Raw genomic sequence first — 288358 nt, 5'->3', positions numbered from 1 at the left:
TAGGCCCAGTGAATAAGAGCCCCCGAGGTGAGTACAGGTGGCCCTGGGCACTAGGCCCAGGCCACCCCGAGGTATTTAGGAAGGCAGAGCTGAGGCCCACATGAGGGAAGGCGCAGGAGGTGGGTAGGCCGTGCGGTGCCCACCCCCTTCCAGCGGCAGATAGGGATTAAAAAGGGACAGCACCGTTTTATATTGTATTTCCGATGTGTGTTGTTACCGTGCAGGGCGAATTGCTGTTAGAATGTTTGTGCATAGTTATGTCGCACCACACCCACAGAGCTAGTTTGAGGGCTCTGCCGTTATAGTTAGTGTAAGGTGTGACACTAGGTCTAGTTAGGCCCTGCACGGCTGTTCCTTTCTTTTGCCTCCTTACAGGGACCTGTACTGGAGAAGATCGGAGTACCGGAGTGTAAGACGGTGAGTAACCACGGTCTGAGTGTTTGGTTGTGTTTCTTTCTATCTCCCTTCCTTCAGGGCAACGGTGAGCCTTGCACGGCTGTGCAAGGCGGAATTTTCACCTGGTGCGAAAGTGCCGATAGGTGAAATTCGGGCTCTGAGGCGGACGCCAATGATGACCCCCACCTAGCCCGAAAGCACTATTTTTCAGAGGTCGGAGGGCGTTTCGGTCCACAGGTAGGAGGACGGCACTCAGCAATCTCTTTCCTCCTAGGTCGTCGTGTCCGGGTCCGACGGAAGAGTTGCCAGGTCCGTTGAAGGTTCCGGTACCTGAAGGTGAGAGAGAGCGGCGCCTGGTGAGTACAGAGTCTACACCTGCACGGCAGCAGGCACCACCACCACCCCGCAGCCGCACCCTCTCTCAGGGTTATTACTCAAACCTGTTTGTGGTGTCGAAATCGGATGGTTCGGTAAGGCCGATTTTAAACCTAAGGTCATTGAACCCCTACTTAAGGGAATTCAAATTCAAAATGGAGTCTCTGAGAGCGGTGATCTCAGGTCTGGAGGAGGGGGAATTCCTAGTATCCCTGGATATCAAGGATGCATACCTTTACATTCCGATCTGGCCGCCTCACCAGGCCTTTCTCAGATTTGCACTGCTGGATTGTCACTATCAGTTCCAGGCACTGCCTTTTGGTCTCTCCACAGCACCGAGGGTGTTCACCAAGGTAATGGCAGAGATGATGCTACTTCTCCGCAGACAAGGAGTGAACATAATTCCATATCTGGACGATCTGCTGATAAAAGCATTGTCCAGGGAGAGATTGTTGCAGAGTATTGCTCTCTCAACTCGACTACTCCAGGATCATGGGTGGATCCTGAACCTTCCAAAGTCACATTTGGAACCAACAATTAGACTACCCTTCCTGGGGACGATACTCGACACGGAAGTGCAGAGGGTGTTTCTACCATTGGAGAAAGCGTTAGTGATCCAATCAATGGTTCGGGATGTCCTGAAGCCAGCCCAGGTTTCGGTTCATCAGTGCATTCGCCTTCTGGGGAAGATGGTTGCCTCCTACGAGGCTCTTCAGTACAGAAGGTTCCATGCGCGGTCATTCCAGCTAGATCTCCAAGACAAATGGTCGGGATTACACCTTCACATGCACCAGCAGATACGCCTGTCATCGAAAGCCAGAATTTCGCTCCTATGGTGGCTGTAAACTTCTCACCTGCTGGAAGGCCGCAGGTTCGGGATTCAGAATTGGATCCTTCTAACCATGGATGCAAGGCTCAGAAGTTGGGGAGCGGTCATCCAAGGAGAAAAGTTCCAAGGAAAGTGGTCATGTCTGGAGCCATACTTCCGATAAACATTCTGGAACTAAGGGCCATATACTGTACAACGGCCTTCTACAAGCGGCACATCTTCTGGAAGATCGGGCCATACAGGTCCAGTCGGACAATGTCACAGCAGTGTCCTACATAAACCATCAGGGTGGAACGAAGAGCAGAGCGGCAATGTCAGTGGTAACAAGAACTCTCCCCTGGGCAGAAAAGCACGCGCTGGCTATGTCAGCAATCTTCATTCCGGGAGTGGACAACTGGGAAGCGGACTTCCTCAGCAGACACGATCTCCATCCAGGAGAATGGAGTCTCCACCCGGAGGTGTTCGCAGAGGTGACAAGCCGATGGGGTGTTCCTCATGTAGACATGATGGCCTCTCATCTCAACAAGAAGCTTTGGAGGTACTGTTCCAGGCCGAGAGACCCACAGGCAGTGGCGGTGGATGCCGTGGTAACTCCGTGGGTGATTCAGTCGGTGTGTGTGTTCCCTCCACTTCCACTCATCCCAAGGGTTCTCAAACTCATAAAAAGAACAAGAGTTCCTCATTGCTCCAGACTGGCCAAGGAGGGCTTGGTATGCCGATGCTCTGGAATTACTCCTGGAGGATCCGAGGCCTCTTCCTATTCGCGAAGACCTTCTGCAACAGGGGCCGTTCACCTATCAAGACTTACCACGGCTGTGTTTGATGGCATGGAGGTTGAGCGCCAGATCTTAGCTCGGAAGTGCATTCTGAAAAAGGTCATTCCTACCCTGATACAAGCTAGGAAGGGAGTTACGTCTAAACATTACCATCGGATTTAGAAAAACTATGTGTCTTGGTGTGAATCCAAGAAATTTCCAACGGTGGAGTTTCAACTGGGACGGTTTCTCCTCTTTCGGCAAGCAGGTGTGGATGTGAGCCTACGCTTGCACTCCATAAAAGTCCAGATTTTGGCCTTGTCCATTTTCTTCCAGAAACAATTGGCTGCCCTCCCTGAGGTTCAGACATTCTTGAAAGGGGTTTTGCACATCCAACCACCCTTTGTGCCTCCTACGGCACCTTGGGATCTTAATGTGGTACTGCAGTTCCTGCAATCGGATTGGTTCGGACCTGTGCAGGAGGTGGACGTCAAGTTTCTTACTTGGAAGGTGGTCACACTGTTGGCATTGGCATCTGCTAGACGTGTCTCAGAATTGGGGGCATTGTCATGCAAGAGTCCCTACTTGATTTTTCATGAAGATAGAGCTGAGCTAAGAACGCTTCAGAAATTTCTTCCGAAGGTTGTGTCAGCTTTTCGTATCAACCAACCTATTGTGGTGCCAGTGGCTACTGACTCCTCAATTACTTAAAAGACCTTGGATGTGGTACAGGCTTTGAAAATTTATGTGAAGAGAACTTCTCGTCACAGGAATTCAGACGCTTTATTTGTCCATTATGATCCCAACAAGGTTGGGTGTCCTGCTTCTCAGCAGACTATTTCTCGCTGGATCAGGTTCACTATCCAGCATGCTAATTCTATGGCCGGCTTGCCGTGTCCAAAATCTGTAAAGGTCCACTCTACTCGTAAAATGGGTTCTTCCTGGGCGGCTGCCCAGGGTATCTCGGCTTTACAGCTTTGCCAAGCAGCTACTTGGTCTGGGTCAAACACGTTTGCTAAGTTCTACAAGTTCGATACTTTGGCCTCTGAGGACCTAAAGTTTGGTCAATCTGTTCTGCAGGAACCTCAGCACTCTCCCTCCCATACTGGGAGCTTTGGTACATCGCCATGGTACTAAATGGACCCCAGCATCCTCTAGGACGTAAGAAAAAATAGGATTTTAATTACCTACCGGTAAATCCTTTTCTCGTATTCCGTAGTGGATGCTGGGGTCCATTTAGTACCATGGGGTATAGATGGGTCCTTTGGTAGCCACTTAAACTTTAAGAGTTTAATAGTGTGGGCTGGCTCCTCCCTCTATGCCATTTCTACCAGACTCAGTCTAGAAACTGTGCCCGAGGAGACGGACATACTTCGAGAGAAGGAAATACGCAGATAGTGGTGAGATTCTTACCAGCTCACACCATAACAAAAAGGAAAGCCAAGCTAACCAACTTGGAACAATTCAGCAACGGCTGAAACGACAATACTGAAGCAAGTAATAATGCAGGAATACGAAGCGCTGGGCGCCCAAAGGACCCATCTATACCCCATGGTACTAAATGGACCCCAGCATCCTCTACGGACTATGGCCCTCATTCCGAGTTGTTCGCTCGCAAGCTGCTTTTAGCAGCTTTACACACGCTAAGCCGCCGCCTACTGGGAGTGAATATTAGCTTATCAAAATTTCGAACGAAAGATTCGCAATATTGCGAAAAGACTTCTCTGTGCAGTTTCTGAGTAGCTCAAGACTTACTCTTCCAGTGCGATCAGTTCAGTGCTTGTCGTTCCTGGTTTGACGTCACAAACACACCCAGCGTTCGCCCAGACACTCCTCCGTTTCTTCAGCCACTCCCGCGTTTTTCACAGGAACTGTAGCGTTTTTTCAAACACTCCCATAAAACGGCCAGTTTCCGCCCAGAAACACCCACTTCCTGTCAATCACATTACGATCACCAGAACGAAGAAAAAACCTCGTAATGCCGTGAGTAAAATACCTAACTGCATAGCAAATTTACTTGGCGCAGTCGCAGTGCGAACATTGCGCATGCGCAGTTAGCGGAAAATCGCTGCGATGCGAAGTAAATTACCGAGCGAACAACTCGGAATGACCACCTATGAGAAAAGGATTTACCAGTAGGTAATTAAAATAAAATCCTATTTTTTTTCAATATTGTTGTATGGACTTGACATTCTTATTATTGTTATTACGACAAGATTTTGGATGTTCAATCTTTTATTGGATTAAATTGATATTCATCACTCTATTCCGAGTCCGTATATTGGTGGTCATTCCGAGCTGTTCGCTCGCTAGCAGTTTTTAGCAGCCGTGCAAATGCATTTTTGCTTTGCAGAAGTGCGAACGCCTGTGCAGCCGAGTGCCTGCAAACACATTTTGTGCAAAACAAGACCAGCCCTGGACTTACTCTTCGGAGCATATTTACTAAGATGGGAGTTCTATTTGAGATGTGTTGTTGCCCATAGCAACCAATCAGATTCTACTTCTTATTTATTTAGCACCTTCTAGAAGATAATACCTGGAATCTGATTGGTTGCTATGAGCAACATCCCATCTCAAATAGAACTCCCATCTTAGTAAACTTACCCCTTCGTGTGCGTTGATTCTAACGTTGGTGGGTTGGCTTTTGACGTCACACACCCGCCCAGCCTCGCCTGCGTTTTCCCTGGCACGCCTGCTTTTTTCTTAGCACCCCCTGAAAATGGTCAGTTGACACCCAGAAACGCCCCTTTCCTGTCAATCTTCTTGCGGCCGCCAGTACGAATGAAAATGTTGCTAAACCTGTGCAAAACCACAAAGGCCTTTGTACCCGTACGTCGCGCGCGCACATTGTGGTCCATACGCATGCGCAGAAATGCCAATTTTTTGCCTGACCACTGCGCTGCGAACAACGGCAGCTAGCGATCATCTCGGAATGACCCCCTATTGCCTGGTTCTCTCTGAATAATTTTTTGGAATCCGAGATTTCTGCAGCAGGGTACATTGGTTTTCACAGGGAAACATCGGGGTGTAGAGATGGATCTTGATCCAGGCACCAACAGGCTAATGCTTTAGACTAGACTGTCCCAGGAAGCATTGGTGCCTCCTCTATAACCCCCCTCCAGGCACTGTGAGCTCAGTTTCGAGTTGGTGCCTGCAGAAGCAGGTCTCTTAATACGGGACCTCCTTTGGGCAGCCCCAAAAAAGCTTTATAGAAGACTTCAAGGGCCGCAGCAATTACATGTCAGGGTGACATTCTGTGCTGCGGCTCCATCACCTCCCCAGTGGCGTTGCATACTCCTGCTGGCTCTGTTCCCGGGTACTTGCGGCAGAGATGCTCCGGCTCTAGGCACAGACGCTCTCCTAGTTCGCGAGGCTGCTACTGAAAGGAGGAGGTAAGAGGGGGGTCCCCCAGGCGGGACCCACCATTAAATCATGTTCGGGTCGCAGTCTAAGATGGACTGCGATGCTGACGTGGACACTTAACAGAGCAGGGACCCCACTTTATCCACCAGGGCATAGGAGTACAGGTCGGATATATCAATATCCTCTTTACCAGGTGGTGAGGACCAGCATAGGGGAGACGGCGCTTGACCTGTAGCTCCCCCCTCCACCTCCAGGCGCCATCTACTGCTGGTGTTCCCTGGAGCTGCCTCACACTCTCCCTCACTCCCTGACTGAGACACTGGGTGCCATCTTCTATGATTAGCTGTGACTGGTCTCCGGGACTGCAGGGCAAGGTCTCCTCTGTAAATCCGCCTGTACATCAGCGCCGTGATTTTACAAACACTTAAGTATTCTACATGTCATTATTAAGACAGCGTTAGTTAAGAACAAGTGTGCCTGTACTAGAATATATTGTACGAATATTCTGATATATTCATTCGGTCTCGGACCGCGCATTGTTTTACACATATATATATATACATATACATATATTAGAGATGTGCACCGGAAATTTTTCAGGGTTTGTGTTCTGGTTTTGGATTCGGTTCCGCGGCCGTGTTTTGGCAAAACCGCCCTGAATTTTTTTTTTCGGACTCAGGTGTGTTTTGGATTCGGGTGTTTTTTTTCAAAAACCCCTCAAAAACAGCTTAAATCATAGAATTTGGGGGTAATTTTGACCCTATAGTATTATTAACCTCAATAACCATAATTTCCACTCATTTCCAGTCTATTCTGAACACCTCACAATATTATCTTTAGTCCTAAAATTTGCACCGAGGTCGCTGGATGACTAAGCTAAGCGACCCAAGTGGGCGGCACAAACACCTGGCCCATCTAGGAGTGGCACTGCAGTGTCAGACAGGATGGCACTTAAAAAAATTGGCCCCAAACAGCACATGATGCAAAGAAAAGAGAAAAAGAGGTGCACTGTGGTCGCTGGACGGCTAAGCTAAGCGACACAAACACCTCAATATCACAGGAATTATTTGTTCTAATCAATGGTATTATTGGTCCAAATCACTGGAAGAAAATGTCAAAATCACAGGAATTATTCGTTCTAATCAATGGTATTATTGGTCAAAATCACTGGAAGAAAATGACAAAATCACTGGAATCATTTGGCAAGATCACTGTAATTAATAATTAATTCTAAATCACTGATATTAATTGGTAAAATCACGCTATCGCCTGCCTAGTGAAGTGGAATCTAGATGGGATTTTGTACCGGGGACACAATAACTTCATCAATTGTCTAAATCCCAATGCACTAATGGCGGAAAACGGGCGCACGTCTAACAGTGCACTGATTATACTTAGAACTGATTATACTGATCAATCACTGATTATACTGAGCACTGATGATACTACGGAGTACTGACACTGACACTGAGCAGCGAGAACAGCACTGGACTATTGTACTGTAGTATACTGGTCACCACAATGCTGCACTGTACTACTATATACTGCTCACAACAATGCAGCACAGATATGGATACTTGAAGTGACACAGAGCTGCAAGATACAGCAATGGCCTACTGTACTGTACAGCTATATACTGGTGGTCACCAAAATGCTGCACTGTACTACTATATATATATATATATATATATATATATAGTTACCAATGTCTTTACCAGAAAGAACCAGGCTGCACTCCCAAATTCCAAATCAAGCAGGTGTATTAGAAAATCATGGTGTCATAAACAGGCGTCAACGTTTCAAGGCTCGCAGGCCTTTTCGTCAGGACGTATATACTAGTGAAAAGAACTAGAAACATAGCTAACCAATGTGTCAATCTTACCTTTATACATACGAGTGCAGTTCAGCGCAAGGACGTCCGCTGCTCCCGCCCGGCCGGTAGTAGGAGGGATTGCATACTGACGTATTTCCTGTCAGTCGGTTACCATGGATACATTCAAGCCGTGTACGTCCTCTCCCGTTGCCTGGGGAACAGCGCCGCGTCCGCTGCTGATTACTGCACATAAACAAAGTGATTACCATAGTTCAAATTAAGTGTTTCAATATATCCATAAACCAATAATATAGATATATTGAATGTGCAAATTATGCAAAATTGTGTGGGACATACAACAAATATAAATCAATTAAAAAATGTTAAAAACCGGAATATCAGAATAATTCATCATCAGAACTATAAATACTATACATAGCGCAATTATTTCAAATCCTAACCAAAGCACTACCTTTACCTTCTCATAATGTGCATATTTCAGGCTGAGATGAAGAGCATACACCGTTTGGGTACCCTTATACCAAAGGGTCTCAACGGTGACTTTGAATTGAAATGCTTTTTAACCTAGAAAAATCACCCACATGAATATCACCTGTACTATCATGCATTTCCATATGTATTGTTTTTAGAATTCAGGTTGATTAATTTATTTTTTATTTGTGTTTGTTTCATATTTTATATATATTTGTTCGGGACTCTATTATGGACAATACTTGGGACTTTTCCCCTTGGACATTCTATACCTGCAGCGGTTCCGTTTGTGGATGTAGAGATTGTACTAAGGAACTTCCGGATTAGTGGAACGCATATCACGGTGAATCTCGGCTCTATGAATAGACGGAAACATCACCCTGTGAAACGCACGAGTCACTTCCGGTTCCGGCGGGAGCCGGCGGCGGAAAGGAATGTCTGTTTGGTGATGGGAGCGGAAACAGGGACATCTCAGCTGAGACCACTAATGAATGGCTTATATAATCTGCCACCTGGAGCTACTGGGTCATGCTTCTGATGAAGGACTTGATGTCCGATAATCGTTAAGCGTGACCCAATATTTTAATCTGGACTTTGACCCTGGTATTTGCGGAATATACCATCTGCCTGGAGTTCGATCCTGCAATGCTGTAAGCCTTCCGGAGAGCTTATTGGCACCCCACACTGCTCTACATCTGTGGCGTTGGATCCCTCTGGGTGATATATCCGTATACAGAGTCATATTTACATGCTGTTATAATTTTACCTTCTTGTAAGTGCAAACTGTGGAAATAAATCCTGCGTGTTTTTAAGCAATATCACACTATGTTTGCCCTTCTGTATACCTCTTAATATTCTCATATACTGGGAATAGAGGTATTTATTGTTCTAGGTTATCCAAAGGATTAATTGGCTGGACCTGAGTCCCATATGAGAAGGAAAGAATCATATAGAAAAACCGTGGTTCGCCTTTGAGGACTATCATCCTATAAAGGGTGAATGTATTTATACCTCTAAATTGTTGGTTATGGTACACATGGGTATATATGGTCATTGGTGAGCGCTTGTGTAGTGTGCACTGTCTCTGTACATACGCATTTGTTCTGTTGGTGTGTGGGATTCACATCTACTCTGCACACTTTTAGCTGCCCATCAAGTTCATTGCGCAAATACACTTAAAACATCTGTTGTATCTATTGTCCTTTTTTCCCAGTTTTTAGTGTTCTTGCCGCAAACATGTTTGCTTTCAGGGACAATAGAAAAGATCTATTGAAAACTATGTTCTCAAATGCTGGAGAGAATATAGAGGTAAATGATGAGAACCTCAGCTCTGTTTTTAAAAAATTGGAGGGGGTAATGCTGAAAGAAAATAGAATGTGGTGGGAGGTAGCAACTTTAGAACGCTACCAGGAAGCCCACTTAATACCTAAAGGTTTAAAAATCCAAAAAGCACCCTCCTTCAATTCATCAGATTCTGATTTTAGGGACGAATGGGATAAGATCCTACATACATGTTCATCAGCCCTAATTGATTTGATCATTAGGGAGAGAAGGGGCAATTTATTAAAATTGAATGAAGAGATTAATATCCTTCAAACCCTCCTACATCCCTATAAGGATGTTGATGAATTTGGCACATTAGAAAAAGTGCTTTTACAAAAAATGAATAAAAGCACAAATGAGTTGAGGGAAAGGAAACAAAAGAAGTTTAAAAGAGATTCCATTGTATCAGAACCAATTGGTATTGAGGTGAAGGCCCCCCCGAGGGAGGTGGAACAACAAAAAATCCCTAAAAAAAACTCCATTTGTCAATGTAAGAAAAAGACTCAATGGTCCTACTAATACATCTATGACTAATCATTATAACTACCACTGTACCCCAGAAAGACCCCCCATATGGAGAAAAAATAGAGATTGGTTACCAAGATATAACACTATGGTGCACCATTCCCCGAGGAAAGAGTATACGAATAGGCCATATAGAAATCAATGGAGGGATAGAGAGAGGAGGACAAATGATGAATGGAATAATAAAAAAGTGGAAGATTATCGTCCCAGATACAGAGAGAGTAACTATGCAAACAGACCCTTTGAGATAAAAACTTCAAATAGATTCACATCATTAAGGGATAGAGATGATGTTGACTCCTCTTCTTTTTTAGAGTTTGGCCCAAGGACTCCATTGTGCAGGAGATAGTAGATAGATCTGTGATTAATAAACAAGTTCCTCCTAAAAAAACCAAAAGAGGTAAAAGGGCGGGGAAAAAATCCAAAATTAAAAGATCAAAAAATAGGAACAAAACTCCATGTAGGAATACTACTGTTGAAGATCAGGTTACAACTAATGAAACCATCATTGAACCCGAAGGTGAGACCAGACTGGAGGGTAAAATATTCAACCTTTCTGATAGAGTATTATCTACACATGAAACTAAGGTGCTACAGAAAGGATTGAATTTCGCCCCCTCCAGTAAACCAAACTCATTTGACATCTTTTTAGATGTACAGAAATTTGTTCGTAGGCTCACCATTAAACGTTTTTTTCTAAATAAAGAGAATAGTAACACAGAGGTTGAGACCCCTGGAGAGATATCTCGTTTTAAGGCACCATCAACCTTTTACCCGATTCAATCTAGAGGTAATTGCCTTGATGTATTTAATAAGGTGGTTTGTGAAGAAATTGGAAGTGAGATTCAAAAAAATCCGAGAAAGAATAGGCCCAATTTAACTAAAAAAGAGTTTGAGGCTGTTCGTGCACTAAGAGACGATAAGGACCTGATCATCAAACCTGCCGATAAGGGTGGAGGGGTGGTCCTTATGGGAAGAGAGACGTACATGAAGGAGGTATATAGGCAGCTCAATGATGGAATTACCTATCAGAAACTTAGGGCTGATCCTACAGCACGGGTTGCCAAGGCACTCTTGGAACTCAGTACACAGGCACTTGATAATGAAATCATTACAAAAGGTGAATTTGAATTTTTAAATATAAAAAACCCCTCCATCCCCACCATGTACGTTCTCCCCAAAATACATAAGGACCCCCTCCACCCTCCAGGACGGCCCATTATATCTGGCTGTAACAGCCTAACAAGTAATCTCTCTGCAATGGTTGACCACTATCTACAGCCCTTAGTGGCCAACACCAAATCATTTGTAAAAGATACAGGCGATATTCTTAGAAGTTTGATAAACTGTAAGTGGGAGAAGGGAGACCTTCTCTGTACAGCTGATGTGTGCACCCTGTACACAATCATAGAGATGGAGAAAGGTTTAATTGCGGTGTCCCACTTTTTAAACTTAAGTGATTATAGTGAATCTACTAAAGTTTTTATATTGGAAAGTATAAAATTCATCCTTCTAAATAATTATTTCTTTTTCGATGGAACATTTTACTTACAGAGGGTTGGCACTGCCATGGGCACCAGGTTCGCCCCCAGTTACGCCAATTTATTTATGGCGTACTGGGAGGAGACTAAGATCTGGCCAGATGGCAATCTGGTGGCGGGCCTGGTGTCCTGGCGGCGCTATATCGACGATGTGCTCTTTTTTTGGCGTGGAGGTGAAGAGACCTTGCAAATTTTTTGTGATACAATAAATCTGAATGATATGGCCATCAGATTTACGTTTACTAAAAGTGATATTGAAATATCCTTTTTAGACCTCAGTATCTATATAACTGATGGTCAAGTTCAATCCAAGACATACAGAAAAAATACAGATTCGAATAGTTTCATCGATAGGACTAGCCAACACCATGCCAATTGGTTGGACGGAATACCGTTCAGCCAATTTACAAGAGTAAAAAGGAATTGCACTGATGTTGCCATATGTGACCAACAGTTGGATGAACTCTCTGACCGTCTAGTACAAAAAGGGTATCCACTAGGAACTCTCGATACAGCTAGGAAGAAAATAAACTGTATCGATAGAGTTAAACTCTTGGAAATAAAGGAAAAACCTGCGTCTAATGATGATAGATACAAATGGGCCTTCATTAGCCAGTTTAGCAGGTCCTTTAAAGGAATAGAAAAGATCTTTATTAAAAATTGGAATATCCTCAAACAAGATTCCATTATAGGCGATATACTACCTGAAAAACCGACCTTTATTTATAGGAGGGCACAATCCCTAAAAAATCATTTAGTAAGAAGTTGTTTGGATACGGAAATTAGGCAGAGTATCAGGACTAAGGGCTTTCATCGCTGTGGTGATTGCCTGATGTGCAAAACGGTCAAGTCACAATTAAGAAAGTTCACCGAATTTACTGTGAATGGCCGTACCTATCCCATCCGAGATTTCATTACATGCCATACTAAAAACGTTGTGTATGTGCTCGAATGCATCTGTGGCCTGGCATATGTGGGTAAGACAGGAAGGAGTGCCAAGGTTAGATGGGCCGAGCACATATACAACATCCGTAAGGGGTTGGATACTCATAATGTCTCCTCTCACTTTAAAAGAATGCATAATTCTAATACCTGCTGTTTAAAAAATTTTTGGGGCATACAAGTGGTCCATCAAAAATGGAGGACAAAAGACCTGGATAAGAGATTAGCACAGGCTGAGATGAAGAGCATACACCGTTTGGGTACCCTTATACCAAAGGGTCTCAACGGTGACTTTGAATTGAAATGCTTTTTAACCTAGAAAAATCACCCACATGAATATCACCTGTACTATCATGCATTTCCATATGTATTGTTTTTAGAATTCAGGTTGATTAATTTATTTTTTATTTGTGTTTGTTTCATATTTTATATATATTTGTTCGGGACTCTATTATGGACAATACTTGGGACTTTTCCCCTTGGACATTCTATACCTGCAGCGGTTCCGTTTGTGGATGTAGAGATTGTACTAAGGAACTTCCGGATTAGTGGAACGCATATCAAGGTGAATCCCGGCTCTATGAATAGACGGAAACATCACCCTGTGAAACGCATGTGGAACGCACGAGTCACTTCCGGTTCCGGCGGGAGCCGGCGGCGGAAAGGAATGTCTGTTTGGTAATGGGAGCGGAAACAGGGACATCTCAGCTGAGACCACTAATGAATGGCTTATATAATCTGCCACCTGGAGCTACTGGGTCATGCTTCTGATGAAGGACTTGATGTCCGATACGCGTTAAGCGTGACCCAATATTTTAATCTGGACTTTGACCCTGGTATTTGCGGAATATACCATCTGCCTGGAGTTCGATCCTGCAATGCTGTAAGCCTTCCGGAGAGCTTATTGGCACCCCACACTGCTCTACATCTGTGGCGTTGGATCCCTCTGGGTGATATATCCGTATACAGAGTCATATTTACATGCTGTTATAATTTTACCTTCTTGTAAGTGCAAACTGTGGAAATAAATCCTGCGTGTTTTTAAGCAATATCACACTATGTTTGCCCTTCTGTATACCTCTTAATATTCTCATATACTGGGAATAGAGGTATTTATTGTTCTTGGTTATCCAAAGGATTAATTGGCTGGACCTGAGTCCCATATGTGAAGGAAAGAATCATATAGAAAAACCGTGGTTCGCCTTTGAGGACTATCATCCTATAAAGGGTGAATGTATTTATACCTCTAAATTGTTGGTTATGGTACACATGGGTATATATGGTCATTGGTGAGCGCTTGTGTAGTGTGCACTGTCTCTGTACATACGCATTTGTTCTGTTGGTGTGTGGGATTCACATCTACTCTGCACACTTTTAGCTGCCCATCAAGTTCATTGCGCAAATACACTTAAAACATCTGTTGTATCTATTGTCCTTTTTTCCCAGTTTTTAGTGTTCTTGCCGCAAACATGTTTGCTTTCAGGGACAATAGAAAAGATCTATTGAAAACTATGTTCTCAAATGCTGGAGAGAATATAGAGGTAAATGATGAGAACCTCAGCTCTGTTTTTAAAAAATTGGAGGGGGTAATGCTGAAAGAAAATAGAATGTGGTGGGAGGTAGCAACTTTAGAACGCTACCAGGAAGCCCACTTAATACCTAAAGGTTTAAAAAATCCAAAAAGCACCCTCCTTCAATTCATCAGATTCTGATTTTAGGGACGAATGGGATAAGATCCTACATACATGTTCATCAGCCCTAATTGATTTGATCATTAGGGAGAGAAGGGGCAATTTATTAAAATTGAATGAAGAGATTAATATCCTTCAAACCCTCCTACATCCCTATAAGGATGTTGATGAATTTGGCACATTAGAAAAAGTGCTTTTACAAAAAATGAATAAAAGCACAAATGAGTTGAGGGAAAGGAAACAAAAGAAGTTTAAAAGAGATTCCATTGTATCAGAACCAATTGGTATTGAGGTGAAGGCCCCCCTGAGGGAGGTGGAACAACAAAAAATCCCTAAAAAAACTCAATTTGTCAATGTAAGAAAAAGACTCAATGGTCCTACTAATACATCTATGACTAATCATTATAACTACCACTGTACCCCAGAAAGACCCCCCATATGGAGAAAAAATAGAGATTGGTTACCAAGATATAACACTATGGTGCACCATTCCCCGAGGAAAGAGTATACGAATAGGCCATATAGAAATCAATGGAGGGATAGAGAGAGGAGGACAAATGATGAATGGAATAATAAAAAAGTGGAAGATTATCGTCCCAGATACAGAGAGACTAACTATGCAAATAGACCCTTTGAGATAAAAACTTCAAATAGATTCACATCATTAAGGGATAGAGATGATGTTGACTCCTCTTCTTTTTTAGAGTTTGGCCCAAGGACCCCATTGGGCAGGAGATAGTAGATAGATCTGTGATTAATAAACAAGTTCCTCCTAAAAAAACCAAAAGAGGTAAAAGGGCGGGGAAAAAATCCAAAATTAAAAGATCAAAAAATAGGAACAAAACTGCATGTAGGAATACTACTGTTGAAGATCAGGTTACAACTAATGAAACCATCATTGAACCCGAAGGTGAGACCAGACTGGAGGGTAAAATATTCAACCTTTCTGATAGAGTATTATCTACACATGAAACTAAGGTGCTACAGAAAGGATTGAATTTCGCCCCCTCCAGTAAACCGAACTCATTTGACATCTTTTTAGATGTACAGAAATTTGTTCGTAAGCTCACCATTAAACGTTTTTTTTCTAAATAAAGAGAATAGTAACACAGAGGTTGAGACCCCTGGAGAGATATCTCGTTTTAAGGCACCATCAACCTTTTACCCGATTCAATCTAGAGGTAATTGCCTTGATGTATTTAATAAGGTGGTTTGTGAAGAAATTGGAAGTGAGATTCAAAAAAATCCGAGAAAGAATAGGCCCAATTTAACTAAAAAAGAGTTTGAGGCTGTTCGTGCACTAAGAGACGATAAGGACCTGATCATCAAACCTGCCGATAAGGGTGGAGGGGTGGTCCTTATGGGAAGAGAGACGTACATGAAGGAGGTATATAGGCAGCTCAATGATGGAATTACCTATCAGAAACTTAGGGCTGATCCTACAGCACGGGTTGCCAAGGCACTCTTGGAACTCAGTACACAGGCACTTGATAATGAAATCATTATAAAAGGTGAATTTGAATTTTTAAATATAAAAAACCCCTCCATCCCCACCATGTACGTTCTCCCCAAAATACAATTGGGCCCCCTCCACCCTCCAGGACTGCCCATTATATCTGGCTGTAACAGCCTAACAAGTAATCTCTCTGCAATGGTTGACCACTATCTACAGCCCTTAGTGGCCAACACCAAATCATTTGTAAAAGATACAGGCGATATTCTTAGAAGTCTGATAAACTGTAAGTGGGAGACGGGAGACCTTCTCTGTACAGCTGATGTGTGCACCCTGTACACAATCATAGAGATGGAGAAAGGATTAATTGCGGTGTCCCACTTTTTAAACTTAAGTGATTATAGTGAATCTACTAAAGTTTTTATACTGGAAAGTATAAAATTCATCCTTCTAAATAATTATTTCTTTTTCGATGGAACATTTTACTTACAGAGGGTTGGCACCGCCATGGGCACCAGGTTCGCCCCCAGTTACGCCAATTTATTTATGGCGTACTGGGAGGAGACTAAGATCTGGCCAGATGGCAATCTGGTGGCGGGCCTGGTGTCCTGGCGGCGCTATATCGACGATGTGCTCTTTTTTTGGCGTGGAGGTGAAGAGACCTTGCAAATTTTTTGTGATACAATAAATCTGAATGATATGGCCATCAGATTTACGTTTACTAAAAGTGATATTGAAATATCCTTTTTAGACCTCAGTATCTATATAACTGATGGTCAAGTTCAATCCAAGACATACAGAAAAAATACAGATTCGAATAAATTCATCGATAGGACTAGCCAACACCATGCCAATTGGTTGGACGGAATACCGTTCAGCCAATTTACAAGAGTAAAAAGGAATTGCACTGATGTTGCCATATGTGACCAACAGTTGGATGAACTCTCTGACCGTCTAGTACAAAAAGGGTATCCACTAGGAACTCTCGATACAGCTAGGAAGAAAATAAACTGTATCGATAGAGTTAAACTCTTGGAAATAAAGGAAAAACCTGCGTCTAATGATGATAGATACAAATGGGCCTTCATTAGCCAGTTTAGCAGGTCCTTTAAAGGAATAGAAAAGATCTTTATTAAAAATTGGAATATCCTCAAACAAGATTCCATTATAGGCGATATACTACCTGAAAAACCGACCTTTATTTATAGGAGGGCACAATCCCTAAAAAATCATTTAGTAAGAAGTTGTTTGGATACGGAAATTAGGCAGAGTATCAGGACTAAGGGCTTTCACCGCTGTGGTGATTGCCTGATGTGCAAAACGGTCAAGTCACAATTAAGAAAGTTCACCGAATTTACTGTGAATGGCCGTACCTATCCCATCCAAGATTTCATTACGTGCCATACTAAAAACGTTGTGTATGTGCTTGAATGCATCTGTGGCCTGGCATATGTGGATAGGACAGGAAGGAGTGCCAAGGTTAGATGGGCCGAGCACATATACAACATCCGTAAGGGGTTGGATACTCATAATGTCTCCTCTCACTTTAAAAGAATGCATAATTCTAATACCTGCTGTTTAAAAATTTTTTGGGGCATACAAGTGGTCCATCAAAAATGGAGGACAAAAGACCTGGATAAGAGATTAGCACAGGCTGAGATGAAGAGCATACACCGTTTGGGTACCCTTATACCAAAGGGTCTCAACGGTGACTTTGAATTGAAATGCTTTTTAACCTAGAAAAATCACCCACATGAATATCACCTGTACTATCATGCATTTCCATATGTATTGTTTTTAGAATTCAGGTTGATTAATTTATTTTTTATTTGTGTTTGCTTCATATTTTATATATATTTGTTCGGGACTCTATTATGGACAATACTTGGGACTTTTCCCCTTGGACATTCTATACCTGCAGCGGTTCCGTTTGTGGATGTAGAGATTGTACTAAGGAACTTCCGGATTAGTGGAACGCATATCACGGTGAATCTCGGCTCTATGAATAGACGGAAACATCACCCTGTGAAACGCATGTGGAACGCACGAGTCACTTCCGGTTCCGGCGGGAGCCGGCGGCGGAAAGGAATGTCTGTTTGGTAATGGGAGCGGAAACAGGGACATCTCAGCTGAGACCACTAATGAATGGCTTATATAATCTGCCACCTGGAGCTTATATAAGCCATTCATTAGTGGTCTCAGCTGAGATGTCAGCTGCCATCTGCCTGGAGTTCGATCCTGCAATGCTGTAAGCCTGCCGGAGAGCTTATTGGCACCCCACACTGCTCTACATCTGTGGCGTTGGATCCCTCTGGGTGATATATCCGTATACAGAGTCATATTTACATGCTGTTATAATTTTACCTTCTTGTAAGTGCAAACTGTGGAAATAAATCCTGCGTGTTTTTAAGCAATATCACACTATGTTTGCCCTTCTGTATACCTCTTAATATTCTCATATACTGGGAATAGAGGTATTTATTGTTCTAGGTTATCCAAAGGATTAATTGGCTGGACCTGAGTCCCATATGTGAAGGAAAGAATCATATAGAAAAACCGTGGTTCGCCTTTGAGGACTATCATCCTATAAAGGGTGAATGTATTTATACCTCTAAATTGTTGGTTATGGTACACATGGGTATATATGGTCATTGGTGAGCGCTTGTGTAGTGTGCACTGTCTCTGTACATACGCATTTGTTCTGTTGGTGTGTGGGATTCACATCTACTCTGCACACTTTTAGCTGCCCATCAAGTTCATTGCGCAAATACACTTAAAACATCTGTTGTATCAATATAAGAACCACAGAACTAAAGGAATATATTCCAAGAGATTTTTTCATTAAGTCCTCGGGGCGAAATAGTATCTAAAATGTGTATCCATTTTGACTCACTTTGACTGAGACGCCTTTTACGAATGTCATTGGGGATATGATCTACTATCTTATATCTTAAGGAGGATAGTGTATGATGAGCCTCCTTAAAGTGGCGTGCCACCGGCTGATCGCAATCTTTATTTTCTAATGCAGCTTTTATAGCAGAGCGGTGTAAAGCCATACGCTCTCTAAACGTGCGAATAGTTTGGCCTACATAATATAACCCACATGGGCACATTATGATATAGACAACAAATTGCGATGTGCAACTTAAAACATGATTAATTTTAAACTTCCGTCCTGTATGAGGATGTTTAAAGTAAGGCCCAGGTTCCATAAAACTACATGTCGTACATGATACACATTTGTAACAACCCAGTTTCTTTTTTTGTGTCAAAAAAGAAGAACTGTTAGAGCTATCTGATGCATACATGATGTTGGTTTTAACCAACAAATCACGTAGGTTTCTACCCCTTTTATAGCAGGGCATTATACTTTTATTCTTAAAAGCCGGTAATTCACTATCACCTGATACAATTGGCCACAACGCTTTGGTGGCACGGGGTAGAACTGGGCTGGCTAATGTGTATTCAGAAATTAACGGAATCCTATCTTGTATATTATCCTTCAATTCTGGTTCTAACAAATTTTGTCTTGGAATTGCTAATACTTGTTGTTTGGTTTCCTTAAGTGAGGATAAAGGATATCCCCGCCTAGCAAATTTATCTGAAACCAAATCTAATGCAGGTTCAAGCTGGTTAGGGTCGCTAGTGATTCTCGCTACTCTTAACATCTGGGATTTTGGAAGAGCTTTCTTTAATGAGGGTGGATGGCAACTGCTATGATGTAGCAGGGTATTTCGATCTGTGTGCTTGTGGAACACCTCAGTTGATATAGTGTTATCCTTAATTTTAACTACTACATCTAAGTAATTCATTTCAGTCTGGCTATACTGGAACGTAAACTTCACTGGATGGTCTAAAGTGTTAATATGTGTGACTAACTCTAGCAGCTCACATTCAGAGCCAGTCCAAATTAGAAAAAGATCGTCTATGTATCTTGTATACATCAAGATCTTTTTAGACACACGTAGATCTGTGAAGAAAAAATTACGTTCCTGCTCAAACATGAACACATTGGCGTACGATGGGGCTACGTTCGTCCCCATCGCACAGCCAATGCGTTGTAAATAATATTTACCGTTATGTAGGAAGAAATTTTTTGTAAGGATAAATCTGAGTAATTCCAAAAACAACGGGATATCAAAATCCACAAATTGGTTAGCTTGTAAAAATAATCTCATGCAGTCTAACCCCATAATGTGTGGTATGATCGTATATAAATTCTTCACATCCAAAGTACACAAGAAAGCCCCAGTAGGAATATTTTTTAATTCTCTCAACTTTAGCAAAAATTGTGTAGTATCTTTCAAGAACGTTCTCTGTTTGACCACTAAGGGTTGCAACAAATAATCAAGAAATTGAGAAATAGGTTGTAAGAGAGACCCCCTAGCCGATATAATCGGCCTACCAGGAGGCTCTCGAGCATTCTTGTGTACCTTGGGAATGGTATACAAAATTGGAGTAACAGGGTGAGGCTGCATTAATGCATCAAACAATTTTTTATTAATGACCCCATTCTTCACCGCAGCAGTTAATATCTGATCTAATTCACACTTATATTGATCACCCGGATTCTGCATCAATTTTAGATAGGTGTTAGCGTCAGCTAATTGTAGGTCAATATCTTTTATATATTTACTGGTGTCCATAATTACTATGGCCCCGCCCTTATCTGCGGGCCGTATGACAATGTCAGTATATAATTTCAAGTCCCGCAATGCTTGCTTTTGTGTTTTATCCAAATTATGAAAATGCTTTTTGGGCGCCATGTCAAATTTAGTTATGGATTCATCCAGCAAACGTGAAAATGTCTTTAAAGAAGGGTTGTTTGAAGCAGGGTCGAATTTAGATTTTGAATGTTTTCTGTGAAAATCCTGGAATGGGTCGTTCATAGCAGGTATTTTATCTTGGAAGTATTCTTTAATTCGGAGAGTCCGGTTAAAGCGGTGTAAATCTATTTTCCAATTGAGATCATTATGTGGGTTACTGGGAATGAATGAAAGTCCTTTGTTAAGTATTGACATTTCTGTAGTGGACAGAATACGTGATGATAAATTAAACACTAGTTCTTGGCCTTGCTCCTGTTTGTTGGTGGCTTTGTATATTCTTTCTGACTGCCTCCCCCGCCGCGTGGGCTTGGTCCAGGAACCTCGTTTTTTGACCGTGTGAATCTACCCACAGGGGTTCTTTGGGTATGGGATTCATCAGAATCATTGACATAGAAATCACTGTCACTATTAGACTGATTCCCCCGTTGTTGGTGCTTATCCCGCCATGATGTACGATAACGATTATACTGGCGGTTGCCCTTAGTTACGGTACCTGACAACCAACGGTACACCCTTTGATCTTCATAGTCCGTCTGTACTACAGTCAATTTACTTTTTTTGAATTTAAGTAACTCTTGTCGATATGTCTCACATTGTTGTGCTAACTTTTCCCAGATCGCCTTATGTTTTTTATCTTCCAGTACAGATTTATAACTGATATTAAGCTCATCAATTTTAGTTTTAGAAATCTCCAATTCTTTGCCTGCTTCCTGTATAACTAATAACATCAAATCAAAGCTGCATTTATTGAGGATAGCGATCCATTGTCGGCAAAAATCCGCACTATTACGGCCAATAGTGGGGTTGTTGCGGATCCTAAATCCCCTTGGTATCAGCTTTGCTCTGAAGTAATCAGACAGTGATGATCCATGTAGATAGTAATCAATTTCCCTCTTTTTCCATTTTAGCAGTAGCTGATATACATCATCAGTAGTAGCTGAATCACTCCCAGCTTGTGGGCCAGCCTGAAACAAAATTGCTGAAGCCTGTTCATCTGTAAAGCTAATTGTTTCACCAATTCTTTTCTGTAACCCAGCAAAAGTAATCGCATTTTGGCTAGGTATAGTTTGATCCATGCTGCAATTTTTCAAGACAGAGCAATCAATATGTCTAGCAGACCACGGATGAATATTCCAATATATTCCAATATGACAAACAGCAGTTGTCAATGTTTCCACTGTATAGAGCAAAAAGCAGTCAATTGAAACAAATCTTTCCGGTGCCTCAGCACTGTGGGGATACCTCAGCAATCCACACTTTATACAATGCACTGTAGCTTGGCACTCAGGATAAAAGCTGTATAATACTGGGGTGCCTTCCCAAATATTAATAGTTACCAATGTCTTTACCAGAAAGAACCAGGCGGCACTCCCAAATTCCAAATCAAGCAGGTGTATTAGAAAATCATGGTGTCATAAACAGGCGTCAACGTTTCAAGGCTCGCAGGCCTTTTCGTCAGGACGTATATACTAGTGAAAAGAACTAGAAACATAGCTAACCAATGTGTCAATCTTACCTTTATACATACGAGTGCAGTTCAGCGCGAGGACGTCCGCTGCTCCCGCCCGGCCGGTAGTAGGAGGCATTGCATACTGACGTATTTCCTGTCAGTCGGTTACCATGGATACATTCAAGCCGTGTACGTCCTCTCCCGTTGCCTGGGGAACAGCGCCGCGTCCGCTGCTGATTACTGCACATAAACAAAGTGATTACCATAGTTCAAATTAAGTGTTTCAATATATCCATAAACCAATAATATAGATATATTGAATGTGCAAATTATGCAAAATTGTGTGGGACATACAACAAATATAAATCAATTAAAAAATGTTAAAAACCGGAATATCAGAATAATTCATCATCAGAACTATAACAGTGGTCACCAAAATGCTGCACTGTACTACTATATATATATATATATATATATATATATATATATAGTGCCCACAACAATGCAGCACAGATGTGGATACTTGAAGTGACACAGCGGAGCTGCAAGATACAGCAATGGCCTACTGTACTGTACAACTATATACTGTTGGTCACCAAAATGCTGTACTGTACTACTATATACTGCTCACAACAATGCAGCACAGATATTATTATTATTATTATTATTATTATACTTTATTTATATGGCGCCACAAGGGTTCCGCAGCGCCCAATTACAGAGTACATAAACAAATAATCAAACAGGAAAACAGCAACTTACAATTGATGACAGTATAGGACAAGTACAGGGTAAATAAACATAGCTACATCAGCAGATGACACTGGAATAAGTATCAGGTGGCAGAAGACTGATGGAGTTGGTGCAGCTGATGATTATTAAAGTAAGACAAGGATAAGCACATGAGGGAAGAGGACCATGCTCGTGAGAGCTTACATTCTAAAGGGGAGGGGTAGACAGACAGGGGTGAGACAGATGGGGTACATAGAGAGCGTGGAACAGAGGGTCAGGATGAGATTTGGCTGGGTTTGGTGAAGAAGTGGGTCTTGAGAGCACGTTTGAAGTTTTGTAGAGAGGTGGAGAGTCTGAGGGGGAGAGGTAGGGAATTCCAGAGAAGTGGTGCAGCACGTGAAAAATCTTGGAGGTAGGAGTGGGAGGAAGTAATCCGTAGGCAGGAGAGTCGGCGAGCATTAGCAGAGCGAAGAGGACGGGTGGGAGTGTAAAGCGAGATAAGATCAGAGATGTAGATGGGAGAGGAGTGGGTGAGGGCTTTGTAAGCAAGTGTGTGAAGCTTGAAATGGATTCTGAAAGGGAAGGGGAGCCAGTGAAGGTCTAGTAAGAGAGGAGAGGTGGACGTAGTGCGTTTGGTGAGGAAAATGAGCCGTGCAGCAGCATTGAGGATAGATTGGAGTGGAGAGAGGTATTTGTCAGGAATGCCAGTCAGGAGGAGATGACAGTAGTCCAGTTAGGAGATGACCAGTGAGTGGATAAGAGTCTTAGTAGCATCCTGGGTCAGAAAGGGTCTGATCCTGGAATATTTTTTAGATGAAAATGGCAGGTTTGTGAGAGGTGCTGAATGTGTGGTTTGAAGGAGAGGGAGGAATCAAGGATTACTCCAAGACAGCGCACTTGGGGGGTAGAGGAGATAGTAGTGCCATCAATAGATAATGAGATTGTAGGAGGTGAGGTTATGCGGGAGGGAGGGAAGATGATCAGCTCGGTCTTAGACATGTTAAGTTTAAGAAAGCGCTGGGACATCCAGGAAGAGGTAGCAGAGAGACAGTTGGAGATACGAGTGAGGAGAGCAGGGGAGAGGTCTGGAGAGGAAAGATAGATTTGAGTGTCATCAGCATAGAGATGATATTGGAAACCAAAAGAACTAATGAGCTTACCTAGTGAGGACGTATAGAGAGAGAAGAGTAGAGGACCAAGGACAGAACCTTGGGGTACCCCTACAGTTAGTGGAAGTGAGGGGGAGGTGGAGTCATGAGAGGAGACAGAGAATGAACGGTCAGAGAGGTAGGAAGACAACAAAGAGAGGGCAGTGTCACGCAGACCAATGGAGTGAAGGATTTGCAGTAGGAGAGGATGGTCCACAGTGTCAAAAGCAGCAGAGAGATCAAGTAGAATAAGTAGAGAGTTGTGTCCCTTAGATTTAGCAGCATGGAGGTCATTGCATACTTTTGTAAGGGCAGTTTCAGTGGAGTGGAGAGGACGGAAGCCAGACTGGAATGGGTCAAGCAGTGAGTGTGAGGAAAGAAAGGAAGTGAGGCGGTTGTAGACTATACGCTCAAGGAGTTTGGAGGCAAAAGGGAGGAGAGAGATGGGTCAGTAGTTGGAGAGAGAGTGTTTGGATCAAGGGTAGGTTTTTTAAGAATAGGAGAGATGAGTGCATGCTTGAAGGCAGAGGGGACAGTGCCTGATGAGAGGGAGAGATTGAGAAGGTGGGAAAGATGGGAACAAGCAGAAGGAGAGAGGTAGCAGAGGAGGCGGGAGGGGATAGGGTTAAGTGGGGAGGTGGTGAGGGGACAGTAACGCATGAGGGCCATGACTTCCTCTCCAGATGCATGGGAGAAAGATGACAGAGTTGGTGCGAGGGATGGGGAGGGTTGGTAAGGGATGGGAGAAGGCTGGTTACTGATGGTCTGGTGTGATGTGATGTCCTGATGTATGGAGTCAATTTTGGATGTGAAGTAAGTGGCAAAGTCAAGAGCAGAGAGTGAGGAAGGGAGATGAGGTGGTGGTGGGCAGAGGAGTGAGTTTAGAGTGGCAAAGAGGCGCCGGGGGTTGGAAGACTGGGAGGAGATGAGGTTCTTGAAGTACGACTGTTTAGCAAGAGAAAGGGCAGCACTGAAGGATGAAAGCCTAAGTTTGAAATGGAGGAAGTCTGCCTTAGAGCGTGATTTCCTCCAGTGTCGCTCAGCAGTACGTGAGCATTTTTGCAGATATCTGGTGCATTTGGTGTGCCAGGGTTGAGGTGTTAATTTGCGAGGGTGAATAATGGTTGGTGGAGCAACAGAGTCAAGAGCAGACGTAAGGGATGCATTGTATGTGGAAGTGGCTTGTTCAGGGCATGAGAGAGAGAGAATAGGAGAGAGAAGTGAGTCAAACAGGGAGGAAAGGAATGTGGTGTCAATAGCTTCAATGTTACGCTTAGTGATGGTAGCCTTGGGAGGTAGAGATGGGGAAGTCGAGAGAGATAGGTTAAAGGAGAGCAGATGGTGGTCAGAGAGGGTAAATGGGGAGTTGGAAAAATCAGAAATATCACAGCGGTGAGTGAAGACCAGATCCAGTGAGCTCCCATTCACATGGGAGGGTGAGGAGGTCCACTGGGAGAGACCAAGTGAAGAGGTGAGGTTAAGGAGTTTAGAGGCAGGGGATTGTGTGGGGATGTCAATAGGGATGTTGAAATCGCCTAGAATAATGGTGGGAATGTCAGAAGAGAGGAAGTGAGGAAGCCAGGAAGTAAAGTTGTCGATGAATTTGGAAGCAGTGCCAGGGGGGCGGTAAATGACAGCTACTCTAAGATGGACTGGTTGGAAGAGGCGTATGGCATGGACCTCAAATGTAGAGAATGTAAGGGATGGTTCTAGTGGTATGAGTTGGTAGGAGTAACTATAAGGTAAAAGGACCCCAACACCACCCCCATGGCGACCCCCAGGTCGGGGTGTGTGTGTGAATGTGAGGCCCCCAGCAGAGACAGCAGCAGGAGAAGTAGTGTCAGAGGGCGTAATCCAAGTTTCAGTAATGGCTAGTAGGTGTAGGGAGTTGGAAATGAAAAGGTCATGAGTGGGGACCAGTTTGTTACAAACAGATCTGGCATTCCAGAGGGCACAGGATAGAAGGTATGAGTTTGTGGGAGAGATGTGAATGAGATTTTCATGGTTGCTGTAGCGATGAGGTGAGATTAACTTTGAGGGCAGGGATGATGAGAGAGTAGTGATGGTACGGGTGCCAGAGCTAGGAGGGGAAACTGCAGGAGGTGGGCAGGGAGGGAGGTCAGTGTGATGTGGATGGGGGTGTGGGGAGGTGACAGGGAAGGATGAGAGGGAGCAGGGCTGAGTTGTGGGGTAGCAGGACCATGGGTCAGAGGTGAATGAAAGTGGGGTAACAGGAAAGGTGGGGGAAGGAAACAGAGGGATGGAGGGGAGACAGAGGAGGGGAGAGAGGAGGAGGTGTAGGAGACTAGGGGGGAAGGATAAAGATACATTATTAGGTAGACACTGAGTGATGTGGGGAGTATAAGAAAGCCTTGACAGAGTTTTAAGTAGGTAAATAGGGTGAGGGAAAGTGGAAGTAGGAGAGGAGACTGTAAGGGAATCCGAGCAGAAGAATTGCAGAAATGCAGGTGAGAAAAGCAGTGTAGGCTCAAGGGGTGTAGATTTAGTATGAAATGAGTCAAAAGCGTAGATAAAGTGGGTGCAGAAATTTATTTGGAGTGGAAGAAATGAAAGGATTGTGAGAGATATGGATACTTGCAGTGACACGGAGCTGCAAGATACAGCAATCGCCTACTGTACTGTACAACTATATATCATTGTTCACCAAAATGCTGCACTGTACTACTATATACTGCTCACAACAATGCAGCACAGCTATGGATACTTGCAGTGACACGGATCTGCAAGATACAGCAATGGCCTACTGTACTGTACAACTATATACTGTTGGTCACCAAAATGCTGCACTGTACTACTATATACTGCTCACAACAATGCAGCACAGATATGGATACTTGCAGTGACACGGAGCTGCAAGATACAGCAATGGCCTACTGTACTGTACAACTATATACTGTTGGTCACCAAAATGCTGCACTGTACTACTATATACTGCTCACAACAATGCAGCACAGATATGGATACTTGCAGTGACACGGAGCTGCAAGATACAACAATGGCCTACTGTACTGTACAACTATATACTGTTGGTCACCAAAATGCTGCACTGTACTACTATATATACTGCTCACAACAATGCAGCACAGATATGGATACTTGCAGTGACACGGAGCTGCAAGATACAGCAATGGCCTACTGTACTGTACAACTATATACTGTTGGTCACCAAAATGCTGCAGTGTACTACTATATACTGCTCACAACAATGCAACACAGATATGGATACTTGCAGTGACACGGAGCTGCAAGATACAGCAATGGCCTACTGTACTGTACAACTATATACTGGTGGTCACCAAAATGCTGCACTGTACTACTATACTGCTCACAACAATGCAGCACAGATATGGATACTTGAAGTGACACAGAGCTGCAAGGTACAGCAATGGCCTACTGTACTGTACTACTATATACTGGTGGTCACCAAAATGCTGCACTGTACTACTATATAGTATATACTGGTCACACAACAATGCAGCAGATATTGAGCACTGATCATCAGGATACTGTCTAGAACTGAGTCTGATACGGAGCTGCAAGATACAGCAATGGCCTACTGTACTGTACTAATATAATATACTGGTGGTCCCCACAATGCAGCACACTGAGCACAGATATTTGCAGCACACTGAGCACAGATATGGAGCTTTTCAGGGAGAGAACGAAGCCACGTCCTCTCCGTTCAATCTCCAATGCACGAGTGAAAATGGCGGCGACGCGCGGCTCTTTATATGACAGCGGGATGATGACGTTCGGCCTCGTTCGGGTTTACCGAGCAAAGCGGGAAGATCGGAGGCTGCCTCGGAACCGTGTAAAATACGTGAAGTTCGCGGGGGTTCGGATCTCGACGAACCGAACTCGCTCATCTCTAATATATATATGTATATACTGTGTGTGTATATATATATATATATATATACATAATATACATATACTAGTCCAGTGCAGTTTTATTATCTTGCTAAAATAATTATCTGCATTGTCAATGTGACTGTGTGTGCCTGTATCTGCTGTGTGGATTTCACTTTCAGTGTATCCCAGCATTATCTATCACTGTATTCTGCACCCTAGGGGACTAGGTGCGTCAGGGTCTCATATATAGTGCTGCACAGTATTTACCTTGAAATGTATTCTACTGTGTACTCAGTCACAAAATACTGGATTTATTCGCTTGTGTTGTGTACTGTGTACGCAGTCACATAGTACCGGATTTAGACACTGGTGTTGTGTACTATTGGGGTCATTCCAAGTTAATCGCTCTCTGATGATTTTCGCAGCGCAGCGATCAGGTTACTACTTCGCATGCATATGCACCACAATGCGCATGCACGTCGTACGGGTACAAACAGCATCTTTGCTGTGCAATGCTTCTAGAGAAGAATCCATTCGCACAACCGATCACAAGGACATTGACAGGAAGAGGGCATTTATGGGTGTCAACTGACCATTTTCTGGGAGTGGTAGGGAAAATGCAGGCGTGTCCAAGCGTTTGCAGGGCGGGTGTCGGACGTCAATTCCGGGACCGGACAGGCTGAAGTGATCGCAAGGGCTGAGTAAGTTCAGACCTACTCAGAAACTGCAAGGATTACTCCAAGACAGCGCACTTGGGGGGTAGAGGAGATAGTAGTGCCATCAATAGATAATGAGATTGTAGGAGGTGAGGTTATGCGGGAGGGAGGGAAGATGATCAGCTCGGTCTTAGACATGTTAAGTTTAAGAAAGCGCTGGGACATCCAGGAAGAGGTAGCAGAGAGACAGTTGGAGATACGAGTGAGGAGAGCAGGGGAGAGGTCTGGAGAGGAAAGATAGATTTGAGTGTCATCAGCATAGAGATGATATTGGAAACCAAAAGAACTAATGAGCTTACCTAGTGAGGACGTATAGAGAGAGAAGAGTAGAGGACCAAGGACAGAACCTTGGGGTACCCCTACAGTTAGTGGAAGTGAGGGGGAGGTGGAGTCATGAGAGGAGACAGAGAATGAACGGTCAGAGAGGTAGGAAGACAACAAAGAGAGGGCAGTGTCACGCAGACCAATGGAGTGAAGGATTTGCAGTAGGAGAGGATGGTCCACAGTGTCAAAAGCAGCAGAGAGATCAAGTAGAATAAGTAGAGAGTTGTGTCCCTTAGATTTAGCAGCATGGAGGTCATTGCATACTTTTGTAAGGGCAGTTTCAGTGGAGTGGAGAGGACGGAAGCCAGACTGGAATGGGTCAAGCAGTGAGTGTGAGGAAAGAAAGGAAGTGAGGCGGTTGTAGACTATACGCTCAAGGAGTTTGGAGGCAAAAGGGAGGAGAGAGATGGGTCAGTAGTTGGAGAGAGAGTGTTTGGATCAAGGGTAGGTTTTTTAAGAATAGGAGAGATGAGTGCATGCTTGAAGGCAGAGGGGACAGTGCCTGATGAGAGGGAGAGATTGAGAAGGTGGGAAAGATGGGAACAAGCAGAAGGAGAGAGGTAGCAGAGGAGGCGGGAGGGGATAGGGTTAAGTGGGGAGGTGGTGAGGGGACAGTAACGCATGAGGGCCATGACTTCCTCTCCAGATGCATGGGAGAAAGATGACAGAGTTGGTGCGAGGGATGGGGAGGGTTGGTAAGGGATGGGAGAAGGCTGGTTACTGATGGTCTGGTGTGATGTGATGTCCTGATGTATGGAGTCAATTTTGGATGTGAAGTAAGTGGCAAAGTCAAGAGCAGAGAGTGAGGAAGGGAGATGAGGTGGAGGTGGGCAGAGGAGTGAGTTTAGAGTGGCAAAGAGGCGCCGGGGGTTGGAAGACTGGGAGGAGATGAGGTTCTTGAAGTACGACTGTTTAGCAAGAGAAAGGGCAGCACTGAAGGATGAAAGCCTAAGTTTGAAATGGAGGAAGTCTGCCTTAGAGCGTGATTTCCTCCAGTGTCGCTCAGCAGTACGTGAGCATTTTTGCAGATATCTGGTGCATTTGGTGTGCCAGGGTTGAGGTGTTAATTTGCGAGGGTGAATAATGGTTGGTGGAGCAACAGAGTCAAGAGCAGACGTAAGGGATGCATTGTATGTGGAAGTGGCTTGTTCAGGGCATGAGAGAGAGAGAATAGGAGAGAGAAGTGAGTCAAACAGGGAGGAAAGGAATGTGGTGTCAATAGCTTCAATGTTACGCTTAGTGATGGTAGCCTTGGGAGGTAGAGATGGGGAAGTCGAGAGAGATAGGTTAAAGGAGAGCAGATGGTGGTCAGAGAGGGTAAATGGGGAGTTGGAAAAATCAGAAATATCACAGCGGTGAGTGAAGACCAGATCCAGTGAGCTCCCATTCACATGGGAGGGTGAGGAGGTCCACTGGGAGAGACCAAGTGAAGAGGTGAGGTTAAGGAGTTTAGAGGCAGGGGATTGTGTGGGGATGTCAATAGGGATGTTGAAATCGCCTAGAATAATGGTGGGAATGTCAGAAGAGAGGAAGTGAGGAAGCCAGGAAGTAAAGTTGTCGATGAATTTGGAAGCAGTGCCAGGGGGGCGGTAAATGACAGCTACTCTAAGATGGACTGGTTGGAAGAGGCGTATGGCATGGACCTCAAATGTAGAGAATGTAAGGGATGGTTCTAGTGGTATGAGTTGGTAGGAGTAACTATAAGGTAAAAGGACCCCAACACCACCCCCATGGCGACCCCCAGGTCGGGGTGTGTGTGTGAATGTGAGGCCCCCAGCAGAGACAGCAGCAGGAGAAGTAGTGTCAGAGGGCGTAATCCAAGTTTCAGTAATGGCTAGTAGGTGTAGGGAGTTGGAAATGAAAAGGTCATGAGTGGGGACCAGTTTGTTACAAACAGATCTGGCATTCCAGAGGGCACAGGATAGAAGGTATGAGTTTGTGGGAGAGATGTGAATGAGATTTTCATGGTTGCTGTAGCGATGAGGTGAGATTAACTTTGAGGGCAGGGATGATGAGAGAGTAGTGATGGTACGGGTGCCAGAGCTAGGAGGGGAAACTGCAGGAGGTGGGCAGGGAGGGAGGTCAGTGTGATGTGGATGGGGGTGTGGGGAGGTGACAGGGAAGGATGAGAGGGAGCAGGGCTGAGTTGTGGGGTAGCAGGACCATGGGTCAGAGGTGAATGAAAGTGGGGTAACAGGAAAGGTGGGGGAAGGAAACAGAGGGATGGAGGGGAGACAGAGGAGGGGAGAGAGGAGGAGGTGTAGGAGACTAGGGGGGAAGGATAAAGATACATTATTAGGTAGACACTGAGTGATGTGGGGAGTATAAGAAAGCCTTGACAGAGTTTTAAGTAGGTAAATAGGGTGAGGGAAAGTGGAAGTAGGAGAGGAGACTGTAAGGGAATCCGAGCAGAAGAATTGCAGAAATGCAGGTGAGAAAAGCAGTGTAGGCTCAAGGGGTGTAGATTTAGTATGAAATGAGTCAAAAGCGTAGATAAAGTGGGTGCAGAAATTTATTTGGAGTGGAAGAAATGAAAGGATTGTGAGAGATATGGATACTTGCAGTGACACGGAGCTGCAAGATACAGCAATCGCCTACTGTACTGTACAACTATATATCATTGTTCACCAAAATGCTGCACTGTACTACTATATACTGCTCACAACAATGCAGCACAGATATGGATACTTGCAGTGACACGGATCTGCAAGATACAGCAATGGCCTACTGTACTGTACAACTATATACTTTTGGTCACCAAAATGCTGCACTGTACTACTATATACTGCTCACAACAATGCAGCACAGATATGGATACTTGCAGTGACACGGAGCTGCAAGATACAGCAATGGCCTACTGTACTGTACAACTATATACTGTTGGTCACCAAAATGCTGCACTGTACTACTATATATATACTGCTCACAACAATGCAGCACAGATATGGATACTTGCAGTGACACGGAGCTGCAAGATACAACAATGGCCTACTGTACTGTACAACTATATACTGTTGGTCACCAAAATGCTGCACTGTACTACTATATATACTGCTCACAACAATGCAGCACAGATATGGATACTTGCAGTGACACGGAGCTGCAAGATACAGCAATGGCCTACTGTACTGTACAACTATATACTGTTGGTCACCAAAATGCTGCAGTGTACTACTATATACTGCTCACAACAATGCAACACAGATATGGATACTTGCAGTGACACGGAGCTGCAAGATACAGCAATGGCCTACTGTACTGTACAACTATATACTGGTGGTCACCAAAATGCTGCACTGTACTACTATACTGCTCACAACAATGCAGCACAGATATGGATACTTGAAGTGACACAGAGCTGCAAGGTACAGCAATGGCCTACTGTACTGTACTACTATATACTGGTGGTCACCAAAATGCTGCACTGTACTACTATATAGTATATACTGGTCACACAACAATGCAGCAGATATTGAGCACTGATCATCAGGATACTGTCTAGAACTGAGTCTGATACGGAGCTGCAAGATACAGCAATGGCCTACTGTACTGTACTAATATAATATACTGGTGGTCCCCACAATGCAGCACACTGAGCACAGATATTTGCAGCACACTGAGCACAGATATGGAGCTTTTCAGGGAGAGAACGAAGCCACGTCCTCTCCGTTCAATCTCCAATGCACGAGTGAAAATGGCGGCGACGCGCGGCTCTTTATATGACAGCGGGATGATGACGTTCGGCCTCGTTCGGGTTTACCGAGCAAAGCGGGAAGATCGGAGGCTGCCTCGGAACCGTGTAAAATACGTGAAGTTCGCGGGGGTTCGGATCTCGACGAACCGAACTCGCTCATCTCTAATATATATATGTATATACTGTGTGTGTATATATATATATATATATATATACATAATATACATATACTTGTCCAGTGCAGTTTTATTATCTTGCTAAAATAATTATCTGCATTGTCAATGTGACTGTGTGTGCCTGTATCTGCTGTGTGGATTTCACTTTCAGTGTATCCCAGCATTATCTATCACTGTATTCTGCACCCTAGGGGACTAGGTGCGTCAGGGTCTCATATATAGTGCTGCACAGTATTTACCGTGAAATGTATTCTACTGTGTACTCAGTCACAAAATACTGGATTTATTCGCTTGTGTTGTGTACTGTGTACGCAGTCACATAGTACCGGATTTAGACACTGGTGTTGTGTACTATTGGGGTCATTCCGAGTTAATCGCTCTCTGATGATTTTCGCAGCGCAGCGATCAGGTTACTACTTCGCATGCATATGCACCACAATGCGCATGCACGTCGTACGGGTACAAACAGCATCTTTGCTGTGCAATGCTTCTAGAGAAGAATCCATTCGCACAACCGATCACAAGGACATTGACAGGAAGAGGGCATTTATGGGTGTCAACTGACCATTTTCTGGGAGTGGTAGGGAAAATGCAGGCGTGTCCAAGCGTTTGCAGGGCGGGTGTCGGACGTCAATTCCGGGACCGGACAGGCTGAAGTGATCGCAAGGGCTGAGTAAGTTCAGACCTACTCAGAAACTGCAAGGATTACTCCAAGACAGCGCACTTGGGGGGTAGAGGAGATAGTAGTGCCATCAATAGATAATGAGATTGTAGGAGGTGAGGTTATGCGGGAGGGAGGGAAGATGATCAGCTCGGTCTTAGACATGTTAAGTTTAAGAAAGCGCTGGGACATCCAGGAAGAGGTAGCAGAGAGACAGTTGGAGATACGAGTGAGGAGAGCAGGGGAGAGGTCTGGAGAGGAAAGATAGATTTGAGTGTCATCAGCATAGAGATGATATTGGAAACCAAAAGAACTAATGAGCTTACCTAGTGAGGACGTATAGAGAGAGAAGAGTAGAGGACCAAGGACAGAACCTTGGGGTACCCCTACAGTTAGTGGAAGTGAGGGGGAGGTGGAGTCATGAGAGGAGACAGAGAATGAACGGTCAGAGAGGTAGGAAGACAACAAAGAGAGGGCAGTGTCACGCAGACCAATGGAGTGAAGGATTTGCAGTAGGAGAGGATGGTCCACAGTGTCAAAAGCAGCAGAGAGATCAAGTAGAATAAGTAGAGAGTTGTGTCCCTTAGATTTAGCAGCATGGAGGTCATTGCATACTTTTGTAAGGGCAGTTTCAGTGGAGTGGAGAGGACGGAAGCCAGACTGGAATGGGTCAAGCAGTGAGTGTGAGGAAAGAAAGGAAGTGAGGCGGTTGTAGACTATACGCTCAAGGAGTTTGGAGGCAAAAGGGAGGAGAGAGATGGGTCAGTAGTTGGAGAGAGAGTGTTTGGATCAAGGGTAGGTTTTTTAAGAATAGGAGAGATGAGTGCATGCTTGAAGGCAGAGGGGACAGTGCCTGATGAGAGGGAGAGATTGAGAAGGTGGGAAAGATGGGAACAAGCAGAAGGAGAGAGGTAGCAGAGGAGGCGGGAGGGGATAGGGTTAAGTGGGGAGGTGGTGAGGGGACAGTAACGCATGAGGGCCATGACTTCCTCTCCAGATGCATGGGAGAAAGATGACAGAGTTGGTGCGAGGGATGGGGAGGGTTGGTAAGGGATGGGAGAAGGCTGGTTACTGATGGTCTGGTGTGATGTGATGTCCTGATGTATGGAGTCAATTTTGGATGTGAAGTAAGTGGCAAAGTCAAGAGCAGAGAGTGAGGAAGGGAGATGAGGTGGAGGTGGGCAGAGGAGTGAGTTTAGAGTGGCAAAGAGGCGCCGGGGGTTGGAAGACTGGGAGGAGATGAGGTTCTTGAAGTACGACTGTTTAGCAAGAGAAAGGGCAGCACTGAAGGATGAAAGCCTAAGTTTGAAATGGAGGAAGTCTGCCTTAGAGCGTGATTTCCTCCAGTGTCGCTCAGCAGTACGTGAGCATTTTTGCAGATATCTGGTGCATTTGGTGTGCCAGGGTTGAGGTGTTAATTTGCGAGGGTGAATAATGGTTGGTGGAGCAACAGAGTCAAGAGCAGACGTAAGGGATGCATTGTATGTGGAAGTGGCTTGTTCAGGGCATGAGAGAGAGAGAATAGGAGAGAGAAGTGAGTCAAACAGGGAGGAAAGGAATGTGGTGTCAATAGCTTCAATGTTACGCTTAGTGATGGTAGCCTTGGGAGGTAGAGATGGGGAAGTCGAGAGAGATAGGTTAAAGGAGAGCAGATGGTGGTCAGAGAGGGTAAATGGGGAGTTGGAAAAATCAGAAATATCACAGCGGTGAGTGAAGACCAGATCCAGTGAGCTCCCATTCACATGGGAGGGTGAGGAGGTCCACTGGGAGAGACCAAGTGAAGAGGTGAGGTTAAGGAGTTTAGAGGCAGGGGATTGTGTGGGGATGTCAATAGGGATGTTGAAATCGCCTAGAATAATGGTGGGAATGTCAGAAGAGAGGAAGTGAGGAAGCCAGGAAGTAAAGTTGTCGATGAATTTGGAAGCAGTGCCAGGGGGGCGGTAAATGACAGCTACTCTAAGATGGACTGGTTGGAAGAGGCGTATGGCATGGACCTCAAATGTAGAGAATGTAAGGGATGGTTCTAGTGGTATGAGTTGGTAGGAGTAACTATAAGGTAAAAGGACCCCAACACCACCCCCATGGCGACCCCCAGGTCGGGGTGTGTGTGTGTGAATGTGAGGCCCCCAGCAGAGACAGCAGCAGGAGAAGTAGTGTCAGAGGGCGTAATCCAAGTTTCAGTAATGGCTAGTAGGTGTAGGGAGTTGGAAATGAAAAGGTCATGAGTGGGGACCAGTTTGTTACAAACAGATCTGGCATTCCAGAGGGCACAGGATAGAAGGTATGAGTTTGTGGGAGAGATGTGAATGAGATTTTCATGGTTGCTGTAGCGATGAGGTGAGATTAACTTTGAGGGCAGGGATGATGAGAGAGTAGTGATGGTACGGGTGCCAGAGCTAGGAGGGGAAACTGCAGGAGGTGGGCAGGGAGGGAGGTCAGTGTGATGTGGATGGGGGTGTGGGGAGGTGACAGGGAAGGATGAGAGGGAGCAGGGCTGAGTTGTGGGGTAGCAGGACCATGGGTCAGAGGTGAATGAAAGTGGGGTAACAGGAAAGGTGGGGGAAGGAAACAGAGGGATGGAGGGGAGACAGAGGAGGGGAGAGAGGAGGAGGTGTAGGAGACTAGGGGGGAAGGATAAAGATACATTATTAGGTAGACACTGAGTGATGTGGGGAGTATAAGAAAGCCTTGACAGAGTTTTAAGTAGGTAAATAGGGTGAGGGAAAGTGGAAGTAGGAGAGGAGACTGTAAGGGAATCCGAGCAGAAGAATTGCAGAAATGCAGGTGAGAAAAGCAGTGTAGGCTCAAGGGGTGTAGATTTAGTATGAAATGAGTCAAAAGCGTAGATAAAGTGGGTGCAGAAATTTATTTGGAGTGGAAGAAATGAAAGGATTGTGAGAGATATGGATACTTGCAGTGACACGGAGCTGCAAGATACAGCAATCGCCTACTGTACTGTACAACTATATATCATTGTTCACCAAAATGCTGCACTGTACTACTATATACTGCTCACAACAATGCAGCACAGATATGGATACTTGCAGTGACACGGATCTGCAAGATACAGCAATGGCCTACTGTACTGTACAACTATATACTGTTGGTCACCAAAATGCTGCACTGTACTACTATATACTGCTCACAACAATGCAGCACAGATATGGATACTTGCAGTGACACGGAGCTGCAAGATACAGCAATGGCCTACTGTACTGTACAACTATATACTGTTGGTCACCAAAATGCTGCACTGTACTACTATATATATACTGCTCACAACAATGCAGCACAGATATGGATACTTGCAGTGACACGGAGCTGCAAGATACAACAATGGCCTACTGTACTGTACAACTATATACTGTTGGTCACCAAAATGCTGCACTGTACTACTATATATACTGCTCACAACAATGCAGCACAGATATGGATACTTGCAGTGACACGGAGCTGCAAGATACAGCAATGGCCTACTGTACTGTACAACTATATACTGTTGGTCACCAAAATGCTGCAGTGTACTACTATATACTGCTCACAACAATGCAACACAGATATGGATACTTGCAGTGACACGGAGCTGCAAGATACAGCAATGGCCTACTGTACTGTACAACTATATACTGGTGGTCACCAAAATGCTGCACTGTACTACTATACTGCTCACAACAATGCAGCACAGATATGGATACTTGAAGTGACACAGAGCTGCAAGGTACAGCAATGGCCTACTGTACTGTACTACTATATACTGGTGGTCACCAAAATGCTGCACTGTACTACTATATAGTATATACTGGTCACACAACAATGCAGCAGATATTGAGCACTGATCATCAGGATACTGTCTAGAACTGAGTCTGATACGGAGCTGCAAGATACAGCAATGGCCTACTGTACTGTACTAATATAATATACTGGTGGTCCCCACAATGCAGCACACTGAGCACAGATATTTGCAGCACACTGAGCACAGATATGGAGCTTTTCAGGGAGAGAATGAAGCCACGTCCTCTCCGTTCAATCTCCAATGCACGAGTGAAAATGGCGGCGACGCGCGGCTCTTTATATGACAGCGGGATGATGACGTTCGGCCTCGTTCGGGTTTACCGAGCAAAGCGGGAAGATCGGAGGCTGCCTCGGAACCGTGTAAAATACGTGAAGTTCGCGGGGGTTCGGATCTCGACGAACCGAACTCGCTCATCTCTAATATATATATGTATATACTGTGTGTGTATATATATATATATATATATACATAATATACATATACTAGTCCAGTGCAGTTTTATTATCTTGCTAAAATAATTATCTGCATTGTCAATGTGACTGTGTGTGCCTGTATCTGCTGTGTGGATTTCACTTTCAGTGTATCCCAGCATTATCTATCACTGTATTCTGCACCCTAGGGGACTAGGTGCGTCAGGGTCTCATATATAGTGCTGCACAGTATTTACCGTGAAATGTATTCTACTGTGTACTCAGTCACAAAATACTGGATTTATTCGCTTGTGTTGTGTACTGTGTACGCAGTCACATAGTACCGGATTTAGACACTGGTGTTGTGTACTATTGGGGTCATTCCGAGTTAATCGCTCTCTGATGATTTTCGCAGCGCAGCGATCAGGTTACTACTTCGCATGCATATGCACCACAATGCGCATGCACGTCGTACGGGTACAAACAGCATCTTTGCTGTGCAATGCTTCTAGAGAAGAATCCATTCGCACAACCGATCACAAGGACATTGACAGGAAGAGGGCATTTATGGGTGTCAACTGACCATTTTCTGGGAGTGGTAGGGAAAATGCAGGCGTGTCCAAGCGTTTGCAGGGCGGGTGTCGGACGTCAATTCCGGGACCGGACAGGCTGAAGTGATCGCAAGGGCTGAGTAAGTTCAGACCTACTCAGAAACTGCAAGGATTACTCCAAGACAGCGCACTTGGGGGGTAGAGGAGATAGTAGTGCCATCAATAGATAATGAGATTGTAGGAGGTGAGGTTATGCGGGAGGGAGGGAAGATGATCAGCTCGGTCTTAGACATGTTAAGTTTAAGAAAGCGCTGGGACATCCAGGAAGAGGTAGCAGAGAGACAGTTGGAGATACGAGTGAGGAGAGCAGGGGAGAGGTCTGGAGAGGAAAGATAGATTTGAGTGTCATCAGCATAGAGATGATATTGGAAACCAAAAGAACTAATGAGCTTACCTAGTGAGGACGTATAGAGAGAGAAGAGTAGAGGACCAAGGACAGAACCTTGGGGTACCCCTACAGTTAGTGGAAGTGAGGGGGAGGTGGAGTCATGAGAGGAGACAGAGAATGAACGGTCAGAGAGGTAGGAAGACAACAAAGAGAGGGCAGTGTCATGCAGACCAATGGAGTGAAGGATTTGCAGTAGGAGAGGATGGTCCACAGTGTCAAAAGCAGCAGAGAGATCAAGTAGAATAAGTAGAGAGTTGTGTCCCTTAGATTTAGCAGCATGGAGGTCATTGCATACTTTTGTAAGGGCAGTTTCAGTGGAGTGGAGAGGACGGAAGCCAGACTGGAATGGGTCAAGCAGTGAGTGTGAGGAAAGAAAGGAAGTGAGGCGGTTGTAGACTATACGCTCAAGGAGTTTGGAGGCAAAAGGGAGGAGAGAGATGGGTCAGTAGTTGGAGAGAGAGTGTTTGGATCAAGGGTAGGTTTTTTAAGAATAGGAGAGATGAGTGCATGCTTGAAGGCAGAGGGGACAGTGCCTGATGAGAGGGAGAGATTGAGAAGGTGGGAAAGATGGGAACAAGCAGAAGGAGAGAGGTAGCAGAGGAGGCGGGAGGGGATAGGGTTAAGTGGGGAGGTGGTGAGGGGACAGTAACGCATGAGGGCCATGACTTCCTCTCCAGATGCATGGGAGAAAGATGACAGAGTTGGTGCGAGGGATGGGGAGGGTTGGTAAGGGATGGGAGAAGGCTGGTTACTGATGGTCTGGTGTGATGTGATGTCCTGATGTATGGAGTCAATTTTGGATGTGAAGTAAGTGGCAAAGTCAAGAGCAGAGAGTGAGGAAGGGAGATGAGGTGGAGGTGGGCAGAGGAGTGAGTTTAGAGTGGCAAAGAGGCGCCGGGGGTTGGAAGACTGGGAGGAGATGAGGTTCTTGAAGTACGACTGTTTAGCAAGAGAAAGGGCAGCACTGAAGGATGAAAGCCTAAGTTTGAAATGGAGGAAGTCTGCCTTAGAGCGTGATTTCCTCCAGTGTCGCTCAGCAGTACGTGAGCATTTTTGCAGATATCTGGTGCATTTGGTGTGCCAGGGTTGAGGTGTTAATTTGCGAGGGTGAATAATGGTTGGTGGAGCAACAGAGTCAAGAGCAGACGTAAGGGATGCATTGTATGTGGAAGTGGCTTGTTCAGGGCATGAGAGAGAGAGAATAGGAGAGAGAAGTGAGTCAAACAGGGAGGAAAGGAATGTAGTGTCAATAGCTTCAATGTTACGCTTAGTGATGGTAGCCTTGGGAGGTAGAGATGGGGAAGTCGAGAGAGATAGGTTAAAGGAGAGCAGATGGTGGTCAGAGAGGGTAAATGGGGAGTTGGAAAAATCAGAAATATCACAGCGGTGAGTGAAGACCAGATCCAGTGAGCTCCCATTCACATGGGAGGGTGAGGAGGTCCACTGGGAGAGACCAAGTGAAGAGGTGAGGTTAAGGAGTTTAGAGGCAGGGGATTGTGTGGGGATGTCAATAGGGATGTTGAAATCGCCTAGAATAATGGTGGGAATGTCAGAAGAGAGGAAGTGAGGAAGCCAGGAAGTAAAGTTGTCGATGAATTTGGAAGCAGTGCCAGGGGGGCGGTAAATGACAGCTACTCTAAGATGGACTGGTTGGAAGAGGCGTATGGCATGGACCTCAAATGTAGAGAATGTAAGGGATGGTTCTAGTGGTATGAGTTGGTAGGAGTAACTATAAGGTAAAAGGACCCCAACACCACCCCCATGGCGACCCCCAGGTCGGGGTGTGTGTGTGTGAATGTGAGGCCCCCAGCAGAGACAGCAGCAGGAGAAGTAGTGTCAGAGGGCGTAATCCAAGTTTCAGTAATGGCTAGTAGGTGTAGGGAGTTGGAAATGAAAAGGTCATGAGTGGGGACCAGTTTGTTACAAACAGATCTGGCATTCCAGAGGGCACAGGATAGAAGGTATGAGTTTGTGGGAGAGATGTGAATGAGATTTTCATGGTTGCTGTAGCGATGAGGTGAGATTAACTTTGAGGGCAGGGATGATGAGAGAGTAGTGATGGTACGGGTGCCAGAGCTAGGAGGGGAAACTGCAGGAGGTGGGCAGGGAGGGAGGTCAGTGTGATGTGGATGGGGGTGTGGGGAGGTGACAGGGAAGGATGAGAGGGAGCAGGGCTGAGTTGTGGGGTAGCAGGACCATGGGTCAGAGGTGAATGAAAGTGGGGTAACAGGAAAGGTGGGGGAAGGAAACAGAGGGATGGAGGGGAGACAGAGGAGGGGAGAGAGGAGGAGGTGTAGGAGACTAGGGGGGAAGGATAAAGATACATTATTAGGTAGACACTGAGTGATGTGGGGAGTATAAGAAAGCCTTGACAGAGTTTTAAGTAGGTAAATAGGGTGAGGGAAAGTGGAAGTAGGAGAGGAGACTGTAAGGGAATCCGAGCAGAAGAATTGCAGAAATGCAGGTGAGAAAAGCAGTGTAGGCTCAAGGGGTGTAGATTTAGTATGAAATGAGTCAAAAGCGTAGATAAAGTGGGTGCAGAAATTTATTTGGAGTGGAAGAAATGAAAGGATTGTGAGAGATATGGATACTTGCAGTGACACGGAGCTGCAAGATACAGCAATCGCCTACTGTACTGTAGAACTATATACCATTGTTCACCAAAATGCTGCACTGTACTACTATATACTGCTCACAACAATGCAGCACAGATATGGATACTTGCAGTGACACGGATCTGCAAGATACAGCAATGGCCTACTGTACTGTACAACTATATACTGTTGGTCACCAAAATGCTGCACTGTACTACTATATACTGCTCACAACAATGCAGCACAGATATGGATACTTGCAGTGACACGGAGCTGCAAGATACAACAATGGCCTACTGTACTGTACAACTATATACTGTTGGTCACCAAAATGCTGCACTGTACTACTATATATACTGCTCACAACAATGCAGCACAGATATGGATACTTGCAGTGACACGGAGCTGCAAGATACAGCAATGGCCTACTGTACTGTACAACTATATACTGTTGGTCACCAAAATGCTGCAGTGTACAACTATATACTGCTCACAACAATGCAGCACAGATATGGATACTTGCAGTGACACGGAGCTGCAAGATACAACAATGGCCTACTGTACTGTACAACTATATACTGGTGGTCACCAAAATGCTGCACTGTACTACTATACTGCTCACAACAATGCAGCACAGATATGGATACTTGAAGTGACACAGAGCTGCAAGGTACAGCAATGGCCTACTGTACTGTACTACTATATACTGGTGGTCACCAAAATGCTGCACTGTACTACTATATAGTATATACTGGTCACACAACAATGCAGCAGATATTGAGCACTGATCATCAGGATACTGTCTAGAACTGAGTCTGATACGGAGCTGCAAGATACAGCAATGGCCTACTGTACTGTACTAATATAATATACTGGTGGTCCCCACAATGCAGCACACTGAGCACAGATATTTGCAGCACACTGAGCACAGATATGGAGCTTTTCAGGGAGAGAACGAAGCCACGTCCTCTCCGTTCAATCTCCAATGCACGAGTGAAAATGGCGGCGACGCGCGGCTCTTTATATGACAGCGGGATGATGACGTTCGGCCTCGTTCGGGTTTACCGAGCAAAGCGGGAAGATCGGAGGCTGCCTCGGAACCGTGTAAAATACGTGAAGTTCGCGGGGGTTCGGATCTCGACGAACCGAGCTCGCTCATCTCTAATATATATATGTATATACTGTGTGTGTATATATATATATATATATATATACATAATATACATATACTAGTCCAGTGCAGTTTAATTATCTTGCTAAAATAATTATCTGCATTGTCAATGTGACTGTGTGTGCCTGTATCTGCTGTGTGGATTTCACTTTCAGTGTATCCCAGCATTATCTATCACTGTATTCTGCACCCTAGGGGACTAGGTGCGTCAGGGTCTCATATATAGTGCTGCACAGTATTTACCGTGAAATGTATTCTACTGTGTACTCAGTCACAAAATACTGGATTTATTCGCTTGTGTTGTGTACTGTGTACGCAGTCACATAGTTCCGGATTTAGACACTGGTGTTGTGTACTATTGGGGTCATTCCGAGTTAATCGCTCTCTGATGATTTTCGCAGCGCAGCGATCAGGTTACTACTTCGCATGCATATGCACCACAATGCGCATGCACGTCGTACGGGTACAAACAGCATCTTTGCTGTGCAATGCTTCTAGAGAAGAATCCATTCGCACAACCGATCACAAGGACATTGACAGGAAGAGGGCATTTATGGGTGTCAACTGACCATTTTCCGGGAGTGGTAGGGAAAATGCAGGCGTGTCCAAGCGTTTGCAGGGCGGGTGTCGGACGTCAATTCCGGGACCGGACAGGCTGAAGTGATCGCAAGGGCTGAGTAAGTTCAGACCTACTCAGAAACTGCAAAAATCTTTTTCGTACCGCTCGGCTGCACATGCGATCGCACACTTGCAAAGTGAAAATATACTCCCCTGTGGGCGGCGACTATGCGTTTGCACGGCTGCAAAAAGTAGCTAGGGAGCGATCAACTCGGAATGAGGGCCTGTGTACGCTGTCACATACTAGGGGATTTATTTGCTGGTATTGTACTCTGGCTGTATTGTACATTCACTAAAATGTCTAACACAAAGGGCGGGAAATCCACGGATGCTCCTGTATCATGCAGTGCATGCGCCAGGGATTTGCCTGAGGGGGAAGCTTTGTATGACGGTCTGTGTACTGTGTGCCATACATCTCCCAGTCAGTCCGCAGCTCCTGTAACCAATCGGGAGCCACCTTGGGCGGTGTTCTCAACTATGCTCAATACGCTTGTGACACACCTTATGCCCCCTATGGAACCTCTTGTGCCATTGCAACCACATATTGTCCCTATGGTAAATCCGCCTTGGGCGGATAATTTGTCTACCCAGTTGTAGCAACTGAATCAATCTTTGGTTAGACATAAACCTACCCCAACTCACTCTCGTGTCAAGGGGTAATCTAAGCGGGCTACTACCTCCTCACAATCCACTGATCTCTCGGAAGATTCTTCTGATGAGGATGGGGAGTATACTGATCCGTCAGACACTGATACAGCTGCTTCTGACGAGGAATCTACTATTCAGATTGATGTTCCTGACTTGAGCAGATCCTACAGATCACTGATGATGATGATGAGGATTCCACTACAGTTTCTAAGAAACCTGATAAGTTTAAACATCAGAAGGTAACTAAAACATTTTTACAGCATTCTGACCATTTAGTAGACATACGTCAAGAACCCTGGTCTTCGCCATGAAAGAAATTCTCCCTATCTAAAAGATGGTTGCTCATTATCCTCTCCCTTCTGAGTTGTGTAACAAGTGGGAAAATTTACCACTGGTGAATTCCCATGTCACCCATCTCGTGATGTCATCTACTCTGCCTGTCACCACTGTCACCTCATTGAAGGAACCGACAGATAAGCATGTGGAGGGATGCCTGAAGTCTATTTACTCCCTTACAGGTGCTGTACATAGACCCACTATAGCAGCCTCCTGGACTGCAAAAGGAATTGAAGCATGGGTTCAGGCATTAGAGGAGGAGCTGCCTCAGGATATATCTGACATTGCCAGACAGTACCTGTTTCACATTACCACTGATGCCTATTACATTCAGGAGGCATCCTCTGAGGCAGGTGTGTTAGCGGGCAAGGCATCGGCTACGTCCATCCTGGCTCACCGTATTCTGTGGTTGAGGTTGTGAAAGGTGAACCTGGACTCCAAAAAGACCTTGGAGGTACTCTCTTTTAAGGGAGACATCCTATTTGGGGAAGACTGACTTAGTGGCTGCTAAGACTGCTTTTCTTCCGAATACTAATCCTTCTGCACAGAAGGCAAAAGGTACCACTTTTCGCTCCTTTCGGCCTCAAGGGAAAGCAAAAGGTCAGGCATTCCCGAGACAATCTTGTGCTCCCAAAACCACCAAGCCCAAGGCAAAACAATCCTGGGCCGCAGGTCAGCCTGCTTCTAAAGACGACAAGCCTGCTGCATAATGGTGTGGACCTCCCAGGTCTGGTTGAAGACCACTTCAGATGCATGGGTGCGAGAAGTTGCCTCTCACGGATACGCAGTCTCTTTCAAGAGACGTCCCCCTCGCCAGTTCTGCACAACGGTTATCCCTTTGGATCCGTTGAAGGCGCAAGCTCTACAACTGGTTGTGCATTCCCTTCTGGATACAGGAGTGGTAGTGCTGGTACCTCTGTCCCAGAGGGGCAGAGGATACTACTCAACCCTGTTTCTAGTCTCGAAACCCAATGGGTCTTTCCGGCCTATACTCAACCTCAAATCACTGAACAAGTTTGTGAGAGTGTCCAAGTTCCGTATGGAAACACTGCGCTAAATTGTTCTGGCTATGGAACCCAGAGACTATATGGAATCCCTGGATATACAAGATGCTTACCTGCATATACCTATTGCCATATCGCATCAGCAATATCTGCGGTTTGCTATTGGCAACCTACACTATCAATTCCAGGCTCTGCCGTTTAAACTGGCCACGGCCCCTCAGATCTTCATCAAGGTTATGGCCGTGATGACAGCTCACCTCCGTCGCCAGGGAGTCAGGATCCTGCCGTATCTGGATGACTTGCTGATTCTGGCAAGCTCCCATGTTGTCCTCTTCAGTCATCTACAACTGACGATTGACTTCCTACAAGCTCACGCGTGGCTCATCAACTGGAAGAAGTCCTCGCTGGTCCCTGCTCGGAGCATGGTGCACCTAGGGACACTGCTGGACACACACAGTCAACGGCTGTTTCTGTCTCCAGAGAAGGTCCTGAAACTTCAGGACAGGATCAGATACTTCCTCTCTCGCCCAAGAGTGTCGATACACTCGGCGATACGAGTACTATGCCTCATGGTGTCGGCATTCGACATGGTAGAGTACGCTCAATTTCACTCCTGCCCTCTGCAGAGGTTAATACTTTCCAAGTGGGATGACCTACCTCAACGGATCAGGTCTCACATGATCTCCATGACTCTGGAGGTTCGTCTGTCGCTGTCCTGGTGGCTACAGGACCAGCAGTTTAGCAGGGGCCGTCCCTTCTGGATCCCCAACTGAGTCCTGCTGACTACGGACGCCAGTCTGAGGGTTTGGGGCATGGTGTTGGAGCACCACTCTTTCCAGGTTCGGTGGACCATGGAGGAATCACCCCTCCCGATAAACATTCTGGAATTGCGGGCAGTGTTCAATGCTTTGTCTCTCGCCCTGCCTCTGATACAGAACAGGCCTGTAAAAGTACGGTCAGACAATGCCACCACGGTGGCGTACACAAACCATCAAGGTGGCACTCGAAGCCGAATGGCAATGATGGAAGTGTGAAAAATCCTTCATTGAGCACAATGCCATCTGCCAGCAATATGGGCAGTGATCATTCCGGGAGCCATCAACTGGAAAGCGGATTTCCTCAGTCTTCAGGACGTGCACGCCAGAGAGTGGAGTATTCATCGGGAAATCTTTCAACACCTAGTGGGCAAGTGGGGCCTACCAGATGTAAACCTGATGGCATCTTGACACAATCACAAAGTTCGGGTCGCACTGGCAATTCCATGGATCTTTCGGCTGCCATACATGTTTCTTCCAGTGTCACTCCTGCCCAGGGTACTGCAGAAGTGCAAACAAGAAGGAGGAATAATACTTCCAGTCGCTCCAGCATGGCCGAGACTGCATTGGTTCTCAGACCTGCAGGGTCTATCGATAGAGCATCCTCTTCTACTTCCTCAACGCCCAGACCTCCTCGTTCAGTGCCCTTGTATCTACCCGGACCTGGCCCAACTGACTTTGATGGCATGGCTCTTCAAGCTTTACTCCTAAGGGCAAAAGGATTCTCTGAGGCGGTTATCCAAACTATGCTAAAGGCCCGCAAACCGGCATCTCTGCGGATTTATTATAGGGTCTGGCATTCTTTCTTCACCTGGTGTGCTGCTAAGAATTATGATGCATACACATTCAGAACTTCCAGACTTCTGGATTTTTTGCAACAAGGCCTGGACTTAGGCCTTTGTCTGGCCTCCCTCAAGGTTCATATTTCTGACTTGTCGGTGTGGTTTCAGAGAAAAATTACTTCTATTCCTGACGTTCATACTTTCACTCAGGGTGTGTTACGGATTCAGCCTCCCTATGTCCCTCCTGTGGCTCCATTGGATCCGTCTGTTGTACTGAATGCCCTGCAAGAGTCTCATTTTGAACCTCTTGAGTCAGTGGACCTTAAATGGCTTACAGTCAAGGTCCTGTTCCTACTGGCTATCACCGCTGCTAGGAGGGTGTCAGACCTAGGCGCTTTGTCCTGTTGTCCACCCTTCCTGATATTTCACCGTGACCGGGCAGTTCTTAGAACTCGGCCGGGATGTTTACCGAAGGTGGTGTCATCTTTTCACCTTAACCAAGAGATTGTGGCTCCAGCTTTCATGTCTTCTGGTTTGTCCTCCAAAGAGCACTCTTTGGATTTGGTACAGGCTCTCCGTATATACGTGGAGAGGACTGCTTCTATCAGGAGGTCAGATCCCCTTTTTGTACTATTTGTTTTTCACAAACGTGGCTGGCCTGCGAATAAGCAAACCTTGGCCAGATCGATTAGAATGGTGATTGCACAAGCTTATGCACAGGCTTATCTTCCAACTCCTGCTGCTATTAAAGACCATTCTACACGGTCAGTTGGACCTTCTTGGGCGACCTGCTGAGGCGCGTCCGCTGAACAGTTGTGCAAGGTGGCTACGTGCTCCTCAGTGAACACGTTCATTAGGTTTTATTCCTTTGATACTTCTGCCTCTCAGGATGCTTTCTTTGAACACCGGGTTCTCATACCCGCTACGGCGCGTCCCCTCCCATGAGGAACTGCTTTAGGACATCCCCGATGTTTCCCTGTGGAAACCAATGTACCCCAGTTCAGAAAAGGAGATTTATGGTAGACTTAGCATTGTTAAATCTCTTTCTGCGAGGTACATTGGTTACACAGGGCACCCACCCTGACGCACCTAGCTTCTATGGGTTTGTATGGCATTAGACGCTAGTCCCTTCTCCTGTCATGAGAATGTGGTTCTATGTGATTAAAATCTGCCTTCTCTTTTACCTGCTCCTGCATTAGACTGGTTAACGAAACTGAGCTCACAGTGCCTGGAGGCGGGGTATAGAGGAGGCCCCAGTGCATCCTGGGACAGTCTAAAGCTTTAGCCTCTTGGTGCCTGGATCAAGACCCATCTCTACACCCCGATGTTTCCCTGTGGAACCAATGTACCTTGCATAAAGAGATTTAACTATGGTACGTCTACCATAAATCTTCTTTTGCATTGGGGGACCAATTTAAAGAAACCGTGATAGAAGTCAAGCCGCCTTTTATGCTGTGAGTAATGGTATGCATTTGAACACCTACGAATGGTCACCAAAAGATAAAGATACCTTTATAGTAGAGATGAGCGCCTGAAATTTTTCGGGTTTTGTGTTTTGGTTTTGGGTTCGGTTCCGCGGCCGTGTTTTGGGTTCGAACGCGTTTTGGCAAAACCTCACCGAATTATTTTTGTCGGATTCGGGTGTGTTTTGGATTCGGGTGTTTTTTTCCAAAAACACTAAAAAACAGCTTAAATCATAGAATTTGGGGGTCATTTTGATCCCAAAGTATTATTAACCTCAAAAACCATAATTTACACTCATTTTCAGTCTATTCTGAATACCTCACACCTCACAATATTATTTTTAGTCCTAAAATTTGCACCGAGGTCGCTGTGTGAGTAAGATAAGCGACCCTAGTGGCCGACACAAACACCGGGCCCATCTAGGAGTGGCACTGCAGTGTCACGCAGGATGTCCCTTCCAAAAAACCCTCCCCAAACAGCACATGACGCAAAGAAAAAAAGAGGCGCAATGAGGTAGCTGTGTGAGTAAGATTAGCGACCCTAGTGGCCGACACAAACACCGGGCCCATCTAGGAGTGGCACTGCAGTGTCACGCAGGATGGCCCTTCCAAAAAACCCTCCCCAAACAGCACATGACGCAAAGAAAAAAAGAGGCGCAATGAGGTAGCTGACTGTGTGAGTAAGATTAGCGACCCTAGTGGCCGACACAAACACCGGGCCCATCTAGGAGTGGCACTGCAGTGTCACGCAGGATGGCCCTTCCAAAAAACCCTCCCCAAACAGCACATGACGCAAAGAAAAAAAGAGGCGCAATGAGGTAGCTGACTGTGTGAGTAAGATTAGCGACCCTAGTGGCCGACACAAACACCGGGCCCATCTAGGAGTGGCACTGCAGTGTCACGCAGGATGTCCCTTCCAAAAAACACTCCCCAAACAGCACATGACGCAAAGAAAAAAAGAGGCGCAATGAGGTAGCTGTGTGAGTAAGATTAGCGACCCTAGTGGCCGACACAAACACCGGGCCCATCTAGGAGTGGCACTGCAGTGTCACGCAGGATGTCCCTTCCAAAAAACCCTCCCCAAACAGCACATGACGCAAAGAAAAAAAGAGGCGCAATGAGGTAGCTGACTGTGTGAGTAAGATTAAGACAATTTTATTTTAGGTTTTGGAGTCCTTTTTTTACTGATATTTGGTGTTTTGGTTTTGACATGCTCTGTACTATGCCATTGGGCATCGGCCTTGGCAGACGACGTTGCTGGCATTTCATCGTCTCGGCCATGACTAGTGGCAGCAGCTTCAGCACGAGGTGGAAGTGGATCTTGATCTTTCCCTAATTTTGGAACCTCAACATTTTTGTTCTCCATATTTTAATAGGCACAACTAAAAGGCACCTCAGGTAAACAATGCAGATGGATGGATTGGATACTAGTATACAATTATGGACGGGCTGCCGAGTGCCGACACAGAGGTAGCCACAGCCGTGAACTACCGCACTGTACTGTGTCTGCTGCTAATATATAGACTGGTTCATAAAGAGATAGTATACTCGTAACTAGTATGTATGTATAAAGAAAGAAAAAAAAACCACGGTTAGGTCACTGGTATATACAATTATGGACGGGCTGCCGAGTGCCGACACAGAGGTAGCCACAGCCGTGAACTACCGCACTGTACTGTGTCTGCTGCTAATATATAGACTGGTTGATAAAGAGATAGTATACTCGTAACTAGTATGTATGTATAAAGAAAGAAAAAAAAACCACGGTTAGGTCACTGGTATATACAATTATGGACGGGCTGCCGAGTGCCGACACAGAGGTAGCCACAGCCGTGAACTACCGCACTGTACTGTGTCTGCTGCTAATATATAGACTGGTTGATAAAGAGATAGTATACTCGTAACTAGTATGTATGTATAAAGAAAGAAAAAAAAACCACGGTTAGGTCACTGGTATATACAATTATGGACGGGCTGCGGAGTGCCGACACAGAGGTAGCCACAGCCGTGAACTACCGCACTGTACTGTGTCTGCTGCTAATATATAGACTTGTTGATAAAGAGATAGTATACTCGTAACTAGTATGTATGTATATAGAAAGAAAAAAAAACCACGGTTAGGTGGTATATACAATTATGGACGGGCTGCCGAGTGCCGACACAGAGGTAGCCACAGCCGTGAACTACCGCACTGTACTGTGTCTGCTGCTAATATATAGACTGGTTGATAAAGAGATAGTATACTCGTAACTAGTATGTATGTATAAAGAAAGAAAAAAAAACCACGGTTAGGTCACTGGTATATACAATTATGGACGGGCTGCCGAGTGCCGACACAGAGGTAGCCACAGCCGTGAACTACCGCACTGTACACTGGTTGATAAAGAGATAGTAGTATACTCGTAACAACTAGTATGACGACGGTATAAAGAATGAAAAAAAAACCACGGTTAGGTGGTATATAATACAATTATGGTTGGACGGACTGCCTGCCGAGTGCCGACACAGAGGTAGCCACAGCCGTGAACTACCGCACTGTACACTGGTTGATAAAGAGATAGTAGTATACTCGTAACAACTAGTATGACGACGGTATAAAGAATGAAAAAAAAACCACGGTTAGGTGGTATATAATACAATTATGGTTGGACGGACTGCCTGCCGAGTGCCGACACAGAGGTAGCCACAGCCGTGAACTACCGCACTGTACACTGGTTGATAAAGAGATAGTAGTATACTCGTAACAACTAGTATGACGACGGTATAAAGAACGAAAAAAAAACCACGGTTAGGTGGTATATATTATAATACAATTATGGATGGACGGACTGCCTGCCGAGTTCCGACACAGAGGTAGCCACAGCCGTGAACTACCGCACTGTACACTGGTTGATAAAGAGATAGTAGTATACTCGTAACAACTAGTATGACGACGGTATAAAGAACGAAAAAAAAACCACGGTTAGGTGGTATATATTATAATACAATTATGGATGGACGGACTGCCTGCCGAGTTCCGACACAGAGGTAGCCACAGCCGTGAACTACCGCACTGTACACTGGTTGATAAAGAGATAGTAGTATACTCGTAACAACTAGTATGACTATGACGACGGTATAAAGAAAGAAAAAAAAAAACACGGTTAGGTGGTATATAATACAATTATGGATGGACGGACTGCCTGCCGAGTGCCGACACAGAGGTAGCCACAGCCGTGAACTACCGCACTGTACTGTGTCTGCTGCTAATATAGACTGGTTGATAAAGAGATAGTATACAATACTACTAATATACTGGTGGTCAGGCACTGGTCACCACTAGTCACACTGGCAGTGGCACTCCTGCAGCAAAAGTGTGCACTGTTTAATTTTAATATAATATTATTTATCATGTACTCCTGGCTCCTGCTATAACAACCTGCAGTGCTCCCCAGTCTCCCCCACAATTATAAGCTTTATATACAATACATTGATGTGCAGCACACTGGGCTGAGCAGTGCACACAGACTGAGTCACTGTGTGACTGTGTATCGTTTTTTTCAGGCAGAGAACGGATATATTAAATAAAACAAACAACTGCACTGTCTCTGGTGGTCACTGGTCACTGTGGTCGTCAGTCACTAAACTCTGTCTGCACTCTGCACTCTCTTCTAATCTACAGTATCACAGCAATCTCTCTCTCTCTCTCTCTTCTAAATCTAATCTAAATGGAGAGGACGCCAGCCACGTCCTCTCCCTATCAATCTCAATGCACGTGTGAAAATGGCGGCGACGCGCGGCTCCTTATATAGAATCCGAGTCTCGCGATAGAATCCGAGCCTCGCGAGAATCCGACAGCGTCATGATGACGTTCGGGCGCGCTCGGGTTAACCGAGCAAGGCGGGAAGATCCGAGTCGCTCGGACCCGTGAAAAAAAAAGTGAAGTTCGTGCGGGTTCGGATTCAAAGAAACCGAACCCGCTCATCTCTACTTTATAGGAGGGCTTATACTCCATTTGTTGTGAGTTTCCTTGATACGCTATTTCTATGCCATTATGGTATATTAATGCCATCAGCTGTTATCACCTTTTCCAAGGAGAAAGATACCTTTATGTGACATTCATAAAACGCTTTCGGTAGACCAACCCTGTTCCTGGGATTTGAGTGTTCTAAATTGTTGGGGAAAGTTTTTTTTATCAGAGGGATTGTTAATGCCATGACAACAGGGGCATATTGGCATCAAAGATACCTTTAAACAACACTTATCCAGTGTGAGTGGGGTGCGCCATAGCTATTGATAAACCTACCTTGTATGGAAACCAATCTATGTTATCAACTTAATATATTTAAGGGACATAAGAAAACTTTTATCACACATTATATATATATATATATATATATATATATATAATATTTTAGCACCATCTGAAAAACTTACTTTTATCTGGACTCACCAATTACAACTTTAACGACAGAGGATACATCTAACAAAATTGAACCTCGACAAAGGAATGTTTCTTTTTAATCCACTAGGGGTCACTGGAGTACTCTTGGGACATGGGTGGTGTGTTAGCAGGGATAGGCCGATTTAAATATTTAAATTAGTAATCCTCCACCCTCCATACTCCCAAGATGACTCAGTGTTGTTTTTGTGCCTCACCGGGATGGCACACATGGAAAGTTCTCCACACTTTATTTCTATTTTTTCGACAAGATTTTGTCTTTTTACTTTCAATCCCTTCCCAGCTTATTAAGAAGCTTGGATTCGGGAATGTGGAGGGACTTGGCTTGACAGTGCTCAGGAGAGGAGCCCCGCCATAGACCAGAATCAGCGTTGCTGATTTCAGCCTGGGGCTACACGCACGGAGCTGGACATCGCTTACAGGAGAAGCCCCGTCATAGGTTTCACTGTATACAGGTAATGAGCGGCCAGACAGCTCACACTGCCGCCGCTCCTGTGCATTGTCTTGCTGGGGAGCAGGGCGGGCAGCTCATGCTGCCGCCCTGCCATGTGGGGATTTTCGGTTTGTTCATTGTGATCCCGCCAGCCAGCCCCGGCCAGCCAAAGCTGCCGCTCCCCGGCTTCCTCCCGTGGCTAGCTCCTGCTCCCGCTAGCCGCTGGCTCCTGTGTATGTCCGCAGACAGCTTCCACACTGCCGCGGCTCACCCCTCTCTGGCCACGGACAGCTCTCACTGCTGCAGTGGCCCACCAGCCCCAATTGAGGGAAGATCGTGGGGGAAGGGTGTTTTAACCTACAGCAGCACAGCGGCTCACTACTAATGCAACACCTCATCAAGCTGTGTCTATGGGCATGTTAAGCACATGAAGGGTCCCTGCTGTCAGGCTTTTAAGCTTGCCATCATACATAGAGGATCTAATGTATATATGACAGTTTATAAATACATAAGGAATCTATTGTTTATATATGTATAAGGTGCTTGTGTAGTCCTTGTGAATATACCTGACAATGGTGCTTTTATTATACATAGAATTTCATGTATATATATCACACGGTGAAAGCACATGGCTGGACGTCATTTTCTTGCAGGAAGTTTGCTGCAGTCCTACAACACTCAGCCACTGGAGGGTTCAGGGGTGTTAGTAGGAATTCTGTGAAGCACAAATGTAACAGATTTTAGTGTGTACCACGTGCACTGCACTTCTGGGTTATACACACTTTAGTTACTTTTTTTACTGAGTCGTGGGGACTTGTCTTTCACTGTTTTCACTTGTCTTTCACTGTCTGTCTGTGTACATAATGAGTAAAGCTAATGCAAAATCAAACAAGCAGCTTGTCTGCGATGTCTGTGACAGTGTGTTACCTGATGGAACTACCACTTGCACAGTGTGTCTTGCAAATAAGGGTCCAAATATGGACCTCTGCCCTGATCCTCCTTGGGCAATGATGGCAGGTGTGATGTCTGAGTTAAAATCTGAGCTTTCCGCTGCACAAAAAGAACGTGAGGTGGCTAGGTCTGTTTCTAGGATAATGCCGTCTGAGCTGCCAGAGTGGGCTCAGGATATGTCACGGACTTTGCAGAGTTTAGAAAAGTCCAGGTCTAGCTCAGTTCCTAAAAGTAGTCCTAGTTTGGCTCATAATTTACCGGTTTCAGCTGTGTTGCATTCTGACGATTAAATGCCAGACCTTATATCTAAGGAGGAACAAGAAGAAGGTGAATTAGGCAGGAGTCAGATAGTGAGGTTACTGATAGTCTGTCCACTGATAATCTCATCAGGGCGGTACGCCGGGTTCTGAATTTTACTGAGACTGTGGAGCCGCTTTCAAATGATGGATTTTTGTTTGTTAAAAAACAGAGAGCACCTGTGTGTTTTCCTTATTCAGATTATCTTAATAAGCAGTTAACGGAAGCATGGAAGAATCCAGATACAGGTTTGCTGTGCCTAGACGGTTTCTGTCTAACTACCCATTTCTAGAGTCTATGACAAGTAAATGGGAGAATCCACCAGCAGTGGTTTCCTCAGTGTCACAACTTTCAAAAAACTTAACCATTCCAGTCCCCGCTGCAACGACTCTTAAAGACCCATCAGAGCGTAAGCTAGAAGCTATGCTAAAGTCAATGAATACAGCAGTAAGGGTGTTGCTTAGACCTGCTTTAGTTGGAGTTTGGGTTAACAAGGCTGTCATTGCAGGGGCAACACAGCTCAAGTTGGGCCTACAACCAGCTTATACTTTGTGCTGATCACATCTGTGAATCAGCTGAGTATTTAGGTATGGCTTCTATGGACATCGTCCAGGTTTGTTCTCTGCTTTCAGCTTCACTAGTTGCAGCCCGACGGGTGCTTTGGCTGCATTCTTGGCAGGCAGAGGCAGAGTCAAAATGAGGAATAGAAGCACTGCCTTACGCTGGCGAGATGTAATCTGGTCCTGAATTGGACAAGTGGATTTCTCAGGCTACTGGGGAAAATCTGTTATCCACCAATTGCCCACACCAGGTGTAGTATGAGTGGCCGGCGGCCGCGATCCCGAGTACCAGCATAACGGCGCTGGGATCCTAACCGCCATCATACCGAAAGCTGTGCGAGCGCTAATGAGCCCCTTGCGGTCTCGCTGCGCTTGCCATGCTGTGGGTACGGTACACACGATTTATTCTCCCTCCAGGGGGGTCATGGACTCCCAAAAGGGAGAATATGTGCCGGCAAGCCGGTGGTCGGGATCCCGGCGCTGGTATGCTGGTCACCAGGATCCCGCCCAGCGGCATACTGAAGACCATCCCCCACACCAGTTCCTAAACGGAAATACACTGGACTGGCATTAAGATCTGTAAGACCTTAGTCCTTTCCAGGCCGTGCTAGAGGAATAACCATACAGAGTAGACGTGGTTTCCAAAAAACCAATACCCGTCGTCAGCACACAAAGTCCGTTGACAAGCCAATGGCATAACGGGCTGCCAGCCCATCTCGGATCTTCAGTTGTGGGAGCACGCCTTCAAACGTTTCACTTGTTGTGGTTTCAGACATCCACAGATGGGTGGATCCGCAATTTAGTGTTCAAAGGTTACAAAATAGAGTTCAGTTGTCTACCACCAATGCGGTTTTTCAAGACAGGCCTCCCTGTTTCAGAAGACAAAAGGGTGGTTCTGCAGACCGCGATTCAATCTTTCGTAAATTCAGCAGTTTTGATTCAGGTTCCAGTTGACCAACAGGGTCAAGGTTATTATTCCAGTATTTTTGTAGTACCAAAGCCGGACGGCTCGGTCAGACCGATATTGAACCTGAAGGGGCTCAATCAGTACATCACTTACTACAGATTCAAGATGGAATCCATGCAGTCAGTGATTGCAGGTTTGGAACCACAGGAATTCATGATTTCACTGTATCTCAAGGATGCGTACTTACACATTCCAATTTGGCCACCGTATCAGGTGTACTTAAGGTTTGCAGTACAACAAAACCATTATCAATTTCAGGCATTACCATTTGGCCTCTCATCAGCGCCTCGGGTATTCACAAAGGTGATGTCTGTGACAATAGCTCATCTCAGATCCCTGGGAGTCAGAAGTGTTCCGAACTTAGACGACCTTCTCATCAGTGCTCCGTCTCAACAAATACTCCTTCAGCATGCCTTCCTAACGTACAATGTACTAGTTCAACACGGTTGGATTGTCAACTTCAAGAAATCAAGCCTGGTTCCGTGTCAAAGAATTAAATTCCTAGGAATGATTCTGGATACGATGGATCAACGAGTTTACCTTACAGAACAAAAAGCACAGTTTGTCCGAGGCCCATGGACCCGGACGGTGGTCAGAGTGTGGGGTCAGGGACACTCCAAGATCTAGTGTCACGACTGGATGGTCAAGAGGCTGCACAGCAGCAGATTATGCAATTCCTGCAAGGAATGTCTTTACGATTAGATACTCTGCAACAATCACTTCCAATTCCAGTTTCCCCAGTGTCCTCTTCAGTTACAGTTCCTGTTCCTGGTTCCTCAGTTTCCAGCTCTCCAGTTGCCCCTGATTCAATGTCTCGCATCCATCTTCCCACTCCGAGTAAATTTGATGGTAATTCTAAGATGTGTCGTGGGTTTCTAAATCAATGCGAAGTTCAGTTTGAATTGCAGCCACAGAACTTTCCAACACCTAGAACCAAGGTTGCCTATATTGTTTCTCTTCTAGCTGGCTCTGCTCTGAACTGGGTCTCTCCGCTGTGGGAGCGAGCAGATGCAATATTGAACAACTATACTGAGTTTGTTGCCGCATTCCGACGCATATTTGACGAACCTGGGCATACGACCTCTGCTTCTTCTGACCTCCTTCAGATCCGCCAGGGAACACGTACTGTGGGTCAGTACGTTATCCAGTTCCAGACATTGGTATCAGAGGTGAAGTGGAACAACCAGGCATTGGTTGCCGCCTTCTGGCATGGTCTGTCTGACCGCATAAAGGATGAATTGACTACTCGAGATTTACCAGAGCAACTGGAAGCTCTAATTTCCCTATGTGTCAAATTGGATCTACGTCTACGCGAGCGGACCTGTGAACGCTCTCGAGGTGATCTTCGCAAGCACCGAGCTATGCCTCCTGTACAGTCTCTACCTATTATTACTGATGAACCCATGCAGGTAAACAAATCTCGTTTAACACCTGAGGAGCGGTCCAGAAGATTAAAGGAAAGACTGTGTCTCTATTGTGCTGCTGCTGGTCATCTGATTGGTTCCTGTCCTGCTCGGCCGGGAAACGCCAGGTCCTAACTTGTAGAGAAGGAGTCAAGTTAGGGCTCTTGAATAAAGCTCCTTCATCTCAGGATCTTATATTACCCGTTACCTTGGAAAGGCCCGAGGGACTCCAGTCTTTGTCTGCCTTAGTGGATTGTGGTGCTGCTGGGAATTTTATCACGCAAGCTACAGTGGATAGACTTCATCTCCCAGTGACTAAGTTGTGTCGTCCAGTTTATCTCACGGCCATGGACGGAAGCCGTATTTCTGAAGGTTCCATCTTTCAGCAAACCAAGCCGGTAGTTCTTGGAGTAGGCTTCCAGCATTCTGAGCTCATTGAGTTCCTGGTTATACCCAAAGCGGGCTATGAGATTGTACTGGGTATGCCTTGGCTCCAACTGCACAATCCGCAATTTGACTGGTCTACATTGCAGTTAACAGCATGGAGTTCCTCCTGTCATCAGTCTTGTCTGGCTCAAGTGTTTCCAATAAAGTCTTCAAGTGTAAAGTCTCAGTCTGGCCTTCCGGAGGCCTATCAGGAATTCACTGACGTCTTCAGTGAGAAAGCAGTGGATGTCTTGCCTTCCCATCGAGAGTGGGATTGTCCCATCGATCTGGTTCCAGGGAGCAAGCCGCCTAGAGGGCGTACATACCCTCTTCCAGTTCCAGAGACTCAAGCAATGAGTGAATACATAAAGGAAAATTTACAGAAAGGATTCATCCGTCCATCCACTTCCCCAGCTGGTGCTGGATTCTTCTTCGTCAAGAAGAAAGATGGAGGACTTCGCCCCTGTATCGATTATCGGGGTTTAAATGACATCACGATCAAAAATAGCTACCCGTTAACTCTTATCACAGAGCTGTTTGACAGAGTTAGAGGGGCTTCCATCTTCATGAAACTGGATCTTCGCGGGGCTTACAATCTTATCAGGATTCGAAGTGGTGATGAGTGGAAAACTGCCTTCAATACTCGTGACGGCCACTATGAATATCTAGTGATGCCCTTCGGTTTAAGTAACGCCCTGGCCGTGTTTCAAAACTTTGTCAACTAAGTGTTCAGAGATCTCCTGTATAAATGTGTGGTAGTTTACCTCGATGACATCTTGATATTCTCCCGTGATTTAGTCTCTCATCGCCAACAGGTGAAGGAGGTTCTGCAACGTCTCCAACGGAATCATCTGTATGGCAAGTTGTCCAAATGCACATTTGAAGCTTCTTCAATATCTTTCTTAGGATACATCATTTCCGGAACAGACCTTCAAATGGATCCAGCTAAATTGGAAGCTATAGAAAACTGGTCTCTTCCAACAACACTCAAGTCAGTTCAACGCTTCATTGGCTTTGCTAATTACTACAGAAAGTTTATTAAAGGCCTTTCCACGCTAATAGCTCCAATTACCTGCCTTACCCGGAAAGGGGGAAATCCTTCCCAATGGTCTGACGACGCACTGTCCGCCTTTCATAAAATAAAACAAGCTTTTATTTCAGCTCCTGTGTTACAACAGCCGGATGTCAGTAAAGCCTTCATCTTGGAAGTGGACGCTTCAACGGTTGGCGTGGGCGCAGTCCTGTCCCAGGTTGGCAGTAATGGTAAGACTCACCCTTGTGGGATTTTTTCTCGTAGGTTCTCAACCGCAGAAATGAACTATACCATCGGCGACCAGGAGTTGTTAGCAATCTAGTTGGCTCTTGAAGAATGGAGGTATCTGCTGGAGGGTACGAGATTTCCCATTACCATCTACACGGATCACAAGAACCTTCTCTACTTGAAAGCCGCGCAGTGTCTGAATCCTCGGCAAGCAAGGTGGGCTCTATTCTTTTCTCACTTTGATTTTAAGTTGATGTTTAGACCGGGTTCACAAAATGTCAAAGCGGATGCTTTGTCTCGCTCCATGAGCTCAATCGAGGAATCCGCAGAACAGGCTGCTCGACCAGTATTAAATCCGGTGGTTTTCGCAGCTACAGGGATGTCGCAAGTCCCGCCTCCAGGCAAGATGTTTGTCTCTCCAGAGCTTCGTCCAAACCTTCTGTCTTGGGCTCATACGTCCAAGTTTACTGGTCACCCTGGGGTTCTAAAGACTTTTTTAAGTTTCTGTCTCAAACGTATTGGTGGCCTCGTATGAAGGTAGATATTCAAGAGTTCATAGCTTCATGTCCCAAATGTGCTCAGCATAAAATTTCTCGTCAGGCTCCCGCAGGCCAATTGATACCCAATTCCATTCCTAGGCGCCCCTGGTCCCATTTGTCGATGGATTTTATTTCTGATCTCCCTCCATCCAAAGGGTATGACACCATCTGGGTAGTAGTCGATAGGTTTTCAAAAATGGCACACTTCATTCTACTCATGGGATTACCCTCTGCTCCAAAGTTGGCACAGTTGTTTCTTCGTGAAATATTCAGGTTACATGGACTTCCAACAGAAATCATATCTGACCGAGGAGTACAATTTGTGGCCAAGTTTTGGAGAGCTCTGTGTTCAGCGCTACAGGTAAAACTGAAGTTCTCTACGGCCTATCATCCTCAAACAAATGGGCAGACAGAGAGGGTAAATCAAGAACTTGAGACCTATTTGAGACTGTATATCTCTTCTTCACAGGATGACTGGGTAGAGTTGTTGCCCTGGGCAGAGTTTGCTCATAATTTCCGTTATCATACTTCAACTGATACAACTCCTTTTTTCGCAGTTTATGGTCAGCATCCTAGAGTACCGGATTTCCAAGAATTACCTGCCATAGATGTGCCTGCGGCTGCTTCTGCTCTTCAGCGGTTCGCTCAAATTTGGAAAGAGATCCATTCATCCCTTAAAAAAGTTTCTCAACGGTATAAAATGTTCGCTGATCGGAAGAGGCGAGCAGTTCCTAGTTTGAAACCGGGCGATAAAGTCTGGTTATCTACCCGTAATCTCCGGCCCTTAATGAAGTTTGCGCCACGGTTTATTGGACCTTTTCCAATAGAAAGTGTTATTAATCCGGTGGCTTATAAATTGAAACTGTCTGCTTTTTTGAAAGTACCCAACTCATTCCATATTTCTCTCCTCAGACCACTAATTCTCAATCGTTTCCAGAGAACGCTTCCAGCAGCTCCAAAGGTACGAACTCATCGGGGCGTGGAATATGAGGTGGAAAAGATATTAGACTCTCGACATCGTTATGGTCATCTGCAATATCTCATTGGTCTGGATATGGTCCTGAAGAAAGGAGTTGGGTCAACGCCACGGATGTACATGCTCCACGTCTGATTCAAGCCTTCCACAGACTCTTCCCTGCCAAGCCTCGTTGGTGTTCGGTGCTCACCCATAAAGGAGAGGGTACTGTCAGGAATCGGCACTCTGCTGCGTCTCACTTACCAGCGAGCTGGTGTGCGGGCCTCCGGAGGTCTTGGCCCCAGTTGCGGCTGCATGGGTGTAGTAACCGCGAGCGTTCTATTCCACATTGCTGAGTACTCCTGAGTCTGGTCCTGTGTGGGTTTTGCTGCGTGCCGATGTCCAGAGTGTGTGGACGTTACCATGACACCGGCACGCAGCTGATTCGGGTGTTCAATCCAGCACTGTATCTCCGCCTGCAGTTTGTGTCCAATCACTGCAGAGCAGGAGGTATAACTTCCAGCTTGTGGGTCTCTCACATTGCCTCGGACAACAAGTCACATACCGTGTGCTTTAGTTCTCCTGGTTCCTGTATTCCTGTTTCCAGCGATCCCCGTGGTTACTTCCATTTGTTCCAGTCTTCATTCTCACAGCTCTCCTGTTAACTCCGGACTCCAATTTCATTCAGCCACAATCACCAGCAGCAGAGACTCTCCTCAGGTGTTCGTATTACCAACTTACCTGTGTATTTGCTATCAGTATTCCATCTGTGCATTCCTGCAATATAACAACTTGTGCTTAGAGACTGTCTCCTGCTTGAGCCTAGTAAGGCTACCTGGACTTGTGCTTTACAGAGACTGTGTGTTTCTTTTGCATATCGGAGTTCTGCTTTCCAAGTTACGTTACTTTATGTTATACTGAGATTGTGTGCTATCAAGTACTACTGGACTTTGGTTTATATCATCTGCCTTCAGTATTTGTTGTTTCATATTTCTTTTGCAAGAGACTTCAGTTATACAAATTCCGTTATCAGTCATTGTCACTCCATTACCGGTTTTCTGTTCACGCTGTGTTATCCCTTTTTGCTCTGTTACAATAAAACATCAGCGCCTATGCGCAGGACTTTTATATTGCCTCCACGTTTTATCCATCAGACCAACACTGACCCACTAGCGCCCCCGCCGGGGACAGACAAACCTAGAGACCTGACATGGATACTTTGTTTGTTCTCTATGATGCAGTCAAAATAGGGTGGCCAGCTTCCAAACAGACCTTATCCAGATGGATTAAGCTGACCATTCGTCAAGCGTACTTTCATGCTAGTTTAACACTGCCTGCATCTATTTCAGCACATTCCACACATTCTGTGGTAATATCATGGGCATCAAGTCGTGGAGCCTCTACGACGCAACTTTGCTGTGCAGCTACATGGTCATCAGTGCACACGTTTGTGCGCTTCTAAAAGTTTGATACGTTTGCGGCATCAGCATCTAGCTTTGGGCGTCTTGTGTTGCAGGTGCCAACCAGCTCTCCCGCCCAAGGGGGAAACTTTGGTACGTCCCAAGAGTACTCCAGTGACCCCTAGTGGATGAAAAAGAAAGGAGGATTTTGGTACTTACCAGATTAATCCTTTTCTTCGAATCCACAGGCGGTACTGCACGCCCACCCAGAGCAGTTTCACCTGGCTTTTGGAAAATTCAGTAAATCTTATGGTAACACATTCTCACCGACTGGTTCAAATGTTAAGGTGATTGTTATCTATTGTTGTGTTAACTTTCTAGTGTCCGTTATGTTATGTGTCAACTTTATAGTTGTCCGTTATGTTATAATGGTGGTCATTCCGAGTTGTTCACTCGCTAGCTGCTTTTAGAAGCATTGCAAGCGCTAGGCCGCCGCCCTCTGGGAATGTATCTTAGCATAGCAGAATAGCGAACGAAAGATTAGCAGAACTGCTACTAAATGTTTTCTTGCAGTTTCTGAGTAGCTCCAGACCTACTCCTAGATTGCGATCACCTCAGTCCATTTAGTTCCTGGTTTGTCGTCACACACACACCCTGCGTTCGGCCATCTACTCCCCCATTTGTCCAGACACTCCCGCGTTTTTCCCTGACACGCCTGCATTTTTTAGCACACTCCCGGAAAACGCTAGTTACCACCCAGAAATGCCCCTTTCCTGTCAATCATTCACTGATCAGCAGTGCGACTGAAAAGCGCCGCATGAACACCAGCAAATCTACTAAGTTTTGTGTTAAATAACTTAGTACATGCGCTCTGCGTACCATGCGCATGCGCATTTAGCAACAAATCGCAGCATAGCGAAAATCGGCAACGAGCGAACAACTCGGAAATGACCACCCATGTTCTATGTCATTCTCCATTGTTCATCCTCTCTTTCGCTCCTGTTCGGCTCAGTAAAAAAAACACTGAGGCATCTTGGGAGTATGGAGGGGGTGAAGGGTTACTAATTTAAATATTTAAATGTGCCTATCCCTGCTAACGCCCCGTCCATATCCCAAGTATACTCCAGTGTGTCCTGTGGATTCAAAGAAAAGGATTTATCTGGTAAGTACCAAAATCCTCCTACTGCATTGAATGAATTTATTTGTCTGTGTCTATTTGATCGTGATTATTCAAATTATTCACATTAATATACGGTTCTTAAGCGCCGTGGTGGCAGAGAGGTATCAATAAATCTTTTTTGCAGAATATTCCTACTGAGTGTGGTGACACTTATATTTGATACCTCATTGCGTTCAGGCAGATCAGCACCAGTTGGAGGCACCCTCTTACTCTTTTTGTACTGTGTTCATACACCTGTCTTATCAATTAAATAGTTCAGTACAGGTGACATCTATCATATATTAAGAGGGAAGTCCAGGTAGAGAGCATTTTGTCCCACCTGGAATGGGTCATGTTGGGAGGTACAGTATGCACAATCTTCTCCTTCCCATAGGCAAACGCAGGGGGGGTTTCTGGTTGCCTGGAAACCCCCCTCCTCCTGGCAAGTGGCTCAAATGATGACAACAATAGTGATGGTATATAATACAATTATGAAAGCTGCCGCCACATCAGGCAGTGTACTTTATCCCGTCACACAGACTGCCAGCAGCTATCCTCCCAGGCCCGACTCCTCAAGCCCCGGCACTCTCACCTGTCAGTGTGATCAGTAGCCACAGAGCCGTGCAGGCAGTGCACTGGCCGCCCCTCCCCTCTCCTCCAGAGTTCACTCTCTCCTTCACTCGGGTCCTGACTGAGCCAAGCTCCGCCCCCCAAGACTATACTGCACGAGGAAGGAGCTGCTGATGATGTTGCTGCAGCACGGTGTCTGGTAACTTCTACAATGGCTCCATGATGAGCACAATCGATTTATAATGTGTGTGTATATGTGTGAGGTGTGTGTGTGTGTCTGTATGAGGGTGAATTGGCATTGGGATGTAAAAATTGTTGGGTTACTGAGTGCTAGGTGGGGGGCACGTTAATGGGGGCCGTGAGAGAGTATTATGGGTCAGGGGCGGATTGGGATGGTAAACCATCCCGTGAAATTACTGGAAGCAGCCCTAATGGAGCTCTGCTTGATTAATGTTGCCAACCCATACACAGCGCTCCCAGCCACAGCTATGGTGATTTATAAATGTCATCTCTCCCCCAGCCGAATTTCTTCCTACCCTCATCCTCCTGTGAAGGCTAAGCAGAGAGTCGGGACAGTCAGCATGGTGAGGATTTGGAGAGGAGGGGCACACGCAGCACAGACAGGTGTAAGAGTGTGGCGGTGCGGGTGCAGTGCCTGCTGCCACGCAGGTGTCGTCCCACCGCTTACCTCGCATCGCACTCTCTCACCTTCAGGTCACGGAATCTTCAACGGACATGCAAACCTTCAGTTGGACCCGGACACGGCGATCCCCTCTCGGAGCCGACGATGGACATACTGAGGAGAAAGTAAACCAAATTAAGGGGGGTATCAACTCTTCTTCCACCGGAAAAGATGATACCCCAGGGGTGGCGGCAACCTTTACCGGTTGGGTGTAAGGTCATCACCGGCACAAAGCCTCAGCCACCCAATTTTCACACACTCGAACTCTCGCGCGTAGTGTGATAAAGGGGCTTCTCACGTCCGTGAGCAAACCCCTAATCCGGGGCTCGGGGACAGACAAAGGGACAGACAGACACAGATGTTACCGTTATCAGTCTTGCACTGCGAACTTCTTCTCCACTTACAGGTCCCTGTAAGGAGGCAACCAAACAACAGCCGTGCAGGGCCTAACTCTATCCTGATGTAACACCACTACGCTAACTACAACGGCAGAGCCCTCAAACTAGCTCTGTGTGTGTGGTGCAACAAAACTAAACAAACTATAAGCAACCTTGGCCCTGCACGGAAACAACACACATCACAAATCACAATAACAGTGCAAGTAACTACCATGGTGCTGTTCCTTTAAATCCCTACCTGCTCTCTGGGGAGTGGGCATCGTACAGCCTACCCACGTCCTATACACTTACTTGGGCCTACTGCCCCCTTACTGATCACAGGCCAGAGGCCTGACTTTGCCCTCGGGCCTAGCGCCCGCCTAACTTGGGGCCTGTTGGGTGACCTGGGCCTAATGCCCAGGGTCACCTTATATACCTGACAGGGGGGGTTTCCTGGAACTAGGGCCTAACGCCCTCTATCCGGCCTATTTCCTGAATTGCGGCCATGGGCCTAGTGCCCGGCTAATAGGGGCCACGGGCCGGGAGGGCCCGACTATATGTGGCCGCGGGCCTGGAGGGCCCGACTATATGCTCACAGGCCGGGAGGGCCTGACTGTGCCTACGGGCCTAATGCCCGATCCCTGTTGGTCTAGGGAGGAGAGAAGGGGGGGGGGGGTGTGACAGGCGCCCTCACCGGGGGCCTACCTGTACTGATGGGAGAGGCACCAGGGGGGAGCTTCTTTAGCTCTTTCGCTTTCCTCCCCTGGTGGTCTCTCCGGGTCCTCAGCCGCGTTCTTCTGCCGCTGGCCCGTCCTGGCCAGCGTCGCCACCGCCTCTTCTTCGCGTCCAGCCGGCACTGGGCGTCTTCCTCCAGGATGCAGGCGTATTCTGGCCATTTCCTCGGCCACCGGAGCTCTTCCCGTGGTGTCCTCTTCTTCCTGGCGCCACCCGACCCTTCACCGCTTTTCGGCACGGCCTCTTCTCTCTTCGGCTCCCACCTGGCGTCCGATGTCACTCGCTGGGGGGCAGGGCCTAAGATGCGGTGAGCGACGAAAGGCTCACCTCGCCCGCCCGTGATTGGCTGGCGTCCCGCAAGCCGTGATTGGCTCGCGGACGGCGCCGGATTTGGGCACATCTCTACACAGGCAGTGACTCATCCATGGAGCAGTCAGAGGAGGGCTGATCCGGGCAGCCCGCTGTGCGCTTGTGATAGGTTGGTTGGCTGGCTGGTCCCTGGGGAGGGGCCAGCCACTGTATAGCAATGACCAGGCTAGCCCCGATACGTGAGATGCCTGGCTCCTCAGTGCCCGGGCTGCCGCTGTTCATTCCTGAGAACAGCACAAACTTCATTGCTGCGGCTCCGACGTGAATGAGTTTCTGCGCTTGTGCAGAGGCTCAATTAGCGTCATTCGCAGTTATGTGAATCAGCCAAGCATAGGGGGAGCACAGCCACTGAGTGAGGTTAGCATCCTAGCAGGGGACCCGGCAGACCGGTGTACTGTCCCGGAGTCCCGGCGTACCAATCCGCCCATGGTATGGGTGCTGTGTGAGTGTAGTATGGGTGCCGCTGTGTGAGAGTAGTGTGGGTGCTGTGTGAGTGTAGTATGGGTGCCACTATGTGAGTGTAGTATGGGCGCTGTGTGAGTGTAGTATGGGTGCCGCTGTGTGAGCGTAGTATGGGTGCCGCTGTGTGAGCGTAGTATGGGTGCTGTGTGAGAGTAGTATGGATGCCGCTGTGTGAGAGTAGTATGGGTGCTGTGTGAGTGTAGTATGGGTGCTGCTGTGTGAGCGTAGTACGGGTGCCGCTGTGTGAGAGTAGTATGGGTGCTGTGTGAGCGTAGTATGGGTGCTGTGTGAGCGTAGTATGGGTGCTGTGTGATGTAGTATGGGTGCCGCTGTGTGAGAGTAGTATGGGTGCGCTGTGAGCGTAGTATGGGTGCTGTGTGAGTGTAGTATGGGTGCTGTGTGATCAGAGGCGGAACTACCGGCAGTGCAAGCAGTGCGTTGCACTGGGGCCCGCCTCTGTTCAGGGGCCCAAGCATGTAATGAGTCAAACTGACTCATTACATGCCGCTGTGCGCTGCGGGCAACCGCTGCCCGCAGCGCACAGCCGCCCGGAGAGAGAGGAGAGGAGCGGCGCGCACTGCAGCAGTACGGGGTAAGGTGGAGGACGGAGGTGAAGGAGGGAGCCGCAGCAGCGCTTTGTTACTGGTGGAGGCGCTGCTGCTGCTGCTCCTCTGCTTCACTATAGGCTGTCTCTGAGAACAGCCTATAGTGAAGCAGAGGGGCAGCAGCAGCAGCGCCTCCACCAATAACACAGCGCTGCTGCGGCTCCCTCCTCCACCTCCCTCCTCCTTCTTCTCTACTGCCCGGGAAGCTGCACAAGGAGCCTGAGCCAACAGAGAGGGTAAGTATAATTTTTCTTTCTTTCTTTCTTTCTTTCTTTCTTTCTTTCTTTCTTTCTTTCTTTCTTTCTTTCTTTCTTTCTTTCTTTCTTTCTTTCTCTTTCTTTTTTTATTTGTTGGGACTGCCTGCTGCAATGTGTAAAAAGGGGGAATCAGCCTGCCGCAATGTGTAAAAAGGGGGGACTGCCTGCCGCTATGTATAAAAATGGGGAATCTGCCTGCCGCTATGTATAAAAATGGGGAATCTGCCTGCCGCAATGTGTAAAATGGGGGAATCTGCCTGCCGCAATGTAAAAATGGGGAATCTGCCTGCCGCAATGTGTAAAAAGGGGGAATCAGCCTGCCGCAATGTAAAAATGGGGAATCTGCCTGCCGCAATGTGTAAAAAGGAGGAATCAGCCTGCCGCAATGTGTAAAAATGGGGAATCTGCCTGCCGCTATGTATAAAAATGGGGAATCTGCCTGCCGCTATGTGTAAAAAGGTAGAATCTGCCTGCCGTAATGTGTAAAAAGGGCACGCTGTCTGCCGTTATGTGTAAAAAGTGTATGCTGTCTGCCGTAATGTGTAAAATGGGGATGCTGTCTGCCGTTATGTGTAAAAAGTGTATGCTGTCTGCCGTAATGTGTAAAATGGGGACGCTGTCTGCCGTAATGTGTAAAAAGTGCACGCTGTCTGCCGCTATGTGTAACGAGGGCACGCTGTCTGCCGCTATGTGTAACGAGGGCACGCTGTCTGCCATTATGTGTAAAAAGTGTATGCTATCTGCCGTAATGTGTAAAAAGGGGATGCTGTCTGCCGCTATGTGTAACGAGGGCACGCTGTCTGCCATTATGTGTAAAAAGTGTATGCTGTCTGCCGTAATGTGTAAAATGGGGACGCTGTCTGCCGTAATGTGTAAAAAGTGCACGCTGTCTGCCGCTATGTGTATCGAGGGCACGCTGTCTGCCGTAATGTGTAAAAAGTGCACGCTGTCTGCCGCTATGTGTAACGAGGGCACGCTGTCTGCCGCTATGTGTAACGAGGGCACGCTGTCTGCCATTATGTGTAAAAAGTGTATGCTGTCTGCCGTAATGTGTAAAAAGGGGATGCTGTCTGCCGCTATGTGTAACGAGGGCACGCTGTCTGCCATTATGTGTAAAAAGTGTATGCTGTCTGCCGTAATGTGTAAAATGGGGACGCTGTCTGCCGTAATGTGTAAAAAGTGCACGCTGTCTGCCGCTATGTGTAACGAGGGCACGCTGTCTGCCGTTATGTGTAAAAAGTGCACGCTGTCTGCCGCTATGTGTAACGAGGGCACGCTGTCTGCCGCTATGTGTAACGAGGGCACGCTGTCTGCCATTATGTGTAAAAAGTGTATGCTGTCTGCCGTAATGTGTAAAAATAAGATTTTACTTACCGATAAATCTATTTCTCGTAGTCCGTAGTGGATGCTGGGGACTCCGTCAGGACCATGGGGATTAGCGGCTCCGCAGGAGACAGGGCACAAAAATAAAGCTTTAGGATCAGGTGGTGTGCACTGGCTCCTCCCCCTATGACCCTCCTCCAAGCCTCAGTTAGGATACTGTGCCCGGACGAGCGTACACAATAAGGAAGGATTTTGAATCCCGGGTAAGACTCATACCAGCCACACCAATCACACCGTACAACTTGTGATCTGAACCCAGTTAACAGTATGACAACGTAGGAGCCTCTGAACAGACGGCTCACAACAATAACAACCCGATTTTTTTTGTAACAATAACTAAGTACAAGTATTGCAGACAATCCGCACTTGGGATGGGCGCCCAGCATCCACTACGGACTACGAGAAATAGATTTATCGGTAAGTAAAATCTTATTTTCTCTAACGTCCTAGTGGATGCTGGGGACTCCGTCAGGACCATGGGGATTATACCAAAGCTCCCAAACGGGCGGGAGAGTGTGGATGACTCTGCAGCACCGAATGAGAGAACTCCAGGTCCTCTTTAGCCAGGGTATCAAATTTGTAGAATTTTACAAACGTGTTCTCCCCCCGACCACGTAGTTGCTCGGCAGAGTTGTAATGCCGAGACCCCTCGGGCAGCCGCCCAGGATGAGCCCACCTTCCTTGTGGAATGGGCATTTACATATTTTGGCTTTGGCAGGCCTGCCACATAATGTGCAAGCTGAATTGTACTACACATCCAACTAGCAATCGTCTGCTTAGAAGCAAGAGCACCCAGTTTGTTGGGTGCATACAGGATAACAGCAAGTCAGTTTTCCTGACTCCAGCCGTCCTGGAAACCGATATTTTCAGGGCCCTGACAACATCTAGCAACTTGGAGTCCTCCAAGTCCCTAGTAGCCGCAGGTACCACAATAAGCTGGTTCAGGTGAAACGCTGACACCACCTTAGGGAGAAACTGGGGATGAGTCCGCAGCTCTGCCCTGTCCGAATGGACAATCAGATATGGGCTTTTGTGAGACAAAGCCGCCAAATCTGACACTCGCCTGGCCGAGGCCAGGGCCAACATCATGGTCACTTTCCATGTGAGATATTTCAAATCCACAGATTTGAGCGGTTTAAACCAATGTGATTTGAGGAATCCCAGCACTACGTTGAGATCCCACAGTGCCACTGGAGGCACAAAAGGGGGTTGTATATGCAGTACTCCCTTGACAAACTTCTGGACTTCAGGAACTGAAGCCAATTTTTTCTGGAAGAAAATCGACAGGGCCGAAATTTGAACCTTAATGGACCCCAATCTGAGGCCCATAGACACTCCTGTTTTCAGGAAATGCAGGAATCGACCGAGTTGAAATTTCTTCGTGGAGCCTTCCTGGCCTCACACCACGTAACATATTTTCGCCACATGTGGTGATAATGTTGTGCGGTCACGTCCTTCCTGGCTTTGACCATGGTAGGAAAGACCTCTTCCGGAATGCCTTTTTCCCTTAGGATCCGGCGTTCAACCGCCATGCCGTCAAACGCAGCCGCGGTAAGTCTTGGAACAGACATGGTCGTGCTGAAGCAAGTCCCTTCTTAGTGGCAGAGGTCATGAGTCCTCTGTGAGTATCTCTTGAAGTTCCGGGTACCAAGTCCTTCTTGGCCAATCCGGAGCCACGAGTACAGTTCTTACTCCTCTACGTCTTATAATTCTCAATACCTTGGGTATGAGAAGCAGAGGAGGAAACACATACACCGACTGGTACGCCCACGGTGTTACCAGAACGTCCACAGCTATTGCCTGAAAGTCTCTTGACCTGGCGCAATACCTGTCCAGTTTTTTGTTCAGGCTGGACGCCATCATGTACACCTTTGGTCTTTCCCAACGGTTCACAATCATGTGGAAAACTTCCCGATGAAGTCCCCACTCTCCCGGGTGGAGGTTGTGCCTGCTGAGGAAGTCTACTTCCCAGTTGTCCACTCCCGGAATGAACACTGCTGACAGTGCTATCACATGATTTTCCGCCCAGCGAAAAATCATTGCCCTCCTGCTTCTTGTGCCGCCCTGTCTGTTTACGTGGGCGACTGCCGTGATGTTGTCCCACTGGATCAATACCGGCTGACCTTGAAGCAGAGGTCTTGCTAAGCTTAGAGCATCATAAATTGCCCTTAGCTCCAGTATATTTATGTGGAGAAAAGTCTCCAGACTTGATCACACTCCCTGGAAATTTTTTCCCTGTGTGACTGCTCCCCAGCCTCTCAGGCTGGCCTCCGTGGTCACCAGCATCCAATCCTGAATGCCGAATCTGCGGCCCTCTAGAAGATGAGCACTCTGTAACCACCACAGGAGAAACACCCTTGTCCTTGGAGATAGGGTTATCCGCCGATGCATCTGAAGATGCGATCCGGACCATTTGTCCAGCAGATACCACTGAAAAGTTCTTGCGTGGAATCTGCCGAATGGAATCGCTTCGTAATAAGCCACCATTTTTCCCAGGACTCTTGTGCAATGATGCACTGACACTTTTCCTGGTTTTAGGAGGTTCCTGACTAGCTCGGATAACTCCCTGGCTTTCTCCTCCGGGAGAAACACCTTTTTCTGGACTGTGTCCAGAATCATCCCTAGGAACAGCAGACGTGTCGTCGGAAACAACTGCGGTTTTGGAATATTTAGAATCCACCCGTGCTGTCGTAGAACTACTTGAGATAGTGCTACTCCGACCTCCAACTGTTCTCTGGACCTTGCTCTTATCAGGAGGTCGTCCATTTTCTTCGAAGAAGAATCATCATTTCGGCCATTACCTTGGTAAAGACCCGGAGTGCCGTGGACAATCCAAACGGCAGCGTCTGAAACTGATAGTGACAGTTCTGTACCACGAACCTGAGATACCCTTGGTGAGAAGGGCAAATTTGGACATGGAGGTAAGCATCCCTGATGTCCCGGGACACCATATAGTCCCCTTCTTCCTGGTTCGCTATCACTGCTCTGAGTGACTCCATCTTGATTTGAACCTTTGTAAGTGTTCAAATATTTCAGATTTAGAATAGGTCTCACCGAGCCTTCTGGTTTCAGTACCACAATATAGTGTGGAATAATACCCCTTTCCTTGTTGTAGGAGGGGTACTTTGATTATCACCTGCTGGGAATACAGCTTGTGAATTGTTTCCAATACTGGCTCCCTGTCGGATGGAGACATTGGTAAAGCAGACTTCAGGAACCTGCGAGGGGAAACGTCTCGACTTTCCAATCTGTACCCCTGGGATACTACTTGTAGGATCCAGGGGTACTGTACGGCTCCAGCGTCATGCTGAGAACTTGGCAGAAGCGGTGGAAGGCTTCTGTTCCTGGGAATGGGCTGCCTGCTGCAGTCTTCTTCCCTTTCCTCTATCCCTGGGCAGATATGCTTATGGGGACGAAAGGACTGAGGCTGAAAAGACGGTGTCTTTTTCTGCATAGATGTGACTTAGGGTAAAAACGGTGGATTTCCCAGCAGTTGCCGTGGCCACCAGGTCCGATGGACCGACCCCAAATAACTCCTCCCCTTTATACGGCAATACATCTTTGTGCCGTTTGGAATCTGCATCACCTGACCACTGTCGTGTCCATAAACATCTTATTGGCAGATATGGACATCGCACTTACTCTTGATGCCAGAGTGCAAATATCCCTCTGTGCATCTCGCATATATAGAAATGCATTTTTTAAATGCTCTATAGTAAATAAATACTGTCCCTGTCAAGGGTATCAATATTTTCAGTCAGGGAATCCGACCAAGCCACCCCCGCGCTGCACATCCAGGCTGAGGCGATCGCTGGTCGCAGTATAACACCAGTATGTGTGTATATACTTTTTAGGATATTTTCCAGCCTCCTATCAGCTGGCTCCTTGAGGGCGGCCGTATCTGGAGACGGTACCGCCACTTGTTTTGATAAGCGTGTGAGCGCCTTATCCACCCTAAGGGGTGTTTCCCAACGCGCCCTAACTTCTGGCGGGAAAGGGTATACCGCCAATAATTTTCTATCGGGGGAACCCCGCGCCTCATCACACACTTCATTTAATTTATCTGATTCAGGAAAAACTATAGGTAGTTTTTCCACACCCCACATAATACCCTTTTTTGTGGTACTTGTAGTATCAGAAATATGTAACACCTCCTTCATTGCCCTTAACAAGTAACGTGTGGCCCTAAAGGAAAATACGTTTGTTTCTTCACCGTCGACACTGGAGTCAGTGTCCGTGTCTGTGTCTGTGTCGACCGACTGAGGTAAAATGGGCATTATAACGTCCCTGACGGTGTTCTAGACGCCTGGACAGATACTAATATGTTTGCCGGCCGTCTCATGTCGTCAATCGACTTGCAGCGTGTTGACATTATCACGTAATTCCTTAAATAAGCCATCTATTCCGGTGTCGACTCCCTAGAGAGTGACATCACCATTACAGGCAATTTGCTCCGCCTCCCAACATCGTCCTCATACATGTCGACACACACGTACCGACACACAGCACACACACAGGGAATGCTCTGATAGAGGACAGGACCCACTAGCCCTTTGGGGAGACAGAGGGAGAGTTTGCCAGCACACACCAAAAACGCTATAATTATACAGGGACAACCTTTATATAAGTGCTTTTCCCTTATAGCATTTTAATATATGTAGTCATATCGCCAAATCAGTGCCCCCCCTCTCTGTTTTAACCCTGTTTCTGTAGTGCAGTGCAGGGGAGAGCCTGGGAGCCTTCCCACCAGCATTTCTGTGAGGGAAAATGGCGCTGTGTGCTGAGGAGAATAGGCCCCGCCCCCTTTTCGGCGGGCTTCTTCTCCCGTTTTTCTGAGACCTGGCAGGGGTTAAATACATCCATATAGCCCCCAGGGGCTATATGTGATGTATTTTTAGCCATAAAAAGGGTATTATACATTGCTGCCCAGGGCGCCCCCCCAGCGCCCTGCACCCTCCGTGACCGCTGTGTGAAGTGTGCTGACAACAATGGCGCACAGCTGCAGTGCTGTGCGCTACCTCAGGAAGACTGAAAAGTCTTCTGCCGCCTGCTTCTGGACCTCTTCCATCTTCGGCATCTGCAAGGGGGGTCGGCGGCGCGGCTCCGGGACGAACCCCAGGGTGAGACCTGTGTTCCGACTCCCTCTGGAGCTAATGGTGTCCAGTAGCCTAAGAAGCCAATCCATCCTGCACGCAGGTGAGTTCACTTCTCTCCCCTAAGCAGTGGCGTAACTAGAAATTTTTCTCCCCCAAGCCAAAAAATTTTTGGCGCCCCCCCCCGCTGCATAACTGGGAGCAAGAAAGGGACAAATATGCGCGCGCCGAAGGCGCGCGCTGCAAAAAAAGGGGCGTGGTTTTGTTGGAATGGGCGTGGTTTCTCGTAAAGGGGCGTGGTATTGCAGGAAAAGACTACCTTATACCCCAGTTTTGCAACCTGCACGCCCAGACGTTAGCCACCACAGGAAAGAAAAATAATCCTGATTCATGCCCCTTACATTATTTGTCATTTTTCCTCCTTATAGTAATGCCCAGTATACATTATGCCACATACTGCAATGGCCCTTAGACATTATGCCGCACACAACAATGCACATGACACAATATGCACACACTGTAATGCCCCCGACACATTATGCCACACACCGTAATGCCCCCGACACATTATGACAGGAATCGCAATGCCCGTTATACATTATGCTACACACTGCAATGCCCCTGATACATTATAGCACATACAATGCCTGTGACACATTATGACACACACCGCAATGACCTTGAGACATTATACCACAATGCCCGTGATATAGTATACCATACACCGTAATGCCTGTGACACATACCGCAATGCCCTGCCCGTTATACCCTATGCCACACACCGCAATGCCCGTTATGTATTATGCCACACTGCAATGACCCTGAGACATTATACCACATACCACAATGCCCGTGATATAGTATACCACACACCGTAATGCCTGACACATTATGACACACACCGCAATGTCCGTGATACATTATGCCACACACTGCAATGACCCTGAGACATTATACCACATATCACAATGCCCGCGATATAGTATACCATACACCGTAATGCCTGTGACACATTATGACACACACCACAATGTCCGTGATACATTATGCCACACACCGTAATGCCCATTACACATTAAGTCCTACAGTAAGGCTTCTAATTACTTTTCAATTACCTTCTCGTTGTCAGGGGTTTCATGCACTGGGTGTCATGCTCGTTGCCAGGTGTTTCATGCACTGGGTGTCATGCTCGTTGTCAGGTGTTTCATGCACTGGGTGTCATGCTCGTTGCTAGGAGGTAGTCCTTGTTGCTAGGGCTGTGCTCCCAGTGCCACATATGTCCCCAGTGCCAGATATTTCCCCACGGTGCCAGGTACTCACATGCCCCCGGTGCCAAATATAGCCCCCCCCCCCCATGTGCCAGGTACACATATACCCCCCCAGTGCCAGATATGCCCCCAGTGCCAGATATTCCCCCCCAGTGCCACATATGCCCCCAGTGCCAGATATTCCCCCCATGCCAGATATGCCGCCAGTGCCATATATTCCCCCCCAGTGCCACATATGCCCCCAGTGCCAGATATTCCCCCAGTGCCAGATATGCCGCCAGTGCCATATATTCCCCCCGAGTGCCATATATCCCCAGTGACAGATATTCCCCCCCAGTGCCAGATATTCTCCCCCAGTGCCATATAAGCCCCAGGGCCAGATATTCCCTCCCAGTGCCAGATATCCCCCCCCCCCCAGTGCCACATATCCACCCCGTGCCAGATATCCCCCCCCCAGTGCCATATATGCCCCAGTGCCAGATATCCCCCCCAGTGCCAGACATCCCCCCCCCCAGTGCGATATGCCCTAGTGCCAGATATCCCCCCCCCCCCCCAGTGCCATATATGCCCCAGTGCCAGATATCCCCCCCCCCCTTCCCCAGTGCCAGATATGCCCTAGTGCCAGATATCCCCCGCCCCCCCCCCACAGTGTCATATATGCCCCAGTGCCGGATATCCCCCCTAGTGCCTGACATCCCCCCCCCCAATGGCCATATATTCCCCGGTGCCAGACACCCTCTCCTCTCTCCCCCCCCGTGACAGATATGCCGCAGTGCAGCCGCCGCTTGTTGGAGAACTTGGAGGGACACGGCGGGCGCAGCGTGTGCCTCTCCTGTGTCCCTCCTGAGTCCTGCATCATCTCCGGCGGCCGCGGGTCTGATAGGGGGAAGTGCCGTCCGTGAGCTCTAATTGGCTCACGGACGGCACTTCCCCCTATTAGACCCGCGGGCCGCCGGAGATGATGCAGGGCTCAGGAGGGACACAGGATAGGCACACGCTGCGCCCGCCGTGTCCCTCCAATAAAGCAGACTGACATGCGGACGTTCGTCCGCATGTCAGTCTGCTGTAATCAGTGGCGCCCCCGCAGCCCCTCGCCCCCAAGCCACCGCGAGGACTGCGGGGGCAGTAGTTACGCCACTGTCCCTAAGTCCCTCGATGCAGTGAGCCTGTTGCCAGCAGGACTCACTGAAAATAAAAAACCTAAAAACTTTTTCTAAGCAGCTCTTTAGGAGAGCCACCTAGATTGCACCCTGCTCGGACGGGCACAAAAACCTAACTGAGGCTTGGAGGAGGGTCATAGGGGGAGGAGCCAGTGCACACCACCTGATCCTAAAGCTTTATTTTTGTGCCCTGTCTCCTGCGGAGCCGCTAATCCCCATGGTCCTGACGGAGTCCCCAGCATCCACTAGGACGTTAGAGAAAAGGGGATGCTGTCTGCCGCTATGTGTAACGAGGGCACGCTGTCTGCCATTATGTGTAAAAAGTGTATGCTGTCTGCCGTAATGTGTAAAATGGGGACGCTGTCTGCCGTAATGTGTAAAAAGTGCACGCTGTCTGCCGCTATGTGTAACGAGGGCACGCTGTCTGCCGTTATGTGTAAAAAGTAGACATGAGCGGGTTCGGTTCCTCTGAATCCGAACCCGCCCGAACTTAAGGTTTTTTTACACGGGTCCGAGCAGGCTCGGATCTTCCCGCCTTGCTCGGCTAACCCGAGCGCGCCCGAACGTCATCATCACGCTGTCGGATTCTCGCGAGGCTCGGATTCTATCGCGAGACTCGGATTCTATATAAGGAGCCGCGCGTCGCCGCCATTTTCACACGTGCATTGAGAGTCATAGGGAGAGGACGTGGCTGGCGTCCTCTCCGTTTAGAGAAGAGAGAGACACAGTATTTTGGGGAGCATTATTAGGAGGAGTACTACTATACTGTATACTACTATACTACTTGCTGAAGTGATATTTATAGATTAGATAGTGTGACTGTAAGTGTATTATCTGACTTGTGGGGGAGACACTGACAGTGGGGAGCAGTTAGAGTCTGAGAGCAGGACTCAGGAGTACATATAACGTACAGTGCACACTTTTGCTGCCAGAGTCAGTGCCACACTGCCATTGTTGTGACCACACTGACCACCAGTATAATAATATATTTTGTGATTGTCTGCTTAGGCCTCGGAGTACTAGTTGCAAGTTGCAACGTGACCTGAAGTGACCACCAGTTTAATAATCAATCACCACCAGTTTAATATATATATATATATATATATATATATATATATATAATTGTATATAATATATATATATATATATATAATATTGTATACCACCTACCCGTGGTTTTTTTTTTTCATTCTTCTTTATACATACTACTATAGTAGCTTACTGTAGCAGTCTGCGGTGCTGTGCTGACCTGACAGTGTCCAGCAGGTCCGTCATCAGTCATTACATAATAAATATATATAGTACCTGTCCGGCTGCAGTACTAGTGATATTATATTGATTTCATCTCATTATCAATAATTTATCATCCAGTCTAGACTCTATATTAGCAGCAGACACAGTACGTTAGTCCACGGCTGTAGCTACCTCTGTGTCGGCACTCGGCAGTCCATCCATAATTGTATACCACCTACCCGTGGTTTTTTTTTTTTCTTTCTTCTTTGTACATACTACTATAGTATAGTAGCTTACTGTAGCAGTCTGCGGTGCTGCTGAGCTGACAGTGTCCAGCAGGTCCGTCATCAGTCATCATTACCTAATAAATATATTATCTACCTGTCCGGCTGCAGTACTAGTGATATTATATATACATACATATATATATTGATTTCATCTCATTATCAATCATCCAGTCTATATTAGCAGCAGACACAGTACGTTAGTCCACGGCTGTAGCTACCTCTGTGTCGGCACTCGGCAGTCCATCCATAATTGTATACCACCTACCCGTGGTTTTTTTTTTTCTTTCTTCTTTGTACATACTACTATAGTATAGTAGCTTACTGTAGCAGTCTGCGGTGCTGCTGAGCTGACAGTGTCCAGCAGGTCCGTCATCAGTCATCATTACCTAATAAATATATTATCTACCTGTCCGGCTGCAGTGCTAGTGATATTATATATACATACATATATATATTGATTTCATCTCATTATCAATCATCCAGTCTATATTAGCAGCAGACACAGTACGTTAGTCCACGGCTGTAGCTACCTCTGTGTCGACACTCGGCAGTCCGTCCATAATTGTATACCACCTACCCGTGTTTTTTTTTTTTTCTTTCTTCTTTGTACATACTACTATAGTATAGTAGCTTACTGTAGCAGTCTGCGGTGCTGCTGAGCTGACAGTGTCCAGCAGGTCCGTCATCAGTCATCATTACCTAATAAATATATTATCTACCTGTCCGGCTGCAGTACTAGTGATATTATATATACATACATATATATATATTGATTTCATCTCATTATCATCCAGTCTATATTAGCAGCAGACACAGTACGGTAGTCCACGGCTGTAGCTACCTCTGTGTCGGCACTCGGCAGTCCATCCATAATTGTATACCACCTACCCGTGGTTTTTTTTTTTTCTTTCTTCTTTGTACATACTACTATAGTATAGTAGCTTACTGTAGCAGTCTGCGGTGCTGCTGAGCTGACAGTGTCCAGCAGGTCCGTCATCAGTCATCATTACCTAATAAATATATTATCTACCTGTCCGGCTGCAGTACTAGTGATATTATATATACATACATATATATATTGATTTCATCTCATTATCAATCATCCAGTCTATATTAGCAGCAGACACAGTACGTTAGTCCACGGCTGTAGCTACCTCTGTGTCGGCACTCGGCAGTCCATCCATAATTGTATACCACCTACCCGTGTTTTTTTTTTTTCTTTCTTCTTTGTACATACTACTATAGTATAGTAGCTTACTGTAGCAGTCTGCGGTGCTGCTGAGCTGACAGTGTCCAGCAGGTCCGTCATCAGTCATCATTACCTAATAAATATATTATCTACCTGTCCGGCTGCAGTACTAGTGATATTATATATACATACATATATATATATTGATTTCATCTCATTATCATCCAGTCTATATTAGCAGCAGACACAGTACGGTAGTCCACGGCTGTAGCTACCTCTGTGTCGGCACTCGGCAGTCCATCCATAATTGTATACCACCTACCCGTGTTTTTTTTTTCTTTCTTCTTTGTACATACTACTATAGTATAGTAGCTTACTGTAGCAGTCTGCGGTGCTGCTGAGCTGACAGTGTCCAGCAGGTCCGTCATCAGTCATCATTACCTAATAAATATATTATCTACCTGTCCGGCTGCAGTACTAGTGATATTATATATACATACATATATATATATTGATTTCATCTCATTATCATCCAGTCTATATTAGCAGCAGACACAGTACGGTAGTCCACGGCTGTAGCTACCTCTGTGTCGGCACTCGGCAGTCCATCCATAATTGTATACCACCTACCCGTGGTTTTTTTTTTCTTTCTTCTTTGTACATACTACTATAGTATAGTAGCTTACTGTAGCAGTCTGCGGTGCTGCTGAGCTGACAGTGTCCAGCAGGTCCGTCATCAGTCATCATTACCTAATAAATATATTATCTACCTGTCCGGCTGCAGTACTAGTGATATTATATATACATACATATATATATATTGATTTCATCTCATTATCATCCAGTCTATATTAGCAGCAGACACAGTACGGTAGTCCACGGCTGTAGCTACCTCTGTGTCGGCACTCGGCAGTCCATCCATAATTGTATACCACCTACCCGTGGTTTTTTTTTTCTTTCTTCTTTGTACATACTACTATAGTATAGTAGCTTACTGTAGCAGTCTGCGGTGCTGCTGAGCTGACAGTGTCCAGCAGGTCCGTCATCAGTCATCATTACCTAATAAATATATTATCTACCTGTCCGGCTGCAGTACTAGTGATATTATATATACATACATATATATATATTGATTTCATCTCATTATCATCCAGTCTATATTAGCAGCAGACACAGTACGGTAGTCCACGGCTGTAGCTACCTCTGTGTCGGCACTCGGCAGTCCATCCATAATTGTATACCACCTACCCGTGGTTTTTTTTTTTCTTTCTTCTTTGTACATACTACTATAGTATAGTAGCTTACTGTAGCAGTCTGCGGTGCTGCTGAGCTGACAGTGTCCAGCAGGTCCGTCATCAGTCATCATTACCTAATAAATATATTATCTACCTGTCCGGCTGCAGTACTAGTGATATTATATATACATACATATATATATATTGATTTCATCTCATTATCATCCAGTCTATATTAGCAGCAGACACAGTACGGTAGTCCACGGCTGTAGCTACCTCTGTGTCGGCACTCGGCAGTCCATCCATAATTGTATACCACCTACCCGTGTTTTTTTTTTCTTTCTTCTTTGTACATACTACTATAGTATAGTAGCTTACTGTAGCAGTCTGCGGTGCTGCTGAGCTGACAGTGTCCAGCAGGTCCGTCATCAGTCATCATTACCTAATAAATATATTATCTACCTGTCCGGCTGCAGTACTAGTGATATTATATATACATACATATATATATATTGATTTCATCTCATTATCATCCAGTCTATATTAGCAGCAGACACAGTACGGTAGTCCACGGCTGTAGCTACCTCTGTGTCGGCACTCGGCAGTCCATCCATAAGTATACTAGTATCCATCCATCTCCATTGTTTACCTGAGGTGCCTTTTAGTTGTGCCTATTAAAATATGGAGAGCAAAAATGTTGAGGTTCCAAAATTAGGGAAAGATCAAGATCCACTTCCACCTCGTGCTGAAGCTGCTGCCACTAGTCATGGCCGAGACGATGAAATGCCAGCAACGTCGTCTGCCAAGGCCGATGCCCAATGTCATAGTACAGAGCATGTCAAATCCAAAACACCAAATATCAGTAAAAAAAGGACTCCAAAACCTAAAATAAAATTGTCGGAGGAGAAGCGTAAACTTGCCAATATGCCATTTACCACACGGAGTGGCAAGGAACGGCTGAGGCCCTGGCCTATGTTCATGGCTAGTGGTTCAGCTTCACATGAGGATGGAAGCACTCAGCCTCTCGCTAGAAAACTGAAAAGACTCAAGCTGGCAAAAGCACCGCAAAGAACTGTGCGTTCTTCGAAATCCCAAATCCACAAGGAGAGTCCAATTGTGTCGGTTGCGATGCCTGACCTTCCCAACACTGGACGTGAAGAGCATGCGCCTTCCACCATTTGCACGCCCCCTGCAAGTGCTGGAAGGAGCACCCGCAGTCCAGTTCCTGATAGTCAGATTGAAGATGTCAGTGTTGAAGTACACCAGGATGAGGAGGATATGGGTGTTGCTGGCGCTGGGGAGGAAATTGACCAGGAGGATTCTGATGGTGAGGTGGTTTGTTTAAGTCAGGCACCCGGGGAGACACCTGTTGTCCGTGGGAGGAATATGGCCGTTGACATGCCTGGTGAAAATACCAAAAAAATCAGCTCTTCAGTGTGGAGGTATTTCAACAGAAAAGCGGACAACAGGTGTCAAGCCGTGTGTTGCCTTTGTCAAGCTGTAATAAGTAGGGGTAAGGACGTTAACCACCTCGGAACATCCTCCCTTATACGTCACCTGCAGCGCATTCATAATAAGTCAGTGACAAGTTCAAAAACTTTGGGTGACAGCGGAAGCAGTCCACTGACCAGTAAATCCCTTCCTCTTGTAACCAAGCTCACGCAAACCACCCCACCAACTCCCTCAGTGTCAATTTCCTCCTTCCCCAGGAATGCCAATAGTCCTGCAGGCCATGTCACTGGCAATTCTGACGATTCCTCTCCTGCCTGGGATTCCTCCGATGCATCCTTGCGTGTAACGCCTACTGCTGCTGGCGCTGCTGTTGTTGCTGCTGGGAGTCGATGGTCATCCCAGAGGGGAAGTCGGAAGACCACTTGTACTACTTCCAGTAAGCAATTGACTGTCCAACAGTCCTTTGCGAGGAAGATGAAATATCACAGCAGTCATCCTGCTGCAAAGCGGATAACTGAGGCCTTGACAACTATGTTGGTGTTAGACGTGCGTCCGGTATCCGCCGTTAGTTCACAGGGAACTACACAATTTCTTGAGGTAGTGTGCCCCCGTTACCAAATACCATCTAGGTTCCACTTCTCTAGGCAGGCGATACCGAAAATGTACACAGACCTCAGAAAAAGACTAACCAGTGTCCTAAAAAATGCAGCTGTACCCAATGTCCACTTAACCACGGACATGTGGACAAGTGGAGCAGGGCAGGGTCAGGACTATATGACTGTGACAGCCCACTGGGTAGATGTATGGACTCCCGCCGCAAGAACAGCAGCGGCGGCACCAGTAGCAGCATCTCGCAAACGCCAACTCTTTCCTAGGCAGGCTACGCTTTGTATCACCGCTTTCCAGAATACGCACACAGCTGAAAACCTCTTACGGCAACTGAGGAAGATCATCGCGGAATGGCTTACCCCAATTGGACTCTCCTGTGGATTTGTGGCATCGGACAACGCCAGCAATATTGTGTGTGCATTAAATATGGGCAAATTCCAGCACGTCCCATGTTTTGCACATACCTTGAATTTGGTGGTGCAGAATTTTTTAAAAAACGACAGGGGCGTGCAAGAGATGCTGTCGGTGGCCAGAAGAATTGCGGGACACTTTCGGCGTACAGGCACCACGTACAGAAGACTGGAGCACCACCAAAAACTACTGAACCTGCCCTGCCATCATCTGAAGCAAGAAGTGGTAACGAGGTGGAATTCAACCCTCTATATGCTTCAGAGGTTGGAGGAGCAGCAAAAGGCCATTCAAGCCTATACAATTGAGCACGATATAGGAGGTGGAATGCACCTGTCTCAAGCGCAGTGGAGAATGATTTCAACGTTGTGCAAGGTTCTGCTGCCCTTTGAACTTGCCACATGTGAAGTCAGTTCAGACACTGCCAGCCTGAGTCAGGTCATTCCCCTCATCAGGCTTTTGCAGAAGAAGCTGGAGACATTGAAGGAGGAGCTAACACGGAGCGATTCCGCTAGGCATGTGGGACTTGTGGATGGAGCCCTTAATTCGCTTAACAAGGATTCACGGGTGGTCAATCTGTTGAAATCAGAGCACTACATTTTGGCCACCGTGCTCGATCCTAGATTTAAAGCCTACCTTGGATCTCTCTTTCCGGCAGACACAAGTCTGCTGGGGTTGAAAGACCTGCTGGTGAGAAAATTGTCAAGTCAAGCGGAACGCGACCTGTCAACATCTCCTCCTTCACATTCTCCCGCAACTGGGGGTGCGAGGAAAAGGCTCAGAATTCCGAGCCCACCCGCTGGCGGTGATGCAGGGCAGTCTGGAGCGACTGCTGATGCTGACATCTGGTCCGGACTGAAGGACCTGACAACGATTACGGACATGTCGTCTACTGTCACTGCATATGATTCTCTCACCATTGAAAGAATGGTGGAGGATTATATGAGTGACCGCATCCAAGTAGGCACGTCACACAGTCCGTACTTATACTGGCAGGAAAAAGAGGCAATTTGGAGGCCCTTGCACAAACTGGCTTTATTCTACCTAAGTTGCCCTCCCACAAGTGTGTACTCCGAAAGAGTGTTTAGTGCCGCCGCTCACCTTGTCAGCAATCGGCGTACGAGGTTACATCCAGAAAATGTGGAGAAGATGATGTTCATTAAAATGAATTATAATCAATTCCTCCGTGGAGACATTGACCAGCAGCAATTGCCTCCACAAAGTACACAGGGAGCTGTGATGGTGGATTCCAGTGGGGACGAATTGATAATCTGTGAGGAGGGGGATGTACACGGTGATATATCGGAGGATGATGATGAGGTGGACATCTTGCCTCTGTAGAGCCAGTTTGTGCAAGGAGAGATTAATTGCTTCTTTTTTGGTGGGGGTCCAAACCAACCCGTCATTTCAGTCACAGTCGTGTGGCAGACCCTGTCACTGAAATGATGGGTTGGTTAAAGTGTGCATGTCCTGTTTATACAACATAAGGGTGGGTGGGAGGGCCCAAGGACAATTCCATCTTGCACCTCTTTTTTCTTTAATTTTTCTTTGCGTCATGTGCTGTTTGTGGAATGTTTTTTGGAAGGGCCATCCTGCGTGACACTGCAGTGCCACTCCTAGATGGGCCCGGTGTTTGTGTCGGCCACTAGGGTCGCTTATCTTACTCACACAGCTACCTCATTGCGCCTCTTTTTTTCTTTGCGTCATGTGCTGTTTGGGGAGGGTTTTTTGGAAGGGCCATCCTGCGTGACACTGCAGTGCCACTCCTAGATGGGCACGGTGTTTGTGTCGGCCACTAGGGTCGCTTATCTTACTCACACAGCTACCTCATTGCGCCTCTTTTTTTCTTTGCGTCATGTGCTGTTTGGGGAGGGTTTTTTGGAAGGGCCATCCTGCGTGACACTGCAGTGCCACTCCTAGATGGGCCCGGTGTTTGTGTCGGCCACTAGGGTCGCTTATCTTACTCACACAGCTACCTCATTGCGCCTCTTTTTTTCTTTGCGTCATGTGCTGTTTGGGGAGGGTTTTTTGGAAGGGCCATCCTGCGTGACACTGCAGTGCCACTCCTAGATGGGCACGGTGTTTGTGTCGGCCACTAGGGTCGCTTATCTTACTCACACAGCTACCTCATTGCGCCTCTTTTTTTCTTTGCGTCATGTGCTGTTTGGGGAGGGTTTTTTGGAAGGGCCATCCTGCGTGACACTGCAGTGCCACTCCTAGATGGGCCCGGTGTTTGTGTCGGCCACTAGGGTCGCTTATCTTACTCACACAGCTACCTCATTGCGCCTCTTTTTTTCTTTGCGTCATGTGCTGTTTGGGGAGGGTTTTTTGGAAGGGCCATCCTGCGTGACACTGCAGTGCCACTCCTAGATGGGCCCGGTGTTTGTGTCGGCCACTAGGGTCGCTTATCTTACTCACACAGCTACCTCATTGCGCCTCTTTTTTTCTTTGCGTCATGTGCTGTTTGGGGAGTGTTTTTTGGAAGGGCCATCCTGCGTGACACTGCAGTGCCACTCCTAGATGGGCACGGTGTTTGTGTCGGCCACTAGGGTCGCTTAGCTTAGTCATCCAGCGACCTAGGTGCAAATTTTAGGACTAAAAATAATATTGTGAGGTGTGAGGTATTCAGAATAGACTGAAAATGAGTGGAAATTATGGTTTTTGAGGTTAATAATACTTTGGGATCAAAATGACCCCCAAATTCTATGATTTAAGCTGTTTTTTAGTGTTTTTAAAAAAAAACACCCGAATCCAAAACACACCCGAATCCGACAAAAAAAATTCGGTGAGGTTTTGCCAAAACGCGGTCGAACCCAAAACACGGCCGCGGAACCGAACCCAAAACCAAAACACAAAACCCGAAAAATTTCAAGTGCACATCTCTAGTAAAAAGTGCACGCTGTCTGCCGTTATGTGTAAAAAGGGGAATCTGTTCGCTGTAAGGTGTAAAAGGGTCTCTACCTGGTGTAGTGGTGCTACTGTGCGGCGTAATTTGAAGAATGGAGACTACTGTGCACCGTTTTATGAATTGGTATTATTTTGTGGACACACCCCTTCCCCACGAAGCCACGCCACTATGTATTTTTGCGCGCGCCTACGGCGCGCACTGCCCATGGGGTGTACTTGGATGGGATGGGGGGGGGGGCCCAAAGCATTTTGTCTCACCTGGGCCCACCGCTTGCTTGTTCCGCCACTGTGTGTGATGTAGTATGGGTGCCGCTGTGTGAGAGTAGTATGGGTGCTCTGTGAGCGTAGTATGGGTGCTGCAGTGTGAGCGTAGTATGGGTGCCGCTGTGTGAGAGTAGTATGGGTGCTGTGTGAGTGTAGTATGGGTGCCTCTGTGTGAGTGTAGTATGGGTGCCGCTGTGTGAGCGTAGTATGGGTGCCGCTGTGTGAGCGTAGTATGGGTGCCGCTGTGTGAGCGTAGTATGGGTGCTGTGTGAGTGTAGTCTGGGTGCTGTGTGAGTGTAGTATGTGTGCTGTGTGAAAGTAGTATGTGTGTCCCGCTGTGTGAGCATAGTATGGGTGCTGCTGTGTGAGCATAGTATGGGTGCTGCTGGTGAGCGTAGTATGGGTGCCGCTGTGTGAGCGTAGTATGGGTACCGCTATGTGAGAGTAGTATAGGTGCTACTGTGTGAGCGTAGTATGGGTGCCGCTGTGTGAGCGTAGTATGGGTGCCGCTGTGTGAGAGTAGTATAGGTGCTACTGTGTGAGCGTAGTATGGGTGCCGCTGTGTGAGAGTAGTATGGGTGCTGCTATGTGAGTGTAGTATGGGTGCTGTGTGAGCGTAGTATGGGTGCTGTGTGAGCATAGTATGGGTGCTGTGTGAGCATAGTATGGGTGCAGTTTGAGTGTAGTATGGATGCTGTGTGAGCGTAGTATGGGTGCCGCTGTGTGAGAGTAGTATGGGTGCTGTGTAGTATGGGTGCTGTGTGAGTGTGGTATGGGTGCTGCTGTGTGAGCGTAGTACGGGTGCTGTGTGAGTGTAATATGGGTGCCGCTGTGTGAGAGTAGTACGGCTGCTGTGTGAGTGTAATATGGGTGCCGCTGTGTGAGAGTAGTATGGGTGCTGTGTGAGTGTAGTACGGGTGCCGCTGTGTGAGAGTAGTATGGGTGCTGTGTGAACGTAGTATGGGTGCCGCTGTGTGAGTGTAGTATGTGTGCTGTGTAATGTAGTATGGGTGCCGCTGTGTGAGAATAGTATGGGTGCTCTGTGAGCGTAGTATGGGTGTTGCTGTGTGAGCATAGTATGGGTGCCGCTGTGTGAGAGTAGTATGGGTGCCGCTGTGTGAGCGTAGTATAGGTGCCGCTGTGTGAGAGTAGTATGGGTGCTGCTATGTGAGTGTAGTATGGGTGCTGTGTGAGTGTAGTATGGGTGCCGCTGTGTGAGTGTAGTATGGGTGCCGCTGTGTGAGTGTAGTATGGGTGCCGCTGTGTGAGAGCAGTATGGGTGCTGTGTGAGAGTAGCATGAGTGCTGTGTGAGCGTACTACGGGTGCTGCTGTGTGAGAGTAGTATGGGTGCTGCTGTGTAAGTGTAGTATGGGTGCCGCTGTGTGAGAGCAGTATGGGTGCTGTGTGAGAGTAGTATGAGTGCTGTGTGAGCGTAGTATGGGTGCTGCTGTGTGAGAGTAGTATGGGTAGCTTTATGGGAGCTGATAGGGTGGGTGGATGAATGTGCTAATGGTTGTTGGGAGGAGAGATTGATAATGAATTGGGGAGAGATGGGGTAATGAATGTGCCGGGGGGTGCTTGAATAATGGGTTATTTAACAGGGAAATGTTGGTGAATGCTGTGTAGGGGAAATTGGTTAATCGGTGCCACCACCAAGTAAATCTGATGTCACCGCCAAGACACACATGATACCCCATGTCACCACCAATACACCACATGATACCACATGTCACCTCTAAGACACCACGATACCCCATGTCACCTCTAAGACACCACGATACCCCATGTCACCACCAAGACACCACATGATACCCCATGTCACCTCTAAGACACCACGATACCCCATGTCACCACCAAGACAACCCCTTGATGCCCCATGTCACCTCTAAGACACCACAATACCCCATGTCACCGCCAAGACACACATATACCCCATGTCATCTCTAAGACACCACGATACCCCATGTCACCTCTAAGACACCACGATACCCCATGTCACCACCAAGATACCACATGATACCCCATGTCACCTCTAAGACACCACGATACCCCATGTCACCACCAAGACAACCCCTTGATGCCCCATGTCACCTCTAAGACACCACAATACCCCATGTCACCGCCAAGACACACATATACCCCATGTCACCTCTAAGACACCACGATACCCCATGTCACCACCAAGACACCACGATACCCCATGTCACCTCTAAGACACCACGATACCCCATGTCACCGCCAAGACACACATATACCCCATGTCACCTCTAAGACACCACGATACCCCATGTCACCACCAAGACACCACGATACCCCATGTCACCTCTAAGACACCACGATACCCCATGTCACCACCAAGACACCACGATACCCCATGTCACCTCTAAGACACCACAATACCCCATGTCACCACCAAGACACCACATGATACCCCATGTCACCTCCAAGATACCACGATACCCCATGTCACCACCAAGACACCACATGATACCCCATGTCACCTCTAAGACACCACGATACCCCATGTCACCACCATGACACCACATGATACCCCATGTCACCTCTAAGACACCACAATACCTCATGTCACCACCAATACACCACATTACACCACATGACCCCACCAAGACACCACATGATACCCCATGTCACCACCAAGATATCACATGACTTGGTGGTAAGGTAACATGTAGTTTTTGTACATAGTGACCTTTTTAAAAACAAATTCTCACTATCGGATCTAGCTCTAGTATTTTCTTTGTGTAGCTATTATTAAGGTTAGGGCTTTCTTTTTTATATACAGTAGTGTATATAGCAATGTCACATTCATGATATCGCTTAGTGACCCATATGCTCTTTAGTAGATAGGCTTCAAATTCATATGATCACTAATGGGTGAATGTATGAAGCAGTGATAAGAGTGGAGAAGTGAGCCAGTGGAGAAGTTACCCATGGCAACCAATCAGCATTGAAGTAACATTTATAATTTGCATACTATACAATTGTACGGAGCAGCTGATTGGTTGCCATGGGCAACTTCTCCACTGGCTCACTTCTCCACTCTTATCACTGCTTCATACATTTACCCCTAAGCGCCATTTTTCCTTTTTTGTCAGGATAACAAAGTATGGTTTCCTTTGATTTGTAGACTTTCACATTACACTGTGGGTACAGATGTAGCCACGCTCATCCATACTGCAGCTCGGCCGCACGGGCACACAGCAGAGAGGGAGCAGGGATTGGGGAACGGATGGAACTGGGGTGGGGGCGGCAGCTTAGATGGAGCAAGTGAGGTCAGGATGGATGGAGTTGGGCGCTGGGGAGGAACAGCAGTGAGAGAGTTGAGATGGATGGAGCTGGGGGGGGGCATAGGCTACAATAGGAGTGGGGGAATGAATGGAGCTGGGGATTTGAGGTACAGCAGGGAAAGGGGGGCAGCAGCGGAGACTGACTATGTGTCTGTAGTGGATGGCAGTAGAATATTGTATGGATAGTTTGGTATCTATGCAGCGTGTGTTTTATATGGCAATAGAACAGTCTTACAGGGTCTGGCTGATGCATACTCTGTAGTAACGTGTAGTCACACTGACCCATGCTGCCGTATACTTTCCTGTATGACTGGGATTTGTCCTCTGTCCATCTGTAAGGTCCCCCTACTGTGGCAGGACACTGTGTACAGAGTGGCTCTCTAACCCTCTCCGTATTGTGCTCTTCATTCCCCTCTCATTAGTGGGCAGAGGAGGCAAACAGACGTTCTCAGCTGGGAACAGAACAGCTCATGAAGTCTTCCTTAGATGCAGAGAGGAGAAAGCTGCTCGGTGCCCCAGCGGTCCAGGAGGTGCAGCCCGAGGACGTCTTGCAGGAGTCTGAAGATGAATATTTTGGTTTGTACTTTGCAAAGTAAATGTTTCTTACATAGAAGTAGGAACTTGTTATAGCTGGTATTCTATCTCTAGTGGTTCTGCATATATAATGTTATTTCTCTTCCCCATACGAATAAGCTATAGCCAAACATAGTAGCGGATGACTACATTGGCCTTATTATAAATTGTTCGATGTTGATGAAGGTATTGGAGAATAAGAGTACATTGAGTGTCATCGAGAAGAAGAGTCATTTGTGATCGTTGCAGAAAATGTATCGGGTGTCAGTCCAATAAGGGACGAGTTAGGTCCTGCGGGCCATGTTGTGGGACATGTATGTAGAGGTGTAATGATGTGGGACATGTATGTAGAGGTGTAATGATGTGGGGAAGGTATGTAGAGGTGTAATTATGTGGGACAGGTATGTAGAGGTGAAATAAAGTGGGACATGTATGTAGAGGTGTAATGATGTGGGACATGTATGTAGGGGTGTAATGATGTGGGACATGTATGTAGAGGTGTATTGATGTGGGGACAGGTATGTAGAGGTGTAATTATGTGGGACATGTATGTAGGGGTGTAATGATGTGGGACATGTATGTAGAGGTGTAATGATGTGGGGACAGGTATGTAGAGGTGTAATGATGTGGGGACAGGTATGTAGAGGTGTAATGATGTGGGACATGTATGTAGAGGTGTAATGATGTGGGACAGGTATGTAGAGGTGTAATGATGTGGGACATGTATGTAGGGGTGTAATGATGTGGGGACAAGTATGTAGAGGTGTAATGATGTGGGACAGGTATGTAGAGGTGTAATGATGTGGGACATGTATGTAGAGGTGTAATGATGTGGGACATGTATGTAGAGGTGTAATTATGTGGGACAGGTATTTAGAGGTGAAATAAAGTGGGACATGTATGTAGAGGTGTAATGATGTGGGACATGTATGTAGAGGTGTAATGATGTGGGACATGTATGTAGAGGTGAAATAAAGTGGGACATGTATGTAGAGGTGTAATGATGTGGGACATGTATGTAGAGGTGTAATTATGTGGGACAGGTATTTAGAGGTGAAATAAAGTGGGACATGTATGTAGAGGTGTAATGATGTGAGACATGTATGTAGAGGTGTAATGATGTGGGACATGTATGTAGAGGTGAAATAAAGTGGGACATGTATGTAAAGGTGTAATGATGTGGGACATGTATGTAGGGGTGTAATGATGTGGGGACAGGTATGTAGAGGTGTAATGATGTGGGACATGTATGTAGGGGTGTAATGATGTGGGACATGTATGTAGGGGTGTAATGATGTGGGGACAGGTATGTAGAGGTGTAATGATGAGGGACATGTATGTAGAGGTGTAATGATGTGGGACAGGTATGTAGAGGTGTAATGATGAGGGACATGTATGTAGAGGTGTAATGATGTGGGACAGGTATGTAGGGGTGTAATGATGGGGGACATGTATGTAGGGGTGTAATGATGTTGAACATGTATGTAGAGGTGTAAGGATGTGGGACATGTATGTAGAGGTGTAATGATGCGGACATGTATGTAGAGGTGTAATTATGCGGGACATGTATGTAGAGGTGTAATGATGTGGGGCATGTATGTAGAGGTGTAATGATGAGGGACAGGTATGTAGAGGTGTAATGATGTGGGGACATGTATGTAGAGGTGTAATGATGCGGACATGTATGTAGAGGTGTAATTATGCGGGACATGTATGTAGAGGTGTAATGATGCGGGACATGTATGTAGAGGTGTAATGATGTGGGACATGTATGTACAGGTGTAATGATGTGAGACAGGTATGTACAGGTGTAATGATGCGGGACATGTATGTGGAGGTGTAATGATGTGGGACATGTATGTAGAGGTGTAATGATGTGGGACATGTATGTAGAGGTGTAATGATGTGGGACATGTATGTACAGGTGTAATGATGTGGGACAGGTATGTAGGGGTGTAATGATGAGAAACATGTATGTAGAAGTGGAATGATGTGGGACATGTATGTAGAGGTGTAATGATGAGATACATGTATGTAGAGGTGTAATGATATTGGGACATGTATGTAGAGGTGTAATGATGCGGACATGTATGTAGAGGTGTAATTAATTATGCGGGACATATATGTAGAGGTGTAATGATGTGGGGCATGTATGTAGAGGTGTAATGATGAGGGACAGGTATGTAGAGGTGTAATGATGTGGGACATGTATGTACAGGTGTAATGATGTGGGACAGGTATGTACTGGTGTAATGATGCGGGACATGTATGTGGAGGTGTAATGATGTGGGACATGTATGTACAGGTGTAATAATGTAGGACATGTATGTAGAGGTGTAATGATGTGGGACATGTATGTACAGGTGTAATGATGTCGGACAGGTATGTAGGGGTGTAATGACGAGAAACATGTATGTAGAGGTGGAATGATGTTGGACATGTATGTAGAGGTGTAATGATGAGATACATGTATGTAGAGGTGTAATGATGTTGGGACATGTATGTAGAGGTGTAATGATGAGATACATGTTTGTAGGGGTGTAATGATGTGGGACATGTATGTAGGGGTGTAATGATGTAGGACATGTATGTAGGGGTGTAATGATGTGGGACATGTATGTAGGGGTGTAATGATGCGGGACATGTATGTACAGGTGTAATGATGTGGGGAAGGTATGTAGAAGTGTAATGATGGGGGACATGTATGTAGAGGTGTAATTATGTGAGACATGTATGTAGAGGTGTAATGATGTGGGGAAGGTAGGTAGAGGTGTAATGATGCGGGACATGTATGTAGGGGTGTAATGATGTGGGACATGTATGTAGAGGTGTAATGTCTTTCTCTATAATCCTGCCCCATGTTTCTAGTAGTAGAGTGATATGTGTGATCTATAAACAGGGTAACGCCGGCAAGTCCTGTCTACACTGTGTATATAATCTCTGTAGTACTCCAATTTATACAGCGATTTGTAAATAGTCCTTCCCAGCAGTCTAGATACATACATTTTAACTAAACCTCAGCTACTGAGAAATAAAGGTGCTTACTGACCTCCGGTTCATTATTTCCAGGGTACGGTTCCTTCTCGGGGGGCTACCAGTCTTCCTTCCAGTCACTTTCACATTATAATATAAACTGTGGCAAGTAACATATTTCAGATGTCCTCCTATTTATATTCACACATCATGTAACTTTCCTTGAATCCGTTACTTTAATGAAGACTTCATGCCAGTGACTATATATTTGTTTTATGCAGAAAGGCTTCGTGACTTGAACCTTGGTTCCTCGGACAGAAATCCAGCGCAGATGGACACAGCCGGTCAGAACAAGCCAAAAAATGTTTGCTTAAATGACGTGTCCTCCTCAAGTTCTTTCGCTCACTGTAAGTGGTAGTGTGACTGCAACTGGTGGACGTGTTCATTCTGAAGTGGGTGCCATAGGTTACATAGTGATCTGCTCCTCAGTACCAAACGCTTGGGAGTATATAGGGCTCGGTAACAGTTGTACAATACACAGTGTATATAGAGGAAAGTTTGGCGTGCAGAAGCAGAGCGGGGTGCGCTTGGGTTAGTGGGGTGCTATTAGAGTGCTGTTATAGATCTGTATGCGGGAGGGAGCCGCTGATCAGACACCGGTGGTGAGGGAGAGGGGACTAGCAGAGGAGACGCAACGTGTAGAGGAGAGGTAAATACAGGAGGGGGTGGGGGTGAGTATATAGGTGATGAGGTGTGTGACGTATGAGGGGCTGCTGCTGAGGTTCTGAGCGGTGACACTCTGGACACACGCACTATGCACAGCCTTACAGTATCCGCTATCTATCTATACATTGGAACCCGCAACTGATAGCGTCCTCTATAGGTGCACCAGGCGCTATTACAGCATCTGCAGATGCTCATAGTGGGCGTCTCAGCTCTTGCACAGTCACGCACACGGATGTGCACCAGGGAAGGGCGTTGTAGTAACGTTTGCATAAAGTACCAGACGGGTGACCGCCACAAGACGCGCCTGCGCCCACCTCTGAATGAGGCCCGGTAACATCAGCGCTGTTACATGTAACCCGTATGAGCTGGCTAGAGGCCCTCCATTAGCCGGTTACAGGTCTCGCTGAGGATTCCATACAGCTGTTTGTTTCAGTTGATTTTTGCAGGATTTTGTTCCAAGCGTATTATTTTCTCTGCAGATCACAATTCCCAGCAATTGCACTGATTCTTTGCTGATATTGGGCCTGATTCAGTGTTGTACGGACACCGGATGTATCCAGAGACGCAGCTGCTGTGTGTACTGCATCCATCGCTGAATCAGGCCATTATATACTGCTATATTTTGGATGAGGCGCCATTTGTGTCTACTCCTTTCCCTTTATGTCTAGAATCCATGTAACGTCGCCCCTGTTCTAGAGCTGTATCTGGCTGGGGGATAATACCCCTTACATGGGTGTTACCTGTGTTACTGGGTCACCCCCTGACATTTCTTTATGATCAGTGACAGAAAGCCGGTATTGTCTGTGCCAGAGGCTGAGTATACTTATCCCGTGCGCCTTCTGTGTCTGTTTCCATAGTCTCTCCATATCGGGGAAGAGGGGATTTGGAAGGCAAGGAGCGGGCGCTCATGTTGGAGGTACAGGGGCTGAGGCAGAGGCTGGCGTCACAGGCCCGGAAATTACACCCAGCGTCACATTTGCCGGACACACAATGGACCTAGTGGCTGTCTCATTACAGAGGGTGTATGCTGTAGTTGTGTCATTACTCTTTGCTAGTGTTATATACAGCCAGTTATATCATGTATAAATGTATATAGTATCAATAAAATCTGTTATCACAAAAGTGTTTCTCCGTTTTCTTTTCCTGATGAGATAATGAAGAATTTTCACTACAAAAATAAAATAAAGAGAAAACCTAATTTCATATAGATTACACTGGTGGGGATCATCTGTTGGCACCTAGAGCAAGGCCTGGGTTCTTCCAGGCATCCAGGACCAGACATTTACTATGCAGTGTTTGTGTATACCATAACCGGTGATGTCCACTAGGTGGCAGTGATATCCTGTCTTGGGAAAAGAAGGTGACATGTTTTATATAGTTTGCAGGGACGACATGTGTAAGATACAGGTGATAACCAAAGTTGGGATTTTCAATAGGGGTATTAAAAGTCTTTCTCACATAAGCTCACAGTAAGGACAACATAAACATAATCACCAATCACAGGAGAGTGGAATCCCGGGAAAATCCCATTCTCCAAGGTGTCATATGACCAATGGTGCTGGTAAAGCATAAAGCAATGTCCCCTGGTCACTTGTACCAACGCGTTTCAATGCACCAGGCATCTTTGTCAAGGATTCTCTGTAATGTCTTTTATTTATATTGTCATTTAATTATTGTTCTAGTCCTTTGTTCTCCTGCTTTAACCCGCTCAGTGGCATGCCCGGAAAATTTCCGGGCCCAGCTGCGCTGATCAGACTGGCAACCCCGGAAATTTTCCGGGCATACCACTGCTCCCCCTCCCTCCTCCTTGTACTCTGTTCTGCCGGTTAGCGTTTGCAGAATGACGCAATAGTGTCGGGACGTCATCATGCGATCACGTCATTCTGCAAACGCCCATCGTCAGAACGGAATGAAGAGAGGATGGAGGAACAGGATATCAGTGCTGGCGGGATAGTGCCTGCCAGCACATGCTGCCTGGGGATGGCCATCGGTGGGTTATCCATCGATGGATAAGCTCGATGGTGTAAAACCATCAGGAATGGATCCATCGATGGTTATCTATTTACAGTACACATGCGGGCGGACCAGGGGCGTGGCTTAGTGGGTATCAGGGGGTGGAGCTAAGCTCCGTGCCCTGACAATTTTAGGGAAAAAAATCGGTAGCACTGAACCATCGATGGCGGGAAACCATCTGGTTCTCCCCATCAATGGTAAGAGTACATCGGTCATAGACCATCAATGATTTTGAATCATCGATGGTTGGTGTCCATCCCTAGCTATCCCTAGGCAACTAGCATTCCCAAAGGCAACGAGCATGGATCCCAGAGCATAAAACCCCTGGCAAAAATCATGACACGGCGTGTGAAACCCCTGGCAACGTGCATGAAACCCCTGGCAACGCGCAGGTAAAGCAAATTAAAAATCTGCCCTGGGAGGTGTGACCAAATTCGAAAAATCAGACACTGAAGGGGTTAAACCCCTAATAATAATATCTTGTTATCTGCAGTCCAGGGGGCCGGGTGATGGAGCTGGAGGCCTGCGTGAAAGCGGTGCAGGTTCTGGCGATACAGAAGAAGAGCATGGAGGCCTCGGAATACCTGCAGAGTGTGGTCTACATAGACCTGTGTCAGGTCAGCCTGCGTGTTCCCTCTTACACGATCACTTACTGTTAGTCAGTAGCTGCCTGGGCTTGTAATTGGCTGATGATTGCCGTCACTCCGGTGTGTACCCAGCATAAGACTGGAAGAAGCCTCTTTTGTGAGATGCTTGGCAACGTTACTAGTTCTTTAGGCCGAACACCTCTCGCAGTTTGTTGGTCAAGCACCTGTTGTGGTTACAATAGACCGTGGGTCTTCAACCTGCAGCCCTCCAGCTGCTGTGGAACTACATGTCCCAGCATGCCCTGCCTCAGTTTTAGCATGCCTTAATAGCAAAACTGTGGCAGGGCATGCTGGGATGTGTAGTTCCACAGCAGCGGGAGGGCCGCAGGTTGAAGACCATGGCAATAGACTGTCGTTGTATAACTCAGCGCTAACCATCTATGTGTGACACAGTGTTGCGTGGCTTTTATGTAAGAACACACGTTCTGTACCTTATATTGATTTCCACCAATACCTATCCTTAATCTTTTCTTATACATCCATGTAGGAATTTGTATGTTATTTATTAGGCCGGTGGGACTGCCGGATTATATGCATAGAGAATCTCTCTATTACTAAAGTAAAGTTCCTTATCTTTACTGGTATTTTTCGGTCAGTTCCCGTGGGATTGCGTTCTTCTAAGGTTTATATAATGTAGGTTTTATTACACGGGTGTCCATATGTTGATTTTTAATGTTAAACTAAAATAAGTATTTTTTTTAATAATAAAGGTCAGAGCATCCCTCAGTAACCTGAGAATACTTATTTCTCCTCCTCCTGTTTTCCCAGTTATACAACTAAAAGTCCATCAGCTCAGCCTTAACTGTACATGACAGGAGGGTTCCAGAGAATGTCAGCAGGCCCATTGTGATGTCATCAGCACATTCTGATGTCATCGGCCCATGGCCTGTGGCTATATAATCTCTCATCCAGGCAGTTTACTGCCATACCATCTTGGAAGCTTCAGCAGAACATCTCGAGGTAAGTAGCCGGCTTTGATTTCACTTTTGTAGTTGCATTTATAAGACTATTATTTTAATTACCACCACTGTTCATTATGACAAGAATTTTATATTTAGTTTTAGTTCTAGTCACTTTTTTTGCTTTGTTTTAGTGACGATTTAGTCAGTGGATCTCCGTTTTCATTTTAGTCTCATTTTAGTATTGAAATATATCTATAGTCGAGGATTATTGTTAGTCAGAATGCTCATCTATATAATAAACACCGGTGACGGTGGCTACAGTTATTATACTGTGTTATACAATGGGAACGGCTTCTTATTGATGTGGAATCTCTGATTATTATTTTAACCCAATTTGGAGTTCATTAGATCCACATTCTTCAATATAGTCTCCGGCTATTATCTCTCTTATGTCCAGGAGTTCCCTTTTACACCTTTTGACATAAATTCAATGTTATTTTTGTATTTATTACCATCTGTTTATTATATGTACTCATTTTTTACGTTCTGTTTCGCTGAGTTTACATTGTTGGAACAAGTGTTTTATGTATAACCTGTATTGTTGTTATCAGACAATAGGTGGGATGTAATATAATCCGAGTTTGCCGGAGGTGCAGAATACAGGTCAGACATTTTTAAAAAGCGGCAGCCATGTACAAGTCTTGATCTTGCCTTGTAAATGATTGCCGCTTAAAAAAGTTTGGCCGGCATCCCGCACCTCAGGAAAACTAGGATGCTATTACATCCCGCCTTATATTTCTATAGACAAAGTAAATGAGAGAGTTTTTATTTTGTTCTTTTTATTTCTCTATGCACCACCTTATGTTATTTTTCTGCTTCTTTTCAGTTACCAATTTGCCCAAAATTCTTACAACTCCACTCAATGGCACCACGTAAATCCAAGAAGCCCGCAGGCCGAAAGCAGAGAAGAAAGACCACCACTCGCCGCAGACAAAAACACCAGGCTGCCGTGGCCTGCACTTTCCAAGAGGAAACCTTGGTGGAATACCTGCGCCGGGCATATAGGATGCTGCCCGCGCGCCAGGCACAAGAACAGCAGTAGGCTGCAGTCTATGAGGCCTCAGGGGCTAGCCCAGCTGGTGGTCTGCTATTTCCTGGCCACCATGGAGGTCTTGTGGAGCTAAGTAAGATAGGCTGTAAGAGTAGTCAGAAAAAAAAATTTTACATCAAAAAAAATAATTAACATCAAAAAAAAAAAAAAAAAAGACAACTCTTGATAAAAAAGCATCAAAAACAGTGGTAATTGTAGCTAGAAGCTTTTTTTTTTTTTCATTAATGTTTTCTTGATCAGGAAAATGGAATCTCATCTTAATGCTGTGATACATTGCTATCTATCCAATATATTCCAGTAGATAGCAATGTTTCTCAGCATTAATATGGAATCTGATATTAATGCTGTGAAATGTTGCTATCTACTGGAATATATTGGATAGATAACAATGTATCACAGCATTAACATGAGATTCCATTTTCCTTTTCATGTAAACATTAATGGGGGTTTTTAATGTTAAAACTAGAGATGAGCGCCTGAAATTTTTCGGGTTTTGTGTTTTGGTTTTGGGTTCGGTTCCGCGGCCGTGTTTTGGGTTCGAACGCGTTTTGGCAAAACCTCACCGAATTATTTTTGTCGGATTCGGGTGTGTTTTGGATTCGGGTGTTTTTTTCAAAAAACCCTAAAAAACAGCTTAAATCATAGAATTTGGGGGTAATTTTGATCCCAAAGTATTATTAACCTCAAAAAACATAATTTACACTCATTTTCAGCCTATTCTGAACACATCACACCTCACAATATTATTTTTAGTCCTAAAATTTGCACCGAGGTCGCTGTGTGAGTAAGATAAGCGACCCTAGTGGCCGACACAAACACCGGGCCCATCTAGGAGTGGCACTGCAGTGTCACGCAGGATGTCCCTTCCAAAAAACCCTCCCCAAACAGCACATGACGCAAAGAAAAAAAGAGGCGCAATGAGGTAGCTGTGTGAGTAAGATTAGCGACCCTAGTGGCCGACACAAACACCGGGCCCATCTAGGAGTGGCACTGCAGTGTCACGCAGGATGTCCCTTCCAAAAAACCCTCCCCAAACAGCACATGACGCAAAGAAAAAAAGAGGCGCAATGAGGTAGCTGACTGTGTGAGAAAGATAAGCGACCCTAGTGGCCGACACAAACACCGGGCCCATCTAGGAGTGGCACTGCAGTGTCACGCAGGATGGCCCTTCCAAAAAACCCTCCCCAAACAGCACATGACGCAAAGAAAAAAAGAGGCGCAATGAGGTAGCTGACTGTGTGAGTAAGATTAGCGACCCTAGTGGCCGACACAAACACCGGGCACATCTAGGAGTGGCACTGCAGTGTCACGCAGGATGTCCCTTCCAAAAAACCCTCCCCAAACAGCACATGACGCAAAGAAAAAAAGAGGCGCAATGAGGTAGCTGTGTGAGTAAGATTAGCGACCCTAGTGGCCGACACAAACACCGGGCCCATCTAGGAGTGGCACTGCAGTGTCACGCAGGATGTCCCTTCCAAAAAACCCTCCCCAATCAGCACATGATGCAAAGAAAAAGAAAAGAAAAAAGAGGTGCAAGATGGAATTGTCCATGGGCCCTCCCACCCACCCTTATGTTGTATAAACAAAACAGGACATGCACACTTTAACCAACCCATCATTTCAGTGACAGGGTCTGCCACACGACTGTGACTGATATGACGGGTTGGTTTGGACCCCCCCCAAAAAAGAAGCAATTAATCTCTCCTTGCACAAACTGGCTCTACAGAGGCAAGATGTCCACCTCATCTTCACCCTCCGATATATCACCGTGTACATCCCCCTCCTCACAGATTATCAATTCGTCCCCACTGGAATCCACCATCTCAGCTCCCTGTGTACTTTGTGGAGGCAATTGCTGCTGGTCAATGTCTCCGCGGAGGAATTGATTATAATTCATTTTAATGAACATCATCTTCTCCACATTTTCTGGATGTAACCTCGTACGCCGATTGCTGACAAGGTGAGCGGCGGCACTAAACACTCTTTCGGAGTACACACTTGTGGGAGGGCAACTTAGGTAGAATAAAGCCAGTTTGTGCAAGGGCCTCCAAATTGCCTCTTTTTCCTGCCAGTATAAGTACGGACTGTGTGACGTGCCTACTTGGATGCGGTCACTCATATAATCCTCCACCATTCTATCAATGTTGAGAGAATCATATGCAGTGACAGTAGACGACATGTCCGTAATCGTTGTCAGGTCCTTCAGTCCGGACCAGATGTCAGCATCAGCAGTCGCTCCAGACTGCCCTGCATCACCGCCAGCGGGTGGGCTCGGAATTCTGAGCCTTTTCCTCGCACCCCCAGTTGCGGGAGAATGTGAAGGAGGAGATGTTGACAGGTCGCGTTCCGCTTGACTTGACAATTTTGTCACCAGCAGGTCTTTCAACCCCAGCAGACCTGTGTCTGCCGGAAAGAGAGATCCAAGGTAGGCTTTAAATCTAGGATCGAGCACGGTGGCCAAAATGTAGTGCTCTGATTTCAACAGATTGACCACCCGTGAATCCTTGTTAAGCGAATTAAGGGCTGCATCCACAAGTCCCACATGCCTAGCGGAATCGCTCCGTGCTAGCTCCTTCTTCAATGCCTCCAGCTTCTTCTGCAAAAGCCTGATGAGGGGAATGACCTGACTCAGGCTGGCAGTGTCTGAACTGACTTCACGTGTGGCAAGTTCAAAGGGCATCAGAACCTTGCACAACGTTGAAATCATTCTCCACTGCACTTGAGACAGGTGCATTCCACCTACTATATCGTGCTCAATTGTATAGGCTTGAATGGCCTTTTGCTGCTCCTCCAACCTCTGAAGCATATAGAGGGTTGAATTCCACCTCGTTACCACTTCTTGCTTCAGATGATGGCAGGGCAGGTTCAGTAGTTTTTGGTGGTGCTCCAGTTTTCTGTACGTGGTGCCTGTACGCCGAAAGTGTCCCGCAATTCTTCTGGCCACCGACAGCATCTCTTGCACGCCCCTGTCGTTTTTTAAAAAATTCTGCACCACCAAATTCAAGGTATGTGCAAAACATGGGACGTGCTGGAATTGGCCCAGATTTAATGCACACACAATATTGCTGGCGTTGTCCGATGCCACAAATCCACAGGAGAGTCCAATTGGGGTAAGCCATTCCGCGATGATCTTCCTCAGTTGCCGTAAGAGGTTTTCAGCTGTGTGCGTATTCTGGAAAGCGGTGATACAAAGCGTAGCCTGCCTAGGAAAGAGTTGGCGTTTGCGAGATGCTGCTACTGGTGCCGCCGCTGCTGTTCTTGCGGCGGGAGTCCATACATCTACCCAGTGGGCTGTCACAGTCATATAGTCCTGACCCTGCCCTGCTCCACTTGTCCACATGTCCGTGGTTAAGTGGACATTGGGTACAGCTGCATTTTTTAGGACACTGGTGACTCTTTTTCTGAGGTCTGTGTACATTTTCGGTATCGCCTGCCTAGAGAAATGGAACCTAGATGGTATTTGGTACCGGGGACACAGTACCTCCAACAAGTCTCTAGTTGGCTCTGCAGTAATGATGGATACCGGAACCACGTTTCTCACCACCCAGGATGCCAAGGCCTCAGTTATCCGCTTTGCAGTAGGATGACTGCTGTGATATTTCATCTTCCTCGCAAAGGACTGTTGAACAGTCAATTGCTTACTGGAAGTAGTACAAGTGGGCTTACGACTTCCCCTCTGGGATGACCATCGACTCCCAGCGGCAACAACAGCAGCGCCAGCAGCAGTAGGCGTTACACGCAAGGATGCATCGGAGGAATCCCAGGCAGGAGAGGACTCGTCAGACTTGCCAGTGACATGGCCTGCAGGACTATTGGCATTCCTGGGGAAGGAGGAAATTGACACTGAGGGAGTTGGTGGGGTGGTTTGCGTGAGCTTGGTTACAAGAGGAAGGGATTTACTGGTCAGTGGACTGCTTCCGCTGTCACCCAAAGTTTTTGAACTTGTCACTGACTTATTATGAATGCGCTGCAGGTGACGTATAAGGGAGGATGTTCTGAGGTGGTTAACGTCCTTACCCCTACTTATTACAGCTTGACAAAGGGAACACACGGCTTGACACCTGTTGTCCGCATTTCTGGTGAAATACCTCCACACCGAAGAGCTGATTTTTTTGGTATTTTCACCTGGCATGTCAACGGCCATATTCCTCCCACGGACAACAGGTGTCTCCCCGGGTGCCTGACTTAAACAAACCACCTCACCATCAGAATCCTCCTGGTCAATTTCCTCCCCAGCGCCAGCAACACCCATATCCTCCTCATCCTGGTGTACTTCAACACTGACATCTTCAATCTGACTATCAGGAACTGGACTGCGGGTGCTCCTTCCAGCACTTGCAGGGGGCGTGCAAATGGTGGAAGGCGCATGCTCTTCACCTCCAGTGTTGGGAAGGTCAGGCATCGCAACCGACACAATTGGACTCTCCTTGTGGATTTGGGATTTCGAAGAACGCACAGTTCTTTGCGGTGCTTTTGCCAGCTTGAGTCTTTTCAGTTTTCTAGCGAGAGGCTGAGTGCTTCCATCCTCATGTGAAGCTGAACCACTAGCCATGAACATAGGCCAGGGCCTCAGCCGTTCCTTGCCACTCCGTGTGGTAAATGGCATATTGGCAAGTTTACGCTTCTCCTCCGACAATTTTATTTTAGGTTTTGGAGTCCTTTTTTTTCTGATATTTGGTGTTTTGGATTTGACATGCTCTGTACTATGACATTGGGCATCGGCCTTGGCAGACGACGTTGCTGGCATTTCATCGTCTCGGCCATGACTAGTGGCAGCAGCTTCAGCACGAGGTGGAAGTGGATCTTGATCTTTCCCTAATTTTGGAACCTCAACTTTTTTGTTCTCCATATTTTATAGGCAGAACTAAAAGGCACCTCAGGTAAACAATGGAGATGGATGGATTGGATACTAGTATTGGATACCTGCCGACTGCCGACACAGAGGTAGCCACAGCCGTGAACTACCGCACTGTACACTGGTTGATAAAGAGATAGTAGTATACTCGTAACAACTAGTATGACACTATGACGACGGTATAAAGAATGAAAAAAAAACCACGGTTAGGTGGTATATATTATAATAATAATACAATTATGGATGGACGGACTGCCTGCCGACTGCCGACACAGAGGTAGCCACAGCCGTGAACTACCGCACTGTACACTGGTTGATAAAGAGATAGTAGTATACTCGTAACAACTAGTATGACACTATGACGACGGTATAAAGAATGAAAAAAAAACCACGGTTAGGTGGTATATATTATAATAATAATACAATTATGGATGGACGGACTGCCTGCCGACTGCCGACACAGAGGTAGCCACAGCCGTGAACTACCGCACTGTACACTGGTTGATAAAGAGATAGTAGTATACTCGTAACAACTAGTATGACACTATGACGACGGTATAAAGAATGAAAAAAAAACCACGGTTAGGTGGTATATATTATAATAATAATACAATTATGGATGGACGGACTGCCTGCCGACTGCCGACACAGAGGTAGCCACAGCCGTGAACTACCGCACTGTACACTGGTTGATAAAGAGATAGTAGTATACTCGTAACAACTAGTATGACACTATGACGACGGTATAAAGAATGAAAAAAAAACCACGGTTAGGTGGTATATATTATAATAATAATACAATTATGGATGGACGGACTGCCTGCCGACTGCCGACACAGAGGTAGCCACAGCCATGAACTACCGCACTGTACACTGGTTGATAAAGAGATAGTAGTATACTCGTAACAACTAGTATGACACTATGACGACGGTATAAAGAATGAAAAAAAAACCACGGTTAGGTGGTATATATTATAATAATAATACAATTATGGATGGACGGACTGCCTGCCGACTGCCGACACAGAGGTAGCCACAGCCGTGAACTACCGCACTGTACACTGGTTGATAAAGAGATAGTAGTATACTCGTAACAACTAGTATGACACTATGACGACGGTATAAAGAATGAAAAAAAAAACACGGTTAGGTGGTATATATTATAATAATAATACAATTATGGATGGACGGACTGCCTGCCGACTGCCGACACAGAGGTAGCCACAGCCGTGAACTACCGCACTGTACACTGGTTGATAAAGAGATAGTAGTATACTCGTAACAACTAGTATGACACTATGACGACGGTATAAAGAATGAAAAAAAAACCACGGTTAGGTGGTATATATTATAATAATAATACAATTATGGATGGACGGACTGCCTGCCGACTGCCGACACAGAGGTAGCCACAGCCGTGAACTACCGCACTGTACACTGGTTGATAAAGAGATAGTAGTATACTCGTAACAACTAGTATGACACTATGACGACGGTATAAAGAATGAAAAAAAAACCACGGTTAGGTGGTATATATTATAATAATAATACAATTATGGATGGACGGACTGCCTGCCGACTGCCGACACAGAGGTAGCCACAGCCGTGAACTACCGCACTGTACACTGGTTGATAAAGAGATAGTAGTATACTCGTAACAACTAGTATGACACTATGACGACGGTATAAAGAATGAAAAAAAAACCACGGTTAGGTGGTATATATTATAATAATAATACAATTATGGATGGACGGACTGCCTGCCGACTGCCGACACAGAGGTAGCCACAGCCGTGAACTACCGCACTGTACACTGGTTGATAAAGAGATAGTAGTATACTCGTAACAACTAGTATGACACTATGACGACGGTATAAAGAATGAAAAAAAAACCACGGTTAGGTGGTATATATTATAATAATAATACAATTATGGATGGACGGACTGCCTGCCGACTGCCGACACAGAGGTAGCCACAGCCGTGAACTACCGCACTGTACACTGGTTGATAAAGAGATAGTAGTATACTCGTAACAACTAGTATGACACTATGACGACGGTATAAAGAATGAAAAAAAACCCACGGTTAGGTGGTATATATTATAATAATAATACAATTATGGATGGACGGACTGCCTGCCGACTGCCGACACAGAGGTAGCCACAGCCGTGAACTACCGCACTGTACACTGGTTGATAAAGAGATAGTAGTATACTCGTAACAACTAGTATGACACTATGACGACGGTATAAAGAATGAAAAAAAAACCACGGTTAGGTGGTATATATTATAATAATAATAATACAATTATGGATGGACGGACTGCCTGCCGACTGCCGACACAGAGGTAGCCACAGCCGTGAACTACCGCACTGTACACTGGTTGATAAAGAGATAGTAGTATACTCGTAACAACTAGTATGACACTATGACGACGGTATAAAGAATGAAAAAAAAACCACGGTTAGGTGGTATATATTATAATAATAATACAATTATGGATGGACGGACTGCCTGCCGACTGCCGACACAGAGGTAGCCACAGCCGTGAACTACCGCACTGTACACTGGTTGATAAAGAGATAGTAGTATACTCGTAACAACTAGTATGACACTATGACGACGGTATAAAGAATGAAAAAAAAACCACGGTTAGGTGGTATATATTATAATAATAATACAATTATGGATGGACGGACTGCCTGCCGACTGCCGACACAGAGGTAGCCACAGCCGTGAACTACCGCACTGTACACTGGTTGATAAAGAGATAGTAGTATACTCGTAACAACTAGTATGACACTATGACGACGGTATAAAGAATGAAAAAAAAACCACGGTTAGGTGGTATATATTATAATAATAATACAATTATGGATGGACGGACTGCCTGCCGACTGCCGACACAGAGGTAGCCACAGCCGTGAACTACCGCACTGTACACTGGTTGATAAAGAGATAGTAGTATACTCGTAACAACTAGTATGACACTATGACGACGGTATAAAGAATGAAAAAAAAACCACGGTTAGGTGGTATATATTATAATAATAATACAATTATGGATGGACGGACTGCCTGCCGACTGCCGACACAGAGGTAGCCACAGCCGTGAACTACCGCACTGTACACTGGTTGATAAAGAGATAGTAGTATACTCGTAACAACTAGTATGACACTATGACGACGGTATAAAGAAAGAAAAAAAAATACCACGGTTAGGTGGTATATATTGTAATACAATTATGGATGGACGGACTGCCTGCCGAGTTCCGACTGCCGACACAGAGGTAGCCACAGCCGTGAACTACCGCACTGTACTGTGTCTGCTGCTAATATAGACTGGTTGATAAAGAGATAGTATACAATACATACAACAATATACTACTATACTGGTGGTCAGGCACTGGTCACCTCACCACTAGTCACACTGGCAGTGGCACTCCTGCAGCAAAAGTGTGCACTGTTTAATTTTAAATTAATATAATATTATGTACTCCTGGGGGCTCCTGCTATAACAACCTGCAGTGCTCCCCAGTCTCCCCCACAATTATTATAAACTTTGCCTTTTATACATTGATGTGCAGCACACTGGGCTGAGCTGAGTGCACACAGACTGAGTCACACTGTGTGACTGGCTGCTGCTGTGTATCGTTTTTTTTCAGGCAGAGAACGGATATAGCAGAGAACGGATATATTAAAATAAATAAAAGTTAACTAACAACAACTGCACTGGTCACTGTGGTAAACTCTGTCTGACTCTGCACAATCTCTCTCTCTCTTCTAATCTAATTTCTAATGGAGAGGACGCCAGCCACGTCCTCTCCCTATCAATCTCAATGCACGTGTGAAAATGGCGGCGACGCGCGGCTCCTTATATAGAATCCGAGTCTCGCGAGAATCCGACAGCGTCATGATGACGTTCGGGCGCGCTCGGGTTAACCGAGCAAGGCGGGAGGATCCGAGTCTGCTCGGACCCGTGAAAAAAACATGAAGTTCGTGCGGGTTCGGTTTCAGAGAAACCGAACCCGCTCATCTCTAGACTTAAAACCAGTTATTGCGTTTCCCAACAACTGGTTTAATCATAAATAATCCCACCCTTCCATCTTACCACCTCAGTCTGAGTCACCTGGCAAAGACAAAAGATCCAGGAGCTGAAACACCAGCGCTTACCACCTCAGTCTGAGTCACCTGACAAAGAAAAAAAGAGATCCAGGAGCTGAGACACCAGCGCTTACCACCTCAGTCTGAGTCACCTGGCAAAGAAAAAAGAGATCCAGGAGCTGAAACACCAGCGCTTACCACCTCAGTCTGAGTCACCTGACAAAGAAAAAAAGAGATCCAGGAGCTGAGACACCAGCGCTTACCACCTCAGTCTGAGTCACCTGGCAAAGAAAAAAGAGATCCAGGAGCTGAAACACCAGCGCTTACCACCTCAGTCTGAGTCACCTGGCAAAGTAATAAAGAGATCCAGGAGCTGAGACACCAGCGCTTACCACTTCAGTCTGAGTCACCTGGCAAAGAAAAAAGATCCAGGAGCTGAGACACCAGCGCTTACCACCTCAGCCTGAGTCACCTGGCAAAGAAAAAAGAGATCCAGGAGCTGAGACACCAGCGCTTACCACCTCAGTCTGAGTCACCTGGCAAAGAAAAAAGAGATCCAGGAGCTGAGACACCAGCGCTTACCACCTCAGTCTGAGTCACCTGGCAAAGAAAAAAGAGATCCAGGAGCTGAGACACCAGCGCTTACCACCTCAGTCTGAGTCACCTGGCAAAGTAATAAAGAGATCCAGGAGCTGAGACACCAGCGCTTACCACCTCAGTCTGGCAAAGAAATAGAACATAAAGAACCAGGAGTTGAAGTAATACATCCCACCATGCAACTGAATGACTACTCCGTTGGTGTCCCCTGGAAAATAATCTCAATAAAAAACAAAAAAACAAAAAAAAGTGTTGTCCTTTATTGATAGCAAATGGTCAGGGTATTGGAAAAACCTAAGTTGTGAATACACGGGCCCTCTTTATTTACCAGTACTTACTTAGTGTTACGGTCATTAGGGTCTTTCTGTTGGTTTAGGCCCGCCAGTTGGTATATATTAAACTCCCAAATGGTAATTTTACAATTTTAGTTGTTAAATTATGGTGACTTAATATTGGGGTACAATGGAGAGATAGCATGTACTACTAATCTGTGGACAGGGAGTTAATAGGAAATACAAATTCCTATTTCATGAATATAATATAGTTGGTATAAAATATGTTCATCCAGGAGACTACAGAGGGTGTAACGCTAAGAGGGGGTAAACTGAGAAATCCGGTCTATCCGTAGATTTATACTAATGTCTATCAAATAGTTAATATGCTGGGGATACGATGGATAATAGTAATAAGCATACCTTGACATACAGTAAAAGTACCACCAACAATAAAATCAGGATTAGAAAGGAAGGGAGATTTGAAACCAAATATAAGGAATTGAAGGAGCAGGGTGATGGAGGAGATGATGGAGCCTGCGTGTGAGTGAAGGAGCTGGGTGATGGAGGAGATAATGGAGCCTGTGTATGAGAGAAGGAGAAGGGTGATGGTGGAGAGGATGGGGCCTGTATATGAGAGAAGGAGAAGGGTGATGGTGGAGAGGATGGGGCCTGCGTGTGAGGGAAGGAGCTGGGTGATGGAGGAGAGGATGGAGCCTGCATGTGAGGGATGGAGCTGGGTGATGGAGGAGAGGATGGAGCCTGCGTGTGAGGGAAGGAGCAGGGTGCTGGAAGAGAGGATGGGGCCTGCGTGTGAGAGAAGGGTGATGGAGGAGAGGATAGGGCCTGCGCGTGAGGGAAGGAGCAGGGTGATGGAATAGAGGATTGGGCCTGCGTGTGAGGGAAGGAGCTGGGTAATGGAAGAGAGGATGGAGCTTGCGTGTGAGGGAAGGAGCAGGGTGATGGAGGAGAAGATGGGGCCTGCATGTGAGAAAAGGAGTTGGGTGATGGAGGAGAGGATGGGGCCTGCGTGTGAGTGAAGGAGTTGGGTGATGAAGGAGAGGATGGAGCCTGCGTGTGAGGGAAGGAGCTGGGTGATGGAGGAGAGGATGGAGCCTGCGTGTGAGGAAAGGAGCTGGGTGACGGAGGAGAGGATGGGGTCTGTGTGTGAGGTAAGGAGCAGAGTGATGGAGGAGAGGATGGGGTCTGTGTGTGAGGTAAGGAGCAGGGTGATGGTGGAGAGGATGGGGCTTGTGTGTGAGGGAAGGAGCAGGGTGATGGAGGAGAGGAAGGGGCTTGTGTGTGAGGGAAGGAGCTGGGTGCTGGAGGAGAGGATGGGGCCTGTGTGTGAGAGAAGGAGAAAGGTGATGGATGAGAGGAAGGGGCCTGCATGTGAGCGAAGGAGCAGAGAGATTGAGGAGAGGATTTAGCATGCGTGTGAGGGAAGGAGCAGGGTGATGAAGGAGAGGAAGAGGCCTGTGTGTGAGGGAAGGAGCAGGGTGATGGAGGAGAGGATGGGTCCTGCGTGTGAAGGAAGGAGCAGGGTGATGGAGGAGAGTATGGCGTCTGCGTGTGAGGGAAAGAGCAGGGTGATGGAGGAGAGGATGGGGCCTGTGTATGAGAGAAGGAGCTGGGTGATGGAGGAGAGGCTGGGGCCTGCGTGTGAGGGAAGGAGAAGGGTGATGGAGGAGATGATGGAGTCTGCATGTGAGGGAAGGAGCTGGGTGATGGAGGAGAGAAGGAGCCTGCATGGGAGGGAAGGAGCTAGTTGATGGAGGAGAAGATGGAGCCTGCGTGTGAGGGAAGGAGCAGGGTGATGGAGGAGAGTATGGTGCCTGTGTCTGAGGGAAGGTGCAGAGTGATGGAGGAGAGGATGGGGCCTGCGTGTGAGCGAAGGAGCTAGATGATGGAGGAGAGTATGGTGCCTGTATCTGAGGGAAGGAGCAGGGTGATGGAGGAGAGGATGGGGCTGCATGTGAGGGATGGAGCTGGGTGATAGAGGAGAGGATGGAGCCGGAGTGTGACACCTGAGTTGATAAATAGCGGACCTTCTCACAGTCCAAATATGTCTTGGTAAAGGTCACTTAGACCAAAACGTGTGGACTATTGGACTGCGAGTAGCTTAATTTTTCGACCATCTTTTCTTGTTCTACCTGTTTTTTTTTATCTTCTTTTGGGTATATGTTTTTATATTTTTTCAATATTGTTGTTTGGACTCGCAGTTATTACGACAAGATTTTGGATGTTCAATCTTTTATTGAACTAAATTGACATTCATCACTGTATTCTGTATTCATTAGTGTTATTACGACAAGATTTTGGATGTTCAATCTTTTATTGAACTAAATTGACATTCATCACTGTATTCCGAGTCCGTATATTGCCTGGTTCTCTCTGGATAATTTTTTGGAATCCGAGATTTCTGCAGCGGGGTACATTGGTTTCCACAGGGAAACATGGGGGTGTAGAGAGGGATCTTGATCCGGGCACCAACAGGCTAAAGCTTTAGACTGTCCCAGGATGCATTGGGGCCTCCTCTATAACCCCGCCTCCAGGCACTGTAAGCTCAGTTTCAAGTTGGTGCCTGCAGAAGCAGGTCTCTTAACAAGGGGGCTGCACTGGGTAGCCCTGAAAAAGCTTTTTAGAAAACTTCAAGTGCCGCAGCAATTACATGTCAGGGTGACATTCGGTGCTGCGGCTCCATCACCTCCCCAGTGGCGTTGCATACTCCCGCTGGCTCTGTTCCCTGGTACTTGCGGTGAAGATGCTCCGGCTCTAGGCACACGGTCGCAGATGCTCTCCTGGTTCGCGTGGCTGCTACTGAAAGGAGAAGGTAAGAGGGTCCCACAGGCGGGACCCACCATTAAATCGTGTTCTGGTTGCAGTCTAAGACGGACTGCGGTGCTGACGTGGACATTTAACAGAGCAGGGGTCCCACTTTATCCACCAGGACATATGAGTACAGGTCGGATATATCAATATACTCTTTATTAAGACTCCATAGTACCAGGTGGTGAGGACCAGCATAGGGGAGGCGGTGCTTGACCTGTAGCCCCTCCCACAGGTCCAGGCGCCATCTACGCTGGTGTTCCCACCCTGGAGCTGCCTCACACTCCCTCACTTCCTGACTGAGACGCTGGGCGCCATCTTCTATGATAAGCTGCAACTGGTCTCCGGGACTGCAGGGCAAGATCTCCTCTGTAAATCCGCCTGTACATCAGCACCATGATTTCTCTCACGTCCTAGAGGATGCTGGGGTCCACATTAGTACCATGGGGTATAGACGGGTCCACCAGGAGCCATTGGCACTTTAAAAGTTTGAGAGTGTGGGCTGGCTCCTCCCTCTATGCCCCTACTACCAGACTCAGTTTAGAAAATGTGCCCAGAGGAGCCGGTCACAGCTAGGGGAGCTCTCCTGAGCTTTTCTGGTAAAAGTTTGTTTTTTTACAGGAGGTCGTTGGCAACAGCCTGCCTGCAGCGAGGGACTAAGGGGGGGAGCAGTGTCCGCCCTGCGGGGTCTGAGCCACTGACTCCGCTGACTGGACACTGAGCTCCAGAGGGGTCGGATCGGTCTCCGCCACAGGGGACCGCTCGCCCCAGCAGCATGCCGCCAGCCCCTTATAGATGCAGAAGAGTGGTGAGTGAGACACCAACCCCCCTAGCAAGCGGGGGGCCGGTGTGAATATGGCGGCAACGGGGAGGGAGCGCAATACTAACTGCGTTCCTGGGATGGTTCAGAGGCACATAGTGGGCGCTGTGAGGGGCGCCCTGGACCAGCGCTTACCCCCACACTGGTCAGCAAGTCTGTCAGGGACCGCGGATCTCAGCCAGCAAGTTTTTCCTCTGGCCAGAATAATATCTGAAGAGCGGGAAGACCGCACCATTAAGGGGGCGGAGCTTCTCCTCAGAGCTGACCCAGCAGCGTTCCAGCACCATTTTCCTGCCAGCACAGCGCTGGATGGAAGATCAGGTCCCTCCACACACAGCAGCTCCAACTGTCAGTACACGGTACCAGGGGGTTGTAGAAGAGAGGGGAGGCTGTAAAATGTCAGTGTCTCCTATTAAGGGACACAGTCTGCGCTGGTAAGGGGTCTCCTTTTACTGAAAGCGCTGTACTGTGGGTTGGCTCCAATCTCTGTGTCTCTCTTGCCTTTCTTGGGGGGGGAAACTCTGTCTGCCCCCACACGTGTGTGTGTGTGTGTGTGTGTGTGTGTGTGCGTGCGTGCGTGCGTGCGTGTGTGTGTGTGTGTGTATGTGTGTGTGTGTGTGGAGTGTTTGGTGGCCACCTTTAGCTATGTCCTGGGACACTGTGTCATATGCTGCAGATGATTTATTTTTCCCAGGATTACATTCAATGTAATCAGGATAGCACTGGTTTAGCACAGATACCAGCAAGGGAACCAGTGTGGTTTTCCTCTATCAAATCTTGGATTTCCCAGATTTCTGACAGGGTTGCTAGTAATGAATCTTCAACCCAGGTATTACAGAGTTGTATGGCCTGTTTCTGGTACCTCAGGACACCCCGCTATATACCCCCACAAACGTGCGCTTGTGCATTTCACACAAGACGACACGGATACTGATTCTGACACCACAGACGGTGATGGGGATGTGTTGCGGGGATCCACATCTCTTGCAAAGGGGGTGCAATTGTTGATAGAGGCTATCAGGGATGTGTTGAATATTAATGATACCACACCTGAGCAGGTTGAGGAGGCTTTTTTCACTGAAAATAAAAAAGCCTCGCTAACCTTCCCTGCGTCAAAGGAGTTGAATGCTATATTTGAAAAAGCATGGGAACACTCTGAGAAAAAGTTCCAGATCCCTAAAAGGGTCCAGGTGGCTTTTCCTTTCCCTGAGGAGGATAGGAAAAAGTGGGAAAACCCTCCGATTGTTGACACATCTGTGTCCAGCCTCTCAAAGTAGGTGGTTTTGCCTGTTCCAGGATCTACCGCCTTAAAGGAGCCGTCAGATAGAAAGATTGATAATACGCTTAAATCAATGCACACTGCTTCTGGGGCCATATTACGTCCCACTATTGCTAGTGCATGGATTGCAAAAGCAATAGTAAATTGATCAGCTACCTTACTTGAGGATTTTGGATACGATGGATAGGGATGACGTTGCATTGTATTTACGCAACATACATGATTCTGCAGGTTTTATGGTAGAATCCATGAAAGACCTGGGTTCCATGGCTGCGGGAATTTCTTCCATGTCTGTTTCAGCTCGTCGGGGACTGTGGCTGCGCCAGTGGTCGGCCGACGCGGAATCCAGAAGGAGTGTGGAGTCCCTACAGCGGGGACGGAGGGACAGAGAGAGAGAGAGACGCAGCGGGGATGGATGGACAGAGAGAGAGAGACGCAGCGGGAAAGGAGGAGCACAGAGAGAGGGGCAGCGGGACGGAGGGACAGAGAGGGGCAGCGGGGACAGAGGGACAGAGAGAGGGGCAGTGGGGACGGAGGGACAAAGAGAAAGAGGCAGCGGGGATGGAGGGACAGAGAGAGAGAGACAGCGGGGATGGAGGAACAGAGAGAGGGGCAGCAAGGATGGAGGGACAGAGAGAGAGAGGCAACGGGGACGAGGGGCAGTAGGGGCAGAGAAAAGTTCCGGCAAAGACATAGAAACAGAAAGAGTCAGCAAGGATGTTTAGGCTGCGGGAAAGGGAGGGTTAGAGTTAGGCTGTGGGGAGGGGCAGGGTTAAGCTGTGGGGGGAAGGTTAGAGTTAGGCTGCGGGAAAGGGAGGATTAGAGTTAGACTGCGTGGAGGCACGCGTGGCATACTTACCCGACCCCTGTAGGCATGTGCCTCATCATTTTAATCAGCATAGGCTGCTTAAAAATTATGTAAGTACAGTGGTGGTCATTCCGAGTTGTTCGCTCGCTGCTATTTTTAGCAGAATTGCTAATAGGCTAAAATCCGGCAGTTCTGCGCATGCGTATGCACCGCAGGGCGCACACGCTAAGCAATTTTACACAAAACTATGCTATTTTACTCACGGGCGAACAAAGCTTTTCTGACGCTCTGTTGATCGGAGAATGATTGACAGGAAGTGGGTGTTTCTGGGTGGCAACTGAGCGTTTTCCAGGAGTGTGCTAAAAAACGCAGGCGTGCCAGCAGAAACGCAGGAGTGGCTGAGAAACGGGGGAGTGGCTGGCCGGACGCTGGGTGTGTTTGTGACGTCAAACCAGGAACTAAACGGACTGAGGTGATCGCAATCTGTGAGTAGGTCCGGAGCTACTCAGAAACTGCAAGGAAATACTTAATAGCAGAATTGCTAATCTTTCGTTAGCAATTCTGCTATGCTAAGATACACTCCCAGAGGGCGGCGGCGTTTGCATTGCTGCTAAAAGTAGCTAGCGAGCGAACAACTCGGAATGACCACCAGTATGCGTTCATTTTAACACGTTGGTTGCTGCTGCAGTTATTTTGTTTGTACAAGTCTTAACAACATTCGTTTGTCCACTTACTGTAGGTATTTGCTGATAGGTGTATAGGACAATAATGGAAATAGGGGCTAATTCAGATTGGATCGCGACGCATAATCCAACCGGAATTTTTGCAGTGGGCCCACGGGCGCATGCGCCCGCACTTTTTGCGGGGGGCCGCAGAAAATGCGATCATCTCTACCTGTCAATCAGGCAGAGGCGATCGCGGGGCAGGGGCAGCAAGGCTCTGTTTCCAGGGAGGAGACAGAGCCTTGCGGGGGCGGGGCGACATGAACGGTGGGCGGTGCAGCATGAATGGGGCGTGTCAGGGGCGTGATCGCGGCAGCTGCATGATGGCACACGCAGCCACCGCGATGGGTAAGATGGCGCCGGGTCTCGTGCGGGGCGCAGCTAAGTTGCGCCAGCAGGAGTCATCCTTAGTTTCTGCTGACAAGCAGAAATTGCAAAGCAATTGCAATTTCTGCTTGTTGAAGGGGGGGGGGAGGCGCCGGTCAGTATGCTGGGCGGCCTCCAGCATGCGACCAAAAAGGATAACAAATTCTGCTGATTATCAGAATTTGCTGTCCTTACTGAATTAGACCCATAATGTATAATCTAATGCCCAATTGTTTTTCTTTTTTTATTGTGTTTTTATTTCCTTAAGCGTTTAACGTTGCACTGCCAACTAGTACATTGTGGTAGTGTTGGGCCTTCTTCCCATGCCCCCGTTTTCAGCCTTTTCCTTATGCGAGTGGGGGTGTTTGAAAAGCTTTTGTCAGAACTTCTGAGTATGTATAAATCGCCTGCTGCAAGAGCCTTTGTAACGCACCTCCTATTAGCCTGACGTTCTACTCTACGCCCTTATCTCACGTGTGACGTGTCATTGTGGTTATTATGCTTTCCTGCAATTTGTCGTCCCAGCAGTATAATGGCCCTCATTCCAAGTTGATCGCTAGCTGCCATTGTACACTGCGTAGCGTTCAGTTAAAAAAACGTCAAAACTGCGCATGCGTATGCACCGCAATGAGCACGCGCGGCGTACGGGTACAAAGAGCATTGTGGTTTTGCACAGGTTCTAGCGACGCTTTGAGTTGCACAGCTGATCGCAAGGAGATTGCCAGAAAGTGGGAGTTTCTGGGTGTCAACGAGTGTTTGGAAAAACGCAGGTGTGGCCGGGCGTTTGCTGGGCGGGTATCTGACGTCATTACCGTGTCATTCGTTGCAGCTATCATCGCACAGAATAAGTAACTACAGGGCTGGTCTTGTGCTGCATAAAATGTGTTTGCAGCCTTTCTGCTGCACAGGCATTCGCACTCCTGCAAAGTGAAAATACACTCCCCCGTGGGCGGCGACTATGCGTTTGTAGCTAGCGAGCGATCAACTCGGAATGAGGGCCAATGTTCCTGATGGAGAACATCCATTGCGAGGACCTGCATATGTTGCTGTGAGTGGAGTAAGTCAAAGATCATCCTACTGCTGAAATTTGCCTGTGGCCTTAGACAGTCAGTGGGCACAATTCAATTCACACAGTTGAATAGCGCCAGGAATTAGCTCCCGGGGCTATTCAATACAGCACAGTGGTAAATCGGAGAATGCCTGTTCTATTCTGGACTAAACAGGGTGTTTTGTCAGGAGAACCCGCATTCTCCGACTTAAGTGCCCGGCGCAATGCTGTATCCGCCGCGCTAAGGGCAGAAATCAGCATCATGCCGGGCACTTTTGTCGGATTTCTGCTCGCACCACCCTGTGGGTGCGGGAAGAAATCCCGTCGTCAGGTGTCACAGGGCGCTGTATTGAATAGCCCCGAGAGCTATAATTCCCGGCGCTGTTCAACTCCCTGTTAATTGAATCGCGCCTAGTTAAAGATGCAGATGACACTGACTGCTAAGGGTCTGTGAGAGGCGCCGTACCCTTCACAGTTCCTTCACTCAGCTCTTACAGATATCTATGAGGCACGTGATAGAACCTGTTCTTATATTCATTATTTAATAAAAAAAACAATGTAACTGACAGGCCAGACACAGTGTTTAATCTTTTTGACATTGTCAGCATCTACAAGCAAGCAATGCCCTGATCTCTCTGAAGACCTTTCTCATGTAATGCATGCGTTCTGATCCTCTGATGGCACCTTCTGGGAAAAGCATTGCAAGGGTCATTCGGATACATGTTGTAATGCTGTCTGGATACACCAGGGGTGTAATGGGGTGGAAGGTTGTGCATCGTCCCAGGCTGCAGGACAGTGTGCTGAGGTCCTGGAGTCACAACAGCCAGGACTGTTGTCCTGGGCAGCGGAGTTATGTGGCTGCATGCTGGGGGAAACGGAAACCAGGTCCTTGTGCCCCCCAGCAGATTGAGAGAGGGGACACAGTAAGAACTGCCCTCAGCCTGAACAGGGCTCCGCGGCAGCGGCTCATGTTGCTGATTGCGAGCTGCGGGTAGGAGAGTGTGCTGCACGTCGCTATGGGGTGGGAGAGAGGTGAGTCAGTGAATGCTGCTATGGGGGTGGGCGACAGGTAGTGATGAGCACCGGAAATTTTTCGGGTTTTGTTTTGGTTTTGGGTTCGGTTCCGTGGCCGTGTTTTGGGTTCGAACGCGTTTTGGCAAAACCTCACCGAATTTTTTTTGTCGGATTCGGGTGTGTTTTGGATTCGGGTTTTTTTTTTCAAAAAACACTAAAAAACAGCTTAAATCATAGAATTTGGGGGTCATTTTGATCCCAAAGTATTATTAACCTCAGTAACCATTATTTCCACTCATTTTCAGTCTATTCTGAACACCTCACACCTCACAATATTATTTTTAGTCCTAAAATTTGCACCGAGGTCGCTGGATGACTAAGCTCAGCGACCCAAGTGGCCGACACAAACACCTGGCCCATCTAGGAGTGGCACTGCAGTGTCACGCAGGATGGCCCTTCCAAAAAACACTCCCCAAACAGCACATGACGCAAAGAAAAAAAGAGGCGCAATGAGGTAGCTGTGTGAGTAAGATAAGCGACCCAAGTGGCCGACACAAACACCTGGCCCATCTAGGAGTGGCACTGCAGTGTCACGCAGGATGGCCCTTCCAAAAAACACTCCCCAAACAGCACATGACGCAAAGAAAAAAAGAGGCGCAATTAGGTAGCTGTGTGAGTAAGATAAGCGACCCAAGTGGCCGACACAAACACCTGGCCCATCTAGGAGTGGCACTGCAGTGTCACGCAGGATGGCCCTTCCAAAAAACACTCCCCAAACAGCACATGATGCAAAGAAAAAAAGAGGCGCAATGAGGTAGCTGTGTGAGTAAGATAAGCGACCCAAGTGGCCGACACAAACACCTGGCCCATCTAGGAGTGGCACTGCAGTGTCACGCAGGATGGCCCTTCCAAAAAACACTCCCCAAACAGCACATGATGCAAAGAAAAAAAGAGGCGCAATGAGGTAGCTGTGTGAGTAAGATAAGCGACCCAAGTGGCCGACACAAACACCTGGCCCATCTAGGAGTGGCACTGCAGTGTCACGCAGGATGGCCCTTCCAAAAAACACTCCCCAAACAGCACATGACGCAAAGAAAAAAAGAGGCGCAATGAGGTAGCTGTGTGAGTAAGATAAGCGACCCAAGTGGCCGACACAAACACCTGGCCCATCTAGGAGTGGCACTGCAGTGTCACGCAGGATGGCCCTTCCAAAAAACACTCCCCAAACAGCACATGACGCAAAGAAGAAAAAAAAGAGGCGCAATGAGGTAGCTGTGTGAGTAAGATAAGCGACCCAAGTGGCCGACACAAACACCTGGCCCATCTAGGAGTGTCACTGCAGTGTCACGCAGGATGGCCCTTCCAAAAAACACTCCCCAAACAGCACATGACGCAAAGAAGAAAAAAAAGAGGCGCAATGAGGTAGCTGTGTGAGTAAGATAAGCGACCCAAGTGGCCGACACAAACACCTGGCCCATCTAGGAGTGGCACTGCAGTGTCACGCAGGATGGCCCTTCCAAAAAACACTCCCCAAACAGCACATGACGCAAAGAAAAAAAGAGGCGCAATTAGGTAGCTGTGTGAGTAAGATAAGCGACCCAAGTGGCCGACACAAACACCTGGCCCATCTAGGAGTGGCACTGCAGTGTCACGCAGGATGGCCCTTCCACAAAACACTCCCCAAACAGCACATGACGCAAAGAAAAAAAGAGGCGCAATTAGGTAGCTGTGTGAGTAAGATAAGCGACCCAAGTGGCCGACACAAACACCTTGCCCATCTAGGAGTGGCACTGCAGTGTCACGCAGGATGGCCCTTCCAAAAAACACTCCCCAAACAGCACATGACGCAAAGAAGAAAAAAAAGAGGCGCAATGAGGTAGCTGTGTGAGTAAGATAAGCGACCCAAGTGGCCGACACAAACACCTGGCCCATCTAGGAGTGGCACTGCAGTGTCACGCAGGATGGCCCTTCCAAAAAACACTCCCCAAACAGCACATGACGCAAAGAAAAAAAGAGGCGCAATGAGGTAGCTGTGTGAGTAAGATAAGCGACCCTAGTGGCCGACACAAACACCTGGCCCATCTAGGAGTGGCACTGCAGTGTCACGCAGGATGGCCCTTCCAAAAAACACTCCCCAAACAGCACATGACGCAAAGAAGAAAAAAAAGAGGCGCAATGAGGTAGCTGTGTGAGTAAGATAAGCGACCCAAGTGGCCGACACAAACACCTGGCCCATCTAGGAGTGGCACTGAAGTGTCACGCAGGATGGCCCTTCCAAAAAACACTCCCCAAACAGCACATGACGCAAAGAAAAAAAGAGGCGCAATTAGGTAGCTGTGTGAGTAAGATAAGCGACCCAAGTGGCCGACACAAACACCTGGCCCATCTAGGAGTGGCACTGCAGTGTCACGCAGGATGGCCCTTCCACAAAACACTCCCCAAACAGCACATTACGCAAAGAAAAAAAGAGGCGCAATTAGGTAGCTGTGTGAGTAAGATAAGCGACCCAAGTGGCCGACACAAACACCTTGCCCATCTAGGAGTGGCACTGCAGTGTCACGCAGGATGGCCCTTCCAAAAAACACTCCCCAAACAGCACATGACGCAAAGAAGAAAAAAAAGAGGCGCAATGAGGTAGCTGTGTGACTAAGATAAGCGACCCAAGTGGCCGACACAAACACCTGGCCCATCTAGGAGTGGCACTGCAGTGTCACGCAGGATGGCCCTTCAAAAAACTAGTCCCCAAACAGCACATGACGCAAAGAAGAAAAAAAAGAGGCAAAATGAGGTAGCTGTGTGACTAAGCTAAGCGACCCTAGTGGCCGACACAAACACCTGGCCCATCTAGGAGTGGCACTGCAGTGTCACGCAGGATGGCCCTTCCAAAAAACACCCCCCAAACAGCACATGACGCAAAGAAAAATGAAAGAAAAAAGAGGTGCAAGATGGAATTGTCCTTGGGCCCTCCCACCCACCCTTATGTTGTATAAACAGGACATGCACACTTTAACCAACCCATCATTTCAGTGACAGGGTCTGCCACACGACTGTGACTGAAATGACGGGTTGGTTTGGACCTCCACCAAAAAAGAAGCAATTAATCTCTCCTTGCACAAACTGGCTCTACAGAGGCAAGATGTCCACCTCATCATCATCCTCCGATATATCACCGTGTACATCCCCCTCCTCACAGATTATCAATTCGTCCCCACTGGAATCCACCATCTCAGCTCCCTGTGTACTTTGTGGAGGCAATTGCTGCTGGTGAATGTCTCCACGGAGGAATTGATTATAATTCATTTTAATGAACATCATCTTCTCCACATTTTCTGGATGTAACCTCGTACGCCGATTGCTGACAAGGTGAGCGGCGGCACTAAACACTCTTTCGGAGTACACACTTGTGGGAGGGCAACTTAGGTAGAATAAAGCCAGTTTGTGCAAGGGCCTCCAAATTGCCTCTTTTTCCTGCCAGTATAAGTACGGACTGTCTGACGTGCCTACTTGGATGCGGTCACTCATATAATCCTCCACCATTCTTTCAATGGGGAGAGAATCATATGCAGTGACAGTAGACGACATGTCCGTAATCGTTGTCAGGTCCTTCAGTCCGGACCAGATGTCAGCATCAGCAGTCGCTCCAGACTGCCCTGCATCACCGCCAGCGGGTGGGCTCGGAATTCTGAGCCTTTTCCTCGCACCCCCAGTTGCGGGAGAATGTGAAGGAGGAGATGTTGACAGGTCGCGTTCTGCTTGACTTGACAATTTTGTCACCAGCAGTTCTTTGAACCCCAGCAGACTTGTGTCTGCCGGAAAGAGAGATCCAAGGTAGGTTTTAAATCTAGGATCGAGCACGGTGGCCAAAATGTAGTGCTCTGATTTCAACAGATTGACCACCCGTGAATCCTTGTTAAGCGAATTAAGGGCTCCATCCACAAGTCCCACATGCCTAGCGGAATCGCTCTGTGTTAGTGTTAGGCGCCGGGGTCCGCTCGTCGGTGCGGCCCGGCGCCTAGCAATCAGGGACGCCGTACGCGTACAGCCGCCGGCTCCCTGGCAACGCTAGACGCCGGGCGCACGGAGCCGCACGGACCCTAGCAACGGGGACGCCACTGGCGGACCGCGTTCCCCGTTGCTGGGTCCATTTAAATTAAGTAGGGCACCTGTTTCCTGGCCGTGCAGCAAGGCAGCTGCACGGCATCCACGCAATTAGCCCTGTCAGCAGTTGATTGGAGGGCTTCAGTTTATATGCTCTTGCAGTGCCTCACACAGACGCCGGTAATAGCTTCCTGCATGCTGTCTCTGTTTGCTGAGAGTGTTTCCAGTCTTGCTGTATCCGGTCGTTCCAGTCCTCAGTTGTCCTGCACTCGGAAGTCGTCATCTTGTTCCTGGAGTCCTGACTGAGCACCGTTTAAACATCCAGTGGTGTTCGTGAGTCGTGGCGTTGCCGTGTGTTGCGGCTTGGCCGCTTTATTATTTATTACTTATTATTTGTGTTTCGGAGCATTTTGCGGAGGATTCCGCTCCCACAGATCCACTCTGGTATCCAGCGGTGCTGGGTAGGAGTTATGGACTAGTGGATTTTGGTTGTCCTTTTACCTGGCGGTTTTTCCGCACATACTTCAGGTTTGGTTAGTTAGCTTGTTGCCCTTGGCCTGTTGTTAGTCAGAGGTCCTCTTGTCATCATCCTGCCTCGGATTTCCCTTTGTCTCTCACTAAGACCGGGGGGCACCGGAGTTGGGCAGACATAATCCGCCTTTCAAACGTGGCTGCCAGGGGCTCAAGAAACCATAGTCTCGCAAGGGATTTCCGATAGCACGGGTGAGACAATAGAGTTAGGGCGCCAGGGGCAACTAGTCTTTCCTGCTCCCGTAACCAGCATTCCCTTCCAGTACTCTGGCCATTGTCATAAGATCTCCTCCGGTCAGGAGTACTGGAATCATAACATTATTACCGGCCAATACCAAAACTTACAATTAAAACAGGGTTTAATTTTTTCCTTATTCAGTTTTGTAAGAGTTATCGGCCTCATGAATCCCACAGGCCAAATCCTGGTCAGCTCCTAGTCAGCCAGATTCAAGAACTTACTCAGATGGTTCAGGATCTTTCCCTTCGGGTGAAGTCGCAGGAAGATCTTTTACGAACTTCCCCGAGGGTAGTCCCTGAACCAAAAATGCACTTGCCTGACCGTTTTTCTGGTGATAGGAAAGAGTTTTTTAATTTTAAAGAATCCTGTAAACTTTATTTTCGTTTAAGACCGATCTCCTCAGGTACTGAATCTCAGCGGGTCGGGATTATTATTTCTTTGCTCCAGGGGGATCCTCAGACCTGGGCATTTGGTTTAAAAGCAGAGGATCCGGTGTTGTTGTCAGTAGACGCTTTTTTTGGGTCTTTAGGGCTTTTGTATGATGACCCTGATAGAGAGGCATCCGCTGAGAGTCAGTTGCGCGCTCTCAGACAGGGTAGAAATCCTGCAGAGGTTTATTGTACGGAGTTTCACCGTTGGTCGAACGACTGTGGCTGGAATGACCCAGCCCTGCGCAGTCAGTTTCGCCTCGGCTTATCAGAGTCTATAAAAGACAGTCTCCTTCAGTATCCCGCTCCTGAGACTCTCGATAAACTCATGGAGCTTTCTATTAAGATTGATCGTCGTCTCAGAGAGCGGAGGGCTGAAAAAGGAGCACCTGTCAGGTCTACTCCATGTGTATATTCCATTCCTGAGGACGTAGAGGAGCCCATGCAGATGGGTCTCTCCCGGCTGTCTCCAGAAGAAAGAGCCAGAAGGCAAAACTCTGGTCTTTGTACTGTGGGGGTAAGGGACATTTTGCCCGTAATTGTCCGAACAAGTCGGGAAACGCCTCGACCAAGTGAATTGTGAGGGGGTTCACTTCGGTCTGCAGCTTATCTCCTCGAATAACTCCCTTTTAGTCCCAGCTAAAGTTTCCTTTGGCAGCCTCAGTTCTTCGGTGTCGGCTTTTGTTGACAGTGGAGCTGCAGGGAACTTTATGGACTTAACTTGGGCCAATGCCTTAGGCATTCCTCAGTTAGCCTTGGGTAGGTGTGTCACCATGCATGGTTTAGATGGGAGTCCTTTGTCCAATGGGGTTATTTCCCTCTGTACACCCCCTGTACTACTTACGGTAGGAGCTCTTCATTCCGAAAAGATCGAGTTCTTCCTTACCCATTGCCCAGCAGTTCCAGTGGTTCTGGGTCACCCTTGGCTGGCCTTTCATAATCCCACCATTGATTGGCGGTCGGGGGAGATTTCACAATGGGGTACCATCTGTAATAAGGAATGTATTACATTTCCCGTCAGAATAGCAACTGCCATTCCTGAACTCATTCCTGTGGAATACCAGGACTTTGTTGATGTGTTTTCCAAGGGCAATGCGGACATTCTGCCTCCCCATCGGCCTTATGATTGTGCTATTGAGCTAATTCCTGGTGCCACATTGCCAAAGGGAAGGTTATATGCTTTATCTGGGCCAGAAACTGCGGCCATGAATGAGTATGTTAAGGAGAGCCTAGGGAAAGGATTTATTAGGCCATCTAAATCCCCTTTAAGTGCAGGCTTCTTCTTTGTGGAAAAAAAAGATGGATCACTCAGACCTTGCATTGACTTTAGAGCCCTGAATAAGATCTCAGTTAAAAATACTTATCCTCTGCCGCTGATTTCTGTCCTCTTTGATCAGCTGCGTTCGGCTGTGATTTTTTCTAAAATTGACCTAAGGGGAGCGTATAACCTCATCCGAATCAAGTCTGGAGATGAGTGGAAGACGGCATTCAGTACTCAGTCGGGTCACTACGAGTATCTGGTGATGCCGTTCGGCTTGTCTAACGCTCCAGCAGTTTTCCAGGATCTCATTAACGATGTGCTCCGTGACTTCCTAGGAAGATTCGTGGTCGTTAACTTAGACGACATCCTGATTTATTCTGACTCAATTGAACAACATGTTACCCAGGTGCGTCAGGTTCTTCAAAAATTACGTGAAAATCATCTATATGCCAAGCTGGAGAAGTGTGCGTTTCATGTCACGGAGGTATCCTTTTTAGGGTACATTATTTCCCCTCGGGGATTCTGCATGGAACCTAAGAAGCTCCAAGCCATCCTTAGTTGGGCGCAACCCACCAATTTAAAAGCAATTCAGCGCTTTTTAGGGTTTGCGAATTATTATAGAAGATTTATTCATTCTTTTTCCGACCTGGTTGCTCCCCTTGTGGCACTGACTAAGAAGGGAGCGGATCCTACCAACTGGTCACGTGAAGCTGAGTTATCCTTTCAGGCCTTGAAACAAGCTTTTGTCTCAGCTCCAGTCCTCAGACATCCCAACCCAGAATTGCCCTTCGTTGTTGAGGTTGATGCCTCGGAGGTTGGAGTGGGGGCTATCCTATCTCAAAAGGATCCGGAGTCTCTGGAACTACATCCTTGTGCCTTTATGTCCAGGAAATTCTCATCCGCTGAATCCAACTACGATGTTGGTAACCGGGAGTTACTGGCTATTAAATGGGCTTTCGAGGAGTGGAGGTATTGGCTTGAGGGAGCAACACATACCATTTCAGTATTGACTGACCACAAAAATCTTCAGTACATCGAATCAGCTAAGCGGCTGAATGCCCGGCAGGCTCGTTGGGCTTTATTTTTTACTCGTTTCAAGTTTATTATCACTTTCAGGCCAGGTTCCAAGAATACCAAGGCGGATGCCCTGTCACGCAGTTTTCTTCCAGTTCATAATAACAGTCCTGTTACTCCCATACTTCCGTCTTCAGTCATTCGGGCAGGCCTCACACAAGATTTATTTACCCAGTTAAAGCAGCTTCAACATCAAGCTCCTGGAAATACTCCTGCTGGTCGTCTTTACGTCCCTGAGTTTTTGAGAGCTACTGTTTTGACTGAGTTTCATGATAGCAAAGTTGCCGGGCATCCGGGGATCTCTAAGACTTTGGAATTAGTCTCCCGCTCAGTATGGTGGCCTGGTCTTTCTAAAGACATTAAGGAGTTTGTTTTTTCTTGTCAGGTCTGTGCACAGCATAAGGTTCCCCGTTCCTTGCCTATCGGGCAACTTATGCCCTTAAATGTTCCTCTCAGGCCATGGTCTCATATTTCCATGGATTTTGTGGTAGACCTCCCTCTGTCAGCCGGATTCCGAGTCATATGGGTGGTAGTGGACCGTTTTAGCAAGATGGCTCATTTCATTGCTCTTCCCCGACTGCCATCTGCCCAGGGATTGGCTGTTTTGTTTCTCCGCCATGTTTTCAGACTTCATGGGTTGCCCACTGATATTGTTTCTGATCGGGGTCCACAATTCATTGCACAATTCTGGAGGTCTTTTTGTGCTTCATTAAAGATGAAATTGTCTTTAACATCCGGCTACCATCCCCAGTCCAACGGGCAAACCGAGCGAGTTAACCAATCATTGAAACAGTATTTGCGTTTGTACTCAGCCAAACTCCAGAATGATTGGTCCGAGTTTCTTCCTTTGGCGGAGTTTGCTTACAATAATTCTTGTCATTCCTCCACTAATGTGTCTCCATTCTTTTCAGTTTTTGGTTTTCACCCCAGAGCTAATTCTTTTTTTCAACATTCTTCAGTTTCCTCGCTAACCTTAACCTCTCATCTCAGAGTCATTTGGAAAAAAGTGCACCTTGCTCTCAGAAAAGCGGCCTTTCGAGAGAAAAATTTTTCTGACAGGCTCCGACGTCCTTGCACTTTTAAGGTGGGAGATAGGGTATGGTTGTCGACTCGTAACATTAGACTTCGACAATCCTCAGCTAGATTGGGCCCCAAATTTATTGGACCATTTCATATTATTAAAAAAATCAGCCCAGTTGCTTTCCGGTTACGTTTACCAAGAGCTCTCCGGATCGGAAATACGTTCCATTGTTCCCTGTTGAAACCATACGTTTCTTCCAGTAGATTTCCTCGGAAGATCTCTCAGGGGAAATCTCCAGTAGATGTACAGGGACAACAGGAGTTCTTGGTGGAGAAGGTTCTCGATTCCAAATTGTCCCGGGGTCGGCTTTATTTTCTGGTGCACTGGAAAGGCTATGGTCCAGAGGAAAGGTCTTGGGTCCTGGATAAGGATCTCCATGCCCCGAGGCTCAAGAGGGCATTTTTTCGGGAATTTCCTCAGAAACCTGGCTTTAGGGGTTCCTTGACCCCTCCTCAAGGGGGGGGTACTGTTAGGCGCCGGGGTCCGCTCGTCGGTGCGGCCCGGCGCCTAGCAACCAGGGACGCCATACGCGTACAGCCGCCGGCTCCCTGGCAACGCTAGACGCCGGGCGCACGGAGCCGCACGGACCCTAGCAACGGGGACGCCACTGGCGGACCGCGTTCCCCGTTGCTGGGTCCATTTAAATTAAGTAGGGCACCTGTTTCCTGGCCGTGCAGCAAGGCAGCTGCACGGCATCCACGCAATTAGCCCTGTCAGCAGTTGATTGGAGGGCTTCAGTTTATATGCTCTTGCAGTGCCTCCCACAGACGCCGGTAATAGCTTCCTGCATGCTGTCTCTGTTTGCTGAGAGTGTTTCCAGTCTTGCTGTATCCGGTCGTTCCAGTCCTCAGTTGTCCTGCACTCGGAAGTCGTCATCTTGTTCCTGGAGTCCTGACTGAGCACCGTTTAAACATCCAGTGGTGTTCGTGAGTCGCGGCGTTGCCGTGTGTTGCGGCTTGGCCGCTTTATTATTTATTACTTATTATTTGTGTTTCGGAACATTTTGCGGAGGATTCCGCTCCCACAGATCCACTCTGGTATCCAGCGGTGCTGGGTAGGAGTTATGGACTAGTGGATTTTGGTTGTCCTTTTACCTGGCGGTTTTTCCGCACATACTTCAGGTTTGGTTAGTTAGCTTGTTGCCCTTGGCCTGTTGTTAGTCAGAGGTCCTCTTGTCATCATCCTGCCTCGGATTTCCCTTTGTCTCTCACTAAGACCGGGGGGCACCAGAGTTGGGCAGACATAATCCGCCTTTAAAACGTGGCTGCCAGGGGCTCAAGAAACCATAGTCTCGCAAGGGATTTCCGATAGCACGGGTGAGACAATAGAGTTAGGGCGCCAGGGGCAACTAGTCTTTCCTGCTCCCGTAACCAGCATTCCCTTCCAGTACTCTGGCCATTGTCATAAGATCTCCTCCGGTCAGGAGTACTGGAATCATAACAGTTAGCTCCTCCTTCAATGTATCCAGCTTCTTCTGCAAAAGCCTGATGAGGGGAATGACCTGACTCAGGCTGGCAGTGTCTGAACTGACTTCACGTGTGGCAAGTTCAAAAGGTTGCAGAACCTTGCACAACGTTGAAATCATTCTCCACTGCGCTTGAGACAGGTGCATTCCACCTCCTATATCGTGCTCAGTTGTATAGGCTTGAATGGCCTTTTGCTGCTCCTCCAACCTCTGAAGCATATAGAGGGTTGAATTCCACCTCGTTACCACTTCTTGCTTCAGATGATTGCAGGGCAGGTACAGGCGTTTTTGGTGGTGCTCCAGTCTTCTGTACGTGGTGCCTGTACGCCGAAAGTGTCCCGCAATTCTTCTGGCCACCGACAGCATCTCTTGCACGCCCCTCTCGTTTTTTAAATAATTCTGCACCACCAAATTCAAGGTATGTGCAAAACATGGGACGTGCTGGAATTTGCCCATATTTAATGCACACACAATATTGCTGGCGTTGTCCGATGCCACAAATCCACAGGAGAGTCCAATTGGGGTAAGCCATTCTGCGATGATCTTCCTCAGTTGCCGTAAGAGGTTTTTAGCTGTGTGCGTATTCTGGAAAGCGGTGATACAAAGCGTAGCCTGCCTAGGAAAGAGTTGGCGTTTGCGAGATGCTGCTACTGGTGCCGCCGCTGCTGTTCTTGCGGCGGGAGTCCATACATCTACCCAGTGGGCTGTCACAGTCATATAGTCCTGAGCCTGCCCTGCTCCACTTGTCCACATGTCCGTGGTTAAGTGGACATTGGGTACAACTGCATTTTTTAGGACACTGGTGAGTCTTTTTCTGAGGTCTGTGTACATTTTCGGTATCGCCTGCCTAGAGAAATGGAACCTAGATGGTATTTGGTACCGGGGACACAGTACCTCCAACAAGTCTCTAGTTGGCTCTGCAGTAATGATGCTATACCGGAACCACGTTTCTCACCGCCCAGGATGCCAAGGCCTCAGTTATCCGCTTTGCAGCAGGATGACTGCTGTGATATTTCATCTTCCTCGCAAAGGACTGTTGGACAGTCAATTGCTTGGTGGAATTAGTAAAAGTGGTCTTACGAGTACGACTTCCCCTCTGGGATGACCATCGACTCCCAGCAGCAACAACAGCAGCGCCAGCAGCTGTAGGCGTTACACGCAAGGATGCATCGGAGGAATCCCAGGCAGGAGAGGACTCGTCAGAATTGCCAGTGACATGGCCTGCAGGACTATTGGCATTCCTGGGGAAGGAGGAAATTGACACTGAGGGAGTTGGTGGGGTGGTTTGCGTGAGCTTGGTTACAAGAGGAAGGGATTTACTGGTCAGTGGACTGCTTCCGCTGTCGCCCAAAGTTTTTGAACTTGTCACTGACTTATGATGAATGCGCTGCAGGTGACGTACTGTATAAGGGAGGATGTTCCGAGGTGGTTAACGTCCTTACCCCTACTTATTACAGCTTGACAAAGGCAACACACGGCTTGACAAATGTTGTCCGCATTTCTGTTGAAATACTTCCACACCGAAGAGCTGATTTTTTTGGTATTTTCACCAGGCATGTCAATGGCCCTATTCCTCCCACGGACAACAGGTGTCTCCCCGGGTGCCTGACTTAAACAAACCACCTCACCATCAGAATCCTCCTGGTCAATTTCCTCCCCAGCGCCAGCAACACCCATATCCTCCTCATCCTGGTGTACTTCAACACTGACATCTTCAATCTGACTATCAGGAACTGGACTGCGGGTGCTCCTTCCAGCACTTGCAGGGGGCGTGCAAATGGTGGAAGGCGCATGCTCTTCACGTCCAGTGTTGGGAAGGTCAGGCATCGCAACCGACACAATTGGACTCTCCTTGTGAATTTGGGATTTCGAAGAACGCACAGTTCTTTGCTGTGCTTTTGCCAGCTTGAGTCTTTTCATTTTTCTAGCGAGAGGCTGAGTGCTTCCATCCTCATGTCAAGCTGAACCACTAGCCATGAACATAGGCCAGGGCCTAAGACATTCCTTGCCACTCCGTGTGGTAAATGGCATATTGGCAAGTTTACGCTTCTCCTCCGACAATTTTATTTTAGATTTTTGAGTCCTTTTTTTACTGATATTTGGTGTTTTGGATTTTACATGCTCTGTACTATGACATTGGGCATCGGCCTTGGCAGACGACGTTGCTGGCATTTCATCGTCTCGGCCATGACTAGTGGCAGCAGCTTCAGCACGAGGTGGAAGTCGATCTTGATCTTTCCCTATTTTTAGAACCTCAACATTTTTGTTCTCCATATTTTAATAGGCACAACTAAAAGGCACCTCAGGTAAACAATGGAGATGGATGGATACTAGTATACTTATGGATGGACGAGCGACTGCCGACACAGAGGTAGCTACAGCCATGGACTACCGTACTGCGTCTGCTGCTAATATAGACTGGATGATAATGATATAAAAAATATATATATATCACTACTGCAGCCGGACAGGTATATATTATATAATGACGGACCTGCTGGACACTGTCAGCACTGCAGACTCCTAAAGTAAGCTACTAGTATCAAGAAGATAGAAAAAAAAAAAAAACACCACAGGTAGGTGGTATACAATTATGGATGGACGAGCGACTGCCGACACAGAGGTAGCTACAGCCGTGGACTACCGTACTGCGTCTGCTGCTAATATAGACTGGATGATAATGATATAAAAAATATATATATATATCACTACTGCAGCCGGACAGGTATATATTATATAATGACGGACCTGCTGGACACTGTCAGCAGCACTGCAGACTCCTAAAGTAAGCTACTAGTAGTATCAAGAAGATAGAAAGAAAAAAAAAACACCACAGGTAGGTGGTATACAATTATGGATGGACGAGCGACTGCCGACACAGAGGTAGCTACAGCCGTGGACTACCGTACTGCATCTGCTGCTAATATAGACTGGATGATAATGATATAAAAAATATATATATATCACTACTGCAGCCGGACAGGTATATATTATATAATGACGGACCTGCTGGACACTGTCAGCAGCACTGCAGACTCCTAAAGTAAGCTACTAGTAGTATCAAGAAGATAGAAAAAAAAAACACCACAGGTAGGTGGTATACAATTATGGATGGACGAGCGACTGCCGACACAGAGGTAGCTACAGCCGTGGACTACCGTACTGCGTCTGCTGCTAATATAGACTGGATGATAATGATATAAAAAATATATATATATCACTACTGCAGCCGGACAGGTATATATTTTAATGACGGACCTGCTGGACACTGTCAGCACTGCAGACTCCTAAAGTAAGCTACTAGTATCAAGAAGATAGAAAAAAAAAACACCACAGGTAGGTGGTATACAATTATGGATGGACGGGCGACTGCCGACACAGAGGTAGCTACAGCCGTGGACTACCGTACTGCGTCTGCTGCTAATATAGACTGGATGATAATGATATAAAAAATATATATATATCACTACTGCAGCCAGACAGGTATATATTATATAATGACGGACCTGCTGGACACTGTCAGCAGCACTGCAGACTCCTAAAGTAAGCTACTAGTAGTATCAAGAAGATAGAAAGAAAAAAAAAACACCACAGGTAGGTGGTATACAATTATGGATGGACGAGCGACTGCCGACACAGAGGTAGCTACAGCCGTGGACTACCGTACTGCGTCTGCTGCTAATATAGACTGGATGATAATGATATAAAAAAAATATATATATCACTACTGCAGCCGGACAGGTATATATTATATAATGACGGACCTGTTGGACACTGTCAGCAGCACTGCAGACTCCTAAAGTAAGCTACTAGTAGTATCAAGAAGATAGAAAAAAAAAAACACCACAGGTAGGTGGTATACAATTATGGATGGACGAGCGACTGCCGACACAGAGGTAGCTACAGCCGTGGACTACCGTACTGCGTCTGCTGCTAATATAGACTGGATGATAATGATATAAAAAATATATATATATCACTACTGCAGCCGGACAGGTATATATTATAATGACGGACCTGCTGGACACTGTCAGCACTGCAGACTCCTAAAGTAAGCTACTAGTATCAAGAAGATAGAAAAAAAAAACACCACAGGTAGGTGGTATACAATTATGGATGGACGAGCGACTGCCGACACAGAGGTAGCTACAGCCGTGGACTACCGTACTGCATCTGCTGCTAATATAGACTGGATGATAATGATATTAAAAATATATATATATCACTACTGCAGCCTGACAGGTATATATTATAATGACGGACCTGCTGGACACTGTCAGCACTGCAGACTCCTAAAGTAAGCTACTAGTATCAAGAAGATAGAAAAAAAAAAAAACACCACAGGTAGGTGGTATACAATTATGGATGGACGAGCGACTGCCGACACAGAGGTAGCTACAGCCGTGGACTACTGTACTGCGTCTGCTGCTAATATAGACTGGATGATAATGATATAAAAAATATATATATATATCACTACTGCAGCCGGACAGGTATATATTATATAATTAATGACGGACCTGCTGGACACTGTCAGCAGAATGCGTTTATAGAATAAAAACACCACACGACGAGTGTTTAACTTTTTCAGGCAGACAATCACAATATACTGGTGGTCAGTGGTCACTGGTCAGTCACACTGGCAGTGGCACTCTGGCAGCAAAAGTGTGCACTGTTAATGTACTCCTGCTATAACTGCTCCCCAGTCTCCCCCACAATTAAGCTGTGTGAGCACTGAGCACTCAGCACAGTCAGATATACATAGATGATGCAGCACACTGAGGCTGAGCACAGATATGGTATACTGTTACTGTGTCACTGTGTATCGTTTTTTTTCAGGCAGAGAACGGATTATATTAAATAATAATATAATAAAACTGCACTGGTGGTCACTGGTCAGTCACTAGTAAACTCTGCACTCTCTGAGTACTCCTAAGCTCCAGTAAATCAAGTGTCTCACTCTCACTCTCTCTCTTCTAATCTAAATGGAGAGGACGCCAGCCACGTCCTCACCCTATGAATCTCAATGCACGTGTGAAAATGGCGGCGACGCGCGGCTCCTTATATAGAATCCGAGTCTCGCGATAGAATCCGAGCCTCGCGAGAATCCGACAGCGGGATGATGACGTTCGGGCGCGCTCGGGTTAGCCGAGCAAGGCGGGAAGATCCGAGTCTGCCTCCGATCCGTGTAAAAAGGCTGAAGTTCGGGGGGGTTCGGATTCCGAGGAACCGAACCCGCTCATCACTAGCGACAGGTCTGTGAGCTGTGTGGAGTCAGGGCAGAGTGCTGAATTGTGGTTGGGAAGGGGGTGTGAAGTGTGTGTGGTCTGCTGTTGTGGGGAGGTGGGCAGAATGTGTGCCTGCCCATCATCTGCTCTGTGTCACCACAGCTGCATTATTTTTGAGGTTTGCACACTTTGAGGGGAATTCAATTGTTTTCTCACACCGGATCTCCCGTCTAAAGTGACGGGAGATCACTGGGTGATATTCAATTGATTCCCCCTTATCGCGCCCATATCATAGTAACATAGTAACATAGTAACTAAGGTTAAAAGAAGACAATTGTCCATCGAGTTCAACCTATTTGTGGTCTCCTATGCAGTCTTTTTTTTTTCTATTTTTATGTTAGGGCTAGTTATATTAACTATAATGCGTGCCTACGCACCATAACCCTGAATATCTTTATTCAATAGGAATTTATCTAACCCATTCTTAAAGGTGTTGACCGAGTCCGCCATTACTATTCTATCAGGCAGGGAATTCCAAACACGTATTGTCCTTACTGTGAAAAAATCTTTTTGCCTCAATGTGCGGAAACTCCTCTCCTCTAACCTAAGTGAGTGTCCACGTGTCCTCTGTGCTGATCTTATAGAAAACAGGTCCCTCGCAAACTCTGTGTATTGACCCCTTATATATTTGTAGAGGTTGATCATGTCCCCTCTTAATCTCCTCTTTTCCAATGTAAACATGCCTAGCCTTGCAAGCCTTTCCTCATATTCCAGCGTCTCCATGCCCTTGATTAGTTTGGGTTTAGCCGCTTAAAGCAGAAAAACCCAACTAAACAAATGGGCGCCATGCGAAAAGTCCCATTTGGGCACCCAAACTTTCAATCCATTTCAGCTTGCTACCAGAAACAAATGAATAGTGACCTGTTTGAGCGCTCAAATGGCACTATTCGCATCGCGCCCTGCACTTTGCTGGGGTTAAACTATTTTAATGCATAAGGAAAAGGGTTATGCAACTGCGCCTGAGAATGTATCACTAACAATGTCTAATTAACTGGGTCTATAAATAACGTGACTGTATATCCCAAAAATAGAGAAGAAAATTTATTGCAATCTAATAATATACCAGAAATATCTGAATAAGCAAGAAAAGAATATAAATGAAATAAAATGCAAAATATAATAAAGGAGAAAGAAAAAACTTATTTTTCGTGAAGAAGCAAAACGCTGTTTTCTAAAGTCCAAACTTGGTGCTGCGACGGAGCGTGGCATCCCACCTCCTCGTTTTGCACCAAGAATGAAATCATTGTCTATATCTGCATGCAGTTGTAAACATTTGATACAGTCCCAGCCTGGTAATGCTCCAACTTAGTAAATAAGTCTGTTGTGGAAAAAAGTCTGTTTGAAGCAGAATAACTTAGAAGGGATCCTTGGTTCCAGCGGCGTATACAGTGAACGGGGTACCCCTGGTGGATGAACGGGGGGAAAGGACTCAAAGGGATCGGTATGCTGATCGCTCTGGACCGGCCGCTCTTCTACCTCCGACTGTGCTGCCGGAAAGTGTCCATTACTACAGACGCCGTCCGTCAGCCAGAACAGAGGGAAGCGGGCCTGTCTCTACGGGGAAAGTGACACTAGCTTTCAGACCCAGCCGGGACTGTCAGCCGCGCCACTCCCCCTATACAGAGCTGTTACCTGCGTCACCTGAGGTGCTTCCCGGCGTCCGTCTCCACTTAGTTTCACTTTCGTTCCTGTGGCTCCTGGTGCTGAATCTTCTTCCTGGTTAGAGGGTTTGCGGTCACGTGACTCCGGGCTCGACTCTTTTTCGTGTGAACCCCCGGGGTCACTGCTCGTCAAAACGGCTGGGCTGTGATAGATTCCAAATGTCTCTGTGTAGTTGTGCAGTGATGATAATATACACTGCTGCTGTTTGTGCTGCTCCTACTTGTATCGACCCATGTGGGTCTTCGTCAGGGAGTTGCATAACCCTTTTCCTTCTGTTCTTGATTTGTGAGGCTGCGGGTTTAGCCTCATCTGCAACTCTGCTGCCACCACCATTACCCATACTAGGAGAGCGCAGGATATCTAAATATTTTAATGCATGGCCACCGGGCTCTGCATGCCATGGTTAGTTTGGTGGTGATTTTATTGTTTTGTGGGCACCCAAATGTAATGAGCTTCCACGGAAGCTCTTCAAATATTCCACCTAATGGGCAGACATGCCCCTTGGGGTTGGGATTGAAATGTTGGCGAGTTGGGATGCTGGCAGTAAGAATACCGACTGCGGCATCCCAATGTTTAGAACCCCGACAGGGGGAAGGTAAGTGTACTCACTAAACATACAGTGACAAAAACTGGAGGTGTGGCTCGCAATCGTGGCATTCCTGTCAAGCCACACCCCCTATTTTGCCCAAACCACGCCCCCTTTTTCAGACACACGTGAGTACCTGATCCTAAATGTTGGACGGTATGGATTAAAGTTCATGGGGGGCCCTAATGAAACCAAACTGGGGGCCCCTACCAATAAAACTGACAATATGATATGCTGGTGATGCAATTAGAACGTGAAGCTGCTGTGTGGGGGTGAAGCTGCTGTGTGGGGGCCCTCACCGCCCTGGCTACCTTGTTGTTAGACCAGTACTGGAATGAATAGATGCCGTGGGCATTCGTGGAGCGTCCATACACTGCCGCAAGAGGCACGGGACTGCTGCAGAAAAACCACACAGATGGGATCTGGCTGCCATTTTTGTTCAGCGCATCAGGAGATAATTTGTTAAACTGTATAATTCAAAAATGCAATTGTTCTGCACAGTAAAGGTACCACATATACAGTACCACGTTGATTTAGAACATGACTGTTCAGCTGCTAATTTTACATCTGGACCAGCATGCTGAGACTTTTAGTTCTACAACAACGGGGGACTTGCAGGCTGCTTACCCCTAAATTGGAATCTATATCAGTGAGAAAGGCAAACTTAGAAATCAGGAATAACTCTCACCCAAAATGGAATTTATTTTAACCTCTGGAGTTTTGTTTAAAGAGAACTTATAAGGCGCCCATAATTTTATTGCGATTGACATAAACACTTCTTTAAGCTAGCTTATCACTAAAATAACGACACACAAAAATAACGACACGGACACGGTTAGCTGTAGTTGAAGGTCAGACGATATTTATTGATCGCTGACCTGTTCTTTAAACTATAATTGTAATTGAAATGATTTTATATTGGAGGATGGCAATGGACCAGTCGCTACCAGACACCAGCTCCAGTCCCTTGGATGAAATCCAACCACCAAGGAGGGGAGTACCCAAACCCCGCCTCCTCCCTGCATAACCCGCATTGTGCAGGCCTCACCACTCTTTTCTCTGGCAAACGTTCGGTTCCCGCAGGGGAACGTCTAAATGTCCAACCGCAAGGTAAGGACACACCTGCCGTCCTTCTAAAGAGGGTGCCCCAAAATGACCACTTATGCCCATCTGACCGCTGGTTGGTAGCGACTTCCCGCCACAAAGGTTTAACAAACCGCCCCGCCATCCAAACCAATAAAAACCAGGAAAAGAAGAAAGCTAACTGAAAGGACCAAAACCCCAGCTAAGACAAAACCTGCAAAACTCCAGCCGGAGAAGACGAACGCCTTCCCCCTTGTCGAAACTGCGGCTGATGCAGTACAAGCAGAGGATGCCTGACCACCTAAAAGGCATAACCCAAAACATCAGCTGTCCTATGCGCCAAGTAATGCCCTGCCGCCCAAAAATGTAAGAGTGGCCAAACCAGCCATTCCTGTTCAAACCATCGACGGCTGCAAAAGAAAAACACCCTAAAATCATCACACTGACATACATCACATAGGAAAACCAAGTGACAGATAACAGAATTAACCCAAGTGAAGGAGAAAACTCAAAAAACCTCCCGTGGACCTTAGATGAGCCAATTGTAATTAGGCCCCCTCGGAGGAAAATTTAAAAATTCACTTCACACCCTCGATTCCTGAACGCTACCCGTTCAAAAACCGACGGGTAAACAAGTTTTTGGGTTAGCGCAACAGGCGCAACTAACATCATCCATATGCAGAAGGCTTATAGTAAGCATCCCTCCATGGAGCACCTCCTGAATAGCTGCCGTGGAGGACCCTGTGGCTGCCGCACGGTAGCCACCCCCATCCGCAAGGAATAGGACCTAAAAAGTATACCTCCAACGGCCCACCTCCTGAATAGCCGCCGTGGAGGAACCTGTGGCTTCCGCATGGTAGCCACCCCCATCCGTATGGAATAGGACCTAAGAAGTATACCTCCAACGGACCACCCCTTGAATAGCTGCCGAGGGGGACCCTATGGCTGCCGCACGGCAGCCACCCCCATCCACAAGGAATGGACCTAAAAAACAAATACACCCCCAACGCCCCAGCTCCTGGACCGCTGCCGTGGGGGACCCTGTGACTGCCGCACAGCAGCCACCCCAATCCGCTAGGAATAGGACCTATAAGGAGTAAACCTCCAACGCCCCAGCTCCTGAACAACCGCCGTGGAGGACCCTGTGGTTGCCGCATGGCAGACTCCCCAATCCGCAAGGAACAGGACCTAAAAAGTATACCTCCAACGGCCCAGCACCGGAACCGCTGCCGAGGGGGACTCTGTGGCTGCCGCATGGTAGCCTCCCCAATCCGCCAGGAACAGGACCTGCAACAAGCATACCCCCAGCGACCCTGCTCCTGAACCGCTGCGTGGAGGACCCTGTGGCTGCCGCATGGTCAGCCTCCCCAGTCCGCCGGGGATAGGACCTATAATAAGCATACCCCCAACAGCCCTACTCCTTAACAGCTGCCGAGGAGGACCCCGTGGCTGCCGCAAGGTAGCCACCCCAATCCGCAAGGAATAGGCCCTAAGACGTACATCTCCAACGGCCCAGCCCCTGAATAGCTGCCGTGGAGGCCCCTGTGGCTGCCGTATGGCAGCCTCCCCCCTCCGCCAGGAATAGGACCTAAGAAGTATACCGCCAACGGGCCAGCTCCTGAACAGCAGCCGAGGAGGACCCTGTGGCTGCCGCATGGTAGCCACCCCAACCCGCAAGGAATAGGACCTAAGAAGTACACCCCCAACGGCCCATCTCCTGAATAGCTGCTGCGGAGGCCCCTGTGGCTGCCGCATGGCAGCCTCCCCCATCCGTAAGGAATAGGACCCAAGAAGTATACCGCCAACGGGCCAGCACCTGAACAGCCGCCGTGGCGGACCCTGTGGCTGCCGCATGGCGCAGCGGGCAGACACCCACCACCTCCTGGGCCTCCAAGGACACCCAGCGACCTCCAGCTGCTTGATCCGATTTGGATCACACCATCCTGCAGAGCAACCGACCACCCTGCAACCCGCGTTACAGAGAAAGGTCCCGGCATCCCGAAATGCCTGCTGCTCGCCACCCCTCGCTTACCCATAAAACACAGAAGAAAGCCAAAGCAAAGGCTAATCTAAACAGGGGCCACCTCCCACACCAACTCGGCGACAGGAGGCAGCACACCCAGCAACTCCGCCAAAATTTGCCATGTAGCAGGCCTACGTGTATCCGCAGGCGCGGGGCGCCTATTCCCAACCCTAAAGTGATAACGAAAGACCAGGCGGGGTCCACCAGCCCGCGTAGCCTAGAACGGAAGGAAAATGCCCGCAAAGGCAGGAGACATGGCCGCCCAGGACCTCCCTCCCACATAAAGCTCGCACAGGAAAACCATCAAACCGTCTACCAGGGACACACCCGCTGTAACCAACCTACTGAAAAAACACCAGGACGCAGCAGACGCCCCAAACGAGGAAGGAGCCAACGCATGCCCAGTCCGAGTAGCCAACCCGCCTGGACAATCCACCCCCCAGAAGACGGGCATGAGGGAACCTTATGACGCCACCCCCGGAACCCACTCGCGGCACTCATCAAACTGCAAAAGAGACAAAGCATCCGCCAACCCATTCCGACTCCGGAGCGGGATGGTAAAACTGCACTGCAGCAGCCACGCAGATGTCGCAACAGCCGCAAAGCCTGGGGGGACCGTAGGGAACAAGGAGGAGGAGGCCACAACAACCTCCCCGTAAAAACTATAGGAATGAAGACCAAATCCACCCAAACATCTCTGATCCCGCGGGAAGGGAAACTGAGGTACGCTACCTGGTCGACCCCGCAGGGGCCCTTAGTATTCTTGCAAACTATGCCACCCATGGGGATAAACCTGCTCGCCAAAGGGGAGGAGCTAACAACTGTACCCGCTTAAACCGAACTTCGCGTTACCCCCAGCAGCCGTTAATAAAACCCCAAAAGTGTAGGAACCTTGTCAGTGGGGAGGCGACAGCAACCCGCAATTGTGCCCAGCGCCAACCCCTGAAACCTCAGGCAACCGGTAGGGCCCTAGCCGCGTACCGGGGCAACGTGATCCCCCAGGACCCTGACAAAGACCTGGCCACCTACAGAAGGATGGCTGCAAACCAAAATGCCTCCCAGACCCATGAAGAGAAAATAGTCCCTGTAGCGAGAAACACCGAAGGAGCCGGATCCGGACCATACGAGCCAACGCAAGAAAGTGCAGATTTTCCCAAAAAAGGCACATGAGACAGAAAAACTCAGGGCACCAACCTGTCAGCATAAAAACAGGCCCCTAATCGAGGCCCGAAAAATTGGTGGTAATAGGGACGCAGGGGAAGCGGCGCAAACACGACCCAACATATAAGTTAACCAAACGACCCAACATATAAGCTAACCAAAAGGAGGTACCCAGCCCATATTCACGGAACCAAAACGCAGAGTCCCTAAAAGACTAATCTCACCCCGCGCGCGGTCTCGGAAATGGAGCATGAAAAGAAAAACCCCCTGAAGATACGACAAATGTAGGCTAAGGCGGCACTAGCCCGGGGTCCCTGGCACCAACCCACAGGGAAGAAGCACAAGCCGGGAAGAGAGGAAAAAACGGCATAGGGCCCACACGCGCCCCAAGCCGGTTCGGCGACCACCCTCCGCCGGACCTGATGCGGGGAAGCGTGCGCGGACTTACAACAACTGCTCGCGGCTGGGGCACCGTCACTGGACGGGAGACAGGCCTAGCAAATTTGCAGGAGTGACGAACACGGGAGTGGACCTATGGTGTACTAGCCCCTGCCATAAGCGAACCCCCCCCCCCCTACCAGGGAGCGCGAAACAGAAACGCCAACTGCGAGGGTCCCGCGGTCTGGGACCTCACTGTGCGGTCCGGCCTGCCGGGCGACCCCCAAACACAACCCCAAGAAATTGACGTTACCCCCCGAACCCGATGGACTTCACGTCGTAATCACCCCAAGCGTAAACCTCGGATGTAAATAGCGTGCGCTAACACAAATACCGCACTATGCAAGGATGTTAGGCAGGTCGCTACCGCAACCATCCGCAAAACCCAATGCCCCCCCCCCCCCCCCCCCGCCTGCCCTCTCCGCGAACCGCAGGGGGGTCGGAGGGGACCGAAGCCGTCGCCGCCGTCCCATTCCGAGACGCCTCACGCCGCGCAATGAGCCTAGCCCACCAACGCGGGCGCCAAGGAGAGCCAGAGGAACACTACAGAGGTTAAAAGGAATACTGTATCAATAAGGAAAAACAACAGCATGCTCACCGATGTCTGAAGGACCTGGAACACCATCAGCCGCCTCCACCGCCACCGACCGCGGCGGTGCATCTTCCGTTGCCGCTGCAGCCGCGTCCCTCCTCAGCCTCCGGTTCCTCCGCGCCGAAACCCTGACACCCACGGACCCGTCGACACCTGCGCAGACAAAACAGAGGGGACAACAAGCGCAGGAAGCGCCCGCGCTTCGACCACGCAACAGGAGGCACAGGCGGGGGGGGGGGGCAAGTCACACGCCGCAAACCGGAGGGAGGCGGGACAGCGGTTCGGGGTGACGGGGCCCCCCGCATGGCAGGGAGGAAATCGCGGCAGAAGGGCACAGGACCCGCGGGGCGTCCCCAATGGTATAGGACGAAAGCCATGGGGGGGGGGGGGGGAATAACCCTAAAGGAGGCACAGTGGGAGGGGGCCAGGCAGGTGGAACGATGCCGCCGTAGGAGCTGCGCCGCCACCACCCTCACCGTACGAAACCTGTGCACACGGGGGCCCCTACAAGCAGGGAAACGGGGAGGGCGGAGGACAGAACAGCCCGACCTGAAAAACGGGGGGGGGGGGGGGGCAACATGCAGGTGAAAAAACCCCGACTAGCCCGGCGGACGGGGCCCGGAAAGGGAGCCGCCCTCCGCACCCGCGGTCACCAGCGGAAACCCTCCCGCAAACCCCAGGGCGCCCCGGCCATCAGACCACCCCACACCCAGTGGGGGACCCCACCCCCAACAGAAACAATAAATAAAATTTAAATAAATAACAAACTAGCCCCCACCACATGGGGGAGCACCCGGACAGCACCACTGTAGCAGGAGCCGGGCGCCCGCTGAAACAGCGGGCTGTCCACACCACCCCCAGATGCCTGCCTCGTGGCCTGCGGCGTGGCACAAGGAGGCACAGCGGGAGGCAGCAGGGTAATGGCCTCACCATAATTGGCAAAGGGAAAAACGGCCCCTGGTCCCCCCACGCTACGCTGGAAAGCGTGGAAATGACGGGTATGTCCCTCCAGCAGCCAGGCACCCGCAGGGGAGATGGCTGGTGACATACCCCTCTGCCCGCTGACCATCGCGCCGCCGTCGGACCCGCTACCCGGGTCCCTCAATACCAGGCCAGCAGAGGAGGGAGCACTGGAGGACGGGGCCCAGACCCCGGCGTGCGCTGCACTAAACGCCGCGTCGACTGCCGGACGCGGCTGCTGCTGGGGAGGTCCGGCCGCCCGCGGAGAGCACGACCTGTGCTCCGGCGGGCGGCGCAGAAGGGGGGGAAACCACCCGCACCTGAGGCAGGCGTTACCCGGCCACCGGGAGCGGGCGCAAGGCCGCAGCCAGGCGACGGGGAGGAGGGGCGGAGCCACGCGGACGGGGCATACTCGGAGCTGCTGGACGGGAGGCAAAGCAACATGGAAAGCTGGAGTGCTGTAAAAGGGGAAAGGAAGCACAAAATGCAGCAGCCAGGTGCGCTGGTGCAAAGCAATGGGAAAGGGAGGTAACAAACAGAAGCAAATCAAAACAACAACAGCAGGTACAGAGGAGTAATAAATGATTCCTGCTACTCACTCATTCCAAAATGGCAAGAGGAAGTCTGAGTCACATGACCATGGCTTATATATTATTCCAAGACCAACCCCTAAACCCTTGATGGACAGCCCTATAATCCTATAGGAAAATACCCCAAGAACACACTGATCTGCCTAGCAACTGCTTAGTCACAAACAACCAATCACAAAAAATTGGGCTCTTATATGGCTTCAGGCTTATGCAGCCTTCAGCTTATCTAATCAACAACGAGACAATGTTTTTTTTTTTTTTTTAAAGACACTGTTAAAATTGTCCACCCCCTTCCTGCAAACTGTTCCCCTAGAATAAGTACTGACCGGTACCAGTAGGGGGCCCACTATATAATGCTCTGACTCTCCGCTGCAGACCATATAATCAGGGGCAAACGCAGAATTTCTAGAGGGGGGTTTCCAAATGTCCTAGGATGTCATGTTGCAGCTTCTCTATAGGTAACGCCTGAGCCACATCTGAGAAAGCCAGAGGAGCCCAACACTGCCCAGGACCAAAATTAGAACTGGATCTGCAACCACTAAACCCACCAGTATTGATCGTTCTAGGGCCTCAGTAGCTGCAAAACACTGACGCCCTGGCTGTGCTTCTATGGCGGTACACCTGGAAACTGCTCAGGGCACATTAGTGTGCCACGGCGCAGTGGTTGAAAAACACTGGTCTATAGTATAGGCTGTATCAAACATTTAACTAACATAAATAAGATAAGTGGTCATGAAAAGGTTAAACATATTATAATAAATAAATATGCACTTTCTAAGCACACATTCTCCCACCTCATGATAAGGCTCCTGTCTGTTCGTCCTGGTAGCTACTTCTGGTCCAGTGCACTGATTGAGGGCTCAGATCCACACACACAGCAAACATGGTAGAAGAAGCTGCCACCACTGAGCATGTGCAGCAGCTCTGCTCTGTCTCTTAACTTGCATGATGTGGCTGCAGCTCTAGTAATCATATTATATACCGTTGCTATTGTCAAAATTTGAGCCACTTGCCAAAAGAAGGGGGTTTTCCGTGCAACCAGAACCTACCCCCCCCCCCCCCCCCCCCTGCATTTGCCTAAGCTATTCTATTGAGTCTTCTTATTTGCTTGACCAGTACAACAGACTCCTTACCAGTAACAGATGTGTGGCCGCAGCCTGGCTGTAAAGTGCATGTAATACAGAGAGGACTGACGAGAGCAGCTCCATGACAGGCTTCTGCTGTGTCGCGGTCAGAGAGCTGCTCTCTGGAGTCCCATCTGCTGAACGTCTCATTCTCTGCAGGAGCATCACCTGTGTGACTTACCTGACACCAGGTAGACTGAGCTGCTGATACCTGTTCCTCAGGCTTTATAAGCCTTGCTTATAATAAGTGCTTGTTAGTATTTCTGGTCGCCCATAGTGATGCTACTCAGATGTGTCCTGTCCTGCCACAGTCCATAGGAACCTTCCAAAACAATGGTCAGGAGACAATGCCTGTCTCTGCGCTATGTAATCAGTCACTGTGACAATGACACTGATCATTACTGCTGAGTATAGTGACTGCTTTGTAATCTTTTCACTATAGTGCCACTTCCTTGTAGCCTGTTGTTCCTCATTTGCAGAGTATCTGAGGTCTTGTGTGATATTAAGGGGGACATTTACTAAGCAGTGATTAGAGCCGAGAAGTGAGCCATTGGAGAAGTTGCCCCATCAACCAATCCGCAGCTCTGTATAATTTTATAGTATGCAAATTATAGATGTTACTTCAGTGCTGATTGGTTGCCATGGACAACTTCTCCACTGGCTCACTTCTCTGCTCTTCTCACTGCTTAGTAAATGTCCCCCTTAATCACAAACTTTATGAATTACTTTAGCAACCAATCAGCTTATAACTGTCATTTTAATTATGCGAAAAAATAACGGAGTGCTGGCGTAAGCATGACGGCTTATAAACCTCAAGGCCGAGACCAGCTAAATGTAATGTGTCATTACTAAGGTCCTTATCTTCTGATGATAGTGAGGTGTCAGATGGTGCAGCCTATAGTGGAGATTGGGTATGTCTAGGGGTTTATAGCAGGTGTTTGGTGTGTGTGAGCTCCCTCTTTGGTTATGGACTTTCTGTCAACAGCTGTGGCGCGGCTCGTAGAGGACGCAGGTCCCGGCTTTTGTCAGGTGCCTGAGGCCAGAGACGTCGCTAGGGTTGGTGTCACCTGGTGTGGTAACTCATGGTGTCACCCCCCCCCCCCCCCCCCCATGGTCCTCCTCCCCTATCACACCACACGGAATCCTTGTGGGGGGTGGTGATGGGGCGTCGGTGCACCGTTTGAGGGGCACGGTCCGGACAACGCAGGCGTTTCCGGACCATTTGTGGAGCAGGCCACGGCGGCTGCATGATGGCACACGCAGCCACTGTGACCCAAAAGATGGCGGCCCGGTGACTGCCTTCACAGCTAGGCAGTCACATATCAGCTGGGGGCGGACCCGGCATGTGGGGCGGCCTTGCCCTGTGCTGGGCGGCCCCCCTCATGCAACTACTAATGACGCTGAATTAGGCCCAAAATCCATTGATATGCCAACAGTCATGGATGCGTGCGTACACACACACCCGCTAGTGACCCAAACATTATTGCAACAACTATAGGTAGCAGGAGCACTGCTTCCCACTACCCCTGATTATTCCCTACTTACTGCTCTGGGCAGTGGGAGCATCGCTCTCCTGCTGCCTGAGTCCGCATTTGAGGCGTTCTGTTTCTGTCTGTGTAGTGGGAGCGTGCTACTGTACGCTCTGCTGGGATAAAAAGTCTGTGATGCATATGTGTCGCAGAGAACGTTCTAGGACGCACCTGTATTTGTATTCCCCTCACTGAGGTAAAAAACAAACTACATTTTTTTTTCCGGCAATAATACTGGATTATATTGAAATTAACAATTTTTTTTGGGTACATACAAATGGTACTAACCAATACAATCAACATTTACCTCAGCGAAAAAAATATATATTTATGTGACCGTGTATTTTTATGGAAATACTAACTTTTCATCAAACTTTCCAAAATGGCAGCTGAAACGACTGACAGCCGGCCAGGGAGTGACAGCAGCAGCCAGCAGGACACTTCAAGTTCAATATGCGCACTGCATTACAGGTCCTCCCTATTGTAACGCAGCGGCAGCACTACAGAATGCAGTCTCCTCCCACTTCACCCTCCCAGCATTGCTAGCGGCGCTGGCGTGCGTGGTGACGTCACGAAGACTGACGTCACAGCCAGTGCCAGATTAAAGTTCACATGGGCCTGGAGCTGAAATTCATGAAATAATAATAACAATAATAATATCACGGAAATAACAGCAGGAAAGAAAGAAGAATAACGTAATCCAGAGTCCAGACGCAAAGTCCAAGGTTTGGTACACAGCAGTGCGTATTTAGCAGATAAGAATAAAGCAAGACATTGCCAGGTGGCAAGGAGCAGACAGGGCAGCCAAGAAGGCTGGTACTTCACTCAAAGTTTATGGGATTTGCACAGGGGCAGAGATCAGTTGGTTGCACAAGTGCGGGCGATGTCTTCAAACACCTGAGAGCCACGTCAACCAGCTAACTTGCAGAAGTGGCACGAACTTTAAATGTGAGCTGAGACATCACAAGACGTCGCTGACAGTGACACCTGGAATGCAGGATAGGGCATAGACTCTGCGGTGTGCTGCATATAATCTGCCAGGGGGTACCACCTATTTCTTGGTGTTTAAAAAGAGTCTTCTAGTTGAAAGATGTGCAGAGATAACTGATTCGGATTTGGATTGTCACTTGTTGTGATATTTGACTTGCACAAGATCTCAGTCAACCTTTCATCATGGGCCTAAAACACAAGGAGTTTGAAAGTGCTGGTAAGAAAACTGGACTACAGATCTGGAGAATTGAGAAGCTGACACTGGCCGAAGTTCCAGAGCATCTTCATGGTAACTTCTTCGTGGGAGATGCCTACATAATACTGAAAACCGTGGACATGACGCTGTATAAGACTTACAATCTGCATTTTTGGCTGGGTAAGTATAAATGCATTGGATGCAGAGGCGGATTGGCCATAGGGTTTTCAGGGAAGATTCCCGGTGGGCCGACGCACCTGCGGGGCTTGTTTTGTTTGAGGACATGTGGTCCTATTTATAGACATAATGAATAAGATGCAAAATAATTTGCATATATGAAAATTACTGCCACTTAGCCTGTGATTGCAGATGATCTAGTGTATGCTCTGTCTGCCTGCTTGGCTGACATATAAGATTGAGTGAATAGTGATTGGGATACGGTTGGTGAAATAAGCAAGAAAATATATCTTTCTAATGATATAGTTTCCTAAATTCTGAAGGTGTATCATATAATGTGCTCATAATATTTAATTGTATTTCTTTTTAACTTCCCCCTTGATGCTGGACATGCCCACTATCTGGAAAGTCTTGGGGGGAGGGTGCTGCTGCCATGGCCCATGGCTAGACCTTACACCTCTGGTGCTGCCCATGTGGGGCCACTAGTACCAATTTTTCCAGGGCCGCTTTTTGATCCCAATCCGCCCCTGATTGGATGGATTAAATAAATATGGCACTTAGATAAACTATTATTTACATTAGGGGCATTCTGAATCCAAGATTATGTTAGGAATTCAGCCAAGTGCTAAAGAGTTCTGGCAAGATAAGGGTTGGGTCCAAGTCCTAATGTTCACCAGCAGAACCAAGACACTGATTTTAGGCTTCCAGACACAGTTGCCACTTGCAGGAACTAAAATGAAATGTAAAAAAATTACTAAATATATAAATCCTTTCTGGTTCCTTATAATGTGCGAATCATAATTTTACTTGTTATTCTGAACTTAAATTGTGATTTATTGTGTTTCTAATTTACATTGCACTTGTTGTATTGTTGTATTTGTTGTTCTTGATGATAACCCTTTGATTTGTTCACATGACTCCTCTGGCTTAAATGAGCGTTTTGTGTTTGACATGTGCGGAAATGACAAGGTTGCTGACATTTTTCAAGATATACCACTTTCGGATTGCAATGCCGGGTCCCACCCGGGAATTGGAAGGGTGTAGTATGGAGGGTCGACAGTGTCTAGGTTGACCAGTATTGCCCGACAGGAATTCTAGGTCGACATGTTCTATGTCGAAATTAGTTTTTTATTTTTATTTTGGTGTCATCGGTGTACTAATTGGAACCCCAATTTTTATTTTGGTGTATCGGTGTACTAATTGGAACCCCAATTAGTACACCGTGTCCCCTCACTATGCTTCCGGCAAGGTGTCTCGCTCTGCTGCCGCTGCGCTCGGCCCAGGTTACTATTCCCAATCGTAGTCCACGTGGATCGTTAAGTATGAAAAAGTTCAAAAAAAGAAAAGAATTGTGAAAAACTCATGTCGACCTTTTGACCTGTCGACCTAGAGACCCTGTCTAGTTACTGTCGACCAATAATGGTCGACCTAGACATTGTCGATCATAGTGTGGTCGACTTAGAGAACGGATACCGAATTGGAAACGGGTCCTTCCCGGGTGGGACCCAGCATTGAACCCTACACAACGGCACCCCAACCCGGCAAGTTGCCTTCCGGGGGCGAAGACGGAGTCGGCATTGGGGGCGGAGGCGGCACTGGGAGATGAGATCATCTCCACTCCGCCTCTCCCTATGCAGTGAACGGGTACCGGGTCGCATCAACCCGGCAACCCATTCACACTGTACCTGACCCAATCATAACCCAGGAATAACCCTTCTTACAACCCGGGTTGAATTACCAGGTCAGGCGACCCGGGATTTCTGGAGTGACCCTTTCACACCGCACAGCAACCTGTGTCGACCCGGCAATATACCTGGTCGATACCGGGTTATTAGTGCGATGTGAAAGGGGTATCAAATAGGTGATGACATGCTGTAAGTGCATTATAAAGGGTTCAGTATGTAATACCAGCGGTCACATGACCGACAGCGGCATCCCGACACTAAAGATCCCAACACCAGACAGGTTATTTTTTAACCTACCCTAACCCCTCCCGGGCCCTAGCCCGTACCCCGGAACTTACTGTTGGGATGTAGGTTATCTGCATTCTGGCGCCAGTCTCCTGAGTGATGTCAGGATTCCGGCGTCAGTCACATGACCATCGGAATCCTGACCGCCGGGATGCCGAACGCATGCCATTTAAAATACAGACTGGTGAAATGTTACTGAAATGTAAAATGAGCACAGATGGAGACGGGCAGCAGAATTAGGCGATCGGTGTCTATCTAAGGTGCACATTTATTCATTATTTTGGTCCTAGACCTCATCATTATAATTTCTTGGCAATAGGAAACTATAGATCACCGGAACGTATGAAGGAATGCTCATGGGGACAGGGGCTCTGGAAGGAGCACGTCCCAGTGGTATGTAAGAAGTGAAGGGATTGCTAATGTGATCTCTTCACTTATCCTTCAGGAGCCTGCACACTGCTGACCAATCATGAGTGAGTGGACAGTACCGGGGAGGGATCCCATAGATTCCCCTTCTGGTAACTCTTGCAATTGTAACCCAGAGGCTACAATAGCTAACTCCTCCTGAATATGGCTTTTGCTACTGGGGCCATGTTCCACAATGCATAACATTCCGGAGCTTGGTAAATTCAGAAAAAACAGCCCCCATAGTCACCTATGGGGGCTGTTTTTGGGAACAAAAATGGGGGACTGGAATCTGCTGTTGTCCCCTGTAAATTAATGCCGGGGATACTCAACATTGTATTTGCAGGCTGTTCTTATGAGTTCCAGTCATGAACATCTAGGGGTGTGGTGTGGCCTTAAGTTTCCCACTCCCCTGCACCTCCAACGTCACCACTACAGTATATGGGAGACATTTTGGACCCTGGATGATGGATTGTATATCCTAGTGTGAAGGCATGGGGAGACATTTGCCCCTAACGGACCTAATTAATACTAATGGCACAGTAACGCTTATTTTGCTCTGTGCACTGCATATGTCTCTGTATTTCTTTTTATCTATAGGTAGATAAAGTTGCACAGTACTATTTCTCAGTGCTCTGTCTGTAATTCTTAGTATCTTCTCTTATTTTAGTGCACAGCATAATGTACATTTGCCATGCAGGTATGAATGCGTAAGCGTGAGTAGAGTATGACAATATGCTATTATACGTGTCATCCTGCTGCTGATACACCCGACATCATCATATTTGCCCCTTGTTCACTTGACACACTCCCATGGTGACATATCATATTAGGAGGACTCCGGGTGTTATGGAATTGTGTGATGACTTCTTCTGATGACATCAATAGCTGCTTAATACAGACCGCATGGAGCAGCACATGAGCTGCAGCTGTATAGCCCGGTGCAGTCCTCTGAATAATCCTCCATGGCAGCTGGGTAGGAGCTGCCTGACACTCCAGTGGATGAGGGGAGCCCTGCAAGGACAAAGACAGGATCTCAGTCACAGGTCTGCAAAACCTGGGACAATACATTTAGAATATGGACAGGCTGTGGGCAGATAGGGATCTCTATTGCCCTGGCTTCCTCGTAGATTTGGCGATTCATGGGTCATCTCCCAAGAAAACCATTGGGAGGAAAACCATTGCATCCTAAAACAAAATGGCTGCCCAGTTTGCTTTGGATGTTTGAAATCTGTGGGTGGCATAGCAATGCAATGACTAACACTGGGGTCCTGTGGTTTACATGACCCTATCTCACCCCCACAAACTTATTTGTAGGGTTCAGACTAAATTCGCCCTGGTACATGTTCATTGTTTGATTGAGGTAAAGAAATTAGATTGTTAGTTCCGTCGGTTAACTGTACCTAATAAGTGACCAATGTACCATTATTGCATGGGCTCCAGAGGTGAGGGGAAATCCAGTGCATCTGCAATGGATTGGGACAATTTCCCCTAATCCCCCAGTGCCAGAGTCGGAGAATCGGGGGAAATCCAACATGTTGGAATTCCCCAACTTGCCGATCAAGACCAAAAAATGGTGGGGATTGGCAAATCAGGGATTTTTAACATGCAGAATTGGCTGCTGAATTTAGGTTGGTGGATTGCAGGGTGGATCGGGGAATCAGGAAATCTGTACTCTGACGTATGGCCTGCATACGATCCTGTTCTGCCACATGGACACAGAGGACTTGGGTAGTAGTATGAGGATAGCTATGTCAACCCCACCCTACATTTTTACTATGGACGCCATCAATCCAAAATTCTGCCCATCTCTGATTGTATACTGAGCCATAATTATTAAATGAAACATGCAAGACAAAGGCTATCCATAACAGAACATGCTGAATAATAATAGCTGTTGTTTGGTTTAGAAATAATGAAATGTCAGAAAATCTCTGGGGCCATTTATTATTAGTTTTTAAATTCGATAATAAATTTGTTTAATAAATATTCCCCTCTGTAAGAGATTTACTTAGTGGTCTATTTACGGGATTCGGTCTGAAGATCGACAGTATCTAGGTCGACAATGTTTAGGTAGACCACTATAGGTCGACAGTCACTAGGTCGACATGGATGGAAGGTCGACAGGGTTTCTAGGTCGACATGTGCTAGGTTGACAGGTCTAAAGGTCGACATGAGTTTTTCAAATTTTTTTCTATTTTTGAATTTTTTTCATACTTAACGATCCACGTGGACTACGATTGGAACTGTAATCTGTGCCGAGCGAAGCGGTAGCGGAGCGAAGGCACCATGCCCGAAGCATGGCAAGCTAAGCGAGCCATGCGAGGGGACGCGGTGCACAAATTTGGGATCCCGGTCACTGTACGAAGAAAACAACACCAAAAAAAAATAAAAATCCTCATGTCGACCATTAGACCTGTCGACCTAGCACATGTCGACCTAGAAACCCTGTCGACCTTCCATCCATGTCGACCTAGTGACTGTCGACCTATAGTGGTCGACCTAAACATTGTCGACCTAGATACTGTCGATTTGATGAACCACACCCCTATTTACTAAGCCTTGGATGGAGATAAAGTACAGATGTATTAACCTGGAGAAGGCATAAGGAAGTGATAAACCAGTGATATGTGCAAGGTGATAAAGGCACCAGCCAATCAGCTCCAATATGTAAATTAACAGTTAGGATCTGATTGGCTGGTGCCTTTATCACCTTGCACATATCACTGGTTTATCACTTCCTTATGCCTTCTCCAGGTTAATACATCTGCCCCAGGGAGCCAACCAGCTCCTAAATGTCATTTTTCAAACCCAGCCTGTGACATGCCAGGTAGTTGCTGATTGGCTGGTACTTTATTACCATCCAAGGCTTAGTAAATGGACCCCTTAGTCATTTTGGAGATTTTCTAATGGCGTAATCTAAAGACATATTTTCTTAAGGCTTGAGATACTTAAGGCATTGCATGTAATATGAAAAATGATATATGCATGGTTAGGATTCGTTGGCATGCCATGTAATTACGTTCACTCTATCATATATGAAAAGGCTATATTAAATTTGACAACGTATGAGGATGTCAGGCAGACTAGGCTAGGCTCACACATTCTTGTATGTTGTAAACTTTGTAGCTCGTTGCGTAGACATGAGGAAGAAGGAGGGGAAATCCCTCATGAGTTTATCTTGGAAATGAACAAAGTCTAAATAAAATAAAAATATTAACAGATACGATGCAATGATACTCTGCTTTGTACAGTATATTATCTTGTGTTAAACGTCTACTCTACCCTTTGCTGTCGGTAGAAACCCTGTAAGATTTTATTGGAGGTCACGGCTGGCGAAGAGTCAGATTCATTTCTTTCTTTTCGTTTCAACGATCAATTCTGCAGATAATATGCTACAAACTGGAGGAAAATTGACCTTTAAATTAAATTTCATTAGCTTATTAAATTCTTTGAAAGATCTGAATTGCTACTTTCTTTACTGTGCTTCGCAAGGTAATGGGATATTTTTGCTCTTAGATACAACTGAAGATATGCTGTGTAAATGCAAGAGTAACTAGAGATGTGCGCGGGCCACCGTGTTTTCTGGTTTTGCCAAAAACACCCTCACGTGTTTCGGTTTTGTATCTGTATTTTTTTTCTTCTTAAATGGCTAAAACAGCTAAAATCATGTAATTTGGGCCTGTTTTTGTTCCTACAGTTTTATTAACTTCAACAACATTAATTTCCAGTATTGCCACAGTAGTGCTTGCACCCCACATCCCTGCACTGACACAGTCTTTAGTGCTGCACCCCGCAGCCCTTCACAGTGTGACACAGCCACAGCCATATTGCCACAGTGGTGCTACACCACAAAGCCCTTCACTGACACAGTCCTTAGTGCTGCACCCCACAGCCCTAAAGTCTGACACAGCCACAGTAGTAATGCCACAGTAGTGCTTGCACCCCACAGCCCTTCACTGACACAGTGCGCAGTCTGACACAACCATAGTAGTGCTTGCACCCCACAGCTGTTCACTGACAGTCTTAGTGCTGCAGCCCTCAGCCCCACACCCTAACTCTCTGGTGTCCTGTGTGAAATGGTGCCCGAATCACCACAGGAGGGACGTTTATCAAATCTGAAACATGTGAGATTTAATGCCAGAAAGATGACGTTTTGCCTTGTTTTGGAATCTGAGCCTTTTTGGAAAATCTGAGCCCGGGCTCAGAACTACTCGGATATGCCAAATTCAGGTGGGTTCAGTTTACAGTAAACTAAACCCACACATCTAGTAACCAATGACCCAGACTCAGCTTATCTGTTGTCATATCCAAGCCCTTTAATATTTACAAAAAGTTTCTAACACTTTATTTCAATCATTTTACAATTTAATTATCTAAATGTAAACATACACTGTTATTAACACACAGATAAATATGTTTCCTACCTGGCCGTTCTTTCACACCAACAAAAAACGTAAAATGTGAACTTTTGTCCGGTATCTTTATTAATTGCACTATTGGGTGACTGCTCCGAAACACTTCGCTTGTATGAATTGGTTCTAGTTGGGCTTTCACCTTCACATTATGGAGTGGCTCCCGGCTCCCTCCCCAGCTAAAGACAAACAAAATACTATAAGCATAAAAAAATAATAATCATTCTCTGATGGGTAAATATTGCAGGAAGTGAATGCAGCCAGGACGAGAGCACCGCGGCAGCCATATTTACCGTCCAGATGGATGAACACCTAGGCGGCCAAGCTGTTCAGTACAGAGAACTTAAAGGATTTGAAAGCAGCACATTTCTTGGATATTTTAAAAGTGGGATAAAGTACCAGGTACTGTACAGCAGCGGCGCAGCGAAACAGCGTTTCAGCACGTAAATGTGTGTTTCCAGGCTGAGCACTAGTATTACATACCCATCACTTGCAGAGTCGCTAGCTGTTGCTGGGATTATTTCTTGTCTGCTCCCCCCATCTCTCACCACTGTGTCTCTCTCTCTCTCTCTCTCTCTCTCTCTCTCTCCCCAATCTCTCCTCCCCCAATATTCTCCCCTAGTTGCCCGTTTCAAAGTCTCTTTCCAGCTGTCCAGCTTTTTATGCTACCTTCTGTTTGCCGCCTCCTCCCACTGTTGTGTCTTTCTCACTTACCCGATGGAGGAAGGTGAAGAACCCAGGTATGGTATAATAGATCTTCAATGTCTAGGTAGACAGTCAATAGGTCCACATACATTAGGACAACAGGTACAAAGGGTCAACAGATGAAAGGTTGACAGTGTTTTAGGTTGACAGGTACATAAGGTCGATGGGGTGAAAAGGTCAAGATCAGAGGCAGAACTCTGGGAGGCAACGGAGTCATCTGCCGCCGGGCTCCTGCTCTGAAGGGGGGCACCTCTCCTCCCATTCTGTGACACCACTGAATTGAATTAAGTTAATTGATAACTTCAAATCACACCCTCTTTATTATACTGAATATACACAATGGGGGTAATTCCAAGTTGATCGCAGCAGGAATTTTGTTAGCAGTTGGGCAAAACCATGTGCACTGCAGGGGAGGCAGATACAACATGTGCAAAAAGAGTTAGATTTGGGTGGGTTATTTTATTTCTGTGCAGGGAAAATACTGGCTGCTTTATTTTTACACTGCAAATTAGATTGCAGATTGAACACACCACACCCAAATCTAACTCTCTGCACATGTTATATCTGCCTCCCCTGCAGTGCACATGGTTTTGCCCAACTGCTAACAAAATTCCTGCTGCGATCAACTTGGAATTACCCCCAATATACGCACACATACAAACATATATTTATCTTAATATAGGAAATAGGGGGGCACCAATATTTATCTTGCCTCCGGGCAACTGGGATGAACTTACGCCACTGGTCAAGATGGCAATGGTTGACACAAAAATGGTCATCAACACATCTGTCAACCTTTTGTACCTGTCAACCTAATGCATGTTGACCATATGGTGTTGACAATTCATTGTCTACCTAAACCAGAGGTTCTCAAACACGGTCCTCAAGGCACCCCAATGGTCCAGGTTTTAAGTCTATCCATGCTTGGCCGCAGATGACTTAATTAGCACCTCATTCAATTTGATTTAACCATCTGTGCTGAGCCATGGATATAACTAAAACCTGGCCTGTTGGGGTGCTTCAAGGAACGCGTTTGAGAACCTCTGACTTAGACATTGCAGATACCGAAGAGCCCCAGGAACTCTCTGTCTCTTTAGTCTAGGACACACATACACATCACACTGTGCGCCGCCTTGAATGAATGAATGAAAGAGCCATTCCCCAGCCACACCCGTCTATCCAGAGCATACCAGCAGATGCAGCACACATTGAGTTCCTTCCTTACCTCTGGGATCCTGCTGTGACTGGTATGGGTCTTTAGGTCAACAAGATTTAGGTCGACAGTCATTAGGTCGACCACTATTGGTCAACATGGTCATTCGGTCGACATGTACAAGGTCGACATGAGTTTTTTAAAACCTTTTTTGGTGTGGCTTTCTTCGTAGAGTGACGGGGAACCCCAATTAGTGCACCATGTCCCCTCGCATGGCTCGCTTCGCTTGCCATGCTTCGGGCAAGGTGCCTCGCTGAGTTCGTCACAGGTTACCGTTTCCAATTGTAGTCCACGTGGATCGTAAAGTATGAAAAAGTAAAAAAAAAGTAAAATTTTTGAAAAACTCATGTCTACCTTTTTCCAAGTCGACCTTGTTCATGTCAACCTAATAACCATGTCGACTTAGTGCATGTCGACCAAAGTCTTGTCGACCTAATGACAGTAACCTGCTGTGACAAGGGGACTTCCAGGTGTGTGGTGTTCATCACGCCTGCGCTAGTCATACACCATACACGAGGCATCTTTCAGACAAATTGGTTATATTCAATGTATTAGCAACGTGTCTTGTATTTGTTCGTCTTCCAGTGCTTGCTTCCATCCATACCTGTCAAATTTTTGTTCCAACCAACCAGCTGATTAAGATAGCTTCATTTGTTTTTGAAAAAAGCTGCTAGGAAATTAATGAAGGTGGAAATCATTTATTATCTGTAATACAGATTGTGTGCGTCAGATCTACATTTACTCATCTGTGTATATATGCAGACGCACTCGTATGCTGTCACAGACATCACATTAGGCGCCGTATGTAGTCAGGATGCCGACTGTCACAATACCGACACATTCTGCCGGTAACTGTTAGGGTTAGGTTTAGGGTTACGCTGCAGGGGAGGGGAGGTTATGGTTAGGCTGTAGGGGCGGGGAGGGTGTTATAGTTAGGCTGTAGAGGGGGTTTGGGTTACGCTGCGGTGGAGGGGAGGATATGGTTAGGCTGCAGGGGTGGGAAGGGTGTTAGGTTGCGGAGGAGGGGAGATTATAGTTAGGCTGCAGAGGTGGTTTGGGTTACGCTGCGGGGGAGTTTATGGCTAGGCTGCAGGGGCAGGGGGGTGTTAGGTTGCGGGGGAGGGGAGGTTAGGATTAGGCTGTGGGGGAGGGGGGGTTATAGTTAGGTTGGGGGTTAGGTTGAGGGGGATTAGGTTGCAGGGGAGGAGAAGTTAGGGTTAGGTTTGCGGGGGAGGGGAGGTTAGGGTTGGGCGGCAGTAGGTTAGGGTTAGTCTGTGGAGTTAAGGAGGTTAAGGTTTGGCTGTGGGAGGGGAGGGTTAGGCTACGGAAGGGGTGGGTTAGGGTTATGGGGAAGGTAAGGGTAAGAGTTACAGTACTTAACAAAATGTTTCAGGAATATGACAGTTGGGATGCCACTGTCTGTATTTTTTAAGTCGACATCCTGACTGTGGGGATCCTGTTCCCATCCCTTAGATGCCAATACCATCGCATTAGCTTGAACTTATCATGTCTCTAATAAAATTCTGTTCTACTGACTTGGAGCCTGATTCAGAGATGGATGCAGTAGCACAGTGGCTGTGCGACACTATCATAATGCCGCAGGTGTCCTGTGTATAGAGACACCTCCTGCCGGCTCCTATAATCCGCTGCTGCATCCGAAGACAGATCATCTTGCGTAACCATTGGTCTTCTGAGAAACCCTCAGGTTACTAGGATGACCAGGGAATTCACGCTGCTGAAGCATGGCCAGAAAATGGGGACAACACACTCCCTCCCCCACCCCCCATACGTTCTGTTACACTGGTCATTGCCACCCCTTCTCTACCCCCAAATGGCCGCAGCAAGTCAACTGTGCTATGGCATAGGGGGCACTGCGACCACCATCGTAGACAGAGATCTCCCACCATCACTATTGCTTAGATCTCTGAATTAGGCCCTTTGTATCATTAGATGCATTAGGTACCTGCCACTTCTGTGGATTCCATAATACGTATATCTTACTATACATTCCAACTGAGGGCCTAATTCAGCATGGACTGCAGCCACCGCGGCCCACCCCACAAACAGTCCGGACACGCCTGTGTTGCCCGGACTACGTCGCCCTCCCAATGCCACTCACGAAACGCAGATGCAACGCCCCATCTCGCCCCTCGAACGCCTCTGCCTGTCAATCAGGAAGATGAGATCGCACGTGTGAGATGCCTTCATATCTCATTGTGTGCGCACGCACAGTGCGACTTCTGGGCGTGGTTCAGCATGCGACCGCTGTCGTAGCAGCGTTCCACGCTGAATCATTCCCTGAGTTTCTTTCTGGTTGAAATCTGGGGGTAAATTTACTAACATGGGAGTTCTATTTAAGATGGGATGTTGCCCATAGCAACCAATCAGATTCCAGGTATTATCTTCTAGAAGGTGCTAGACAAATGAGAAGTAGAATCTGATTGGTTGCTATGGGCAAAATCCCATCTTAATAGAACTCCCATCTTAGTAAATTTACCCCCTGGACTTCAAACATCATGCCAATCATTTTATCATCAATCATTTATCCAAGGAGTAACAATTGTTGTGGATACACAAACATCTCCTAGCGACATGAGATCAATCCCGCCAACCGATCCTGAATACTGTGTGCCACTATTTATTTTTATAAAACATGTCGTTTTCCTCAGGCTGGCGGGGTGGCCTCCGGCTTCACGCATGCTGTGACCAATGACCTGTCTGCACACCGAATTCTGCACATTAAAGGGAGGAGGGTGATCCGGGCTTCCGAGGTCCTCTTCAGCTGGTCCAGCTTCAACACTGGAGACTGTTTCATCATTGATGTTGGAGCTGTGAGTATATGTGCTGGAACCTGAAGGTGTCGGGTGTGTAGCAAACATTGCGCCATCATATTTCCGGCATCCAGATGGTAGACAGTGTATAGGTCGACACTCAAAAGATTGACGCAGTCTGGTCGACATGCATTAGGTCGACGGCTACAAAAGATCGACAGGTACAAAAGCTTGACAGGTTCAAACAGTCGACATGGCAATGGTTGACACACATGGTGTTTTCTTGTGTCGACCAGTTGTGTCAACATTGTCACGTCGACCTTTTGACCATGTTGACCTTAACCTCTGTCAACCTTTTATGTTGACCTTTTGTACTTGTCAACCTATTGTACCCGTCAAGCTAATGCATGTCGACCATTTGGTGTAGGCCTTTTGTCTGTCGACCTGTAGATCTTCTATACCACGCCTGATATTTTCACTAGAAGGTAAATTGGGGCTAATATGTATTTGTATTATTATCTTAGCTGCAGAGGTGTAACTAAGGGAGGAGGGGGGGGGGGGGGAGAGAATTGGGGAGGGTCAAGCAGGGCACGTGCCCTGGGTGCCTTGGCAGGCCCAGCAGACTCACTCGCTCCCACTATTGCACTGCCTGCCCCCGGGCCGTCCCCCATCCTGATTGGCTGCCGGTCCGTGAGCTCTGATTGGCTAATGAACCGGCGCCAAGAAGATACCTGCTGCCGGAGACCAGAGTCGGACTTCATGGAGCAGCATTGAGGGGCAGGAGAGGCGCTGCGCTCTCCTCCCCTCACATAGCAGAGGCAGCGGTGAGCGCTGGGGGGGGGGGGGGGGGGGGGCGGGCTATGTGTATATTTTCACTGTATCTATCTGTATCTTGGGGCTATGTGTATCTGGCACTGTGTGGGGCAATGTGTATCTGATACTGTGTGGGGCAATGTGTATCTGGCACTGTGTGGGGTAATATGTATCTGGCACTGTGGGGGGCAATGTGTATCTGGCACTGTGTGGGGTAATATGTATCTGGCACTGTGTGGGGCAATGTGTATCTGGCACTGTGTGGGGTAATATGTATCTGGCACTGTGTATCTGGCACTGTGTGGGGCAATGTGTATCTTTCACTGTGTGGGGCAATGTGTATCTGGCACTGTGTGGGGTAATATGTATCTGACACTGTGTGGGGCAATGTGTATCTGGCACTGTGTGGGGCAATGTGTATCTGGCACTGTGTGGGGCAATGTGTATCTGGCACTGTGTATCTGGCACTGTGTGGGGCAATGTGTATCTGTCACTGTGTGGGGCAATGTGTATCTGGCACTGTGTGGGGTAATATGTATCTGACACTGTGTGGGGCAATGTGTATCTGGCACTGTGTGGGGCAATGTGTATCTGGCACTGTGTGGGGCAATGTGTATCTGTCACTGTGTGGGGCAATGTGTATCTGTCACTGTGTGGGGCAATGTGTATCTGGCACTGTGTGGGGCAATGTGTATCTGGCACTGTGTGGGGCAATGTGTATCTGGCACTGTGTGGGGCAATGTGTATCTGACACTGTGTGGGGCAATGTGTATCTGGCACTGTGTGGGGCAATGTGTATCTGTCACTGTGTGGGGCAATGTGTATCTGGCACTGTGTGGGGCAATATGTATCTGGCACTGTGTGGGGCAATGTGTATCTGGCACTGTGTGGGGCAATATGTATCTGGCACTGTGTGGGGCAATGTGTATCTGGCACTGTGTGGGGCAATGTGTATCTGGCACTGTGTGGGGCAATGTGTATCTGGCACTGTGTGGGGCAATGTGTATCTGTCACTGTGTGGGGCAATGTGTATCTGGCACTGTGTGGGGCAATGTGTATCTGTCACTGTGTGGGGCAATGTGTATCTGGCACTGTGTGGGGCAATGTGTATCTGGCACTGTGTTGGGCAATATGTATCTGGCACTGTGTGGGGCAATGTTTATCTGGCACTGTGTGGGGTGTAATAAGGGGACTCTACCTGCGTACTGTATAAAAAGGGGACTCTACTGCCGTAATGTGCAAAAATTGAATGAAGGTGTGCTGAGAGAAGACACAAGGGGTAGGTGATAGTGTGCTGAGAGGTGACACAGGGGGTAGGTGACAGTCATGTTGGCACGCCCCATTTTTCAGTAGCCATGCCCCTTCTGGTATGTGGCAGTGGCAACACCCCTTCTGGAGTGTGGTCACGCCCATTTTTGGTGCGCACACATAGTTGATTTTATGGTAGAGATGAGCGCCTGAAATTTTTCGGGTTTTGTGTTTTGGTTTTGGGTTCGGTTCCGCGGCCGTGTTTTGGGTTCGACCGCGTTTTGGCAAAACCTCACCGAATTTTTTTTGTCGGATTCGGGTGTGTTTTGGATTCGGGTGTTTTTTTCAAAAAACCCTAAAAAACAGCTTAAATCATAGAATTTGGGGGTCATTTTGATCCCAAAGTATTATTAACCTCAAAAACCATAATTTCCACTCATTTTCAGTCTATTCTGAATACCTCACACCTCACAATATTATTTTTAGTCCTAAAATTTGCACCGAGGTCGCTGTGTGAGTAAGATAAGCGACCCTAGTGGCCGACACAAACACCGGGCCCATCTAGGAGTGGCACTGCAGTGTCACGCAGGATGTCCCTTCCAAAAAACCCTCCCCAAACAGCACATGACGCAAAGAAAAAAAGAGGCGCAATGAGGTAGCTGTGTGAGTAAGATTAGCGACCCTAGTGGCTGACACAAACACCGGGCCCATCTAGGAGTGGCACTGCAGTGTCACGCAGGATGTCCCTTCCAAAAAACCCTCCCCAAACAGCACATGACGCAAAGAAAAAAAGAGGCGCAATGAGGTAGCTGACTGTGTGAGTAAGATAAGCGACCCTAGTGGCCGACACAAACACCGGGCCCATCTAGGAGTGTCACTGCAGTGTCACGCAGGATGTCCCTTCCAAAAAACCCTCCCCAAACAGCACATGACGCAAAGAAAAAAAGAGGCGCAATGAGGTAGCTGACTGTGTGAGTAAGATAAGCGACCCTAGTGGCCGACACAAACACCGGGCCCATCTAGGAGTGGCACTGCAGTGTCACGCAGGATGTCCCTTCCAAAAAACCCTCCCCAAACAGCACATGACGCAAAGAAAAAAAGAGGCGCAATGAGGTAGCTGACTGTGTGAGTAAGATAAGCGACCCTAGTGGCCGACACAAACACCGGGCCCATCTAGGAGTGGCACTGCAGTGTCACGCAGGATGGCCCTTCCAAAAAACCCTCCCCAAACAGCACATGACGCAAAGAAAAAAAGAGGCGCAATGAGGTAGCTGACTGTGAAGTAAGATAATCGACCCTAGTGGCCGACACAAACACCGGGCCCATCTAGGAGTGGCACTGCAGTGTCACGCAGGATGGCCCTTCCAAAAAAACCTCCCCAAACAGCACATGACGCAAAGAAAAAAAGAGGCGCAATGAGGTAGCTGACTGTGTGAGTAAGATAAGCGACCCTAGTGGCCGACACAAACACCGGGCCCATCTAGGAGTGGCACTGCAGTGTCACGCAGGATGGCCCTTCCAAAAAACCCTCCCCAAACAGCACATGACGCAAAGAAAAAAAGAGGCGCAATGAGGTAGCTGACTGTGTGAGTAAGATAAGCGACCCTAGTGGCCGACACAAACACCGGGCCCATCTAGGAGTGGCACTGCAGTGTCACGCAGGATGGCCCTTCCAAAAAACCCTCCCCAAACAGCACATGACGCAAAGAAAAATAAAAGAAAAAAGAGGTGCAAGATGGAATTGTCCTTGGGCCCTCCCACCCACCCTTATGTTGTATAAACAGGACATGCACACTTTAACCAACCCATCATTTCAGTGACAGGGTCTGCCACACGACTGTGACTGATATGACGGGTTGGTTTGGACCCCCCCCAAAAAAGAAGCAATTAATCTCTCCTTGCACAAACTGGCTCTACAGAGGCAAGATGTCCACCTCATCATCATCCTCCGATATATCACCGTGTACATCCTCCTCCTCACAGATTATCAATTCGTCCCCACTGGAATCCACCATCTCAGCTCCCTGTGTACTTTGTGGAGGCAATTGCTGCTGGTCAATGTCTCCGCGGAGGAATTGATTATAATTCATTTTAATGAACATCATCTTCTCCACATTTTCTGGATGTAACCTCGTACGCCGATTGCTGACAAGGTGAGCGGCGGCACTAAACACTCTTTCGGAGTACACACTTGTGGGAGGGCAACTTAGGTAGAATAAAGCCAGTTTGTGCAAGGGCCTCCAAATTGCCTCTTTTTCCTGCCAGTATAAGTACGGACTGTGTGACGTGCCTACTTGGATGCGGTCACTCATATAATCCTCCACCATTCTTTCAATGTTGAGAGAATCATATGCAGTGACAGTAGACGACATGTCCGTAATCGTTGTCAGGTCCTTCAGTCCGGACCAGATGTCAGCATCAGCAGTCGCTCCAGACTGCCCTGCATCACCGCCAGCGGGTGGGCTCGGAATTCTGAGCCTTTTCCTCGCACCCCCAGTTGCGGGAGAATGTGAAGGAGGAGATGTTGACAGGTCGCGTTCCGCTTGACTTGACAATTTTCTCACCAGCAGGTCTTTCAACCCCAGCAGACTTGTGTCTGCCGGAAAGAGAGATCCAAGGTAGGCTTTAAATCTAGGATCAAGCACGGTGGCCAAAATGTAGTGCTCTGATTTCAACAGATTGACCACCCGTGAATCCTTGTTAAGCGAATTAAGGGCTCCATCCACAAGTCCCACATGCCTAGCGGAATCGCTCCGTGTTAGCTCCTCCTTCAATGTCTCCAGCTTCTTCTGCAAAAGCCTGATGAGGGGAATGACCTGACTCAGGCTGGCAGTGTCTGAACTGACTTCACGTGTGGCAAGTTCAAAGGGCATCAGAACCTTGCACAACGTTGAAATCATTCTCCACTGCGCTTGAGACAGGTGCATTCCACCTCCTATATCGTGCTCAATTGTATAGGCTTGAATGGCCTTTTGCTGCTCCTCCAACCTCTGAAGCATATAGAGGGTTGAATTCCACCTCGTTACCACTTCTTGCTTCAGATGATGGCAGGGCAGGTTCAGTAGTTTTTGGTGGTGCTCCAGTCTTCTGTACGTGGTGCCTGTACGCCGAAAGTGTCCCGCAATTCTTCTGGCCACCGACAGCATCTCTTGCACGCCCCTGTCGTTTTTTAAAAAATTCTGCACCACCAAATTCAAGGTATGTGCAAAACATGGGACGTGCTGGAATTTGCCCATATTTAATGCACACACAATATTGCTGGCGTTGTCCGATGCCACAAATCCACAGGAGAGTCCAATTGGGGTAAGCCATTCCGCGATGATCTTCCTCAGTTGCCGTAAGAGGTTTTCAGCTGTGTGCGTATTCTGGAAAGCGGTGATACAAAGCGTAGCCTGCCTAGGAAAGAGTTGGCGTTTGCGAGATGCTGCTACTGGTGCCGCCGCTGCTGTTCTTGCGGCGGGAGTCCATACATCTACCCAGTGGGCTGTCACAGTCATATAGTCCTGACCCTGCCCTGCTCCACTTGTCCACATGTCCGTGGTTAAGTGGACATTGGGTCCAGCTGCATTTTTTAGGACACTGGTGAGTCTTTTTCTGAGGTCCGTGTACATTTTCGGTATCGCCTGCCTAGAGAAGTGGAACCTAGATGGTATTTGGTAACGGGGGCACACTGCCTCAATAAATTGTCTAGTTCCCTGTGAACTAACGGCGGATACCGGACGCACGTCTAACACCAACATAGTTGTCAAGGCCTCAGTTATCCGCTTTGCAGCAGGATGACTGCTGTGATATTTCATCTTCCTCGCAAAGGACTGTTGAACAGTCAATTGCTTACTGGAAGTAGTACAAGTGGGCTTACGACTTCCCCTCTGGGATGACCATCGACTCCCAGCAGCAACAACAGCAGCGCCAGCAGCAGTAGGCGTTACACGCAAGGATGCATCGGAGGAATCCCAGGCAGGAGAGGACTCGTCAGAATTGCCAGTGACATGGCCTGCAGGACTATTGGCATTCCTGGGGAAGGAGGAAATTGACACTGAGGGAGTTGGAGGGGTGGTTTGCGTGAGCTTGGTTACAAGAGGAAGGGATTTACTGGTCAGTGGACTGCTTCCGCTGTCACCCAAAGTTTTTGAACTTGTCACTGACTTATTATGAATGCGCTGCAGGTGACGTATAAGGGAGGATGTTCCGAGGTGGTTAACGTCCTTACCCCTACTTATTACAGCTTGACAAAGGGAACACACGGCTTGACACCTGTTGTCCGCATTTCTGTTGAAATAGTTCCACACCGAAGAGCTGATTTTTTTGGTATTTTCACCAGGCATGTCAACGGCCATATTCCTCCCACGGACAACAGGTGTCTCCCCGGGTGCCTGACTTAAACAAACCACCTCACCATCAGAATCCTCCTGGTCAATTTCCTCCCCAGCGCCAGCAACACCCATATCCTCCTCATCCTGGTGTACTTCAACACTGACATCTTCAATCTGACTATCAGGAACTGGACTGCGGGTGCTCCTTCCAGCACTTGCAGGGGGCGTGCAAATGGTGGAAGGCGCATGCTCTTCACGTCCAGTGTTGGGAAGGTCAGGCATCGCAACCGACACAATTGGACTCTCCTTGTGGATTTGGGATTTCGAAGAACGCACAGTTCTTTGCGGTGCTACTGCTTTTGCCAGCTTGAGTCTTTTCATTTTTCTAGCGAGAGGCTGAGTGCCTCCATCCTCATGTGAAGCTGAACCACTAGCCATGAACATAGGCCAGGGCCTCAGCCGTTCCTTGCCACTCCGTGTGGTAAATGGCATATTGGCAAGTTTACGCTTCTCCTCCGACAATTTTATTTTAGGTTTTGGAGTCCTTTTTTTACTGATATTTGGTGTTTTGGATTTGACATGCTCTGTACTATGACATTGGGCATCGGCCTTGGCAGACGACGTTGCTGGCATTTCATCGTCTCGGCCATGACTAGTGGCAGCAGCTTCAGCACGAGGTGGAAGTGGATCTTGATCTTTCCCTAATTTTGGAACCTCAACATTTTTGTTCTCCATATTTTAATAGGCACAACTAAAAGGCACCTCAGGTAAACAATGGAGATGGATGGATACTAGTATACAATTATGAATGGACTGCCGAGTGCCGACACAGAGGTAGCTACAGCCGTGGACTATTGTACTGTACTGTGTCTGCTGCTAATATAGACTGGATGATAATGAGATGTAGTATGTATGTATAAAGAAGAAAGAAAAAAAAACCACGGGTAGGTGGTATACAATTATGGATGGACTGCCGAGTGCCGACACAGAGGTAGCTACAGCCGTGGACTACCGTACTGTACTGTGTCTGCTGCTAATATAGACTGGTTGATAATGAGATGTAGTATGTATAAAGAAGAAAGAAAAAAAAACCACGGGTAGGTGGTATACAATTATGGATGGACTGCCAAGTGCCGACACAGAGGTAGCTACAGCCGTGGACTACCGTACTGTACTGTGTCTGCTGCTAATATAGACTGGATGATAATGAGATGTAGTATGTATGTATAAAGAAGAAAGAAAAAAAAACCACGGGTAGGTGGTATACAATTATGGACGGACTGCTGAGTGCCGACACAGAGGTAGCTACAGCCGTGGACTACCGTACTGTACTGTGTCTGCTGCTAATATAGACTGGATGATAATGAGATGTAGTATGTATAAAGAAGAAAGAAAAAAAAACCACGGGTAGGTGGTATACAATTATGGATGGACTGCCGAGTGCCGACACAGAGGTAGCTACAGCCGTGGACTACCGTACTGTACTGTGTCTGCTGCTAATATAGACTGGTTGATAATGAGATGTAGTATGTATGTATAAAGAAGAAAGAAAAAAAAACCCCGGGTAGGTGGTATACAATTATGGACGGACTGCCGAGTGCCGACACAGAGGTAGCTACAGCCGTGGACTACCGTACTGTACTGTGTCTGCTGCTAATATAGACTGGATGATAATGAGATGTAGTATGTATAAAGAAGAAAGAAAAAAAAAACACGGGTAGGTGGTATACAATTATGGATGGACTGCCGAGTGCCGACACAGAGGTAGCTACAGCCGTGGACTACCGTACTGTACTGTGTCTGCTGCTAATATAGACTGGATGATAATGAGATGTAGTATGTGTAAAGAAGAAAGAAAAAAAAAACCACGGGTAGGTGGTATACAATTATGGATGGACTGCCGAGTGCTGACACAGAGGTAGCTACAGCCGTGGACTACCGTACTGTACTGTGTCTGCTGCTAATATAGACTGGATGATAATGAGATGTAGTATGTATAAAGAAGAAAGAAAAAAAAAACCACGGGTAGGTGGTATACAATTATGGATGGACTGCCGAGTGCCGACACAGAGGTAGCTACAGCCGTGGACTACCGTACTGTACTGTGTCTGCTGCTAATATAGACTGGATGATAATGAGATGTAGTATGTATAAAGAAGAAAGAAAAAAAAAACCACGGGTAGGTGGTATACAATTATGGATGGACTGCCGAGTGCCGACACAGAGGTAGCTACAGCCGTGAACTACCGTACTGTGTCTGCTGCGACTGGATGATAAATAATGATATAAAAAATATATATATATCACTACTGCAGCCGGACAGGTATATATTATATAATGACGGACCTGCTGGACACTGTCTGTCAGCAGAATGAGTTTTTTATAGAATAAAAAAAAAAACACCACACAAGTCACACGACGAGTGTTTAACTTTTTCAGGCAATCACAATATAGTATACTATACTGGTGGTCAGTGTGGTCAGGTCACTGGTCATTCACACTGGCAGTGGCACTCCTGCCTGCAGCAAAAGTGTGCACTGTTTAATTTTAATAATATGTATGTACTCCTGGCTCCTGCTATAACCTATAACTGCTCCCCAGTCTCCCCCACAATTAAGCTGTGTGAGCACAGTCAGATATTATACATAGATGATGCAGCACACTGGGCTGAGCACAGATATGGTATGTGACTGAGTCACTGTGTATCGTTTTTTTCAGGCAGAGAACGGATTATATTAAATAAAACTGCACTGGTGGTCACTGGTCAGTGGTCAGTCACTAGTAAACTCTGCACTCTCTAGTACTCCTAAGCTCCAGTAAATCAAGTGTCTCTGTCTCAATCTCACTCTCTCTCTTCTAATCTAAATGGAGAGGACGCCAGCTACGTCCTCTCCCTATCAATCTCAATGCACGTGTGAAAATGGCGGCGACGCGCGGCTCCTTATATAGAATCCGAGTCTCGCGATAGAATCCGAGCCTCGCGAGAATCCGACAGCGTCATGATGACGTTCGGGCGCGCTCGGGTTAACCGAGCAAGGCGGGAAGATCCGAGTCGCTCGGACCCGTGTAAAAAAACATGAAGTTCGGGCGGGTTCGGATTCCGAGGAACCGAACCCGCTCATCTCTATTTTATGGTGGGGTTTTTTTTTTTTTGGGGGGGGGGGGGGGGGTGCCACTCTTCATCTTGCCCTGAGCTCCGAAAACCCTAGTTACGCCTCTGCTCAGCTGTCAATCTGCTGTATTTGTTGTGAATCAAAGAAAAAGTTCAGAACTTTAGATTTACAGTATGTCCCTACAGGTAGATGTATCAAATCTTGGAGGGTGATAAAGTAGAAAAGCTTCTGTCAGATTGAAGTCCATGTAGATAAATGACAGTTAGAAGCTGTTTGCTTCGGGTAACTTCTCCACTCTGTCTCTCTCCCTGGCTTGATACATCTCTACATCTCCCCCTGTGGCCACAGATGGTTGTATGATTGCAGAACATGTACATGTGAGTAACATATTAATCGACATCGACACATCATAATATCGTACGTGTTTGTCAAGTATTTTATTGGGGGCAAAGTTACCGGCATAAACACATCACACAGACACTTTTGAAGGTGATAAGTAATGTCTCTGAGATAAAGAAGTGAATTGCATAACTGTCATTTGTTAGATTTCTATGTGTGCTGACATGCGAGGCGGACTAGCCCTGTGCTGGGCGTCCCCCCGCATGTCAGGGAAGATGATCGTAACTTTGCTAAATTTAGCACAGCTACGATCAACTCGGAATGACCCCCAATGATCCCTATGGCTACATGCATTTTAAATAAGGTTTCTCTTGGCCACTTACAGTATATGGAACCTCTTGTAAAATACAATACACTAACAATTCCTGAAAAATATCAGTGTCTTTTCTTCAACAAGTAGATCTTACAAACTTTGGGGCTCATTAACATTTGGTTGTCAATCATTTTTATGACACGCCTCTCAGATGTAGCAGTGACGTCCGCGCTGATAGGTGTTACTATCACAATCTCCCTGAAATGCTTTTTCAAAAGTAGGCAAGTGTGTTTAACGATCCGCCGCCGAGCTGCCCGACGGCGGATACGGCCGACGGGCGATGCGGCGGGGGGGGGGGGGGGGGCAGTGACGGGGGAGTGAAATTTCTTCACTCCCCCCATCACACGGATCCGTAGAAGTGCAGGCAAATATGGCCAAGATCGTCGATATTGGCCTGCATGCACAGCTGACGGAGCACCAGCGATGAACGAGCGCGGGGTCACGCATCGTTCATTGCTGGTGCCTCCACACTCAAAGATATGAACGGTATCATTCATATCTTTGAGAATTATCGCCCAGTGTGTAGGGCCTTTTACAGTGCAGGTTTTAGTGATATCCAGGCTTCAGCACAGATGGTTAAATCAAAATAACTGAGGTACTAATTAGGTCACCTGTGCTCAAGCATGGATATCACTAAAACCTGGACTGTTAGGGCTGAAACACACACGCCGGCTCCCGCCGCCCGGCAAAATCGCGCCCGGCTTTTTACCACTGCCGTGCTGCAGAGACACATGCAGCGCAATGTGTCCTTTCACACGGCACGGCACGGCCCAGCTGCCGGGTTGCAGCCGGAAATATCCACTGGAAGGTCGTCTTTGAAGGCAGAGAACCGTGTGTCTGAAGGGGAGCTTTCACACACGTTTTTTTTTTCAAGCCGTGTCTGCTGCTGCGCATGCGCACAGCATTACACACGGCTCAAAGCCGTTGTGTGTGAAAGACAAAGTTTGTCCGGCTTTTTGCCATCCGGAGAAAACCGGGTAGTGTGTAACAGCACTTTGTGAGCCTTGAGAACAGAGGTTGGGATTAGCTGTTGTTCTCTGATCTTCACCTAGGCGATTGCCAGGTGAGCTCTTTGGCATTGGCTGCCGCCCACCCAGGACTCCGGAATCTTCAGGAACACTTGCCAGCTCCTCCTCTGCCATCAGACTGCCTGGTGATGACACAGTGAGTCGCAATTGGCTCGCCGTGACCATCTTGAAAGTCTAAAATGGAGCCTCAAGTCAACCAATTATGGCTCTCGGAACAGTTTCCTCTCACAATAACCGAAAAAAAACGTATCCCAGAGCCACCGCCTACATCACAGACCAACTGACGCCTGGAAACATTCCCGCACCCCACTACCACTGCCAGTATAGGCACCTGCCCTCCATCCTACTACTGCCACCACCGCTATAAACACCCCCTTCCCCAACACTTCCACTAATAGTCTGATCCAGCAATGGCTTCTGCCTCTGGGTGGCAGCGCGGGCCAAAGACTGCTCAGCCTATCTTCAAATAGCCCACCCCCAGACTCCTGTGAAACCAGCCAATGGGAGTATGGGGCGGGCTTATTGAAGACTGACAGGCTGAGTCCCGTGCATGCTGCTGATCCATGGGTAAGGGAAGGGGGCATGGGTGGTATTTAGACGCCGGTCTTATGCCGTTGGTCGTAATTCAGGCGTCATTATTTTTCCCGCCGGGATCCCGTTCGGCAGCATTTTAACTGCATCCCTGTTGTACAGTAGGAACATTCTATTCCTGGGCTTGCTGCAGTAACGTCCTGCATTATCGCCTTCAGCTCTTCAGTTTGTGAACGTTCCAGAGTTGTGTGGCACTATAATAATCAAATCCCAGTTCCATTTACACAGATCCCATTGTATAGACCAGTTTGCTCAGACCTTGCTGCCACTTTCACAGACTTGGGGGGAAATTTACTGACTAACAATTCCGCAAAACCATTTTTCACCAGACTCTATGAGGTTCAGAGGCAATGCCAGATTAGCAATGGGGCGGATGGAGGGACAGCTCTAGGCCCCCACATAAAAATAGGCCCATCATCATATCAGCAAGGCGAAGACCAGCTGTCTAGACTGGATACACAGTGGGACATGAATCATAAAAATTCAAATAGTATTTTGCATTGGGGCATATAGTGTATGTGGTGTATATAATCACGAGTATATGGGGTATATATAACCACATGGCACTGGCCACACCCACACAGCACCAGCCATGCCTCCTTCCCTTATCAGTTTAGGCCCATGAACATTTTCAGTCCCAGGCCGATGTGACCCTTAATCTGGCTCCAGTCAGAAGTTAGTACATTGCATCAATGGCTGTATCATAGAGGCAGTGCCGTAAGGGCTGTACGGTGACTGTGCCAGCCACGCCCCTGACCACACCCCTATACCTATGGCATTACAAAGTAGGTGGGATCTCCGTAGTGGGATTGATGATGTCACATAAGGGGAGAGTATTGCCCAGAGAGTCCGGTGGGGTCTGCAGAGAATACAGGGTGCCTGCCTGGAGCTTCCGGACGGTGCTGCAGCAGAGATTCTGGCTTCATAGCTGCATTCAAGGAACCCTGCTAGCTAAATGCGTGCTGCTCTGTGCAGCACTGTTCGCACACCCCTAGTGACGGCTCTGTGTACAGGTAACCCATGACCTTATCCCCAGAAATTATGCTGGAAATGTGATGTTACTTTTTTCAATTTCACGTTCTAGGAAATCTATCAGTGGTGCGGTGAGAAATGCAACAAGTACGAACGTCTCAAAGCCGCACAAGTTGCCACCAGCATTCGGGACAGCGAAAGGAAAGGAAGAGCTAAACTAATTGTCGTGGAAGACGGAAATGAGTCAAGCGACCTTATACAGGTGACATCTTAAGATGCATTTGTCAGTGATAATATTTTCTAGGAATTTTAACTTATTAGAAACCAAATAGTTACAAAACTACGGATACAAATATACATGTGGGTTCTATTCTGGAAATGAAAGAAAAAGCAGACAAAAAAATAATGATAAAATCATTCAATATGAAACATAAATAGAACTATCTATCTATCTATCTATCTATCTATCTATCTATCTATCTATCTATCTATCTATCTTCATTAAAGGCAGTGCTATTTTTATAGGAAAATAGGTTCATGAACTGTGGGGAGTGCAAAGGTGGATAGTGCCATATTATACACGTACTGCCCCCAGTAGTGCCATATATACACATACTGCCCCCAGTAGTGCCATATATACACATATGCCCCCAGTAGTGCCATATATACACACACTGCCCCCAGTAGTGCCATATATACACACACTGCCCCCAGTAGTGCCATATATACACATACTGCCCCCAGTAGTGCCATATATACACACACTGCCCCCAGTAGTGCCATATATACACATACTGCCCCCAGTAGTGCCATATATACACATAATGCCCCCAGTAGTGCCATATATATATATATATATATATATATATATATACATAATGCCCCCAGTAGTGCCATATATACACATAATGCCCCCAGCAGTGCAAGATACACAATGCCTTGAGTACAGTGCTCACCCCCTGCTTCTCCTTCTCCTGCTACTGCCATCGATTCTCATGTCTGAGAAGAATACAGCGCGCTATTCCTGATGATGCCATTTTCGAAAAGAACTTTAGGAATGGTATTTAAATAGCCCTGATTAAAGGCACTGCGTTGGGCACTTACAGTGTTAATACCTACTGTACCTCCAGGAGTGTTAAAAGGTTATTAGCGAAGCTACATGATCCAGTCACACAGGGATGTTGCCCAAGGGTCAGCGGGATGTGAAAGTGAAGAAAGAAAAAATATGTAACTTTATGTGTGTGCTGTATAGAGGGGATGTAGTTGGGTAGGACAGCTTATGGGGGTTATAGTTTCCAGGGAATGCTTGAAGGTTTGGAGACTTGTGGAAAGTCTTATTGTGCATGGGACAGCATTCCATCCACAGCCAAAATAGGTCCATGAGTGGGAGCAGGTAATGCATGTGGACGAGAGATGCAGATCTTAAACAGAGTGGAGATGTCAGGGTGGGAGATATTGTCAGATAAGTGAAGAGATGTATGGATCACAGACGCTGTCCCAAATCAGAGCACCATCATACACAGATCCATACGCCACCGCGGACTTTGTCTCACGCGTGCATTGTAAGGGTTCCTAGATTTTTTGTGAATGTTCAGAAGCAAACAAATCACTCAACTGCTCAAACACCGGCATTGCATCCACCTGAATCAGGATCAAATTATCTGCACTTATTTCATCATCTCAACCTGCCCCGTGTACCCTATTCCTTCACAACCTCTCTGCTCCCTCTCCCTCGCTGCATGCCCTTCTCTAGCTCACCTCATTAATCAGTCTCTGTCCAATGGCACATTCCCTTTCTCCAGTAAACAACTTATTTCACCAATCCCAAAGAAACCATGGGGGGGGGGGGTGATTCAGAGTTGATCATAGATGTGCTAAATTTGATCAGGCACACTGACATGTGGGAGGACGCCCAGCACAGGGCTCGTCCACCTCGCATGTCAGTCCCTGCCCCGTCGCAGAAGTACAAAAGCATTGCGCAGCGGTGATGCTTCTGTACTTCAGGAGTAGCTCCGTACCTGCACAGCTCCTGCGCGCTAGCCGGGAGCTACTCGTCGCTGGCCAGGTCGCAGCAGCTGCGTGTGACGTCACGCAGCTGCGGCCCGCCCCCGCACGGTCTGGCCATGCCTGCGTTGGCCGGACTGCACCCCTTAAATGGCGGCTTAACGGCGCCATCCCGCCTCCTCCCGCCCAGCGACCGCCTCTGCCTGTCAATCAGGCAGAGGCGATCGCTAGCTAAAGACAGCCATCGGCTGTCTGGCATGTGCCGGCGCACTGCGCAGTTCAGACCCGATCACTGCTTTGCGAAAACAAATGAATGACCCCCATATCTCAACCCAGCCTCTCTCTTCCACTACCACCCTCTCTCTTCCTTCCCATTTTGCTTTCACTGTATTTGAGAGAGTTGGGTGCAATTGCATGTCCCTTTCTCTCTTCTTACTCCCTTCATCCACCAGCATTCCATGACACAGTTCTTTCCTTCTCCACTTTATACGTATCCAACTGCCACTTCAGTGTATCTACATCTGGCGCATCTTCTCCACTTCCACCATCTGCTGGGATCCCACAAGGCTCTGTTACGGCCACTGACTTTTCTCTCTGCACACCTCTTCCATTGGTGAGCAAATTTGCTCATTCTGCCTCCAGTACCCCCTCTTCACTGAGGACACGCTAATCTACCTCTCCTCTCCTGACCTTCTGTACAATGTTGTGCTATAGCCACATGGATGTCCCAATGCTACTGGTTCCCTCTAACAAGCCCAGGCCTGGGTAATTAGTATCTGTAAATCCCCCACCTGCGGCAGCCCTCCACCACCAGCATTACTGTACTCCTGCTGTGAGATCTGTAGTATCTGTCTCCTGCCAAGGCTGAAGTTTGGCTTGTGACCACTACTCTGCGTCGTGATCTTCTGTTACAGTTACCTTGTTGGTGCTCTCCAATGTTCCACACACCTTTACTATAATAAACTGCCATTTACCAATATCTGGGCTACTGATTCTGCTGATGTCTCATCTTGCCAAGTAGATGCCCCTTCCTTTGCTGTACATTACTTTGTATGTGGTCCTGTTTTTCCAACTTCTACCAGGTGCTCTATACTGCCAAGATAATTAGTGGTTGAACTTGGGTACTACATCTTGCTGATTGTTCCGCATACTTGAGTGTTCATCCTTTTGTCCTGCTGCATCCTGCATCCCTAGTACTGTATATATGTCTCCTCTGGGTTCATCATTTATGCTACTTTGAAATGGCATCCCCAGATCAGTCCCTCACTTACTACTATCCTCATGTTCCTAATCTAGAAAGGTGATTAGAGCATCTCCATCTATCCCTGCTTTTAAATGCCCGGCAAACCCTCTTACACAACAACCTGTGTATCACTCTGCAAACCCTATACTGTTTGCCCATTGTAGTATCTTATGTGTATATACAGTTTATGTGCATTATCAAGGTTCTCCAAAAATCCAGAAGTACTCATCCACATATACAAAGGCCTCAAAAACACCATCCACCCATACATCTCAAAACTCATCATGAAATATTCCCACATACGCCCTTCAGTCACTGACATCCTCCTCCTCCTCCGTGAGTGACAAATAACTGGTCTTTCCACCTACAAGACTTCTACTGACATGTCGTCCAATTGTGGAATTCTCTACCAATAAAACGGTTAGAATCCCGACAGATCACAGTAACTGTTTTCACCCAACCCCTAATCCTACCCCTAACCCACCCCTCCTGAAGCCAAACCCTAGCCTCCCCCTTCTGCAGCCTAACCCTAACCCCCTGCAGCCTAACCCTAACCCACCCCTCCCGCAGCCAAACCCTAGCCTTCCCCTTCTGCAGCCTAACCCTAACCCCCTGCAGCCTAACCCTAACCCACCCCTCCTGAAGCCAAACCCTAGCCTCCCCCTTCTGCAGCCTAACCCTAACCCCCTGCAGCCTAACCCTAACCCACCCCTCCCGCAGCCAAACCCTAGCCTCCCCCTTCTGCAGCCTAACCCTAACCCCCTGCAGCCTAACCCTAACCCACCCCTCCCGCAGCCAAACCCTAGCCTCCCCCTTCTGCAGCCTAACCCTAACCCCCTGCAGCCTAACCCTAACCCCCCCCCCGCAGCTAAACTCTAGCCTCCCCTTTCTGCAGCTTAACCCTAACCCTAACCCACCCCTCCCGCAGCCAAACCCTAACCTCCCCCTTCTGCAACCTAACCCTAACCCCCCTGTAGCCTATCCCTAACCCTCCCCGCACGCAGCCTAACCCTAACCTCACCTTTCTGTAGCCTAACCCTAACTGTTCCTTCCCTCAGCCTAATCCTTACCCCCTCCTGCAACCTAACCCCAACCTCCCCAACCCCTGCAGCCTAACCCTAACCTTCCCCCTAGTACCTAATCCTAATCCCAAGGCCAATGCGTTGTTGGTATTCTGTCAGGGTCCCGTCCCCATCCCCTGATGTCATGACTTCAGTACTTTACTGCTTCCTAGGAAAATGTGTGCACTGTAAGGAATAGTGTGCCACTACTGTGAATTATTACAGATAGAATAAGTTACCTTAGAGATCTGTGACACAAAATCACTCGGCCTGCCCCGTAATATCACCACCTGGCAAATTAATGATGGCAAAGTTCGCGGTGGAGTCAACAGTGTCCCAACAACCCTAGTCTCTAATCTCGCCAACAGATTTGAGCAAATAATTTATGATCTCGGGGTTGGCGCCACAAGGCTTATTATGAATTATTACACGCTCTACACTTTGGAAGCAAATAAATAAACATAATTAAATATAAAAGCTTTACCACTGGCAATTCATTCCTGATATGGTAACTTTAATACATACTGTAAACTGTTAATTCCTTATTGAATCAGTAGATCAATGAACAACGTGCATCTTAATAGCACAACAAGCACAGAAGTGTTATATTACTATTTATTCGTATTAAATATTAAACATGTTTATTGTACATAGGATATTCTGCTTATTACATTTTTTTTTATCTTCATTGTTGTTTATATTGACATGGATATAATCTTATTTGCTTGTATACTTGTGTTTGTTTAGCATAACAGCTTCCTATATATTCCAATGAAATAATGCCCCTGTGGCTACACTATTATGAAAGACTAGGTGACTCATCGCGCCCTACGGACACTCTTCAAACCATCGCAAGGGGCTACGCCCCCGTAACCCTTGCACGCCCTTGGGTTGTGCAATATTTTTATTATATGGAGTATTACCCTCAATCTTAATTTTGTGAGTGGTTAAATATTCCGCGGACAAATGGCATGCGGTGGTTAAGGGGCCGTAGCCCCTTGCGATGACGAGAACAGCGCACTCAAAGCACAATGAATCACCTAGTAGGTGCTGGGGTTTGGGGGGTGGCGGATGCGGGGGAGACGTGGATGGGGGTCCATGGTTGCCGCAGGTGGGGGGATTGCGGGGGTGGCGCGGGTGTGGAAGTCCAGAGCCACCGTGGGTGGGGGAGGGACAGGTTCTGTGGGTGGGGGAAGGGAGGTTGGGGGGGTGCAGCGGATGGAAGATGTGGGGGGGTGCCGCAGGTGGGGCGGTTGTGGGGGTGAGGGGTTTGGAGCCACCGCGGGTGGGGGAGGGGTGGCTGCGGTGGTGCTGGGGAGGGAGCCAGTGGTGCTAGAAGTGGGGGAGGTGCGGGTAATGCTTCTCCTCCTGGAACCAACTAAGCTGCTGACCTGTGTTGGTGCTCCCTGCAGCAGGCGGTGAAGGCTCCTGTGCCCGGGCCAGGCACCGCAGCTTTCCCCCGACGGCGAGTCCCTCTGCAGCCGAGTGGAGTCCAGGGAACACACAGCAGGCAAAGGGCAGAGCCTCCCATTGGATGTAGCCTGTGTGGGAGGGCGTTTCTCGGCCAACCAGCTGTGGGCTGGGTGTGACAGACCTGGTGCTAACCCATTGAGAGCTCCTAGCCACGCCCAGCGTTAGGAAATGAGTAACAGAGTCACAGATCTGGGCTAATAAATAGGAAATATTACAACATTCTGACGGAACTAGTCAACATGTTTTCAGCAAATACAACTTATAGTGAAACGTGCTTGTGCTGTGATACGCTTACTTAAGGTACCCTGAAGTGAGGTGGCACTCTCTCCTCCAGGGCAGTAACTAGTGTGGGCAAGCAGTGGCATCACTCGCCCGTCGCCAATAGCACTGCTGCAGATGCATGCACCCCGCAGCCTGTAGTGCCGCCCGGTGCATCCCAAGGACGCTCTGTGATCAGCACAAGGTTCTTGGTGAAGAGGACACATACGGACAACAAGTGCAGTACAGTCACATAAACAGACCATTTTGAGGTGAAATAATAACTAAACTTTATTAATACTTTCCATTCTCCAGTACAGTAAGCAGAATGGTTGCGGGTGTGGTATACTGGGTATTGGTGTGGGCACAGATAAGTTAGGTTTAGATGGCATCTCACAGCTGAGGTGGCAACTCCAATGGATCTTCCTTCCTCAGTGGAAAAGACTCCACAAGCTTATCCACCTGGCTGTAGAGCGTAGCATCAAACACAAAGTAAAATTACATAACATGGAAGCCTTGAGTAAATAGAATAATCAAGTAGATTTACTAAAGGTGGTGTAAAATGACATGGTCCAGGGTAGGTCACGTTATGGCGGAAATAATGATCACAAACGTATGAAAGGCAATTCGGCACAAATGGAATGTGTACTTATTTATCATGTTCCCCAGTGTCTGCTGCGCAATACGGTGATAAATGTGCAATAAATACTCCAGTAGTAAATGGGCTTTTTTTTAATCTTAACTGCGGAAGCACCTCTATATCTAATGAAAATGCAGTTTCTCAATTACTTAAATACCCTAGATTCTAAATGCACAATAACCTTCACAAAACACACATATAATGAAAATAGCAAAACAGCTTATTACTCAGCAGACTAGAAAAACCTCAGACTGATCAGTCTACTTTATAGTGAGCACAATGGCCCTCATTCCGAGTTGATTGCTCTCTAGCTGCTTTAAGCAGCAGTGCAAACGCTAAGCCGCCGCCCTCTGGGAGTGTATCTTAGCTTAGCAGAAGTGCGAACGAAAGGATCACAGCGCTGCTACAAAAAAAGATTGTGCAGTTTCTGAGCAGCTCGAGACTTACTCCTAGCTAGCGATCACTTCAGACTGTTTGGTTCCTGGTTTGACGTCACAAACACGCCCTGCGTTCGGCGAGCCACGCCTACGTTTCCCCAGCCACTCCTGCGTATTTATCTGGCACGCCTGCGTTTTTACACACACTCCCCGAAAACGGTCAGTTACCACCCAGAAACACCCACTTCCTGCCAATCACTCTGCGGCCAGCAGTGCGACTGAAAAGCGTCGCTAGACCTTGTGTAAATCTACATCGGCTTTTGTGAAAGTACGTCACGTGTGCGCAGTGCGCACCATACGCGTGCGCAGAAGTGCCAATTTTTAGCCTGATCGCTGCGCTGCGAACAACGGCAGCTAGCGATCAACTCGGAATGAGGGCGAATGTACTGTTGTTGGCGTACTCTCTTGACAGGTGGTCACTGTCCTATAACATGCGTGTACTTGTATTCCACAATTAGCAAAAGCAATAGGATTAGCATCTAATGCTGGTCTTTCTTGATACCAGAGAACAATGGCCCTCATTCCGAGTTGTTCGCTCGGTAATTTTCTTCGCATCGCAGCGATTTTCCGCTAATTGCGCATGCGCAATGTTCGCACTGCGACTGCGCCAAGTAAATTTGCTATGCAGTTAGGAATTTTACTCACGGCATTACGAGGTTTTTTCTTCGTTCTGGTGATCGTTATGTGATTGACAGGAAGTGGGTGTTTCTGGGCGGAAACTGGCCGTTTTATGGGTGTGTGTGAAAAAACGCTGCCGTTTCTGGGAAAAACGCGGGAGTGGCTAGAGAAACGGGGGAGTGTCTGGGCGAACGCTGGGTGTGTTTGTGATGTCAAACCAGGAACGAAACTGACTGAACTGATCGCAGTGGCAGAGTAAGTCTCGAGCTACTCAGAAACTGCTTAGAAATTTCTATTCGCAATTCTGCTAATCTTTCGTTCGCAATTTTGATAAGCTAAGATTCACTCCCAGTAGGCGGCGGCTTAGCGTGTGCAATGCTGCTAAAAGCAGCTTGCAAGCGAACAACTCGGAATGAGGGCCACTGTCTCCTGATCTCAGATTCTGTAGCGGTCCCAAGCACACCATCACTGGGTATTCTATGGCCCTTGGTGCACTTCGGTAGCATCACTTGCCCAGTCCTGGCTAGTGGACCTGCGGCACCTCACCCCTTTCTCCTGCACCACTCCTTGGCATCTCCCAGTGTCTGCTGCGCATGTGCTGTAAAGCGATCTGTGTACAAATCACCAAAGGACTGTGTAGAACTGCAGAACTGTGACTTTACCCCCTGCAGGCATTCTGATTACTGACTACAGAAACACTTCCTGTATGAAAGAAGGGGATGGTAGGGAAGGTCATCAATGTGCCCTCCATACCACCAATGGTATGAAACTATGTAATGGCATACTATCAATGGTGGCATACTATCAATGGTTCCTGCCATCGGAGGTTCACACATGCGCAGAAGAGGCCCCCATTTATCAACTAGTTTTTGCTTGTCATACTCGGGGCGGGATGTATTAACATACATCGCCGCCCCTCGCCGGTTACCGCAGCGATGTTGATCGCATATGTACTAACATATGCGATCAACATCGCGATGCGGTGACGGAGGCCCCCCGCGATGCCTGTTAGGTGGTCTGCGGGGGGTCTCCGTCACCTCCCCGGGGTCCCCACACTGGCTAGATGCCGGGAAGCAGCAGCAGGCTGCCCCCGGCACCTCCTCCTCCCCCCTGCAGCCGGAAGGACGTCCGGCTGCGTTGCTAGGGGGAGGAGGACACTACCTTCCGGGTCCAGGGCAGCCTGGAGGAAGGTAAGCCAGGGGGAAGGGGGGTCGGCGTCTGCGGCGGGGGTCGACGGTGTCGGCGGGTTGCGGCGGTCGGCGAAAAGAAGCCCATAGGCTTCTATAGGGTTTCGCCATCCAGAGATGGAGAAACCCTGGACGCCGAAAACGCTGCGGTAGGGTCTTAGTAAATATGAAAATGCGGTAAAACCCCCGTTTTCGGGGGTTTTACCGCATTTTTGCTTTAGTACATCCCGCCCTTGTTGAGAATAATAATTAATAGATATACTTATTTATCATGTCCCCCAGCACTGTTTTAAGGCAGCACTGTTTTAATTTCATGCATGTGAAATTGCATTGTTACTTTATTTAACAACGAGCAGTACCTGTCAATTACCGCTCAATTTCTTAATTACGTCTCGCCAGCTTTTTTTCTTCTGTTAATCATCGATGCAGCACTCCTGGCAGCTCCCTCCAGCATTCGGGTCTGACTCTGTACCCATATTGCCTTGTGTCTGCTGGCTTTCTACAGCAACAGTCTCAAAAGTTATGTGATGCTGTAATTCTGCTCCCTCGGCACCGCCTGCCAATGGTGCCAGGTCCTGGCTGCTGCTAAATGGTGTGAAGGGTTGCCCCCCAGACAGAGGCGGAACTACCGCCTGTGCAACCAGTGCGTTGCACTGGGGCCCGCCACTGTCCAGGGGCCCAAAGCATGTAATGAGTCAAACTGACTCATTACATGCCGCTGTGTGCTGCTGCACGCAGCACACAGCGGCATGTAATGAGTCAGTTTCTGATCACGATTCCCGGGCAGGAGAGAAGGAGGAGGAGGGAGGTGGAAGAGGGAGCCGCAGCAGCGCTGTGTTATTGGTGGAGGCGCTGCTGCTGCTGTCCCTCTGCTTCACTATAGGCTGTCTTCCGAGAACAGCCTATAGTGAAGCAGAGGGACAGCAGCAGCAGCGCCTCCACCAATAACACAGCGCTGCTGCAGCTCCCTCCTCCACCTCCCTCCTCCTCCTTCTCTCCTGCCCGGGAATCGTGATCAGAAGCTGCACCGAGGAGCCTGAGCCAGCGGAGAGGGTAAGTATAATTCTTTCTTTCTTTCTTTCTTTCTTTCTTTCTTTCTTTCTTTCTTTCTTTCTGTCTGTCTGTCTGTCTGTCTGTCTGTCTTTCTTTCTGTCTTTCTTTCTGTCTTTCCATGTGCAAAATGGCGGACTGTCTGCCGCAATGTGTAAAAAGGGGAAATCTGCTTGCCGCAATGTGTAAAAAGGGGGAATCTGCCTGTCGCAATGTGTAAAAAGGGGGACGCTGTCTGCAGTAATGTGTAACAAGGGCACGCTGTCTGCCGTAATGTGTAAAAAGGGGACGCTGTCTGCCATTATGTGTAAAAAGGGCACGCTGTCTACCGTTATGTGTAAAAAGGGCACGCTGTCTGCCGTTATGTGTAAAAAGTGTACGCTGTCTGCCGCTATGTTTAACAAGGGCACGCTGTCTGTCATTATGTGTAAAAAGTGTACGCTGTCTGCCGCTATGTTTAACAAGGGCACGCCGTCTGCCGTTATGTGTAAAAAGGGGACGCTGGGGTATATTTACTAAGGTCCCGATTTTGTCCGAGATGGTGTTTTTCTGCAAAGTGTCATCTCGGGAATTTACTAAACTCAAATCACGGCAGTGATGAGGGCATTCGTATTTTTTTGGAAGTCCAAGAAAAAAAATACGAATGAATACACCATCGGTCAAATACGCCTGTAATTTGGTAGAACTCGGTCATTTACTAAAAAGTGCAATTCACAAACACTGCCGACAATAGCCCAACACTGCCGTGAAAAAATACAAATCGTAAAAAAGTGCTAAAATAAAACAGACCTGCTTTTTTTTACCATGTTCTGATAGGCATGCACGGATCCATGAGATCCGTGCATGTTTATCAGTGGGAAGGGGTGGGAAAGTGTTAAATTTGCAAAAAAAAAAAATGCGTAGGGTCCCCCCTCCTAAGCAAAACCAGCCTCGGGCTCTTTGAGCCAGTCCTGGTTGAAAAAATATGGGGGAAAAAGTGACCGGGGTTCCCCCATATTTAATCAACCAGCACCAGGCTCTGCGCCTGGTCCTGGTTCCAAAAATACGGGGGGACAAAAAGCGTAGTGGTCCCCCGTATTTCTGAAACCAGCACCGGGCTCCACTAGCCAGATACATAATGCCACAGCCGGGGGACACTTTTATATTGGTCCCTGCGGCCCTGGCATTACATACCCAACTAGTCACCCCTGGCCGGGGTACCCTGGAGGAGTGGGGACCCCTTCAATCAAGGGGTCCCCCCCTCCAGCCACCCAAGGGCCAGGGGTGAAGCCCGAGGCTGTCCCCCCCCCCATCCAAGGGCGGCGGATGGGGGGCTGATAGCCTTTTTGACAAAATTTGAATATTGTTTTTAGTAGCAGTACTACAAGTCCCAGCAAGCCTTCCCCGCAAGCTGGTACTTGGAGAACCACAAGTACCAGCATGCGGTGGAAAACCGGGCCCGCTGGTACCTGTAGTACTACTACTAAAAAAATATCCCAATAAAAACAGAAGAAACACCTTGAAAGTAAAAGTTTAATTCATACATCCACACCTCCAAACATACATACTTACCTATGTTCACACGAGGGTCGGTCCTCTTCTCCATGTAGAATCCATGGGGTACCTGTTGGAAAAATTATACTCACATAATCCAGTGTAGATCGGTCCTCTTCTGTTCTATTTGTAATCCACGTACTTTGCAAAATAAAAAAATGGACGCCCGACCACGCACTGAAAGGGGCCCCATGTTTTCACATGGGACCCCTTTCCCCGACTGCCAGGAACCCCCCCTGACTTCTGTCTAAGAGGGTTCCTTCAGCCAATCAGGGAGCGCCACGTCGTGGCACCCTCCTGATTGGCTGTGTGCTCCTGTAGTGTATCCATTGTAACCAATGGTGGGAACTTTGTGGTCAGCGGTGAGGTTACTTTCGGTCAACCGCTGACCACAAAGTTCCCACCATTGGTTACATTGTATCACTGCCGTGTGCTGCCTGACATACACTACAGGAGCACACAGCCAATCAGGAGGGTGCCACGACGTGGCGCTCCCTGATTGGCTGAAGGAACAGAAGAGGACCGATCTACACTGGATTATGTGAGTATAATTTTTCCAACAGGTACCCCATGGATTCTACATGGAGAAGAGGACCGACCCTCGTGAACTAAGAACAATATTCAAATTTTGTCAAAAAGGCTATCAGCCCACCATCCGCCGCCCTTGGATGGGGGGGACAGCCTCGGGCTTCACCCCTGGCCCTTGGGTGGCTGGAGGGGGGGGACCCCTTGATTGAGGGGGTCCCCACTCCTCCAGGGTACCCCGGCCAGGGGTGACTAGTTGGGTATGTAATGCCAGGGCCGCAGGGACCAATATAAAAGTGTCCCCCGGCTGTGGCATTATGTATCTGGCTAGTGGAGCCCGGTGCTGGTTTCAGAAATACGGGGGACCCCTACGCTTTTTGTCCCCCGTATTTTTGGAACCAGGACCAGGTGCAGAGCCCGGTGCTGGTTGATTAAATATGGGGGAACCCCGGTCACTTTTTTTCCCATATTTTTTCAACCAGGACCGGCTCAAAGAGCCCGAGGCTGGTTTTGCTTAGGAGGGGGGACCCCGCGCATTTAAAAAAATTTTTTTTTAACAATGTTTTATTTTTTACGAAAAGGTGCTCAATGAAGCCCAGCACGGATCTCACAGATCCGGCCGAGATTCATTGTGTTAAAGTCGGCAGTGTTTTACAATTCACTCCCGTAAAATACTGCCAAAAAATACGAATGACATCGACATCGGTAAATACGAAAATGCAGAATACGACAGCTTAGTAAATTAGTCGTAATAAATTCAAAAAGTTGCAATTTTACACTTTCGATGTCATTCGTGATTGAACTTTAACCTCATTCGGAAAAATACGAATTTTAGTAAATATACCCCGCTGTCTGCCGCTATGTGTAAAAAGGGCACGCTGTCTGCTGTAATGTGTAAAAAGAGGAATCTGTCCGCCGTTAGGTGTAAAAGGGTTTCTACCTGGTGTAGTGGTGCTACTGTGCGGCGTAATTTGAATAATGGAGACTACTGTGCACCGTTTTATGAATTGGTATTATTTTGTGGCCACACCCCTTCCCCACGAAGCCACGCCACTATGTTTTGCATGCAGGGGTGGGGCTCCGATGCCGTTTCTTGCACACAGTGCTAAAATGTCTAGTTACGGCACTGTTGCTAGGTATCCATCTCTCTGGCCCTGAGCAGGTCCCCCTCACCAGATCCTCTCCCGGGGTGAGGGGGTGGACTTGGATGGGATGGGGGGGCCCAAAGCATTTTGTCGCACCTGGGCCCACCGCTCGCTAGTTCCGCCACTGCCCCCAGACCCCTATCTGCTGGACGCCTCAGATACCTTAGCATGGCTGTTCTCCTCCATGCAGGCTCCCCCAGGAGCACGAGGTGCAGCAGGGTAGCTGGGCGCAGAAGCAGAGCTCCTCAGCGTCCGTTAGTCATGCCAGGAAGGAAGGCATGCGCCGATCTATGAGGGGGAAAAAAACAGCTTCACCTTCATTTGTCAGCGCTGTTTGAACGTGACAAAGGGGTCTATTCATGAAGCAGTGAAAAGAGCGGAGAAGTGAGCCAGTGGAGAAATTGCCGATGGCAACCAATCAGCTGCTCTGTATAATTTTATAGTATGCAAATTATAAATGTTACTTAAATGCTGATTGGTTGCCATGGGCAACTTCTCCACTGGCTCACTTCTCCACACTTTTCACTGCTTCATGAATAGACTAGGGATGAGCGGGTTCGGTTCCTCGGAATCCGAACCCGCCCGAACTTCATGTTTTTTTACACGGGTCCGAGCGACTCGGATCTTCCCGCCTTGCTCGGTTAACCCGAGCGCGCCCGAACGTCATCATCCCGCTGTCGGATTCTCGCGAGGCTCGGATTCTATCGCGAGACTCGGATTCTATATAAGGAGCCGCGCGTCGCCGCCATTTTCACACGTGCATTGAGATTCATAGGGAGAGGACGTGGCTGGCGTCCTCTCCGTTTATAGAGAAGAGAGTGAGACAGTAGAGAGAGACACAGTAGTAATTTTGGGGAGCATTAGGAGGAGTACTAGTTACTTGCTGAAGTGATAGATAGTGTGACTGTATATTATCTGACTTGTGGGGGAGACACTGACAGTGGGGAGCAGTTAGAGTCTGAGAGCAGGACTCAGGAGTACATATAACGTACAGTGCACACTTTTGCTGCCAGAGTGCCACACTGCCATTGTGACCACACTGACCACCAGTATAATATATATTGTGATTGTCTGCTTAGGAGTACTACTTGCAAGTTGCTGATAGTGTGACCAGTGACCTGACCACTAGTCACCACCAGTTTAATATATATATATATATATATATATATAATTGTATATAATATATATATAATATTGTATACCACCTACCCGTGGTTTTTTTTTTTCTTTCTTCTTTATACATACTACTATAGTAGCTTACTGTAGCAGTCTGCGGTGCTGCTGAGCTGACAGTGTCCAGCAGGTCCGTCATCAGTCATTACATAATAAATATATATACCTGTCCGGCTGCAGTACTAGTGATATTATATATATATATATATATATATATATATATATATTGATTTCATCTCATTATCATCCAGTCTATATTAGCAGCAGACACAGTACGGTAGTCCACGGCTGTAGCTACCTCTGTGTCGGCAGTCGCTCGTCCATCCATAATTGTATACCACCTACCCGTGGTTTTTTTTTTTTCTTTCTTCTTTATACATACTACTATAGTAGCTTACTGTAGCAGTCTGCGGTGCTGCTGAGCTGACAGTGTCCAGCAGGTCCGTCATCAGTCATTACATAATAAATATATATACCTGTCCGGCTGCAGTACTAGTGATATTATATATATATATATATATTGATTTCATCTCATTATCATCCAGTCTATATTAGCAGCAGACACAGTACGGTAGTCCACGGCTGTAGCTACCTCTGTGTCGGCAGTCGCTCGTCCATCCATAATTGTATACCACCTACCCGTGGTTTTTTTTTTTCTTTCTTCTTTATACATACTACTATAGTAGCTTACTGTAGCAGTCTGCGGTGCTGCTGAGCTGACAGTGTCCAGCAGGTCCGTCATCAGTCATTACATAATAAATATATATACCTGTCCGGCTGCAGTACTAGTGATATTATATATATATTGATTTCATCTCATTATCATCCAGTCTATATTAGCAGCAGACACAGTATGGTAGTCCACGGCTGTAGCTACCTCTGTGTCGGCAGTCGCTCGTCCATTCATAATTGTATACCACCTACCCGTGTTTTTTTTTTTTTTCTTCTTTATACATACTACTATAGTAGCTTACTGTAGCAGTCTGCGGTGCTGCTGAGCTGACAGTGTCCAGCAGGTCCGTCATCAGTCATTACATAATAAATATATATACCTGTCCGGCTGCAGTACTAGTGATATTATATATATATATATTGATTTCATCTCATTATCATCCAGTCTATATTAGCAGCAGACACAGTACGGTAGTCCACGGCTGTAGCTACCTCTGTGTCGGCAGTCGCTCGTCCATCCATAATTGTATACCACCTACCCGTGGTTTTTTCTTTTTCTTTCTTCTTTATACATACTACTATAGTAGCTTACTGTAGCAGTCTGCGGTGCTGCTGAGCTGACAGTGTCCAGCAGGTCCGTCATCAGTCATTACATAATAAATATATATACCTGTCCGGCTGCAGTACTAGTGATATTATATATATATATATATTAATTTCATCTCATTATCATCCAGTCTATATTAGCAGCAGACACAGTACGGTAGTCCACGGCTGTAGCTACCTCTGTGTCGGCAGTCGCTCGTCCATCCATAATTGTATACCACCTACCCGTGTTTTTTTTTCTTTTTCTTTCTTCTTTATACATACTACTATAGTAGCTTACTGTAGCAGTCTGCGGTGCTGCTGAGCTGACTGTGTCCAGCAGGTCCGTCATCAGTCATTACATAATAAATATATATACCTGTCCGGCTGCAGTACTAGTGTGATATAATATATATTGATTTCATCTCATTATCATCCAGTCTATATTAGCAGCAGACACAGTACGGTAGTCCACGGCTGTAGCTACCTCTGTGTCGGCAGTCGCTCGTCCATCCATAAGTATACTAGTATCCATCCATCTCCATTGTTTACCTGAGGTGCCTTTTAGTTGTGCCTATTAAAATATGGAGAACAAAAATGTTGAGGTTCCAAAATTAGGGAAAGATCAAGATCCACTTCCACCTCGTGCTGAAGCTGCTGCCACTAGTCATGGCCGAGACGATGAAATGCCAGCAACGTCGTCTGCCAAGGCCGATGCCCAATGTCATAGTACAGAGCATGTAAAATCCAAAACACCAAATATCAGTAAAAAAAGGACTCCAAAATCTAAAATAAAATTGTCAGAGGAGAAGCGTAAACTTGCCAATATGCCATTTACCACACGGAGTGGCAAGGAACGGCTGAGGCCCTGGCCTATGTTCATGGCTAGTGGTTCAGCTTCACATGAGGATGGAAGCACTCAGCCTCTCGCTAGAAAACTGAAAAGACTCAAGCTGGCAAAAGCACCGCAAAGAACTGTGCGTTCTTCGAAATCCCAAATCCACAAGGAGAGTCCAATTGTGTCGGTTGCGATGCCTGACCTTCCCAACACTGGACGTGAAGAGCATGCGCCTTCCACCATTTGCACCCCCCCTGCAAGTGCTGGAAGGAGCACCTGCAGTCCAGTTCCTGATAGTCAGATTGAAGATGTCAGTGTTGAAGTACACCAGGATGAGGAGGATATGGGTGTTGCTGGCGCTGGGGAGGAAATTGACAAGGAGGATTCTGATGGTGAGGTGGTTTGTTTAAGTCAGGCACCCGGGGAGACACCTGTTGTCCGTGGGAGGAATAGGGCCGTTGACATGCCTGGTGAAAATACCAAAAAAATCAGCTCTTCGGTGTGGAAGTATTTCAACAGAAATGCGGACAACATTTGTCAAGCCGTGTGTTGCCTTTGTCAAGCTGTAATAAGTAGGGGTAAGGACGTTAACCACCTCGGAACATCCTCCCTTATACGTCACCTGCAGCGCATTCATAATAAGTCAGTGACAAGTTCAAAAACTTTGGGCGACAGCGGAAGCAGTCCACTGACCAGTAAATCCCTTCCTCTTGTAACCAAGCTCACGCAAATCACCCCACCAACTCCCTCAGTGTCAATTTCCTCCTTCCCCAGGAATGCCAATAGTCCTGCAGGCCATGTCACTGGCAATTCTGACGAGTCCTCTCCTGCCTGGGATTCCTCCGATGCATCCTTGCGTGTAACGCCTACTGCTGCTGGCGCTGCTGTTGTTGCTGCTGGGAGTCGATGGTCATCCCAGAGGGGAAGTCGTAAGCCCACTTTTACTACTTCCACCAAGCAATTGACTGTCCAACAGTCCTTTGCGAGGAAGATGAAATATCACAGCAGTCATCCTGTTGCAAAGCGGATAACTGAGGCCTTGACAACTATGTTGGTGTTAGACGTGCGTCCGGTATCCGCCGTTAGTTCACAGGGAACTAGACAATTTCTTGAGGTAGTGTGCCCCCGTTACCAAATACCATCTAGGTTCCACTTCTCTAGGCAGGCGATACCGAGAATGTACACGGACGTCAGAAAAAGACTCACCAGTGTCCTAAAAAATGCAGTTGTACCCAATGTCCACTTAACCACGGACATGTGGACAAGTGGGGCAGGGTCAGGACTATATGACTGTGACAGCCCACTGGGTAGATGTATGGACTCCCGCCGCAAGAACAGCAGCGGCGGCACCAGTAGCAGCATCTCGCAAACACCAACTCTTTCCTAGGCAGGCTACGCTTTGTATCACCGGTTTCCAGAATACGCACACAGCTGAAAACCTCTTACGGCAACTGAGGAAGATCATCGCGGAATGGCTTACCCCAATTGGACTCTCCTGTGGATTTGTGGCATCGGACAACGCCAGCAATATTGTGTGTGCATTAAATATGGGCAAATTCCAGCACGTCCCATGTTTTGCACATACCTTGAATTTGGTGGTGCAGAATTTTTAAAAAAACGACAGGGGCGTGCAAGAGATGCTGTCGGTGGCCAGAAGAATTGCGGGACACTTTCGGCGTACAGGCACCACGTACAGAAGACTGGAGCACCACCAAAAACGCCTGAACCTGCCCTGCCATCATCTGAAGCAAGAAGTGGTAACGAGGTGGAATTCAACCCTATATATGCTTCAGAGGTTGGAGGAGCAGCAAAAGGCCATTCAAGCCTATACAATTGAGCACGATATAGGAGGTGGAATGTACCTGTCTCAAGCGCAGTGGAGAATGATTTCAACGTTGTGCAAGGTTCTGCAACCTTTTGAACTTGCCACACGTGAAGTCAGTTCAGACACTGCCAGCCTGAGTCAGGTTATTCCCCTCATCAGGCTTTTGCAGAAGAAGCTGGAGGCATTGAAGGAGGAGCTAAAAGGGAGCGATTCCGCTAGGCATGTGGGACTTGTGGATGGAGCCCTTAATTCGCTTAACAAGGATTCACGGGTGGTCAATCTGTTGAAATCAGAGCACTACATTTTGGCCACCGTGCTCGATCCTAGATTTAAAACCTACCTTGGATCTCTCTTTCCGGCAGACACAAGTCTGCTGGGGTTCAAAGACCTGCTGGTGAGAAAATTGTCAAGTCAAGCGGAACGCGACCTGTCAACATCTCCTCCTTCACATTCTCCCGCAACTGGGGGTGCGAGGAAAAGGCTCAGAATTCCGAGCCCACCCGCTGGCGGTGATGCAGGGCAGTCTGGAGCGACTGCTGATGCTGACATCTGGTCCGGACTGAAGGACCTGACAACGATTACGGACATGTCGTCTACTGTCACTGCATATGATTCTCTCACCATTGAAAGAATGGTGGAGGATTATATGAGTGACCGCATCCAAGTAGGCACGTCAGACAGTCCGTACTTATACTGGCAGGAAAAAGAGGCAATTTGGAGGCCCTTGCACAAACTGGCTTTATTCTACCTAAGTTGCCCTCCCACAAGTGTGTACTCCGAAAGAGTGTTTAGTGCCGCCGCTCACCTTGTCAGCAATCGGCGTATGAGGTTACTTCCAGAAAATGTGGAGAAGATGATGTTCATTAAAATGAATTATAATCAATTCCTCCGTGGAGACATTGACCAGCAGCAATTGCCTCCACAAAGTACACAGGGAGCTGAGATGGTGGATTCCAGTGGGGACGAATTGATAATCTGTGAGGAGCGGGATGTACACGGTGATATATCGGAGGATGATGATGAGGTGGACATCTTGCCTCTGTAGAGCCAGTTTGTGCAAGGAGAGATTAATTGCTTCTTTTTCGGTGGGGGTCCAAACCAACCCGTCATTTCAGTCACAGTCGTGTGGCAGACCCTGTCACTGAAATTATGGGTTGGTTAAAGTGTGCATGTCCTGTTTATACAACATAAGGGTGGGTGGGAGGGCCCAAGGACAATTCCATCTTGCACCTCTTTTTTCTTTAATTTTTCTTTGCGTCATGTGCTGTTTGGGGAGTGTTTTTTGGAAGGGCCATCCTGCGTGACACTGCAGTGCCACTCCTAGATGGGCCAGGTGTTTGTGTCGGCCAGTAGGGTCGCTTATCTTACACAGCTACCTCATTGCGCCTCTTTTTTTCTTTGCGTCATGTGCTGTTTGGGGAGTGTTTTTTGGAAGGGCCATCCTGCGTGACACTGCAGTGCCACTCCTAGATGGGCCCGGTGTTTGTGTCGGCCACTAGGGTCGCTTATCTTACTCACACAGCTACCTCATTGCGCCTCTTTTTTTCTTTGCGTCATGTGCTGTTTGGGGAGTGTTTTTTGGAAGGGCCATCCTGCGTGACACTGCAGTGCCACTCCTAGATGGGCCCGGTGTTTGTGTCGGCCACTAGGGTCGCTTATCTTACTCACACAGCTACCTCATTGCGCCTCTTTTTTTCTTTGCGTCATGTGCTGTTTGGGGAGTGTTTTTTGGAAGGGCCATCCTGCGTGACACTGCAGTGCCACTCCTAGATGGGCCCGGTGTTTGTGTCGGCCACTAGGGTCGCTTATCTTACTCACACAGCTACCTCATTGCGCCTCTTTTTTTCTTTGCGTCATGTGCTGTTTGGGGAGTGTTTTTTGGAAGGGCCATCCTGCGTGACACTGCAGTGCCACTCCTAGATGGGCCCGGTGTTTGTGTCGGCCACTAGGGTCGCTTATCTTACTCACACAGCTACCTCATTGCGCCTCTTTTTTTCTTCTTTGCGTCATGTGCTATTTGGGGAGTGTTTTTTGGAAGGGCCATCCTGCGTGACACTGCAGTGCCACTCCTAGATGGGCCAGGTGTTTGTGTCGGCCACTAGGGTCGCTTATCTTACTCACATAGCTACCTCATTGCGCCTCTTTTTTTCTTTGCGTCATGTGCTGTTTGGGGAGTGTTTTTTGGAAGGGCCATCCTGCGTGACACTGCAGTGCCACTCCTAGATGGGCCCGGTGTTTGTGTCGGCCACTAGGGTCGCTTATCTTACTCACACAGCTACCTCGGTGCAAATTTTAGGACTAAAAATAATATTGTGAGGTGTGAGGTATTCAGAATAGACTGAAAATGAGTGGAAATTATGGTTTTTGAGGTTAATAATACTTTGGGATCAAAATGACCCCCAAATTCTATGATTTAAGCTGTTTTTTAGGGTTTTTTGAAAAAAACACCCGAATCCAAAACACACCCGAATCCGACAAAAAAAATTCGGTGAGGTTTTGCCAAAACGCGGTCGAACCCAAAACACGGCCGCGGAACCGAACCCAAAACCAAAACACAAAACCCGAAAAATTTCAAGTGCACATCTCTAGAATAGACCCCAAACAGCGATGCCGGGCGTTTTAATGTTACCGCTCACTGGCGGAAGCTCCAATGTTGAACTGTAGGATGCCACACTTGGAGCCTGTGAACGTGCTGCAGCGCAGGACTGCTGGCTAACCCTGGCTGCCATCGACATGTGAGGTTGTAGTCTTTGGTTTCTAACCATATATGGTCGATGGCCATCCCTAGGGGGTGGTAGTAATGCGAGTTCTGCCATCCACACACTGCATGTATAACCAGTAAATTTCCTTTCTCTGACGTCCTAAGTGGATGCTGGGACTCCGTAAGGACCATGGGGAATAGCGGCTCCGCAGGAGACTGGGCACAACTAAAGAAAGCTTTAGGACTACCTGGTGTGCACTGGCTCCTCCCACTATGACCCTCCTCCAGACCTCAGTTAGAATCTTGTGCCCGGCTGAGCTGGATGCACACTAGGGGCTCTCCTGAGCTCCTAGAAAGAAAGTATATTTTAGTTTTTTTATTTTACAGTGAGATCTGCTGGCAACAGACTCACTGCAGCGAGGGACTAAGGGGAGAAGAAGCGAACCTACCTGACTGGAGATAGTTTGGGCTTCTTAGGCTACTGGACACCATTAGCTCCAGAGGGATCAAACACAGGACCCGACCTCGATCGATCGGTCCCGGAGCCGCGCCGCCGTCCCCCTTACAGAGCCAGAAGCAAGAAGTGGTCCGGAAAATCGGCGGCAGAAGACCTCGGTCTTCAACAAGGTAGCGCACAGCACTGCAGCTGTGCGCCATTGCTCCTCATGCACACCTCACACTCCGGTCACTGATGGGTGCAGGGCGCTGGGGGGGGGGGGCGCCCTGAGCAGCAATATAAACACCTTGGCTGGCAAATCATCACAATATATAGTCCCAGGGCTATATATGTGATAAATTACCCCTGCCAGAATCCATGAAAAAAGCGGGAGAAAAGTCAGCCGAAAAAGGGGCGGGGCTATCTCCCTCAGCACACTGGCGCCATTTTTTCTTCGCAGTGCAGCTGGAAGACAGCTCCCCAGGCTCTCCCCTGTAGTTTTCAGGCTCAAAGGGTTAAAAAGAGAGGGGGGGGGGGCACTACATTTAGGCGCAATATGTGTATACAAGCAGCTATTGGGGGAAAAAATCACTCAGTTATAGTGTTAATCCCTGCATTATATAGCGCTCTGGTGTGTGCTGGCATACTCTCTCTCTGTCTCCCCAAAGGACTTTGTGGGGTCCTGTCCTCAGTCAGAGCATTCCCTGTGTGTGTGTGATGTGTCGGTACGGCTGTGTCGACATGTTGGATGAGGAAGGTTACGTGGAGGCGGAGCAGAGGCCGATAAATGGGATGTCGCCCCCTGTGGGGCCGACACCAGAGTGGATGGATAGGTGGAAGGTATTAACATAAAAGGCTGGATGACGTAACAGCTGTGGGACAGCCGGCTTCTCAGCCCGCGCCTGCCCAGGCGTCTCAAAGGCCATCAGGGGCTCAAAAAAACATCCGTTACCTCAGATGGCAGACACAGATGTCGACACGGAGTCTGACTCCAGTGTCGACGAAGTTGAGACATATACACAATCCACTAGGAACATCCGTTGCATGATCTCGGCAATGAAAAATGTGTTACACATTTCTGACATGAACCCAAGTACCACATAAAAGGGGTTTTATGTTTGGGGAGAAAAAGCAGCCAGTGTTTTGTTCCCCCATCAGATGAGTGAATGAAGTGTGTAAAGAAGCGTGGGTTCCCCCGATAAGAAACTGGTAATTTCTAAAAAGTTACTGCTGGCGTACCCTTTCCCGCCAGAGGATAGGTCACATTGGGAGATATCCCCTAGGGTGGATAAGGCGCTCGCACGTTTGTCAAAAAAGGTGGCACTGCCGTCTTAGGATACGGCCACTTTGAAGGAGCCTGCTGATAAAAAGCAGGAGGCTATCCTGAAGTCTGTATATACACACTCAGGTACTATACTGAGACCTGCAATTGCCTCAGCATGAATAGTGCTGCTGCAGCGTGGTCTGATACCCTGTCAGATAATATTAATACCCTAGACAGGGATAATATTTTGCTAACATAGAGCATATTAAAGACGTCGTCTTATATATGAGGGATGCACAGAGGGATATTTGCCGGCTGGCATCCAGAATTAATGCAATGTCCATTCTGCCAGGAGGGTATTAGAGACCCGGCAGTGGACAGGTGATGCTGACTTTAAAAGGCACATGGAGATTCTGCCTTATAAGGGTGAGGAATTGTTTGGGGATGGTCTCTGGGACCTCGTAACAGCTGGGAAGAAAATTTTTTACCTCAGGTTTCCTCACAGCCTAAGAAAGCACCATATTTTCAGATACAGTCCTTTCGGCTTCAGAAAAGCAAGCGGGTCAAAGGCGCTTCCTTTCTGCACAGAGACAAGGGAAGAAGGAAAAAGCTGCACCAGACAGCCAGTTCCCAGGATCAAAAATCTTCCCCCGCTTCCTTTGAGTCCACCGCATGACGCTGGGGCTCCACAGGTGGAGACAGGTGCGGTGGGGGCGCGTCTCTGGAACTTCAGGGACCAGTGGGCTTGCCCACAGGTGGATCCCTAGGTTCTGCAAGTAGTATCACAGGCATACAAGCTGGAGTTCGAGGCGACTCCCCCTCGCCGTTACCTCACATCAGCCTTGCCTGCTGCCCTCGGAGAAAGGGAGGTAGTACTGGCGGCAATTCACAAGCTGTACTTCCAGCAGGTGAAATCAAGGTACCCCTCCTTCAACAAGGCCGGGGTTACTATTCCAAAATGTTTGTGGTACCGAAACCAGACGGTTCGGTGAGACCCATTCTAAAATTGAAATCCTTGAACACTTATATACGAAGGTTCAAGTTCAAAATGGAATCGCTCAGGGCGATTATTGCAAGCCTGGGGAATTTCATGGTATCACTGGACATCAAGGATGTTTACCTGCATGTCCCTATTTACCCTCCTCACCAGGAGTACCTCAAAATTGTGGTACAGGATTGTCATTACCAATTCCAGACGTTGCCGTTGGTCTGTCCCCGGCACCGAGGGTATTTACCAAGGTAATGGCCGAAATAATTATCCCGTACTTGGACGATCTCCTTATAAAGGCGAGGTCCAGGGAGCAGTTGTTCGTCGGAGTAGCACTATCTCGGGAAGTGCTACAACAGCACGGCTGGATTCTGAATATTCCAAAGTCGCAGCTGGTTCCTACGACGCGTCTACTTTTCCTGGGTATGGTTCTGGACACAGAACAAGAAAAAAGGGTTTCTCCCGGAGGAGAAGTCCAAGGAGTTGTCGTCTCTAGACAGAGACCTCCTAATACAAATACAGGTGTCGGTGCATCGAAGAAATTCCATTCGCCAGGTCCCATGCAAGGATCTTCCAGTGGGATCTGTTGGACAAGTGGTCCAGGTCGCATCTTCAGATGCATCGGCGGATAACCCTGTCTCCAAGGGCCAGGGTGTCGCTGTTGTGGTGGCTGCAGAGTGCTCATCTTCTAGAGGGCCGCAGATTCGGCATACAGGACTGGGTCCTGGTGACCACGGATGCCAGCCTTCGAGGCTGGGGGGCAGTCACACAGGGAAGAAATTTCCAAGGACTATGGACAAGTCAGGAGACTTCCCTACACAAAAATATTCTGGAACTAAGGGCCATTTACAATGCCCTAAGTCAGGCTAGACCCCTGCTTCAACACCGGCCGGTGCTGATCCAGTCAGACAACATCACGGCGGTCGCTCATGTAAACCGACAAGGCGGCACAAGAAGCAGGATGGCGATGGCAGAAGCCACAAGGATTCTCCGATGGGCGGAAAATCATGTGTTAGCACTGTCAGCAGTGTTCATTCCCGGAGTGGACATCTGGGAAGCAGACTTTCTCAGCAGACACGACCTCCACCCGGGAGAGTGGGGACTTCATCCAGAAGTCTTCCAAATGATTGTACACCGTTGGGAAAGGCCACAGGTGGACATGATGGCGTCCCGCCTCAACAAGAAGCTAAAAAGATATTGCGCCAGGTCAAGGGACCCTCAGGCGATAGCTGTGGACGCTCTGGTAACACCGGGGGTGTACCAGTCGGTGTATGTGTTCCCTTCTCTGCCTCTCATACCCAGGGTAATGAGAATAATAAGAAGGAGAGGAGTAAGAACTATACTCATTGTTCCGGATTGGCCAAGAAGAGCTTGGTACCCAGAACTCCAAGAAATGATCTCAGAGGACCCATGGCCTCTGCCGCTCAGACAGGACCTGCTGCAGCAGGGGGCCTGTCTGTTCCAAGACGTACCGCGGCTGCGTTTGACGGCATGGCGGTTGAACGCCGGATCCTGAAGGAAAAGGGCATTCCGGAGGAAGTTATCCCTACGCTAATTAAAGCTAGGAAAGAAGTGAACGCAAACCATTATCACCGCATATGGCGGAAATATGTTGCGTGCTGTGAGGCCAGGAAGGCCCCAACGGAGGAATTTCAGCTAGGTCGATTTCTGCACTTCCTACAGTCAGGGGTGACTATGGGCCTAAAATTGGGTTCCATTAAGGTCCAGATTTCGGCTCTATCGATTTTCTTCCAAAATAGAACTGACTTCACTGCCTGAAGTTCAGACTTTTGTTAAGGGAGTGCTGCATAGTCAGCCCCCGTTTGGCACCGTGGGATCTCAACGTGGTGTTGGATTTCCTGAAGTCGCATTGGGTTGAGCCACTTAAATCCGTGGAGCTAAAATACCTCACGTGGAAAGTGGTCATGCTGTTGGCCTTGGCGTCGGCCAGGCGTGTATCAGAATTAGCGGCTTTATCATGCAAAAGCCCTTATCTGATTTTTTTATATGGATAGGGCGGAATTGAGGACTCGTTCCAAATTCCTTCCTAAGGTGGTATCAGTTTTTCATGTGAACCAACCTATTGTGGTGCCTGCAGCTACTTGGGACTTGGAGGATTCCAAGTTACTGGACGTAGTCAGGGCCCTGAAAAATATATGTTTCCAGGACGGCTGGAGTCAGGAAAACTGACTCGCTATTTATCCTGTATGCACCCAACAAGCTGGGTGCTCCTGCTTCTAAGCAGACTATTGCTCGCTGGATCTGTAGCACGATTCAACTTGCACATTCTGCGGCTGGACTGCCGCACCCTAAATCTGTAAAAGCCCATTCCACGAGGAAAGTGGGCTCTTCTTGGGCGGCTGCCCGAGGGGTCTCGGCTTTACAAATTTGCCGAGCTGTTACTTGGTCGGGTTCAAACACTTTTGCAAGAGTCTACAAGTTTGATACCCTGGCTGAGGAGGACCTAGAGTTTGCTCATTCGGTGCTGCAGAGTCATCCGCACTCTCCCGCCCGTTTGGGAGCTTTGGTATAATCCCCATGGTCCTTACGGAGTCCCAGCATCCACTTAGGACGTCAGAGAAAATAAGATTTTACTCACCGGTAAATCTATTTCTCGTAGTCCGTAGTGGATGCTGGGCGCCCATCCCAAGTGCGGATTGTTTGCAATACTTGTATATAGTTATTGCCTAACTAAAGGGTTATTGTTGAGCCATCTGTTGAGAGGCTCAGTTATATTTCATACTGTTAACTGGGTATAGTATCACGAGTTATACGGTGTGATTGGTGTGGCTGGTATGAGTCTTACCCGGGATTCAAAATCCTTCCTTATTGTGTCAGCTCTTCCGGGCACAGTATCCTAACTGAGGTCTGGAGGAGGGTCATAGTGGGAGGAGCCAGTGCACACCAGGTAATCCTAAAGCTTTCTTTAGTTGTGCCCAGTCTCCTGCGGAGCCGCTATTCCCCATGGTCCTTACGGAGTCCCAGCATCCACTACGGACTACGAGAAATAGATTTACCGGTGAGTAAAATCTTATTTTCTGTTGCTGGCTTGTCCCTTTTTGGCGCTGTGCAGCTCCACCTAGTGGCAGCCTCTTAGATTGCAGTGTCCATTGATTCCTATAGAGCCAGGGGTACGCATTACTTATCCATCTTTCTCTGAAATTACATTCTCCTTCTCACATTACTCTTGTCTTAGCAGTAGCATTAGAAATATGTTTGCAGTTTTTACACCAACGCCTCTCCAGCACGGTTATAACGTATAAATGTCACAGCAGTTAGAAGACATCACCTATCCAGCGTTGCTGGGCACAGTAGTGCTACAGCATGTCAGTCCACTGAATACAGCATACAAAGGACCCCACATGTGAGACTCCTTCAGTCTACCTCCATGAGCAGATGTATGGTACGCCACATGTGCAGTCTGCAGATGCTTTCTACGGCGCAGTTTGCAGATATCCGCGAGACCTGTCCACATTCAGACTCGTGGTCTGACTCAGAATCATTGTCTCTGCAACACCGACACCATACAGACATGCGCAGAAAGCTTTGGGAACATTTTCATTGTGTGTTCCTGACGTAGTCTAACAGTAGTCTAACTTGTCGTGTTTGCTTGTAAAGATTTTAGGGCCAAAGCCCAAACTGTCAGAGGGGGATGATGACACGGACAGTGTCGCTGATGTCATTAACAGGAAGAAGGCAAAGCTGCACATGGTAAGATGGACATAGGGAATTATCAGACTGTATATTTATTTTACTATTAGATTGTATAAAGTCTAAGTACAGATGGAGCCCTGCTCGTCTATCTCTTTAATAGGAGTAATTGAGCCAAGGCAGTCGCACTTAATCCCCTGCTGTAATGACTTAATCCCCTGCTGTATTGTTCTCTCTGTATTGTATTGCAGCTGAGAACAATAGATGAAAGGTTTATGTTAATAAACCTTGGTGCACCATGGTGCAGCAGAGAAGCCTAGATGAGCGAGGCTCCATCTGTACACAGGGACTGACTCATGTTTGTATAGAATTGTGCGGCCGCAAGGAAGCAGCCGTGCAGTTCCGTCTCATTCAAATTGTAAAGCACAGAGATAGACGCCTCCTGTTAGCATTAGCTAGGATCCAGTGCTGCGCCTAAGGACGCAGCCTCGGATTGCCATCGCGACCATTCCGTTCATTGGTCGCGATTCGTGATGGTTACAGGCACCAGCCAGCATGTGTAAGCTGAAGCTTACTCAGGCTGGCCATTGGATTTGGGACACCCAAGTTCGGGAAGTCTACATCAGATGGCGCAGACGCTGGACCCGTTACGCCTTCAAAACAGGGGTGACACTCCCAAGTTTTGAAGAACGGTGTCTGGTGTTAGCCACAGCATGTCACTCATACTGCAGCTGACGGGGCTGTGAGCGACATCGCCAGACCTGTTCTGCACAGTCTGGGTCTTGTGCCTGCGCAGGTCTCCAAGCATCAGATTTGTACGTACTGTAAACCATTAGGTTTGTGTACAAATATGAAATAGGCCCATAGTACAGTCATATGAGGTTCCAGTATGAGTTGCCGATGGACGGGATGCCGGCGATCAGTATACCGGCAGCGGCGTCCCATCCATCAGAATCCTGACAGCCCCCCAGTGAGGCCCCTAACCCTTACCTTTTCCCTACCCTATCCCTCCCTTGCGGGTGCCTAACCCTCCCCAGTGGTGTCTAACCCTAACCCTTCCTTCCCCTTCTGTGTGCCTAACCCTAGCCTTCCGTCCCTGCACCCTAACCCTCCCTTCCCCGCTGCCTAAACCTAATCCTCCCCGCTGGGTGCCGCCTAACCCTAACCCTCCCTTCCCCTTTTGTGTGCCTAACCCTAACCTTCCGTCCCTGCACCTTAACCCTAACCCTCCCTTCCCCGCTGCCTAAACCTAATCCTCCCCGCTGGGTGCCGCCTAACCCTAACCCTCCCTTCCCCTTTTGTGTGCCTAACCCTAACCTTCCGTCCCTGCACCTTAACCCTAGCCCTCCCTTCCCCGCTGCCTAAACCTAATCCTCCCCGCTGGGTGCCTAACCCTAACCCTCCCTTCCCCGCTGCCTAAACCTAATTCTCTCCGCTGGGTGCCTAACCCTAACCCTCCCTTTCCCGCTGCCTAAACCTAATCCTCCTCGCTGGGTGCCTAACCCTAACCCTCCCCAGTGGTGCCTAACCCTAACCCTCCCTTCCGTGCCTAACCCTAGCCTTCCGTCCCTGCACCTTAACCCTAACCCTCCCTTCCCTGCTGCCTAAACCCAATCCTTCCCTCGCTGGGTGCCTAACCCTCCCCAGTGGTGTCTAACTCTAACCCTTCCTTCCCCTTCTGTGTGCCTAACCCTAACCTTCCGTCCCTGCACCTTAACCCTAACCCTCCCTTCCCCGCTGCCTAAACCAAACCCTCCCCGCTGGGTGTCTACCCCTAACCTCCCCTTCTGTGTGCCTAACCCTAACCTTCCGTCACTGGTCCCTAACCTTAACCTTCCCGTGGCTGCACCCTAACCCTAATCCCCCTTCTGCTGCCTAAACCTAAACACCCCCCTTCTCGCGCACGGCAGAATGGCAGCGTGTCCCGCCGTCCGAAAGATGAGGATGCCGGTTGTCAGTATTTTGACGGCGGCATTCTGTGTACTACCTCGGGATCCCGGCGTCGGTATAATGACCGTTGGGATCCTGTTCATTGAGAAGGTAACTACTTCCCTCATATGATTGTGAAAAGGAATCAATTGAATAACTAGATTGAAATCCAGGTGGACACACACACACACACACACACACACACACACACACACACACACACACACACACACACACACACACACACACACACACACACACACACACACACACACACACACACACACACACACACACACTGATTATTGTCAGAAGCCAGTTAACGTACCAGAATGTTTTTGGAGTGTGGGGAAACATACAAACTCTGCACCGACAGTGCCTTGGCCAGGAAATGAATTGATGATAGTGAGGCAGCAATGCTGACCACTGTACCAGCCGTGAGTAATAATTCTCTGTAGTCCAAATATTTCTAGCTCCAAATGAATCCAAGGGCTGACCTCCTCATCACCCACCAAACCCAGGTATCTCCTTATTCTGCTGACCAGCTGTCCATGGTGTGGAAGCAGTTTTTTTGGAAAGATGTACTGTACAGATTTAAGGGGAGAAGTATCAATTCATGGAGAGAGATAAAGTGGGAAGTTGCTCAAATCAACCACTCGCCCTCTGTCTACCAATCTAGCACAGTTTTTGAAATGACAGAAGCATATTTGCTGATTTGGGCAACTTCTCCACTTCAGCTCTCTCCAAAGCTTGATACGTCTCCCCAATGGTCTGCGGGCCATGTCCAACTACACGTGTGAATGTACATGTCATGGGTACTGACACGTCAACCAATAATTCGTGATTGTCATCATATTACTTGTAATTATCATAAAGCTGTGCAGTTCTGGACAGTATAGCTCGTTACATAACACCCAATCATACATAAAACAGAAGGAGTACACTGGGGGCTGGCGGCGGAGGTGCAGGTTCCTGGTCTCGTAGCGCTCTGTTTGTTTTGGGAACACAGCGAAAAACAAATCCCGCCATAAGTACTGTATTTATGATGACGCAGTTGTAATATTTAGCTATTGTTGTGTATTTTACGTATGTATCGCACCTTGCAGTTTATTATATACATTAATTTTTACTGTACACGAGTATTTATATTGCATTTATATTGCAGGTCTCAGATGCGAGCGGCTCCATGGAGATTACTGTGGTTTCAGAAGAAAGTCCGTTCTCTATGTCCATGCTCCTGACTGACGAGTGCTTTGTGTTGGACGCAGGAGACAAGATCTTTGTATGGAAAGGTTATCATATTACTATTATTATTATCATCTCCTATATAATAGCCCAGATCTGTGACTGTGTGGCTAACGCTGGGCGGAGTCACAACGCTGGGCAGAGTCACAGATCGGAACTGGCTGCCAAAATAAATCTGGTGCCTTCCTATCAGCTCTGCCTCCTTTTCCCCCAGGTTACTGTGCAGCCGCGGCCAGTAATGACCGACCCCCCGCCCCAGCAACCCGCCGTCGCAGTTTACACTGTAGCCTGACATCCCCCACCCAGGATATACTGAGCCGCGGGCACCTATGCCCCACCCTCCCTTTTATCCCCGCATCGGAGTTCACATTGCAGCCCGAAACCAATCCTCCTCTCCCCCCCCCCCCCCAAGAATACATTGAGCAGCGGTGCCCGACCTGCCCATCCCCCGCTGCCGTAGTTGCATGGAGTTAGTACAGAGTAACAACCCCCCCCCCGCCAGCCGATCCAGTGCCACAGCGCATCTTTTCCCTGAGAGCTCGGACTCTGAGCTGCAGCTGCTGCTCCCTCACACAGCTACAGAGTTTTCTGAGCAGGGCAGGAGGAGACCAGGCGGCTCACCAAGAATGGTCCTCTGTGTGTCAGTCGCTGCACACTGCATGCTTCCTCGGCTCCACTGCGGACTCCACACAGCACGGCTCCTGAGCTGCCACTAAGTCAGGTGGCAGTTGCATACCCTCCAGCTCATACTTGCCTACTCTCCCGGAATGGCCGGGAGGCTCCCGAAAATCGGGTGACCCTCCCGGCCCCCCGGAAGAGCAGGCAAGTCTCCCGATTCGTGGGGTCCCCCCTGCCCGTCCGCCCACTTAGTGTGTAAAGTGGGCGGTCCGGGCAGTTGATGACGCGATTCTTGCTGAATCGCGTCATCATATCCACGCCCCCTGCAGTGTAATGCCGGTGATCGCGGCATTACAGAGCGGGGGGTGTGGCTTAAAAGAGGCATCGTCATGACCCCGCCCTTGCTCCGCCCTTTCTCCGCCCCGTCCCGCCTCTGGTCCACCCCCTCCACGACGTCACAGCCTCCCCTGCCCGCCCTCTGAGCTGACCTGGCTGCTCTCTCCCGCAGAGAGCAGCCAAAATGTAGGTAAGTATGCTCCAGCTGGACCTTTTTAGCAGGCACAGTACCTTTTTTTCTCTGACGTCCTAGTGGATGCTGGGAACTCCGTAAGGACCATGGGGAATAGCGGCTCCGCAGGAGACTGGGCACAAAAGTAAAGCTTTAGGACTACCTGGTGTGCACTGGCTCCTCCCCCTATGACCCTCCTCCAAGCCTCAGTTAGATTTTTGTGCCCGGCCGAGAAGGGTGCACACTAGGGGCTCTCCTGAGCTTCTTAGTGAAAGTTTAGTTTTAGGTTTTTATTTTCAGTGAGACCTGCTGGCAACAGGCTCACTGCATCGAGGGACTAAGGGGAGAAGAAGCGAACTCACCTGCGTGCAGAGTGGATTGGGCTTCTTAGGCTACTGGACACCATTAGCTCCAGAGGGACCGAACACAGGCCCAGCCTCGGAGCTCGGTCCCAGAGCCGCGCCGCCGGCCCCCTTACAGAGCCAGAAGCAAGAAGAGGTCCGGAAAATCGGCGGCAGAAGACATCAGTCTTCAACAAGGTAGCGCACAGCACTGCAGCTGTGCGCCATTGTTACTCAGGCACACTTCACACTTCGGTCACTGAGGGTGCAGGGCGCTAGGGGGGGGCGCCCTGAGCAGCAATGTAAACACCTTGGCTGGCAAAAATACACCACATATAACCCCCAGGGCTATATGGATGTATTTTAACCCCTGCCAGAACTCACCAAAAGCGGGAGAAAAGGCCGCCGAGAAGGGGGCGGAGCCTATCTCCTCAGCACACGGGCGCCATTTTCCATCACAGCTCCGCTGGAAGGACGTCTCCCTGACTCTCCCCTGCAGTCCTGCACTACAGAAAAGGGTAAAAAAGAGAGGGGGGCACTAATTTGGCGCAGTTTTAATACTAACAGCAGCTATAAAGGGAAAAGCACATTTTATAGTGGTATTCCTGTCTATATATAGCGCTCTGGTGTGTGCTGGCATACTCTCCCTCTGTCTCCCCAAAGGGCTAGTGGGGTCCTGTCCTCTATCAGAGCATTCCCTGTGTGTGTGCGGTGTGTCGGTACGATTGTGTCGACATGTTTGAGGAGGAAAATGAGATGGAGGCGGAGCAATTGCCTATTATAGAGTTGTCACCCCCTAGGGAGTCGACACCTGAGTGGATAAGCTTATGGAAGGAATTGCGTGACAGTGTCAGCTCTTTACGACAGACAGTTGACGACATGAGACAGCCGGCTACTCAGCTTGTGCCTGTCCAGGGGTCTCAAACGCCATCAGGGGCTCTAAAACGCCCGTTACCTCAAATGGCAGACACGGATACTGACTCCAGTGTCGATGATGAGGAGACAAACGTGACTTCCACTAGGGCCACACGTTACATGATTGAAGCAATGAAAAATGTATTGCATATCTCTGATAATACAAGTACCACTAAAAAGGGTATTATGTTTGGTGAGAAAAAACTGCCTGTAGTTTTTCCTGTATCCGAGGAATTAAATGAAGTGTGTGATGAGGCGTGGGTTTCCCCCGATAAAAAACTGATAATTCCTAAAAGGTTATTGGCATCGTACCCTTTCCCGCCAGAGGATAGGGCACGTTGGGAAACACCCCCTAGGGTGGATAAAGCGCTCACACGCTTGTCTAAACAGGTAGCACTACCCTCTCCTGATACGGCCGCCCTAAAGGAACCTGCAGATAGAAAGCTGGAGAATATCCTAAAATGTATATACACTCACACGGGTGTTATACTGCGACCAGCAATCGCCTCAGCCTGGATGTGCAGTGCGGGCCTGGCGTGGTCGGATTCCCTGACTGAAAATATTGATACCCTAGATAGGGACAGTATATTACTGACTATAGAGCATTTGAAGGATGCATTTCTATATATGCGTGATGCACAGAGGGATATTTGCCGACTGGCATCAAGAATTAGCGCGCTGTCCATTTCTGCAAGAAGAGGTTTATGGACGCGGCAGTGGTCAGGTGATGCGGATTCTAAAAGGCACATGGAAGTATTGCCTTATAAGGGGGAGGAGTTATTTGGGGTAGGTCTATCAGACCTGGTAGCCACGGCAACTGCTGGAAAATCCACATTTTTACCCCAGGTAGCTTCTCAACCTAAGAAGACGCCGTATTATCAGGCGCAGTCCTTTCGGCCCCATAAGGGCAAGCGGGCAAAAGGCGCCTCATTTCTGCCCCGTGGCAGAGGGAGAGGAAAAAGGCTGCAGCAAACAGCCAGTTCCCAGGAACAAAAGCCCTCTCCCGCCTCCGCAAAGTCCTCAGCATGACGCTGGGGCTTTACAAGCGGACTCAGGCACGGTGGGGGCCCGTCTCAAGAAGTTCAGTGGGCTCACTCGCAAGTGGACCCCTGGATCCTTCAGGTGGTATCTCAGGGGTACAAATTGGAATTCGAGACGTCTCCCCCTCGCCGTTTTCTAAAGTCTGCTTTACCGACGTCTCCCTCAGACAGGGAGGCAGTATTGGAAGCCATTCACAAGCTGTATTCCCAGCAGGTGATAATCAAGGTACCCCTCCTACAACAGGGAAAGGGGTACTATTCCACACTATTTGTGGTACCGAAGCCGGACGGCTCGGTGAGACCAATTTTAAATCTAAAATCCTTGAACACTTACATACAAAGGTTCAAATTCAAGATGGAGTCACTCAGAGCAGTGATTGCAAACCTGGAAGAAGGGGACTATATGGTGTCTCTGGACATCAAAGATGCTTACCTACATGTCCCAATTTACCCTTCTCACCAAGGGTACCTCAGGTTTGTGGTACAGAACTGTCACTATCAGTTTCAGACGCTGCTGTTTGGATTGTCCACGGCACCTCGGGTCTTTACCAAGGTAATGGCCGAAATGATGATACTCCTTCGAAGGAAGGGAGTTTTAGTTATCCCTTACTTGGACGATCTCCTGATAAGGGCAAGATCCAGGGAACAGTTGGAAGTCGGGGTAGCACTATCTCAGATAGTGCTGCGCCAGCACGGTTGGATTCTCAATATTCCAAAATCGCAGCTGATCCCGACGACACGACTTCTATTCCTAGGGATGATCCTGGACACAGTCCAGAAAAAGGTGTTTCTCCCGGAGGAGAAAGCCAGGGAGTTATCCGAACTAGTCAGAAATCTCCTAAAACCAGGCCAAGTCTCAGTGCATCAATGCACAAGGGTCCTGGGAAAGATGGTGGCTTCTTACGAAGCAATCCCATTCGGCAGATTCCACGCAAGAACCTTCCAGTGGGATCTGCTAGACAAATGGTCCGGGTCGCATCTTCAGATGCATCAGCGGATAATCTTGTCACCAAGGACAAGGGTGTCTCTCCTGTGGTGGTTGCAGAGTGCTCATCTTCTAGAGGGCCGCAGATTCGGCATTCAGGACTGGGTCCTGGTGACCACGGATGCCAGCCTGAGAGGCTGGGGAGCAGTCACACAGGGAAGAAATTTCCAGGGCTTGTGGTCAAGCCTGGAGACATCACTTCACATAAATATCCTGGAGCTAAGGGCCATCTACAATGCTCTAAGCCTAGCAAGACCTCTGCTTCAAGGTCAGCCGGTGCTGATCCAGTCAGACAACATCACGGCAGTCGCCCACGTAAACAGACAGGGCGGCACAAGAAGCAGGAGGGCAATGGCAGAAGCTGCAAGGATTCTTCGCTGGGCGGAAAATCATGTGATAGCACTGTCAGCAGTGTTCATTCCGGGAGTGGACAACTGGGAAGCAGACTTCCTCAGCAGACACGACCTCCACCCGGGAGAGTGGGGACTTCACCCAGAAGTCTTCCACATGATTTTGAACCGTTGGGAAAAACCAAAGGTGGACATGATGGCGTCCCGCCTCAACAAAAAACTAGACAGGTATTGCGCCAGGTCAAGGGACCCTCAGGCAATAGCTGTGGACGCTCTGGTAACACCGTGGGTGTACCAGTCAGTGTATGTGTTCCCTCCTCTGCTTCTCATACCCAAGGTACTGAGAATCATAAGAAGGAGAGGAGTAAAGACTATACTCGTGGCTCCGGATTGGCCAAGAAGGACTTGGTACCCGGAACTTCAAGAGATGCTCACAGAGGACCCGTGGCCTCTACCTCTAAGAAGGGACCTGCTCCAGCAGGGACCCTGTCTGTTCCAAGACTTACCGCGGCTGCGTTTGACGGCATGGCGGTTGAACGCCGGATCCTGAAGGAAAAAGGCATTCCGGATGAAGTCATCCCTACCCTGATCAAAGCCAGGAAGGATGTAACCATACAGCATTATCACCGTATTTGGCGTAAATATGTTGCGTGGTGCGAGGCCCGGAAGGCCCCTACAGAGGAATTTCAACTGGGTCGTTTCCTGCATTTCCTCCAAACAGGACTGTCTATGGGCCTAAAATTAGGGTCCATTAAGGTTCAAATTTCGGCCCTGTCGATTTTCTTCCAGAAAGAACTGGCTTCAGTTCCTGAAGTTCAGACGTTTGTCAAGGGAGTGCTGCATATACAGCCTCCTTTTGTGCCTCCAGTGGCACCTTGGGATCTCAATGTAGTTTGGGGGTTCCTAAAATCACATTGGTTTGAACCACTCACCACTGTGGACTTAAAATATCTCACATGGAAAGTGGTAATGCTGTTGGCCCTGGCTTCAGCCAGGCGTGTCTCAGAATTGGCGGCTTTATCCTATAAAAGCCCTTACCTAATTTTTCATAGGGACAGGGCAGAATTGAGGACTCGTCCTCAATTTCTCCCTAAGGTGGTTTCAGCGTTTCACTTGAACCAGCCTATTGTGGTACCTGCGGCTACTAGGGACTTGGAGGACTCCAAGTTGCTGGACGTAGTCAGGGCCCTGAAAATATATGTTTCCAGGACGGCTGCAGTCAGAAAATCTGACTCGCTGTTTATCCTGTATGCACCCAACAAGCTGGGTGCTCCTGCTTCTAAGCAGACTATTGCTCGTTGGATTTGTAGTACAATTCAGCTTGCACATTCTGTGGCAGGCCTGCCACAGCCAAAATCTGTAAAAGCCCATTCCACAAGGAAGGTGGGCTCATCTTGGGCGGCTGCCCGAGGGGTCTCGGCTTTACAACTTTGCAGAGCAGCTACTTGGTCAGGGGCAAACACGTTTGCTAAATTCTACAAATTTGATACCCTGGCTGAGGAGGACCTGGAGTTCTCTCATTCGGTGCTGCAGAGTCATCCGCACTCTCCCGCCCGTTTGTGAGCTTTGGTATAATCCCCATGGTCCTTACGGAGTTCCCAGCATCCACTAGGACGTCAGAGAAAATAAGAATTTACTTACCGATAATTCTATTTCTCGTAGTCCGTAGTGGATGCTGGGCGCCCATCCCAAGTGCGGATTGTCTGCAATACTTGTACATAGTTATTGTTACAAAAATCGGGTTATTATTGTTGTGAGCCATCTTTTCAGAGGCTCCTCTGTTATCATGCTGTTAACTGGGTTCAGATCACAGGTTGTACGGTGTGATTGGTGTGGCTGGTATGAGTCTTACCCGGGATTCAAAATCCTTCCTTATTGTGTACGCTCGTCCGGGCACAGTATCCTAACTGAGGCTTGGAGGAGGGTCATAGGGGGAGGAGCCAGTGCACACCAGGTAGTCCTAAAGCTTTACTTTTGTGACCAGTCTCCTGCGGAGCCGCTATTCCCCATGGTCCTTACGGAGTTCCCAGCATCCACTACGGACTACGAGAAATAGAATTATCGGTAAGTAAATTCTTATTTTAATGATCTGTACCGATTTTTGGCTCACCAAACTTCCATTGAAAGTATAGGAAAAGGGTCGCGACTATGCCATTTTACCCGTGGCCACGCCCCCTTTCCGAATTTGTACCAATTTTTATGTGTAAATTGTTGGAGGGTATGCAGTTGTATGCAATGGGTGTGGGGCAAGCAAAGTTTTGTGTTTGGGAGGAGGGCATTCTGCAGTCCGTGTGTGTGTGTGTGTGTGTGTGTGTGTTAGGGGAGGTGAGGGGGGGGGTTGTTAGTCTGCAGGGTGTGTGTGAGAGTGTGTGTGTGTGTGTGTGTGTGTGTTGGGGAAGGGGGGGTGTCACTCTGCAAGCAGTGTGTGTGTGTTGGGGAAGGGGGGGGGGGGTTGGTAGTCTGCAGGTAGTGTGTGTGTGTGTGTGTGTGTGTGTGTGTGTGTGTTGGGGAAGGGGGTGGTGTTACTCTGCAGGCAGTGCGTGCGTGTGTGCGTGTGTGTGTGTGTGTGTGTGTGTGTGTGTGTGTGTGTTAGGGAAGGGGGGGTTGGCAGTGGGTGTGTCTGTGTTGAGGGTGGGGGGGTTACTCTGCAGGCAGTGTGCGTGTGTGTGTCTCTGTTTTGGGGAGGGGGGGTGTTAGTCTGCAGGCAGTGTGTGTGTGTTGGGGGAGGGGGCATTCTGCAGTCCATGTGTGTTTGTGTGATGTGCAGTCTAATACCCCTTTTCCACTAGCTCTAAAAACACGGGTAAATGCGTGGGGGCGCGCATTTACCCGTGTTTTTTTCTAGTGGAAATGGCCCCCCCTGCAAATTCCCTGATCAAGTGATCCAGGAATCCTACCCGGGTAGCTAGCCGGGTTGAACACGAGTTCAACCCGGTAAGCTGTGTAGTGTAAACGGGAGCCGTGTCGATGCGACACGGCTCCCGTTCACAGTGTATGGAAGGGCGACGCTGGGAGATCATGTGATCTCCCAGTGCCGCCCCTGCCCCATCACCAGCAGCGTCAACAACCCAGCAATATGCCGGGTTGGTGAGCGCGGTGTAGAAGGGGGCTCTAGCACGGGTCGCAGTCGTGTCAGGCTCCCAACTGCGACTCGTGCTAGCAAGTGGAAAAGGGTGTGTCTGTGAGTGAGGGAGGCAGCAGTTTGCAGTCAGTGCGTGTGTAGGGAGAGGGGACAGTCAGCACCAGGCCTTAACTAGCTGTGGGCGGATGGTGCTTCACACACAGTGCATTTGTGCTGTTGGCACACTATCCGCATCCACTCCGATTGGCCACCCCAGCTGCAGCGCTGCAAACTATAACATATAAAAGTAGCGTTGTGCCCGGCTCCTCTGCCGGACGCACAGCTGCTGCCCGCTGATATATATTATAGCTGCCAGCCCTGCGCAGACTATCTCTGTCTCCCGCGTTCCGTTTGCTGCATCTCCACCCCGCTCCTCTTCCTTGACTGGTGCAGCAGTGTCCCTGCACCATACAGGCCGGTCCGGAGCCGCACCTCCTCCCGGCAGGGAGCTGCGCAGGGGATGCCGGGAAGACGGAATGGCAGCACCTGCAACAGCTCCGATTCCATAGTGTACTGCAGCTACAGCCATCACCAGCACAGGGACATCACCCAACCGGCGCCATTGCTGCCTGCACTCCAGCCATTATCCCATAGGTACTGCTGTGTGTGTGTGTGTTTGTCTCTCTCTCTCTCTCTCTCTCCTCCCCACCACTCTCTCTGTCTCTCTACCTGCCACCTTTCTTTCCCTCTCAACCCTATCTCTCTCTCCCTCCCTCTCTTTCATGACTCTACCTTCTGTAATCTGTAAAAGGAGACATTACCTGACGTAATGTGTAAAAGGGGGCTCTACCTGGCGTAATGTGTGACAGGGACTCTAACTGCCATAATGTGTAAAATGAGCTCTACCTGCGTAATGTGTGACGGGATCAGGGCCGGTTCAAGCCCGCTCTGCGCCCCGGGCAGGAAACGGGGCGTGGCTTAATACAGGGGGCGTGGTCAGTTACGCCCCCTGTACATTAGTAGCGCCGCTTGAATGCTGAGCGGTGCGTGATGACGTCATCGCGCACCGCACAGCAAAAGGTCCTCTCCACGAAGGGAAACTAGACGCGTAGCGTCTAGTTCCCTTCGTGGAGAGGACCTTTGCTGTGCGGTGCGCGATGACGTCATTGCGCATAGCTCAGCAAAGGTACTCTCCACGAAGGGAAACTAGACGCGTAGCGTCTAGTTCCCTTCACAGGAGGCACAGACGGGGGACACAGCGGGCAGCGGAGGGCACAGCAGTGGCGGATCTTGCCATGGTGCGGCGCCCTCCGGATGGCGCCAGCGCCCTCCGGAAGGCGGCGCCCCGGGCAAAAGTTTTGCTTGCCCATGGCAAGATCCGCTACTGGACGGGATCTACCTGGCGTAATGTGTGACGGGCTCTACCTGGCGTAATGTGTGACGGGCTCTACCTGGCGTAATGTGTGACAGGGACTCTACCTGCCATAATGTGTAAAAGGGGCTCTACCTGGTGTTATGTGTGACAGGGGCTCTACCTGGTGTTATGTGTGACAGGGGCTCTACCTGGCGTAATGTGTGACGGGCTCTACCTGGCGTAATGTGTGACGGGCTCTACCTGGCATAATGTGTGACGGGCTCTACCTGCCATAATGTGTAAAAGGGGCTCTACCTGGTGTTATGTGTGACAGGGGCTCTACCTGCCATAATGTGTAAAAGGGGCTCTACCTGGTGTTATGTGTGACAGGGGCTCTACCTGGCGTAATGTGTGACGGGATCTACCTGGCGTATTGTGTGACGGGATCTACCTGGCGTAATGTGTGACAGGGGCACTACCTCGCGTAATGTGTAAAAGGGGATCTACCCTGGCGTAATCTTTGACGGGCTCTACCTGGAGTAATCTGTGATGGGCTCTACCTGGAGTGAAGGAAGGCCAGGTGAGTGCCAAACTCCGGCTGCCTTCCCGCAGGCACGGGGACTTCTCAGGCACCCAGCACCGGTCTCTCCTCCTCATGAAGGGCCCAGGTGCCAGTGAAAAGATAGCAGCCTCTCTGCAGCCTGGGGGCCGGACAGCAGCTTCGGCCATGGAGGGAGGAGCGGCTCAGCAGCAGCGCCAGCAGCACCGACATAGCAGCGATCACTTGGATCCAGAGGCTCCCCGTACTCCCCGCTCACATTGCTCTCTTCATTGCCACACTTCAGCAGCTACTGCCTTATGGCACTACATTAACCTGCACACGCCTTCCCTGCCCTGTCTGTCATCCCCAGGTGCATGTATATAATTAATGTACGTGTGTGTGTGTGTATTTATATGTGTGTACAACCGCCCCTCTCCCACCTCCGGCTCCCCTGCACCCGCCCCTCCCCTCCCGAACCAGCAGCAATAAAAATATTGCACATGCAATGGTTAAGGGTTGTAGCCCCTTGCGACGGTGTGAACAGCGCACGTAGGGCGCGATGAATCACCTAGTTGTTATTATTTTGAAAATGGACAGGCAAATGCTTTCTTGTAAAAATAGCCCTCACAATGTACTGTATATCAGAAACTGTAGTGACACTGGATAATTAGAGTCACGCGCAATGACATCACAATTCCGGACGCCTCCAGGAATCAGAAGTCCTGTTCGAATAATTCACCTATATTCTGAATCAGATGTGTCTATGCCAGAGCACCGCCCACTAGGCTTCGGGTCGCAAGGGCTTCCGTCATCTTCATCCTCTGCACACCGCCACCAGCTGCATCTCTGATCCACCGCCTGCTTACAAACAAGCAGCATCGGACTCTCAGCAGTCCACCGCCTGCTTACAAACAAGCAGCATCGGACTCTCAGCAGTCGCACCATCAAACTTCTAAGCTACCCTACAGCTGCACAGACTGTCCGCAGAACCAAGTAACCTGGGCCAGTGAGTCCAAAAACGCTGTCGCTGGCTGCAACATGTCCACAAAACTCTTGGGACACGCCCCCGCTACCTCTTATAAACCATACTCGCTTACTCTTTGGGAAGTTGCAGGAGACACCCGAATTTGCGAGCAGTCCCCCGCACTCCCAGAAGAGTACACTGTCCGCCCGCACCCTGACCACTTACCAAGAAAGTGGCCACTATTGTCAGGATCGTGCCGTGATTCGTGGGTCACTCGTGAGGAGGGGGGCAATATGCCACAGTTTATGCAAATTACGCCATTGTGACCCCACCCCCTCATGAGCGACCAGCAAACCACAACATTCCCCACAACGACACTCAATGCTGGGCCCCGCCCCCACCTACAGTCAGCCGCATCTCTCCTCTGGGCTCCTACCAATGGAAATAGCAGAAAAGCAGGTAAGTATGTGTAAAGTACATTACCTGCCTGTCAATCACTCTGCGTCCAAATCCTGGCTACGATCACCATCTGTAAGCCATTGTGACACATGCGCACTGTGACTCTGACACATACTCAGTAGGCGTATTCTCTATATAAACGGTTACAAACTATCGTATTTACTTTAGGCAAAACTTCAACAAAGAATGAAAAGGCAACTGCACTGAAGACAGCTGAAGATTTTATAAAGAAGATGAATTATGATGCTAATACCCAGGTACTGTATTGGGACACTTTTTTGTTATATAACGAACTCTGCCCTGCTTATTCTGAGCAAGAAAGTACTACCAATGATAGTATTGCCTAACAATAGCCACTTGCACTTTCCACAACACCAAATCTGATTCTTATTCCACTACATATTGTTCCCACAGTATTATTTGCCTCAAAAACATTAATTTCTTAAACGTCCTAGTGGATGCTGGGGACTCCGTAAGGACCATGGGAATAGACGGCTCCGCAGGAGACTGGGCACACTAAAAGAAAGATTTGGTACTACCTGGTGTGCACTGGCTCCTCCCTCTATGCCCCTCCTCCAGACCTCAGTTAGATTTCTGTGCCCGGCTGAGCTGGATGCACACTAGGGGCTCTCCTGAGCTCCTAGAAAGAAAGTATATGTTAGGTTTTATATTTTACAGTGAGACCTGCTGGCAACAGGCTCACTGCAACGAGGGACTAAGGGGAGAAGAAGCGAACCTACCTGCTTGCAGCTAGCTTGGGCTTCTTAGGCTACTGGACACCATTAGCTCCAGAGGGATCGACCGCAGGACCCGTCCTTGGTGTTCGTTCCCGGAGCCGCGCCGCCGTCCCCCTTACAGAGCCAAAAGCAAGAAGATAGTCCGGAAAATCGGCGGCAGAAGACTTCAGTCTTCACCAAGGTAGCGCACAGCACTGCAGCTGTGCGCCATTGCTCCTCATACACACTTCACACTCCGGTCACTGAGGGTGCAGGGCGCTGGGGGGGGCGCCCTGAGCAGCAATAATATCACCTTGGCTGGCAAAATAACCACAATATATAGCCCCAGAGGCTATATATGTGGTAATTACCCCTGCCAGAATACAGAAAAAAGCGGGAGAAAAGTCAGCCGAAAAAGGGGCGGAGCCATCTCCCTCAGCACACTGGCGCCATTATTCCCTCACAGTTCCGCTGGAAGGAAGCTCCCTGACTCTCCCCTGCAGTCTACACTACAGAAAAGGGTAAAAAAGAGAGGGGGGGCACAGATTTGAGGCGCAGAAAATATTATAGCAGCTATAGGGGACATAATTCAGTTAGTCCCTGCATTATATAGCGCTCTGGTGTGTGCTGGCAAACTCTATCTCTGTATCCCCAAAGGGCTTTTGTGGGGTCCTGTCTCCTTTAAGAGCATTCCCTGTGTGTGTGTGCGGTGTGTCGGTACGGCTGTGTCGACATGTTTGATGAGGAGACTTATGTGGAGGCGGAGCAGATGCCTATAAATGTGATGTCACCCCCTGCGGGGCAGACACCTGAGTGGATGGACTTATGGAAGGAATTACGTGCAAGTGTCGACTCCTTACATAAAAAATTTGACGACAGGCCAAATACGGGACAGCCGGCTTCTCAGCCCGTGCCTGCCCAGGCAATTCAATGGCCATCAGGGGCTCTAAATCGCCCACTACCTCAGATGGCAGACACAGATGTCGACACGGATACTGATACCAGTGTCGACGACGATGAGTCAAATTTAATGTCCACTAGGGCCATTCGTGGCATGATTGAGGCAATGAAAGAGGTTTTACACCTATCTGATATAAACCCAGGTACCTCAAAAAAGGGTATTATGTTTGGGGAGAAAAAACTACCTATAGTTTTTCCCCCATCTGAAGAATTAAATGAAGTGTGTGAAGAAGCGTGGGCTTTCCCCGATAAAAAATTGGTGATTTCAAAAAAATTACTAATGGCGTTCCCTTTCTCGCCAGAGGATAGGTCACGTTTGGAAACTCCCCCTAGAGTGGATAAAGCGCTCACACGTTTGTCTAAAAAGGTGGCACTACCGTCTCCGGATACGGCCGCCCTAAAGGAACCTGCTGATAGAAAGCAGGAGGCTATCCTAAAGTCTATATATACACACACTGGTGTTATACTGAGACCAGCTATTGCTTCAGCGTGGATGTGCAGTGCTGCTGCTGCTTGGTCAGATTCCCTGTCAGAAAATATTGACACCCTGGACAGGGACACTATATTGCTTACCATAGAGCATATAAAAGACTCAGTCTTGTACATGAGAGATGCACAGAGGGAGATCTGCCGGCTGGCAACTAGAATAAGTGCATTGTCCATTTCTGCTAGTAGAGGCTTATGGACTCGGCAGTGGACAGGGGATGCAGATTCTAAAAGGCACATGGAAGTTTTGCCTTATAAGGGTGAGGAGTTATTCGGGGACGGTCTCACAGACATTGTTTGCAAAGCATCAGCTGGGAAGTCAGCATTTTTACCCCATGTCCCCTCACAGCCTAAGAAAGCGCCGTACTATCAGGTGCAGTCCTTTCGAACCCAGAAAAACAGGCGGGGAAAAGGCGGGTCCTTTCTGTCGAGAGGCAGAGGAAGGGGGAAGAAACTGCACCACGCAGCAGGTTCCCAGGAACAAAAGTCCTCCCCCGCTTCTTCCAAATCCACCGCATGACGGTGGGGCTCCACAGGCGGAGCCAGGTACGGTGGGGGGCCGCCTCAAAAATGTCAGCGATCAGTGGGTTCGCTCACGGGTGGATCCCTGGATCCTTCAAGTAGTATCTCAGGGGTACAAGCTGGAATTCGAGGCGACTCCCCCCCGCCGTTTCCTCAAATCGGCCTTACCGACAATTCCCTAGAGCAGGGAGGCTGTACTAGAGGCAATTCACAAGCTGTATTCCCAGCAGGTGATAGTGAAAGTACCCCTACTTCAACAAGGACGGGGTTACTATTCCACACTGTTTGTGGTACCGAAACCGGACGGTTCGGCGAGACCCATTTTAAATTTGAAATCCTTGAACACATACATAAAAAAATCAAAGTTCAAGATGGAATCGCTCAGGGCGGTTATTGCAAGCCTGGACGAGGGGTATTACATGGTATCCCTGGACATCAAGGATGCTTACCTGCATGTCCCAATTTACCTTCCTCACCAGGAGTACCTCAGATTTGTGGTACAGGATTGTCATTACCAATTCCAGACACTACCGTTTGGACTGTCCACGGCACCGAGGGTGTTTACCAAGGTAATGGCAGAAATGATGATACTCCTTCGAAAAAAGGGAGTTTTAATTATCCCGTACTTGGACGATCTCCTAATAAAGGCGAGGTCCAGGGAGCAGTTACTGGTCGGAGTAGCACTATCTCGGGAAGTGCTACAACAGCATGGCTGGATTCTAAACACCCCAAAGTCACAACTGGTTCCTTCCACACGCTTACTGTTCCTGGGGATGATTCTGGACACGGAACAGAAAAAAGTGTTTCTCCCGCAGGAGAAAGCCAAGGAGCTGTCTTCTCTAGTCAGAGACCTCCTAAAACCAAAACGGGTATCGGTGCATCACTGCACACGAGTCCTGGGAAAAATGGTGGCTTCATACGAAGCAATTCCATTCGGCAGGTTTCATGCAAGGACCTTCCAGTGGGACCTCTTGGACAAGTGGTTGGGATCGCATCTTCAGATGCATCGTCTGATAACCCTGTCTCCAGGGACCAGGGTGTCTCTACTGTGGTGGCTGCAGAGTGCTCATCTTCTAGAGGGCCGCAGATTCGGCATACAGGACTGGGTCCTGGTGACCACGGATGCCAGCCTTCGAGGCTGGGGAGCAGTCACACAGGGAAGAAACTTCCAAGGACTATGGTCAAGTCAGGAGACTTCCCTGCACATAAATATTCTGGAACTAAGGGCCATTTACAATGCCCGAAGTCAGGCAAAACCCCTGCTTCAAAACCAGCCGGTACTGATCCAGTCAGACAACATCACGGCAGTCGCCCATGTAAACCGACAGGGTGGCACAAGAAGCAGGATGGCGATGGCAGAAGCCGCAAGGATTCTCCGATGGGCGGAAAATCACATAATAGCACTGTCGGCAGTGTTCATTCCGGGAGTGGACAACTGGGAAGCAGACTTCCTCAGCAGACACGACCTACACCCGGGAGAGTGGTGTCTTCATCCAGAAGTCTTCCTACTGTTGGTAAACCGTTGGGAAAGGCCACAGGTGGACATGATGGCGTCCCGCCTCAACAAAAAGCTAAAGAGATATTGCGCCAGGTCAAGGGACCCTCAGGCGATAGCTGTGGACGCGCTAGTGACACCGTGGGTGTACCAGTCGGTCTATGTGTTCCCTCCTCTGCCCCTCATACCAAAGGTACTGAGAATAATAAGAAGGCGAGGAGTAAGAACGATACTCGTGGTTCCGGATTGGCCAAGAAGAGCTTTGTACCCGGAACTTCAAGAAATGTTATCAGAGGACCCATGGCCTCTACCGCTCAGACAGGATCTGCTACAGCAGGGGCCCTGTCTGTTCCAAGACTTACCGTGGCTGCGTTTGACGGCATGGTGGTTGAATTCCGGATCCTAAAGGAAAAGGGCATTCCGGAGGAAGTCATTCCTACGCTGATAAAAGCCAGGAAAGAAGTAACCGCAAACCATTATCGCCGCATTTGGCGAAAATATGTTGCGTGGTGTGAGGCCAGGAAGGCCCCCACAGAGGAATTTCAGCTGGGTCGTTTTCTGCACTTCCTACAGTCAGGAGTGACTATGGGCCTAAAATTGGGTTCCATTAAGGTCTAGATTTCGGCTCTGTCGATTTTCTTCCAGAAAGAACTGGCTTCACTGCCTGAAGTTCAGACTTTTGTAAAGGGAGTGCTTCATATTCAGCCCCCTTTTGTGCCTCCTGTGGCACCTTGGGATCTCAATGTGGTGTTGAGTTTCCTAAAATCACATTGGTTTGAACCACTTAAAACCGTGGATCTCAAATATCTCACGTGGAAAGTGGTCATGTTATTGGCCTTGGCTTCGGCCAGGCGTGTGTCAGAATTGGCGGATTTGTCGTGTAAAAGCCCTTATCTGATTTTCCATATGGATAGGGCAGAATTGAGGACTCGTCCCCAGTTTCTCCCTAAGGTGGTATCAGCTTTTCACTTGAACCAACCTATTGTAGTGCCTGCGGCTACTAAGGACTTGGAGGATTCCAAGTTACTGGACGTAGTCAGGGCCTTGAAAATTTATGTTTCCAGGACGGCTGGAGTCAGGAAAACTGACTCGCTTTTTATCCTGTATGCACCCAACAAACTGGGTGCTCCTGCTTCTAAGCAGACTATTGCTCGCTGGATTTGTAGCACAATTCAGCTGGCGCATTCTGCGGCTGGTTTGCCGCATCCTAAATCAGTAAAAGCCCATTCCACGAGGAAGGTGGGCTCATCTTGGGCGGCTGCCCGAGGGGTCTCGGCTTTACAACTTTGCCGAGCTGCTACTTGGTCAGGGGCAAACACGTTTGCTAAATTCTACAAATTTGATACCCTGGCTGAGGAGGACCTTGAGTTCTCTCATTCGGTGCTGCAGAGTCATCCGCACTCTCCCGCCCGTTTGGGAGCTCTGGTATAATCCCCATGGTCCTTACGGAGTCCCCAGCATCCACTAGGACGTTAGAGAAAATAAGAATTTACTCACCGGTAATTCTATTTCTCGTAGTCCGTAGTGGATGCTGGGCGCCCATCCCAAGTGCGGATTGTCTGCAATACTTGTATATAGTTATTGCCTAACTAAAGGGTTATTGTTGAGCCATCTATTGAGAGGCTCAGTTGTTATTCATACTGTTAACTGGGTAAAATATCACGAGTTATACGGTGTGATTGGTGTGGCTGGTATGAGTCTTACCCGGGATTCAAAATCCTTCCTTATTGTGTCAGCTCTTCCGGGCACAGTATCCTAACTGAGGTCTGGAGGAGGGGCATAGAAGGAGGAGCCAGTGCACACCAGGTAGTACCAAATCTTTCTTTTAGTGTGCCCAGTCTCCTGCGGAGCCGTCTATTCCCATGGTCCTTACGGAGTCCCCAGCATCCACTACGGACTACGAGAAATAGAATTACTGGTGAGTAAATTCTTATTTTCCAGTCATTCCAGTCAATTTTGACCTCCTCACAGCTCATAATATTGTTTACATCAATACTGGCCAAAGGCTGCAGTGAGCTGGCTGGTTACAAAGCGACAGAGCAGCTGCACAAACACACGGCAGTTTATAACACATCTATGATACACTGATACGCAGCAGTGACAGAAAAGAAAAATGGTGCATGATGGATTTGTCCTTGGGCCACCCACTTATCCTTATGTTGGATATTAAAAAGGTAATGCACAGTTTAAGAAACCAAGCACTTCAGCGACAGTTTGTGGCTGAAGTGGTTGGTTTGTTTGGGACCCCACAAACCAATTTTTGGAAGACATACCTCCGATCACTTATGAGGAGATTGATGATGAGGGTGTTGGCGGTGAAGATTGCATGGGCTGGTCCAAACCTCTGGTAGCTGCTACTGTACTGCTTGTTATTGTTTTACAAATTATTATAATTTTGTAAAATAAATTTCATGCACTTGCCACAAATGATGTAACATGGAGGAGGTGCCTAGATGATTAACGTCCTCTACTGGCTTTGGCCTCACAAATGAAGTAGATGCCTTCACAATGTTGTCAAGAATTGGATAACAATAATCCCACACCCAAGAAGTAGCTTTTTTGGTCTTATGCCCTGGCATCACAATGGCTTTCTTTTTATTACGGGCAAGAACTGCTGCCACTGGTGGCTGACTAACACAAACAACATCATCAACATCCTCATCATTAGCATCAGATAGTACACAAATATCCCCCTCATCCTGTTCCACTTCCACACTACCGTCTTCAATTTCTATTATATCATCACCATCTTTACTTGTACTGTTCATCCCCATATTTGCAGAAATGGTGAAAGGAAGCGAAGGAGGCTTCTTTACGAGTACAGTCTGAGAAATGTCACTCACACATAGCTAATGTTGATACCCCTAGACTCCTCTCAGGGATTTGTGAGCACACAGTTTGTTCTTAAGCCTAAGGGGCAGATGTATTAACCCTGGAGAAGTGATAAAGCAGTGATTAAGAAGTGGAAGGTGATAATGCTCCAGCCAACCATTACGGGTTTGAAAAATAACAGTTAGGAGCTAATTGGCTGGTGCTTTATCACCTTCCAGCCAATCAGCTCCTAAATGTCATTTTCAAACCTGTAATGATTGGCTGGTGCATTATCACCTTCCACTTATCACTTCTTTATCACTGCTTTATCACTACTCCAGGCATAATACAGCTACCCCTTAGTGTGATTTTTTTGGGGCACTGTTTTATAATTTTTTAATGTGACAACCCTACACCTTTTTTTTTTAGTTAACATTGTAAAAGATGTTGATTACAGGAGCCCTTTCCTAAACTTTCTTTAGTAGATGTTGTAGTATTATCATGACTGGCAGCACCGACAGCACTAGTACTGGGTTGCTGCTCCTGCTCTTCTATCGGCTGATTGTGAACCATACTGAATCATAGTGTTTATATTTATTAACGCAGTGGCATTGCACTCACTGAGCTTTATTAAAAGCACAAGTTGTAAGAAAAAATAACATCCTTTTTCCCCCACAAATAACAAATTTGCAATGTGGACTCTCAGTGCTTATATTTATTAACACAATAGACACAGCACCTACTGGTCTTTACTAACGCACAAGTTGTAAAAAAAAATGAAAAAAAAAAAATAACAGATTTTTTTCATAAATGACAATCACACTGCGGACTCACAGTGCTTATATTTATTATCGCAATGGGGTACAGCCTGGCTCTGAACACACACAAGTTTTTATTTTTTTATATATTTATTTTTATTTTTAGTAACTGCTGCAAATCACTGCGCTTATATAATCATAATAATGGTTGCACACACCAGTGTGCATCAATAAAGAGTTAATGCTGCACTGCGGACAGTGACAAGAATATCACCATTGAGTTAATGCTCCCCCTATGCTAGGAGGATAATATTGTTAACATTTGCCCTGGTAGTTTCGTGGCTGTGCTCTCAGACTGGCATCTGCTGTGAAATGGCACCCGAATCACCATGAGAGGGACTTATATTGAATCCAAAGCATGAGAGATCCGACACCGGGAAGATTACTTTTTGCCTCATTTTGGAATCCGAGCCTGGTGGGAAAACCCGAGCCAGGGCTTAGATTCCCTCAGATCCTGGTAGTTCGGGTGGGCTTAGTTCTCGGGCTAAGCAGTCTCAGGTTAATAGGCTCCTCATACATCTACCAATACTACTAACAATGGTGGACCTACATTTTTGGGCCCTGAAGCTTGAACTGTTATGGGGGCCCTTTCGCGACCAGAAACAATAGAGCAACATCCAGCAAGGTCCATTGGCCCCTGCTGCCCTTGCAAGGACAGCTCACACCGCTCAGCGCCAGAAAAATTACCTTATTAGACACCTCCTTGTCCCGGGCTCCTTCTCACCTCTCTTGCTCCCAATCTCCTTCCTAGGATGGACCCTCTCAGGCTCCGCCATTCCTGGGAATGTCACAAAAAGACGTTCTGCAGGCTGTCGGGAATTGTCGCTTAAAATGGATACACGTTTCACATTATTTACAGAGCGCAAATCTCAGAGCTGGACTACAACTCCCAGCATCTCCCGCAGTACTAAGCAACGCACAGCTAGGCTGTAATAGCAGCCATGCTGTACTAGAAGCCTGGTTGTCATGGTGTTATTGGTGACGAGCTATAACCACGCGCCACACAGCACATAAAAACAAGAGGTGAAAGTCTGATTTGTGGTGTTAATGTAACACCCCAAAGTTTCACACAGGGTAAAGGTTACAAAATATATATATATACACTGTATGCAGCTGAATACTAACATATTTATGATTGTAAATCCCTCACAGAGGGAAATATAACATTAGATAGGGAGTATATATGTTCCCTCATAGAGGGGATATGGAAGAAGCAGCTGGACTGTTCGGCAGCGCGGGGACATGAGTGTGCAGGGACCGCTCGTGACGGGGCGGTTGAAGCCCGTGCTGGTGGCTGAAGGGAGCTGCGCAATCGGCGCGTGTGGGCTGGGTACCGTGTGGAAGGCTGGAGAGACGCTTCGGAGAGGAGCGGCGGCGGTGACTCCCAGCTGTGCCCAGATACAGAAGGCGGACCTGCGGCAGTGAGACGCTGGAAGCCCTGGTGACGTCGCTGGTAGGCGGTAATCGATCCGTCCCAGGAGGCGGGAGGAGGTGGCGCCGGAGCCAGTTAACAGGGTGCAGGGAGCGGCCTACTTTGATTGGCAGCCACAGGCGGAGTCTCGGTGCATGGAAAGATTGCTGGGATCTGACAGCAGAGAAGGCAAACTGGCAGGTACATAAAATATCAGAGACACTAAACCTCATCTCAAGAGTAACACTTCACAGTCAGAGACTCTTACATCCAGCTTTACTAATAACTGCATGTATGACCAACAAAGACCCACTATTTAGAATAGGTTATCAGCCACAGGAATATTTAATATAGCAATAAAATGCAACAGTAAGAGCAGTTGCCGCCAGCGGAAGTGCGAGAGGAGGTATTGCGAAGTGTCAACGTAGAAAATATTTATTCCTTAAGGGAAGCTACCATCTCCAAGCTAATTCAAGCTCACTTATACTTGCATTTATTCAGTCGGTCAGCATAGAGAGTCCTGAGTTGCCACGGCTGTGTACATCTAACCGACCTGATTATAGCTGTCACAGGCTGCTGTTAAGGAAGGAATATATTGAAACGCGGTACTTCAGTTAAATACATAAGGGAGAGTTGTATGTTGCCTATACTGCAGGCACCCTGTTCTCAGATACTGGAGTGGAGCTAATGACTGTTACCTCCGTTACAGGGAATATCGACTAGTGCAGGAAGACCTGTTATGGGCCGTTAAATAGTTGGAAACCAGAACCACGGCCGCCGGGTAGCATCGCCTAGCACAGTAAAATCTCTTTGTCAGCTGTCAGGGAAGAGCGGCTTAGCTTCACCACGTAACAGAATCGTAAGAAATTTCGCCTTTGTCTGGAGCCCTTAATACTCTGTATGACGTTACCGATCGGTGTACACCCAGTTAAAATAGTACACAGCTATACCGGCTTAATTCAGGGAATTCAGCGATCGGCAGAGAAGGCATCTAAAGTAGCGCTAACAAACCCGGGTTTGCAACATTCAAGTAATTAAAGTATAGCGCCATCTTATCCAAATAAGGTACCATGTAGGTTCAGGAAGCTAGCTTCTAAACGACAACTTAAATCTCTGAATTCAGGAAATAAAACATTTACTAGTTTGACAGGGACCAACTCTTCGTTGAAATAGACTATCATTCCTGTCGCACCGAACTAGGTTTCATACCGTAAATGTTTCATTTATTGTTTTGTCAAATGTTGTAGGCAGTCATTTTCCGAGATGATATGCGCATATATGGTTATATAGACAGTGTCATTAAGTCTTATTGATATGTTGAAACATAGTATAGGGAAACCGTATATTTCTCCTAACTGAACTCTAGGTACTTGTTCTCTTAGAGAAGATATCATTTACCCCGGAGCAGTAAAATAAACATTCCGCTTTCTACGGATATTCCTTTCCGAACTACGGATAAGTGATTGGATTTGTGTCTAGAGTTTTCTTTGTAATTTATTTTAAGCAATATTTTTGACTTAAATAAATCTTGATATTTTGTTTTACTGTAACTACAATTGCGTGGAAGTTGTTCAATATACGATCCAACCAAACAAATATTTGGGTATCACATTAAAATGCACAAGCGAGATGAGATGATTCTATCACTATAATAATAACCTTATTTTAATAACACACACACTTAAAAAACTTCATAAATTGTGTTGAAAAATTCACGTATTTAAAAAAAAGTTGCTTCAGGGCCCCTCTAGGATTAGGGCATACTTGCCTACATTCCCTGAATGGCCGGGAGGCTCCCGAAAATCAGGTGGCTCTACCGGCCCCCCCGGAAAGGTAGGCAAGTCTCCCGCTTTCCCTGCCAGCATCTCCACACACACACACACACACACACACACACACCCTCGGCCGCCCCCAGCAGAAAACAAGTGGGCGGTCCGAGGTGATCTGATGACACGATTCTTGCTGAATTGCGTCATCATAGCTCCGCCCCCCGCTATACTGTGCTTATTTTCTCGGCACTGTATAGTGGGGGGCGGAGCCAAAATGATGTGATCGTGTTGCCATGCCCCCATACTGCCCACTTCCCCACCGGTCACATCCCGGACAGCCCACCTTGCCTCCTGGCCACGCCTCTGGACAGCCCATCTTATCTGCCACGCCCCGATGCTCCTACAACGCTGCCTCCTCCCGGAGGACACCGCAAAGTAGGCAAGTATAGATTAGGGGCCCTGAAGCTTCAGCTAATACACAGTTGTGCATGTCTCTGAATTATCCTATGTGTTCACACTGTAACGTTTTATGTATTTATGTTTTCCCCTTAGATTATAATGCTGCCAGAGGGGGCTGAAACTCCAATGTTTAAACAGTATTTCAAAGACTGGAAAGATAAAGAGCAAAGCCAGGGCTTTGGGAAGGTGGTTACTACAGGAACAATTGCACGTATCACACAAATACCGTTCGATGCAAAAAAGCTACACGAATCATCAAAAATGGCGGCACAGTACAACATGATGGATGATGGGTCGGGCAAAGTTGAGGTACGGACACAGTACAAAGCTCAGGCAAGAGCGTATTTTGTGGTAGAAATACAGGATCCACCACCTAGATGGATTTGAAGAGAGGGGTCTATTTATGAAGCAGTGAAAAGAGTGGAGATTGGAGAAGTGAGCCTGTGGAGAAGTTGCCCATGGCAACCAATCAGCTGTTCCGTACAATTGTATAGTATGCAAATTATAAATGTTACTTCAATGCTGATTGGTTGCCATGGGCAACTTCTCCATACTTTTCATTGCTTCATGAATAGACCATTCAAGGGGTTATACAGAGTCAGACAGAGGCTTGCAGCATCTAGAATGATAAGCGAAGCAGATGCAACAGGTTGGGTGTTTTCCATGACGACACTTAAATGTATATATGCAGGCTTATCCGTCTCCAACTGCGTATGAAATATTAATTGCGTAAAATGAGTGTGCTTTGCAGCATATGGTGACTTTTAAAACACAACTGCAGTCGTTCTGGATATTTTTACATAGAATGGTGTGTTTTAGATGTGTGCAAACATTCGCAATGACATGCCCATTCCAGCCCCAGGCCCGGCCCCCTAGTCGTACCTGGTCGCGTTTGTCATATGACTGGAAAAGAATGCGTATCACAAAAAGACTCGTATGGGCTCTGAAGACAAATGCAACTTGCTGCAAAATAAGCCACAAATGGCCTTTATGCATGACTCTAAAGTCTAAACCATACTTGTCTACTTTTGAAAAAGCATTTCAGGGAGATGTGAAAGTAACACCTATCAGCGCGGGTGTATACCGCTACATCTGAGAGGCGTGTCATGAAAATAACTTACATCCAAATGTAAATGAGTCCCAAAGTTAGTAAGATCTATTTGCTGAAGAAAACACACTGATATTTTGCAGGATTTGTTCAAGTATTGTGTTTTACAAGAGCTTCCATATACTCTAAGTGGCCATAGGGATCATTGGGGCAGATGTATTAACCTGGAGAAGGCATAAGGAAGTGATAAACCAGTAATAATTGCAAGGTGATAAACACACCAACCAATCAGCTTCAATATGTAAATTAACAGTTAGGAGTTGATTGGCTGGTGCGTTTATCACCTTGCAATGATTACTGGTTTTTATCACTTCCTTATGCCTTCTCCAGGTTAATACATCTGCCCCATTGTGCCTTATAACCAGTGCAAGAAAATGGCACTAATGATCCCATTTGAATGTATGTAGCTCTGATTTCTTTTTCCCCCAAGAATGTAACAGCTGCATAATGGGGGTAAGGTACAATCAGGGAGATTGTTGGACTATTGAGGGAGTGAGGGAGATTGCTGCTATTTCAGGGAGTCTCCTGCAGAATGAGGGAGGGTAGGCAACTATGCTAAGAACGGCCCTCATTGCGTGGAACGCTGGGTGGACTCTCTTGTTTTTGAAAGTCTTACGTCTGGATCTAGGACATCCAAAGCCAAGTACTGTAAGTCCAGCCAGCTCTCCACCAGATGAGGACCTTGTTTAAAGTCAGACGTACAGTAAATGCAATTTGCAGCTTGTTTATAACGATATAAATAAATACGTTTTTGCCTTGTGGTAATAGAAAGAAGAATTTTGTTCTGAAATCTGAATTTCATATTGTTATCTTTTAACCATTATAATGCAACAGCTACGCAACACTCCTACATAGAAAACCAGGAGACAGGGACACAACCCATACTTAACCCTACAACGCTCACATTCATCCAAGTCATTCCTATTTTAGCTGCCAAGATCAGGAAAATAGGGACTGTCGGTGGGCAAGCAGTACTTACGTAATAACAATTTGGGGTTATATAATCCTAGACTGAGCATGCTGGATGTTATAGTGTAACAACATATCATCCTTTGACTCACTGGAGGTTTCCTTTCTTTTTAAGATATGGCGTGTTGAGTCCACGGGGCGAGTCCCAGTAGACCCCGAGACTTATGGGCAGTTCTACGGTGGTGATTGTTACGTTATCTTGTATTCTTCTGCTAAAGGAACAATCATTTATAACTGGTGAGTTGAGATACTACTGTACTCCTGTTTTGTAGAAAAAATAAGATTTTAATTACCTACCGGTAAATCCTTTTCTCGTAGTCCGTAGAGGATGCTGGGGTTCCATTTAGTACCATGGGGTATAGACGGGTCCCTTGGGAGCCATGGGCACTTTAAGAGTTTAATAGTGTGGGCTGGCTCCTCCTCTATGCCCCTCCCACCAAACTCAGTCTAGAAACTGTGCCCGAGGAGACGGACATACTTCGAGAGAAGGAAATGCACAGATGGTGAGAATCACACCAGCTCACACCGAATTAAAAAACCATGCTGACCAGCATGCAACATGGAGAAACCATGCCAACCAGCATGCAGCATGAAGAAATCATGCTAACCAGCATGAAACATGAAGAAACCTTGTTAACCATGATGCAACTAACCAGCAGGAACTAGAAGAAACCATGCTAACCAGCATGAAATAGGAACAGCAACAGCTGAACCAATACTTAACCAATACTTAACCAGGCAACAATGCAGGAAAACGAAGCACTGGGCAGGCGCCCAGCATCCTCTACGGACTACGAGAAAAGAATTTACCGGTAGGTAATTAAAATCCTATTTTCTCTTAAGTCCTAGTGGATGCTGGTGTTCCATTTAGTACCAGGGGGATGTACCAAAGCTCCCAGTACGGGAGGGAGAGTGCTGAGGCTCCTGCAGAACTGATTGACCAAACTTTAGGTCCTCAGAGGCCAAAGTATCGAACTTGTAGAACTTAGCAAACGTGTTCGACCCTGAGCAAGTTTCTGCTCGGCAAAGCTGTAAAGCCGAGACACCCCGAGCAGCCGCCCAGGAAGAACCCACTTTACGAGTAGAGTGGGCCTTAACAGATTTTGGAATCGGCAAATCTGCCGTAGAATAAGCATGCTGGATAGTAAACCTGATCCAGCGAGAAATTGTCTGCTTAGAAACAGGACACCCAACCTTGTTGGGATCATAAAGGACAAACAGAGCGTCCGATTTCCTGTGACGAGAAGTTCTCTTCACACAAATCTACAAAGCCCTCACAACATCCAAGGACTTTGAGGTAATCGAGGAGGCAGTAGCAAGTTGCAACTGTCACCACAATAGGTTGGTTGATACAAGAAGCTGACACAATCTTTGGAAGAAATTGCTGACGCATTCTGAGCTCAGCTCTATCATCATGCAAAATCAAGTAGGGGCTCTTGCAGGACAATGCCCCTAATTCTGGCACATGTCTAGCAGATGCCAATGCCAACAGTGTGACCACCTTCCAGGTAAGAAACTTGACATCCACCTCCTGTAAAGGCTCGAACTAATCCGATTGTAGGAACTGCAGTACCACATTAAGATCCCAAGGTGCCGTAGGAGGCACAAAGGGTGGTTGGATCTGCAGAACACCTTTCAAGAAAGTCTGAACCTCCGGGAGAGCAGCCAACTGTTTCTGGAAGAAAATGGACAAGTCCAAAATCTGGACTTTTAAGGAGCCCAAGCGTAGGCCCACATTCACACCGGCTTGCAGAAAGAGGAGAAGCCGTCCTAGTGGAAACTCCACCGTAGGAAACTTCTTGGATTCACACCAAGACACATACTGTTTCCAAATCCGATGGTAAAGTTTTAGATGTTACTCCCTTCCTAGCCTGAATCAGTATAGGAATGACCTTTTTCAGAATGCCCTTTAGAGCTAAAATCTGGCGTTCAACCTCCATGCCGTCAAACGTAGCCGCGGTAAGTCTTGATAAGCGAACGGCCCCTTGTGAAGAAGGTCCTCGCGAAGAGGAAGAGGCCTCAGATCCTCCAGCAGTAATCCCAGAAGATCCGCGTACCAAGCCCTCCTTGGCCAGTCTGGAACAAAGAGGATCACCTGAACTCTTGTTCTTTTTATTAGTTTGAGAATCCTTGGGATGAGTGGAAGTGGAGGGAACACATACACTGACTTGAACACCCACGGAGTTACCAGGGCGTCCACTGCCACTGCTTGTGGGTCTCTCGACCTGGAACAGTACCTCCGAAGCTTCTTGTTGAGGCGAGAGGCCATCATATGTATCTGAGGTACACCCCATCGGCTTGTTACCTCTGCGAATACCTCTGGATAGAGGCCCCATTCTCCTGGATAGAGATCGTGTCTGCTGAGGAAGTCCGCTTCCCAGTTGTCCACTCCCGGAATGAAGATTGCTAACAGTGCCACCGCGTGCCTTTCCGCCCAGAGGAGGATTCTTGTTACCTCTGACATTGCAGCCCTGCTCCTCGTTCCGCCCTGCCTTTTTATGTAGGACACTGCAGTGACATTGTCCGACTAAACCTGAACGTTTGGCCCTTAGTTCCAGAATGTTTATCGGAAGGAGAGCTTCCTGACTTGACCACTTTCCTTGGAAGTTTTCCCCTTTGGTGACTGCTCCCCAACCTCTGAGACTAGCATCCGTGGTTAGAAGGATCCAATTCTGAATCCCGAACCTGCGGCCCTCGAGTAGGTGAGAAGTTTGCAGCCACCAGAGGAGTGAAATGCTGGCTTTCGATGACAGGCGTATCCGCTGGTGCATATGAAGATGTGATCCCGAACATTTGTCCAGGAGATCCAGTTGGAAGAACCGTGCATGGAATCTTCTGTACTGTAGAGCCTCGTAAGAGGCTACCATCTTCCCCAGAAGGCGAATGCACTGACGAACCGATACCCGGACTGGGTTCAGGACATCTCGGACCATTGATTGGATCACCAATGCTTTCTCTACTGGTAGAAACACCCTCCGACTTCCGTGTCGAGTATCATCCCCAGGAAGGCAGTCTCCTTGTCGGCTCCAAATGTGACTTTGGAAGGCTCAGGATTCACCCAAGATCCTGGAGTAGGTGAGTTGAGAGCGCAATACTCTAACAGCCTCTCCCTGGAAAATGCTTTTATCAGCAGATCGTCTAGATATGGAATTATGTTCACTTCCTGTCTGCGGAGAAGTAGCATTATCTCTGCCATGACCTTGGGGAACACCCTCGGTGTTGTGGAGAGGCCAGATGGCAGTGCCTGGAACTGATAGTGACAGTCCAGCAGCGCAAATCTTAGAGAAGCCTAGTGAGACGGCCAGATCGGAATGTGAAGGTACGCATCCTTGATATCCAGGGATACTAGGAATTCCCCCTCCTCCAGACCTGAGATCACCGCTCTCAGGGACTCCATCTTGAATTTGAATTCCCTCAAGTAGGGGTTCAGTGACTTTAGGTTTAATATTGGCCTTACCGAACCATCCGGTTTCGGTACCACAAACAGGTTTGAGTACTAATAACCCTTGTGTTGTAGGTGAGGTGGAACTGGAACAATGACATTTGTTTGGCAAATGTTTGAATAGCTTCCAGCAGTAGTGTACTTTCTGCCTGAGAAGCAAGTAATAATCTGTGAGGCGGGAGTACTAGAAACTCCAGTCTGCACCCCTGGGCAACCTAACCGTTTCCAGGGGTCTAGGCAGGATATCGCCCAGATGTTTAATTGAAATCTCTTTAGTCTCGCTCCCACCTGCCTGATCTCCAGGCAGTGAGGTCCACCGACAAACCAAAGGGTTTGAGAAGGCGGAATCTGAAATCCGTCCCTGGGAACCTGGCAGTGCAGGTTTTCTGGATTTTCCCCAACGTCCTCTAAAGGAAGTGGAGGAACCCTTGGACTCATGTTTAAACCTTGCGGTTCGAAGGGATTGCAGTGTAGGTGTAGGTTATAATTTCCTGGTCTGTGCAGCTGCGGAAGGAAGATATGTCGACTTACCCGCAGTTGGCATGGACATTCACATATCCAGTGCGTCCCAACAGGGCCTCACCTGTGAAGGGTGGATCTGCCATACCTTTCTTGGATTCTGTATCTGCAGTCCATTGGTGTAGCCACCGTCCCCTCCTTGTCTAAACTGCCAGAGCAGTGGCCCCTGCGTTACACAGGCCAATCTCCTTCATGGCCTCCAGCCGTGAAGCCTGTAGAATCCTGTAAGTGACATAGAAACAAGCAAATGTCACTCCTATACATAGAATCTAAATCATCAAGTAAGGAGTCTGACCACGTAACTATAGCCCCAGAGATCTACGCAAGCGAGGGTCTCTGAGCCACACCTGTAGCAGTGCGCAGTATTAGAGAGTAGTCTCAATCTGCGATCAGCCGAATCCTTTCTGGAGGTTGTACCAGGGACAGGTAACACAACCTTCTTTGACAATCTAGACACTCTTTAGGGATGTGGATTATATCTCTGGGTGTACTCAGGTTTTCCCAAATAAGGAGTTTGACGCCCTAAATAGTGGGAAGGCATTTATTTTATATATATATATATATATATATATATATATATATATATGTGTGTGTATGTAAAATATTCCTCATCCCTAATAGCCTCAAACATATGTTGCCCCCCTCATAAGTCAGTTGCATTATATGGCAAGTGTACACTTTTTAGGGTACGTAGTTGAGGTGAGAGGCACAGCTGTGGGATTTGAATACCCAGACTTCTCAAAACTGTGGCTCCTTCCCAGTATGGGATATATTTGAAAAAATATATGTTAAGTACACCTTATGGAGGCCACCCCAGGGGGATCTGCCACGGAAGCCTGAGAATTTGTCCAGTTTTGAGCATGGTATAGACTCCCCAGGAGATGATATACATTCTGCAGTACAGGACAAAGTCCCCCAAATATGGTACAGTGGGTTACACACACACAGGAAAATGTCAGTACAATTTCCCCCCAGAATACCTTCAGAGAGTCACAGAGTACAAGGAGCCAGCCACATCGCACCCTTATAGGCTTTTATTATGATACAAAAAAATCCCTCTGACTAGCTTAACCATAACAGGGTAGCTAGTATCGAATTACACTCCCCCCATATGTACAACACAGTGTTACTTATGTGGAGGGCAGCGCTCTCTGCCAGCGTCTCTGTTGATGAACTGCAGGGAGAAAATGGCGCTGGTAAGTCCCGCCCCCTGTAATGGCGCGTCTTCCCGCACTAATTGTATTATACTGGCCTGAGGTATTTTTTCGCTAACAGTGGGATTAGCCCCTGTTAGCAGTGCTGACCAGTGTAGGGTGATTGCGCTGGCTCAGGACGCCCCTCATAGCGCCGTACACAGTGTGCCGCTGATTCTTCCGAAGCGCAGCCTGTCAGAGCTGCACTCCAACCCTTGTTCCGCTATTCCCACCGGCGACTCGCTCTCCAGGCCACCGACACTGTACTCACCACTCGTCTTTCTTCTGGCTTTCTTAGGGGGTGGCGGCCGTGCTGCAGGAGTGAGCGGTCGCCTCATGGGCTTGCGATCAGCACTCTCAGGAGCTCAGTGTCCTGTCAGCGGAGATAGAGAACCATTCATTTCTAGAGTTGGTTCCTACTCCCCCCCCCCCTAAGTCCCACGAAGCAGGGAGGATGTTGCCAGCAGCCTGCCTGTACCTAACTAACTCAGAAAATAATAAAACTAGAAAAACTCCCTAAGAGTTCCCCTAGCTGGGACCGGCTCCTCCGGGCACATTTTCTAAACTGAGTCTGGTGTGAGGGGCATAGAGGGAGGAGCCAGCCCACACTATTAAACTCTTAAAGTGCCCATGGCTCCCAATAAATATAAACATCTAACCATTAAACCCTTAATGAAATGATAACTAATTGAATTGAATTATTAAAATTGTTAGTATGGTGGTGGCCAAAGAATGAAAGCAGGACCCTAACTTGCAAACACAACTCAATAATTGGTGTTCGACTCTCCCCCAATCAACAAAGCACGCCCATAGGGTCCAGAGTCCAATTCCCGGTTGGGGCAATAATGGCCTAACATAATATCACTCGAAAGCACACACACACACAACTCATATAAAGTACCACATATACAAATAAACATGCGTCCTTTCCTTTCTGCCATCAACAAATGACATGGATAATCAGAATGGGAGAGAGGGAAGTTCCAGAAGACGACGATGATGATGATGATGATGATGATGATGATGATGAAGCAATCTGTCTACACCTAATATCACTACAAAACTCCTCCCAAACTCCCAAAAGGCTCCCTAATCCTTGGGAAAAATGAAACCATCTACAACTGTAAAATACTTAGGAGCAGATATATGAAGCCTGGAGAACTGATAAAGCAGTTATAAAGAAGTGATAAGTGCAAGGTGAAAACGCACCAGCCAATCAGCTCCAATATGTAAATTGACAGTTAGGAGCTGATTGGCTGGTGCATTATCACCTTCCACTTATCACTTCTCCAGGCTTAATACATCTGCCCCAAATTCTTTAAAGAGAAGAGGAAAATGCTCATCTCAACCTCATGGTTTTAAAATGGTCTCAGGCTTACAAGAGAGCATTCTTACTTTTGTGATGCCAATTTGCGCATTGGGATTATTAAATGAGTTATAGAGGTGGCGATTGAGCGTTCATAGGGACATTTTCTGCTTTAGGGGAGGGCGTGAAGCCATCTCTGCAAAAGGACTTGAATTCTCCGCCACTTCTTGCTAAATGCGGTGTGGTCCTAAAGTGGTAACAGATTTAACTATGTGGCATTATGTGACATTTTTACTGTTTGTATCCTGAATTTCTCTATCGTCCTAAGTGGATGCTGGGGTTCCTGAAAGGACCATGGGGAATAGCGGCTCCGCAGGAGACAGGGCACAAAAGTAAAGCTTTTACAGGTCAGGTGGTGTGTACTGGCTCCTCCCCCTATGACCCTCCTCCAGACTCCAGTTAGATTTTTGTGCCCGGCCGAGAAGGGTGCAATTCTAGGTGGCTCTCATAAAGAGCTGCTTAGAGAGTTTAGCTTAGGTTTTTTATTTTACAGTGATTCCTGCTGGCAACAGGATCACTGCAACGAGGGACAGAGGGGAGAAGAAGTGAACTCACCTGCGTGCAGGATGGATTGGCTTCTTGGCTACTGGACATGAAGCTCCAGAGGGACGATCACAGGTACAGCCTGGATGGTCACCGGAGCCACGCCGCCTGCCCCCTCACAGATGCTGAAGCAAGAAGAGGTCCAGAATCGGCGGCTGAAGACTCCTGCAGTCTTCTTAAGGTAGCGCACAGCACTGCAGCTGTGCGCCATTTTCCTCTCAGCACACTTCACACGGCAGTCACTGAGGGTGCAGGGCGCTGGGGGGGGGCGCCCTGGGAGGCAAATGAAAACCTTTAAAAAGGCTAAAAATACCTCACATATAGCCCCAGAGGCTATATGGAGATATTTACCCCTGCCTAAATGTACTAAATAGCGGGAGACGAGCCCGCCGAAAAAGGGGCGGGGCCTATCTCCTCAGCACACGGCGCCATTTTCTGTCACAGCTCCGCTGGTCAGGAAGGCTCCCAGGTCTCTCCCCTGCACTGCACTACAGAAACAGGGTATAACAGAGAGGGGGGGCAGAATAAATGGCAATATATTAATATAAAAGCAGCTATAAGGGAGCACTTAATCATAAGGCTATCCCTGTCATATATAGCGCTTTTTGGTGTGTGCTGGCAGACTCTCCCTCTGTCTCCCCAAAGGGCTAGTGGGTCCTGTCTTCGTATAGAGCATTCCCTGTGTGTCTGCTGTGTGTCGGTACGTGTGTGTCGACATGTATGAGGACGTTATTGGTGTGGAGGCGGAGCAATTGCCAAATATGAGGATGTCACCTCCTAGGGGGTCGACACCAGAATGGATGCCTTTATTTGTGGAATTACGGGATAGCGTCAACTCGCTTAAGCAGTCGTTTGCCGACATGAGGCGGCCGGACACTCAATTAGTGTCTGTCCAGGCGCCTCAAACACCGTCAGGGGCTGTAAAACGTCCCTTGCCTCAGTCGGTCGACACAGACCCAGACACAGGCACTGATTCCGGTGGTGAAGGTGACGAATCAACCGTATTTTCCAGTAGGGCCACACGTTATATGTTTTTGGCAATAAAGGAGATGTTACATTTAGCTGATACTACAGGTACCACTAAACAGGGTATTATGTGGGGTGTGAAAAAACTACCAGTAGTTTTTACCGAATCAGAAGAATTAAATGACGTGTGTGATGAAGCGTGGGGTGCCCCGATAAAAAACTGCTAATTTCAAAGAAGTTATTGGCTTTATACCCTTTCCCGCCAGAGGTTAGGGAGCGCTGGGAAACACCTCCTAGGGTGGACAAAGCGCTAACACGCTTATCAAAACAAGTGGCGTTACCCTCTCCTGAGACGGACGCACTTAAAGATCCATCAGATAGGAGGATGGAAAATATCCAAAAAGGTATATACACACATGCAGGTGTTATACTACGACCAGCTATTGCGACTGCCTGGATGTGCAGTGCTGGGGTAGTTTGGTCAGAGTCCCTGATCGAAAATATTGATACCCTGGACAGGGACAATATTTTACTGTCGTTAGAACAAATAAAGGATGCATTTCTTTATATGCGTGATGCACAGAGAGATATCTGCACACTGGCATCACGGGTAAGTGCTATGTCCATTTCGGCCAGAAGAGCTTTATGGACACGACAGTGGACAGGCGATGCGTAGAGGAGTTATTTGAGGTCGGTCTATCGGATTTGGTGGCCACGGCTACGGCCGGGAAATCCACCTTTCTACCTCAAGTCACTCCCCAACAGAAAAAGGCACCGACCTTTCAACCGCAGCCCTTTCGTTCCTTTAAAAATAAGAGAGCAAAGGGCTATTCATATCTGCCACGAGGCAGAGGACGAGGGAAGAGACAGCAACAGGCAGCTCCTTCCCAGGAACAGAAGCCCTCCCCGGCTTCTACAAAAGCCTCAGCATGACGCTGGGGCTTCGCAAGCGGACTCGGGGGCGGTAGGCGGTCGTCTCAAAAATTACAGCGCGCAGTGGGCTCACTCGCAGGTAAATCCCTGGATCCTGCAGATAATATCTCAGGGGTACAGGTTGAAATTAGAGACAGAGCCACCTCGCCGTTTCCTGAAGTCTGCTTTACCAACGTCCCCCTCAGAAAGGGAGACGGTTTTGGAAGCCATTCACAAGCTGTATTCTCAGCAGGTGATAGTCAAGGTACCTCTTCTACAACAAGGGAAGGGGTATTATTCCACTCTATTTGTGGTACCGAAGCCGGATGGCTCGGTAAGGCCTATTCTAAATCTGAAGTCCTTGAACCTGTACATAAAGAAGTTCAAGTTCAAGATGGAGTCACTCAGAGCAGTGATAGCGAACCTGGAAGAAGGGGACTTTATGGTATCCTTGGACATCAAGGATGCGTATCTCCACGTTCCAATTACCCCTCACACCAGGGGTACCTCAGGTTCGTTGTACAAAACTGTCACTATCAGTTTCAGACGCTGCCGTTTGGTTTGTCCACGGCACCTCGGGTCTTTACAAAGGTAATGGCCGAGATAATATTTCTTCTTCGAAGAAAAGGCGTATTAATTATCCCATACTTGGACGATCTCCTAATAAGGGCAAGGTCCAGAGAACAGCTAGAGATGGGTTTAGCACTATCTCAAGAGGTGCTAAAGCAGCACGGATGGATTCTGAATATTCCAAAATCCCAATTAATGCCGACAACTCGTCTGCTGTTCCTGGGGATGATTCTGGACACAGTTCAGAAAAAGGTTTTTCTTCCCGAAGAAAAAGCCAAGGAGTTATCTGACCTGGTCAGGAACCTCCTAAAACCAGGAAAGGTGTCTGTACATCAATGCACAAGAGTCCTGGGAAAAAATGGTAGCTTCTTACGAAGCAATCCCTTTCGGCAGATTCCATGCAAAGGGATCTGTTGGACAAATGGTCAGGGTCGCATCTTCAGATGCACCTGCGGATAACCCTGTCGCCGAGGACAAGGGTATCCCTTCTGTGGTGGTTGCAGGAGGCTCATCTATTGGAGGGCCGCAGATTCGGCATGCAGGATTGGATCCTGGTGACCACGGATGCCAGCCTGAGAGGCTGGGGAGCAGTCACACAGGGAAGAAATTTCCAGGGAGTGTGGTCGAGCCTGAAAAAGTCTCTTCACATAAGCATTCTGGAACTAAGAGCAATCTACAATGCTCTAAGCCAGGCGGAACCTCTGCTTCAAGGAAGACCGGTGTTGATCCAGTCGGACAACATCACGGCAGTCGCCCATGTAAACAGACAGGGCGGCACAAGAAGCAGGAGGGCAATGGCAGAAGCTGCCAGGATCCTTCGCTGGGCGGAGAATCACGTGATAGCACTGTCAGCAGTATTCATCCCGGGCGTGGACAACTGGGAAGCAGACTTCCTCAGCAGACACGACCTTCACCCGGGAGAGTGGGGACTTCATCCAGAAGTTTTCCACATGCTATTAAACCGTTGGGTAAAACCAATGGTGGACATGATGGCGTCTCGCCTCAACAAAACACTGGACAGGTATTGCGCCAGGTCAAGAGATCCGCAGGCAATAGCTGTGGACGCGCTGGTAACACCTTGGGTGTACCAGTCGGTATATGTGTTTCCTCCTCTGCCTCTCATACCAAAGGTATTGAGGATTATACGGCAAAGAGGAGTAAGACTAGTGGCTCCGGATTGGCCAAGAAGGACTTGGTACCCGGAACTTCAAGAGATGGTCACGGACGATCCGTGGCCTCTACTTCTGAGAAGGGACCTGCTTCAGCAGGGTCCTTGTCTTTTTCAAGACTTACCGCGGCTGCGTTTGACGGCATGGCGTTGAATGCCAGATCCTAAAAGGAAAAGGCATTCCAGAAGAAGTCATTCCTACCTTGATAAAGGCAAGGAAGGAAGTCACCGCGAAGCATTATCGCCGTATTTGGCGAAAATATGTTGCGTGGTGCGAGCAGCGGAGTGCTCCGATGGAGGAATTTCAACTGGGTCGTTTTCCTACATTTCCTGCAATCAGGATTGTCTATGGGTCTCAAATTGGGATCTATTAAGGTTCAAATTTCGGCCCTATCAATATTCTTCCACAAAGAATTGGCCTCAGTCCCTGAGGTCCAGATTTTTATCAAAGGAGTACTGCATATACAGCCTCCTGTGGTGCCTAAGGTGGCACCGTGGGATCTAAATGTAGTTTTAGATTTCCTCAAATCCAATTGGTTTGAACCACTAAAGAATGTGGATTTGAAATATCTCACATGGAAAGTGACTATGTTACTGGCCCTGGCTTCGGCCGGGAGAGTATCTGAACTGGCGGCTTTGTCTTATAAAAGCCCTTATTTAAATTTCCATTCGACATAGGGCAGAGCTGCGGACGCGTCCGCATTTTCTCCCTAAGGTGGTATCAGCGTTTCACCTGAACCAGCCTATTGTAGTGCCTGCGGCTACAGACGACTTGAAGGACTCCAAGTTGTTGGACGTTGTCAGAGCCTTAAAAATATACATTTAAAGGACGGCTGGAGTCAGAAAATCTGACTCGCTGTTTATACTGTATGCACCCAACAAGTTGGGTGCACCTGCTTCTAAGCAGTCGATTGCTCGTTGGTTTTGTAACAAAATTCAACTTGTACATTCTGTGGCAGGCCTGCCACAGCCTAAATCTGTTAAGGCCCATTCCGCAAGGAAGGTGGGCTCATCTTGGGCGGCTGCCCGAGGGGTCTCGGCATTACAACTCTGCCGAGCAGCTACGTGGTCAGGGGAGAACACGTTTGTAAATTTTTACAAATTTGATACCCTGGCAAAGGAGGACCTGGAGTTCTCTCATTCGGTGCTGCAGAGTCATCCGCACTCTCCCGCCCGTTTGGGAGCTTTGGTATAATCCCCATGGTCCTTTCAGGAACCCCAGCATCCACTTAGGACGATAGAGAAAATAAGAATTTACTTACCGATAATTCTATTTCTCGGAGTCCGTAGTGGATGCTGGGCGCCCATCCCAAGTGCGGATTATCTGCAATACTTGTACATAGTTATTGTTAACTAATTCGGGTTATTGTTTAGGAAGCCATCTTTCAGAGGCTCCTCTGTTATCATACTGTTAACTGGGTTTAGATCACAAGTTGTACGGTGTGATTGGTGTGGCTGGTATGAGTCTTACCCGGGATTCAAAATCCTCCCTTATTGTGTACGCTCGTCCGGGCACAGTACCTAACTGGAGTCTGGAGGAGGGTCATAGGGGGAGGAGCCAGTACACACCACCTGACCTGTAAAAGCTTTACTTTTGTGCCCTGTCTCCTGCGGAGCCGCTATTCCCCATGGTCCTTTCAGGAACCCCAGCATCCACTACGGACTCCGAGAAATAGAATTATCGGTAAGTAAATTCTTATTATTTTCTTCAAACTGCAGAACTAGGCAAAGATTGTTTTCCAAAAACCACGGCTTGTACTGTACCTTGAAATAAAGAAAGCTTTTCAGTAGGAGCACCTGTGTGCATAGAGAATCATTAGAGGTCCTCAGATTTCGCTGACCACAAATGTCCCTTGTTGTGTCTACCATAAAACTTGCTGCCTAAATAAGTTCAAGCCTGTAAGTGAAATTCAGCGATGAAAGGTTCTGTGAGAATCTGTCTACCCATATAGTGTCCCCCATCTGCCTGCCTTCAGCAGAAGGCCCCATTTTATAGCATAAAAACAAATACAAGAGTTTTATGGCTGAAAAGACTTTCTTATCTGCAGGTTACAGCAGTACACTTGGGCGAGGCGTGGGAACCGGATTACATGTATTAAGACTTTACTTACACTTGTCTTGGCTGATTCAATTGATAAATGTAAAAAGGGTTAGACATTTTTTTAGCGGAAAAAGAAATCCAAGGATACAACCTCTAATTAGATTAAATATAGGGTGAACTCGATGGACAAACTGTCTTTTTTCAACCTAAATAACTATGGGGTCATTCCAACCCGTTCGCACGCTGCAGTTTTTCGTAGCGGTGCGAGCGGGTCAGAACTGCCCATGCGCGGCAGCCGCATTGCGCACGTGCATCGTTGCTCGGTGACGGCAGTCGCCGCCAGCGGAAAAAGTGATCGCAGCGGCGAACGCAAAAAGACTGACAGGCGGGAGGCGTTACGGGGCGTCAACTGAATCTGTCACACAGGGTAAGTAAGTCTGACCCTGGTCTTGTTTTGCTCAACACCTTTTTTGCATAGCAGGGCTGCACAAGCGTTCGCAGCCCTGCTATGCAAAAAATCCCTCCCCATAGGCGGCGTCTAGTTGATCGCATGGGCTGCAAAAAGTAGCTTTGTGCGAACAACTCGGAATGAGGGCACATGTGCCTATTTCAGACCTGATCGCAACAGCAACATTTTATTCTAATGGGCAAAACCATGAGTCCGATTCAGACCTGGTTGCTGCTGTGTGTTTTTGCACAGCGGGCGATCATCGATAGATTGCGCATGCGTGTCGGCAAACAACAGCCATCGCCGGACAGCGACAGGCTGGTGCAAAAATTTCAATCCCACAGCTCCGGAACCAAACAACCTGTTCTCATCGCACACAGTGGAAAAACCATTCAATGGTGAGTGAGGTGCCAACGGATTTGCAGCTGTCCGCTGACTTTGCAGCTCGGCGTACACATGCGATCGCACACTTGCACGGGCAAATATACACTCCCCTTGGGCGGCGACTGTCTGAACGCAGGACAACAAATTTAGCAGCCCAGTGATCAGGTCTGAATCACCCCCTATGTGCACTGCGGGGGGGGGGGCAGATATAACATGTGCAGAGAGAGTTAGATGTGGGTGGGGTGTGTTCAAACTGAAATCTAAAACAAAGCAGTCAGTATTTACCCTGCACAGAAACAAAATAACCCACCCAAATCTAACTCTCTCTGCACATGTTACATCTGCCCCCACCTGCAGTGCACATGGTTTTGCCCCTTAGAGAAAGATTTTGCCCATTAGAGAAAGATTTTGCTTTTGCGATCAGCTCTGAATTCGGCCCTATGTTACACTGAATCAAGGTTTCCTGGCCCACCCTCCTTACTCTGCCATAGAGGACAGGCGAGATACACTAATATGTACTGGGGTTCAGTATGAAATACCGACAGCGGGATCCCAGCCACGCTACGGGCACGGTGGTTCGCTGCGGGCGCCACAGGTTATATTCTCCCTCTATGGGTGCCGTGGACACACACAGAGGGAGAAATGCAGATGGCGCCAGAATTACCGGCGGCAGCATTTCACCGCTAGCCGGAATTCCGGCGTCAGCATTGTGACCTCCGGGTATTGGAACCGCTTCCCATGTACTGTACAGCTGTGGCAACACTTCACCTTGGACATGGTTGTACTTATTCCATCCTAGGTGGCAGAGGGGGCATGGTGGGAGAAGACTGTGCCGCCTAAGACAGACAGAATGCCACAGGACACTTTTATTACCTATGCACTCTTCATTACAGATAGATTGTGCCTAGTCTATTGTTTTATAACTTAGAGGTATTGCTCTGGAACTGTTGTCGTCTATGAAGGAGAATTATATCCACATACAGCAACATGGAAAATACTGTATACGCATAACAATATATGTGATTAATAATATATATATATATATATATATATATATGTGTGTGTCTGACATGTGTTGAACTTCTCTTTATTCTTCCTTCCAGGCAAGGAAATAAAGCAACAAAAGATGAGATTACGATATCCGCGTTTCTCACCGTACAACTTGATCGCTCTATAAAGGCTGGAGCTACACATGTGCGTATTTCATTGCGCTGTATAATGTCTATGACTGCATTCTATGTCCTCGTGCTTGTAAAAGTTGTGTCAATATTTTTCTCTCTGACTTGATGATCTAGTACTTCTACTTATCCTCTCAAAAATGTGTTTATTTCATATTATGGAAGGGATGTATCATGTATATTCTATGTGATACATCCTGCCCCTTATTGCATGCACAGCAGAATTTATTAATGCCGTATGAATGAATAATTGGGAATAATTACGCTCGGGGGAGCTCGTCAGATAAAGAGCTGTCCCTCGTGATGTGGGGATTTCCAGGTGTATAACCCAGGCGACCTATTGCGCATGCGCGGCTGTCAGCCTGCGCATGTGTAAGCTGCATGGGGGGGTGGAGAAGGATATTTTGGATCTCTCTATGGGGATTTCTGTGATGAAAAGCTCATAGGCTTCTATAGGTAACACCTGTCATGAATCAGGGTCTGACCTCCACTTACCTCCTCCGACAGTGCCACATTGCGGTCCTCCATACATCTCCCACCTCTCAGCGGCATCTTTACTCTCCACGCCACTGTATGTAAACAAACCAGCCGGCTGCATGGGCACGGCCATATTAGATTTTTCCCATGTGACTCTCATGACATTGGCATCCTATTGGCTCTGACTGTGCCCTAATGAAACCCACACAAGGACACAGCACATTGCCAGAGCAACATCTTCCTTCTAGGAGAGTTCCTAGGCTTTAGTGCTGTTCCTGTTACTTGTCCACTATGATCTCCAGTGTCTGAGTTTCTGCTACATTCACCTATTGTCACTACAGGGTTATCTGCACCAAAAGTCCACATATCGCCTGCATCTTGTGTTTCTTATCTGTCTTCTGTCTCCATGCTATCCTTCCACTCTGGTATTGCCCTGCATTTCATGCTAAGTTTGGTGGCAGGCTTCTCCTGTTATGGGTAACATATCAGTTTCCAAGGATTCAGTTGCAGAGCTACGGGTTTGTGTGCTGGGTCCAGGTTCATACAACTGGTCCAGCCGGTGGTCCGGGGTGCAGTTCCTCATGTCTGGTTCTGAGTTCCAGGTTTGATTCCTGTTCCAGGCTTGGAGGTTAAAGTGTGGGTTGCGGGTCAGTGCAGCTTGGGCATTGGTCACCCTGAGTTCCCCATTTCTGATCTCCGGCTTGAGTTCTTAGTTTCATGATTCCAGGTACGGCACTATACTGTCTTGAGTCTCCTTAGTGGTGTTGACCTGAGTTCAATCGTGGGTCTTGGTTCCGTATACCTGCGTCGAAGTTACGTAGCTATATTCTGGCAAATGGTTCAAGGCCCTCACTGGTTTGGGTTCCATTTCAGCAGACTAGTTCAGTGCTCATTTCTGAGATGCAGACTCAAACCTATACCTAGGACACTATGCAATGCCGGATTACCAAATCGGTAGAGTAGGCACTGGCCTGTGGGCCACGTGCACTAGCGTAAAGCGCACCAAACAGTACAATTTACAGCAGAGAATAGCGCAGTCCACCTATACACAGTCACTATATAGCACAGACACTTGTGAGACTCTGGACACAGCACAGCCAGTATAGCAGAGTATAGCGCAGCACACAGCAGTGCACAGCATGCCCCCTATACACAGTCACTATATAGCAAAGCCACTTGTGAGACTCTGGACACAGCACATCCAGTATAGCAGAGTATAGCGCAGCACACAGCAGCGAGCAGCTTGCCCCTATACACAGTCACTATATAGCACAGCCACCTGTGAGACTCCGGACACAGCGCAGCCATTATAGCAGAGTATAGTGCAGCATTCATCAGTGTGCAGTGTGCCCTGATGCACAGTCACTATACAGGCACTTATTAGTCTCCGGACACCCCATAGCCACTACAGCAGAGTATAACGCAGCAAACGTCAGCGTGATTTAGAGTCAAATGGTGTCGAGACCCTGCCCCGGCACCTCATATAGAATCCAAGTTCTGTGAGAATACGACGCCGGGAGGATGGAGGATCCGAGTCTGGCGGACTCGGATCCCTGGCTCGGGTGGACTCGGATCCCCGCTGTTTGGAGCAGATGGATTCCAAGGACTCAAGGGCTCATCTCTAAAAAATAACCCAGGTTATTGCATGTGAACACGCAGCAACCTGGGTTTTTGTGCATTGTGAAAGGGGCCAGGAGAAATAACCTGGGTTCAACCCGGGTCGCTGCGCGGTGTGGATGGGTAACCAGGGTTGATGCAACCTGGTACCGGTTCACACTATAGGAAAGCCGGAGCTTGGAGATGATCTCGTCTCCAAGTATCAGCCTGGGACACGTGACTGCTGATGCGGCTCCCCCGGCAATAACCAGAGTGCAGCCGCACAGTGTGAAAGGAGCCAAAGCCTGGTCGCACTGTGTTGGACTCGTGTACAAGGTCCTGGGTGCGACCCGGCTTTGGCAGTGTGAAAGGGATATTATGGGGACATGTACTAAGCAGTGATAAAAGTGGAGAAGTGAGCCATTGGAGATGTTGCCCATGGCAACCAATCAGCATTGACGTAACATTTCTAACTGGCATACTATAAAAGTATACAGCGTAGCTGATATGTTGCCATGGCAACTTCTCCACTGGCTCTTTTCTCCACTTTTATCACTGCTTAGTAAATCTACCCCTTAGTCTTCCTGCTCATTCCAGGAGCAGAGATCTGATCAAGGCACCTAGTTTCACCCACACTCCTGTTTCATCTGGTCCCAAGGGTCCTCACATAGATCACAAACCACCGCAGTCCGTGACAATGCCATGTATTGTTGCCGCTGACTATCAGGTATAAGCTCTAGAATGGTTTGCTTTCTGCAGCTTGATACATATGGGAGGCAAAACTCTGCAAACGGCAATTTCTCAGGCAGATCCTAGCTTTAACTCATCACTGTCAGGTTCCAATCAATGCCTGCATGTCTCGGACCATGCTATGGCCTTTTAGAGTAAGGATTACTGTTAATATTTTTTTTTTTTTGGAGAGCGTGGTGGGGGGGGGGGGGGGATTTCTAGAGGGGGTCTTCCAAATGCAGTCCATAGTACCCATAGAGTCTGGGCGAGAAATAGAAGAACCCAGTAACGACCACGGACATTAATGTAAACATTGGTCTTTTTATATACAGGTTGGGTATCCCTTATCCAAAATGCTTGGGACCAGAGGTATTTTGGATATTGGATTTTTCCGTATTTTGGAATAATTGCATCCCATAATGAGATATCATGGTGATGGGACCTAAGTCTAAGCACAGAATGCATTTATGTTTCATATACACCTTATACACACAGCCTGAAGGTAATTTTAGCCAATATTTTTAATAACTTTGTGCATTAAACAAAGTGTGTGTACATTCACACAATTCATTTATGTTTCATATACACCTTAAACACACAGCCTGAAGGTCATTCAATACAATATTTTTAATAACTTTGTGTATTAAACAAAGTTTGAGTACATTGAGCCACAGAAAACAAAGATTTCACTATCTCACTCTCACTCAAAAAAGTCCGTATTTCGGAATATTTGGATATGGGATACTCAACCTGTACTACATACTGTATTGAAAACAGTATTAATATTTAACACTGTAGATGCAGAGTCCTGCACTTTCTAAGCACACCTTCTCCCACCTCATTGTAAGGCTCCTGTCTCTTTTTCCTGGTAGCTACTTTCTGGTCTAGTGCACCGATTGAGGGGTCAGATCCACACACACAGCAAACTTGGTAGAAAAAGCTGCTGCCACTGGTCATGTCCCTTAAACTGCATGATATGGCGACAGCTCTAGTAATTGTATTATATACCATTGCTATTGTTGTCATCATTTGAGCCACTTGCCAAGAGGAGGGGGGGAGGGTGTTCTGGGCAACCAGAACCCATCCCTACATTTGCCTATGAATATATATAAGGTCTCCAGTTTTGAAACCCATCATCCAAAAAACTCAGAAAACCAGAGAGATCACAATGTAAATAAAGGTGGAATTAGTTTTTTTTTTTGTTTTTTTAATCCTGTTATACTAACTCTACCTCGTTTAATGCCCCATGCCGAGTTGAAAAAAGTGAGATATGGCTATAGGATACATTACACTTCTACAGATCTTACATTGCAGCCCGCTGGGTTACATACATGAACATTTACATTTTCTCCACTCTTATCAATGGCTGGCATAATAGAACCTATCAATACACAAAATGCTCACATGAAATGTATACGACAAAGCAAACACTACGTCCATGTTACAATAGTCATTCCATGATCATAGTATCTTTATTGATCACGGTCACCGCAGCGACTCAGTCTCTGCTGCCTATTGATAACATTATACAGTGACGTGAGTCTACATTGTGACACAGGGCTGTGACAGCTGAGAATGTTATAATTGCACCATAAAAAAGTGCTGCTGGGACCTTAGCGCTGCTTCACAATTGTTAAATGTTGAAAAACAGGGAAAAAAGTTCTAGGAAAATATCTTGGAAACTAGGAATCAACCAAAGCACCCACCAGAACAGACAGTATAAAAATTATCCATGCAACTTCATTTTAAGATATATATATATATATATATATATATAATAAAAATCCACAAAGCATGCTTTATTTTTTGAAATAATTTTTATTTTTAAATCAATAAAAATTATAAGGTTACTTTATTTTGAGCATTTTTTTAAAGAAATTTTTTGTGAAGACTTCAGTGAGAAATCAACACAATGGCCCATATGTAATAGCCTGAGAATCACTGATTCAGCCATGATTTGGGCGAGATAGCCGCTAGACTTAAAGCGGCAATTAATGTTAAAGCAAAAACAGTCTGATTAATGGGAATCTTGTCAAAATCACGTCGAGACTTGTAAATACCAGCCTATTAGATAAGGGCCAATGTCCTATGCAGGGAACAGTAATACAGGTAGGTACAAACAGTAAATGAGTAAGTATAGCAAAGATACAGTGACTGATTATTTATACAAAAGAGTGAATAAAGAGAAGAAAATAAACAAATGGTACAAAAAAGAGAGAAGGGGCAAAGGATGGACAGAAGGAGGTGGGTCAGAAGTGACCTCTCCAAACACACTAATACAGTGGACTGTCATGGGTTTTATGGAATATTGGTTCTGACCTTGTACCAATATACATTTTTTTCCCCCGATGGTAGCACTAAAGCCCAATATTGGGCTTTCAAGGACAAATGTGTCGAGCAGTGATCTACCTTTTTTGCAGCTTTTCCAAAATGTATTAAAAGGTAGTGCACTGAGAACTCAAACAATGACCTATTCATCACTTATCTAGTTACACATGGCACCATCTGAGGATGGCGCTATAGTTACTTAGATGTCCTCACACATTTGCTGTCCGCTAGCAATGACATCTTGTAGTTTGTCCCGATTTCTTGCAAGCACAATGTGGCCGCCCAGGAGCCGGTCCATATAACATCATCAGTAGGCTGATACTATACAGGATATGCAGGGAAATCCAGAGTGGTGAGTATTCTCTCTCTCTCAACCCCTGTCGTCTCTTCTCCTCTCTCTGTTCTTTTCTGTCCTCCTCATCACTCAAGCCTGACGACTTTACCCACAACTTTAATTACAAAATGTATTTTCTTCTCCAAATGCCTGCTACCCACTTCTTCAACCTCTCCCTCTCCACAGATATCTTCATCCCCAGATACAAACATGTACTTTTTACCACAATCCACAAAAAATATTCCTTTGACCGCCTGTCTTCCATTATTATTCTAAGTTCTTGAATTTCTTGTTTTCAACCGAATGAGCCAATTCCTTCCCTCCTACTCCCTTCTCATCCCTATGCAGTCTAGTTTCTGCCTACTTAACTTTAACTGAATACTGTACTGACCCAGGATCACATACCGCAGAATATCACCTATTTGTTATACAAGGTGAAAGAGTAATATTATTCCATTTCTTTTAAGACTCGAGTTTCCCAAGGAAAAGAACCACCCCATTTACTGGCTATATTTAAAGACAAGCCACTTATTGTATACCAAGATGGTACATCAAGAAAGGGAGGCCAGGTTCCTCCACTCCCTGTGCGCTTGTTCCAAGTGCGAAAGAACTTGGGGTCCATTACAAGGATCTATGAGGTAAAAAAGTACAATAAATAAAAATGTGGCATGTCTAGAGTTACCTTATGTCCACAAAATGACAATTAGTGTCTGAAAATGCTAAATCTGGTGGGGTGTTTGGTGTTTTTTCTGGGAAAAATTCAATTGTGCCAAGTATTTTTCACATAATGAAATTAATTTACAATAAAAAAAAAATGAAATAGTTCATAAAGTGTATTGTTCATCTTGATTTTATTTTGAACAAGTCTTGTTACAATCAGATAAGAGACTAGCACACTTTCTTATCACCTTAGGATGGAAGAGCAGGAGATTTTCAGGGACAGGATAGAGGGTCCCAGGGAAGACGAGTGAGGGCTCAAGAAGAGAGGGGATTGGGCCAGGGGAGAGTACAAGATGTCATGTGATGCCATTTCAAGGGAGGGGATAGGATGGTTCAATGTATAGGTCGATAGTGTCTAAATCGACAGTCAACACGTCAATCCTCAAATGATCAACATACTGTACACAAGATTGACAGTCAAAAGTCGACACCAATTATTATTATTTTTTTTTACATTTTTCCAACTTTTGCTTGATTTACTATCCAAGTGAACTGCGAGTGGGAATAGTAACCTGTAACGTAGCATGTCGAGCGAAGCACGCCCACGAGGGTACATGTTTCCACTAATTGTGCTTAGATATGGTACATACAAAATGGCACCCAAAAAACGTAAAAAAAAAACCTTGTGTCGACCTTTTTGTGTATACCATTTTTAGGATGCTGTTAATTTGCTGATTGTCAGGATCTCGGCAGTCAGGATACTGACGACGGAATCCCCACAGCTGACAATGCCGACAGCCGTAATCCCGGTGAACCGGGGGCTATTCCCACTCGTGTGTGTCCACGGCAGCCATAGAGTAAGAATAGAACCTGTGGCGAGCGCAACGAGTCCGCAAAGGATACCCTTCGCACTTGTGCCGCTGCCGGCATACTGGCGGCCCGGAATGCCGTTATCGGTATACTGACGACCAACATCCCGGCCGCCGGTAAATCATACTGATCCCCCATTGTCATGATGACCTTTTTACCCTGTCAAGCTTTCGTACTTGTCGACCTTACCCCGCTGTCTACCTTTAACATGTTGACATTTTATCCCTGTTGATTTAATGCATGTTGACCTTGTGGGGACAGTATAGATCTTCTCCAGCACACCCAGGACGGGGCACAATGCAGAAGGGTGTTAGGGCGGATGGCACGGGGATAATGAAGAGAAGGAAAAGAATGGAGACTACTGTGTATTACATCCAATGACGGAGAAAGCATACGTGTTGTGCTCATTCATTTATCATCAAACCACAAACCGTGCAAAGGAGGGAGCAATCCCTAACATCTACAATGTGGAGGTTTCTGGTCTCCTATATACTGTATGTCTCCTATACATTGAATCCATTTCTTGTTCTCCAGGTTGACGCGGATGCCAGCTCGCTGAACGCCAATGATGCTTTCGTTCTGAAATTCCAAAATAACTCGGCTATTATGTGGCTTGGGAAAGGGGCCAATGAGGAGGAAATAAAGGGAGCAGAGTACTTGGTCAAAGTTCTGAAATATAAAGGCACAAAAGTAGCTGAAGGCCAGGAACCGGGTTTGTGTTAATGTCTATATAGAAATGATTGGGGGGGATGTTACAGGTGATTACTCTGTAGACATCAGAGGCTGTGACAGATGAGCAAAGCAATTCCAGGTGAAAACGTTTTAAGCAGTATAACACGGCTGTAACTAGGAGTATGGGAGCAGGGGCCGTTGGTCCCTGGGGGCGGCACCGTTGCTGCACCGCAGCACATGCAAACGGCTGGCAAAGTGCCTGGAACTGCGGCCTGTAGCCAGTAGAGTTGGGCCTAACCTATCAGAGCCGGCAGACCCACCCCTTAGGCGTGACAGCTTGATAAAATGTGTTTAGGGGGCGGGGTCGGCACAGGGCACACTGCCGCACTGTTACAGCGCTACTGCAACACACCTAAAAGTGTCATATTCAACAATTACTTTTAAAATGTCACCTTTTGTGTAACACTTTGGGGGAGATTCAAATGTTTGAAAAGTCAGTTGGGAGTCTGTTTTTTCCTATCTAACAGACATACACCCAACTGACTTTTCTTACATTTGAATCTCTCCCATTGTCTGTAAATTGTCAGTCATTGGCCTACCTGCGCTCTACCTCCTGAGTTTGTATGAGGAGTGTATGAGCCAATGGAGAGCAAGTTAACTGCATGGTAAATCCAGATCAAGGAACAGCCCTGAATATTGCAAATACTGGTATCATGGGGGTTACATGAAATATAAAAGCTGCTGCAATACTGCGTGTTACTTGCAGGTTGCAGTAAAAAGACAATGTGCATTTTGTTTACCAGGGTTGCGAGAGGGCATAACACAAACTACCGGGCCCAGACCTGCCAAAGAGATGCAGTCACACCCCCAATATCACCAAAATTCCCAAAGGGGTGTGGTCATGCCTCCAACACATGGCTTATAGACACAGTCAGTGTTGGACTGGGGCATGTAGGGCCCACCGGGGGGATGCAGTTGTAGGGGCCCATCTTTAGGGGTGTGGCCTGTCTCCAGAGGGGGGGTGTCCAGCCGCCACATTAGTTTGCCTAACTATTTTGCAATTATTGGTCCCCTAGATAAATATATACAGTAAATACTGCAGTGCATGCAAGATAATGTACTAGATTAGTAACAGCACAGTCTGAAACCTGATCCCTAGAGGATGGGGTGGGCCCCCAGGCAGTAGGGCCCACCGGTGGTTTCCCATGTACCCTGGTGGGCCAGTCCAACCCTGGACACAGTGGCTTGTCTCCTAATGTAGGGCAGGATTTATATGTATATTCTGTACTCAATGCAATATATTTTGTGGGATAAACAATGTAACTGATGCCTAGTATGGCCTACGGCCATTTGTTACTGTTATGAATGAAGGGCTGCGTTTCCATGAATATTCAATAAGCCCACAAAATGGCGGCCTATATTGTGGACATACATGTCAATTACAGTAAAGCCTATGTGACGGCAATGCACATAAAAGTATGAAGACTTTCCCCTATCTCCCAATATTTTGAACACTAAAGTGAGAACAGAATAAGCCCCTCCTAGGAACCAGAAACCACTTCCCAGTCTGCTGTCCATTTTATCCCCTTGGCCGATGCTGCAGAACCCTTATGGCACCATATAAATAATAATAGTGCACTAATCCATATGTTTGTTGGGATAACAGGTGTAGTAGAACAGAAATAGGTCCACGGCCTTAGTAACCTGCATTTGCTTTGGGCAGTGGCAGAGACTGACAGCAGTGCATTGCATGAATATGTATACTGTAATCATGAATACGTCTTCCTCCTACAGATATATTCTGGGAAACTCTCGGGGGTAAAAAGGAATATCAGACTTCCCCGCTACTTGAAACCCAACTTGAAGAACATCCACCAAAACTCTTTGGGTGTTCAAACCGAACTGGGCGCTTTCTAGTGAGTTGAACTGACATCTTAAGGACCACGGCCCAGATTTATCAAGCCTTGGAGAGTGATAAATTTGCACGGTGATAAATGACCAGCCAACCAGCACCTAACTGTCATTTTTCCAACACAGCCTGTAACATGGCAGTTAGGAGCTGATTGGTTGGTACTTTATCACCGTGCTATTTATCACTCTCCAAGGCTTGATAAATGAGGGCCCTAATATTTTTATATTATTATGGTCTGAGTATTTGCTTAAAATTAAAGGAGAACCCTCCCATTATTTAATAGTATATTATCTCTAAATTGGTAATAACACAACTAATCATTCTAATCATTTTTAGATTGTTGGTATTTTTTTATATGTTGTCTTATGGGCGAAATACACTGCTTACAGACGCTCTTTATAGCACATCTGTCTGTTAGAAGCATATATTGTATCCCTCTGGGACATGTTTAATCCTTAACAGTAGAAAAAAAGAACAAATTAAGGGCCCTCATTCCGAGTTGTTCGCTCGCTGCTAATTTTAGCAGAATTGCTAATAGGCTAAAATCCAGCAGTTTTGCGCATGCGTATGCACCGCAGGGCGCACGCGCTAAGCAAATTTACACAACACTATGCTATTTTACTCCCAGGCGAACTAAGCTTTTCAATCGCTCTGCTGATTGACAGGAAGTGGGTGTTTCTGGGCGAAAACTGGACGTTTTCAGGGAGTGTGCTAAAAAACGCAGGCGTGCCAGGTAAAAACGCGGGAGTGTCTGGAGAAACGGGGGAGTGGCTGGCCGGACGCTGGGCGTGTTTGTGACGTCAAACCAGGAACTAAACGGACTGAGGTGATTGCAATCTAGGAGTAGGTCTGGAGCTACTCAGAAACTGCAAGGAAATTGCTTTCATTAGTAATTCTGCTATGTTAAGATCAGAGACGTAACTAGGATAGGGCTAGTGGGGAATGTGCCCTGGGCGCCTTGGCAGGCCCAGAAGAGGGTGGCGGCGTCCAGGGCATCATGCCCCACTCGCCCCTGTCACGCCGAAATGTGAGGGGAAGAGAGCGTAGCATCTCTCCCTCCCCTCACCGTCGCTGCCAGCACTAGCAGCGCTGCCAGCAGTGCAGCGTGTGTCCGGTCTCCGGCGGCGTTAGCCAATCAGAGCTTGCGGACCGGCTCCTGCCATCCACTTTCTGGAATTGGGAGCACAATTTGATTAAATATTTTGCTAATCTCTTTGTATTAATACATAAAACATTTTAGGATTGAATCCAACTTTCTTACATTTTTTTTTTCAATTTTTTTTTTTTTGTATTCTATTTTCTGTACATATTGCAACCTCCAATATGTTTGTGACTATATTGATCTGATGTGATTTGCACTAGGTCGAGGAGGTGCCAGGGGAATTTACACAGGAAGACCTGGCAGAAGATGATGTAATGATGTTGGATACCTGGGAACAGGTAAATGGTCTTTTACGAAGCTTCTCTGTGAAATTTAAAATTGAAAAAAAATAATAATAATAATTGAGGTCATTTTAAATTTTCTTTTTACCCTGTGGAGCTCTCAGCTTAGTCAATTTACCCCCAAAACTATAGATTTATGATCAGAATGAATCCAGCAGATGGCGCCAGACTCAGCTTTACATTCTAGATCTGCCTTTTGGCGTTGTGAGAGGATTTACCTGTGTGAGATCATCACGTGGGATAATTACTATTCTAGTCCTTTAGGCTACTGCAATTTACCTGCATGTACTTAAGGAAATCATTAACACTGGGCTGGGCCAGGTGTGTTTGAGAAGACAGTGGAGAAATGTTCCTGCTTCTCTGGTTAATATTCAGGGTAAACTGATTAAAATAATAACATAGGTATGCGTATACCTGGGGTTTCTTTCCATATATAGGTAACTTTATTTTTTAGCATGTAAATACCCTCTTCCAAATTTTATCAGGAGTGCGCATACCCACGGTAATCCAAAATTGGGGGCAAGGTTTTTACCGTGGTAAACCTTGCGCCCAATTGAATTCCCCCCCTATGTATATAGTAAAAGTTGCAAAAGGACATGCAAAATACAATAAATTAAAGTCATCTGAAGGTGGAAATTCTTTTAAAGAGTAGGGCGAGGACGGATTTAGGGGTCACAGTGCCCCTAGGCACAACAGTAACGGCGGCCCCTCTGCCTAATTTTATTATTTTCATTGATTGGTTATTACAAGCCCTCATGTGATGATCAGAAATGTATTGTAATAATAAAAAAAAGCCACTAACTAGGACATTTTGTTTTATTATTCATTATGTATGCATATTTACTAAGCAGGACAACTTACAGGGGCATGTCCTACTCTTTTACACTCCACTCCAAATAGCATATGGTAAGTTTTGGACTGACAGTACTAAAACAAGCAGCCAGGTGCCACCCCCCAACAAGTGCTGCCCCTAGGCACATGCCTCACATGCCTAATGGGAAATTCACCACTGGAGTAGGGGGGAGATGTATCAAGCCACGGAGAGAGCTAATGCACAAATAATCAGTCAGCTTATTTGTCATTTGCGACTGTTAGAAGCTGATTTATTTATTTATTACCAGTCATTTATATAGCACACACGTATTCCGCAGCACTTTACAGAGAATATCTGGCCATTCACATCAGTCCCTGCCCCAGTGGAGCTTACAATCTATATTCTCTACCAGATATACACGCACACACATTCACACTCGAATTAATTTTGTTGGGATCCAATTAACCTACCAGTATATTTTTGGATTGTGGAGGAAACCGGAGTACCCAGAGGAAACCCACGCAAGCTTGGGGAGAATATACAAACTCCACACAGTTAGGGCCATGGTGGGAATTGAACCCATGACCTCAGTGCTGTGAGACAGTAATGCTAACCATTACACCAATTTTGTGTTTTAGGAAACTTCGCCACTTTCTTCTCCAGACTCTTATCTCTCTCCAAGGCTTGGTTCATCTCCCCCTTGGTAACCTACAGAAATGGAGGTCAAAAAAGTGTTGTTCATTTCTTTGTAAATATGTATATCTATCTATCTATCTATCTATCTATCTATCTATCTATCTATCTATCTATCTATCTATCTATCTATCTATCTATCTATCTGTGTTGTACTGTAGCACAGTGATAAAGAGGCATACAGTATGTTGCCAGAACCAGATTTGGGACTAGTCAGAATTTTGATTAATAATAAACATTTTTTTTTTTCTACAAGTTGGTCACTAAAATGCATCCTTGTCCATTATACTGTAGGTGTTTCTTATATAACTAATAAGATCTGTATTTGATCATTCTCTATAGATATTTCTATGGATTGGAATTGATTCCAATGATGTTGAGAAAAAGGAATCGTTGGTAGCAGGTAATTCACTTTACTTCTGTCTTGGCTTAGCATTGTAAATTGCTACAAATCCATTCTAAAAACCTAAAAAAATTTGTCCTGTAAAATAATCGGCTAAATGTAATATCCTTCGAGTTCCAGAGGTGCGGGAATTTTGTGCGAGTCTGTCACCTTAAAAAAAATAATAGTGTCTCATACCTCAGTGATGTTGCCAGCCCCGATTTGAATTGACAATCGGCATTCTTGGGAACATTGGCTCAGGACACAAAATGGCTGCCTCCTCTAGGTAATGTGACAGGTGCAGTTAAATGCAAAATCTAAAGAAAAAAATCAAATAAACTTTATCAAGCGCAATACGTACTGTATTGAAGTCCGTACTGTTTGTTAATACTGATGAAGGTTTTAAGAAGTCCTGAAGATCTCATATCCTCTTTGCATCATCTCACACCACAAGATTCTTAAGCAAAGTGTATTTCACATAAAATGTCCGGTAATCGGCCTTTAGCAGCAGTGCCCTTGGTCACCCATCTGACAGATAAGATATCGCAAGTTATTTATAGCTCCTAGTAGTCTGAGTCAAGTTCTAGCAGTGGTTGACCGTGTTGCTATACAGCTACTGTACCATTTTGCTTTATAGTCCCTATGTAGAGGTTTATTAATTAATTTTGTGGTTTGGGGTGTGCATTGCCTGAACTTGGTGGAGTCAGCCATTTTGTAGGCTGTGGTAATCTCCAGGATAATACAAACTACCAATTCCTCAGGTCTTTCTGATAATCAGATAGACGTCCATACAAATATGCCCTACATGGGCACAAAGTCATGTTCAGGAGTGGGCTAGGATGTGGGACGGAGGAGCATACAGCCCCCTCTTCCCCCTTGCGCTAGTCCCCTACTCTGTGTAGTAGGCCGATGCCAAGTCCTTGTGCTTCTTGAAACACTATCCACAGGCCGTGCTGCTAGGGTTCACTATATTTTGTCGACATTCTTGATATTGACATGGTCATAATGTTGACATATTTGTCATTTCAATATCAACCATGTGGACAGTCATCACTTAGACACTGATGAGATGCTGATATGGCTGGAAATGTCGACAAAATGTTCTTGGTGGTCCGATGGCTCCAACTGTGTTTTCTTCTGTTTTTTCTACCATTTATGTATCTCTCCCTCATTCTTCTGTCTGTCCGCGTTTTTTCCTTCATATCTCTCATTTTTAACAACCTTCTTCTGTCTTTCCCTCCTTCATATATATTTTCCCTTTTATGTACTGAGAGAGGGAGAGGGGGTCGTCGACTCGTCGGGCAGACTTTACTCAATAGATTCTATAGCCCCATCAAGTTCTACACAGCTGGACAGATATTGGTCTATAACTGAAAGTGTCAGATCTGGGGTATTCTGTGTTCCCGGTGGTGACACTGGTATACAAGTGGTGGAAGTCTGATGAAGGAAACTGTGAGGCTTGAGATAGGTCTTGCGCATAGGCAGAATGGAGCGATTAGTGAGGACCAGTGAGATGACTAATACCCAGACCAGAGGTGCGGAATCTAACACGCCGGCGGCCTTCACTTGGAACCCCTGCAAGGAGGTATAGGCTCAGCTGCGTCCGACGTGCAGGTTGCGGCCCCCTGCCTGGGTCTTCTGATACTATGCTAGGCAGGATGAATGACACTATCAGCTTGGATAAGGATCAGATTACTGGATGGAAATGCTGAATCTGTATCGGGTTGAGACCGATGATGAGACTTGTTGGGCTGGATCTGATGATGAGACTTGTTGGGCTGGATCTGATGATGAGACTTATTGGACTGGAACTGATGATGAAACTTATCAGACTGGAACCAATGGTCCTACTGGAACGGGTGGTATAACTTATTGGACGGAAACCGATGGTCTGATTGGAACCAATGGTAACTCTGTGCTGAGCTGATAGTCAAAGATACACTGGGTCTGGTATGCACCAACAGATACACTGTGCAAAGCTGGACACAGCAGGTTTAGCAAATAGGCTGATTGCAGCAGTGCTGGCAGAGAAAGGCCGGAACAAGTAACGCTTTGCAGGACGATGCAAACACAGCAAGTGTTCAGTGTTCAGACTGGAACTTGACAGGAGTGCTGTGACACAGTGGAAATATAATAGTCAGGCTTAACCTGTCAGGGAAGACAGAAGTCTGAGGGCCGGAGCCATGAACGTTGCTCAGGCAGCGACAGTCCGATAACATAGAAATAATGCTGAGTGTGGGCACACTGAGGTATATACAATATTATCAAGGTCTTAGCTGAACTGAATTAGTCATTGCAACAGGGAACTGTAGACTACTGGCAGAAGTGGTCTGAGGGCCGAATTCAGCATGGATCGTAGATGTGCGAAAAAACGCACATCTACGATCCATTACCCTGACAGGCGGGGGGACGCCCAGCACAGAGCAAGTACGCTCAGCATGCCGGATCCAGCCCCCCCCCCCCCCCCCCCCCCCCGCAAACATGCAAAGGCAGCTGGCTACCCATCATGTTTCTTGTTGCTGCGTGTGATGTCATGCAGCCGCCGCGGCCCGCCCCGCCCCGCAAACGGTTTGGATATGGCTTGAGTTATCCGGAGCGTGCCCCCCCCAACGTAGAGTCAATGCCCATTTAACGCCACCGTGACGCCCCCTTCCGCCCCTGCAAATGCCTGGCATTCGCATAAGTCGTTCGCATAAGTGAGATGCGTTCCATGCAGAATTAGGCCCTGATTCCGGAGTATCTTCAGCGCAGATGGAATGCGCTCAGGAGCCGGTGATAAGCAGAAGCAAGTACTGAGTAGAGATGAGCGGGTTCAGTTCTCAGAGAACCGAACCCTACCAGACTTTGCCTTCCAAGTTCGGTTTCGAGCCAGGCTCAGGTTTTCCCGCCTAACCCGAACGCGGCAAAACGTCATCATCCAGCTGTCGGATTCTCGCGGGATTTTGAATCCATAGAAGGAGCCGCGTGTTGCAGCCATTTTCACTCCAGTTTCGGAGAGTGCATTAAGAGGACGTGTCCTCAGTGTTCAGTGTCGGTGTGGGGGCGGGAAAGTGGGGTGGCGAGTCTTGTGCTCTGTTGTGCTGCTCAGTCCAGTCCAGTGTAGTCAGTGTATTGTGCTGCATCAGTCCAGCCAGTCACAGTGTTGGTGTCCTCTGCTGCCATATATCCAGTGTAGCTGTATAAAGTGGTGCTGTGTTGTGCTGTCCAGTCCAGTGTAGTCAGTGTATTGTGCTGCATCAGTCCAGCCAGTCACAGTGTTGGTGTTCTCTGCTGCCATATATCCAGAGTAGCTGTATAAAGTGTGGTTGTGTTGTGCTGTCTAGTCCATTGTAGTCAGTGTATTGTGCTGCATCAGTCCAGCCAGTCACAGTGTTGGTGTTCTCTGCTGCCATATATCCAGAGTAGCTGTATAAAGTGTGGTTGTGTTGTGCTGTCTAGTCCATTGTAGTCAGTGTATTGTGCTGCATCAGTCCAGCCAGTCACAGTGTTGGTGTTCTCTGCTGCCATATATCCAGAGTAGCTGTATAAAGTGTGGTTGTGTTGTGCTGCATCAGACCAGTGGTAGTGTCCTGATCATCAGTCATTCCAGTGACGATATACGTGGCTGCTATACAGTATGTCCACTGCTGCCGTATAATAATAATTATAACAACAACCACAAGTCCCTTACAGTGGTGTTGTGTTGTGCTGCATCAGACCAGTGGTAGTGTCCTGTTCATCAGTCATTCCAGTGACGATATACGCTCCTGCTATATGTCCACTGCTGCCGTATGATAATAATAACAACAACAACAACAACCACAGGTCTCTTACAGTGTTGTTGTGTTGTGCTGCAACAGACCAGTGGTAGTGTCTTGGCCATCAGTCATTTCAGTCATTCCTGTGCCGCATATTGTCTTATATAACTCCCAAAAAATAATGGAGAACAAAAATTTGGAGGATAAAATATGGAAAGATCAAGAACCACTTCCTCCTAGTGCTGAAGCTGCTGCCACTAGCCATGACATAGACGATGAAATGCCATCAACGTCGTCTGCCAAGGCCGATGCCCAATGCGATAGTAGAGGGCATGTAAAATCCAAAAAGGTAAAGTTCAGTAAAAAGACTAGTGATGTGCACCGGAAATTTTTCGGGTTTTGTGTTTTGGTTTTGGGTTCGGTTCCGCGGCCGTGTTTTGGATTCGGACGCGTTTTGGCAAAACCTCACCGAAATTTTTTTGTCGGATTCGGGTGTTTTTTTAAAAAAACTCTAAAAAACAGCTTAAATCATAGAATTTGGGGGTCATTTTGATCCCAAAGTATTATTAACCTCAATAACCATAATTTCCACTCATTTTCAGTCTATTCTGAACACCTCACAATATTATTTTTAGTCCTAAAATTTGCACCGAGGTCGCTGGATGGCAAAGCTAAGCGACACAAGTGGCCGACACAAACACCTGGCCCATCTAGGAGTGGCACTGCAGTGTCAGGCAGGATGGCACTTCAAAAAAATTGTCCCCAAACAGCACATGATGCAAAGAAAAAAAGAGGCGCAATGAGGTAGCTGTGTGACTAAGCTAAGCGACCCAAGTGGCCGACACAAACACCTGGCCAATCTAGGAGTGGCACTGCAGTGTCAGACAGGATGGCCCTTCAAAAAAATACTCCCCATACAGCACATGATGCAAAGAAAAATGAAAGAAAAAAGAGGTGCAAGATGGAATTGTCCTTGGGCCCTCCCACCCACCCTTATGTTGTATAAACAGGCCATGCACACTTTAACGAACCCATCATTTCAGTGACAGGGTCTGCCACACGACTGTGACTGAAATGACTGGTTGGTTTGGGCCCCCACCAAAAAAGAAGCAATTAATCTCTCCTTGCACAAACTGGCTCTACAGAGGCAAGATGTCCACCTCCTCCTCATCGTCCGATTCATCACCCCTTTCACTGTGTACATCCCCCTCCTCACAGATTATTAATTCGTCCCCACTGGAATCCACCATCTCAGGTCCCCGTGTACTTTCTGGAGGCAATTGCTGCTGGTGAATGTCTCCACGGAGGAATTTATTATAATTCATTTTAATGAACATCATCTTCTCCACATTTTCTGGAAGTAACCTCGTACGCCGATTGCTGACAAGGTGAGCGGCTGCACTAAACACTCTTTCGGAGTACACACTGGAGGGAGGGCAACTTAGGTAGAATAAAGCCAGTTTGTGCAAGGGCCTCCAAATTGCCTCTTTTTCCTGCCAGTATACGTACGGACTGTCTGACGTGCCTGCTTGGATGCGGTCACTCATATAATCCTCCACCATTCTTTCAATGGTGAGAGAATCATATGCAGTGACAGTAGACGACATGTCAGTAATCGTTGGCAGGTCCTTCAGTCCGGACCAGATGTCAGCATTCGCTCCAGACTGCCCTGCATCACCGCCAGCGGGTGGGCTCGGAATTCTTAGCCTTTTCCTCGTACCCCCAGTTGCGGGAGAATGTGAAGGAGGAGCTGTTGATGGGTCACGTTCCGCTTGACTTGACAATTTTCTCACCAGCAGGTCTTTGAACCTCTGCAGACTTGTGTCTGCCGGAAAGAGAGATACAACGTAGGTTTTAAATCTAGTATCGAGCACGGTGGCCAAAATGTAGTGCTCTGATTTCAACAGATTGACAACCCGTGAATCCTGGTTAAGCGAATTAAGGGCTCCATCCACAAGTCCCACATGCCTAGCGGAATCACTCTGTTTTAGCTCCTCCTTCAATGTCTCCAGCTTCTTCTGCAAAAGCCTGATGAGGGGAATGACCTGACTCAGGCTGGCAGTGTCTGAACTGACTTCACGTGTGGCAAGTTCAAAGGGTTGCAGAACCTTGCACAACGTTGAAATCATTCTCCACTGCGCTTGAGTCAGGTGCATTCCACCTCTTTTGCCTATATCGTGGCCAGATGTATAGGCTTGAATGGCCTTTTGCTGCTCCTCCATCCTCTGAAGCATATAGAGGGTTGAATTCCACCTCGTTACCACCTCTTGCTTCAGATGATGGCAGGGCAGGTTCAGGTATGTTTGGTGGTGCTCCAGTCTTCTGTACGCGGTGCCTGAACGCCGAAAGTGGGCCGCAATTCTTCGGGCCATAGACAGCATCTCTTGCACGCCCCTGTCGTTTTTTAAATAATTCTGCACCACCAAATTCAAGGTATGTGCAAAACATGGGACGTGCTGGAATTTGCCCAGATGTAATGCACGCACAATATTGCTGGCGTTGTCCGATGTCACAAATCCCCAGGAGAGTCCAATTGGGGTAAGCCATTCTGCGATGATCTTCCTCAGTTGCCGTAAGAGGTTTTCAGCTGTGTGCCTATTCTGGAAAGCGGTGATACAAAGCGTAGCCTGCCTTGGAACGAGTTGGCGTTTGCGAGATGCTGCTACTGGTGCCGCCGCTGCTGTTCTTGCAGCGGGAGGCAATACATCTACCCAGTGGGCTGTCACAGTCATATAGTCCTGAGTCTGCCCTGCTCCACTTGTCCACATGTCCGTGGTTAAGTGGACATTGGGTACAACTGCATTTTTTAGGACACTGGTGACTCTTTTTCTGACATCTGTGTACATTTTCGGTATCACCTGCCTAGAGAAATGGAACCTAGATGGTATTTGGTACCGGGGACACAGTACCTCAATCAAGTCTATAGTTGGCTCTGAATTAACGATGGATACCGGAACCACGTTTCTCACCGCCCAGGCTGCCAAGGCCTCAGTTATCCGCTTTGCAGCAGGATGACTGCTGTGATATTTCATCTTCCTCGCAAAGGACTGTTGTACAGTCAATTGCTTACTGGAAGTAGTACAAGTGGCCTTCCGACTTCCCCTCTGGGATGACGATCGACTCCCAGCAGCAACAACAGCAGCGCCAGCAGCAGTAGGCTTTACACTCAAGGATGCATCGGAGGAATCCCAGGCAGGAGAGGACTCGTCAGACTTGCCAGTGACATAGCCTGCAGGACTATTGGCTTTCCTGGGTAAGGAGGAAATTGACACTGAGGGAGTTGGTGGCGTGGTTTGCAGGAGCTTGGTTACAAGAGGAAGGGATTTAGTGGTCAGTGGACTGCTTCCACTGTCACCCAAAGTTTTTGAACTTGTCACTGACTTATGATGAATGCGCTGCAGGTGACGTATAAGGGAGGATGTTCCGAGGTGATTAACATCCTTACCCCTACTTATTACAGCTTGACAAAGGCAACACACGGCTTGACACCTGTTGTCCGCATTTGTGTTGAAATAATTCCACACCGAAGAGCTGATTTTTTGTGTATTTTGACCAGGCATGTCAATGGCAATATTCCTCCCACGGACAACAGGTGTCTCCCCGGGTGCCTGACTTAAACAAACCACCTCACCATCAGAATCCTCCTTGTCAATTTCCTCCCCAGCGCCAGCAACACCCATATCCTCATCCTGGTGTACTTCAACACTGACATCTTCAATTTGACTATTAGGAACTGGACTGCTGGTGCTCCTTCCAGCACTTGCAGGGGGCGTGCAAATGGTGGAAGGCGCAAGCTCTTCCCGTCCAGTGTTGGGAAGGTCAGGCATCGCAACCGACACAATTGGACTCTCCTTGGGGATTTGTGATTTCGAAGAACGCACAGTTCTTTGCTGTGCTTTTGCCAGCTTAAGTCTTTTCTTTTTTCTAGCGAGAGGATGAGTGCTTCCATCCTCATTTGAAGCTGAACCACTAGCCATGAACATAGGCCAGGGCCTCAGCCGTTCCTTGCCACTCCGTGTCGTAAATGGCATATTGGCAAGTTTACGCTTCTCCTCAGACGCTTTTAATTTTGATTTTTGGGTCATTTTACTGAACTTTTGTGTTTTGGATTTTACATGCTCTCTACTATGACATTGGGCATCGGCCTTGGCAGACGACGTTGATGGCATTTCATCGTCTCGTGGCAGCAGCTTCAGCACGAGGTGGAAGTGGATCTTGATCTTTCCCTATTTTTTTAACCTCCACATTTTTGTTCTCCATATTTTAATGTGTGGAATTATATGCCAGTACCAATAGCAATGGCCTACTACTATATATACTGCGCACAACTAAAATGCACCACAGGTATACAATGTAGATGGATAGTATACTTAATGGATGACGAGTGACGACACAGAGGTAGGTACAGCAGTGGCCTACCGTACTGCTATATATAGTATACCGGTGGACACTGTCAGCAAACTGCTAAACTAGTCTAAAATGCACCACAGGTATACAATGTAGATGGATAGTATACTTAATGGATGACGAGTGACGACACAGAGGTAGGTACAGCAGTGGCCTACCGTACTGCTATATATAGTATACCGGTGGACACTGTCAGCAAACTGCTAAACTAGTCTAAAATGCACCACAGGTATATAATGTAGATGGATAGTATACTTAATGGATGACGAGTGACGACACAGAGGTAGGTACAGCAGTGCACTCTGCACTGTACTCCTCCTATATAATATTAATTATACTGGTGGTCCCCAGTCCCCACAATAAAGCAGCACACTGTGAGCACAGATATGGAGTGTTTTTCAGGCAGACAACGTATACTGGTGGTCACTGTCAGCAAAACTCTGCACTGTACTCCTGCTATAGCTGCTCCCCAGTCCCCACAATTAAGCAGTGTGAGCACTCAGCACAGATATATCATGCAGCACACTGAGCACAGATATGGTATGGAGCGTTTTTTTTCAGGCAGAGAACGGATAAACTGGTAGTCACTTATTAATTATCAGCAAAACTCTGCACTGTACTCCTAACAGCTGCTCCCCAATCCTCCCCACAATTAGCAATAAACAACCAATCAAATCAACTGTCTTCTACTATATAAACGGAGAGGACGCCAGCCACGTCTTCTCCCTATCATCTCCAATGCACGAGTGAAAATGGCCGCGACGCGCGGCTGCTTATATAGAATCCGAATCTCGCGAGAATCCGACAGCGGGATGATGACGTTCGGGCGCGCTCGGGTTAGCCGAGCAAGGCGGGAAGGTTCGAACCTGCCTCGGACCCGTGTAAAATGGGTGAAGTTCGGGGGGGGTTCGGTTTCTCGGAAACCGAACCCGCTCATCACTAAAAAAGACCCCAAAAAATAAATTTAAATGGTCTGAGGAGAAACGTAAACTTGCCAATATGCCATTTACGACACGGAGTGGCAAGGAACGGCTGAGGCCCTGGCCTATATTCATGACTAGTGGTTCAGCTTCACATGATGATGGAAGCCCTTATAACTGAGGCCTTGACACTTATGTTGGTGTTAGATGTGCGCCCGGTATCCGCCATTAGTGCAGTGGGATTTAGACAATTGATGGAGGTATTGTGTCCCCAGTACCAAATCCCATCTAGATTCCACTTCACTAGGCAGGCGATAGCGAGATTTTGCCATTTGATTCCAGTGATTTGGACGTATAATTACAGTGATTTTGCCAATTAATGTCAGTGATTTATAATTATTAATTACAGTGATCTTGCCAATTAATCCCAGTGATTTGGACGTATAATTCCAGTTGGAATTGTTTGTGTTGCTTGGCTTAGTTATACAGCTACCTCATTGCACCTCTTCGACATCTTTGCATGAGGTGCTGTTTGGGGCCTAGTTTTTGAAAAGTGCTATCCTGTGTGACACTGCTGTATGAGTCCGGGGGTACTGCCGTATTAGTCCACCAATGGCAGATTTTTTCAAAAAGTGACTGGAGCGTGCTGGAGATGCTGTCAGTGGACCGTACAATTGCGGCTCACTGTCGACATTCAGCCACTGCGTGACAAGATGGGCAAGGTGGTTGTGTTGCTTAGCTTAGTCATACAGCAACCTCGGTGCACCTTTTTTTCTTCTTTGAATCATGTGCTGTTAGGGGCCTTTTTTTGATATCTGCCCTCCTGTCTGCCACTGCAGTGCAACGTCTAGATGGGCCAGGTGTTTGTGTTGCTTGGCTTAGTCATACAACTACCTCATTGCAATTATTTTTCTTCTTTGCATGATGTGCTGTTTGGGGCCTTTTTTTTTTTATATATATATATATATATATATATATATATATATCTGCCCTCCTGTCTGCCACTGCAGTGCCACTCCTAGATGGGCCAGGTGTTTGTGCCGCACACTTGTGCCTCTTAAACCCCTTTTACACTCGCAGGAAAGGTCATTCCCGGGAATGTGTCCCGGTATATTTGCCGGGACACATTCCCGGGAATGACCCTTTCACATTAGCGGGCTGACCCGGCATATTGCCGGGTCAGTGACGTCACCGCTGAGTCTCCCGGAGGCGGTGCTTGGAGATAAGCTTCTCCGAGCACCGCCTCCTCCTATGAAGAGAACGGGTGCTGGGTCGCCTTGACCCGGTATACCCGTTTACACTGGCAGCTTCCCGGGACGGTCCCGGGTTCAACCCTGCTTTAGACCTGGGATGAAATCCCGGGATGCTCGTCCCGGGAAATTGTCCCTGTACCCATTTACACTGAGAAAAATCCCGGGATGATGCGCGTTCACGTGCAATATCCCGGGATTTTTCTGCGAGTGTAAAAGGGGTATTAGCTTAGTCATCCAGCAACCTCGGTGCAAACTTTTGGCCTAAAAACAATATTGTGAGGTGTTCAGAATAGACTGGAAATGAGTGGAAATGAATGTTATTGAGGTTAATAATACAGTAGGAGCAAAATTACCCCCAAATTCTGTAATTATAGCTGTTTTTATGTTTATTTTTTCAAAAATCATCCAGATCCAAAACCAAAACACAAAAGGATGGTTTTGGCAAAACCAAGCAAAACCAAAACACGAAAGTGGAATTAGAACCAAAACACAAAACACGAAAAGTGCCAGCCGCACAACTGAGCCCTGAGAACTTGCTGTCATCACTGAGTGTTCACATCTGTTTGGTACTGCAGGCTGAAAGGGTTACCTCAGGGAGAGCTGACTTTAAAACACAAGTGCAGACTGAAACCAGACGTTGCACAGCGCAGATGCAGGCTTAGGGAACTGGAATGCTGTTTGACAGCAAGTCTCAGAGGTGACTGGTATGAAACAAGTTTGTCTGTCTCCAACGGACAACTGCCCTTCTGCCCTCTTGCCAGTCCTTACCCAAATTCTGTTACCCCATGCCAGGGCCTGTGTGTCTGTTCAATAAACCAAATTCTTCAAAATAATGTGAATGACTAAATACTCTGTGTAATGTGTGTGCAATATGTAAGTACTGTAGTGTTAATAATAAAAGCATAAATAAAACATTGGGTGTGTCAATGTCACACCGCACAACACTGGAGATATTTATCATTTTATTATTATACAAGTGTCTAAGGTTCTTCTTCTCGTTAGGGATGGTTAGTATTTGGCCTCATCACTCTTATAACTGTTTCTAATTACTGTGGGCATTGTTATTTTCTTCATAGCCAAAGGATACCTGGAGAGTGACCCATCAGGAAGAGAGAAAGATATCCCAATTACCGTCGTCAGACAAGGACACGAGCCGCCCACATTCACTGGCTGGTTTTTGGCCTGGGATTCCAAGAAATGGCCTAAGTGAAAGACAATTTAAATTATCACCTTTTTTTTTCTTCAATGATTTATTTAACATACTGTATGTGGATAGCAACTCGTGTAATGCCGTGACATTGCTGACACCATATTTATTATCTGTATAATAATCTATTCATAACACATTACAGCTTTCACTACTAATGATACAGCTATCAGATAGTTTAATAATAATACAAAGCTATGGCGAATATATATCCTCAGGGTGCCGACAGGACTATGGCAGCACTATGGGGGATCAGTACTCTGGGTGCAGACAGGACTATGGGGCATCAGTACTTTGGGTGCAGACAGGACTATGGGGGATCAGTCCTCAGGGTGCAGATAGGACTATGGTGAATATATATCCTCAGACTGCAGACAGGACTATGGGGGATCGTGTATCAGGGTGCAGATATGGCTATGACAGCACTATGGGGGATCAGTACTCAGGTGCAGACATGACTATGGGGGATCTGTACTCAGGGTGCAGGCAGGACTATGGGGATCGGTCCTCAGGGTGCAGACATGAATATGGTGGATCAGTCCTCAGGTGCAGACAAGACTATGGTGGATCAGTCCTCAGGTGCAGACAAGACTATGGTGGATCAGTCCTCAGGTGAAGACAGGACTAGGGTGGATCAGTCCTCAGGTGCGGACAAGACTATGGTGGATCGGTCCTCATGGTGCAGGCATGACTATGGAGATTGGTCCTCAGGGTGCAAGCATGACTATGATGGATCAGTCCTCAGGGTGCAGGCATGAGTATGGAGATTGGTCCTCAGGGTGCAGGCATGACTATGGAGATTGGTACTCAGGGTGCAGGCATGACTATGGAGATTGGTCCTCAGGGTGCAGGCATGACTATGGAGATTGGTCCTCGGGTGCAGACAGGACTATGGTGGATCAGTCCTCAGGTGTAGATAGGACTATGGTGGCTCAGTCCTCAGGTGCAGACAGGACTATGGTGGATCAGTCTTCGGGTGCAGATAGGACTATGGGGGATCGGTCCTCAGGGTGCAGGCATGACTATGGTGGATCAGTCCTCGGGTGCAGAAAGGATTATGGGGGATCAGTCCTCAGGGTGCAGGCATGGCTATGGGGGATCGGTCCTCAGGGTGCAGGCATGACTATGGTGGATCAGTCCTCAGGGTGCGGACATGACTATGGGGAATCGGCCCCCAGGGTGCAGACAGGACTATGGTGGATCAGTCCTCGGGTGCAGACAGGACTATGGGGAATCGGCCCCCAGGGTGCAGACATGACTATGGGGGATCAGTCCTCAGGGTGCAGAAAAGACTATGGGTGATCAGTACTTAAGGTGCAGAAAGGACTATGGAGGTTCAGTCCTCAGGTTGCAAAAAGGTCTATGGCGGATTGGTACTAAGGGTGCAGAAAGGACTCTGGTGGATCAGTGGTTATCACTGTGGTCTTGTTGATTTCCTTGTCCTACCCCTGCTTTTGTATTTAGTGCTGAACATACACATCTTTTCTACCCAATATGACTATATCAGACATTGGGCCTGATTCTGAGCCAGAGGCAGAAGCGTCCGTGCCTGTGTCTATTACTGGCTGTATAGCTGCAATTTTATGTAATTGCCAGTACAAAGCCCTTCCCTGGTGTACACCCATACATCCCAATGTGCAGGGACTGAGATACCCCCTGTCACCATCTATATACACGGAATTACTGTTTGGTGCATCTACAGATGCCCTCATTGGTCACACCATCAAAGCTTACACCTGAGAGGGCAGGTGTAGATTTCCTGTCTGAGCGTGGCCTCCAGAGTGAGCGACTGAGTGATCCTGTACACACACACTTCAGTGGCACGACACTTCCATAGCATACCCATAAGACGACATCTCTTAAGTCACCTCCCAGTCACCACCTCAGGATATATGTCTTTGTGCGTACACCCTGTGTGGCTCTGAAGCAGGCCAGAAGACCCTCAGCCTGTGCATTGCAAACTTGCAAGTCACCTACAGTATTTAGAGACCAGAACTGTCTTCAGTGACGTGACAATTGGGGCATATATTATGTACCTACAGATGGGTCCACGGTTATCTTGGCTAGTTTGCTGCGTCTAGGCACAACATGGTTTATTAACATAAACCCTTCATCTATTGTTCTCAGCTGCAATGCACTACAGAGAACAATACAGCAGAGGATTAAGTCATTACAGCAGGGGATTAAGGGGTACATTTACTAAGCAGTGATAAGAGTGGAGAAGTGAGCCAGTGGAGAAATTTCCCCATCAACCAATCAGCAGCTCTGTATAATTTTATAGTATGCAAATTATAGATGTTACTTCAGTGCTGATTGGTTGCCATGGGCAACTTCTCTACTGGCTCACTTCCCCGCTCTTATCACTGCTTAGTAAATGTACCCCTTAGTCCGACTGCCCAGTCTCAGTTAATCTCAGATAAACATGGACCCATCTGTAATTAGGGAGAGAGTGGGCCTGATAGCATAGGGAGTGTACATGCCAACATGGCTCTGACCACACCCACATGGCTGTGATCACACCCACACAGTACTGGCCACACCCACACAGCTCTGGTCACAATAGGCTATGGCCAACATCCCCACTTTTCATTTTTCGAAGCTTTACTAAATTTACCCCCAAGAGTTGAAGATATCGAATGAGATCAGATTAACTGATCATATAAAGGAAGATCCTAAGAGGAGCAATGTATTGAAGTCCCTAATACAGTATACTGTATTAAAGTATTACACTATGGACCTATTTTATGTTTGCGTGCAATGGTCGGCGTCTCTTATCACTGCTGAGCGGCTGCTTGCTTGCTGACATTAGCAGTCCCGTAGCCTAGAAAATCGCAATTGTAATTTCATGAATTAGGCCCTATATTCAATCTATATTAAAAATACACTCTTTTCAAATGGCTACATACTGTACAATACACAGGTTGGTATACTTTGATGAAAGATAGGAGCTCTGTGCAACATCTGGCAAAGGGGAAAGAGATGAGGGATCAGCAGTGACGCGCTATGCTAGCAGTAATATGGCTTTGTTCTGCTAATAGTATTAGTTCATTGTGGCGTTCACGGCAGCACAGTACTTATACTATAAACGATCCTGCATTGCAAATAAATAATTAACCAGTCTGTCATAAACACTGCTGTTACTGCAGGTTACTGAGAATGAATTTGCATTAAAGGCCTTTAGGATATGTGGGATTTTCTAATATTCATTGACTAAATATTTCCTCCCTTAGTCAACATGTCCCTGTACTGTATAAGCGTTACACTTAAAGGAACACACTATAAAATAATCTATCAACTTCACTTCCCATGAACAAAGAAAAATAGACCCTTAGTGCGCTTAAATACTAATAGCAGCCCTTGGATACCAAAGGAATCTTTCACCATGATTCACAAAAATGTAATAGAAACAAATGGATGTGGCACCACGTGGCGCTAGTTTGTACCCTCGAATAAAAAGACCTTACACAATGGAGTCTGATTTGTTCTCATAGGTGGTAAGGTTCATATGATGCATACAGATTTCTAAAATGCAAAAGAACACACAACCATAGTGCAACTCTGTTTTAACACCAAAAACGCTTCCATTTATATGGTCCCACTCACATAAGGCGGTTTTGATATTGCATGTAGATAATCAGAGGTGTTGAGATTGCCGTTATCATTCAATGGAACAAGACTCCTTACTGGATGGCTTAAAAAGAAACAAGGCAATAGTGCACTAACGTCTTAAAAGACAAACAGATTTTTTTTTTTAAATTGAGTAATTTTTATTTTCTTTTTTTTTTTGCAAGGGAAACAATAAGAACATCGAAACAAAAGGGAAGAAAAAAAAAAAACATACAAACATAAAGAACATACAAAGAATAAACAGATACAATCCGTGTCACAATGTAGTAAACATATCAATAAAAAATTTCGTGTTCATATCAATACATAAGGGTTTTGTGATCATTAATCTCTCATATAGTATTAACAGTCAGAGAGTTGAGCTGGAGCCGTCACAGCCGTAGCTAGACGGGAGGCGTTCCACCTGTTCCACTTATTGAGATAATGTGGCAGGGTCCCTCTAGACCTATGTGTAAACCTTTCGTGTCCAGACACCACGTTTACCAGAGCCCGCCAGTTGTATAGGCTAGGAGGGGAGACAGCAAACCAGTTACGCGCTATAATCACCTTCGCTAAGGTAGTCAAGCAAAGAACATATTTATAAAGTATCGGACAATAGGTTTCCTCTAAATCTAAGGCAAACATACACAATGTAGGAGAGAAAGGGGGTAACGTCGGTTCTGTAATTAATATGTCTGACCAAATTGCTTCCCAGAAAGCATACACAGTTGGGCATAACCATAATAAGTGCCAGAAATTAGCTCCAGAGGCACCACACCTCGGACATGCATCATTAGGCCGCAGCCCCGCTTTAAAAAGAGAAACTGGAGTTCTATACGACCTATGGAGAATAAAGAAGAAGACTTGTTGATATCTGATACATGGAGTAGTATACTTAAGAGAGCACAACACCTGGAGCCACTGGTCATCTTCAAGTGGACCTATGTCCTGCTCCCATTTAAGTTTAAGCGGGTCAAAGACATTGGGGCAAATGTGATCATTAAGGCTAGCATATAAAGTGGAAACCTGATGTCTCGTTCCCAGGTTCACAACCAATTCTTTAATTGGCGAATTAGAAATGGTCGGAGACGAAACCCCAAATTGTGCCTGCACTGCATGACGGAGCTGTAGGTAACGATAAAAGGATTTATTGGATATACCAAGCTCCTCTTGCAGTTGCGCAAAAGATTTGAAAACACCAGTATCATATAGCTGTGAAATTGTTATAAGGCCCGCGCCAATCCATATATTGTCTTGTGTGAGATGCAATAGCTCCCTATATGTAGTGTTAAACCAAAGGGGTGTATCGGGATCTGTAGCGCTCCAGTCATAAAAAGAGTGAGCCAGTCGCCACACAAGTAGCGACTGACGGAGTAGAGGGGGAAGACCAGCAGTAGAAGAGGCTGAAAGAAGGAACTGAACAGGGGAGAAGTGAGACCCCACACACTCGGCAAAGAATCTCATAAACGTGGGACTATCCCTATTTAAAATCCAATTCGATAAATGTACAAGTTGGGCAGCCATATAATAAGCTCGCAGATTAGGAAAACCCAATCCCCCAGCAGATTTAGCCTTAACTAGAGCTCTCAGGGCAACCCTAGGCGTCTTGTTACCCCAAACAAATGAAGAGAGTAAACTATCAATGCCAGAGAATACCTTCTTAGGAATATAAACAGGGGAATGTTGTAATAGGTAAAGAAATTTTGGTTGGATCACCATTTTAATTAAGTTAATGCGACCCGTAACAGTAAGGGGAAGCTTCTTCCATATATGGACCCGACGCTTCAAATCCTCCATGACCTGGTCTATGTTATGATGTACAAAAGTTGTGACATCAGGAGTGATCCAGACACCAAGATACTGAAAGCGGAGGGTCCACTGTAGTGAGCAAACAATAGGTAACGGGTCAGGGATAATACCAGATAAGGGGAGGACATGAGATTTATTCCAATTGATAGACAAGCCAGAATAGAAGCCAAATGTGTCAACAATATTCAGCAGGGAGGTCAGGGAAGCATCGGCATCATTGAGAAACAGGAGCATATCATCAGCGTACAATGCGATAACATCCTCATGTCCATCAATAGTAATGCCCCTAACAGCAGGGGTCAATCTGACAAAGCTCGCCAGTGGTTCTATAGCTAGGGCAAAGAGGGCAGGGGACAACGGGCAGCCCTGTCTAGTTCCACGATATAAAGCGAAGGGGGACGTAACAAAACCATTGACAGATAGACGAGCCATAGGAGAGGAGTAGAGCAACTGCAACCATCGTATAAATTTGGGGCCAAAAGCAAATTTTCTAAGGACTTCCCACAGGTAATCCCATTCCACGGAGTCGAATGCCTTAGCGGCGTCCAAGGAAACCACCACGGCATCCGATCCCGATTGATCCCCCCTCTGCAGATGACAAAACAGCCGCCTCAAGTTTTGTAGGGTAGACTTGCCTGGCATAAACCCCGTCTGGTTATCATGAATAATCGATGCTATAACAGTATTAAGTCGAATCGCCAAAATCTTGGCCAAAATTTTTACATCAGTGGATAGCAATGATATTGGGCGGTAGGAGTCTGGGACCGTAGGGTCTTTACCCGGCTTAAGGATCACTACAATAAGAGCTTCCGACATAGAAGGGGGCAAGCAGCCACCCTCCAGGAGAGCGTTAAAAAGATTTAGAAGGTAAGGGCCAAAATATTCACTATACTGTTTATAGACCTCAACAGGTATGCCGTCACTACCCGGGGCTTTCCTATTGGGGAAGGAGGCAATAGCCGCCTCAACCTCCTCAACAGAGATACCACTATCGAGAAATTCAATAGCTTGTTGTGATAATTGGGGCAAATCAACACCAGAGAGGTACTGTTGTAATTGACCTGAGGTATAAGTGCTTCTAGAAGTGTATAGCGAGGAGTAAAAGGACTGGAAAACTTGGGCTATCTCAGGGGTAGTATAGACTATTGCTCCCTGGGGGTCACAAATCTTTTGAATGGATCCTCCAGCTCTCTCCTCCCGTGCCAGAAAAGCTAAATAACTACCACCTGTGTCCGACTGTGAATAGAGGGCATGCTGCGAGAAAAGCAATTTACGTTTGGATTTATCCAATAAGTGGTCAGACCAGGCCTTCCTCGCCATATCCCACCTGCAACGGTCACTAAGGGTTTTGGTACGAAGATAATCAGATTCACTTTGGGAACAGGCAAGCTCCAGGCGTGATTCCTCTTCTCTACCAGATTTCTTAACAGAAGCAATGCGCTGTATAAAGGAGCCCCTCATTGAAGCCTTAAATGCATCGTGCTTAATAAGTGGGTCTAAACAAGTCATATTATGTGTTTCGAAGTCCCTCCACTCATGAACCAGGGCGTCATGATCAGTCAGCAAGGTCAACCAAAAGGGGTTTAGCTTCCACACTTTGGCTCCACAGGCAGGTATCGTATCTAGGACCACCAGCAAGGGCGAGTGGTCCGAGATCCCTCTCTGTAAATATCGGACATCGACTATTCTAGGGGTGAGATCAGGGGAAACCAAGGCCAAATCTATCCTTGAAAAGGTATGGAAACTGGCTGAGTGGCAAGAGTATTGCAACTGCTGAGGGTGTCTTAGCCTCCAAACATCAACAAGCTCAAGTTCAGCAACCAGCCGTGCAAAAGGCGTAGGGAAAGGGGAAATAGAGGGTAAAGAAGGTGGACGTTCAGACCACCTATCCAAACCTCCATCCAAAACATTATTAAAGTCGCCTATGCAGAGGATCGGCGCTGAGGGAGAGGTAGCAATAAATGCCATAGCATGACGAAGTACCTCATTACTGTAAGGGGGGGGGACATAGACAGCAAGTATATGAAGAAGTGTGCGGTTAACATAAGCCCTAAGGAAGACATATCTACCATATTGGTCAATTTGACTATGGACCAAGTGACAGCTGACCAATTTCCTTATCAAAACCGAGACCCCTCGAGAATTCGTGGAAAAGGTAGAATGATATGACAGACCAACCCAAGGCCTCCTGAGAGCTAAGGTCCTAGTACCAGACAAATGGGTTTCAGAAAGACATATAATATCTGCTCTATACTTCTGTAGTTGAGACAAAACGAGAGCACGCTTAATGCGGTCATTCAGGCCCCTCACATTCCAGCCGAGTATGCGGAGCCCATCAATCCCTGTAGCCATGAAGAGAAGAAAGAAGGGACTGAAGGAGATTAAAATCAAGGTGAGAATACAGAGGAACAGAGGAGACGAAGCATCGAAGAGAATAGAGGCACACAGTAAAGAGGAACCTGCATTGGAGAAAAGGAAAAATCAAAAGGGCCTTGACGGCACCCCTCCAGCAAACAAATATGACATAGAGAAACCACAGAATATACACAGTGGAATACGGAATCACATGACAGTTCAAGAAAAAAAACAAAAAATGACACAGTGACACAGGCATTAATATACTATCAAGAACAAAAACAGACACAAAACAGCCCAACCATCCCCCACCCTGTATATCCATTAGAACCTAGATACACTTGGATCCCCAAAACAATCCTAACTAAAGCTAATAAAAAACCTAAAACAGCCCTGGGGTATAGAGACAAACTATACCTCTATAAAAAGCTATATCCTAGCATTCAGCTCCAAAAACTAAAAGAGCATCCCCGCTGCATAGACAATGAAAAAAGGTACATTGCTGTGAGAAGGAACCCAGCATATATTATAACGCCTAAAAAAAAAAAAAATAGCAAGAAAAAACTCTGAGGTATCAGAACACAATGGATAAACGACTAAGCAAACAATTGTCCTCAAGGAGGGGCATGAGGTATACGGTCCAGCCAGGCCTCCACTTCCTGAGGGGTGTTAAAGAAGTGTGTAGAGCCATCATGCACAACCCGTAAGCGCGCCGGAAACAACATGGAGTACTGCAGCTGTCGGTCACGAAGCCTCCTCTTCACGTGAAGAAACTGTGCACGGGTCTTTTGGACATCCACAGCGAAATCCGGATAAACTGATATAGTTTGGCTGTCAAATTTTAAAGGCCCCTGAGTGCGGGCCAGCCGGAGGACCGCATCCCGGTCTTTGTAGTGTAGAAAGCGGGCTATGAAAGTACGTGTAGGTGCACCCGGGGGAGGAGCCCTTGCGGGCAGACGATGTGCCCTTTCAACGGAGAACTGAGGACTAAAGTCAGCACGGTTAAACAATTGAAGGAGCCATTTCTCAAGGAATGATTCCGGAGAAGAGCCTTCCGCCCTCTCCGGGAGGCCAACAAAACGCACATTATTACGACGAAGTCTTCCTTCAATGTCAGACAGTTTCGCTTTTACTGCCGACATCTGGGTGGTGAGACTGGAAACCGTACCTTTAAGAGGGTTGGTGAGGTCTTCCAAATCAGAGATACGGTGCTCGGCTTCTCCCACCCTTTCACGTATTTTTTGCATATCATGCCTGATCAGGGTAATATCCACTTGCACCTGGCCGATTTTATCCATAACTCGCTGTTCAGACGTAGATATGGCCAGAAGAATCTGTTGCGTTGACTGGGACGTGTCGTCAGGCTGAGGAGGGTTCCTGGAAGGTGAAGGAGGGGATGGGGGAGCAGCACCTCGGGAGGGTCGAGAGGAGGATGGAGAATCCCTCGCAAATCTTTCAAGCTTGGAAGCCGCAGCGGTATTGCCCCCACGAACCATAATGCAGACCAAGAGGAGTACAGTGGGCAGGTAAAAGCAGTATTAAAAAAATATATATATATATATTTTTATTTTTTTTATTTGCTTAGAGGTCAGGTGATGGAACACCCTCCACTATACTTTGGAGGTGTTCTAAATCAGGGATACAGTAAAGGAGAGTATACGGTAGCACAGTCCCCAAAGTAAAAAGTCACCAAATGGAAGACAGAGAATGTGCATTCACCAGATCCTGCAAGGATCTTAAGTTTCCCCTGACAGGACAGTGCAGGGAGTGCAGAGTCAGTACAGGCAGGCAGAGACTTCCAGCAGGCTCAGCTAATGGATTGCAGAGCCCCTCCAGAAAGTATGCAGCAGGTCTCCGCATACAGCGGTCTGCGGCCCGCCGAACACAGTGTGCAGGAGTACAGGGCAGTGGAGAGCAGGCGGGAGCAGAGGCAGCGGGTATCGCGCTGGAGAGGAGCTCCGGAGTAGCGCGCTGTCAGCCTCCGTTCACAAGCCCCAAGATGGCGCCGCACTTCCGGTCAGACGGAGCCAGGGAGACCGAGCGGCGCAGACCTCAATGAGTCCAGCGGCAGCACCAGGCAAGGTAACCCGCCGGGAGACCACTCAAAACGGGCAGGAGAGGATGTCAGGCAGGGTGAGCAGGGTCAGGGACTTTCAGCAGCGGGGAAGCCAGGATAAATGGAGGATGTTAGACGGAGCTCTCTCAACTAGCTCCTTACAGCATGCTCGGCCAAGCCACGCCCCCAGACAAACAGATTTAATAAAAAATGCACTCACAAACATTGAATAAAAATCAACATGTAGAGGATCAGATAGACTCTTGAACAGGAGAGCTGTTGCCGAGAATAATCACCGCAAAGTCCCAGTGAGATGCCGTCTCCAGCCGCACACACACCACAGCTCCCGTCCGTACGTCCTCGTCCTCACCAACTCCCTGCTTATCAGACGGCGCCTTACAGTAGTGTCCATTATTCACATTACACCACACAGTAGATACCCCTTACACTAGAGATGTGCACCGGAAATTTTTCGGGTTTTGTGTTTTGGTTTTGGGTTCGGTTCCGTGGCCGTGTTTTGGGTTCGAACGCGTTTTGGCAAAACCTCACCGAATTTTTTTTGTCGGATTCGGGTGTGTTTTGGATTCGGGTGTTTTTTTCAAAAAACCCTAAAAAACAGCTTAAATCATAGAATTTGGGGGTCATTTTGATCCCAAAGTATTATTAACCTCAAATACCATAATTTCCACTCATTTTCAGTCTATTCTGAACACCTCACACCTCACAATATTATTTTTAGTCCTAAAATTTGCACCGAGGTCGCTGGATGACTAAGCTCAGCGACCCAAGTGGCCGACACAAACACCTGGCCCATCTAGGAGTGGCACTGCAGTGTCACGCAGGATGGCCCTTCCAAAAAACACCCCCCAAACAGCACATGACGCAAAGAAAAAAAGAGGCGCAATGAGGTAGCTGTGTGAGTAAGCTAAGCGACCCTAGTGGCCGACACAAACACCTGGCCCATCTAGGAGTGGCACTGCAGTGTCAGGCCGGATGGCCCTTCCAAAAAATACTCCCCAAACAGCACATGACGCAAAGAAGAAAAAAAAGAGGCGCAATGAGGTAGCTGTGTGACTAAGATAAGTGACCCTAGTGGCCGACACAAACACCTGGCCCATCTAGGAGTGGCACTGCAGTGTCACGCAGGATGGCCCTTCCAAAAAATACTCCCCAAACAGCACATGACGCAAAGAAGAAAAAAAAGAGGCGCAATGAGGTAGCTGTGTGACTAAGATAAGCGACCCTAGTGGCCGACACAAACACCTGGCCCATCTAGGAGTGGCACTGCAGTGTCACGCAGGATGGCCCTTCCAAAAAACACTCCCCAAACAGCACATGACGCAAAGAAAAATGAAAGAAAAAAGAGGTGCAAGATGGAATTGTCCTTGGGCCCCCCCACCCACCCTTATGTTGTATAAACAGGACATGCACACTTTAACCAACCCATCATTTCAGTGACAGGGTCTGCCACACGACTGTGACTGAAATGACGGGTTGGTTTGGACCCCCACCAAAAAAGAAGCAATTAATCTCTCCTTGCACAAACTGGCTCTACAGAGGCAAGATGTCCACCTCATCATCATCCTCCGATTCATCACCGTGTACATCCCCCTCCTCACAGATTATCAATTCGTCCCCACTGGAATCCACCATCACAGCTCCCTGTGTACTTTGTGGAGGCAATTGCTGCTGGTGAATGTCTCCACGGAGGAATTGATTATAATTCATTTTAATGAACATCATCTTCTCCACATTTTCTGGAAGTAACCTCGTACGCCGATTGCTGACAAGGTGAGCGGCGGCACTAAACACTCTTTCGGAGTACACACTTGTGGGAGGGCAACTTAGGTAGAATAAAGCCAGTTTGTGCAAGGGCCTCCAAATTGCCTCTTTTTCCTGCCAGTATACGTACGGACTGTCTGACGTGCCTACTTGGATGCGGTCACTCATATAATCCTCCACCATTCTTTCAATGGTGAGAGAATCATATGCAGTGACAGTAGACGACATGTCCGTAATCGTTGGCAGGTCCTTCAGTCCGGACCAGATGTCAGCATCAGCAGTCGCTCCAGACTGCCCTGCATCACCGCCAGCGGGTGGGCTCGGAATTCTGAGCCTTTTCCTCGCACCCCCAGTTGCGGGAGAATGTGAAGGAGGAGATGTTGACAGGTCGCGTTCCGCTTGACTTGACAATTTTCTCACCAGCAGTTCTTTGAACCCTTGCAGACTTGTGTCTGCCGGAAAGAGAGATACAACGTAGGTTTTAAATCTAGGATCGAGCACGGTGGCCAAAATGTAGTGCTCTGATTTCAACAGATTGACCACCCGTGAATCCTTGTTAAGCGAATTAAGGGCTCCATCCACAAGTCCCACATGCCTAGCGGAATCGCTCTGTGTTAGCTCCTCCTTCAATGTCTCCAGCTTCTTCTGCAAAAGCCTGATGAGGGGAATGACCTGACTCAGGCTGGCAGTGTCTGAACTGACTTCACGTGTGGCAAGTTCAAAAGGTTGCAGAACCTTCCACAACGTTGAAATCATTCTCCACTGCGCTTGAGACAGGTGCATTCCACCTCCTATATCGTGGTCAGTTGTATAGGCTTGAATGGCCTTTTGCTGCTCCTCCAACCTCTGAAGCATATAGAGGGTTGAATTCCACCTCGTTAACACTTCTTGCTTCAGATGATGGCAGGGCAGGTTCAGGCGTTTTTGGTGTTGCTCCAGTCTTCTGTACGTGGTGCCTGTACGCCGAAAGTGTCCCGCAATTCTTCTGGCCACCGACAGCATCTCTTGCACGCCCCTGTCGTTTTTTAAATAATTCTGCACCACCAAATTCAAGGTATGTGCAAAACATGGGACGTGCTAGAATTTGCCCAGATTTAATGCACACACAATATTGCTGGCGTTGTCCGATGCCACAAATCCACAGGAGAGTCCAATTGGGGTAAGCCATTCTGCGATGATCTTCCTCAGTTGCCGTAAGAGGTTTTCAGCTGTGTGCGTATTCTGGAAAGCGGTGATACAAAGCGTAGCCTGCCTAGGAAAGAGTTGACGTTTGCGAGATGCTGCTACTGGTGCCGCCGCTGCTGTTCTTGCGGCGGGAGTCAATACATCTACCCAGTGGGCTGTCACAGTCATCTAGGCCTGAGTCTGCCCTGCTCCACTTGTCCACGTGTCCGTGGTTAAGTGGACATTGGGTACAACTGCATTTTTTAGGACACTGGTGAGTCTTTTTCTGAGGTCTGTGTACATTTTCGGTATCGCCTGCCTAGAGAAATGGAACCTAGATGGTATTTGGTACCGGGGACACAGTACCTCAAACAAGTCTATAGTTGGCTCTGCAGTAATGATGGATACCGGAACCACGTTTCTCACCGCCCAGGATGCCAAGGCCTCAGTTATCCGCTTTGCAGCAGGATGACTGCTGTGATATTTCATCTTCCTCGCAAAGGACTGTTGGACAGTCAATTGCTTGGTGGAAGTAGTAAAAGTGGTCTTACGACTTCCCCTCTGGGATGACCATCGACTCCCAGCAGCAACAACAGCAGCGCCAGCAGCAGTAGGCGTTACACTCAAGGATGCATCGGAGGAATCCCAGGCAGGAGAGGACTCGTCAGAATTGCCAGTGACATGGCCTTCAGGACTATTGGCATTCCTGGGGAAGGAGGAAATTGACACTGAGGGAGTTGGTGGGGTGGTTTGCGTGAGCTTGGTTACAAGAGGAAGGGATTTACTGGTCAGTGGACTGCTTCCGCTGTCGCCCAAAGTTTTTGAACTTGTCACTGACTTATGATGAATGCGCTGCAGGTGACGTATAAGGGAGGATGTTCCGAGGTGGTTAACGTCCTTACCCCTACTTATTACAGCTTGACAAAGGCAACACACGGCTTGACACCTGTTGTCCGCATTTCTGTTGAAATACTTCCACACCGAAGAGCTGATTTTTTTGGTATTTTCACCAGGCATGTCAATGGCCATATTCCTCCCACGGACAACAGGTGTCTCCCCGGGTGCCTGACTTAAACAAACCACCTCACCATCAGAATCCTCCTTGTCAATTTCCTCCCCAGCGCCAGCAACAGCCATATCCTCCTCATCCTGGTGTACTTCAACACTGACATCTTCAATCTGACTATCAGGAACTGGACTGCGGGTGCTCCTTCCAGCACTTGCAGGGGGCGTGCAAATGGTGGAAGGCGCATGCTCTTCACGTCCAGTGTTGGGAAGGTCAGGCATCGCAACCGACACAATTGGACTCTCCTTGTGGATTTGTGATTTCGAAGAACGCACAGTTCTTTGCTGTGCTTTTGCCAGCTTAAGTCTTTTCATTTTTCTAGCGAGAGGCTGAGTGCTTCCATCCTCATGTGAAGCTGAACCACTAGCCATGAACATAGGCCAGGGCCTCAGCCGTTCCTTGCCACTCCGTGTGGTAAATGGCATATTGGCAAGTTTACGCTTCTCCTCCGACGATTTTATTTTAGATTTTTGAGTCCTTTTTTTACTGATATTTTGTGTTTTGGATTTTACATGCTCTGTACTATGACATTGGGCATCGGCCTTGGCAGACGACGTTGATGGAATTTCATCGTCTCGGCCATGACTAGTGGCAGCAGCTTCAGCACGAGGTGGAAGTGGATCTTGATCTTTCCCTATTTTTGGAACCTCAACATTTTTGTTCTCCATATTTTAATAGGCACAACTAAAAGGCACCTCAGGTAAACAATGGAGATGGATGGATACTAGTATACTTATGGATGACGAGTGACTGACGACACAGAGGTAGCTACAGCCGTGGACTACCGTACTGCGTCTGCTAGTATAGAGATGATAATGATATAAAAAATATATATATATCACTACTGCAGGTATATATAATATAATGACGGACCTGCTGGACACTGTCAGCAGACTCCTACTACTAGTATGAAGAAGATAGAAAAAAAAAACCCACCACAGGTAGGTATACAATTATGGACGAGCACTGACGACACAGAGGTAGCTACAGCCGTGGACTACCGTACTGCGTCTGCTAGTATAGAGATGATAATGATATAAAAAAATATATATATATCACTACTGCAGGTATATATAATATAATGACGGACCTGCTGGACACTGTCAGCAGACTCCTAAACTACTAGTATGAAGAAGATAGAAAAAAAAACCCACCACAGGTAGGTATACAATTATGGACGAGCACTGACGACACAGAGGTAGCTACAGCCGTGGACTACCGTACTGCGTCTGCTAGTATAGAGATGATAATGATATAAAAAATATATATATATCACTACTGCAGGTATATATAATATAATGACGGACCTGCTGGACACTGTCAGCAGACTCCTACTACTAGTATGAAGAAGATAGAAAAAAAAACCCCACCACAGGTAGGTATACAATTATGGACGAGCACTGACGACACAGAGGTAGCTACAGCCGTGGACTACCGTACTGCGTCTGCTAGTATAGAGATGATAATGATATAAAAAATATATATATATCACTACTGCAGGTATATATAATATAATGACGGACCTGCTGGACACTGTCAGCAGACTCCTAAACTACTAGTATGAAGAAGATAGAAAAAAACCCCCACCACAGGTAGGTATACAATTATGGACGAGCACTGACGACACAGAGGTAGCTACAGCCGTGGACTACCGTACTGCGTCTGCTAGTATAGAGATGATAATGATATAAAAAATATATATATATATCACTACTGCAGGTATATATAATATAATGACGGACCTGCTGGACACTGTCAGCAGACTCCTAAACTACTAGTATGAAGAAGAGAGAAAAAAAAAACCCACCACAGGTAGGTATACAATTATGGACGAGCACTGACGACACAGAGGTAGCCACAGCCGTGGACTACCGTACTGCGTCTGCTAATATAGAGATGATAAAGATGATAGAGATGAACCAAAAAAATATAACACTACTGCAGGTAAATATTTATATAATATAATGAATGACGGACCTGCTGGACACTGTCAGCAGAATGCGTTTATAGAATAAAAAAAAAAACACCACAGGAGTGTTTAACTTTTTCAGGCAGACAATATACTGGTGGTCACTGGTCAGTCACACTGGCAGCAAAAGTGTGCACTGTACTCCTGCTATAACTGCACCCCAGTCTCCCCCACAATTCAGCTGTGTGAGCAGTGAGCACTCAGCACAGTCAGATATACATAGATGATATTATCATGCAGCACACTGAGGCTGAGCACAGATATGGTATGTGACTGTGTATCGGTTTTTTTTCAGGCAGAGAACGGATTATATTAAATAATAAATAAAACTGGTGGTGGTCACTAGTAACTATCAGCAAAACTCTGCACTCTGAGTACTCCTTATGCTCCCCAAAATTACTAAGTTAGTAGTAAATCAACTCAAGTGTCTCTATCTATTCTAACGGAGAGGACGCCAGCCACGTCCTCTCCCTATCAATCTCAATGCACGTGTGAAAATGGCGGCGACGCGCGGCTCCTTATATAGAATCCGAGTCTCGCGATAGAATCCGAGCCTCGCGAGAATCCGACAGCGGGATGATGACGTTCGGGCGCGCTCGGGTTAACCGAGCAAGGCGGGAAGATCCGAGTCTGCCTCGGACCCGTGTAAAAAGGCTGAAGTTCGGGGGGGTTCGGATTCCGAGGAACCGAACCCGCTCATCTCTACCTTCCACACATTACACCACACAGTAGTACACCTTATTCACATTACACCACACAGTAGTACCCCTTATACACATTACACCACACAGTAGTACCCCTTATACACATTACACCACACAGTAGTACACCTTATTCACATTACACCACACAGTAGTACCCCATATACACATTACACCACACAGTAGTACCCCTTATACACATTACGCCACACAGTAGTACCCCTTACACACGTTACACCTAAGAATGCCAAATTGATTTCTCACAAATATTTAAAATGCCCGCTCTAATATATATTGTAAATGCCTGCACCTCTTATTACCAATCCCATGAATGTGCGCTATACATCGCAAAACACTGCATCCCATAAGAGAAAACAATACACCCACACATTATCTGAGTTCCAAAGCTCATTGATGTATATATTTGTTATTAAAAAGATATGGATTCAATATATATTACAAGGTACAGTATACCTATAGTTACAACTCATACAGTAAGCAGTTAATACATACAGTTACATACATACAGTTACATACAGTTACAGGCCAGCGATACAATTACCATTCCCTCCAATGCATCTTATGTCTCTCTCTCTCTCTGTAAATAAATACAGGAACTGAACTGGCAGCAAGTCCATCATCCTCTGAGAACAAAAAGCAACTGAGCTCCTGTGTGATCAATGTGTTATCTAGTTTCTGGGGGAGGGGTTCACGATGAGTCACCAGTCCCTTTGTATATGGTAATCAGGTTCAGCCTTGAAGACATCCAAAGGGCTGGCCTGAGTTTCCTGTCCACTGTCCTAATAAGAGTGATTTTAGCTTTTATACATTTAATCATAATTATCCGCTGCAATGTCCCACAACTTCACAACAAGCATCAAATGAATCTACACATCAATCTGGTTGCTTCAATAGTAAACATGACCGGTCTATCTTGTTTCGTTCAAATAATACACATACATGACATTACTTCCTTATATATAATTTTAAATCATCATGATGTCTGGCGCTTGATATTATTATAATTATCTACTGTATGAAAATAAGTGTTGAATCCATCTCTGTGGCATGTCCGTGTAAATGCGTGTGTTACCGTATATTGCTGTGCTCGCTGCATTTATTTGCAAGTATAGCGACTTATATGTGTGTAGAGTTTGTATGTTCTCTTTATGTAATATTTTTTTGACTTCGACAGTCCACCCTTTGGCAGTAAACAATAACTGCCATCAATTATTAACATAAGAAAAAATATTTCATACCATAATCGGTGACCTAAACACAAGTATGTATGCATTTCGCAAATCAGACGCTTGACTATATTTGGGGAAGACAGGGAGGAGGACGAGACATCCTCTATATGCACTCGGCGGTCATGGGGCCACTGGTTGGGTGTGGGACAACATTCAACCTATGCTGGGACAGTGCTTTGGCCTATAATGTCTGATTTGCGATGAACATTTCACACATACATGTACCTACGTCTTTGTACACTGATGTTTGGATTCAATTGAGGTTCTGCTGGGTAGGTGAAGAAGACACAAACAAATCGTGACAGTGACATATAAAATTTTCATGATCTACATATTCCTATCATTTTCTGAACATTGTTTCCATTTCTGGAACGTATGCTAGGTCTGTTTAATCATTGAACAAGGGTTATAAGTAGTGTCCTTCCTAAATAACATAAACCTTCGGAGTTCGGGGAGAGCCACTCATAAACCTTTCTTCCACATATATTAATGAGCTCTTTATCTGCAATGTGTGAATAGCCATTGTCTGATTGTTCCTAATTACCTCTGAACTCCATAACTACTAGAACTTTGATTTTTCTCTGATTTTAACAAACTGATCGGCTAATCCTGGATCCTATAAGGAAATCACTCCTGCCTCCAGAACCAGTTCCAGTCCCACACTCGACTCCTCATTAAAAAAACCTCGCAAAAATAGAATATCCTGAAAGAAAATGTTTGTCAGCAGGAAAGAGAGAAAAGAGAAATAGAACAAAACAACTCTTGTTCATAACAAATCAATTACAATGACTGGTGTTTCTGCAATCCTTTAGTACGCTCAGGTAGTGTTCAACAGTGCCGCCTCTCAGTCTTCACGGAACAGAGTCTCTGGTGATACGAAGTTCTCTTTGCCTTGCTCTTTGGACACACAGTTCACTTGGAACACACAGTTCACTTTGCTCTCCACCTTGCTCTTTGAACACACAGTTCACTTGGAACACACAGTTCACTTGGAACACACAGTTCACAAACTCGATGAACGTGAGCAATAAACTACTTTGTCACGAGTTCTCTCCAGGTCAGCGACCTTCTTGCAGCGGGACGAGTGGACCCAAATCTCTCTTTCGGCGACCTTTAGTGCTGTCAACAAAACTTGGTATGGTCCTTCCCACCTGTCTATTAGGCAACCTGAGCGTAAGAACAATCACACAGTCTCTTGGTTCACAATCAAGACAGTTAGCATTTGGCATACCAGCAATCAACAGTTTCAAGTTCTTTTGTCAAGTTCTCAAATGCTGGCTCATCTCAACAAGGTACTGTACTGTCACCTCATTGGTGTATTTCTGATCATTGTGCGGATTAATCATGACATGAGGTTGTCTTCCAAAAACAACCAAAAAAAAAGACACAAATACCAAAACAAAACAAAAACAAATTTCAAAGAGGGTGATTCGTTGAGTGAAGATCTGGGAGTGGTTCCGAAGCTACATAATACTAGTGGCAGTATCTATGATCACAACAGTACAATTTCAAGCTTTGCTCCTACTTCTAGGGGTACCATTATCTACACACAAATTTCTGCGCAATTTTTCTTTTTGCGGTAAACACAGCAGCATCCGTGGTGGCAGGAAATGCCTCTACCCAGTTTGAGAAAACATCAGTGCACACCAATACATAACAATAATTCCTAAAGGGTGTTAACTGTACGAAGTCGATTTGTATTTCCTGAAAAGATCCGTCTGCAGGAGGGATATGGGATGGCTCTGTTGGTATTGCTTTACCAATATTCTTCCTCAAGCAAGTAAGACAGGTCATTGCTCTCTTTACCTGCATGAGAATAGAATCCTGGCGCACACCAGTAGACTCTCATCAGCCTGCACCTACCCTCTTTGCCTAGATGAGTCAGACTGTGTGCCACCTCAGCTAGACATGGAAGGTATGCTCTGGGGGCTACTGGCTTACCGTGTCCACCTGCCCACAGTCCTGAGGACTCCTGGCCATACCGCTTTGTCCTCCAGACTGCCTCTTCCTGCAGGGAACACAAATTTTTTCATTTTAATTTTCTATCGTGTGTTTGCAATGTAGAGTACCATGAGCATAACTCAAAAAAGAAAAGAAAAAAGAAACATCTCTAGAGGAGAGAAGGAAGAAGAAAATGAAAAAGAAAATGTCAGGTTTGCCATTCACCAACAGACATATCAGTGTCTATACAAAATTTCCCTTCACCAGTATTCCCATTCTCCACCCTTTGTGCATGACAAGGCACACTGCAGTAATACTGGTGTCATCGTGCTGTTGAGATATACTGGGTTTGGGCAGAACTCTGAAGGACCTAGGCATGTGGAGTTTGAACTGTACTTGGGTCCATGTATTGTACCACCCTGTGTGAACGCAAAAGATGAAGAGGAAAACTGTAGAGAAACAGAATAGAGATTGGTGACAGATGAGTTTGTAGAGGTGGAGAAGATTTGATAAAAATTTGACAACTGGATTGGGCACTACGGGGAAGTGATTCTCTACTTGGTCTACTCCCCTTAAAAAAACATTTCTGTGTGTCTTATCTCTACTGGGACTATCCCAGCCATCAATCCAGTGTCCTGTCCATCCTAAGTTCATAGGGAACCCGGTAGCTGTGAGATAATTTCCTCTACCTGTGATGGACATGAATCTAGAACCATGACATGTAACATTAGTCTTTGTGGGTGTCTAGTTTTGTCAAAGGGTAATGTTGCATTTATTTTGTTCTTCCCATTAGCCGAATCTGTGTTTTCTATATGGCTTATGATTCCTTACTATATGTCCCTTGGTTACGTCTATGTGTTTAATAATATGGCTTGTGTTTTCTGTCTAGAGCAGGGGTACTCAAACTCGGTCCTCAGGACCCCACACGGTTCACGTTTTCCAGGTCACCCGGCAGCTGCACTGTGTATCACCAACTGTCATATTTTAAAAATCTACAGGTGACCTGCAAAACATGAACCGTGTGGGGTCCTGAGGACCGAGTTTGAGAACCTGTGGTCTAGAGGATCTATATTGACTATGTGTCCTACTATTTCTACAATCTCTGGCGAAATGCCCTTCCTTCATACGAGTGTAACATATTATTGACCATTAGGGATCTGGGGTTTGGACTGATGGGTCTTTCCTGTATGTGCCAGTATACTTACCGTCCTCAACCTCTCCACCTTTTGTTCTCTGCGCCTAGCACTATTCTTGTGATGTTCAATAGCACACTATCTAAAATTAGCTACTGTGACCCCTTTCCAATTTTGCAAAGAAGTCTGCACCCTGACACTCAATGCCTTATTGAGCCTGTCCATTTGCACAGAGACAGCCACCTCCCATTTGCGGAATTAGTGTTTACCAGTGATCTTATCCAGATGGAAAGTTTTCTATTTCTGCAAGAGACAAAAAAAAAAAAAGTTTAACAAGCTTCTAGGTCATGCAAAGTATTTCATTCAATCCTTCTCATCCCGTATTAAGGGTCTGTACATGGTCCAACAAACATTTCCGAGCTCATCTTGACTAGGGGCATTACTAGGAATGAATACTTCTTATATGGTAACTGAAAGAAATACCCTGGGGTTACCTTGTCTCTGTCCGCTTTCCTACTGGCAAATACTAATGTGCAGACAGGTTTTTTCTCCATTTCTGACGTTACTTTCTTGATTATTTTTTGTTGTTTTATTTTTGGGTTTTACTATATATGTACACAAATGTTACCATACTTACCTGTTCCACTGGTCTCAGCCACTTCCCCCACAGGCTACTGCTCTTCTTTTACCGGTTGGATACTCCTCTGGCTACATCAGAAATGTCTGAAAACAATCAGGTCACCTTCTCCTCCTAAATAAAACTTCAACATTCATTAGTACATATATAGGTTACAGTCATATTTTTCATATTTTTATTATTTTCTATAGTTTGTATGCTGGCCGTAACTGCTTCCACATCTACATAAGGCGGTGTACTTGCATTCTCTTTTTTTCTCTCTACTTGTTTATTGTTGCTACAAGTTCAAACAGTTCTTATATTTCCATTCTTGTCTTATATGACTTTGGTTAGACATACCACCTGCAATACCTTAGGATCAAACTCACCAACCCCTCTTGCTGTCACAGGTTTAAACAATTTGTATGTCTGACCCTTTGTTTTCGGGATTTTAGCAGACATATTCTTATCCTTAAGTTCTGCAATACCTCTGGTTCAAAGCTGCCCACTTTAGGGAATGGTACCCTATCTTTGTCAGTCATACATACCCATTCATTGCAAAAAGCCTCCGTGTGTGACCCATATTTTTCACACATAATAAACCTCGCTGACCCCCTGGGCCGCGGCACCTCAACCTGAACCCTAGTTACCAAAGGCCCACTGCTTGTGCAATTGGATCCCATCGCGGACTTTTTGCCAATAAACGCAATCCCCAACGCACACCGCAGATAGACGGTGAAAGACACCTAGCGCTTTCACTCGCTCACACCCACGTTGGCCAGTACTACCATACACTGTCGATAGCGAAGGCAATGTACCCAACCTAGGGCTCTATCTGACCTATATTTACTGGAAGTTTTTTAGGAATAACTTACCCTTTCCAGTAAAGTATCGGTCATTGGAGATTTTCCTGAGAGAGACCAGTGAAAACTCCCTATGCACTTTATTATACACAAATCACGCTTGCGTATGCTCTATACAGTGCTAATGATACCGCGATTTTACGCAAAAGCTCGTAAAGGGGTATCCAGTTGCGCTATATATATATCGCACCCACAAACGCGCGGTCCAATCGCACAGCATATAGGTACTTGTTACTTATCTGCCGTACGACCACTGGAATCGAATCACAAGCTGCAAAACCTCAGCCGGAGCGTAACAAAAAACCCTTTTACTTCAATACTACACAATACACAATTCCCTATTACGCTCCTCTGCAAATCTCCTCACGATTTGCGTATTTCAATCTATATTAACGTGAGTCAGCCACTTCACGCCACCAAGCCTCCTCTTACTTGATGTACCACGGGACCCGACTTCCGGGGTTCAGTTCCACTCACTCCTACGTTCGCTCTCTCAAGTACACTTTGTCTTTTCTGTACAGAAAATTTTGATTCATTCAGACAAGCAGCTTTACCCCCAGAGGCAATACAGTTTAAACAAAAAGTTTAAACAAAAAGTTTTATACTAATCTGCTTTAGAAACCGGGCAGTTTTGTGCTATTGTAGCGTGGCTACTGTCCCACCTTTTAACTAAACGATACTATTGTGTAATTTGTATTTAGCGCCCGTACTCTTACGCACTTTGCATAAACACGCGACCGTGCGTGTCTCTTACGCTGCGTGTGCAGTCCTGTACTTTGTCCGAGACACGTGTACAAAACCGTACGTCCGCAAATAAAACAAATCCCACAACTTCTATAAATGTGAGCAATACTAACTATAATCGCTCACTTAACACAACACACAGTTTTTTCTGTATAAACCTTTACAACCAGGCCAGACTGCGTTTGTGCTTTACACTTACTTCCTTAAACATTTATTTTAGTTTAAACTATATAGCAACAAATGTATTCGGTTTCACACAGATCTATAATGACTCTAGCAATGATCAATAATTTAAATGATATGATTCAGATTGGATAGCTATCCTGCAGAACATACACTGATATAAACACAGACATAATTATAATAATATTATATATAATATATATATATATATACCACTTGACTCTCATAGTACCCCCACACAGTACACACCTACTGAATGAATGCATTTCCTTCAAAGTCTCTAATCTGCATATCAACAGAGGTTCATATGCCTGTTCAAGAGGGTAGTGGGACAGGTTAATTAACATTTCAATGGCTATCCTAAACTAGCAAGCAGATTTAACTAAATTCTGGAGGAAAAAGAAAAAAACGTTGTTTATATCTGTGTGTAATTCTTACATCAAGTATTCATCTATTAACTCTCACTAGGCCCAGCTGAAACTATTTGTAATTGACTATGGCATGGGTTAAATAAATGCATTGGTAACTCATAAATGGTGTTTGATGTGACCAAGGAAAGCTGATTATTCTGAGCAGTGAAAATCAGCCATTTAGAAAATGACCTTCCCAAAATGGCCGCTACTCCTCCCCCTTCCACATCCATGAGGGTTACACAAAATGGTGGACAGGCCATGTGGTTAGTCCAAAATGGAGGACAGACCATACGGCTTCCTTTGTCACAAAGAAGTCACACATCATACAAGCACCAGAAGTTATTTTAGGCCTGAGTTAAAAATAAAAACTATATCAAGGCTATGCAGCAACTTTTAAATATACTTTTTAACCTACTTAAACAGATAAACAATCCAATCTGAATCAAACACAATATGACTTATTTGAACCTTGTTTTGCAACAATAAAAATACATTTTAGCATCTTAAATATTAAGAGAAATGCATTGTCCCTTGAATTTCATATCAGCGTCTTACTAATAACACAACAATACACACGGATATGATTTTCTCAGCTTTAGGATGCGTCCATCACAAGCTGATCGACCACAGCGTTGCGTTTATAATGTACAGTGCATCATTAAGAACGTGATATCGCGAACCAGCCCCCATCTAAGAATACCAAATTGATTTCTCACAAATATTTAAAATGCCCGCTCTAATATATATTGTAAATGCCTGCACCTCTTATTACCATATCCCATGAATGTGCGCTATACATCGCAAAACACTGCATCCCATAAGAGAAAACAATACACTCACACATTATCTGAGTTCCAAAGCTCATTGATGTGTATATTTGTTATTAAAAGGATATGGATTCAATATATATTACAAAGTACAGTATACCTATAGTTACAACTCATACAGTAAGCAGTTAATACATACAGTTACATACATCCAGTTACATACAGTTACAGGCCAGCAATACAATTATCATTCCCTCCAATGCATCTTATGTTTCTCTCTCTCTGTAAATAAATACAGGAACTGAACTGGCAGCAAGTCCATCATCCTCTGAGACCAAAAAGCAACTGAGCTCCTGTGTGATCAATGTGTTATCTAGTTTCTGGGGGAGGGGTTCACGATAAGTCACCAGTCCCTTTGTATATGGTAATCAGGTTCAGCCTTGAAGACATCCAAAGGGCTGGCCTGAGTTTCCTGTCCACTGTCCTAATAAGAGTGATTTTAGCTTTTATATATTTAATCATAATTATCCACTGCAATGTCCCACAACTTCACAACAAGCATCAAATGAATCTACACATCAATCTGGTTGCTTCAAAAGTAAACATGACCGGTCTATCTTGTTTCATTCAAATAATACACATACGTCTGGCACTTGATATTATTATAATTATGTACTGTATGAAAATAAGTGTCGAATCCATCTCTGTGGCATGTCCGTGTAAATGCGTGTGCTACCATATATTGCTGTGCTCG

At 47.2% G+C, this 288358-nt stretch overlaps 2 protein-coding genes and 2 long non-coding RNA genes across 5 annotated transcripts; 3 read left to right on the top strand and 1 right to left on the bottom strand.

Annotated features, from left to right (window-relative positions):
- Positions 1-63228: 63228 nt before the first annotated feature.
- LOC134929477 (TBC1 domain family member 31-like) lies at positions 63229-93698 on the top strand. Its single transcript, XM_063925090.1, has 4 exons — positions 63229-63292; positions 88800-88953; positions 92205-92330; positions 93507-93698. Exons 2-4 carry the CDS (start codon positions 88848-88850, stop codon positions 93647-93649), a joined length of 375 nt encoding a protein of 124 aa, XP_063781160.1. The 5' UTR covers positions 63229-63292; positions 88800-88847; the 3' UTR covers positions 93650-93698.
- A 2487-nt stretch (positions 93699-96185) lies between these two features.
- LOC134929476 (uncharacterized) lies at positions 96186-97450 on the top strand. The gene is made up of 2 exons (XR_010178581.1): positions 96186-96269; positions 97098-97450. It is a non-coding gene; the product is annotated as an uncharacterized LOC134929476 (long non-coding RNA).
- A 46972-nt stretch (positions 97451-144422) lies between these two features.
- On the top strand, positions 144423-267103 carry LOC134928552 (scinderin-like). 2 transcript variants are annotated; one of them, XM_063924427.1, is made up of 17 exons: positions 144423-144615; positions 151650-151804; positions 155990-156151; positions 168994-169143; positions 196156-196248; positions 199283-199409; positions 210667-210755; positions 222039-222254; positions 224138-224259; positions 238678-238768; positions 244684-244854; positions 246281-246458; positions 248213-248334; positions 249693-249770; positions 251623-251683; positions 263056-263185; positions 266978-267103. In XM_063924427.1, the coding sequence occupies exons 1-17, from the start codon at positions 144423-144425 to the stop codon at positions 267033-267035; spliced, it is 2196 nt and encodes a 731-aa protein (XP_063780497.1). In that variant the 3' UTR covers positions 267036-267103. The 2 variants fall into 2 exon arrangements, with proteins under 2 accessions (XP_063780497.1, XP_063780498.1); XM_063924428.1 differs by lacking the exon at positions 266978-267103 and having other exon boundaries at positions 263056-263349.
- Positions 199172-200271, bottom strand: LOC134928553 (uncharacterized). Its single transcript, XR_010177945.1, has 2 exons — positions 199984-200271; positions 199172-199395 (listed from the first exon to the last, which is right to left on the bottom strand). It is a non-coding gene; the product is annotated as an uncharacterized LOC134928553 (long non-coding RNA).
- Positions 267104-288358: the final 21255 nt, after the last annotated feature.

The sequence above is a fragment of the Pseudophryne corroboree genome, chromosome 5 (assembly GCF_028390025.1).
Source record: "Pseudophryne corroboree isolate aPseCor3 chromosome 5, aPseCor3.hap2, whole genome shotgun sequence".
NCBI lineage: Eukaryota > Metazoa > Chordata > Amphibia > Anura > Myobatrachidae > Pseudophryne > Pseudophryne corroboree.
This window is presented reverse-complemented; position numbering and strand designations above follow the sequence as displayed.

Coding starts and splice junctions, on each gene's coding strand:
- LOC134929477 (XM_063925090.1), top strand. CDS start 88,848: ATGAAGTCTTCCTTAGATGCAGAGAGGAGAAAGCTGCTCGGTGCCCCA. Junction 88,954..92,204: donor GTCTGAAGATGAATATTTTG/GTTTGTACTTTG, acceptor TGTTTTATGCAG/AAAGGCTTCGTGACTTGAAC. Junction 92,331..93,506: donor CTCAAGTTCTTTCGCTCACT/GTAAGTGGTAGT, acceptor CTGTTTCCATAG/TCTCTCCATATCGGGGAAGA.
- LOC134928552 (XM_063924427.1), top strand. CDS start 144,423: ATGGGCCTAAAACACAAGGAGTTTGAAAGTGCTGGTAAGAAAACTGGA. Junction 156,152..168,993: donor TCATCATTGATGTTGGAGCT/GTGAGTATATGT, acceptor TTCACGTTCTAG/GAAATCTATCAGTGGTGCGG. Junction 169,144..196,155: donor AGTCAAGCGACCTTATACAG/GTGACATCTTAA, acceptor TTGCTTGTAAAG/ATTTTAGGGCCAAAGCCCAA.